The sequence below is a fragment of the Pelophylax lessonae genome (assembly GCF_965119305.1).
Source record: "Pelophylax lessonae genome assembly, chromosome: 10".
NCBI lineage: Eukaryota > Metazoa > Chordata > Amphibia > Anura > Ranidae > Pelophylax > Pelophylax lessonae.
This window is the reverse complement of record NC_138777.1, coordinates 145,574,756-145,863,113: the sequence shown is the minus strand read 5'-3', so window position 1 is coordinate 145,863,113 and position 288,358 is coordinate 145,574,756. Positions and strand designations below refer to the sequence as shown.

Below are 288,358 nucleotides of genomic sequence, written 5' to 3'. Positions count from 1 at the left end.
CACTACACTGCCTTTTTTGGGGTGAATGGGTAGGGGTACAATGTACCACATACCCATTCACATAGGGGGGGCCTCGGGATTGGGGGGGCCCCCTTGTTACAGGGAGCATCTAGATTCCAATAAGTCCCCTGCTCACAGACCGCCACAACCACCGCCCAGGGTTGTCGGGAAGAGGCCCTTGTCCCCATCACACAAGAGCCTCCCGCCCCAAAGCACCCACCTCCCCATGTTGAGGGCGTGTGACCTGGTATGGTCCAGGAGGGGGTGGAGCCACTCACTCGTCCCCCCCCTCTTTCCTGACCTGCCGGGCTGCATGCTCAGATAGAGGTCTGGTATGGATTCTGGAAGGGACCCCACACTGTTTTTTTTCCATTTTGGAGTGGAGTTCCCCCTCAAGATCCTCAGAGCGCAAGTTGCACCAAAAGTCGGATCATCATGATCTGATTTGGATGTGACTTCTATTCAAATCAATGGGCTTAAAGCCGGCTCATAGGCAACCATTGATTTTGAATAGAGGAGGAAAAACCCTTCTAAAAGCCAACGAGGCTAAACGTGCATTAACGCCAATGGAGAAAGCTACTAAAAGCACGTTTTTACAGCTGCTTTTTCCTGGCATTGGTAGTGGCTCTGCTGCTTATTTTTTCTAACATTCTGTTTGCATGAGGTCTTAGGGGATGCTTTTATAAAGCTTCAATCACAAGTTGAAGATCTGGATAACAGAAATAGAAGAAACAACTTAAGGTTAAAAGGAATCCCTGAAACCTTTACAGATCTAATTCCTACGGCTAATCGCCTTTTCAAATCTCTGTTACCAGAACAAGAAGAACCAGCATTTATTTGTGATCGCATTCACTGAGCCCTTAGACCGAAGCCACCCCCAGATAAAACACCAAGAGATATTATTCTCTGCATGAAAGACTTTCTTATTAACTACTTGCTGACCAGCCACCGCATTTATATAGTGGTAGGTCGGCAGGTTACCGCAAATCGCTGTACCTGTACAGCAGTCCGGAGGAGCGACCTTGGGGGGGCACTCGCCCACTCGCCAGCGGAGAAGCCGATCCACAGAGCCGGCGGCTAGGCACCCGCGATCGCTCTTGATTTCACAAGCCCAACCCCCCCCCACAGTTAGAAAACACCCCCTAGGTTCACACTTGCCCCTGGGTTAACCCCTTTCCTGCCAGTGTAATTAGTACAGTAACAGTGCATATTTTTAGCACTGATTACTGTAGTAATGTCACTTGGCCCCCAAAAGTGTCAAAAATGTCAGTTAGGGGTCCAATCTGTCCACCACAATGTCGAAATCCCGCTAAAGATCGCTGATCACCACCATCACTATTATAAAAAAAATAAAATAAATAAAAATGACATAAATCTTTCCCCTAGTGTGTAGACGCAATAACCTTTGCGCAAACCAAAACATTTTTTTTTTTTCAGACTTATCGCTCTTTTTTTGTTTAAAGCACAAAAAATAAAAATCGCACAGGTGATCAAATACCACCAAAAAGAAAGCTCTATTTGTGGGAAAAAATGACAAAATTTTTATTTGGGTACAGTGTCACACGACCACGCAATTTTCCGTTAAAATAACTCAGTGCCGAATCGCAAAAAATGGCCTGGTAATTAAAGGGGAAAATCTTCCGGTCCAGAAGTGGTTAAGGAAGAAATACAAAGAACAGTCAGAAATACCCCAAATATTGTACTTGATGGTCATAAGCTGCAGATTTACCCTAACCTTTATATCTCACGCCACATTGGATAGAAGATGTGACAGGAAAGAAATCACATCTGTACTTCATCTGTGCTCATCTCAGATATCGTGGGGTTTTCCCTTCAAACTCTTCATCCCACATGGTTCAAAATATAATGCCACCAACATACTTGAAGAGCAAGAAATTTTGATTAAACTTTGTCTCTTGGACCCAGAAACTATTCCCCGTCCCCCTTCTACCCCTCAACTATCTCTGCTATGGCAAACACCAGCTTCTAGAAGAGGACGTTGCAGAGTATGCAATGATGTTGGATGACTTTTTCTCTCCATCTAATCAACCTGAAAGTTTTCTCTTTAATAGTCCAAGATACTCAGATATGGTACTACATATTAATCAAGCATACAGTGCTTTTCTCAATTGGATTCAGGTCTGGACTTTGACTTGGCCATTCTAACACCTAGATATGTTTATTTGTGAACCATTCCATTGTAGATTTTGCTTTATGTTTTGGATCATTGTCTTGTTGGAAGACAAATCTCCGTCCCAGTCTCAGGTTTTTTGCAGACTCCATCAGGTTTTCTTCCAGAATGGTCCTGTATTTGGCTCCATCCATCTTCCCATCAATTTTAACCATCTTCCCTGTCCCTGCTGAAGAAAAGCAGGCCCAAACCATGATGCTGCCACCACCATATTTGACAGTGGGGATGGTGTGTTCAGGGTGATGAGCTGTGTTGCTTTTACGCCAAACATAACGTTTTGCATTGTTGCCATAAAGTTCGATTTTGGTTTCATCTGACCAGAGCACCTTCTTCCACATGTTTAGTGTATCTCCCAGGTGGCTTGTGGCAAACTTTAAACGACACTTTTTATGGATATCTTTAAGAAATGGCTTTCTTCTTGCCACTCTTCCATAAAGGCCAGATTTGTGCAGTATACGACTGATTGTTGTCCTATGGACAGAGTCTCCCACCTCAGCTGTAGATCTCTGCAGTTCATCCACAGTGATCATGGGCCTCTTGGCTGCATCTCTGATCAGTCTTCTTGTATGAGCTGAAAGTTTAGAGGGACGGCCAGGTCTTTGTAGGTTTGTAGCAGTCTGATACTCCTTCCATTTCAATATTATCGCTTGCACAGTGCTCCTTGGGACGTTTAAAGCTTGGGAAATCTTTTTGTATCCAAATCCAGCTTTAAACTTCTCCACAACAGTATCTCGGACCTGCCTGGTGTGTTCCTTGTTCTTCATGATGCTCTCTGCGCTTTAAACGGACCTCTGAGACTATCACAGTGCAGGTGCATTTATACGGAGACTTGATTACACACAGGTGGATTCTATTTATCATCATTAGTAGAGTTGAGCGGACATCTGGATGTCCGTGTTCGGCGGGTTCGGCCGAACTTGAAAAAAAAGTCCAGGTCCGTGTCCCGGACTTTTTCCGAACTTTACCCGGACACCGAACCCCATTGAAGTCAATGGGGACCCGAACTTTCAGGCACTAAAATGGCTCTAAAACACCAATGGAAGAGCTAGAGTGCTGCAAATGGCAGCAAAACGTAGTTAAGAGCATGGCAAGTGCTCTGCAAACAAATGTGGATAGGGAAATAACTTAAAACAACAACAAAAAAACAGAAAAATAAAACAATGTTCTTCATCTGTGAAGGACGAGCCCCATATGGAGTAGGAGGGAGGTTGAGGTGGTGGTGGATGTGGCTGTGTCATAGGCGTGCGCACAGGGTGTGCCGGGTGTGCCTGGGCACACCCTAATCACCTAGGGCACATTAGCATTATCGCTCTGTGAGGAGATGGGAAAGATCTCCCTCAGACCTGCTCTGCCATAAGAGAAGTGCCACACACTTCTATTTCACTTTGCCAGCAGGGAGAGTAATGTACCGGGGCCATATACATGTAGGCAAACACATGCATGTATTTAAACTTTGGGGTGCACACCCTAAAGCAATAGGCTGCGCACACCTATGGGTGGTGTAGGTGGTAGCGGCGGTGGAGGAGGACGAGGTAGCCAACACTGCTTTTTTTCAGTCATTTTAAATGAGGGTACACCCCAAAAGAGTTAGAAAGATCAAAAATAGAACAATGGCTGGGTAAGGTCGGTATCCATCTCTATTCTGCACAAGGTACGGAAAAGTCCTGTGGGATCCATGCCTGGTTCATTTTAATGAAAGTGAGCTTGTCCACATTGTCTCTGGACAGGCGGCTGCGCTTGTCTGTGATAACGCCCCCAGCCATGCTAAATACACGTTCAGATAATACACTGGCTGCAGGGCACGCCAGCACCTCCAAGGCGTAAAGGGCAAGCTCAGGCCATGTGCCCAATTTGGAGACCCAGAAGTTGAAGGGGGCCAATAATTTGAATTTACCCCAAGGGTGTAGATTGAATAGCGGAATAGAAAATATGATATCAAAAGGTGTATCTATCTCACACGTACAGACCCAGACTAGGCCCTGATTACTATTTTTTGTACCCCAAAGGCAGGATGAGGAGTAGGAGGAGTTCGGAACAGGCAGGAGGCAAACTGAAGCACCCTGCAATCCTCGGCGGTGTAAGATGAGCCCCAAAAATTGGAAAGGTGTATCTCACACGTACCGATACAGACTATGCCGCAATTGAATTATTTTTACCCCAAGGGTGTAGATTGAATAGCGGAATAGAAAATATGATATGAAAAGGTGTGTCTATCTCACACGTACAGACCCAGACTAGGCCCCGATTACTATTTTTTGTACCCCAAAGGCAGGATGAGGAGTAGGAGGAGTTCGGAACAGGCAAGAGGCAAACTGAAGCACCCTGCAATCCTCGGCGGTATAAGATGCGCCCCAAAAATTGGAAAGGTGTATCTCACACGTACCGATACAGACTATCCCGCAATTTAATTATTTTTTCCCCAAAGGATGTAGATTGAATAGCGGAATAGAAAATATGATATCAAAAGGTGTATCTATCTCACACGTACAGACCCAGACTAGGCCCCGATTACTATTTTTTGTACCCTAAAGGCAGGATGAGGAGTAGGAGGAGTTCGGAACAGGCAGGAGGCAAACTGAAGCACCCTGCAATCCTCGGCGGTATAAGATGCGCCCCAAAAATTGGAAAGGTGTATCTCACACGTACCGATACAGACTATGCCGCAATTTAATTCTTTTTACCCCAAGGGTGTAGATTGAATAGCGGAATAGAAAATATGATATCAAAAGGTGTATCTATCTCACACGTACAGACCCAGACTAGGACCCGATTACTATTTTTTGTACCCTAAAGGCAGGATGAGGAGTAGGAGGAGTTCGGAACAGGCAGGAGGCAAACTGAAGCACCCTGCAATTCTTGGCGGTATAAGATGCGCCCCAAAAATTGGAAAGGTGTATCTCACACGTACCGATACAGACTATCCCGCAATTTAATTCTTTTTACCCCAAGGGTGTAGATTGAATAGCGGAATAGAAAATATGATATCAAAAGGTGTATCTATCTCACACGTACAGACCCAGACTAGGCCCCGATTACTATTTTTTGTACCCTAAAGGCAGGATGAGGAGTAGGAGGAGTTCGGAACAGGCAGGAGGCAAACTGAAGCACCCTGCAATCCTCGGCGGTATAAGATGCGCCCCAAAAATTGGAAAGGTGTATCTCACACGTACCGATACAGACTATGCCGCAATTTAATTCTTTTTACCCCAAGGGTGTAGATTGAATAGCGGAATAGAAAATATGATATCAAAAGGTGTATCTATCTCACAAGTACAGACCCAGACTAGGCCCTGATTACTATTTTTTGTACCCTAAAGGCAGGATGAGGAGTAGGAGGAGTTCGGAACAGGCAGGAGGCAAACTGAAGCACCCTGCAATCCTCGGCGGTATAAGATGTGCCCCAAAAATTGGAAAGGTGTATCTCACACGTACCGATACAGACTATCCCGCAATTTAATTATTTTTTCCCGAAAGGATGTAGATTGAATAGCGGAATAGAAAATATGATATCAAAAGGTGTATCTATCTCACACGTACAGACCCAGACTAGGCCCCGATTACTATTTTTTGTACCCTAAAGGCAGGATGAGGAGTAGGAGGAGTTCGGAACAGGCAGGAGGCAAACTGAAGCACCCTGCAATCCTCGGCGGTATAAGATGCGCCCCAAAAATTGGAAAGGTGTATCTCACACGTACCGATACAGACTATGCCGCAATTTAATTCTTTTTACCCCAAGGGTGTAGATTGAATAGCGGAATAGAAAATATGATATCAAAAGGTGTATCTATCTCACACGTACAGACCCAGACTAGGACCCGATTACTATTTTTTGTACCCTAAAGGCAGGATGAGGAGTAGGAGGAGTTCGGAACAGGCAGGAGGCAAACTGAAGCACCCTGCAATTCTTGGCGGTATAAGATGCGCCCCAAAAATTGGAAAGGTGTATCTCACACGTACCGATACAGACTATCCCGCAATTTAATTCTTTTTACCCCAAGGGTGTAGATTGAATAGCGGAATAGAAAATATGATATCAAAAGGTGTATCTATCTCACACGTACAGACCCAGACTAGGCCCCGATTACTATTTTTTGTACCCTAAAGGCAGGATGAGGAGTAGGAGGAGTTCGGAACAGGCAGGAGGCAAACTGAAGCACCCTGCAATCCTCGGCGGTATAAGATGCGCCCCAAAAATTGGAAAGGTGTATCTCACACGTACCGATACAGACTATGCCGCAATTTAATTCTTTTTACCCCAAGGGTGTAGATTGAATAGCGGAATAGAAAATATGATATCAAAAGGTGTATCTATCTCACAAGTACAGACCCAGACTAGGCCCCGATTACTATTTTTTGTACCCTAAAGGCAGGATGAGGAGTAGGAGGAGTTCGGAACAGGCAGGAGGCAAACTGAAGCACCCTGCAATCCTCAGCGGTATAAGATGCGCCCCAAAAATTGGAAAGGTGTATCTCACACGTACCGATACAGACTATGCCGCAATTTAATTCTTTTTACCCCAAGGGTGTAGATTGAATAGCGGAATAGAAAATATGATATCAAAAGGTGTATCTATCTCACAAGTACAGACCCAGACTAGGCCCTGATTACTATTTTTTGTACCCTAAAGGCAGGATGAGGAGTAGGAGGAGTTCGGAACAGGCAGGAGGCAAACTGAAGCACCCTGCAATCCTCGGCGGTATAAGATGTGCCCCAAAAATTGGAAAGGTGTATCTCACACGTACCGATACAGACTATCCCGCAATTTAATTCTTTTTACCCCAAGAGTGTAGATTGAATAGCGGAATAGAAAATATGATATCAAAAGGTGTATCTATCTCACACGTACAGACCCAGACTAGGACCCGATTACTATTTTTTGTACCCTAAAGGCAGGATGAGGAGTAGGAGGAGTTTGGAACAGGCAGGAGGCAAACTGAAGCACCCTGCAATTCTCGGCGGTATAAGATGAGCCCCAAAAATTGGAAAGGTGTATCTCACACGTACCGATACAGACTATCCCGCAATTTAATTATTTTTACCACAAGGGTGTAGATTGAATAGCGGAATAGAAAATATGAAATCAAAAGGTTTATCTGTCTCACACGTACAGACCCAGACTAGGCCCTGATTACTATTTTTTGTACCCTAAAGGCAGGATGAGGAGTAGGAGGAGTTCGGAACAGGCAGGAGGCAAACTGAAGCACCCTGCAATCCTCGGCGGTATAAGATGCGCCCCAAAAATTGGAAAGGTGTATCTCACACGTACCGATACAGACTATCCCGCAATTTCATTCTTTTTACCCCAAGGGTGTAGATTGAATAGCGAAATAGAAAATATGATATAAAATTGGTGATTTTTCAATAGCACATGTGAACCCAGCAGTGTCTTATGTCAGTCAGCTCTGCTGCAGGCTATGAAGGGAAAAAAAAACAAAATTCCCCTTTAAGTATTGTAATTTTTAAATAGCTTAGTACAGACTATGCCACAATTTAATTTTTTTTAACCCAAAAGGGTGTATATTGAATAGTGGAATAGAAAAAAGTGTATAAAATTGAAAATCACTAGCACATGTGAACACAGCAGTGTCTTATGTCAGTCAGCTCTGCTGCAGGCTATGAAGGGAAAAAAAAGAAAATTCCCCTTTAAGTTTGTAATTTTTAAATAGATTAGTACAGACTATGCCTCAATTTAATTTTTTAACCCAAAAGGGTGTATATTGAATAGTGGAATAGAAAAAAGTGTATAAAATTTAAAATCACTCAATAATAGCACATGTGAACACAGCAGTGTCTTATCACAGTCAGCACTGAAGCAAAAAACGCTGCACACAACTGACTGATAAAAATAGATTTTTTTCTCCCTCCTCCTCCTCAGCGGGCTTAACTGAGGGCAAAAAGATTGTGTTCACTGCACCACCCCCCACACAGCAAAATCGATGTAGAACACTGACCCTACCTATTCTCCAGCCTCGCCCTAATATTCTCGATAAGATCGTTCACTGGCACTGCACAACCCCCCACACAGCAAAATCGATGTAGAACACTGACCCTGCCTATTCTCCAGCCTCGCCCTAAAATGCTCTAATAACTCGTCCTGCCTGCAGTTCTCCGACCTGTCCCTGCATTCTTTTCGGACACAATACAGTTTTTCACTGTCTGTCCCTAATCAGCAGCCAGCACGTATGATGTGTGCTCTCTCCCTAATTCTACAGCAGAATGACGCAGCGCGCTGGGTCTCGAACTTATAAAGACATGGTCACATGCTTCAGATGGCCAATCACAGCTACTAATACATTAGTAGGCATGGCTGGGATGGCTTAAGGCACACCAGTTAAACGCTTGTTGATTGGCTGTTGAAAGCCCGCCATTAAAAGCGCGCCATTACATACAAACCCGGAAATAAAATGACCGAACACGGATTTTAAACCCGAATATACAGTAAGGTTTTCGGGTCCGTGTTCGGGTAACAAAAATCCAATTATTCGGTACGAACACGAATAATACAGTCCGTGTTCGCTCAACACTAATCATTAGTCATTTAGGTCAACATTGGATCATTCAGAGATCCTCACTGAATTTCTAGAGAGAGTTTGCTGCACTGAAAGTAAAGGGGCTGAATAATTTTGCACACCCAATTTTTCAGTTTTTTATTTGTTAACAAAGTTTGAAATATCCAATAAATTTTGTTCCACTTCATGATTGTGTCCCACTTGTTGTTGATTCTTCACAAAAAATTACAGTTTTATATCTTTATGTTTGAAGCCTGAAATGTGGCAAAAGGTCGCAAAGTTCAAGGGGGCCGAATACTTTCGCAAGGCACTGTATATATTGTGGCGGTTTAACCTTAAGCTGTGTAAGGGCGGTGAGAATGTGGAACTCTCTTCCACAATTAGTGGTAGCTGCGGGGAGTATGGCTACTTTTAAAAGACTCTTGGATGTGCATCTCACAGATCACAACATTCAGGGTTATGGGAAGTGATCACTTCTCTGACACACACACACACACACCCACCTGCACAGGTTGAACTGGATGGACTGTTGTCTTTATTCAGCCTCAACTACTATGTAATAGTAATAGTTAAGGTTAAAAAAATGTGTTGTACAACAGAGACATCGTGTGTCAATTTTTGGTATTACATCCCCTTAGAATTGCTTGGAAATAACTTTTCTCCATATTGCTATGTAAGATATCGATCAAAAATATTCTCTCAAAAGAAATGAAATTTATTACCAAGCAGAGATCAATAAGCAAGATCCCTTATCTCATTCCAAACTGTGGACATACCCCTTCGTGCTTCAATAACATGTCAGTACAACTTAATACCTTCTGTGCTAGTGCATAGCTTCCCCACTCAGCTCACTTGACGCCTGCTCTAATGGATAGACCACCAGTTTTTGTTCTCTTACTGTGGTTTTTGCACCATACATGTGTTGATCTACATCCAGTGAACTGTTCCAGAGACATGTTTATCTCCCTAGAGTTGTTTTAGCATCAGATACCTACAGGTATACTGATCCAGACACTGTTTTGAAATGTTTTTATGTTGTATGCTACATGTTTCTCATATCTTGTTTTTGTTTTTCTGACATTGATACATCCTTAATTTTCAATCTAAATATATGCAAATTCCAAATTTGAGCCTCATACTATATCATATTTTCCCTCGATAGTAAATTATATCTATATGAATGAAAATCAGATGTATATCTCACAACATTCAGGGTTTTAACTTGTCATACCTGTTAATACCTGTTTAACTTGTTACATAGTTATATAGTTACATAGTTAGTGAGGTTAAAAAAAAATCCGTCCATCCAGTTCAACCTATGATGTGTGTTTGTTTGCTGTTAACCGTACATTGTATACCCCTGTATGTTGTGGTCTTTAAGGTGCCCATCTAATAGTTTTTTGAAACTATCGATGCTCCCTGATGATACGACTGCTTGTGGAAGTGAATTCCACATCCTTACTGCTCTTACAGTGAAGAACCCCCTACGTATTTTAAGGTTAAACCGCGTTTCCTCTAGTTTTAGTGAGTGGCTACGTGTCTTATTGTATTCCCTTTCTCTGAATAGTTTGTTCCTTATGCTAGGGTCGCCAGTACAGTATTTGTACATTGATATCATATTCCCCCTCAATCGTCTCTTCTCCAGAGAGAATAAGTTCAGTGCTTGTAGTCTTTCCTCATAGCTAATGTCCTCCATTCCCCTAATTATTTTTGTTGCCTTTCTCTGGACTTTCTCCAGTTCCAGCCCATCCTTCCTGAGGTCCGGTGCCCGGAACTAGACAGCATACTCCAGATGTGGCCGGACCAGAGTCTTGTAGAGAGGGAGAATAATCTCTTCATTTCTGGAGTTAATCTCCTTTTTTATGTATCCCAGTATTCTGTTGGCTTTGCTTGCAGCGGCTTGGCATTGCATGCCACTGCCAAGCCTGTTGTCTACCAGTACCCCCAGGTCCTTTTCCATCCTAGACTCACCCAGAGATTCCCCCCTAGTGAGTAGCTTGCTTTCTGGCACCCAAGTGCATTACTTTACATTTTTCAACATTAAACCTCATCTGCCATGTAGTTGCCCACCCTATTATTTTGTTCAGGTCCGCTTGTAAGGTTTCCACATCCTGCATAGAAGATATTGGCATGCTTAGTTTAGTATCATCCGCAAATACTGAGATTGTACTAGATATCCCCTCCTCTAGATCATTTATGAATAAATTAAACAGGATTGGCCCCAGGACAGAACCCTGGGGGACCCCACTTTTCACACCCGCCCAATCCGAGTACTCCCCATTAATCAACACCCTATGGACTCTCCCCTGGAGCCAGTTCTCTATCCAGGTACCCCCTTTGGTCCATATCTACCTTCCTTAGTTTGAACAGTAAGCGTTTGTGGGGAACGGTGTCAAAGGCCTTTGCAAAGTCCAGATACACCACATCCACAGGCTTACCTTTATCTAGGTGGCAACTCACTTCATCATAGAAGGTTAATAAATTGGTTTGACAAGAACGATTTTTCATGAATCCATGCTGATTTCTACTAATAATACCGTTTTCATTACTAAAGTCTTGTATGTGGTCCCTTAATATCCCCTCCAAAATCTTGCAGACTACTGATGTTAGGTTGACCGACCTATAGTTACCCAGGATATATCTCAGCCCATTTTTAAATATTGGTACCACGTTGGCTTTTTTCCAATCAGCTGGCACCATACCCATCTGTAAACTATTCTTAAAGATCAAGAATAATGGTCTGGCAATCACCTGGCTGAGCTCTTTAAGAACCCTCGGATGCAAGCCATCCGGTCCCGGTAATTTATTTATGTATTATTTAGTTTGGCCTTACAAGCTGGGTTAGTGTAGCCCCCCAATTCTTTTGTGAAGACTGAAGAGAAGAAATGATTTAACACTTCCGCCTTTTCTCTGTCCTCTGTGGCCATATTTCCTTTGTCATCTTTTATGGGGCCAATGTGTTCTGGCCTCGCTTTCTTACTGTTTATATACTTAAAGAATTTCTTGGGGTTCTTTTTACTCTCTTCGGCTATATGTCTCTCGTGTTCTATTTTAGCCGCCTTGATTTCGTCTTTACATTTTTTATTACACTCTTTGTAATGCTTGAATGCTACCAATGACCCCTCAGTCTTGTATTTTTTGAAGGCCTTTTCTTTAGCATTAATATGCATTTTTATGTTGGAGTTTAGCCACCCAGGGTTTAGTTTTGTTATTTTAAATTTATTTCCCTTTGGAATGCACTGGCCAATCCCTTTGTTTAGTATGCTCTTGAAGCACTCCCATTTTTCCTCCATGCTCTTTGTTCCCAGGGTTCTATCCCATTTGATATTTTCTAGCAGCGAGCGCAAATTTGGGAAATTTTGAAATTTAGTGTTCTTATATTACCCTTATGTTTCTTATTACTATGATTAATACTGAAACTAATTGACCTATGGTCACTGTTTCCTAAGTTGCCCTGTATTTCTATATCTGTGAGCAGGTCTGTATTGTTGGTAATAAGTAGGTCAAGCACCGCATTGTTTCTTGTTGGTGCATTTACCATCTGACCCATGTAGAGCCTTGGCTGAATGCGCGGTTCCTTCTGCCCAATCTATATCTGGATAATTAAAGTCCCCCATTATAATGACATTTCCCATCCTTGCTGCCAATCCTATCTGTAAAGGGAGGTCCGCTTCCCCCTCCTCCCTCTGGTTGGGGGGCCTATAGCATACGCCCAATATTACCTTCCCCACAGTGCCTTCCCTTTGAAGTTCTACCCATAGGGATTCTGCCTCATCCATAGCTCCATTATTAATATCATCCCTCATATTTACCTGTACACTGTTCTTAATATACAGACATACCTCTCCCCCTTTTTTACCTTCTCTATCTCTGCGATAAAGGGAGTACCCCTGAATGGTCACCATCCAGTCATGATAGCTGTCAAACCAAGTCTCTGTTATCCCCACAAAATCAAAGTCCTCCTCAAACATCAGTAGCTCCAGCTCTCCCCTCTTGTTGGCCAGGCTTCTGGCGTTGGTATATAAACCTCTTAATTTTGACCGGTTGCATATATCCTCGTTTGATGTTGTTTGTAGGCTGCTCTTGAGATTTTTCCCCATACCCACCCTGGGTTTAGGAGCTCTGAACACCCTACCGCTAATGTCCCCATTTGTGCCCTCTGAATCTTGCTTTCCACTGGCTAATTCTACATCTGTACCCTCTGTCCCATCACCTAGTTTAAAAGCCCCTCTATCTTCATGGCCATCTTCTCACCCAGTACGGCTGCACCCTCCCCATTTAGGTGCAATCCGTCCCTACCAAAGAGCCGGTGGCCGACTTAGAAGTCGGCCCAGTTCTCCAGGAACCCAAAACCCTCCTTACTACACCAGCTCCTCAGCCACTTGTTAACTTCCCTAATCTCCCGCTGCCTCTCTGGTGTGGCTCGAGGTACAGGTAATATTTCTGAAAATACTACCTTGGAGTTCCTACTCCTCAAGTTAGCTCTTAAGTCCCTGAAATCGTTTAGGACTCTCCATCTTCCTCTGCCTATGTCATTGGTACCCACGTGTACCATGACAGCTGGGTCTTCCTCAGCCCCACCCAGTAATCTGTCCACCCGATCTGCGATTGTTAACTTTTAATTTTTGACTTTTCATACCCAGATTGGTATTCTACCACAGAAAGGAATTTGAAAATGTCCTCATACCTCTTCTCCATACCTATAAACATAGAACACCATTCACAGCTAAGATATTACAATCCCTTAAGAATTTTAAAGACTTAGCATTTAGTAATCATGTGTCATGTGAGATCCCAGCAAGCACGGTGTCTTACTGAATGCAGCTACATAGCAGCATTCAGTAACAGCAAATAAATGGTTACACAGGCTTCTACACAGCTCTGTACAGCCACTTTTTAGCTGTTACTGTATGCTGCTATGTAGCTGCATTTAGTAAGACCCAGAACTAACTGACAGAGACAAGTTAAAATGTAAAAAAAAAAAATGTGCTTTTACATTTATCTATTAAAAAAAAAAAAATGTATGGTTATTATCTGCAGCTTAGCTGCAGTTATTATTTTCACCTTAAGGGGTTCCTTTTTTGTTTAACCTCCTCAATGTACGCAAATCTTTAAGGGTCTTGGTGACAAAAGGCAACTATTGCATGCCACCTACTTAACCTGGTGAACACTATTAGCTTTATGCATAAAAATAAAAATGATTAATGGGTGTTCTTCAGCACTACTGTGACCCTGTAAACCGTCCAGCCCACCTAACACTCTAGGTTCAGACATTGTATGTACACTTTCAAGAATTACACTGACACCATACAAATGAGTTTTGACTTTTACTCAGTGAATAAGCAAGTGAAATTATGTCAGTCCGCTGAATCCCTGCTTAAACCGTCAGGGTTCAACCAGACTGACACAGAAAACAACAGAAAACAGGAAGTTATAATATCAGGAAACAGTATTGAAACAACGTTCTATCTTCTAGATAGCTACTTCCTAGAAGAATGCAGAAATATCAGATTAATGGAAAACTGTAAGCTTAAAAAAGAACTCTAGGCTAATTTATGCTATCAGTATACTACTCAGCAGTACGGTATCTCACAAAAGTGAGTACACCCCCTCACATTTTTGTAAATATTTTATTATATTTTTTCATGTGACAAAACTGAAGAAATTACACTTTGCTACAATGTAAAGTAGTGAGTGTACAGCTTGTATAAAAGTGTAAATGTGATGTCCCCTCAAAAAAACTCAACACACAGCCATTATTGTCTAAACCGCTGGCAACAAAATTGAGTACACCCCTAAGTGAAAATGTCCAAATTGGGCTCAATTAGCCATTTTCCCTCCCTGGTGTCATGTGACTCATTAGTGTTACAAGGTCCCAGGTGTGAATGGGGAGCAGGTGTGCTAAATATGGTGTTCTCGCTCTCACTATCTCATACTGGTCACTGAATTTCAACATGGCAACTCATGGCAAAGAACTCTGAGGATCTGGAAAAAAAAATTGTTGCTCTACATAAGAAAACTGCCAAGACTCTGAAACTGAGCTGCAGCACAGTGGCCAAGACCATACAGTGGTTTAGCAGGACAGGTTCCACTCAGAACAAGCCTCGCCATGGTCGACCAAAGAGGTTGAGTACACGTGCTCAGCATCATATCCGGAGGTTGTCTTTGGGAAATAGACGTATGAGTGCTGCCAGCATTGTTGCAGAGGTTGAAAGGGTGGGGGGGTCAGCCTGTCAGTACTCAGACCATGCGCCGCACACTGCATCAAATTGGTCTGCATGGCTGTCATCGCAGAAGGAAGCCTCTTCTAAAGATGATGCACAAGAAAGCCTGTAAACAGTTTGCAGAAGACAAGCAGACTAAGGACATGGATTACTGGAACTATGTCCTGTGTTCTGATGAAACCAAGATAAACTTATTTGGTTCAGATGGTATCAAGAGTGTGTGGCAGCAACCAGGTGAGGAGTACAAAGACAAGTGTGTCTTGCCTACAGTCAAGCATGGTAGTGGGAGTGTCCTGGTCTAGGGCTGCATGAGCGCTGCCGGCACTGTAGAGCTACAGTTGATTGAGGGAACCATGGATGCCAACATGTACTGTGCCATACTGAAGCAGCACATGATCCTCTCCCTTTGGAGACTGGGCCACATGGCAGTATTCTAACACGATAACAACCCCAAACACCTCCAAGGTGACCACTGCCTTGCTAAAGAAGCTTGGGGTAAAGGTGTTGGACTGGCCAAGCATATCTCCAGACCTAAACCCTATTGAGCATCTGTGGGGCATCCTCAAACGGAAGGTGGAGGAGCGTAAGGTCTCTAACATCCACCAGCTCCGGGTTGTCGTCATGGAGGAGTGGAAGAGGACTCCAGTGGCAACCTATGAAGTTCTGGTAAACTCCATGCCCCAGAGGGTTAAGGCAGTGCTGGAAAATCATAATGGCCACACTAAATATTGACACTTTAGGCCCAATTTGGACATTTTCACTTAGGGGTGTACTCACTTTTGTTGCTAGCGGTTTAGACAATAATGGCTGTGTGTTGAGTTATTTTGAGGGGACAGCAAATGTTTTACAAGCTGTAAACTCATTACTTTACATTGTAGCAAAGCATAATTTCTTCAGTGTTGTCACATAAGATATATAAGATATAATAAAATATTTACAAAAATGGGAGGGATGTACTCACTTTTGTGAGATACTGTATAACCATAAACTAGAACGTGTCCCCTTTGAGAACTATGTGTATCAATGTCCCTTCTTTAGCAAGGCTTTGCTATGTTATTCACCGGCAGTTGGAGCTCTTAAACAGTTTCCACTGTGGTTTAGTATAGTAAAGAGAATAAGAGGTTAAATTGTAATCCTAAGAGAATTGATGTTTGTTGTAGTGTCTGCAGTCAGTGTAAAGATGAGATGTTATACTTGCGTCTGAACCAGGCAAAGACATCCTATCTCACTCTGAGATGTTCGTCCGTTAGTGCTCTGCGGATAGGCAATGCGATCTCCCACGCGCCAGCGTCTGGGAAGAGGCTGCGCTCTGCCCCCACAGGATGTCCGACCGATCTCCACTCTGTCTCCTTCAGCCACACTGTGAAAGCATCCACAGTACAGCGATCAGCATCCGCATCGCTGAGGCTGAGGCCCTGTGCACTAGGCCGCAACTGCTGTCACTCACACACTCAGCATGCTGATGTACACTCAATGGGTCCCGAGCAAGAGAGTTTTCAGGCTGTAGAGCAGATAGTTTTAGATCTTCACCTTTGATGCTCCGCTCCCCCTTCAGCCTTCTGGGAAGATAGTTTCTTCGGTTATCCAAACAATGATTAACTCTCTGCCAGAAACGATATCTCCCACAATCCCAATCTTCCCCTTCCTGCCAGAGGACGATTCCATTGAATTTAGCATTAAAGGGGCACAGGAACAGTTCAAATAACAATGATAAATCCGTGTATTTTTAACAGTATTCTGATCCCAGCTACATCCCCCCACTTGAAAGTCTTTGGTCCCCAAAGATGGAGGAATTTTCATTCAGGCAAACTTTTTTTTTTTTACACAAGCCAGAAAAGGAAATCAAAACAATGACTTCACTAACCAGAACCTACAGTAGCTAATAACTGGCTAATAGAAGCGTTTTTAGATAATAGATTATACAAGGGTGTCAGAAAAAGTTGAATCTTTCTCACAACAGTCCAATAGAAAATGAATGGCCCACCTAGTAGTGTCAGATGGTGGAACAGGGTCATCTTCTACCAAAGGCTCAGTAAAAAAGGCTAGTGCTTGGCTGGAACGTTGAGTAGTTGCAATGAGTTCATCCGAGCTCTCCCCAAGGGTATTATACAGTATGTGAATCTCTTAGGTGGATGAATCTCCCTCCAATGTCTGGAACACACATTCTCTGCAGACCCAGATTCATGTCCATGGCTCAAAAGACTACACCCAGGTTGTGGTTCTTCCAAACTATTGGGTATAACTTCACTTTTGTTTAACAGTGGTGAAACTAAACTTTCTTCAACACTGGTCGGTTTAAATTTACTCAGTGGTGGTAGAGCTGAATTCTCTTCAGTACTGAATGGTTCAGAGTTAACCAATGGTGGTAGAATTGGAGTCTTCTCAACACTTGGTGATTCAAAGTGTTCAGTGGGTTCTGACTTAATCCCTACAATTCTTCTTTCAGGAGATGATGTAAGTCTCCTCACTTCCTCCAACTGGCACTCCTCTCTCACAGATGAGGACGGCATCTGAATATCCTCCACTGCTCTTATATGCACAACACAAACAGCTATATAAGCGTGTTTCTCAACGCCAATACGAATTGGGTAATAAACCGGGTAGGCAATTAGCCAATTCCCTTAGAAAACAGAAATCTGCTTCTTTTCCCTAAAATTAAGAGAGCCAATGATACACTGGCACATGATTCCACTTCTATAGCCTCTGTGTTCCAGTCCTTTTACCAAACCCTATATAACATTCCTAAAACCATTACTGATCAGGACCACCGTTGCTCCTTGATCGTGGAATATTTGGCCCAGGCTTATCTCCCCCCACTCTCCAGCGTGGCCACTTCTTCTTTAGACCAAGATATCACTGTTTTAGAACTTAAAAATGCATTGTCTTCCATGCCTACGGGCGAGGCCCCCAGCCCTGATGGGTTCTCTGTCTTTTATTATAAAACATATGTTGACACTCTGGCCTCGTACGTCAATCTTCTCCCTGATGGGGGCATCCTTCGCCCAGAGACGTTGCATGCTCATGTTACCGTACTTCCCAAGGAGGGCAAAGTTCCAGTCTCTGTAGCAGTTACTGTAAGGATCCCGAGTTTGGGTGCACCCTAGGTTTGTCCTGTGGATGAATCTTCAGCTAGCCGGACAATCAATGAAAACCATACACAATAGCTTGGTTCTAATGACTGCATTTATTTTCAAACATCGTCAAGAATATATAGCCTTAAACCACAAAATTATCTTATACCTCCCAGGACCTCCCACAAAAATTACCCAATCAATTAACGTGTTTTCTTAATCTACCCGGTTACATAAAAAGTCAAATATAGTTCAAAGATCATAAAAAAAATAACATATTATTGTGTCATCAGTTCATACCACCTGTTACCACAATAAAATTCCCCGTTCCTACTTTCAGTACTGTCTGAACATTTTACGGTTACGTAACTTCAGCAAAAACCATCTCAGCTTTTGCAAAACCATCTCTCATACTTAATAATATGTTTAGTAAATTCCTATTCACTGTGTCAATTATTAATTATTGCTAAGAAACTTATTCAAGCTATATTAATGTAAATATATGTTATGCATTATAGCCGATGCTGATATATTGGCAATGTTCTATCAATATATGTATAAAACATCTCTTATAGCTTGCATGTCTTTAACTTGCAGAACATCCTGTCTCTGATTCTAATCTCTAACCGCAGACTAGATATCCGGCGTAAAAAGTGCAAGTGTGATTTATAATCTGAAACACTAAGCAAAGATACATCCAAGAGATATAAAGGGATACTCTAACCTTCTAATATATACTGTGATGACTTATGCTAAGCTGAACACTACAAAATGGCATTTCAAGATACACCTTTTCCTCACAATCCCCTCTTTTCCCAATGCCTGGAATCAAATGGATTCCAGGCATTGGGAAGATTATGCAGTTCTCCCTGAAGTCTCTCTCTAGTTGGTGGCCATTAATAATGTCATAATAATCTGGTACTTGAACATCCTTAGTCTGTTTGGTGAAGTTGTGAAAATATATGCAACATATCTGTTTGTTTTGTGTTTGATCACACAGACCTGTTACTGCCATCATTAGTCTTTCCTGTCGCTGTCTAATTACCTCCTGCTCCATCCTAATTTTCCTCATTTCTTCATTGATTAATCCTATATCCTTTGTTGTTGTGTTGATTAATTTTTCCATAATATCGGCAAATGCATCAAGCTTAATAAGTGCCAGTGCTGTACCCCCTGGTAGGATGCTCATGTAGAATTTCTCCCATGAACTAGTCAGTGCCCTCTTATATCGTCCCTGATCGTGAAATGTGAGTACCCCTGAGGCTGGCACCATACTCACACGTCTTCCTGACTCAGTACTCATGTAAGGGAACAATCTAACTATGGTGCACCACCCGGCTGATTCTTCTCCCTTGGGAAAAGGGATAGTGGTGTGACACCATAGCCCGCAGCAAACTACCCAGCCCTCTGGTAACATTGGGGCAGATATCATCTCCTGAGTAGTCAGATCTGTTCGCATTCCAATTAGACATAACCACTCAGCGATATGTATTAATTTGACCTTATTGTCAAGTACCAATGTTTCATTCACCAAATTTAACCATTTATATACCTCTGACTTGTTATAGGTTGGTTTTGATCTAGGGCATGAAGAGATATTGTACATTGACAAGTTTCTCATTTTTGTATTCATGTCAACAGTGCTATCAGTGTTTAAGCCTGTAATGTCTCTTAAGTTAAATGTTTTGTATTTCTCTATGTCTAGAAGTGTAAAATTGACATCTGTGTCATAACAAAATTCTTCATTGGCATAAATGTTTGTTTCATTATTCAGTGGGTGCCCATTCAGAAAACAAAATTTTGGCGGTTGTGTGTATCCCTGTATTAAAAATGGCCTATTGTCTGGTCTTGCCTGTCCAGTGAACACATATGTCTCATTCATTAACTGTGTTATAGATAATGGTTTTGCTATCATTGGGAATATATTTTCTCCTGAATGCATATGAGAACAAACCCAACAATCTCCCTTTCCCTGTGATTGTTGTATACCATATTCATGCATCAGCAGAAAATGATGGGGAATTCTATTCATATCTTGGAAACCTTGAGGATGTACATTCCCTAGAATTGATGGTAAGGGATCTATGTACTTCTGTATTGCTAAATTCAAATGTCTTGCTACTTGTTCTGTCTCCCTAAAGTTTGGTTTGGGTAGAATATCTTTCTTATTAGACTGAGGAATTAATTGTTTAAGTTCCTGTATTTTCCTTCTGGTAGCTGTATCAGTTGGGTTGGGTGTCAGACACACGGAGATATTCTGGGGCAAGGCCCTAATGATCAATGATATGGCTGCTATTTTACATGGCCCTCCTAGTTTCTGCTCTTTCCATCCTATGACCTTATTCATCATTGTCTTTTTCAACCTATTTCCAGCTCTTGTACAGCAAGCAACCTTTGCATTTCCAAAATTGGGTCTTTCAAAAATAGAAGTGGACCTCTTATGTCTACTAGCGCGTGGGAGGTTGCGTGTTGCGTTAGTCAGTGTGCTTTCGGGACTACACAAAGTATTACAACACCTATTATAACAAATATAATAACAATGATAATTCCTAGCCACACTAGGGTTTGTTTTCAACTATTAGACCATCCAAAATACTGATCCCAAGGGTTGTCAATGCCAGAATTCTTCTTTAGTTCCACAGAATGGCCAGAGTGACCTTCCCTTTGGGGCCAGTATTATCAGGAATGTAAGTACAGCATCTATCTACTTTATCAATATATACACAGGTACCACCTTTTCCTGCGTGGGTCATATCCAGAGCCATTCTGTTCTGGAATGTCATCTGGGAAGTGGCTTCTAGTTGTTCTGCTATGCTCTTTAGGGAATTCTTTATATAGTTAACAAATCTCTGCTGATTATAATAGATACAATTTATCCAATCTACATTTTTATTTATGGTGACAAGGGGAGAGATAAAGGACTCATAACTGGCTTTAACCTGATCTCTTTCCTTGAACTCATTAGGGACCTCTCTTGGAACCCCGATGGCATCTATATATATATATATATATATATATATATGGGTCAAAACTTCCTACGGGAGCCTCTCTCTTTTGTTTCCCTGTAATTACAGTGTTCCCTTTAAGTAGATTTGCACTCCCAATCGTCTCCCGTGTTCCAACCCACTGATCCCCAATAGTCACAATTGTCTCCTCAATCAATATTTGTCCGTGACACATATAAATACAGTTCCTGGGCCTAATCTCCTATCATAAGGCAATATAAAAGTAGCTACTTGTGTGTTAGGGAAATTCTACTAAAATTGTGTCCTTGTGCCATTTGTGTGTGTGATGGCTATCTGGGAGGGTGTACTATGGGACAGGGCTCTTTTATTCCTTTTCTGAGGTGTCTCTGATACTATGTCTGGGCTGGTGGCATTAGGGGTCCCACAAATTCCTCCAAGGGGCCCCAGATCTGCTAGTTGATATATACAGTTAGTTATGATCCAGGTTGGGATGAACACTGAAAATACTTGTGTCCCCCAACAAAATCCACAGCTTGCCAAAGCTCTTTGTTATGAGTACAGTCATTTTGCAACTTTTCAGAGACTATAACACCTGCTTCACTCACTCTTCGAGGATTTCAACACCTGTTTCACCTCCTTTATCTGTGTCTTGCTTCCACCTTGACCTTTTACTCGATTGGCATGGATCCGGGCTTGTTGGTTTTCCACAAGGACAGCGATTCTGGTCACTGCGACTACCTTTGTCTTTTGGTTCAAAAACGAAATCCAGCCTTGGTCCTGTGATGTGGCGGCAGCTTGATCACTACTTCATCTCTCTCCTTCAAGGGATGGCAGGGAATCTGTGAAGAAAAAGAGAAAGGTGCGAGCAACCTTTTCGTTCCACTTGATTCAAAGTTTCAATTACCTTTTTTTTATTTTCTCTACTTCTCTTTACTTGTCCTATTCATCTTTTCCACTATACCTGAACTCTGTGGATGACAATCTATTTTCAGGATTTCAACTAGTTCCTGGTATCCTCTTTGATATGAAAGCTGGCCCATTAGTAGAACTAATTCAAAGCAGGCATCCTCATCCAGGAATAATCTCCCGATTGAGAATGTGTGCCACTGTGTGGGCATCTCCCTTTTGTGGTCCTAAAAGCTTCTACTCATCTGCTGAACATGTCCACTATTAACTCTTGTTTCTACCCTGTGTTGGGCTTATGTGTGAAAACATTTTGTAGATGTTCATGTTTGGCCTTATGTGTTTGGTTGTATTGTTCCTAATACAGTTGATGCACCTGGAAAAATATGCTTTCACTAATTTAGGCCTGTAAATGCAGAAAAAAAAACTTCAGTAATACTTCATATGTTCTTTCCCACCCCCTACTCCTATTCCACGATACTAGGCAATAGACAGTGGGGCGGCGCTAGCTGTGGGGATCCTGTTGTGGTGAAACACACCCTTTAATACCAGTAGCCCATCGAAAACTGGGGCCTACCTAGGGCAAATGATGTAGCCATCCCTATTACCATCTCACAAGATGCTATATGCTATGTTCTGAGTCACTTCAGGCATGCCTTTAGACCTGGACTGCAACCATCTTTGGACAAAAACTTTAGGGCAAATTCCACCCCCATACTCCTGGGCAAGTACACCTGTCATGGTCTTACAATTGTCCCTTGCATAAACACAAAACATTTTTCCATGATTTGGGAGGCCCAGTGCAGGCGCTATAACTACAGCATTTTTCAGATACATAAACACATTCAACATTTCTTGTGACATTTCTGGACCTGTGTCTCAAAATGTTATTATAGATAGGAGCAGTCCGGATCCATAACAATCAATGATCCTGTGGGCGGGCAAGACCCACTGTGGGCTGGCAAGACCCACTAGAGCTTTAGCTCTTATGTGACTGACTCTACTATCACCCTCTGTGAGAACAAAACCAAGGTAAACAACACTCTCCTGACACCACTGTCATAATTCCTGTGACACTTTGTGTCCACATACATGTACATTTCTTCAATAAGCTCACTCGCTCTGACTGGCCTCCACAGAGTGACTACATATGTCATATACATATTGTAGCGGGACTGACCCATGAGCAGGTGCCCATCCCCTCTTGCATGGTCTGGGGAACTTATAGAGCGGACAAGCGAACTGCTCTACACCAGGTCAGTTACCTGGACTGAAAAACAAGAAACAAAGATGGCTGTGTCTCCTCGTCCAATAGGACGCTAAAAAAAAACGTTTCTTAAACCAATCACTGTAAAGTGGGTAGCATCAGATGGTATGGCTGTCAGTAGAGATGGCACATCAGATACCACTTGCATGCTATGATCAGATAAAGAACTAAAAAACTTTTTGGCTTAGTGCCAATTTTCCCAAAACGTATTTATTTATTTATTTTTATTTTTTGCTTCGTGCCATTCTAACAAAAATCTGGCCAGAGGTTCCCCTCTTTCAATAGAGGATACCCATAAAATATAATTTAAAAACTATAATCAGATAAAAAGTTAATATGATTTGAAACTTTTGGCTTTGTGCCAACAGGGTCCAATGGTCACACTAATTGCGGTAACTCTTTCTGTCCAAAAATAAATTCCATAACTATAAACCGGAATAAAGATATGACATTTGAACTCTTCCTTGGCAAGTAGCCAATTTTCAAAATTTTGCAGGAAGGCTCCCCTTCACATAGGGGATCATTTGCAGAAATGTAATTTTTCATTATCTCTAATTCTATAAAAAATAACTTCAAAATATCCTGCCGACAACGGCAATTTATGTTTTGCCTAATAAAATAGTGTTTTTATTCACTATTATTACTGTTCACAGAGGTTGCTATGCTATATACACAATGTATAAATTGCAAAACTCCAAAAAACTTCTATAAAAATAATTGTATATGTGTGGGAATGCTGAGACCGTTCATTTGCAGAAGTGACCCCCTCCCTAGGAATGTGTCAACTTCAAGGTCAACATTGCAGCTTCAAACAATTATGTATGTCCAGTTTGGAAAATGAATATTCAGAACAACAAAAAAAAAACAGGGGCGTAGTGTTATCTTGTGAGGTAATACTATTTTAAATGTACCTTCGGCCAAGAATCTATCTAATGTATACCTAACATGGAATCAATCCTACATCCAGGGGACTTATGGCCCATATCCCTGGATCCCGATGTCACTGTAAATACACTCACTGTTGTGATGTTGTTGTAAGGCTGTTGTGAGGTTGTTCAATTGTGGGGGGACCTAGTTTGAATATTTTCTACTTTGCCTCTGAATTCCCCTTTCTTCTGCTTCTTTGATAACACCCTTGAAAATGCGCGCTGACAGGCTGTTTTCCTTTCAGCAGACCAAAAACAGCCAGCTGCATTTTTTCCTATTATGGCTTTTTGAAAACCATCCATGTCTTTATCAGCCCAGTATGAAACCTTAGCATGTACTGGGACTTTAAAATTACTGATAAATGTCTGAATCATGAGGCTGTGCCACTCCTGGGTGACACTTAAACCGGCCTCATAAGTCCATACATTTCTAAACCTTGTCCAAAACTCCAGGACAGTTTCACTTGACTTCTACTTACAAGCAATTGCTGTGGGTAATGAGGACCTACTCTTAAAAGCCATAGTTAACTATTTATTATTCCTTTAATGCCTTTCCCCATTTCTTACAACATTGCATCACATACATTTCATCCCAGGCACCCGGGGGAGATAATTATATTTTGGGTGAAGCCCCACCATTTTTTAACCTCCGCCCAGTCCCCTTCATTGCGAGGACCTATAGCGCTGAGCCGCGTAATTTCCAATTGCGGACCGTGCTCATATATGTTCGCCCAAAATGGATCAGTAACTGTTATCCCACAGGTGCCTGATACAAAGAGTAACGGTGTGGGTCTGGTCTCCGGCTCACCATCCGGATCCTTTCCCAAATCGTTACCCATAACTTTTTAAATTAAATATAAAACAAGCTCTATATATTCTTTCAAACAATAGCACAATGCGGATTATAAATAGCAGCAGTTGTATAATTAGCGTTATGTTAGTGATAAGCTTGAGCAAGCACAATAAATACTTAATACATAAATACTTTAAAATACCCTTACAATACGTTTAGAATTTCTTTAACAATGTGGGCACCACAATCTATGAGTTTGATAAGAAGTATTCACAAATACCACTATTTGTACCTTTCAACGAATACAAACCAAATGTGACTGTACAGTTATGTTTCACAATTGATTCAATCCACAGACAATCCAAGTAAGTTAAAAACAAACATATACTTTTCGATATATTAGTTTCACTTACTGTGCGTATATTCCTTTTTCCTTTATATATATCTTATTTCACCTTTATATATATATCTTATTTCACCTTTATATATAACTTTTTTCCTTGTACTTCCTGTACTTCCTTGTACTTTATATAAATTCCTTGAGTGATCCTTAAACTCAATAAGTCCTACCAACACCAAACTAGACTAGCTCTTCATTTGGAAAATATCCTGCCAACGCTCAAAGGAGACTAATTCTCCATTTGAAAATTCCTGCCAACGCTCAAAGGAGACTAATTCTCCGTTTGAAAATTCCTACCAACGTATGACGCGTGTTACTATAAGACACCGTCCCCTGCCAGCCACGCTGCGTGTTGTCCAGGAGTACGCCCCTCCTGGAAACCTGCAGAACACAGTGTACTAATCTGTGCCTGTCACAGCCATGCAAAAACTAAACTAGCTTGCCAACACTAACCTACCAATAACCTGCCAACACTAATAATAGTACCGGGTTCTACTGTATCCAGGAAAGTAACATCTCAACCAGCATAAAAAAATGGAAGAAATATCACTTACCCGAATAGTCAGCACCCCACTTCTACTGGTACCATTCTGTAAGGATCCCGAGTTTGGGTGCACCCTAGGTTTGTCCTGTGGATGAATCTTCAGCTAGCCGGACAATCAATGAAAACCATACACAATAGCTTGGTTCTAATGACTGCATTTATTTTCAAACATCGTCAAGAATATATAGCCTTAAACCACAAAATTATCTTATACCTCCCAGGACCTCCCACAAAAATTACCCAATCAATTAACGTGTTTTCTTAATCTACCCGGTTACATAAAAAGTCAAATATAGTTCAAAGATCATAAAAAAAATAACATATTATTGTGTCATCAGTTTATACCACCTGTTACCACAATAAAATTCCCCGTTCCTACTTTCAGTACTGTCTGAACATTTTACGGTTACGTAACTTCAGCAAAAACCATCTCAGCTTTTGCAAAACCATCTCTCATACTTAATAATATGTTTAGTAAATTCCTATTCACTGTGTCAATTATTAATTATTGCTAAGAAACTTATTCAAGCTATATTAATGTAAATATATGTTATGCATTATAGCCGATGCTGATATATTGGCAATGTTCTATCAATATATGTATAAAACATCTCTTATAGCTTGCATGTCTTTAACTTGCAGAACATCCTGTCTCTGATTCTAATCTCTAACCGCAGACTAGATATCCGGCGTAAAAAGTGCAAGTGTGATTTATAATCTGAAACACTAAGCAAAGATACATCCAAGAGATATAAAGGGATACTCTAACCTTCTAATATATACTGTGATGACTTATGCTAAGCTGAACACTACAAAATGGCATTTCAAGATACACCTTTTCCTCACAGTTACCACCCCATCTCCCTCTTAAATATAGACGTAAAGGTCTATGCTAAAGCACTTGTGGCTAGACTGCTCCCATTTTTATCAGATCTTATTGACAAAACCCAAACGGGCTTTGTTTCTGGCCGAGAGGCCAGATATAATGTCTCCCGTACGCTTTCTCTGCTGTCCCATTTTGGAGGGACCTCCCAGCCCACCCTACTGCTTTCCACAGATGCCGAGAAGGCGTTTGATAGGGTGGACTGGGAGTTTCTTATGTCCACTCTCCAGGCTATGGGCGTGGGTCCCAGACTCCTTCAGATGATAGGGGCCCTTTACCGTTTCCCCACTGCACAGATTCGTGTGAATTGTATCCTTAGTTCCCCCTTTACGTTATTTAATGGCACACGACAGGGATGCCCTCTGTCTCCCATTCTTTTCGTTGTTTCTTTAGAACCCTTCCTGGCTCATATTCGAGCGAATCCCTCTGCTCATGGTATTATTATAGGACCTTCTGAACATAAATATGCGGTGTATGCCGATGATAACTTATTTTATGTTCAGCAGACCCTTATCTCTCTCCCCAATCTCCTATCAGAACTCCATAGATATGGCGCCCTTTCTAATTTTAAGATAAATTTATCCAAATCAGAGATTTTGAACGTTTCTGTTCCCCATTCTGTGGTTGACAGACTCCGACCATCTTTTCCATTTGCGTGACAATCTTGCTCCCTTAAATATTTAGGCTTCCACCTTACTGCAAACATCTGTGATACCTCGGTGGCAAATTACGTTCCTCTCCTTAATGAAGTTAGGGCCGACCTGAGTAAGTGGAATCATTTGGCGACCTCTTGGACTGGGAGAGTGAACGTGGTCAAGATGAACGTGCTACCCAGGGTGCTCTATTTGTTTCAAATGTTACCTTTTAATGTTCCAAAAAATTTAGTGAAATTGCTATCCTCCCTAGTGATGTCTTATATCTGGTGCCGATCAGCCCCCCGAATAGCTGGAAATATTTTGATGCGTGCCAAGCTGCACGGGGGACTGGCGGTGCCAGATTTTGAGAAATATCTACAAGCATCTATTATGACCCGGGTTTTGGACTGGAAACATAACCTGGGTACTAAGTTGTGGGTGCAGTTAGAATGTGATCTTGCTGAGACTTCTTTGTATCGTCAACTTTGGATTCCTCCTAAGTGTAGAACTTACGCATCTGGAACGTCTCCCTTATCCACCTCTGTTTTCCATACCTGGGACACATGGCATAAACCTTTCAAGCTACACTACAATTCACCCTTGATGCCTCTCCTAGGCCATAATTATTTCATCCCGGGTCTGCATGATCTTTCTTTTCAACATTGGCTGCCGTATTCTATAAATACTTTGCTACACCATGTCTCCTCCTCTCAGGGAATACTCAATGTATCCACCTTTCCTCGTTACTCTGCATTGTCTTTTCGAGACCTTTGGCAATATAACCAAATGAGGCAGGTCGTCAAAAGCCTTCCACAACCTCTACGTACGCTGAGCTCACTAAACCCAGTAGAAAAACTCCTGGTATCTGATCGTCCTCAAAAAGGTGCTTTGTCCCAAATGTATAAAGCGCTCATTGCCATGGAGCCTATCCAACAGTTGCCCTCTTTGCAACGCTGGGAAACTGACTTGCAACTGCCACTAACGGATTCCGTGACTAATTCTATACTTACCCTTTGCCACTCTACTGCAATCTCTGCTAAAACAGCGGAGATGAACTACAAACTTCTTATGAGATGGCATTTTTCACCAGTGAGATTGCATCGAATGTTTCCTTCCTCTTCCCCTCTGTGTTGGAGGGGTTGTGGACAAACTGCCACCCATGCTCATATATGGTGGTCGTGTCCGATCATATGTACTTATTGGTCCTCGGTGCTATCACTCATAGAAACTATCCAGGGTTCCCCTGTTGCTGCTGACCCGTGGTCTGTTCTATTTTATGGTATGACGGTTCCACCCCATAGGTATAGAAGGTCAATTACACCTCACCTCCTCAATGTGGCTAAGGCTCTCATTCCTTTATATTGGAAGAATCCAGTGGCTCCACCTATAGCTCTTTGGCTGTGTTCTGTTGACCATACGTATCGCCTGGAGGACATGACCTACGATTTCAGGGGTCATGCCCCTCAGGCTCATAAGATTTGGGCATGCTGGCTTGCATTCACCCAATCTAAGAAATACGCTGAGCTTTTAAACGAGTAGTCATGATCTGTGATATTTTGTTATGTTGCAATTTTTTGGTTACACCATGAGTCTCCCTCCTTTTCTTCTCCTTCCCTCCTTTCTTTCTTCAACCTCTTCCTTTTTTTTTGTCTGTCTTGTTTGTGGTCATGGGCTCTCTGCCCTTGGGTTTTTTAATACCTCCTGTCAGCTGTGTTGCCTGATAGGCGAACCATCTGATACATGGAACCTGGTTTATGCTGCCGCAGAGATTCAAGATCATGTAAGGGTTATTTGTCTGATATGGGCAATATATGAATGTTCGTCAGTGGACGATGGAATTTTCATGGTCCGTATATAATGGTTTTACTGGTTTAGTTTAAATGTTTCTTATCTGGATGCTACTCTTGGTAGTTTACTGTGTATCTGATTTGTTTAAATTTATTTTTAAAAAAATAATTAATTTTTCAATATGTAGGTTCCTATTGTTATTACTTATATTTTTGAAGACCTCTCCCCTTTAATGCCAAGTCTTTAAAGACTTTACCACCGCCCACAGTAATATCACTGCGGCAGAGTGGCTCGTTATCGTCTGACGACGTAGTACTATGTCGTCAGACACTCCCCCTTCTGGGCGGCGCTTGCGCGCCGCCGGAGGCTCGCTCCCGCTGTTTTCAGTCACAGCGGGAGTCGGGCCAGGGGAGGAGCAGCGGCGATCGCCGCCGCTCTTCCCCCGATCGTCGGGGATCTAGTGTGGAGATCCGCCCGCCTGTGTAAACACAAGCGGGCGGATCTCCATAGTGACAGGGAGTGACAGATCGGACTGTTCAGCATAGCTGGACATCCAATCTGTCCATGACTCACTCAGTCCCCTCCCCCCCCCCACACGTCAGTAAGCACCAGGCATACATTAACCCCTCCCTCTCCAATAAAATTAACCCCTTCCCTGCCAGTGTCATTTTTACAGTAACAGTGCATATATATAGCACTGATTACTGCAGTAATGTCACTGGTACCCCCAAAAGTGTCAAAAATGTCAGTCAAGGGTCCGATCTGTCCGCCGCAATGTCGCAGTCCCGCAAAAAAAATCGCAGATCGACGCCATTACGCGTTAAAAAAAAAAAACACCAAAAATGACAGAAATCTTTCCCTTTGTTAGTAAACGCAATAACTTTTGCGCAAACCAATCAAAATACGCTTATTGTGATTTTTTTTACCAAACATAGGTAGCAGAAAACAAATTGGCCAAAAATTTTAAAAAAAATTGGTTTTTACATTTTTTTGGGGGGGAATTTCATATAAAAAAATGTTAAAAATATTGTTATTTTTTCAAAATAAACGCTCTTTTTTTGTTTATAGCGCAAAAAGTAAAAATCGCACAGGTGATCAAATACCACCAAAAGAAAGCTCTGTTTGTGGGAAAAAAAGGACGTAAATTTTGTTTGGGTACGGCGTCGCACGACCGCGCAATTGTCAGTTAAAGTCGCACAGAGCCGAATCGCAAAAAGTGGCCTGGACAGAAGACAGCAAAATCCTCCGGTGGTAAAGTGGTTAATGGACCAGTCTTGCCCTCAGGACAAATCTGATACACTGGTAATTCAAGTAGCCTTTTGCAAATGATGTAAGGTTGAGAGTGTCACCGGTCAGCCAACTTATGTTTTCCTGGCACTCTCAAATTCCATAGCAACACTCGACCTCCAGGCTGCAGGTTCTAAACTCTCATCTTAAGATCAAAATTATTCTTGTTACGTTGCTCCCTTGTGGCAGATGCTTCCAAAGCGTTCTCATATGCTAACTTCAAGTTCTTCCTTAGTCTTTCCACAGCCACAATAGGAAGCCTGAGAAGTATGATCTGGAGATGTCCTAAAGGCCAAGTCCACAGGAAATAAAGCCTCTCTCCCAATCAGTCGATATGGGGAATATCCAGTAGAGTCATTCACAGTACTATTGTAGGCATGGACTACGACTGCAATGCGATCACCCCAATGTTGTTTCTTTTCCAGAGGTAAAGTCCCCAACATGTTCAATAGAGTACGATTTAATCATTCTGGCTGTGGATCTCCCTGAGGATGATATGGAGTAATTCTGGATTTCTGTATACTCATCAATTTACAAAGTCGTCGAATTAACTTGCTCTCAAAGTCCCGGCCTTGATCCGAATGGATACGCTGAGGTAAGCCGTAGGGAATGAAAAACGTCTCCACCAGAGTCTTGGCAACTGTACTAGCTTGCTGATCTCAGGTCGGGAAAGCTTGAGCTTATCTAGTAAAATGGTCTGTCACAACCAGAACATTGCTACGCCCACCCAGATCAGGTTTAAGACACAGGAAATCAATGTATACTAACTCCATTGGTCCTTGACTTCTTAAACGACCCATTGGGGCAGCTCTGCTAGGCAGCGTTTTTCTCTGAATACATCGGATGCATGAATGGTAATAGCTTTTCATTTCCGTTCTCATGAAAGGCCAGTAAAATCGATTCCTGACCAATTTAAAGGTTCTATCTGGCACTAGATGTTCATGATCATCGTGGAGGGCTGTCAATACAGTTACTCTATGCTTTTCTGGTAAAAAATAACTGTTGAACTCCTTCATGCTTTTCAATGGGACACATCCGACACACAATTCCATCCTCCAACTTCAAACGGTCCGAATCCTTGTGGACCACCTTGGCACCTCCAACCGGACTGTTCAACAATATTTTGGAGTCTCCTGCAACCAATGCCTTCTTGACCAAGGCATATAGAGGGTCTTCCCGCTGGTCCCTCCTCACATCTTCTTTTGTCAGATGGGGAAGTTCCTGACTCCGTACTTGAGTCAAATCACTGTAGTAGTGTGGCACCCTAGCCGGAGTGACCCCCACAGCTTCAGCTCCCGTGGCTTCCCTATGACGGTACTCCACTCCCTGGCACACTGCTTGAACCCCCATAGGAGTTAAATGTATCCACTCTCTGGTACCCCCTTCAGGAACATAAGGTCTTCTGGATAAAGCATCTGCATCCAAATTTCCTTTTCCTGGCCGGTACTTCAGACTAAATTGAAACTCAGACAGGAAGGCCAACCACTGATGTCCAGTAGCATCCAACTTAGCAGTGGACAACAGATATGTCAAGGGGTTATTATCCGTCTTCACCACAAAGGAAGCTCCGTATAGGTAATCTCACAGCTTATAGACTACTGCCCAATTAGGGACCAGGAACTCCAGTTTATGTATTGGATAATTCTCAGAAGGTGTAACACTACAGCTCACATAAGCGACAGGACAAAGCTTCCCAGCAATTTCCTGATATAACACACCACCAAGACCATCCTGACTAACATCTACATGCAATTCATATGGCTTAGAAGGGTCAGCATAGGCCAGAACTGGTGCTTGTGTGAGACTTCCTTTCAAATGTTTAAAAGCTTGTTCACACTTCGAGGTCCACTGATCTTGAATAGGTTCACGCTGTCTTCTGGGCCCCATGGAACTTTGCTCCTTTAGACTTGACTTGACCTCCTTTTGTAGCAATTTATTCAAGGGTTTTGCTATCTGTGAAAAGTTCTTCACAAACCTACGATAATAAGAACAGAACCCAAGAAAGGAACGCAACTCAGGCACTGTCCTGGGTCTAGGCCAAGTATTGACAGCCTCCAACTTCTGAGGATCAGTGGTCACTCTGTCTGCTGAGACCACATGCCCCAAGTAGGTGACTGACGTCTGATAGAACTGGCACTTCTCCAAAGACAACTTTAATTCTTCTACATGCGGCCTCTGAAAAACTTTCTCAAGTCGGGCTTCACGTTCCTCCAGCGTCTTGCCGAACACGATGATATCATCCAGATACATAAGGACCTCAATCAAGTTCATATCACCCACTGTATTCTCAATCAACCTCTGGAAAGTGGCCGGAGCACCAACAGCCCCTGGGGCATACGATCAAATTCGAGGAATCCCAACGTGCTGATAAAAGCTGTCTTCTCTCGATCATCTGGATGCATGGGTATTTGATAATACTCGACCTTCGAATCCCAGCACACTGAACCACTTGGCTCCAGAAAGGCCTTACTACACATCTTCAATCCGAGGAGTTGTATACTGGTCAGGAATAGAGATGGCCTTGCGGTTCGCGGCAAATTTTGCTTGTTCGCTACCCGCCAAATTTTCGGACACATGGCGTCGTTCGCGGCAGCAATATTTGTTTACATTGGGGAGAACTTTGACCCGTGACACAGCCGTCAGGTGGAACGGGACAGCCAATTGAAACATTCCAGCACATGGACAGTCCCCCCACCCTATAAATAGACCCGATCTGGCGGCCATTTCACATTCCGCTTTCTGCCAGTGTAGGGAGAGGTCTGCTGTGCTCAGTAGGGAGTTTGCGAGACACATATAGTGCTGTGAAGATCCACAAAAGTCCTTTTCAGGGCTGGTATTTCGGTATAGGCCTTCTACAGTCTCTTTTGAGGTTAGGGACAGGTATCCAGTGGTTGCTTTAGGGGCAGTTAGAGATCGGCTGCAGTCACAAATCGCTCTGTCAATGTCCACAAAAGTCCTTTCCAGGGCTGGTACTTCGGTATAGGTCTAGTATCTTTTGAGCTTAGGGAGAGGTATCCTGTGGTTGCTGTAGGGGCAGTTAGAGATCGGCTGCAGTCACACAAAAATCGCTTTGTCAATGTCCACCAAAGTCATTTAAAATACTCCAATGTCGTTTTAGGGTCTATTACAGTCTCTTTACTATAGGGGCAGGTATCCTGTGGTTGCTGTAGGGGCAGTTAGAGATCGGCTGCAGTCACACAGAAATCGCTTTGTCAATGTCCACAAAAGTCATTTAAAATGCTCCAATGTCGTTTTAGGGTCTATTACAGTCTCTTTACTATAGGGGCAGGTATCCTGTGGTTGCTGTAGGGGCAGTTAGAGATTGGCTGCAGTCACACAGAAATCACTTTGTCAATGTCCACAAAAGTCATTTAAAGTGCTCCAATGTCGTTTTAGGGTCTATTACAGTCTCTTTACTATAGGGGCAGGTATCCTGTGGTTGCTCTAGGGGCAGTTAGAAATTGGCTGCAGTCACACAGAAATCGCTTTGTCAATGTCCACAAAAGTCATTTAAAATGCTCAAATGTCGTTTTAGGGTCTATTACAGTCTCTTTACTATAGGGGCAGGTATCCTGTGGTTGCTGTAGGGGCAGTTAGAGATCGGCTGCAGTCACACAGAAATCGCTTTGTCAATGTCCACAAAAGTCATTTAAAGTGCTCCAATGTCGTTTTAGGGTCTATTACAGTCTCTTTACTATAGGGGCAGGTATCCTGTGGTTGCTGTAGGGGCAGTTAGAGATTGGCTGCAGTCACACAGAAATTGCTCTGTTAATGTCCACAAAAGTCATGTAAAGGGCTGTACATTTTTTGGTATTGCTGTGCAGTGCACTAAAAAGGGGGCGGGGGGTGGTGGAGGGGGGTAATCCACAGTATAATATACTTTGGAGAAAGCATATTATAGTGGATTAGTACTATTATTGTGCACTGTGCAGCATTGTGACAGGTGTGGTGGTGAGACTGAGCGTTTCTGCAGCAACACTACACACAGTGACAAAAGCAATTATAATGTATTATAACTGGTGTGATAGACCAATTGCCCCCCCCCCCCCAATGCCACATATTGAAGTGGGGTGTTATCTGAGTAAACTTTTTCAAGTTTATTTGTGTCATGCAACAATATTGCTTATTTTGCTGAGTGAAGTCTGGTACACACAGCGCCTAACTCACTGGCCAATTTTTCGAACTGGTGTGCTACACCAATGCTCCCCCCCCCCCCCCCAATGCCACATATTAAAGTGGGGTGTTATTTAACAGTATACATTTCTAAGAGTGTATTTTAGTCCTGCAAAAATTTGGCCTCTCACACAGTGACAACAGTTACTGGCCAATTAGTTGTAGAACTGGTGTAATAAACCTGTGCCCCCCCCCCCCCCATGCCACATATTGAAGTGGGGTGTTATTTAACAGTATACTTTTCTAGGATTGTATTTTAGTCCTGCAAACATTTGGCCTCTTTTGCTGTGTTAACTCTGCTACACACAGTGACAACAGTTACTGGCCAATTATTTGTAGAAATGGCGGACTGACGGACCGGTAGATAGGGAGGAGAGGCAGGCAGAACTTGCTTTGCAGAAGAGGTAGAAAGCAGACTGCAAATGTATCAGGAGCGAGCCATCAACCATGTACAGTCACATCTGGCACTCCCAGGAAGCCGACACATGGCTCCGCAGTGTGGGCTTTTATTAATGTGTCCGTTGCTGACACCAGTGTTGCCATCTGCAGCCTTTGCAGTCAACGCATAAGTCGCGGTAAGCCCAACACTCACCTAGGGACAACCACTTTAAGAAGGCACCTGAAATCCCATCACCAAGCCCAGTGGGAGCAAAACTGTCAGAACCCACAAAGCCACACTCCATGCTCTCACCGTCCAGCCTCTTCTCCTTCTCCTCCCCCTTCTCCTTCTCCTGTCTCCTTACAGTTGTCCAAAACTCCACCTTCCATGATGCCGTCGTCACGTTTTTCTGGAAAAAGGCAGGCTTCTGTGGCTCAAATGTTGGAGCGTAAAAAAAGGTGTCCGACAGGTTTCCGACCACATGGGGTTAATGGCCGATGTGGATGCTCTGAGGAGTAATGAACCCCTGGACTACTGGGTGGGCAGACTTGACCTCTGGCCAGAGCTTGAACAATTTGCAATGGAACTGTTGGCTTGCCCCCGTCCAGTGTCCTGTCCGAAAGGACGTTCAGCGCAGCAGGGGGTATCGTGACCGATAAGCGCACTCGCCTAGCTCATGACAGTGTAGACTAGTACTACCTCACATTTCTAAAAATGAATGAGGCATGGATCTCAGAGGAATTCAACACATGTGACCAGTAGACCAGGTTTCATCGAAATTCCTCATGCCAGGCCACAAATATCCGAAAGACCGCCATCCACCCACAAAAATTCCTGGTCCTTGGCTTCGCTAAATACAGCGGCATAAAAGGCATTTCATGTCCATTGAATGGCTAATTTTTGCAGCCTATACAGGCCGACACTTACTGTTCCGTGTACTGTGAACACCTACTGTACCTCTAACCATCATATACTACGTTCTTTACTGTCAGTTCAACCCATGTGAGCTCATGTTTGCGGCCTAAACAGCCCGCCATCAACTTGTGTATACTGTGAACGCCTACTGTACCTCTAGCCATCATATACTAAAATCTTTGCTGTCAGTTCAACCCCTGTGAGCTCATTTTTGCGGCCTATAGAGGCCGCCACCTACTGGTGTATACTTTGAACGCCTACTGTTCCTCTAGCAATCATATACTACGTTCTTTGCTGTCAGTTCAACCCATGTGAGCTCATGTTTGCAGCCTAAACAGCCCGCCACCAACTTGTGTATACTGCGAATGCCTACTGTACCTCAAGCAATCATATACTACGTTCTTTGCTGTCAGTTCAACCCATGTGAGCTCATGTTTGCAGCCTAAACAGCCCGCCACCAACTTGAGTATACTGTGAACGCCTACTGTACCTATAGCAATCATATACTACGTTCTTTGCTGTCAGTTCAACCCATGTGAGCTCATTTTTGCAGCCTAAACAGCCCGCCACCAACTTGTGTATACTGTGAATGCCTACTGTACCTCTAACAATCATATACTACGTTCTTTGCTGTCAGTTCAACCCATGTGAGCTCATTTTTGCAGCCTATAGAGGCCGCCACCTACTTGTGTATACTGTAAACGCCTACTGTACTTCTAGCAATCATATAGTGTACTACGTTCTTTGCTCTCAGTTCAACCCATGGGAGATCATGTTTGCGGCCTAAACAGCCCGCCACCAACTTGTGTATACTTTGAACGCCTACTGTTCCTCTAGCAATCATATACTACGTTCTTTGCTGTCAGTTCAACCCATGTGAGCTCATGTTTGCGGCCTAAACAGCCCGCCACCAACTTGTGTATACTGTGAACGCCTACTGTACCTCTAGCAATCATATACTACGTTCTTTGCTGTCAATTCAACCCATGTGAGCTCATTTTTGCGGCCTAAACAGCCCGCCACCATCTTGTGTATACTGTGAACGCCTACTGTACCTCTAGCAATCATATACTACGTTCTTTGCTGTTAGTTCTCTATGTCCCGCGTGCTTGCCGCTACCTTGGAGGAATAAAGGTCACGGAAAAAATCACACAGAACCCTTCCAATGTCAGCTTTGGTATGCCACTGGCGCCCCCGAGAGTCAGTTAGCGTTGGGATAAAAGTAGTAGGCTGTTGAGCTCGCACTAGGGTAGCCAACAAATGGCCCGTTGTTTCACTTTCCTCAAAGTACCTCTGCTGCAAGAAGAATCGCTTGTTTTCAGCACGTTGCATGGACACCGTACCCGAGAGGGCCTGGGCAGCCAGCCACGCACCCCACGTACTCTCTGATGGGTCAGCAACATATGCAGCTTCAGATCTCGCCGCCTCAGCGAGGAGAGCATCCTCCCAAGCCTTAGTTCTCGTCTTTACCCCATTGACAATCTCAATAAAGTGCCCTCTCATGAACGCCTTGGCGGCATCCCACACAACCCCAATAGCGGCAGAATTTTGGTTATCTCTAAAAAAGGCTAGTAGTAGGGTCAGAATAGGATCAGGGCTAGGAAAGAGCGTCAGCCAAAATGCATTTAATTTCCACAAAGGCCTACCCCGTCTAACAGGGAGGGCCAGTCGGACCCAGAGCGGAGAATGGTCGGAGACCAACCACGGCTTGTAGCCCGCCGAGGACACCAAAGGCAAAAGACGACTGTTTCCCAGGCCCATGTCAATCCGGGACAGGCCAGCGTGAGCGGCCGTGAAGCAGGAGAACCGCCTCACCCCCGGATTGGCCATCCGCCAAACGTCCTTCAGACCGAGCTCCCCCACCAGACGGGCGAAAGGTGTAGGGCCCCCGACAGGCGGTGGAGCAACAGAATGCGGAGCAAATCTATCTAAAGCAGTATCCATAACTGTATTAAAGTCTCCCAAAATGAGGGAGGGCACATCCGGAAACTTAACCACCTGGTCCAGCACTAATCTAAATCCCCCGACTGAGTAGGGGGGCGGGACATAGACCGCAGCCAATACAAAGGTCAGACCCACCACCCGACACAGCATAACAATATATCGTCCTTCCGGGTCTATTACAGAATGTGAACATGAGAATTGCACACCCTCCGGATCAGAACACAGACTCCCCTAGAGTAATTAGAGTAAACCGAATGATATTGATGGCTAAACATACCAGGAGCCAAATTGTATCTGTCGGCAGGGGCCACATGGGTCTCCTGCAGACACACAATATCAGCCTGTAATCTCTTAATGTTCCGAAGAACTGCAGTGCGTTTGGTGGGATTATTCAGACCCCTAACATTCTATGATAGAACACAAATCGTATCAGCCATTGGAAAAAGAAGTGCATATTCTCAAAACAAGCATAACAACCAGGGATCCACACCACAGCGGGTGTTGCAGAAAGATAGCAGGTTGTTCACTCAGCAGCCTGGGTTCGGATAGGGCCCAGCTGGGCAGCACAGTCCCTGTACGGACACAGAGGGAAAGAGTACACAGCAGCCAGAGCGTTGACATGATGAAGGACAAACGGCTGGTAGTTGCAGGGTAGACGAACAGTTCTCTGGAAAAGTGAAAGGTAGTGAAGAGACATCCCAGGACAAAGACTTGGGGAGCATAAATGGAAAGTTCGGGGAGCGGGGAGTAGTAAAGGTGAGAGTCACAGAAGTCCGTCCAACTTGGACCAAACGGGGGAAACCAGAGAGGGATCACAGTTGGTATTGTAATCTCCTCATGAACCATGAGCAGGTCCGAGCACAAAGCAGTGGTCATGGCGGGGCAGCATCCGCCTTTGCAGGGGTACAAGGGAACCACCCAGCGTCAACAACAGTAGCCCCCCTTGACATCAGTAGGGAGGGGAGTAACTTGCATTGTGGAGGAGGGAAGACCAGTCTTCACGGGGCCCCAGGCCTGGGAGAAGGGGCGCCTCTCAGCGCCCTGCCATTTGCATCCAGCCACTGAGCCGCCCCCACGGGCTTATCAAAGAATAGCACCTCATCTCTCGCGACAATCCTGAGCTTCGAGGGGTACAACAAGGCATACTGAATGTTAAGATCCCTGAGTCTCCTCTTGACATCGCCAAGTTTTGCTCTTTGTTTTTGCACCTCCGTGGAGTAGTCTGGAAACAGAGAGATTTTAGCGTTGTCCAAGACCAGTTTCCCCTGCATGCCCCTGGCTCTAGACAGAATGGTATCTCTATCCTTGTAGTGGAGAAGCTTGAAAATGAAGGTGCGGGGAGGGGCACCAGGAGGGAGAGGCCTCATAGGTACTCTGTGTGCCCGTTCTACAGAGAACATGGGGGTAAAAGCGTCCTGGCCAAAGGTGGAAATGAGCCATTGTTCAATAAAGGCAACCCGGGTTTTTGCCCTCAGTGCGTTCAGGGATCCCAATGGCTCTGATATTACTCTTTCTCATCCTGTTCTCCAGGTCATCCAATCTAGCAGCTTGCTGGGCAGAGAGAGATGCAGTGTGTCTAACCTCCCTCTGCAAGGGTGTCATCTCATCCTCTAGGCCTTCCACAGCAGCAGTCCTTTCCCTCAGCTTCTGCATATCTTGTCTTACAAAGGATATTTCAGCCTTGACACCCTTCAACTCTGCAGTAAGGGCTGTGATAGAAAAATTGCAGGAGTTTACAGCTGCCATCACATCCCGCAGCGTGGGCTCAGGGTCCGGAGCAGGGGAGGATTGTAGCCTGGCCTGGTCTGAGCCTGAGGGATCCCAGTCCTGGAGTTGCCCAGATATGTCCCCCAGGGGGACCTTATCGTCTGCATCCGTGGGGGAGCCCGGCGATGAGCTCGGAGCGGGCCCAGCGGAGGAGGGACGATCCCGTGAGGCTGGTTTAGTGAAAAGCCTCTGTGCAGCCTCGAGGTATGTGTCCTTATTGGAGACTCGTGGCGTGGAGGCGCCATCTTTGGCCTGACCGGCCGCAGCCGCCTTACCCTCCTTCTGCTTCTTCTGCATGGCCGTGAAGATCGGAGCGACTCACCGGAGCAATGCGGAGGATCAGGGACATCACCGGCACCGGGCAAGGTAAGTAGTTAGGAGCTGAGGGTTCGTTACCGGATAAAATAGCAGGATACTCGGCGGAGCTATTTGTCCCCACGTCTGCTCACATCAGCGGTTCAGCCAGGCTCCCTTTGCTGTCAGTTCAACCCATGTGAGCTCATGTTTGCGGCCTAAACAGCCCGCCACCAACTTGTGTATACTGTGAACGCCTACTGTACCTCTAGCAATCATATACTACGTTCTTTGCTGTCAGTTCAACCCATGTGAGCTCATTTTTGGCGGCCTAAACAGCCCGCCACCAACTTTTGTATACTGTGAACGCCTACTGTACCTCTAGCAATCATATACTACGTTCTTTGCTGTCAGTTCAACCCATGTGAGCTAATTTTTGCGGCCTATAAAGGCCGCAACCTACTTGTGTATACTGTGAACGCCTACTGTACTTCTAGCAATCATATACTACGTTCTGTGCTGTCAGTTCAACCCATGTGAGCTCATGTTTGCGGCCTAAACAGCCCGCCACCAACTTGTGTATACTGTGAACGGCTACTGTACCTCTAGCAATCATATACTACGTTCTTTGCTGTCAGTTCAACCCATGTGAGCTCATTTTTGGTGGCCTAAACAGCCCGCCACCAACTTTTGTATACTGTGAACGCCTACTGTACCTCTAGCCATCATATACTACGTTCTTTGCTGTCAGTTCAACCCATGTGAGCTCATTTTTGTGGCCTATAGAGGCCGCCACCTACTTGTGTATACTGTGAACGCCTACTGTACCTCTAGCCATCATATACTACGTTCTTTGCTGTCAGTTCATCCCATGTGAGCTAATTTTTGGAGCCTATCTGAGTATACTTTTACAAGTGTATTTGTGTCCTGCAACAATATTGCCTCTTTTGCTGAGTGAAGTCTGATACACACAGTGCCAAACTCAGTGCCCAATTTTTTGAACAACTGGTGTGATAAACCAGTGGTCTCCCAATACCACATATTAAAGTGGGGTGTTATCTGAGTATACTTTCATAAGTGTATTTGTGTCCTGCAACAATATTGCCTCTTTTGCTGAGTGAAGTCTGATACACACAGTGCCAAACTCACTGGCCAATTTTTTGAACAACTGGTGTGATAAACCAGTGGCCCCCCAATACCACATATTGATGTGGGGTGTAATCTGAGTATACTTTCATAAGTGTATTTGTGTCCTGCAACAATATTGCCTCTTCTGCTGAGTTAAGTCTGGTACACACAGTGCCAAACTCACTGGCCAATTTTTTGAACAACTGGTGTGATAAACAAGTGGCCCCCCAATACCACCTATTGAAGTGGGGTGTTATCTGAGTATACTTTCATAAGTGTATTTGTGTCCTGCAACAATATTGCCTCTTCTGCTGAGTGACGTCTGGTACACACAGTGCCAAACTCACTGGCCAATTTTTTGAACAACTGGTGTGATAAACCAGTGGCCCCCCCAATACCAAATATTGACATGGGGTGTAATCTGAGTATACTTTCATAAGTGTATTTGTGTCCTGCAACAATATTGCCTCCTCTGCTGAGTTAAGTCTGGTACACACAGTGCCAAACTCACTGGCCAATTTTTTGAACAACTGGTGTGATAAACCAGTGGCACCCCAATACCACATATTGAAGTGAGGTGTTATCTGAGTATACTTTTACAAGTGTATTTGTGTCCTGCAACAATATTGCCTCTTTTGCTGTGTTAACTCTGATACAAACAGTGCCAAACTCACTGGCCAATTTTTCGAACAACTGGTGTGAAAGACCAGTGGCACCCCAATAGCACATATTGAAGCGGGGTGTTATTTAACAGTATACTTTTCTAAGATTGTATTTTAGTCCTGCAAAAATTTGGCCTCTTTGCTGTGTTAACTGTGCTACACACATTGACAACAGATACTGGCCAATTATTTGTAGAACTGGTGTGATAAACCTGTGGACCCCCAATACCACAGGTTGAAGCGGGGTGTTATCTACACAGACACATGGTCTAGCAAACATGGGCAGGGAAGGTATATCACTTTTACTGCCCACTGGGTGAACCTTCTGATGGCCGTTAAGCATGCAACCCGTGGCACCCGTGTAGATTTAGTTTTACCGCCACGGATTGCAAGCAGGCCTGCCTCTTCTTCTCCTCCTCCTCCATCCTCCCTCTCCTCCTCGGTTGACTCCTCCTCTTCCGCTGCTACCGTCTCTTCTCCTGCGCCGCCCAAGATCCCCAGAACCTATTCCACATGCCAGGTGAGACGTTGCCATGCTGTGCTGTGTCTGTTGTTCCTGGAAGCCAAGAGCCACACTGGTCCTGCACTCCTTTCAGCTTTGCGTTCACAGGCAGATCAGTGGCTGACACCGCTGAATTTGTCAGTTGGTAAAGTGGTGTACGACAACGGTGCCAATCTGCTGAGCGCGCTGAAACAGGGCCAAATAACACACTTGCCATGCATGGCACACGTCCTTAACTTGGTCGTGCAGCGATTCGTTGCCAAATACCCTGGAGTCCAGGACGTCTTGCGGCAGGCCAGGAAAATCTCGGGCCATTTCCGAAGATCTTACACAGCCATGGCTCGCCTTGCTGAGATTCAGCGGCGACACAACCTGCCCCTCAGGCGGCTTATTTGTGACTGCCCCGACACAATGGAACTCAACGTTACATATGCTCGATAGGCTGCTCCAGCAGAAACGTGCAGTTAATGACTACCTGTTTGAACTCGGCGGCAGGACAGGTTCTGGGGAGCTTGGGTTTTTTCACCTCGCCAGTGGCTGCTCATGCGGGACGCATGCAGACTTCTGCGGCCATTCGATGAGATCACCAAACTGGTCAGTCACGGTCAGGGCGCCATAAGTGACATCATACCTTACGCCTTCTTTTTGGAGCTTGCATTGTGTCGTGTCATTGATCAAGCCGTCGAGGAGCAGGAGCAGGAAGATCAGGAAGTCGCAATGTTGAATTAATTCCCAGGGGGTGCTACTCCATCTGAGACAAATCAACAGCAGGAGTCTGAAGAGGAGTCAGAGGAGGAGGATGGTGCTGGGGGGGATGAGGAGGAGCAAGATGAGCATGCTTTAAACCTTTCTGGGATCCCTGGTGTTATCCGTGGATGGGGGAGGAGAACGAGGACGACATTATCCTGGATGATGAGCTGGAAGCAGGCCACTATGCCGCTTCCAGTTTAGTTAGAATGGGGGCCTACATGCTGCAGTGTTTTAAGGGGGACCACCGTATAAAACGCATAAAGGCCAAGGACAATGTACTGGGTGGCAACGTACTTAGACCCCCGGTACAAACACAAAATGGCGGAAATGTTACCACAATCACAGAGGGCGGTCAGAATGCAGCACTTCCAGGCCTTGCTGCTGGAAATGCTGCATTCTGCTTTTCCGTGCACTGGCAGAGGAATTTCCAGTCACAGAGAGACAGTTGCGGGTAGCAATCCAACAGCGCCTGCAAGAAGAGGGCAGTTAGAAGATGTCTTGGTCACTTCAGATATGAGATCCTTCTTTCAGCCGAACCATCGACAGCTGTACTCCCGATCCAGCACGAGGGAACGCCTAGACCGACAGGTGTCCGACTACATCGGGTTAACGGCCGATGTGGATGCTCTGAGGAGTGATGAACCCCTGGACTACTGGGTGGGCAGGCTTGACCTCTGGCCAGAGCTTGCACAATTTGCTCATGACAGTGTAGACTACCTCATATTTATAAAAATGAATGAGGCATGGATCTCTGAGGAATTCAACACATGTGACCAGTAGACCAGGTTTCATCGAAATTCCTCCACCCACAACAATTCCTGGTCCTTGGCTTCGCTACATACAGCGGCATAAAAGGCATTTCATATACATTGAATGACAAATTTTTGGGGCCTTTCAGGGTCGACAATTATTTTTTCTGTGAATGCTTCAGTTTGCCTCCTGTTCTGAACTCCTCCTACTCCTCTTCCTCATCCTCATCCTGCCTTTAGGGTACAAAAAATTGTAATCGGGCCTAGTCTGGGTTTGTACGTGTGAGATACACCTTTTTATATCATATTTTCTATTCCGCTATTCAATATACACCCTTTTGGAGTGAAAAATATAAAATGACGGCATAGTCTGTATCGGTACGTGTGAGATACACCTTTTAAATTAGTTTGGCGCATCTCCTTCCACCGCCGAGGATTGCAGGGTGCTTCAGTCTGCCTCCTGTTCTGAACTCCTCCTACTCCTCTTCCTCATCCTCATCCTGTCTTTAGGGTACAAAAAATTGTAATCGGGGCCTAGTCTGTGTTTGTACGTGTGAGATACACCGTTTTGTAAAAATGTTTCTATTCTGCTATTCAATATTTATTCAACCTCACCTACTATGTAACTATGTAACTATGTAATTGTTTTTAAAGGAGCAGTGATTTGCTGATTTTAATGAGGTTTAAAGTAAAACTATAAAAATGGAAAATGTCTTCAAATATCGTGCCTGGGGGGTCCCCTTAATGTGCCTGTAAAGTAGCGCATCTGTACGATGTATGTAGCCTACGGCTGCAATACAAACTTTTCTAAAGGAAAAAATGTCATATACAAATATACATGCAAATTTCAAATGGCATGTACATAAAGGTGCAGAAAATGTGGGCCTTTGTTGTTGGTGGTGCCTGAACACCCTTACCCCTCGCAGTTACTCTTGCTGGGCGCAGGAACGGGCCCTGCTGCTAAAAATTGCATACAAATTTTGAAATCGCATGTACTTGTCATACAGTTGCAGAAAAATTGGGCCTTGTTGTTGGTGGTGACTGAACACCGCAACCCCTAGCAGTTACTCTTGCTGGGCGCAGGAACGTGCCCTGCTGTTAAAAATTCCATACAAATTTGAAATCGCATGTACTTGTCATACAGGTGCAGAAAAATTTGGCCTTGGGTGTTGGTGGTGCCTGAACACTGCAACCCCTCTCAGTTACTTGCGGGCGCAGGAATGGGCCCTGCTGGTAAAATTTCCATACCAATTTGAAATTGGCAAAGATCAAGTGTTGTATGTGTTCTTATCAGTGATCTAGTGGGGGCGCTGTGCTGTCATCTGACCTGGCCAAGGTTGGGTGTCGGCTATGCAAACCTGCTGGAGTGAAGGGGACCTGGAAGGTTAGTATTGGCAGGAACTGAAACTGACATTGGGCCTTTGGTGTTGGTGGTGCCTGAACACCGTAACCCCTCACAGTTACTCTTGCTGGGTACAGGAACGGGACCTGCTGGTAAGAATTCCATACATATTTGAAATCGCATGTACTTGTCATACAGGTGCCAAAAATTGGGCCTTTAGTGTTGGTGGTGCCTGAACACCATAACCCCTCACAGTTACTCTTGCTGGGCGCATGGCAGAGGGACAGGACCTGCTTTTTAAAACTACATACGAAATTTAAATTGTATGCACCTGTCATACAAGTGCAGAAAATTAGGCCTTGGGGGTTGGTGGTGACCTAAACCAAAAACATTGTTGGAAGGTAGCAGAATCAAGGTTGAAGAAAAGGATAGGCAGCATATGCAGTCTTCAAGGGATTGCAGACCCCTAGCAAATTCAATCAGTTACATCAGCATCAGGGGCTTGATAGCTGCTGTTGATCCAGGACTGATTGATTTTGATAAAAGTCAGCTGGTCAACAGAGTCTGGACAGACGCACTCTTTTGTCCATCACAAAACCTCCAGCAGTACTGGCCAGTGGTCCATCCTCAAGACCCAGTAACCCAGTGGATGCTCACTTGGAAATGTCTCCAAGTCTGCTCTTGCCCCTAGATAATCATGCACCATATGATGGAGATGCTGCCGATGGTTGCTTAAACCTAACAGCCTGGGTGCTGCTAAAGAACTGTTTAAAGGCATTGGTCAGCCGGCCGCCTTCTCCACCGCTCCTCCTTTGGCTGAACGATGCCTCGGAAACACGTCCAGAGAATGTTAACCTCTCAGTGTCTGGAAAGAATATACACAAATTTTTTCCATGGCGTCCTCGAGATGTTTCATTCTCTGTTCCATCTGTGAAGGCAGGATGAGCTCTGCAACTTTACCCTTGTAACGTGGATCAAGAAGGGTTGCCAACCAGTAATCATCCCTCTCCTTCATAGCACGAATCCTCGGGTCCTTTCGCAGGCTTTGCAGAATCAGGGAGTCCATGCAACATAAGTTTGAGGAGGCATGAGCTTCTGAGCCCTCTGGGTCACTAAGGATAACATTGTCAGAAGCAACCTCTTCCCAACCACGTACAACTCCTGGGGTTTCTGGGGAAAGAAAACCATCCCTTGAACACTGCTGTATGCTGTCCTCTACATCCATGCTGCCACAATCCTCCTCCTTTTCTTCCTCCTGTGTGTTTTGTGTCCCTGCAGGCATGATATCTGCATAAAGGTGGCCTATTGAGGAAAGGAAGTCCTCCTCTTCCTTCCATGGTTCTGCCTCAAGTGCCCTGTCCATGATTCCACGAAGCGTGTGCTCTAGCAGGTAGACTAGAGGGATAGTGTCACTGATGCATGCATCATCCCGGCTCACCATCCTTGTGGCCTCCTCAAATGGTGACAGGATGGTGCAGGCATCCTTTATCAAAAGCCACTAGCGTGGCGAAAAAAAGCCAAGCTCCCCTGACCCTGTCCTTGTGCCATACTCACACAGGTACTGATTGATGGCTCTCTGCTGCGTGTGCAGCCGCTGCAGCATTGCCAATGTTGATTTCCACCTGGTGGGCATGTCACAAATGAGACGATTGGTGGGCAGGTTGAATTCCCACTGAATGCCCGATAAGAAAGCACTGGCATTGTATGTACACCGGAAATGGCCACAGACTTTTCTGGCCTGCCTCAGGAGATCTTGGAAGCCTGGGTATCTGGTCAAGAAACGCTGCACCACCAGATTCAGAACATGTGCCAAACATGTAACATGTGTCAAGTGTCCCTGTTGGAGGGCGGAGAGAAGGTTGGTGCCATTGTCGCATACAACTATTCCTGACTCAAGCTGTCATGGTGTCAACCATCTCTGAGCCTGCCCCTGCAGAGCTGACAGAATCTCCGCCCCGGTGTGACTACTATCCCCTAGACAGACCAACTGAAGCACGGACTGGCATCTTTTAGCCTGACTGTTTGCGTAGCCCCTTGAATGCTTAGGTAGCACTGCTGCTTCAGAGGACAATTGAGCAGAAGAGGACATGGAGGAAGAAGAAGAGGAGAAAGAGGTGGTGGAGTAGCCAGATGTGGCAGAACCAGCACCAGCTTTTTGGAGGCGTGGTGGCAAAACAAGCTGCAACACTGAACCTGTCCTGCATCCTTCCCAGCTGCCAGCAGAGTTACCCAGTGCGCTGTGAAGGAATTGTAACATCCCTGTCCATGCCTCTCTCTCCAACGAGACCAAAACACTACTTTGCACATGACGGTGGAGAGCCGGAATGGCCTTACGTGAAAAGAAATGTATTTTTGGTACCTGCCACTGTGGTACAGCCCATTTCACAAATTCAGGAAAGGGAGCAGAGTCTACCAGATGATAACTGCATAGCTAAGAAGGATTTTATGAAATTTTTGAGATTATGATAGTAATAAGGAAGTTTAATTTGTCGCTGACTTACAGAGGTATGTAGGTCCTCAGGCTTGTAGGGAAGGAATCCCTTCTGGTATCCTAAAAATGTTGAATGAAATAAGTGTTCAGAATTTTGAAAACATTTCAAGGATTTGTGAATTCTTTAATGAGTCATTGTGTGAAGGAAGATAGGCTGTGTCACTTACAAATTTTGTAAGTACCTACATACCTCTGTAAGTCAGCGACAAATTAAACTTCCTTATTACTATCATAATCTCAAAAATTTCATAAAATCCTTCTTACATCACAGAGACAGCGATTCCTCCTAAATCCTGTGTGAGCTATTTTGGGAGAACAGATTCAAAGGTCCGGGATTTGACGTAAATGTCACAAGTATGTGTATATTCTACCTTTCCATTCCACAATGGAAGTATTTATATATTACGTATGCAATTTGACATTTACCCACTATATATCTTTCAGATATGGTGGCCCACTCTTTTCCTTGATAAAGGCAACGTATCATAAAATGCCGAAACGCGTTGGAAATCTCAGATATACTCTCTCTCAACACGTTCCAGAGTCTCTTATATGAGCCAGAACAGACAGAGATCTATATCCGTGTCACCATTCACACTGTCACCTTTCTACCTTATTCCACTGTACACATGGGTCTATAACCCATTGGCACTCAATTTTATTCCATGTATTCATGAATTCTTGTTTTCTGTTTTTGAATAAACTGTGATATTTTACTTATTATGTTATATATTTTTATCTGACTGAGCCCATAAAGTCCCACCCCTTTGGCTTGAGGCACCAAACACCGTTTTAGATTATACTCCGGGATGTTGGCTACACCTACTATATAGGGCAACTAGGGATCAACACAAAATTTACATGTTTCACCATATAGCCATCATTTATCTTACACAAAAGTAACACATATAACCAACTTATACAACTTGTATAACATTAAGTAAATACATACAAATACGATTAATTATGACTGGGATTACACTAATCCTAACTAACATTATTTAAACTAATGTATGTATATTCCATGACATACTATCCTTATATGTCATCTTCCAACTAGCTACATACTCCAGAATTATCTGACATTTTACTACCTCAGCTCAGATGAAGAATCTCATTGTTAATCACTGGATCAAGGTCATTCACACATATTAATACTATGATTAATCATAAAATCAAATATATTTTGCAAGCTTGCTGTGAATATAATATAATTCCAATAAGTGCCGAATTTGGAATAAATATCTAACATTCAGTAAATGTCAGAGTTTTACAATGCCTCATGGGACATATAGTTCCGCAACAGCTGGAGGGCCATAAGTTTTAACATCCCTGCCTTAGACCATTCTGAGTATGAAATCATTAACCACTACTCTCTGAATTCAGTCTTTTAGCCAGTTTACAAACTGAAATTTCCAGGCCTGTAGACTTTGCCTTCATATATATGCAAATTGGATGCGGGTTTTCTCCCGTAGTATATTTTAAATATATACTATGTCTACCGCCACTCCTTTGTCCAAGGTTTTGCTCACCTCCTCAAAAAAAGAAATCAAATTTGTTTGACAACTTCTGTCTTTTATGAATCCATGCTTTCTGTCACTTAAAATATTTTTTTCTAGCAAGAACTCATCTACCGTATGTATCATCTACCGTATGTATCTTCCGGGATCTTCCCAATACGTTATTTGGTAAAGACTTTGATCCCTTTTGAAATATAGGCATCACTCCAGTGTTACGATGCCAGTCATTAAAGTGTTACTAAACCCAGGTCCCTGCATTCACTATATCTGGTCTCCTTCAGTACATACCGAACATAAAAATGCAATAATTCTAGTAAACATACACTGCTAAATACCTTTTCTCATCAGCAGTATATAGCAGTCTTGTGATATCTATCAGTGTCTAGGTAAAGCTTTTTTTCATTCTACTCTGACTGTCCTATGAGGCTGCAGGATCCCTGAGCCTCTGATTGGACAGTGATGATTGGGCTAATCACATGCACCCTCCCAAGAAAAAAAAAACTCTCTGGCAATACACACCAAACTGAGCATGTGCAGAGTGACACCAAAGGCTCTGTCTTATTAGGAGATGGATTGGGGACAGTGGAAGAAGGGGAAGATCAGAGAAGACAGAATCAAGATCAAACAGCCTTTTTACACAATGTGGATGATTAACCCCTTAAGTTCCACAGTGAGTGTAACAAGCATGCTTTCTTGCATATAGAGACTTATTTTACTGTTGTGGGTTTAGAAACACTTTAAAGAGTCCCTAAAAATTAGAAACAATTGCTTTGAAATGACAGAGCTCAATTCTATTAGGATCCGTGGGTGTATGCCATCTGGTCCCGGTGCTTTATTCACCTTTATTTTTAAATTTGTATGAATTTTTAGTGGTTCATTTGGGGCTGTGTCAATACCATCCCCATTATGCTCATTTGTATAAACAGAGCTGAAGAAGGTATTTCATAAATTCATCTTCTCCTTGTCCCTAGTCATTCACTCCAGATTATTTTGTAAAGGGCCTAAATGCTCAGACCGGACCTTTTTACTATTAATATATTTGAAGTATTTTTTTGGGTTTGTTCTATTTTCTTTTGCAATCTGTGGTCCTTTATTTCCTTTTTACATATTCTGTTGTATTGTTTGTAACATTTAAAAGATGATAATGTTCCTTCATTTTTTTATATTTTTAAAAAGCACTTTTTCCTATTATTTATAGCTTTTCTAACTTTGGATGTGAGCCCCATAGGTTTTATTTTTAGCCTTTTAACTTGTTGCCCATGGGAATATACTTACCGTACATACTCAAGTATAAGCCGACCCAAATATAAACCGAGGCACCTAATTTTACCACAAAAAAGTGGGAAAACATATTGACTCGAGTATAAGCCTAGGGTGGGAAATGCAGCAGCTACTGGACCCAACTGGACAACCACGAGACACAAAAAAGGGGCTGCGGGCATGATGCAGGGGCTGTGAGCATGGTGAAGGAGATGCAGGGCTGTGGGCATGGTACAGGAGATGGTACAGGCATCGTACAGGAGATGGCACAGGCATGGCACAGGAGATGGTACGGGCTCTGCACAGGTGATGGTACGGGCATGGCACAGGTCATGGTACAGGCATGGCACAGGTGATGGTACAGGCATGGCACAGGTGATGGTACAGGAGATGGTACAGGCATGGCACAGGAGATGGTACAGGCATGGCACAGGTGATGGTACAGGAGATGGTACACAGGCATGGCACAGGTGATGGTACACAGGCATGGCACAGATTGTACAAGAGATGGTACACAGGCATGGCACAGGTGATGGTACACAGGCATGGCACAGATTGTACACGAGATGCAGTGCTGCAGGCATGGTACAGGAGAATGTCCTGTACCATGCCCGCAGCACTGCATGAGGAAATGCAGGGGGTGCAGAGGTCTCACTTACCTGTCGGTGAGGTGCCTTATATTTAAAAATGGTGCTGCCTCCCGGGAATAGCCGAACGTGTATGGGCTTTCCCGAGCATCGGCGGCGCATGCGCGGTGACATGTTGGCACCTGGCGGCGCCATTTTTAAAAGGTAAGTCAGACAGTGACTCGAGTATAAGCCAAGGGAGGCTTTTTCAGCATAAAAAAACATACTGAAAAAGTCGGCTTATAGTCAAGTATATACAATACCAATGAGTTACATAGTAGGCAAGGTTAAATAAAGACAATAGTCCATCCAGCACAACCTGTGTAGGTTTATGTATGTCAGTGTCGATAATCATTTCCCATATCCCTGTATGTTGTGTTCTTTAACCACTTACCCACTGAGCACTTATACCCCCTTCCTAACCAGACCAATTTTCAGCTTTCAATGCTCTCACATTTTGATTGACAATTACTCAGTCATGCAACACTGTACCCATATAAAGTTTTTGTCCTTTTTGTCCAAATAGAGCTTTATTTTGGTGGTATTTAATCATCAATGGATTTTTTATTTTTTTATTTTTTGCGCTATAAATGAAAAAAGACCAAACATTTTTGTTTCAGTTTTAAAATTTAGTAATTTTTCTTCATAAATTTTGTCCAAAAGTTATACTGCTACATATCTTTTCTAAAAATAACCAAAATACCGGTAAGTATATGTTATTTGGTCTTTGTGAAGGTTATAGAGTCTACAAGCTGTGGTGCCAATCATTGAAAATTGATCACACCTGATGTACTGCCAGCCTATCTCATTTCTTGAGACACTAACAATGACCCCTTTTTTGGAAAATAGACATTGCAATGTATTTAGTAAGAGGCATGGTGAGTTTTTTGAAGTTGTAATTTTTTTCCCACAATTCTTTGAAAAATGAAGATTTTTTAATTTATTTTTCTTTCACAAAATTTTTATATTGCCAGGTTATTTCTCAGACACTGTATAGGCATACTTGCAACTACACCACAAAATACATTCTGCTACATCTCTTGAGTATGGTGATACCCCATGTGTTAGACTTTTACACAGCCTGGCCACATACAGAGGCCCTCCCAGGCGTTCTAGGAGCATAAATTACACATATAATTTCTTAACAACCTATCATACTTTTGAAGGCCCTGGAGCACCAGGACAATAAAAACACCCACAAAATGATCCAATTTTGGAATGAAAACACCCCAACACATAATCTAGGAGGCATAATGAGTCTTTTGAACGTCAAGTTTTTGAAAAATATGGAAAGAAAATAAAAAACGCATTTTTTTTTTTACACAAAGTTGTCAATTTATAAGATATTAATAACACATAGCATGTACATAGCAAAAATGACACACCAAAATACATTCTGCTACTCCTCTTGAGTATGACAATACCACGTGTGAGACTTTTACACAGCCTAGGCACGTACAGAGGACCAATATTCAGGGAAAACTGTTAGGTGCTCTAGGGACATGACTACCCATTACACTTTTGTGAGGAACTGTAGAGCATTGATAAGCACTGATGTGGCACAGATGAGGCACTGATGTAGCACGGGTGAGGCACTGATGTGGCACGGGTGAGCACTGATGTGGCAATAATGAGCACAGATAGGCATGATTGAGGCATGGATGGGCATGATTGAGGCATAGATTAGGAACGGATGGGCATGACTGAGGCACGGATGAGGCACAGATTGGCGTGATTGAGGCACAGATGGATGAGGCCTCATCAGTGCCGTTTTATCAGTGCCCATCAGTGCAACATTTTATAACAAACTATGAAAAACTTTTTTTTTCAAAATTTTCTTTGTGTAGCAAAAAGTAAAAACCCGGTGGTGATTAAATACCACCAAATAAAGCTCTATTTGTGTGAAAATAAATAACAAATTCATTTTTTAAAAGTGTTAAGTGTTTAAAATATGTTATTTTTAAACAAAAAAAAACTATATTTTAATATCACTTTAAATGAAATCATGTTCTGTTCACTGCTACTCAGATGTTCTTATAAACATTAGTAATAAGCTCTGCATGGTTTGAGATTACCAGATCCAGCAGAGCATAATTTCTATTGGAACATCTATGAAGTGCACCATAAAATTGTCTTGTAATAGGTTTATACGTTTATGCCCTTTGTTGTTCCTGCAGCGCCATTACTCAATCAGTCAATATCAGGGTAGTTTAAATCCCCCATTATTATCACCATCCCAGCCCTTGCAGCCTTTTCCATCTGTGGAAGGAACTATGTCTTCACCTCCTCATTAACACTATGTGGCTTTTAAAAAACTCCAGTGATTAACTTTGAACTACGCATATCTATATGCAGTTTCATCCATAATGCCTGAGCCTCATCACACTCTCCATTAACTAGGTCCTCTTTCACACTCGCTTTGAAGTCACTTCTCAGACACCACCACCCAAGGGCGTTGCTAGGTGGGAAAAAGACCAGGGGCTTCAGCCGAAGGTAAATTTGATAACCCCTCCCACATTTTAAAGGAAGTCCTGCCCAATCTCCTCCCACATTTAAAAGTACTGCCCAAGCTCCACCCAATGCTCCCCTCAGTCAAGGGTCAGTCAAGGGGTGGTATGGAGAGGAGAGGGTCAGACATGGAGAGGAGAGGGTCAGACATGGAGAGGAGAAGAGAGGAGAGAAGAAGAGAGGAGAGAAGAGAGGGTCAGACATGGAGAGGAGAGAAGAAGAGAGGAGAGAAGAGAGGGTCAGACATGGAGAGGAGAGGAGAAGAGAGAAGAGAAGAGAGGGTCAGACATGGAGAGGAGAAGAGAGGAGAGGGTCAGACATGGAGAGGAGAGGGTCAGACATGGAGAGGAGAAGAGAAGAGAAGAGAAGAGAAGAGAAGAGAAGAGAAGAGAAGAGAAGAGAAGAGAAGAGAAGAGAGGAGATTAGAGGGTCAGACATGGAGAGGAGAGGGTCAGACATGGAGAGGAAAAGAGAAGAGGAGAGAAGAGAAGAGAGGAGAGGGTCAGACATGGAGAGGAGAAGAGAAGAGAAGAGAAGAGAAGAGAAGAGAAGAGAAGAGAAGAGAAGAGAAGAGAAGAGAAGAGAAGAGAAGAGAAGAGAAGAGAAGAGAAGAGAAGAGAAGAGAAGAGAAGAGAGGAGAGGGTCAGACATGGAGAGGAGAGGGGAAGAGAGGAGAAGGTCAGACATGGAGAGGAGAAGAGAAGAGAAGAGAGGAGAGGAGAGGAGAGGGGAGGAGAGGGTCAGACATGGAGAGGAGAGGGTCAGACATGGAGAGGAGAGGAGAGGGTCAGACATGGAGAGGAGAAGAGAAGAGAAGAGAGGAGAGGAGAGGGTCAGACATGGAGAGGAGAGGGGAGGAGAGGGTCAGACATGGAGAGGAGAGGGTCAGACATGGAGAGGAGAGGGTCAGACATGGAGAGGAGAGGGTCAGACATAGAGAGGAGAGGGTCAGACATGGAGAGGAGAGGGTCAGACATAGAGAGGAGAGGGTCAGACATGGAGAGGAGAGGGTCAGACATAGAGAGGAGAGGGTCAGACATGGAGAGGAGAGGAGAGGGTCAGACATGGAGAGGAGAGGAGGAGAGGGTCAGACATGGAGAGGAGAGGAGGAGGGGGTCAGACATGGAAAGGAGAGGAGGAGAGGGTCAGACATGGAGAGGAGAAGGTCAGACATGGAGAGAAGAGGGTCAGACATGGAGAGGAGAGGGTCAGACATGGAGAGGAGAGGAGATGGTCACACATGGAGAGGGTCAGGCATGGAGAGGAGAGGGTAAGACATGGAGAGTAGAGGATCAGTCATGGAGAGGAGAGGGTCAGTCATGGAGAGGAGAGGGTCAGACATGTAGAGGAGAGGGTCAGACTGGAGAGGAGAGGGTCAGACATGGAGAGGAGAGGAGAGGGTCAGTCATGGAGAGGAGAGGGTCAGACATGGAGAGGATAGGGTCAGACATGGAGAGGATAGGGTCAGACAGAGGAGAGGAGCAACGGGTATTTTTAAGAGACACTTCCAAAGTGACACTGGGCAAAGGTAGGCATGTGGACCAACAATATTAGGCAGTAAACCGTGCCATGCAGAAGACAACACAGAGTAAGGCTGGCCATACATTTTACAATTTTCTGTACAATTTTCTTCAACTATGTAGTACAAATGCCTGCCTAATTGGAGACAATTGAAAGTGTTGTTTAGTTTTGACCTCAAATTATATGGTTTTTGGTAAATCTAACAAAAAATTGTACAAGAAAATTGAACATATATGGCCAGTCTAAGTCATTATTTATCTCTGGCTTGGATTGCTTGACTTGAGTGTGGTTTTGGTTACTTCTTCCAGTTTTGTTTAAGGTTTTCAATCTTTTTTTTTTTTTTTATCCATTGAAGAATATAAAGGACTACTATCTCGAGCACTTGCATATACAGACTTCACACAGACATTGAAAGTCTAGAAGAATATAAATGACGCCTTAATGTTATTATAAGGCCGACTGTAACATGTAAGTATAAAAACAGAAAAGAGAGGCCTGTGCACTGCCAGAAGGTATTTGTAGTCAAGTAGAAGATAGGGTACAGACAGGAGATGGAAAATAAATATATATAAAGTATAAGAGGAAACAGCAGCCAATTCTGTATTTTCACAGAAATACCAAAGGATCAAAGTTATAAAAGAATGAATCGGCGCTATTATTAGCAAACTGCAGGATAAATATAAATCTGACAAATAAATATCTATATAAATAAAAGGTAGAAGGTGCAAATGGCAGAAGATCAAAGTTAAATAGCACACAATGGTGAATAAAAAAGTGACAGTGCATCAAAGTGCCACCCACTTAAATAAATAAATATATCCAAATATCCATGAGGTAAAAAAGTGAATCAAAGTGCCATAGACTGAGTATATCCAAAATAACCGTGGGATAATTAATAATAAAATATACACATAGAAACATGTAAGTAACATTAATCCTGAAGAAGTAGCTCCTGAAATGGGTGACTGTCTCATCAAAAGAGAGGTTGAGGAGATTTTACAGAGGTACACTTTGGCAATATTAAGTGTGGAATTTCAGCCAAACGTTTTCTTTTAATTTTAGGTTTGTATTGCTGTATGTGTTTTGGTTGGAACTTGGCAGGACTTTCTTTAATGGCTGGTATGTCACTGGGACAGGAAGATGGGAGAAATCTCTGCAAAGGGCGCACAGGGAGCAAAGAAAGCTTGCCAAAGTTTCTATGCTTCTTTACTTAGTAAGTAGAAAAAACCCGTTGTTACTAGTAGTAGTACTAAACAGCTCATAGAACAGAAGCTTTTGCCTGCCCGCCCTGCCGCCTACCTACCTGGTCCTGGTGAGCACATGTCCTCTCTGACTGGAAACGGCGCCAGTGCCTGTAGAAGAGGGAGGTGGCCGGTGGGTGGAGTCAGAGTTCTTGGCGCAGAGGCAGAATTCTCGGGGCCGCCGCACGCTCTGCTGCTGCTGTCACCTGACGCTGCTGACGTCACGTGACATCACTAGACGCTAAGCAGCAGGCCGACTAGCAACCAGTGTGCCCGCGACTCGGCGGCTTGCAGGCAAGGAAGGAAGAACTGAACGAGTACAACCAGTCAGCCAGCCAGGTGAGGGGGTGGAGGAGGAGGCTCGGGGCTAATAGTTTTTTAACATGAAGAGGAGACCTGGGGCTTTTCAAAGGGACACTCGGGGCTATAGACCCTGTCAGCCCCCCCCTGCCGACGCCACTGCCACCACCTTTTCTTTTCACTCTGTCTCTCCGAAAGAGAGCATAGCCAGAATTATTAATAGCCCAGTCATGTAAAGAATGAAGCCAAGATTCAGCAATACCAATTAAATCATATTTTGTTTCATGCACCAATGTTTCCAACTCTCCTATTTTGCTTGGCAGACTTCTGGCATTGGTGAACAAACACTTTAATGAATTATCACATTTTGCTCTTGCGTTTTGCTTTTGCATATATTTTTTAGTAGTACAAATAGTACTATAATTTAAAATGAGTGATCCTGCGAGAGTGAAGAATTGGACTATGCTGCTTGCACTATTCACTCCCCTTTTTGGTAAGTGTAAATGAAATATTTTAAAATAAATAAGTGCTGTGCAAATAAAATAGTGACAAGTCAAAAAAGTGAAAAAAGTAGATTGTGTGTTTATATATATATATATATATATATATATATATATATATATATATATATCCGTGTTTTTTCTTTAATGGCTGGTATGTCACTGGGACAGGAAGATGGGAGAAATCTCTGCAAAGGGCGCACAGGGAGCAAAGAAAGCTTGCCAAAGTTTCTATGCTTCTTTACTTAGTAAGTAGAAAAAACCCGTTGTTACTAGTAGTAGTACTAAACAGCTCATAGAACAGAAGCTTTTGCCTGCCCGCCCTGCCGCCTACCTACCTGGTCCTGGTGAGCACATGTCCTCTCTGACTGGAAACGGCGCCAGTGCCTGTAGAAGAGGGAGGTGGCCGGTGGGTGGAGTCAGAGTTCTTGGCGCAGAGGCAGAATTCTCGGGGCCGCCGCACGCTCTGCTGCTGCTGTCACCTGACGCTGCTGACATCACGTGACATCACTAGACGCTAAGCAGCAGGCCGACTAGCAACCAGTGTGCCCGCGACTCGGCGGCTTGCAGGCAAGGAAGGAAGAACTGAACGAGTACAACCAGTCAGCCAGCCAGGTGAGGGGGTGGAGGAGGAGGCTCGGGGCTAATAGTTTTTTAACATGAAGAGGAGACCTGGGGCTTTTCAAAGGGACACTCGGGGCTATAGACCCTGTCAGCCCCCCCCTGCCGACGCCACTGCCACCACCTTTTCTTTTCACTCTGTCTCTCCGAAAGAGAGCATAGCCAGAATTATTAATAGCCCAGTCATGTAAAGAATGAAGCCAAGATTCAGCAATACCAATTAAATCATATTTTGTTTCATGCACCAATGTTTCCAACTCTCCTATTTTGCTTGGCAGACTTCTGGCATTGGTGAACAAACACTTTAATGAATTATCACATTTTGCTCTTGCGTTTTGCTTTTGCATATATTTTTTAGTAGTACAAATAGTACTATAATTTAAAATGAGTGATCCTGCGAGAGTGAAGAATTGGACTATGCTGCTTGCACTATTCACTCCCCTTTTTGGTAAGTGTAAATGAAATATTTTAAAATAAATAAGTGCTGTGCAAATAAAATAGTGACAAGTCAAAAAAGTGAAAAAAGTAGATTGTGTGTTTATATATATATATATATATATATATATATATATATATATATATATATATATATATATATATATCCGTGTTTTATATATATATATATATATATATATATAATGTTTATGTAAAAACTCTTTAAAAATTACATATAAAAACTCCTTTAATAAAGACATATAAACAAATTATTATTGAAGTAAATATATATCATCCGTGAAAAAATATTTACCGTAATTAAATGAATACAGAGTGGTATTATATTTATATGTGATCCATGAATCAAAATAGGAAAACAGTCCCAATCACCAGTGCACATAAAATTGATAAATAATTAACAATCAATGAACTGTAGTTATTAAAACGGTTTGTCGGACGTATCACCTCCACTCTCGTGACCCCCCGCAAGGTGGGTTCTCACCTCATGGAGTGTGACCTCGCAATTAAGCTTGGTCAGAGACAGAAAAAAGTATCCCAGCAGGGAATGGGTGGATGATCTCCTCCAATGTTCTGGCTCCCAGTCTGATTTATTGAGCTCAACAGCTCTCATGCATAGGGAAAAAACATAGACCCATAGTGCAAACAACATTTGTAAAAGCATACGTTTATTAAAAAGTATATAGAACACTCACATGTGCGAGGTGCTGAAGTGCACCAGACTATCCAGGCGGGATATACAAATAGCGGGTACACTGACAGAGAAGCTCAATAAGATGCCCACTGTTATGCTTGTAGATATTAGCTTTCCTCTCACTACTGAAAGATCTGTTCACTGACAGGGGCAAAGTCTATGTCAGTGAACAGATCGTTCAGTAGCAATAGGAACGCTAAGATCTACAAGCATAACAATTTTTTGCGTAGCACTTATTTATTTTAAAATAGTACTATAATTTCCAATAGTTGTTTGTAACATGGGAACCCTCTTGTCACCTGCCATATTCCACCCCCCCATTAATGTCTGACCCCTAAATTACCTGTCTTCTCAATTGAATTCTAGTTCACCCTCCCCCTTCAATCCTAGTTTAAATACTCCTCCAGCCTTCCCATAAAACTCTCTCCCAGCACAGCAGACCCCCTTCCATTTAGGGGCAACTTCAGCATATAGGTTTTACCCCAATAAAAAAAAACAATCCAGTGCTCTAGAAACCCAAATCCTTCCTTCTCACACCAGGTATTTAGCCACGTATTCAGTTCTCTAATCTCCCCCTGTCTTTCCTGTGTTGCGCATGGCACAGGCAATATTTAATATCTTAAGGAACCTCCACCTTTCATGTATTCTGTCATTGGTTCCAACATGGACCAAGACAGCTGTCGTACCCAGCCCCTACCAGTAATTTATCAACCTGGTCCACCACATGCTGAACCCTAGCACCAGAGAGATAGCAAACCATTTGGTTGAGGCAATCCTGGCGACAAATTGTTCTATTCATCTTTCTGATTATAGATTCCCTTATTATCACCAACTGTCTCGGCCACTATCCTTTACCACCACTACTAGATGGACTGTGGTTGTTTTGGACTACACCTCCCAATGTTATCAGCGCTCTGCATAGGAGTGTATGGGCCTGTTTGGCTTTGACTGTCCCCCTGCTGACCAAAGAAAAATAATCCAGTGTCTCAGTATAGGGAGAAAAAATAAAGACAATGCCTCTTTCTACATTATGTTGTAGTCTAGACATAGTTATATAAGAATTGGTAAGCTACAATACAATAAATGTTTGCTTTTGGGTTTAATACCACTTTAATATAGACTGTGTCATTCCCTAGCAAATGCCAACTACATTTCCCCACCAGTTTTTGCATGATTGTGATAGTACTGTATGAGAATTCAAAAAATAATACATCTGTGAAATATTTTTTGTATAGAACATTTTATTGGTATTTTTCTGACAATAAGATTAATATTTTCAGCAGAATAGATTTGTAAATTTTAAAATTCTGTTCAGAAAGACTTAAAGTACTGTTATGTTTATGAAATTGTAAGGAGTTTTCTAACAACTGGGGGCCAATTTAATGTGATAGTGCAAAGAGCAATGACTCGCAACTACTAAAAAAACAAAAAAAACAAATAACTTTCATCAATTCAGACATATCAGAACAATGAAAGAACTGCCACCTTAATTTGAGTGCAAATAAGTCATAATGGGGTAGGAAATTTGTACATATTTTGTTAAACAGCATTGTAAATAGTGGCTTCATATAATATTAAAATATCATGATTTTGCAGCAGATATTTGTTTACCTGACCTGCAACTTACTTGTTACTTATTGCTGGAGATGTATAGAACTGTTCGCCGGCGAACAGTTCCCGGCGAACTTCGCATGTTCGCGTTCGCCGCTACGGGCGAACATATGCGATGTTCGGTCCGCCCCCCATAATACATCATTGAGGCAAACTTTGACCCTGAACCTCACAGTCAGCAGACACATTTCCAGCCAATCAGCATACCTCCCTCCCACACCCTCCCACCTCCTATAAATAAGCAAGGGCAGCATCCATCTTAGATCATTCTGAAGCAGTGTGTGTAGTGAGAGTAGGGAGAGAGCTGCTGCTGCTGCTGCTGCTGCTGCTGCTGTTAAGCTAGGGACAGTTAGTCAGTGTTCCTGGTCTTGCAGTGTTCTTGGTCCACTACTGCTGTAAGGACAGCACCCCAAAAAGCCCTTCTAAGGGCTGGTATTTGTGTAATTTTTTTTTTATATATATATATATATATATATATATATATATATATATATATATATATCTAGTGTCCCCAAAAGCCCTTTCAAGGGCTGGTAATTGAGGTTTTTTTTTTTATTTATATATATACATATATATATATTTAGCGTCCCCAAAAGCCCTTTTAAGGGCTGGTAAGGTAATAGAGTTTTTTCTATATATATATATATATATATATATATATATATATTGTACACTGTGATTGCAGTTGCCTGCCCGCTGTGTGTGAGAGGCCACAGACCTACCACAGACTGTACTGTGTGCACACCACACTCATTTCGGGTGGCACAGGCACAGAACCTTGCATTTTAAAAAATATTTTTTTTTTTTCCCTCTGTCATAATTGCAGTGAGTGCTGTGTCAGGTCCACAGAGTGCACTGTACCCACTGCAGTGCACTGCCCACCACTGATATATATACGGTGGCACAGCATCTTGTTGCAATAAATTGAAAAAAAACAATATTTTTTATTATTGCAGTTGCCTGGGCTGCCAGTGACTGTCAGGTCCACAGAGTGTACTGTGCCCACTGCAGTGCCACTGTGTGCCCACCCACCACTGATATATAAGGTGGCACAGCAGCTTGCAAAGTAAAAAAAAATATATATATTTTTTAAATTGCAGTTGCCTGGGTGCCAGTGACTGCTGTCAGGTCCACAGAGAGTGTACTGTGCCACTGCCCACCCACCACTGATATATAAGGTGGCACAGCAGCTTGCACTCATAGTACAACAGTAACAACACATTAAAAAAAATGACAGGCAGAGGCAGGCCACCCCGCAAGGGCCGTCGTGGTCGTGGTGCTGTGATTTCCTTAGGCCCTAGAATAATGCCCAGTGTTCAGAGGCCACCACAGACCCTGAACTCAAAAAATTCTGAGGCCATAGTTGACTGGCTTACACAGGACACCCAATCGTCTACAGCTTCCGCTCGGAACCTTAATGTACCATCCTCCTCCAGCTCAGCTTCGGGCACCTCTCAATTTACCACTCGCCAGCCCGCCGGCACCACCACCAACACTAGCACCACAGCCGCTTCACTTGATCCATCAGAGGAGTTATTTTCACATCAGTTGGAAGAAATAAGTGATGCGCAACTATTAGTGCCAGAGGATGTAGATAACGGGGATATGTCTCAGTCAGGCAGCATTATACACATGGACGTACATTGTGATGATGATGATGATGATGATGTTGTACCTGCTGCTGCTGCCTTTGCTGAGTTGTCAAGTGAAGCGGCTGATGATGACGATGTGTCTGTGGATGTCACCTGGGTGCCTGCTCGAAGAGCAGAAGAAGAGGGGGAAAGTTCAGATGGGGAGACAGAGAGGAGGAGGAGACGAGTTGGAAGCAGGGGGAGGAGGTCATCGCAAGGAGCTAGTGGCGCAGTCAGACAGCATGTAGATTCGGCACCCGGGGTCAGCCAGACAGCACGCCAATCAACGCAAGCTGTTGCCACCACCAGAATGCCGTCCTTGCAAAGCTCAGCAGTGTGGCATTTTTTTTGTGTGTCTGCCTCTGATATCAGCGATGCCATTTGTAACCTGTGCCAAAAGAAACTGAGTCATGGGAAGTCCAACACCCACCTAGGTACAACTGCTTTGCGAAGGCACATGATCTCACATCACAAACGCCTATGGGATCAACACATGAGTAAAAGCAGCACACAAACTGAAAGCCACCATCCTCCTCCTGGTCCAGCATCTTCAGCCACGTCAACCACTGCTGTCCTCCATGCCCCCTATCAACAACCCTCCCCTCCGCCTCTCACCTTCAGCAGTTCCTGCTCGTCACCTGCCCACAGTCAGGTGTCTGTCAAGGAAATGTTTGAGCGTAAGAAGCCAATCTCACAGAGTCACCCCCTTGCCCGGCGTCTGACAGCTGGCTTGTCGGAACTCTAAGCCCGCCAGCTTTTACCATACAAGCTGGTGGAGTCTGAGGCCTTCAAAAAATTTGTCGCTATTGGGACACCGCAGTGGAAGGTACCCGGCCGAAATTATTTTTCACAAAAGGCAATCCCCAACCTGTACTCTATTGTGGAAAAGGAAATCATGTCCCGTCTGGCACACAGTGTTGGGGCAAGGGTCCATCTGACCACTGATAGCTGGTCTGCAAAGCACGGTCAGGGCAGGTATATAACTTACACTGCGCATTGGGTAAACCTGCTGGCGGCTGCCAAGCATGGAATGCGTGGCTCTGCTGTAGAGGAGTTGGTGACACCGCCACGACTTGCAGGCAGGCCTGCTGCCACCTCCTCTACTCCTCCTACTCCATCCTCTTTGCTAACCTCCTCGGCTGAGTCCTCTTCTGCTGTTGCGTCTTGCTCCACACCAACTGCACCCCCCCAGCTCCCCAGGGGCTATTCCACATGCCGGATACGACAGTGTCACGCTGTCTTGGGGTTGACTTGCCTGAAAGCAGAGAGTCACACCGGACCAGCACTACTGTCCGCCCTGAACGCACAGGTGGATCAGTGGCTGACCCCGCACCAACTGGAGATCGGAAAAGTGGTGTGTGACAACGGCAGCAATTTGTTGGCGGCATTGAATTTGGGCAAGTTGACACATGTGCCGTGCATGGCACATGTGTTGAATCTGATTGTGCAACGTTTTGTGCAGAAGTACCCAGGCTTACAGGACGTCCTCAAGCAGGCCAGGAAGGTGTGTGGCCATTTCAGGCGTTCCTACACGGCCATGGCGCACTTTGCAGATATTCAGTGGCGAAACAACATGCCAGTGAGGCGCTTGATTTGCGACAGCCCGACACGTTAGAATTCAACACTGCTAATGTTCGACCGCCTGCTCCAACAAGAAAAAGCGGTCAACGAGTATTTGTATGACCGGGGTGCTAGGACAGCCTCTGCGGAGCTGGGTATTTTTTTGCCACGTTACTGGACGCTCATGCGCAATGCCTGTAGGCTCATGCGTCCTTTTGAGGAGGTGACAAACCTAGTGAGTCGCACCGAAGGCACCATCAGCGACATCATCCCATATGTTTTTTTCCTGGAGCGTGCCCTGCGAAGAGTGCTGGATCAGGCCGTAGATGAGCGTGAAGAGGAAGAGGAAGAGTTGTGGTCACCATCACCACCACCAGAAACAGCCTTACCATCGATTGCTGGACCTGCGGCAACACTGGAAGAGGAGTGTGAGGAAGAGGAGTCAGAGGAGGAATGTGGCTTTGAGGAGGAGGAACACCAACCACAGCAGGCATCCCAGGGTGCTCGTTGTCACCTATCTGGTACCCGTGGTGTTGTACGTGGCTGGGGGGAAGAACACACCTTCAATGACATCAGTGAGGACGAGGAATTGGACATGAGTAGCTCGGCATCCAACCTTGTGCAAATGGGGTCTTTCATGCTGTCATGCCTGTTGAGGGACCCTCGTATAAAAAGGCTGAAGGAGAACGACCTGTACTGGGTGGCCACGCTACTAGACCCCCGGTATAAGCAGAAAGTCTGTGATATGTTACCCAATTACCGGCAGTCGCAAAGGATGCAGCAGCTACAAAATAAGTTAAAAAGTATGCTTTACACAGCATATAAGGGTGATGTCACAGCACAACGGGAATCCAACAGGGGAAGAGGTGAAAGTAATCCTCCTCCTACCACCACAACCACGCCGGCAAGGACAGGACGCTTTACAGACGTCTTGTTGATGGAGGACATGCGGAGCTTTTTTAGTCCTATGCATCGCCACAGCCCTTCGGGGTCCACCCTCAGAGAACGACTCGACCGACAGGTAGCAGACTACCTTGCCTTAACTGCAGATATCGACACTCTGAGGAGCGATGAACCCCTTGACTACTGGGTGTGCAGGCTTGACCTGTGGCCTGAGCTATCCCAATTTGCCATTGAACTTCTGGCCTGCCCCGCTTCAAGTGTGCTGTCAGAAAGGACCTTCAGCGCAGCAGGAGGTATTGTCACTGAGAAGAGAAGTCGCCTAGGTCAAAAAAGTCTTGATTACCTCACGTTTATTAAGATGAATGAGGCATGGATCCCTAAGGGACTAACAGTGGGGGATGCATTTGACTAAAAAAGGCCTGGTGATGACTGAGATGCCTTGGCCTAAAAATGGTCCACACGCTGCTGTATATAATCATTCTCTGCATGCCGGATGACTTACGTGACGTCTCCGCCACCAACTACGGTTCAAGCCACAATTTTTTAGTGCACTTTCTGCCTTAAAAATCTAAATTTTTCAGGCCGCTGCTACAGCAGCGGCTGCAACAATACCTGCTTTTTCATGCATGTGTACATGCCTAATTTTTCTGGCCTCTGGTGCTACACTGTGGCTGCAAAAAAACAAAAAAAAAGGCACATACATGTGTCAATTCCCCTTCGTGATCGTTACCTTGTCGTGGTGAAGGGGCTTGCGTATCACAATGAAGCGATCACCTCTAGGATTGTGTTGGCACACCCCAGATGATAAGGTCGTTGCTTCATTGTGTACAGACCAAAAGCGATCCGCAGGATAATTTTTCATAGAAAAAACATTCATTTTCTTTCATTCTTTCTGCGGAGCTGGGTATTTTTTGGCCGCGTTACTGAATGCTCATGAACAATGGCTGTAGGCTCATGCGTCCTTTTGCGGAGGTGACAACCCTGGTGGTCAGTCGAACCCAAGGCAACATCATCGACCTCATCCCATATGCGTTTTTTCTGGAGCGTGCCCTGCGAAGAGTACTGGATCAGGCTGTAGATGAGCATGAAGAGGAAGAGTTGTGGTCCCCATCACCACCAGAAGCAGCCTTGTCGTTGTCAATTGCTGGACCTGTGGCAACGCAGAGAGAGGAGTCTGAAGAAGAGAAGTCAGAGGAGGATGTTGGCTTTGAGGAGGTGGAATACCAGCCACAGCAGGCGTCCCAGGGGGCTTGTTGTCACCTTTCGGGGACCCTTGGTGTTGTACGTGGCTGGGTGGAGGAAAAGACCTTCAATGATGTCAGTGAGGACAAGGAATGGGACATGGCTAGCTTGGTATCCAACCTTGTGCAAATGGGGAGTTTGCGGTTGTGCAAATGGACTGACTGACTGTTAAAAGGGGAGTTTGGTCTGTCACTGTGAAGCGGGCGACGGGCGTAACCCTTACACTACTTGACCAATAAAACATCATACCTGATCGTATTCACACACTGGATGTTTTAGTGCTGGTTTACACTGCCGCTACCACTAAAGTAGCGTCGCTTCCAGTGCGACTTTGGCGCGACTTAGCGCGACTTTGGCGCGACCTCATCGCGAGGCGACTTTTTATTTGGCCAATCACAATATCATGTTTTGTGACCGTCACCTAATTTCCTTTTCCTGTTTTTTGTTTTACATATTTCCCCATGTGTGCAGTGTTGTCTGTGTCATAGCTCAACTGATAGGCATGTTTGCCTTGGCATATCATATTTCAGCTTGCCAGAAAGAAAAAAAGACAGCTGGAAAGACACTGCATTCGTTTTCTACTAAAAATTATAAGAAAAATGCTGTTTTTTTGGGGTTCTGGACATACTACAGAGCTGAAACTTGACAGGTACACTTTTTAGACCCCCCCAGACATTGAATACAAAAAATGACATGCCTGCCTAAAAAAATGCCCGCTAAATGCCTGCAAGAAAAAAAGCCAGCCGCAGAGAAGCCATATTCCTGAAAATATAAGAAAAATGCTGTTTTTTAGGGGTTCTGGACATGCTACAGAGCTGAAACTTGACAGGTACACTTTTTAGACCCCCCAGACACTAAATACAAAAAATGACATGCCTGCCTAAAAAAATGCCCGCTAAATGCCTGCAAGAGTAAAAGCCAGCCGCAGAGAAGCCGTATTCCTGAAAATATAAGAAAAATGCTGTTTTTTAGGGGTTCTGGACATGCTACAGAGCTGAAACTTGACAGGTACACTTTTTAGACCCCCCAGACACTAAATACAAAAAATGACATGCCTGCCTAAAAAAATGCCCGCTAAATGCCTGCAAGAGAAAAAGCCAGCCGCAGAGAAGCCGTATTCCTGAAAATATAAGAAAAATGCTGTTTTTTAGGGGTTCTGGACATGCTACAGAGCTGAAACTTGACAGGTACACTTTTTAGACCCCCCAGACACTAAATACAAAAAATGACATGCCTGCCTAAAAAAATGCCCGCTAAATGCCTGCAAGAGCAAAAGCCAGCCGCAGAGAAGCCGTATTCCTGAAAATATAAGAAAAATGCTGTTTTTTAGGGGTTCTGGACATGCTACAGAGCTGAAACTTGACAGGTACACTTTTTAGACCCCCCAGACACTAAATACAAAAAATGACATGCCTGCCTAAAAAAATGCCCGCTAAATGCCTGCAAGAGAAAAAGCCAGCCGCAGAGAAGCCGTATTCCTGAAAATATAAGAAAAATGCTGTTTTTTAGGGGTTCTGGACATGCTACAGAGCTGAAACTTGACAGGTACACTTTTTAGACCCCCCCAGACACTGAATACAAAAAATGACATGCCTGCCTAAAAAAATGCCCGCTAAATGCCTGCAAGAAAAAAAGCCAGCCGCAGAGAAGCCATATTCCTGAAAATATAAGAAAAATGCTGTTTTTTAGGGGTTCTGGACATGCTACAGAGCTGAAACTTGACAGGTACACTTTTTAGACCCCCCCGGCACTAAATACAAAAAATGACATGCCTGCCTAAAAAAATGCCCGCTAAATGCCTGCAAGAGAAAAAGCCAGCCGCAGAGAAGCCGTATTCCTGAAAATATAAGAAAAATGCTGTTTTTTAGGGGTTCTGGACATGCTACAGAGCTGAAACTTGACAGGTACACTTTTTAGACCCCCCAGACACGGAATACAAAAAATGACATGCCTGCCTAAAAAAATGCCCGCTAAATGCCTGCAAGAAAAAAAGCCAGCCGCAGAGAAGCCATATTCCTGAAAATATAAGAAAAATGCTGTTTTTTAGGGGTTCTGGACATGCTACAGAGCTGAAACTTGACAGGTACACTTTTTAGACCCCCCAGACACTAAATACAAAAAATGACATGCCTGCCTAAAAACATGCCCGCTAAATGCCTGCAAGAGCAAAAGCCAGCCGCAGAGAAGCCGTATTCCTGAAAATATAAGAAAAATGCTGTTTTTTAGGGGTTCTGGACATGCTACAGAGCTGAAACTTGACAGGTACACTTTTTAGACCCCCCAGACACTGAATACAAAAAATGACATGCCTGCCTAAAAAAATGCCCGCTAAATGCCTGCAAGAAAAAAAGCCAGCCGCAGAGAAGCCATATTCCTGAAAATATAAGAAAAATGCTGTTTTTTAGGGGTTCTGGACATGCTACAGAGCTGAAACTTGACAGGTACACTTTTTAGACCCCCCAGACACTAAATACAAAAAATGACATGCCTGCCTAAAAAAATGCCCGCTAAATGCCTGCAACAGAAAAAGCCAGCGGCAGAGAAGCCGTATTCCTGAAAATATAAGAAAAATGCTGTTTTTTAGGGGTTCCGGACATGCTACAGAGCTGAAACTTGACAGGTACACTTTTTAGACCCCCCAGACACTAAATACAAAAAATGACATGCCTGCCTAAAAAAATGCCCGCTAAATGCCTGCAAGAAAAAAAGCCAGCTGCAGAGAAGCCATATTCCTGAAAATATAAGAAAAATGCTGTTTTTTAGGGGTTCTGGACATGCTACAGAGCTGAAACTTGACAGGTACACTTTTTAGACCCTCCAGACACTAAATACAAAAAATGACATGCCTGCCTAAAAAAATGCCCGCTAAATGCCTGCAAGAGAAAAAGCCAGCCGCAGAGAAGCCGTATTCCTGAAAATATAAGAAAAATGCTGTTTTTTAGGGGTTCTGGACATGCTACAGAGCTGAAACTTGACAGGTACACTTTTTAGACCCCCCAGATGCTAAATCCAAAGAAATTTTTTATTTTTATTTTTTTTTAATTTTTCCAATAATTGGCTCTCTATCAAAAAATTATAATTTTTAAGAACTTTTTTTTGCGTGATCCCTCTCCGGCATGCCACAGTCCAGGTGTTAGTCCCCTTGAAACAACTTTTCCATCACTATTGTGGCCAGAAAGAGTCCCTGTGTGTTTTAAAATTCGCCTGCCTATTGAAGTCTATGGCGGTTCGCCCGGTTCGCCGGTTCGCGAACATTTGCCGATGTTCGCGTTCGCCGTTCGCGAACGGCGAATTTTAGGTTCGCGACATCACTATTGTACAATGCAATACAGCCTGATTAGCTTACAGTGCGTGACCTCCCACTCCTTGTCTAATCTCTGCTGTGCTGGAGGTTGTAGGAAAGATCTCAGCCTGTGGTTCAGACATATTATAAAATACATTTAGAGCGAAACTGTAGGACAAGCAACTATCGTCTAAATATAAAAAGTGTATTATTACTTTAATTTTGAAATAAATAACTTGCTGTCTGAGTGTCCTAGGATTTGCACAAGCATCACAGATAATATCTGTCAAATTTGTTATAAGTGTGAAAAAGTCATTGGGTATTTCCTATGATCATCAGCTCCATCTAGTGGCCTTAAAGAGAAGCTTCAGTCTCCTATAAATAAATTAAAAGTCAACAGCTATAAATACTGTAGCTGCTGACTTTTAATAAAATAACACTCACCTGTTCAGGGATCCAGTGCTGTCCCTACCTGAGCAGTTCTTCAAAGGGCTTTGGGTCCAGGTGCCACCATCCTAACTAAAGGAAACCGGCTGTGGAACCTTGCTATTTCACACTAGGCTTTCTGCTGCGCAGTGCTTTGTAATGGTCTTGCAGTCTTCTGGGACCTGTGATACGCGCCCCCCCCCCCCCCTCCAAAAAAAAAAAAACGAAGTCCCATATGTAAAGTGAGGGGGGGGGGGTTTGGCAAACAAGCAGGACTTCCCCCCTTTTGAGTGAAGTTACATAATTAGTCAGGTTGAGAAAAGACACAAGTCCATCTAGTTCATCCAATAAAAGGGAAAAAAAAAACAGCAAAGCATGATGCAATATACTCCAGCAGAGGAAAAAATTCTTTCCTGATCCCCCGAGAGGCAAAAAATGCTGTTTTTTAGGGGTTCTGGACATGCTACAGAGCTGAAACTTGACAGGTACACTTTTTAGACCCCCCAGACACTAAATACAAAAAATGACATGCCTGCCTAAAAAAATGCCCGCTAAATGCCTGCAAGAGCAAAAGCCAGCCGCAGAGAAGCCGTATTCCTGAAAATATAAGAAAAATGCTGTTTTTTAGGGGTTCTGGACATGCTACAGAGCTGAAACTTGACAGGTACACTTTTTAGACCCCCCAGACACTGAATACAAAAAATGACATGCCTGCCTAAAAAAATGCCCGCTAAATGCCTGCAAGAAAAAAAGCCAGCCGCAGAGAAGCCATATTCCTGAAAATATAAGAAAAATGCTGTTTTTTAGGGGTTCTGGACATGCTACAGAGCTGAAACTTGACAGGTACACTTTTTAGACCCCCCAGACACTAAATACAAAAAATGACATGCCTGCCTAAAAAAATGCCCGCTAAATGCCTGCAACAGAAAAAGCCAGCCGCAGAGAAGCCGTATTCCTGAAAATATAAGAAAAATGCTGTTTTTTAGGGGTTCTGGACATGCTACAGAGCTGAAACTTGACAGGTACACTTTTTAGACCCCCCAGACACTAAATACAAAAAATGACATGCCTGCCTAAAAAAATGCCCGCTAAATGCCTGCAAGAAAAAAAGCCAGCTGCAGAGAAGCCATATTCCTGAAAATATAAGAAAAATGCTGTTTTTTAGGGGTTCTGGACATGCTACAGAGCTGAAACTTGACAGGTACACTTTTTAGACCCTCCAGACACTAAATACAAAAAATGACATGCCTGCCTAAAAAAATGCCCGCTAAATGCCTGCAAGAGAAAAAGCCAGCCGCAGAGAAGCCGTATTCCTGAAAATATAAGAAAAATGCTGTTTTTTAGGGGTTCTGGACATGCTACAGAGCTGAAACTTGACAGGTACACTTTTTAGACCCCCCAGATGCTAAATCCAAAGAAATTTTTTATTTTTATTTTTTTTTAATTTTTCCAATAATTGGCTCTCTATCAAAAAATTATAATTTTTAAGAACTTTTTTTTGCGTGATCCCTCTCCGGCATGCCACAGTCCAGGTGTTAGTCCCCTTGAAACAACTTTTCCATCACTATTGTGGCCAGAAAGAGTCCCTGTGTGTTTTAAAATTCGCCTGCCTATTGAAGTCTATGGCGGTTCGCCCGGTTCGCCGGTTCGCGAACATTTGCCGATGTTCGCGTTCGCCGTTCGCGAACGGCGAATTTTAGGTTCGCGACATCACTACTTATTGCTACTATGTTTGCTGAATCAAGGCCAATGACTATCACATGTACCTTTTAAAATAGAACTTTGCCCAATAAATAAAACTTTATGAACAAGTAGGATTATCTAATGCAGAAAAAACATCCTATGTCTGTTCTCCATTAAAGTTTTATTTTCTGTTTGTTCGCAATGTACACTGAACTGTGCACATGCATTGGAGTGATGTCATCCTGACCAACCAATCAGAATGGATGAAGATCAGAATCTGTAAGAAGACCAGCCAAAGATGTCGATGGCGGTGGAGGGTGTGCATCAACACCACATCGCTAGAGTGGAGCTGAATATGGTTCCACTTAAAGCTTTATGGGTCAATATATTTTTTTTTGTTTTTTAACGGACACTGGTTGGTCAATGCAAACGTTTATTTACTTTGTTCAGATGCAAAAAGGGTGAATTTAAAACTGAACTCCAGGCAAACCGCTAATTATAAAGATGAATATAAGAGCTGGATTACATGCAAAAGGATTTTGTATTTCTTTGCATCCAATCTGATATGTACACAGGTCTTCCACACATCACAGCCCTGTCGTATGGTGGAAAAGATCAACTTTTTCTCTGGTAAAAGTGTTAAAGTGTAGGTATAGCAAAATATTTTGTCAACTTTGGATAGATTAGAAGATAAAACACCTGTCTTTTTTGGGGGGTTTTGTCTGTGTCTGTTTTAAGTATCTGTCCAATTGAGTACACAAAGTAGGAGGTGAGAGGAGATATCTTAATTATGAGAGAACAAGTGTCACCATTGGAAGATTTATCTACTCTTTACAGGGAAAAAAATATCCCCCACTTCCAGTTCTTGTGACAATGGTCACCAGTGGGAACACTGACAGCAATCAAAACCTGATACATTACCACATTACCTGATGCACTTCAGGTAGCACTTGCATATCTTGACTTTTCCCCAGGATGTGACTGGACTCAGAAAAAAGAACAAACAGACTAATATGTTCTCTCCTTCCATCAGCATGCTCCCTTGTAGCACATGAGCACTGCAGCACAGCTGATTGGCTCTTTGTGCTGCTTCTCCAACTACCAGTTTGAGCTCTGTTGTATGAAATGCCAAGTTAAATTCAGATTCCGACACTTCTTGCATTTAAATTAAATACTTTAATGGTGAAATAATGTATACAGAGCTGTATTGATTTGTGTGTTTTATATCTGTTTGCAGTTCAGCTTTAAGGATATACAGTATCTCACAAAAGTGAGTACACCCCTCACATTTTTGTAAATATTTTATTATATCTTTTCATGTGCCAGCACTTAAGACATTACACTTTGCTACAATGTAAAGTAGTGAGTGTACAGCTTGTATAACAGTGAAAATTTGCGGTCCCCTCAAAATAACAACACACAGCTATTAATGTCCAAACCGCTGGCAACAAAAGTGAGTACACCCCTATGTGAAAATGTCCAAATTGGGCCCATCCCCCCCCCCCCCCCCGGTGTCATGTGACTTGTTAGTGTCAGTCACATGGTCTCAGCTGTGAATGGGAAGTAGGTGTGTAAAATTTGGTGTTATCGCTCTCACTCTCTCATACTGGTCACTGGAAGTTCAACATGGCACCTCATGGCAAAGAACTCTCTGAGGATCTGAACAAAAGAAATATCGATCTACATAAAGATGGCCTAGGCTGTAAGAAGATTGGCAAGACCCTGAAAATTTGCTGCAGCACAGTGGCCAAGATCATACAGTGGTTTAATCAGAACAGGCCTCTCCATGGTCGACCAAAGAAGTTAAGTGCACATGCTCAGTGTCATATCCAGAGGTTGTCTTTGGGAAATAGACATATGAGTGCTGCCAGCATTGCTGCAGAGATTGAAGGGGTGGTGGGTCAGTGCTCAGACCATATGCCACACACGGAATCAAATTGGTCTGCATGGCTGTCATCCCAGAAGGAAGCCTCTTCTAAAGATGATGCACAAGAAAGCCTGCAAACAGTTTGCTGAAGACAAGCAGACTAAGGATATGGATTACTGGAACCATGTCCCGTGGTCTGATGAGACCAAGTTAAACTTATTTGGTTCATATGGTGTCAAGTGTGTGTGGTAGCAACCAGATGAGGAGTACAAATACAAGTGTGTCTTGCCTACAGTCAAGCATGATGATGAGAGTGTCATTGTCTGCGACTGCATGAGTGCTGGGGAGGTACAGTTTATTGAGGGAACCATGAATGTCAACACGTACTGTGGAATACTGAAGCAGAGCATGATCCCCTCCCTTTGGAGACTGGGCCGCAGGGCAGTATTACAACATAACAACCTCAAACACACATTCAAGACGACCACTGCCTTGCTAAAGAAGCTTAGGGTAAAGGTGATGGACTGGCCAAGCATGTCTCCAGACCTAAACCCTATTGAGCATCTGTGGGGCGTCCTCAAATGGAAAGTGGAGGAGCGCAAGGTCTCTAACATCAACCAGCTCTGTGATGTTGTCATGTAGGAGTGGAAGAGGACTCCAGTGTCAACCTGTGAAGCTCTGGTGAACTCCATGCCCAAGAGGGTTAAGGCGTTGCTGGAAAATAGTGGTAGCTACACAAAATATTGACACTTTGGGCCCAATTTGGACATTTTAACTTAAGGGTGCACTCACTTTTGTTGCCAGCGGTTTAGACATTAATGGCTGCCTGTTGAGTTGTGTAGAGGGGACAGCAAATTTACACTGTTATACAAGCTGTACACTCACTATTTTACATTGTAGCAAAGTGTCATTTCTTCAGTGTTGTCACATGAAAAGATATAATAAAATATTTACAAAAATGTGAGGGGTGTACTTACTTTTGTGAGATACTGTATATTTCTTAAGATCCAAATGCCATTTTCAAATATGCCCTTTGCACAGTGTGAAAAAAGAACATACTGCATGCCTTTGGATTAAGAGCTGGTTCACACTACTCCGACTTAGGACACGACTTGTGTGCCCTCAAGTCGCCCCAAGTCTCTTGTCATCACAAATTCAATGTAAATGAATGAGAGCCGTCTTAATATGCACTACTGAAGTCGCTCCGACTTTAGAAAAGGTTCCTGTACTACTTCAAGGCGACCTCTATCAGACTTGTGCACATAGAGTTCAATGGGAGTTGCCTCTAAGTCGGATCCTTATCTTATTTCAAGCGACTTGTTATCAGACTTTCCAGGAAGAAGAAAAAGATTAGCCAGGCATTCCCCACAGAAAAAGTCGCCTATCATTTAAGTCTCTTCAAAGTAGTGCACAAGTCTCTTCCAAGTCTCTTACAAGTCGCTTAAAAGTCTCTAAACAAGTCTCTTCAAAGTCACGCTAAAAAGTCGCTCCTTCATGGGGCGACTTTCTGGTCGCGGTAGTGTGAACCGGCTCTTATTGTGAGATTCTGTCTAGTTATTTTTAAATAATTTAGGAACAGATGCAACAGAACAAGACAATCCATATAACCATTAAATATTCACATTTATTATCCTTTCACCTTCACAGGACTGCATTTCATAGTGGGCCTGAGACATCTGGGCTTACATTTTTTTTGTTGTTGTGCTGAAAAAAATTAACCGTTTTTGAACCAATGCATTTTGGTTTACCCAAGATTCAAAAAACATCACCTTTCAAATTCCCACTCTTTTTACCACTTTCAATGACCTATGGACGCATGACTGGATTTGCACTTTAAAAATTCATTTCTGCTATGTGCATGGAAAGCTAAACTAAGGCTATGTAAATACAATGCAATAATTAATCATTAAAATGTATATATACACTTTGGCATTCATACAATGAAACATAGATGTATCCAAATGATTGTGGGACACAAAATGTATTTGGGCTTCATTCCCACATTTCACCTTCACTTTATATATTTTAATACAGTTCAGTACAGCAGCAATTCAAGTCTCAGAAAAGAACATTTGATAAGGCACTTAACAATTACAATGACTGACATCTGATACCCAATAGGTGTTCCTTCTTTATGACATGCAAGACATCATCATTACATAACAAGAGTCAGGCAATACAAGGTATATGTTAAAACATTATTGTCAGTATTCATTTAAAATTGGTAACATAGGTACAGATTATGTAGACAAATAATCAAATTAAATAAAATATGTATTTGATTAATCCCATAAGAGACATTATTCACTGCCATTCGATTAACTCTAGCATATTTGTCCAACAAAGTGTACATATACATTTTATTTGCCACTTTGATACATTGTCTGAAGGTCATCATTGCCTTTGGGTAAAAGTCTGAGGTAAAGGGGAGGGGTGCAGCTTGGGAATAGTTATGGTAAGCAGGGGAAGGCGATTTTCTTTACAGATCACTCTCTCCATAGAGAGCACTAGAGAAGGACATATAATCCAGAGCTCCTGTAACAGCCTCTGAACCTATGTATTTTGTCATACGGCTGATGCAGTATTCAGCTTGTTCTGGAGGCAGTTCTCTGCGCAGCTCTTCAATGGTGATGTAGCTCTGCAATGCAAAGACATGGTCAGAAATGCAGTTCGTTCTTTTCAATACATACACATTTTGAAAGATTAGTTTGGCATTAATGGGAAAGTAATTTTTGATTTGATTTTTACATTTTTTTTTTAAATCAACTTTTATTTATTCATTTTATATTTTAACTCTACAAAGTAAAAATAAAATGCTCAGGTCCTCATCACAGCTTTTACCCATCTTCCTCCAAACCCACGAAACAGAAACTATAGTTTAAAATTAAGTTTTTTTGGGCATTTTTTGGGCGTCTTTGGAGGCAGGCATAACATCTGTACTTCTGTGTAGGGGTATATATACACGCACACATGTATGTATATATACACATACACATATATAGGTGTGAAAGTAGCAGAAACCTATGCTTGCGCTAATGAAATAATTAACACCCATATCGCTTCTCTGCTATAACACTTATATATGTGTATGTGTATAAATACATACATAAGTGTGTGTGTATATATATATACCCCTATACAGAAATTTAGATGTTATGCCTGCCTCCATAGACCCCCAAAAATATGCCCAAAAAAAACGCCTGCAACAACACACCTGGGCGTTTTTTTTTTTTCGGCGCAGGCGTTTTTTTGGGCATTTTTTGGGCGTCTTTGGAGGCAGGCAAATCATCTGAAATTCTGTCTAGGGGTATATATACACACACACACACACTTATATGTATTTATACACATACACACATATAGGTGTTATAGGAGCGGAGACATATGCCTGTTAATTATTTCATTAGCGCAAGCATAGGTTTCTGCTACTTTCACACCTATATATGTGTATGTGTATATATACATACATGTGTGTGTGTATATATACCCCTACACAGAAGTACAGATGTTATGCCTGCCTCCAAAGACGCAAAAAAATGGCCAAAAAAACGCCAGCTACAAAAACGCCCAGGTGTGTTTTTGCAGCAGGCGTTTTTTTTGGGCATTTTTTAGGGGGTCTTTGGAGGCAGGCAAAACATCAGAAATTCTGTATAGGGGTATATATACACACACACTTATATGTATTTATACACATACACACATATAGGTGTTATAGCAGAGAAGCCATATGGGTGTTAATTATTTCATTAGCGCAAGCATAGGTTTCTGCTATTTTCACACCTATATATGTGTATGTGTATATATACATACATGTGTGCGTGTATATATACCCCTACACAGAAGATCTGATGTCATGCCTGACTCCAAACATGTCCTCAAAAAAGCCCAATAAAATGCCTGCAACAAAAAGCCGGGTGTAAAAGTAGAGAAACTACTAACCTGTTCTGTATTAATTCTAATACAAACAAACTTTTTTTTTCTGGTTCTGGACATGCTAGAGAGCTGAAACTTCACAGGTACACTTTTTAATCCCCCCAGACACTAAATCCAAAGAAATCTCATTTTTTTTCAATAATTTTTTCAATAATTTGCTCTCTATAAAAAATGACAATTTTTAAGAACTTTTTTTGTGTGTGATTAATAGTCCCTGGGGCATGACCCAGAACCCTAGGCACTTTTTAGGGCCATTTATTGGGTTTTAGGGCTTCAAAATGGTGTTTTCTGATTACCGAAGTTCGGGTCCGATTGATTTCAATGGGGTTCTGAAATCCGGGCTGAACTTTTGGGAAGTTCGGGTGTTCTGGTTGAACCGAACTTTTGAAAAGTTCAATCATCCCTAAAGGTCATTGGCCTAGAGACATTAACCTCAATCCTGGGAACACTTGGTACAGTTATCCTGGCAACAGGCACTGTAAAAGTGCATAATTCATCATGTCTGTTAAATGCTGAGTGCCCACACCAGCATTCATTTGGCAGAATATCATCTATTTGGGGCTTTATTACATCTTTTGCTTGTAAATTATTCCAATTCCTTATTCTAGGGGACAATTGTCAATGTTCTAGTGACTCAGACCTTGTTTCTTGATTAAACCCTCAGTAATGATTAAAAAGTCTTTATGGAAGTCCAAGAACACACCTAATTGTATTACAATGTCCCACCCAACATCCTACATGTAAATGATGCATCCACTCAAAATTCAGGTCCCTGACACTTTATCTGGAGCACAAACACTTGCTTGTAAAGCAAAAAGGGCTCACTGTTCTCCACTACACTACACTCCACTACTCATATCATGTGCAAATTCCAGATTGCACACTTCTCAGCATTAACACCCAAAACACAGAGTAGGTCTTGCACCCCAAAGCCCCTTGCACTAATCTCTATTCAAAACTAGCCTGCTAGAAATATAGATCTGTAAAGGAGATGTTACCTTTTTGCAGTATAATACTTGACTATTTAACCAACCCTTACAAGCCATAAACATGTATGTGAAGAATTTTTTACTGACCTTGTCTGAAGCCAAAATCTTAAATGAAGCCATGACTTGCTCAGCAGTGTCAGTTTCTGCTGTCTCACGAGTCATGAAGTCAATGAAGGCCTGGAAGGTTACAACTCCTGTGTTGTTAGGATCCACCAGAGTCATGATGCGGGCAAACTCAACTTCACCCTACAAAGTGGTAAAAAGGTTGACATGAGCTATGCAGTATGTATTAAAAAAACAAAAGTAAAAACAGCATAAAAAAAAAATCGTAACCCATCACTGCTGTAGTCAAAATCACCAAAGTGAGAGTCTTGTCTTAGAGGGTACCGCTTAGGGGCAGCATCAAACAAATTTCTTACCCTGTCTAATGGTGATTTAGCTACCACATGCTATTACAGCAAATTGGGGGGAAAACAATAATTATCTGCACAACTGCAGTGTTACATAGTTACATAGTTAGTCAGGTCGAAAAAAGACACAAGTCCATCTGGCTTAACCAATAACAAAAAAAAAAACAGTAAAGAAAACCCAACCATACAATCCCATATATACAATCCTTTACCCGCAGTTAATCCAGAGTAAGGCGAAAAAAACCCCAGCAAAGCATGATCCAATTTGCTACAGCAGGGGGAAAAATTCCTTAAAATTCCCTGGATTAACTTTACCTATAAATATTAGTGCCCATTTATATTATGTGCACCCAAGAAACATTCCAGGCCTTTTTTAAAGCAATCTAGTGAGCTAGCCAGAACCACCTCTGGAGGGAGTCTATTCCACATTTTCACAGCTCTTACGGAGAAGAAACCTTTCCATATTTGGAGATGAAATCTGTTTTCCTCTAGACATAAAGAGTGCCCCCCTGTCCTCTGTGTTGACCTTAAAGTTAATAACTCAACACCAAGTTCACTATATGGACCCCTTATGTATTTATACATGTTGATCATATCCTCCCTTAATCTCCTCTTCCCAAGAGAGAATAAATTCAGTTCCTCTCATCTTTTCTCATAGCTGAGTTCCTCCATGCCTCTTATCAGTTTGGTTGCCCTTCTTTGCACTTTCTCCAATTCCCTGACTATCCTTTTTCAGAACTGGTGCCCAAAACTGAAATGCATATTCCAGATGAGGTCTTATTAATGATTTGTACAGGGACAAAATGATATCTCTCTCTCTGGAGTCTGTGCCTCTGTTAATATTAGAAAGCACTTTGCTTGCTTTGGAAACCGCAGCTTGGCATCGCATGCTATTATTAAGCTTAGGATCTACCAGAACAACCAGATCCTTCTCCTCTATGGATTCCCCCAGTTCTACTCCCCCTAGGATGTATGATGCATGCATATTCTTAGCCCCCAAGTGCATAACTTTACATTTATCAATTTTAAACCTCGTTTGCCACATAGTTGCCCAATGAAACAGTGCATTGAGGTCAGCTTGTAAGTTGGAGACATTCTGTAAGGAAGTTATTCCACTGCAAAGCTTGGTGTCACCTGCAAAGACTGAAATAGTACTTTTAATCCCAGACCCTATCTCATTTATAAAGATATTAAAAAGTAAGGGTCTCAACACTGAACCTTGGGGTACACCACTGATAACCTTAGACCATTCAGAGTAAGAATCATTACCACTACTCTCTAAATTCTATCTTTTAGCCAGTTTTCTATCCATTTACAAATTGATCTTTCCAAGCCTGTAGATTTTACCTTACACATTAGCCATGTGTGGGGAACTGTGTCAAACGCTTTTACAAAATCCAAGTGTACTACATCAACAGCCACCCCTCTGTCCAAGGTTTTACTTACCACCTCATAAAAAGAAATCAGGTTTGTTTGACAAGTTCTGTCTTTCATAGTTACATAGTTACATAGAGTTACATAGTTTGTGAGGTTGAAAAAAGACATCAGTCCATCCAGTTCAACCTATGATGTGCTTGTGTTTGCTGTTAACCGTACATTGTAATCCCCTGTATGTTGTGGTCTTTAAGGTGCCCATCTAATAGTTTTTTGAAACTATCGATGCTCCCTGCTGATACGACTGCTTGTGGAAGAGAATTCCACATCCTTACTGCTCTGACAGTGAAGAACCCCCTACGTACTTTAAGGTTAAACCGTTTTTCCTCTAGTTTTAGTGAGTTGCCACGTGTCTTATTGTATTCCCTTTCTCTGAAATGTTTGTTCCTTATGCTAGGGTCGCCAGTACAGTATTTGTACATTGATATCATATCCCCCCTCAATCGTCTCTTCTCCAGAGAGAATAAGTTCAGTGCTTGTAGTCTTTCCTCATAGCCGATGTTCTCCATTCCCCTAATTATTTTTGTTGCCCTTCTCTGGACTCTCTCCAGTTCCAGCACATCCTTCCTGAGGACCGGTGCCCAGAACTGGACAGCATACTCCAGATGTGGCCGGACCAGAGTCTCGTAGAGTGGGAGAATAATCTCTTTATTTCTAGAGTGAATCCCCTTTTTTATACATGCTAGTATTCTGTTGGCTTTGCTTGCAGTGGCTTGGCATTGCATGCCACTGCCAAGCCTGTTGTCTACCAGTACCCCCAGGTCCTTTTCCATCCTAGACTCACCTAGCGGTTTCCTCCCCAGTGAGTAGCTTGCTTTCATGTTTCTGACGCCCAAGTGCATTACTTTACATTTTTCAACATTAAACCTCATCTGCCATGTAGTTGCCCACCCCATTATTATGTTCAGATCCGCTTGTAAGGTTTCCACATCCTGCATAGAAGATATTGGCATGCTTAGTTTAGTATCATCCGCAAATACTGAGACTGTACTCGATATCCCCTCCTCTAGATCATTTATGAATAAATTAAACATGATTGGCCCCAGGACAGAACCTTGGGGGACCCCACTTTCCACACCCACCCAATCCGAGTACTCCCAATTAATCACCACCCTCTGGACTCTTCCCTGGAGCCAGTTCTCTATCCAGGTACTCACCCCCTATGGTCCATACCTGCCTTCCTTAGTTTGTACAGTAAGCGATTGTGGGGAACGGTGTCAAAGGCCTTTGCAAAGTCCAGATACACCACATCCACAGGCTTTCCTTTATCTAGGTGGCAGCTCACTTCATCGTAGAAGGTTAGTAGATTGGTTTGGCAAGAACGATTTTTCATGAATCCATGCTGATTACTACTAAAAATACCATTTTCATTACTTAAGTCTTGTTTGTGGTCCCTTAACATCCCCTCCAAAATCTTGCAGACTACTGATGTTAGGCTAACCGGCCTATAGTTACCCGGGATATATCTTGGCCCTTTTTTAAATATTGGTACCAGGTTGGCTTTTTTCCAATCATCTGCCACCATACCTGTCAGTAGACTATCCTTAAAGATCAAGAATAATGAACCCTCGGGTGCAAGAACCCTTAAAGAACCCTCGGGTGCAAGCCATCCGGTCCCGGTGATTTATTTATGTTAAGTTTCTCTAGTTTAATTCTAAGTCTATCTTCTGTTAGCCATGGTGGTACTTCCTGAGGTGTATTTTTTAGTTTAGCATTACAAGCTGAGTTAGTGTAGCCCCCCGATTCTTTTGTGAAGACTGAAGAGAAGAAATTATTTAACACTTCCGCCTTTTCTCTGTCCTCTGTGGCCATATTTCCTTTGTCATCTTTTATGGGGCCAATGTGTTCTGGCCTCGCTTTCTTACTGTTTATATACTTAAATCATTTCTTGGGGTTCTTTTTACTCTCTTCCACTATAAGTCTCTCGTGTTCTATTTTAGCCGCCTTGATTTCCTCTTTACATTTCTTATTACACTCTTTGTAATGCTTGAATGCTGCCAATGACCCCTCAGTCTTGTATTTTTTGAAGGCCTTTCCTTTAGTTTTAATATGCATTTTTATGGTGGAGTTTAGCCACCCAGGGTTCAGCTTTGCTCTTTTAAATTTATTTCCCTTTGGAATGCACTGGCTAATTCCTTTGTTTAGTATGCTCTTGAAGCACTCCCATTTATCCTCCGTGTTCTTTGTTCCCAGGGTTCTATCCCATTTGATATTTTCTAGCAGAGAGTGCAGTTTTGGGAAATTGGCTCTTTTGAAATTCAGTGTCTTTATATTACCCTTGTGTTTCCTATTACTATGATTAATACTGAAACTAATTGACCTATGGTCACTGTTTCCTAAGTTTCCCCGTATCTCTATATCCGTGAGCAGGTCTGTATTGTTGGTAATCAGTAGGTCAAGTACTGCATTGTTTCTTGTCAGTGAGTTCACCATCTGACTCATGAAATTGTCCTGCAAAACATTTAGGAACTACCGAGCCTTGGCTGAATGCGCGGTTCCTTCTGCCCAGTCTATATCTGGATAATTAAAGTCCCCCATTATAATGACTTTTCCCATCCTTGCTTAGTAATGATATTATTAATATCATCCCTCATATTTACCTGTACACTGTTCTTAATATACAGCCATACCCCTCCCCCTTTTTTACCTTCTCTATCCCTGCGATAAAGGGAATACCCCTGAATGGTCGCCATCCAATCATGAGAGCTGTCAAACCAAGTCTCTCTTATCCCCACAAAATCTAAGTCTTCCTCAAACATCAGCAGCTCCAGCTCTCCCATCTTGTTGGCCAGGCTTCTGGCATTGGTATACAAACCTCGTAATTCTGACAGGTTGCATATATCCTCGTTTGATGTTGTTTTTAGGCTGCTCTTGTGATTTTTCCCCATACCCACCTTGGGTTTAGGAGCTCTGAACACCCTACCGCTAATGTCCCCATTTGTGCCCTCTGAATCTTGCTCTCCGCTGGCTAATTCTACATCTGTACCCTCCCCCCCATCACCTAGTTTAAAAGCCCCTCTAACTTTATGGCCATCCTCTCACCCAGTACGGCTGCACCCTCCCCATTTACGTGCAATCCGTCCCTACCATGAATTCATGCTGTCTGTTGCTTAAAATATTTTTTTTCCAGCGAGAACTCATCTGTGTGGTCTTTTATTAAACTCTCCAGTATCTTCCTGACTATAAAAGTTAAACTAACAGGTCTATAGTTACTTGGTAACAGATGTAGTCACTAGAAACTAGGGCTTAGATCCAGGTAATTCCAGAAATACAATGTCACATTACATTTCATATCTGTTTCATTAGTAAAAATATATATTTTGCAAAACAATGACGAGAACAAGCTTTAGATCCACTACATTCTAAGTTGCAGCATGCCCTAACTCCAACAGCCATACCCAAAAGTGTGAAAGAGTCTTACCAGATCATAACCCATAGAAATTAGGCAAGCACGGAAGTCATCAGGATCCATCATGCCATTCCTCTTCTGCAATCAAGTGAAAAATAACAATGTTACCAACAATGACCAAGATAAAATAAGAAGCATTTTGATCAAGATGTGTGCATTGATAATGACAATTTCTGTGTAATTCGCTTTTCTGGGATCTCCAGGTAACATCTAAATTGTTCACACAGATTTTGCTTACTCTGTCAAAGTGGTTGAATGATGCACGGAACTCATTCATCTGTTCTTGGCTAATGCCTTTAGCATCACGGGTCAGGATCTGGTTCTCAACTTCATTGATGGTCCTAGCAACTGTAGTGAGGAGTTGCTCCCATCCGACACGGATGTGCTTTAAGAAAGGTAAAAAGTAGAGAGTTAGATTAAAGTGGTTGTAAACCTCAAATGTGTCATTTCTCCAATACATGTACCATTTTATAGTTTGTTCTGTAAAAATCCGAAGTGCTGTATTTTACCTTTGTACTTTCATCTCTAAGCCCGTCACAGCTCTCTGAAAATCTCCAGGCCATGGGCATGTCTATGAACTGGAACTTGGGAGGCAGAGTCATGACATCACTGGCCCCACATACCCGCTGTACACTTACACACTAGCGCCAGATTAGCAATGCGCACGGTGCTGGGCTTTTGGAGGCACGTCACTCCCTGCTGGAAGATGGGGTGTACAGCTGGGAGGAGGAGATTTCCAGAGAGCTGTGATAGGCTTGGAGATGAAAGTACAGAGGTAATAATATAGCTGTTTGGATTTTTACTGAACAAACTATAAAATGGTGCATGTATTTGGGAACTGATGCTTATGAGTTTAACAAGCACTTAAAACGAAACGCTTTTACACAGTTGGGGCAGCAGGAGACCAACACCCATCACTCATGCTTATGCATGAGTCTCCTCTGCATGTCAGTCAGTCAATGTAGAGGAGGCGTGGCAACACATATTTTAAGCATGTGTCAGATTTTTTTCCAGTAGCAAGGCAGGGAGGATTACAAATGACAGGCTGCTCCGATCCCTTCCAAAATATGCACAAATGAGTTGTGCTGCTTTGCTGGTTTAGCTAAAATGTTAAGTTTCGTTTATGTGATCTGGGCTTACAACCACTTTAAGCTCACATTATAATGATGTGGTTGACCACAAACTAATGCCAAAAAGTTTATGTAATAAAATGGTACACAAAACCATTATTGCAAAAAAAAAAACTTTAGCAGTAACAGTAAATGGAAACAGGGCATGTGATAGTAATATCTCCAGAAATTTGGCAGACTACTATGGTGGTGAAATGTACTAGAAAAGGAATTTATGAGAATCTAGACCAGCCTTTCTCAACCATTTTACTTTTGGGGGCCTCTTAAAAAAAATGTCAGGTCTTGGGATCTTAAATATTTTCTTGATCTACAGCTCCCAGGACTTTAGCGTGATCAGGGAGTAGGAGATATAATAATAAATGCATAAATACATTTACACTAACACAAAAAGTGCATTGGTGCTCAGAGGAAACGCTATCGGTGCATCTTTTCTACTTTTAACAACAATGTCATTGAATCCTAGTTGAGAGACAATGTTCTCAAGAAACATAGCTTTGAAGTTCTCCTTTCCTATTTTCATCCCGTCAGATTTTAACCTCCACGGTTTTACATATACACTTTTATACACTTCTACCTCTACACCCTAACTCTTCCTTCTTTCCTCTCTAAATAATTGTATGCTCCCAAATCCTCTATTCTTTCTATCACCCCAAAATACTTTACTCTTTTTATTTTTCTGCTCCTTTAACCCCCCATCACTGCAAGCCCTGCTGTATTGAATGCCTTAGATCAGGCATGTCCAACCTGCGGCCCGAGGGCCGCATGAGGGCCAGAACCACAGGCAATGCAGCCCACTGCCCCCTGACAATTTATTTATTTTTGCTGGGGAGGAAGAAGATGAGTCAGGGGAACGGCCACGGCGACTTCCAACTAACTAGGCAGAGGCTGCCTCGGAAAGGAGGGGGGGTGCCACTGGTTTACAAACAAAGCGGGGATCTCCTGCTTACCCGTCGGCCTCGGTCATACCATGCCCGGCCTCCTGGACTGGCTCCTACGATAGACAGCACATTGGTGACGTCTATTATAGGAGCCGGTCAAGGAGGCAGGATTGATCCTGGCTCTGTGGAATCCAGCGGCTCTGTGTAATCCAGTGGCTCTCCTTTCTCTTCATTGCAGACTGCATTGGATGGGCACTCACTGGTGAGGCTGCATTGGATGGGCATGCACTGGTGAGGCTACATTGGATGGGCACTGATCAGGCTGCATTGGATGGGCATGCACTGGTGAGGCTGCATTGGATGGGCACTGATCAGGCTGCATTGGATGGGCATGCACTTGTGAGGCTGCATTGGATGGGCACTGATCAGGCTGCATTGGGTGGGCACACACTGGTGAAGCTGCATTGGATGGGCATGCACTAGTGAGACTTCATTGGATAGACACGCACTGGTGAGGCTGCATTGGATGGGCACTGGTGAGGCTGCATTGGATGGGGATGCACTGGTGAAGCTGCTTTGGATGGGCACGCACTAGGCTGCAAGTGCCGTGCGATCTCCTAGCTGCCGTGGGAGACTTAGGATGTCTGCAGTCAGTGACAGAGCCGCTGCTTCCTATATGAAATGCACTCCGCCTGTGACAGGAGGCAGCGGCTCTGCTCTCTACTGCAGCCACTGCTTCCTCCAGCAGTACCGGCATGACCAGCATTACCCGCCAGCATTACCCACCAGCATTACCCACCAGCATTACCCACCAGCAGTAACTGCCAGCAGTAACCGCACCAGCAGTCTGCAAAATAAGTAGCAAGGTATGTGCATTAGCGTGTGTAAATTGTTGCAATATGTTTTTTAATAACTAGTTGTGTTTTGTCATAATATGTCGTCCTTGTATGTATGTATGAGTAAGGACATGCCATTTTCTGGCTGCCTAAGTCATATGTGCTAGGGGTGCAACTAGCCCCCAGCACATAACTGTAAATATCCCAGCTTGTGCAGTGTTTCTGACTCCTACCACCATCACCACTTCAAATCACTGAAGTGGTCATGGTGGTTAGATTTTTCCTTTAATATCTCTCAGAAGAAGTAATCCTCTGTATACTGATTCCAGTATTCGTGATACGGCGCAGGAAGGGCACGGCTGCGTTTTATTACTTATATACCGTAACTATAGTATATATTTTATATGCGGCCCGAGAAAATTTCTCTACACTCAATGTGGCCCAGAAAAGCCAAAAGGTTGGACACCCATGCCTTAGATTGTGCCCAGAACAGGGGCAAACTACTGTCAGTAATATTCCTCTTCCCCAATCCTGCTCTTTCTCCTCTCATTGCTGTTTTATCTCTCTTTCTTACTGTGCTGACAACTTGACAACTTGACATTTCTCCCATCTGTAGGACAAATTTCTGTAAGGAAACCTTCTCCCCTGTTCTGCTCCCTCATTGCTCACTGCCCCCCCCCCAATTGTTTACATTACAAGGGTTCTACATGGGACGAACACCTGTCAACACAGTTTAAAAAACACACAGCTTACTCCGCTTTCTCATCCTTCCTTTCCATTCCTAAAATTGGCTCCCTCTAGCCTAGAACTCTAGTGTTGTGTGGAAACCATGGTTGAGAAACCCTGGTCTAGGCAGTATGATAGGTCCTGAATACACAAACTCCATCCAAAACTTTTTTTGTCTTGGAGAAAGTAAAGAAAGAGGTTGTCCCTTACTTCCATGCTGTAATTTGTGTGTTTGTTGTCAAAGATAAGAGACTCTTGGATGAGTTGATGATCTCCCTCCAATTTATCAATGTTAGACTTATAGTTGATGATATTCTGCTCATATTGCTTGAGATGATTCATCTGGTCTTCCAAGGAACTGCTAATGTCTATAGATATACGACCAATCTCCTAAACAGGGATGAAAATAAAATGCCCATAAATATTTTTCCTATAAGTTAAAAGATAATTATTTAACAATGATAGCAAAATTAACATATAATTTGAGTTTTTTATTTATCTAAAATGACTGGTTTAAAACTTACTTATCTGAAGGATAACACCTTTTTAACTTACCTCCATCTTGGTCTGGATCCAGGGTCCAATAACATTAGCTTGTGCTGCAAATTGGCGACGCAAACGTTCATTAGCTTGTTGACGGGCAAGCTCCTCCTGCAGAGTTTGGTCTCTGTGGGGAACCAGTTGTTTTGCCTGTTGAAATCAAATGAGAAATACTGAGTGGCAAAATCTTCCATTACGAATGAAGTCAGTTCTTAAAGTGGATTACCTAATAAATAAAAGTGTAGTGCAATCTATCATCAAATGCATACAACATAAAGTGCAATAGTGCAAAATAGTAAATAGTGAAGAAGCCCAATCACAGGGAGTAACGCAGATAGGGAGGAGCCAAGCCTATGAAGTCATGCTGTGCTCTCACCCGGGAGTTGAGTCTGTGTTCGACTAGAGGAATAGAACGCTCTGGTATTATCTGCTTTTAGTAAGTGGTTATCTTTGTATGCGGGAATAAAAGCTTTTTAGCGAGAGTACACTATGTTTGCGCCTTTTGTATCTTCCATAAAACCTGCTGGTGAATTGTAAGCTGTGCTGGGGGAGCTGGAGGATATAGCCATCTGGAGTGCAGACAGGAGGACGGGCTACTCGAACCTAAAGCACAATTTATCACATGTGTTTTTACTTTTTATTTAAGGTGAGCAGGTTATTCACCTGGTGGAGGATGAGCACCATTGTGTGAATTGAATTTTAAGACACTCAAGTGTTTCCTTCTATTTCATCTTTATTGTTCAGGAAGACTGGACCTTGCAGATTGTGCTATATTGGACCATTTTTCACTTTGAATGAACTATGGGATATATTCATATTACACTGCACTATATTTCACTGTTGCACTTTATGTTGTATGCATGAATCATTGTAAAGTGTTATACTGTAGGTAACAACTTGTTACATACGCCTAATAATTTTATGTTAGCTTGATAGCGCTGATTATCATTTATTATTTAGTTCTTTAAGTGCAACTTCACCCCGAAAGAGAAGTGGCACTTTTTCTAATTCCCCCCCGCCCATTTTCTTTGCAGGGAATGGGTACCTTTTTTACTGGCAGGTAACTGCTCCTATTTCCCCTGGGTTTACCCCCACTCGCAGCCGGCCATGACACATCATAGGTCCTAGGAGGCTGCAGGTACTTTCACAAAGGGCAGTACGACTCACACATGCACAGTCGCAAATCAGCTGTGAAGCTGCAGGGAGTCACAGTCAGATTCCCACATCCAAGATAGCAGTGCTGGGGACCCAGAACCGGCAAAGGTGAAGACAACACTGGATCCCTGGACAGGTGGGTGTCCCTTTATAAAAGTCAGCAACTACAGTATTTATAGCTGTTGACTGATGTTTTTGTTAACTTACCGAATATCCTCTTTAAAGAGCAATTTTAGGCAAAAAGTGAGACCTGTAAGCTCCAGTTATCCAGCAAGCATAAAAAATAGGTTTCACTCAAAAAGTCCACATATTGTCTTTAACTAGTATTTGGTGTAGCCTGCCTGAATGCAGAGAAGGCCATATAGGGTCACTGGAAGTGTACATTCTGAATAACTTTTTTTTATCTCTGCGGTCTGTATCACAAATCTCAAAAATCTAAGGAAAGCATTATTCTGTCTGGTGGGTTTAAGGAACTTATTAGTAGAAAGAATTTCTATATTAGGCCTTCAATTTTTGACAAACAGCAAGAGGCCCACATTTGGTGAAACTGAGTACAGTTCTGCTGTACCACCATAAGTGGTCCTTATATCACACGATCTCTGATGTGGATTGATGTACTACAGCAATGCCTGGACAAATAAAATTTTAGGTGTGTTTGAACTTTTTCAGTCAATAGGTTATGTTATGTGAATGGGTACATCTAACAAATGTTTCAATTACATAGCTTTATATGATGTTTCTAGTACTTTTAACGCCTGTTCTGATATATACAGATTGTTAGAGTTTAGCTTCTACTATTTAGCCCAAGCTAATAGATGTCCTTCTTGCTATAATACGATCTTTAATTTTATGCAATGTTATGCTAAACAATAGAACTACGATTTTAATATTTACTTACTGTCTCCCACTTATTGGCAATATCGAGGTGGGTAAGGTTGGTGTATGGGTTAATTCCAGAAAGTTTAATTCCATAGGTCTGGGCAATTTTCTGAATCTCAGCCTGGATGCCCAAAATTGACATTTTCTCTTTGTCAGCTTCTGGAAGTGTGGCCTTGAACTGTTCATGTGCTGTGATCAGGCTCTGTGATAAAAATACAGATATTAGTGTTACATTTAAATACAACTTTCTGAAATAATGCATTAGAAACAGATTTTGTATACAATTTCTAGTGATCTTCCCATTAAGGAGTTTGTTCACAACAAAAAATACTAGAAACATTTTAGTCTATTGTGGTTGCTTTATAGGGGTAAACTTATGAGATCTAAACTTACTTTATTCACTAGAATTACATTATAGATGACTATCCCTTTTTTAACTATGCCCATTAGTTTTGTAGAGTCTCTCTAAAATATTATCACTGCATAGTTTCACTATATTTAAATAATAATATTTAAAATATGCATTAAGGAATGATGTGAACTATTAGGAGAATAATTTTTTTGATGATATTTCCAAAATTCTACCATGCACAAATTACTACATACATGTCTGTATAAAAACTGCTTTAGAGCTGTTATTTGCAATTATGTGATGTCTTTCCAACCAGAGTTCAAAGGAAATCCCTGCTCTGGAAGACTAAAGTCCATCCTGTTTTTGAACAATTAATTTTACTCTTTCATAGTTTTTTTTTTTCCAGATAGGTAATGACTGATGGCATGAAGTCCATTGCAATATTCACTGTATTTGTATACATTTAGGTGCGATTTTTACCTGGATCTCTTCAATGCTGTGCACAATAAACATGTCCTGCAGATCCTCTATTGCTCCATCCATCCAGTTATTGAATGGAGCAGCTCTTTTAGCAAACTCCAAGTAGAGCTGGTCAATAGTTTCAAGGAGCTTCTCAACACGCTATAAAATACCAAACACATACTAATTTATTACTTTTTCCAGACTTTGTATCTGCATAAGCAAACATAATAATCTCAACATATTTTGTAACTATGGATAAATGTAATTTTTTTTTTTTTACCTCAAGAGCATCTCTTCTTTTCTGTGTGAGAGTGCCTAGAGTGTCCCACTGGTCACAGATTGCCTGACAGCGGCTATTAACAGTGGCGGCATCATGGTAATCAAGTTCACTGTAGAAAAAAAAATTAAATTTTAATGAGTGACTAGGCAAAAGTACAAATGACATATATTTTGTCAACAGAGTAAACGGCAATTTTTCGGCGCCCTGTCTGTAACATACTTTTATTTATTATGTTGATGTAAGCAATAGATCCTGTTTATTTCATACATCCTTTAACAGGGTGACGCTTTTAATTCTGCAGTGCAATCAGCAGCATTATAGACAGGTCACTTTTAATAGACATGTCGTTTTTGGGTGGACTTTAAATAGGCAATAAAGTAAAGTCAAACTGCAGCTAACCTGTTTAAAATACTTAAAGCAGGTTTTATCTACAGTTACACTGAGTGAAGGGGATGGTAATATTGATAAACTTAAGGAAAATAACATATGGTCCTGATATACTGGGGTTAATTGGGTTTATTTACTAAATGAAAATAAAGTGTTCACCTTGCAATGTAAGTTACACTACCTTGTCGGGGAAGTTGTAATGTGTAAAGTAATGAATAAGTGATGCTTGGTAGACACCATCATTCAGTCATTTGCAAGCAAAAATTCAGGTTTTTTTTTTCAACTTTCCTTACATGTGACTAGGTATTCTGTGCAAAGTGCAATTTTACTAGATTCACTAAGTTTTGGGAAAACTAGTTCAGTTGAACCAATAAAAAAAAAGAAAACTAATAGAAAACCTCCATAAACACAAAGCTGCACTATAGTGTCAAAAAGTATTGGCATACCTGCCTTTACATGCACATGAACTTTAAAGGCATCCCAGTCTTAGTCCGTCAAGTTCCTCCACCCTAAACTCGCTATTCCATGTCTTTATGGACCTTGTTTTGTGCACTGGTCCAAATCATTTGGTGGAGGGGGGATTATAGTGTGGGGTTGTTTTTCAGTGGTTGGGCTTGGCTCCTTAGTTCCAGTGAAGGGAACTCTTAAGGTGTCAGCATACCAAGACATTTTGGACAATTTCATGCTCCCAACTTTGTGGGAACAGTTTTGGGATGGCCCCTTCCTGTTCAAACATGACTGCGCACCAGTGCACAAAGCAAGGTCCATGAAGACATAGATGAGTGAGTTTGGGGTGGAGGAACATGACTGGCCTGCACAGAGTCCTGACCTCAACTCAAGAGAATACCTTTGGGATAAATTAGAGCGGAGACTGTGAGCCTTCTTGTCCAACATCAGTGCCTGACCTCACAAATGTGCTTCTGGAAAAATGGTCAAACATTCCCAAAGACACACTACTAAACCTTGTGGGCAGCCTTCCCAGAAGAGTTGTTATAGCTGCAAAGGGTGGGCCAACTCAATATTGAACCCTAAGGACTAAGACTGGGATGCCATTAAAAATCATGTGCATATAAAGGCATGTGTCCCAATAATTTTGAGAATATAGTTTACATCCACAGTTGCTCCAGAGGAAGGCAAAAAAAAACACGCAGGATCCAGTTTGTTCCGGTGGCAGAAAAATAATTCCTTCCTGATCCCCAAGGAGGCAATTGGATATTCCCTGGATACACTTCAGTTGTATTTTGTAACTTTAAGAATGCATTAAGCTCTTTTTTTAAATAGTCTACTGAACTGCCTTAGTTATTGAAGGTGTATATTTCATATTTTCACAGCTCTTACTGTGAAGTAGCCTTTGTGTATGTGGAAGTTAAATCTCTTTTCCTCCAGGCAGTGTCCCCCTTGTCCTCTGTAATGACCTGAAAGTGAATAACTGGACACCAAGTTCACTATATAGACCACATATGTATTTTTACATGGTGATCATATCCCTCCTAATCTTTCCTCATAGCTGAGCTCCTCCATGTCTTTTATCATTTTGGTTGTCCTTCTCTACACTCTCTCCAGTTCTCTGATATCCTTTTTGTAAAAAGTCAAAACTGAACTGCATATTCCAGATGAGGTCTTATTAATAATTTGTGCAGGGACAAAATATGTCTCTCTCTTTCTCTTTCAATCTCTTTGGAGTTTATACCTCTTATAATACGAAATAGGAAAGTATTTTGCTAGCTTTAGAAACTGCAGCTTGGCATTGCATGCTATTATTAAGTCTATGATCTACTAGAACATCAAGATCCTTCTCAACCATTGACTCCCCCAGTTGATCTCCTCCTAGAATTTATGATACATGCATGTTTTTAGCCCACAGGTGCACGGACTTACATTTATCAACACTGAACCTCATTTGCCATATAGTTGCCCAAATAAATAGTTCATTAAGTTTAGCTTGTAAGTTGGACATCCTGTAAAGATGCATAATACACTCACTTCAGTTCCTGGGCAATAGCAGCGATCTGCTCTACACGGTCCTGGTGGGCAGCAAGGTCACTCTCAAATGCTTCGTGTTTGCGTACCAAGGCACGGATCTCCATTAGAGAAGCTGATTCATAATCTCTCTGGGACAGCAGTTCCTCCTTTCCTGTATTGTGCACAAAGCACAGAGATTAGTAAACATCTTCAAAATGCACCCCTTTCTTTTTTTTTTCAAAATAATTTTATTGAATATAAATGTTAAGTATAAAGCATTTTCATGCATAACAATCAGAATTTTTCCAACGTTTTCATAGAAAATGGTATGAAAATGTACATATAAGTGTGGTCATCTTGAGCTCTCCTGGTGCTAACAATTTTTTTTAACTGGTACAAAATAGGTCAAAGCAGTTTTGATCGTACATTAGGTGTATCCATACGGTGTTAACCAGTAGTGAACTTTTAATAACAAAAACAATAAGGAGTCTTTTTGTCTGAGATTAAGGGAATTCGTGAGAATGATTTCCTCTGATTGGGGATAATTAAAATTGGTATGGTAGCTGTAATGAATGATAGAGTGGAGTCGTATTCCAGTTGCTCTAATATGAGCATCTGTCTGACGATAACCACTGATAAGATGAAGAAATATTATGTGAAATAAGATGGTGTAGGTGGAAGCTGTGGTGGAGGAGGACGAGGTAGCCAACACTGGTTTTTGTTTTAAATTTTATTTTTTTAAATTAGGGTACACCCCAAAAGAGCGAGAAAGATTAAAAAATACAACAATAGCTGGGTAAGGCCGGTATACATGTCTATTCTGCACAAGGTACTGACAAGTCCTGTGGGATCCATACCTGGTTCATTTTAATGAACGTGAGCTTGTCCACATTGGCTCTGGACAGGCGGCTGCGCTTGTCTGTGATAACACCCCCTGCCGTGCTAAATACACGTTCAGATAATACACTGGCTGCAGGGCAGGCCAGCACCTCCAAGGCATAAAGGGCAAACTCAGGCCATGTGCCCAATTTGGAGACCCAGAAGTTGAAGGGGGCAGACCCGTTATTCAGTACGTGTAGGCACGTGCACACATACTGCTCCACCATGTTGGTGAAATGCTGCCTCAAGCTAAGACGTTCCATATCAGCTGGTGGTGCTGGTTGTTGTGGCTAGCTGACAAATCTTTTCCACATTTCGGCTATGCTAACCCTGCATTCTGAATTGCTGGTGGTGAACTGGCTGCGTTGGCGACCTCTTCCTCCTCCTCTGCCTTCGCCTTGTGCTTCCACTGTGCCCCCGCTGTCAGGTGGGAATGCCACCAGCAGTGCATCTACCAGCGTGCTCTTGTACTTGTGCATCTTACAATGATGCTCCAGCGAGGGAATTAAGGATGGTACGTTGTCCTTGTAACGGGGATCCAGCAGCGTGGCCACCCAGTAATCAGCACAAGTTAGAATGTGGGCAACTCGGCAGTCGTTGCGGAGACACTGCAGAATGTAATCGCTCATGTGTGCCACGTTGCCCAGAGGCAACGAAAACCTGTCCTCTGTGGGAGGTGTATTGTCTGTGTCCTCTGTATCTCCTCAGCCACGCACCAGTAATGGCCATGAGCTGGTCTGGTGCCACCCTGCTGTGAACATGGTTCCTCCTCCTCCATCTCCTCATCCTCCACCTGGTCATCCTCCAGAACTGTGCCCTTGCTCGACAATTGTGTACCTGGCGTTTGTGAGTGCAGGAACCCACCCTCGGAGCCACTTGTGAATGACTGCCCTGAAAGCCTTGGAAATGATCCCTCTTCCTCCTCCTCCTCCTCCTGTGCCACATCCTCTTCCATCATCGCCCAAAGCCTTTTTTCAAGGAGGCATAGAAGTGGGATAGTAATGCTGAGAATGGCGTCATCGGCACTGGCCATGTTGGTGGAGTACTTGAAACAGCGCAACAAGGCACACAGGTTTCGCATGGAGGCCCAGTTATTGGTGGTGAAGTGGTGCTGTTCCGCAGAGCGACTCACGTGTGCGTGCTGCAGCTGCAACTCCACCAGCATGTGCACCTCTGCCAGCATGTGCAAGGTGGAGTTCCACCATGTGGGCACGTCACATATGAGGAGGTGAGCGGGAAGGCCGAAGTTACGCTGCATCGCTGACAGGCGAGCAGCAGCAGAGTGAGAACGCCGAAAGTAAGCACAGACGGCCCGCACTTTCTGCAGCAGCTCTGACATATCGGGGTCATTTTTAAGGAACCTCTGCACCACCAAATTCAGCACATTTGCCAGGAAAGGGAAGTGCATCAAACTGGCTAGGACCAGAGCTGCTACGAGATTTTGCCCATTATCGCACACCACCAGGCCGGGCTTGAGGCTCACTGGCACCAACCACTCATCGGTCTGTTGTTCAATGGCCCTCCAAAACTCCTGCACGGTGTGGGTTTTTTTCCCCAAACAGGCAAGTTTTAAAACTGCCTGCTGTCGTTTACCCCTGACTGTGCTGAAGTTGGCGGTGAAGGTGTTACGCTGATGAGGAGGTGGTAGAGGACGAGGAAGCGAAGTAGGAGGAGTTAGCAACAGGAGGCAAACCGAAGCGCCCTGCAATCCTCGGTGGTGGAAGGATATTCGCCAAACTGCTATCCGCCTCAGGCCCAGCCGCCACTGCATTTACCCAGTGTGCTGTTAGTGAGATTTAACGTCCCTGACCGTGCTTACTGGTCCACATATCCGTAATTAGGTGGACCTTGCTACAGATGGCGTTGCGCAGTGCACACCTGATTTTGTCCCCCACTTGGTTGTGCAGGTAAGGGATGGCTCGCCTGGAAAAGTAGTGGCGGCTGGGCACGTCGTACTGTGGGACAGCCACCGCCATAAGGCTTTTAAAACTCTGCGTCTCCACCAGACGGAATGAAAGCATTTCAAAGGCCAGGAATTTTGAAATTCTTGCATTCATGGCCAGGGATTGTGGGTGGGTAGGGGGGGTACTTCCTCTTCCGCTCCAGTGTTTGGGAGATAGAGAGATGAACGCTTCCATGGGACACTGTGGAGATGGTTGGTGACCCAGATGGTGGTCTTGCTGGCAGATCCTCTGTTTTCGGGGTGGCAAGTGCCACTGTCACTACAGAGGTGGATGAAGAGGCTGAGACTGCAGCAGAAGAGGAAGCAGGACGAGCCAGAGACCTTTCTTGGTTTTTGAAGTGTCTACTCCACTGCAGCTCATGCTTTGCACTTAGATGCCTGGTCATGCAGGTTGTGCTCAGGTTGAGAGCGTTTATGCCTTGCTTCAGGCTCTGATTGCACAGCATGCAAACCACTTGTGTCTTGTCATCAGCACATCGTCTGAAGAACTGCCACGCTAGGGAACTCCTTGGAGCTGGCATTGGTGTGCTCGCTCTCTTGTTGCGTTGGGCAGTAGCAAGCGTACTGTCTATGGGACAGCGGCTCCGCTTTTGCACCCTGCTCCTTCTTCTGTGCTGGTGGCTCTGTGTGACAGCCACCTCTTCCTCCAAACTACACAGGTGACCTGCATGACGTTGATTCCATGTGGGGTCGAGGACCTCATCGTCCTCCACATCATCTTCCACCCAGTCTTCACCCCTCCTTGTCGGTCTGCACAATTCCGAAAGCCGCAGCAGTTGGCACCTGTGTTTTGTCATCATCCGAGACGTGCTGCGATGGTTCTCCCATGTACTCATCTTGAAACATAACTGGTTGGGCATCGGTGCACTCAATCTATTCCACTTCTGGGGCAGGGCTAGGTGGATGACCCTAGGAAACACTGCTAACAGAGTCATCAAAAAGCAGAAGAGACTGCTGCATGACTTGGGGCTCAGACTGCTTGGCTGATTTGCAAGGGGTTGAGGTGAAAGACTGATGGACATCGGCTGCAGGTGCCAACTCTGATCTTTCAGCAGGAGACTGGGTGGGAGACAATGTGAAGAAAATGGAGGCACTGTCAGCAACCCAAACTACTATCGCCTGTACTTGTTCTGGCCTCAACATACACTGACCAAATACCGCTGCAGGTTCTGTCACCTACTCGCACCTGAGGAAGGTGTTTCACTTGTGGGTGTAGCTGCCATAGATCAACCACGTCCTCTCCCTGCAACAGGAGCTCCCCCAGCAGCACCACGACCGGGGCCACGTTCCTTATTTGACGTTCTCCTCATATTTCTCAAATTTAGGATCTTGCCCTAAATGGGTGTTTTTTGAATAGCAGAATAGAAAAACAGTATCTAAAGGGTGTATCTCATATGTACAGATACAGACTAGGAGGCAATTTAAGATTTTTCCTCTAAATGGGTGTTTTTTAAATAGCAGAATAGAACAACAGTATGTAAAGGGTTTATCTCACAATGACAGATGCAGCAAAGGCTGCAATATTAAGTATTTTGCCCAAAAAGGGTGTTTTTTAAAAGACAGAAAATTATAGCTGTATTTGTAGCTTAAATTGCACACTGTCTAATGCGGCAGAGGCCCCAGATGGAGGGTATTGCCAAAAATGGGTGTTCTTTCAAAGCCTTAAAATTATTGAAGTATTTCAAGCTTGTTTTTATCATAGATGCAGCAAGGGCTGTAAAATTCTGTATTTTCCCCAAAAAAGGGTGTTTTTTTACTAACAGAATATGACAGCAGGGTTATCCCTTGAATTTGACACGTACACATGCAGCAAGGGCAATAAAATTGTGTATTTTAGCCCAGTGTTTTAAAAAACCCAGAAAGTTATAGCTATATTTATAGCTTAAAATGCACACTGACTAATGCGGCAGAGGCCCCAGATGGAGGGTATTGACAAAAAAAATGGGTGTTTTTTCAAAGCCTGAAAATTATTGAAGTATTTCAAGCTTGGATTTGAATGTCACAAAAGCACATATGCAGTGCTGGTGCACCGAGCTTGCATAAAATGGCCGTCGCCGCCCACCTAACTAACAGATGGATAAAAGTTATTTTTCTATGTCACTGGGCTCAGGGCAGGGTAAAAAGTTTGTGCACTGCACCCACACAACAAAATCTATGTAGATCGCTGAATTCTTCTGAGTAAAGATTCTGTCCTCCTATTCTCTCCTTCAAAGCAGCAGCCGCAGCCTTTCCCTACACTAGTTAGAGCTACGTGACTCCAGCTTATATAGAGGCTGGGTCACACGCTGCACTGGCCAATCACAGCAAAGCAATTAGTAGGCATGGCTGTGATGGCTTCTAAGGGCAGACGAGTTAAACGCTTGTTGATTGGCTGCCCTGCAGCTTTTTAAAACGCGCCATTAAATTGGCGAACACCGAACTCGAACATACAGTAAGATTTTGGGTTCGGGTTTTAATGTTTGGGTTCGCTCAACCCTAGTCGTGGTGAGAGCCATGGTGCCGTGTGTAGCGGTAGGGAAGAAAGAGAATTTTCCAGTTTGACCCAATCATTGCCTTGGCTATGTAGGGTCCAGTCTACCACTCTAGAGAGATGGCAGGCCCAGTAATATTTCTTAGGGTCCGGCAGACCAATGCCGCCCTTGAGTTTGGGCTTTGTTAGGAGATCAGCGGGTATTCTAGGACGTTTTTGGTTCCACTAGAATCTCACACACAGTTGTTTATATGCTTAAAAAAAGTTGATGGAATTTTTATGGGGATTGTTTGAAGGATGTATAGGATATGAGGGAGGATATTAATCTTTATAATATAACGCTCCTTTCTAACCAATGACGCAACAAAGCTCTTAATTCACTCCCTTGTCATCTCTCCCCTTGACTACTGCAGCTCTGTTCTCATTGGCTTACCTCTACATAGGCTATCCCCCTTCAGTCCATCATGAATGCTGCAGCCAGACTCATCCACGTTTCCACCTTACCAATCGTTCAGTGTCTGCCACTCCTCTCTGTCAATCCCTCCACTAGCTTCTGCTCACCCAACAAATTGAATTAAGAATACTAACAACTTACAAAGCCATCCACAACTTTACTCCCGGCTACATCAACTAGCCTAGTATCAAAATACCAACCTAATCGTTCTCTTCCTTCCTCTCAAAACCTCCTGCTCTCTAGCTCCCTCGTCACCTCCTCCCATGCTCGCCTCCTGGACTCTCTTTACCCCAATCTGTCTGACCATCTCCTACTCTATTAACTTTTAGACAATCCCTGAAAACCCTCTTCTTCATAGAAGCATATCCTACCCACACCTAGCCACTGTATTTTAATTTTCTCCATCAGCTTACTCCCCACAGTTATCGCCTTTTGTTTCACTTGACCCTCCCTTCTAGATCTGTAAAAAAAATACCAATAAGCGTATATTGATTGGTTTGTGCAAAGGTTATAGCATCTACAAACTCCTTATATGGAAGAAGAAGATAGCTTGGAAGGAAGATAGCGTTTGTGATTTCAGTTCAATTCACAGTGTTACAAATACACTGCATTTCTGGTAAGATAAACAGGATTTTTTTTTTGTATTTGCTGAAAATGTTCTTAGTCTGAAATAGGGAAAGCTAATTAAACCTAAGGATATCAACACTGCAATACACTACAGTATTGTTTTTGGATTTGTTTTTGGACCCTTAAAAGAATTATCTGGATTTAAAGAACGTGGCCTTTCTATGTTTTCTATTGTCCACAAAATACAGAAATTAAAAGCATGAAATTGCATGCAGGTGGGAGTCAAATATCCTTCTTTATGCCTTATTTTTGGTTGAATAATTTCCATAAACATAGTTTTGTTCTTCTGCAGGAAACTGTAAAATTTCTTCTGATGAGCAGTGAAACCTTACGATCAGTGTGATAAAGTTGAACATTGTAGTTGGATATAGCTGGCTGAAAGGTCATAAGCATGGTTTCTTGCTTCTTCAGGAAGTTGCAACGTTTTTTCTGAAGAGCAGTGAAATCTCACTATCAGTGATGTTAAAGTTGAACATTATAGTTGGATATAGCATCATTATATCAATTTGATTAAAAAGCTATTGTTAGATTAACACTCTGTTCCTACCTCTGGTCCACGACTCATGGAGAGAAGCCTTTTGCTTAAATTTCTCTGCCAGATGTTCCAGTCTTTCCAGTCTCCTTATTTCCAGTAAAAGCCACTCTTCATAACCCTTCTCCACTTGCTCTAGACCTTTCCAAGCATTGGCAATATCCTATGGCAAAAAAAATTAGTGAGAACTAAAAGTAATGGAAACAAATACATCATATTAAATAAATTTCTTGTTTTCAGAGCCAGGGTGGTCAGAGTCTATTTTTAGAACCCCAGGTAGAAATTACTCACTTTTATTTTGCTCCAGGTGCTTACTAGAAGCTTTGGAATTTGTTGGGTTTCTACATCTTATATAAAAAATAAAGTACAAAGCAAAATTTTTTATGGCATGTTATGTATCAGGATTATCCTGGAACTTAGAAGCTGCAAAGTTAGAAATGCAGCCATTAGTGTGCATTTTGGCTATGGCTACGGAAAATATTTGAGGTTAAGATTTGAGCTTCCCAGAAATGTACTGCAGGACATTTTTTGCTACCTTTTGTATACATTGTTGCATTTAAATGAGGTTTCAGTGATAAATACCTAAACATATGCTGACTTAGGTGTTCTGGTAACATAAGGGTTGATTTACTAAAAGCAAAAAGACTGCATTTTGCAAAGTGTATTTGCACTCTGCAAGTGCAGTTTCTCTAGAGCTTAGTAAATGAGGAAAAACAGTTTGCAAAGAATACCCAATCATGTGCAATGAGAATTTTATAAAAACAGCATTTTTGCTTGTACATAATTAGATGATGGAAGCCAGCATAGCTTCTGCTCATTTACTAAGCTCTGGAGCAACTGCATTTTGCAAAGTACACAGTCGATTTGCCTTTAGTAAAAACTATTGTGTGCATGTCTTTTGGTGCTCTTTGTTTGTTTTGAATGCACATTTCACATCTTAACCACTTTACGTCTGCTCACAGTAATATTACTGCGGCAGAGTGGCTCGTTATCGTCTGACGACGTAGTACTACGTCGTCAGACACTCCCCCTTCTGGGCGGCGCTTGCGCGCCGCCGGAGGCTCGCTCCCGCTGTTTTCATTCACAGCGGGAGTCGGGCCAGGGGAGGAGCAGCGGCGATCGCCGCTGCTCTTACCCGATCGTCGGGGATCGAGTCTGGAGATCCGCCCGCTGTGTGTAAACACAGCGGGCGGATCTCCATAGTGACAGGGAGTGACAGATCGGACTGTTCAGCATAGCTGGACATCCGATCTGTCCTTGTGTCACTCAGTCACCTCCCCCCCTACACGTCAGTAAGCACCAGGCATACATTAACCCCTCCCTCTCCAATAAAATTAACCCCTTCCCTGCCAGTGTCATTTTTACAGTAACAGTGCATATATATAGCACTGATTACTGTAGTAATGTCACTGGTACCCCCAAAAGTGTCAAAAATGTCAGTCAAGGGTCCGATCTGTCCGCCGCAATGTCGCAGTCCCGCAAAAAAAATCGCAGATCGCCGCCATTACGCGTTAAAAAAAAAAACACCAAAAATGACAGAAATCTTTCCCTTTGTTAGTAAACACAATAACTTTTGCGCAAACCAATCAAAATATGCTTATTGCGATTTTTTTTACCAAACATATGTAGCATAAAACAAATTGGCCAAAAATTTTTAAAAAAATTGGTTTTTACATCTTTTTTGGGGGGAATTTCATATAAAAAAATGTTAAAAATATTGTTATTTTTTCAAAATAAACGCTCTTTTTTTGTTTATAGCGCAAAAAGTAAAAATCGCACAGGTGATCAAATACCACCAAAAGAAAGCTCTGTTTGTGGGAAAAAAAGGACGTAAATTTCGTTTGGGTACGGCGTCGCACGACCGCGCAATTGTCAGTTGAAGTCGCACAGCGCCGAATCGCAAAAAGTGGCCTGGACGGAAGACAGCAAAATCCTCCGGTGGTAAAGTGGTTAACCTCCTCCCACCCGGCCAATTCATATAAACGGCTGAGTGGGAGCTTTCTCCTTCTGAGTGGATGTTTCTGAACGTCCTTCGCGTGGCCCTGTGCATTTGCAGCTGCGAGCTACGTGATCTCAGTGTGCCTGTGTCCCTAGGACACAACGCAAAGCCGTTCAGCAGGAGGGCTCTCTGATTGGCCCTCTTGATCACATGATGGCTGTGTCCAATCACAGCCGTCATGTAGAGTCAACACACCCATTGTAACAGTGATTGGCTCTGCTTCTCCTCACACAGTGAGGAGAAGGAGAGCGGATCTCTGCTGCCAGTCGGGGATCAGTGAGTATTGAGCTGTTTTACTGCTTTTTACTCACTGATCACCCAGCTAGGGGGATCCGTGAGTAAAAAGGGGTGCAGAAACAAGCATTGTTAATTATATATTCGTCTATACAGAGCAACATGGTTGGATAGCTATGGGGACACTGTCGACCACACTAGCTTTGGTACTACAAAAATTTAGCAAATGTTACATGTCAATGTATTTTGATGTGCATTTTGATGTTCTATGCACACTGCAAACTGGGACTGCAGCTCATGCATAGAACATACAGTAAGTGTATGCTTTTGAAGATCGGGAAGAAAATTGCAATCACTGGGTGCAAATGCATGAGAACCCACTATGCAGAGGTACCATACATATTCAGAGTGATTTCTGCCTGCTATTGTGCATTTCCTTTCAATACTCTAGGCCACATGTGTCAAAAACAAGGCCTGCGGGCTGAATCCAGCCCACCAGGCCATTTCATGTGGCCCCTTGCACCTCTTCTGTAGCTGTGGCACCCCATTCCTACCTTGCAGTCTGAACTGTGCTTCTCTATGTAGCCACAGAGAGGCTCCTCCCCCCCCCCCCATCACACACACCTCGTTTCCACCTTTCCTGGTCTCAGCATTTAGCAGTCTCCGGCAGCTGACTGCAGCCCTTCTCTTGTCCTCCTTCAAACCTTGCACTTTCTGCTTTCCAGCTCTGCCCCAGCTTTTTCCTGGCAGCAGCATAAGGTAAAGGGGGTGGCACTGTGGTGTAAAGGAGGGTGGACGACTCGAGATTTCTGTTGGTGGAGGAGCACTTGACATCTAATGTAAGGGGAAGTGGGGTGCTCTGGACATCCAGTCTTGCAGACACAACTGGCCCTTTGAGAGCAACCATAACGCTGATGCAGCCCGCAATAAAATTGAGTTTGACACCCCTGCTCTAAGTATTGACAAGGTAATTATAGCCCTTTCTAAAGTCTTCTCTGTAGTCTCTATGTTTAGCAGTTTCAAGGAGGAAATGATGAGTATAGCATGTAGCATTACTGCTGTTGTTAATACTTACAGACACCATCTTGCCCTCAGATGGCATGAATGCAGGGCGGTTGCTTAGTCTCAGTTTGGTTTGCAGAGTGTTGAAGTTGATCTCCAGCTGGCACTTCTCCTGAACACGGGGTGGCTTGTGTACCCTTCTGTAGTCCCTGAAGTCCTCTAGTTTTTTCTGCATGGCACTCATAGCTTTTTCAGGGGTTTTGTTTTCGAGCCAGGGAATAGTGCGGCGAATCCATTCCAGAAGCTGTGAAAATGTAAGGGCAGTTTATTCAGCACTGTATAAGCAATATACCAGTCTGCAAGAACTGCAATTTTGGCAAAATAAAGTACATATTGCACATTAATAAACTATATTTACGTGTAAATTTAATTATAAGTACATTTAAGGTATCTATCCAAGTAAATGATAGAATAGCCAATTATAGGATATATCACATTGAATTCATGCATGATTACATACTAACCTCACTGGCTAACTTCTCATATTCTTCCATCAACTTCTCATTCTCTTGGTTCACAGCAAGGACTTTGCAGATCCTATTAGCTGCAGTCTCAGCCTGTAAAAACAGTTTACATTTCAGTGGAGCTTTGCACTATGCTTCACAACCAATAGCAACAAAAAAACATGCAAATACATGGAAAAAGTGTGCTCTGACCTTTGACTCATTTACATTCATTTCCTAATATTGCCTACTTATGGTTTTTATGACTTAATGTTTGGAAACAGCAAGCAATTTTTCTGATTGTCTGACCTTCAAAATTAAATTTCATGTATTGATTTTAAGCTGCCCATCTTTTGAAAATCAGTCATTTATTGACAAGCTATGCTGCTTACCAAAACCATCCGTACACAAAAGAAAATATAATAAATACTGGTTCATGTTCCAAGATGCAGTGTATTTTGAGTTTTCAGTTGTATAAAGTAGCTTTGCCTATATATCATTTGTTCTTTAATTTTTATGTGTTGATATCTGATTGTGCACAAAGTATGCATACCTTTGTCTATAGTTGAGAAACATCAGAGAAATGTAATATACAGTTACAGTGGTTAGCACTAGTTCCCTGTAGACCACTGGTGGGTCCCTCCGGGATATTATCTTACAAAGTGTGCATGTTATCCCTATTTTTGTGTGGGTTACATTTAGTGCTCTCAAATTTACCACAGAGTGGAGTGAGGGTGTGTGCAGTACTATTATGGAAATGTAAGGTTGTATGGGGTAAAAACTGTTGTAAAGCTTTTTTTTGGCAATGGCTAATTATCCGTAATCTCATGGAGATATGTAACTAAAGGACCCTGTCCCAAGTCTTTCAAAATCTATACTCTTACAGTGAGTCACCCTGCCTTGGCATTTGCTTATTTTGTTCCTTTTAATAATCAGAAGAATGAAGATTTGTATATGTTACCTGCTCAGCACCGGCAAAGGCATGGTAGAAGCAGGACACATAGGTCATAATTGCCTTTTCATCTGGCTTGGGTGTGTTTACAATATCTGCAGAAAGGGACAATAAATTGTAATGGAAGTTCACTAATTCTTTTACTCGTTTTTTTCACGTCTCTGCTCAGTATCTGTTACACACCTTCTGCGTCCAACATCTTAGGGATATCCAGGTACTTTTCTGCTACATCAAAGGCTGTGTTGAGGTTACCAATGGGGTCATCCTGTAGATATCGGTTAAAAAAATGAATTTTAGACAGATAAATGGTGTTTAGTACAACCTATATTTACCTTACATTTTGCAGAAAAAAAAAGTTTTAAATATTTTATAGACTTTCCAGAGTTTAGTATTTAGAGCACTATAACAAAATAGTTGTAAATCTAAACCCTAACAATGAACTTTTGTTATTTGCTCCCTTTAAAGTTGATAATTTCCTGTTCTCTTTGCATGTGGCGCACTCTCTCTATATAGACTACAGAACACTCCCCCCTTTTTTTTGAAGAAGTGGTGGGGAGGGGGGCGGGTAAGGGTTGCATGAGCAAACCTTGGTCACCCATCACCCTGCTGCTAGTTCCCCAGTTTTTTAAGTCCATGGACCACTTTTAGTAGGTTCTCACCACTGCAAACAGACAGTGTGTCTCACTTTATACGTTTCATTATTACCAAGAAAAACTGTGCACTGGATAGTAGGATTATAATCCTTGCTGTGTGCCAAGCCAGCTTACTGTTGCCACCAACTGATGCTATTACAGTGCCTTGAAAAAGTATTCATACCCTTGAAATTTTCCACATTTTGTCATGTTACAACCAAAAACATAAATGTATTTTATTGGAATTTTATGTGATAGACCAGCAGAAAGTGCCACATAATTGTGAAGTGGAAGGAAAATGATAAATGGTTTTCACGTTTAATTACAAATAAAAATCTGAAAAGTGTGGCGTGCATTAATTTTCAGCCCTCCTGAGTCAATACTTTGTAGAACCACCTTTCGCTGCAATTACAGCTGCAAGTCTTTTTGGGAATGTCTCTACCAGCTTTGCACATCTACAGAGGGAAATTTGTGCCATTCTTCTTTCCAAAATAACTCAACTCTGTCAGATTGGATAGAGAGCGTCTGAACAGGAATTTTCAAGTCTTGCCACAGATTCTCAATTGGATTTAGGTCTGGACTTTGGCTGGGCCATTCTAACACATGAATATGCTTTTATCTAAACGATTCCATTGTAGCTCTAGTTGTATAATTAGGGTCATTTGTCCTGCTGGAAGGTGAACCTCCACCCCAGTCTCAAGTCTTTTGCAGACTCTAACAGGTTTTCTCCTAAGATTGCCCTGTATTTGGCTGCATTCATCTTCCCATCAACTCTGACCAGCTCCCCTGTGCCTGCTGAAGAAAAGCATTTCCACAACATGATGCTGCCCTCACTGTAGGGTGGGGTGGGGATGGTGTGTTCAGGGTGATGTGCAGTGTGCATCCTCCGCCACACATAGCGTTCTGCTTATAGGCCAAAAAGTTCAACTTTGGTCTCATCTGACCAGAGCACCTTCTTCCAAATGTTTACTGTGTGGTCGCCCCCCCCATGGCTTCTCGCAAACTGCAAGTGGGTTTACTTTTGCCTTTCTTTCAACAATGGCTTTCTTCTTGCCACTCTTCCATAAAGGTCATATTTGTGGAGTACATGACTAGTAGTTGTCCTGTGGACAGATTCTCCCACCTGAGCTGTGGATCTCTGCAGCTCCTCCATGGGCCTCTTGGCTGTTTCTCTGAATAATCCTCTCCTTGCCCGGCCTGTCAGTTTAGGTGGACGGCCATATCTTGGTAGGTTTGCAGTTGTGCCATACTCTTTCCATTTTCGGATGATGGATTAAACAGTGCTCTGTGAGATGTTCAAAGCTTGTGATATTTTTGTTATAACCTAACCCTACTTTAAACTTCTCCACATCTTTTTCCCTAAACGGTCTGGTGTGTTCCTTGGTCTTCATGATGCTGTTTGTTCACTAAGGTTCTCTAACAAACCTCTAAAGGGCTTCACAGAACAGCTGTATTTATACTGAGATTAAATTACACAGAGGTGGACTCTATTTACTAATTGGGTGACTTCTGAAGGCAATAGGTTAAACTAGATTTTAGTTAGGGGTATCAGAGTAAAAGGGGCTGAATACAAATGCACACCACAGTTTTCTGATATTTATTTGTAAAACATTTTTAAAACCATTTATCATTTTCCTTCCACTTTACAATTATGTGCCACTATGTATTGGTTTACCACATGAAATCCCAATAAAATAAAGTTACGATTTTGGTTGTAACATGACAAATTGTGGAAAATTGCTGGAGGTATGAATACTTTTTCAAGGCACTGTAGCTGGTATCTATCACTCCGCCAGCCAGGCCTGTCATTGGCTGTGGGCAGTGGACAGAACTATAATCTTCGCATTGGCAAATGCTACCAGCTACTGCCCAAGCGCATAAAATTGAAAATGAATTTCCATAGCTACAGCTTTGTACCTATAGTACCGCCACCCACCCCCCAAGAAATGTCGGATGTGGACTGATTTTTTTCTTATTCCTCTTGACAGTGTGTGTCAGAGCACAGTGCAGTGGGCCCCCCTTTTCTCAGGTAAAACAAAATAGGTATGCTCCTAAATGATGTAAGAGTCTCTGAGATAATGTCCATAAAAAACTCCAACTATGTAGGAGCAGGGGGAGATAATCCACAAAGGGCAGCTGGTCCGAGAGTAGAAGCAGGCTCTATTATGGCAAGAAAACAACAGAAGAATCTATTATTGCAAGAGGCGCTTGTCCCTTCTTCTGTTATTTCCCCCCTTTCCTCAGGGCCCGTGTGCCCCACACACGGCACACAGGGATATAAATATATACAGTATCTCAAAAAAAGTAAGTACATCCCTCACATTTTTGTAAATATTTTAATATATCTTTTCATGTGACAACACTGAAGAAATGACACTTTGCTACAATGTAAAGTAGTGAGTGTACAGCTTGTATAACAGTGTAAATGTGCTGTCACCTCAAAATAACTCAACACACAGCAATTAATGTCTAAACTGCTGGCAACAAAAGTGAGTACACCCCTAAGTGAAAATGTCCAAATTGGGCCCAAAGTGTCAATATTTGTGTGGCCACCATTATTTTCCAGCACTGCCTTAACCCTCTTGGGCATGGAGTTCACCAGAGATTCACAGGTTGCCACTGGAAGCCTCTTCCACTCCTCCATGACGACATCACAGGGCTGGTGGATGTTAGAGACCTTGCGCTCCTCCACCTTCCGTTTGAGGATGCAACTCAGATGCTCTATAGGGTTTAGGTCTGGAGACATGCTTGGCCAGTCCATTACCTTTACCCTCAGCTTTTTTAGCAAGGCAGTGGTGCTCTTGGAGGTGTGTTTGGGGTCGTTATCATGTTGGAATACTGCCCTGTGGCCCAGTCTCTGAAGGGAGGTGACCATGCTCTGCTTTAGTATGTCACAGTACATGTTGGCAATCATGGTTCCCTCAATGAACTGTATCTACCCAGTTCCGGCAGCACCCATGCAGCCCCAGACCATGACACTCCCACCACCATGCTTGACTGTAGGCAAGACACACTTGTCTTTGTACTCCTCACCTGGTTGCCACCACACACACTTGACACCATTTAATCAGACCACAGAACATAGTTCCAGTAATCCATGTCCTTAATTTGCCAGTCTTCAGCAAACTGTTTGTGGGTTTCTTGTGAATCAACTTTAGAGGGATTCCTTCTGGGACAACAGCACTGCAGACCAATTTTATGCAGTGTGTGGCGTATGGTCTAAGCACTGACAGGCTGACCCCCCACCCCTTCAACCTCTGCAGAAATGCTGGCAGCACTTCTACATCTATTTCCCAAAGGCAACCTCTTAATATGACACTGAGCACGTGCACTCAACTTCTTTGGTCGACCATTGTAAGGCCTTTTCTGAGTGGAACCTTTCTTGTTAAACCACTGTATGGTCTTGGCCACCATGCTGCAGCTCAGTTTCGGGGTCTTGGCCATCTCCTATAGCCTAGGCCATCTTCATGTATAGCAAACATTCTTTTTTTTAGATCCTCAGAGAGTTCTTTGTCATGAGGTGCCATATTGAACTTCCAGTGACCAGTATGATTAAGTGAAAGCAATAACACCAAATTTAATACACCTGTTCCCCATTTGCACCTGAGACCTTTTAACACTAACCAGTCACATTACACCAGGGAGGGAAAATGGCTAATTGGGCCCAATTTCAATTTCACTTGGGGTGTACTCACTTTTGTTCTCAGCAGTTTAGACATTAATGGCTGTATGTTGAGTTATTTTGAGGGGACAGCAAATTGACACTGTTATACAAGCTGTACACTCACTACTTTACATTATAGCAAAGCGTAATTTCTTCAGTGTTGTCACATGAAAAGATATAATAAAATATTTATAAAAGCGTGAGGGGTGTACTCACTTTTGTGAGATACTGTGTAACGATAGATGGATAGATAGATAGATAGATAGATAGATAGATAGATAGATAGATAGATAGATAGATAGATAGATAGATAGATAGATAGATAGATAGATAGATAGATAGATAGATAGATAGATAGATAGATAGATAGATAGATAGATAGATAGATAGATAGATAGATAGATAGATAGACAGATAGACAGATAGACAGATAGACAGATAGACAGATAGACAGATAGACAGATAGATAGATAGATAGATAGATAGATAGATAGATAGATAGATAGATAGATAGATAGATAGATAGATAGATAGATAGATAGATAGATAGATAGATAGATAGATAGATAGATAGATAGATAGAAATTTAATATAACATAATGTATAATATATTATTTTCTAGAAAAGAAAGCAAGCAATGGACTCCTCTATAATAATGAAGGAAGAATGGTATAAACAAATACTTAAAAGCTACGCTGACAATATAAAAGATAAGTAAGTGAAAGGTATACCTTTCTGAGCTTGGAGTAATCAATGAGGTCAGGCCTGTGTCTATGGATGAGAGCACAAAGTGCAAGGCCATCCTTCCAGCTTTACATGACAAGGGAAAAAGAAGCAAGCATTATTGGAAGAATAACTTTAAAGCAAAGCAGCATCTCTGACAGAATTATTTGCTTTTCTTTGCAAACTGTCAAAATTGTTAAAACATAAAATCCCTTAGTTTATTTTTTTGGTGAAAGGAATAATTTAACAATATTTGACCTTTGTGTCCATGCTGATGATAGTGTAGAACCATCTTACTAAGAGGCTTAGTGGGCGAGCATTTCAAACCTAAGGGGGGGGGGGGATCCTGAACTCTTTTTGGGGTGGAATGAATTGGGCGCCAGTCACTTTACAGAGTTTTACAGGGTTTTAAAGGGAATCCCATTTCCCATTAACATCTACTGTACCATGTGTACATTACCAACTTCACTGCCATCTACGTGCCTAGGTGTGAATGGGCCCTAAAGTACTTCTGTAATGTTGCAGAAAATTATATAAATTATATATTTTAAATTGCTAAGCAGCATAATCTTTTTTTTTTATTGTTTTGTGTTTTCAGGTTGCAAATAAAGAGGCTTCTGTAATTGAAGGTAAATTAATACAACTAGGAAAAAAGTCGTTTAAATTGACAAATATTTATGAACTACGAATTTTTTTTAGATTCTAGATCCGAGCATTTTTTTATGTACTTTTAGATACTGTAAAGGGAATGGGTGCTAGTTTCCTACACTGAATTGTAAAAATAGACATGGCTCTGATTGATGCCAGCAGATGCTCTCTGTAATTCTCCCTGGTAAGCAGATTCCATAAAAGCTTACTGGACAACGCTGCAGTACAAGTCACATACCTTTACGGAGTGGAATGAGAAGCCTTCTGTGATACTAAACATCAGAAACTAATAATACAATATTGTGTCAATCACTAGTGCATCCTAAAACTTATGATAATGGTTTGGGAATGTGACCATTTTTGTACTTTTGCCAGTCAGAAGTGCTGAAGCATTTAAAAAATATTTCATAATGTGCTTTTTTTTGTCCCTGATAGATTTATTTGTACAACATAACTATGACTTTGGCAGCTTATAAGTCGGCTATTATTACATGCCTGCAGCTGGGGCTGTTCTCATAACCATAAGCCTAGTTCATGTTTCATTTGAAACACATCTACCAACATTTTGGGATTCTGCATATACAGACTAGAACAAATCTATGTACAATTAAGTAAAGCTCTTGTCTATAGCAACCAATTAGGCTTGATCTGTCATATGAAATAAGGAATGTGGTTTCTATTGGCAGAAGCTCTATCCTTGATCTGTTTTCATAAGTCATCTTTATTATGTTGAGTGTCTGTCTAGATTCTTTGTAATGTGTGGTTTGTAGTACAGTATTCAGGTAGACATCTAGACTATTGGGGAAAAATAGGGTAAAATGCAACCGTGGTTGTAAAGGCTAAAGGTTTTTTTACCTTAATGCATTCTCTGCATTAAGGTACAAAACCTTTTAGATGCAGCCCTCCTTCAACCCCCCCCCCTAAAAACTTACCTGAGCCCAATCTTGATCAGCACTGTGCCCAAGAGCACTATGTGAGACCAGTGGGACCCTTTTCCCTGCTGCTTTCAATGAAAACCAGTGACGAGGGAGCAGCAGGATGGGCTGATCAGCATTGTGTGTCTATAAACACACACAGTGCAGCTCAAGATCAAGTCCATACGAGTGCCCCCTAGCAATTGGTTTGCTAGAGGGGGAACCTGGCAGAGGGGAGGAGCTAGGAGCACAGGTGGGGGACTACAGAGGAGGAGGATCGGGCCTGATATGTGCAAAACCACTTCACAGAGCAGGTAAGTATAACGTGTTTGTTATAAAAAAAATAATAATAAAGATCCTTTATAATCTCTTTAACATGTAATCTGCATACATTTTAAATTTTGGCTCCTGAAAAAAGGCTGTTTGTTTCTCACATGGTTTCCATTAACAGCTATTCTGTTCTAGTGTGGTCAGGGAACTGAGGAGTATACAGATTTTAAGAGAATATATAGTGTTTTCTTTACATATGTTCTTTCTTTGTTTAAAATGCAGAGTGCTAAAAAAAAATTAAATGTTAAAAATGTTTTTCTTTTTTTTTTTCATTTATTATATTGAAAATAATATTTTGCAGTCTTCTATCTATCCAGCAGATGGCAGTGTAGTCTTCTTTAGACATATTCAACAATTTCAGCTTTCAGCTCTGTTGAAATTGCTGATGGTTTACAGAACTCAATGTAGTGGCTTTATACTTTGCCAGGGAGCAAGCTGCTCTGCTGTGCTTTTTCTTTACCTAACTATATTGTTTCAGGAACCCTTCCCTTTGTTGTGCATTAAATGTTTGATTTGGAAACAATGTCTGTATATAGATAGGTAAAACAGATGAAAAAAAAGAGTTTAAAAGCTTCTAAATGTGTAAATTAAAATAAAATTGACCATTCTAGATATTCTTAGCATGTGAATGTGTATTCAAAGTGAGCTCAAGTTCAAAAGCTAAACAAAAAAGGTAAGTTTGGTAAATCACTCCAATGTCTGAGCAACATTTTCAAATAAAAACAAAACCTCCTGCGCTTAAGTGCTGTCTGATGGAGTAGAAAGAGGTGCACTACAAACTCAGATGTAAAGAGAGCTGTTTGGTCTTGCTGCCCCCTTCAGGATCTAGGGTATCCAGAACCACTGGTAGAAAAGACAAAAAAAGAAAAAAGAGGGGCGCATCGACCTAGTGCATTACCATAAAAACTTTTATTAAAATATTAAAAGGTGTACAATATACTCACAAGACTGGTGTGGTACAACACACATCAAGAATAGCATATACAGTCTCCAAGGTAGCCAGGTCCCAATAGTGACAAATGGGCATACAGATAGTCGCATGGGGCTGCTGTGGCTAGGCTGACGCGTTTCAGGGGCGAGCCCCCTTCCTCAGAGCCAGAAAAGATGCATCTTTTCTGGCTCTGAGGAAGGGGGCTCGCCCCTGAAACGCGTCAGCCTAGCCACAGCAGCCCCATGCGACTATCTGTATGCCCATTTGTCACTATTGGGACCTGGCTACCTTGGAGACTGTATATGCTATTCTTGATGTGTGTTGTACCACACCAGTCTTGTGAGTATATTGTACACCTTTTAATATTTTAATAAAAGTTTTTATGGTAATGCACTAGGTCGGTGCGCCCCTCTTTTTTCTTTTTTTGTCTTTTCCAACATTTTCAAATGTTTGGATTAAGCTCAAGATAGGCTCATTCCATGCAAACATTATCTCCATGTCCTAGGTGCATTATTCAAATAGGCTGCAAATTTTAAGCTAGCTTCCCATGGCTCACTAATGTAAGTCCCTTTTGTTCTCGGTATTCAGTAATGGTAGCATGTCATTTTTTTTTTTTTGTGGCAGCTAAAGTTCTAAGGCTTAATGCACATGGACACTTAGCAGCTCCTATGCACTGAGGCATTAAATCCCCAGCATTTTATGATGCACAGGAAAAGGAAGGGGGTGGGCAGGGAAACTCACGTGTTACATACAGATGATTACATACAAGTAAATGGCTTTACACAGCAGTGCTCAGGTAAAAATTGAGCATATACATGTACAGCCATACACTTGCATAGGCAGCAATACATGAGATTTAAAGCCTCAGCACATAGGAGCTGCTAAGCTAAGCGCCAATGTTCATAAGGCTTAATAATCTATCTTGTTTTCTGTGATGTCTTTGGACAACACTTTGAACAAAAAAAACAAAAAAAGTACATAAACAAATTAATCAAAAACAATAGCAGTGTTATTGAAATTTTTTTTTAACATGTTGGTAACTGTATATTTGATGGCCACAAATGCTCTAGCAAAAAAAAAACAACCTTAAATTTCAATATGAAGGACTGATGAAGGATGATGTTCCTGCAGCTCCTATTACCTGATATGGAAATTCTGCACATTAACATTTCTGTAGGGGGCAGTCTTCCTCTGACACCACAGCAGCAAACCTTCTTTGGCAGATGTCTCTGATGGGAGAATATTGTTTAAATACTAAATATTACAAAATACAGATTAATAGAATACTTCACCAATTTCATTTTGGGCAGGACATAGTGAGAAAACTTTTAACCACTTAAGCCCCGGAAGATTTTACCCCCATTCCGACCAGGGGGTTTTTGTGTTTTTTTACTGCGTGACTTTAACGGACAATTGCGCGGTCGTGCGACGCTGTACCTAAACGAATTTCACGTCCTTTTTTTCCCACAAACAGAGCTTTCTTTTGGTGGTATTTGATCACCTGTGCGATTTTTTTGATCATGCGCTATAAACAAAAAAAGAGCGTAAATTTTGCAAAAATAACAATATTTTTCACATTTTTTTTTATATGAAATTCCCAAAAAAAAAATGTAAAAATCAAAATTTTTTAACATTTTCGGCCAATTTGTTTTATGCTACATATGTTTGGTAAAAAAAAATCGCAAAAAGCGTATTTTGATTGGTTTGCGCAAAAGTTATCGTGTTTACTAACAAAGGGAAAGATTTTTGTCATTTTTGGTGTTTTTTTTAACGAGTAATGGCGGCGATCTGCGATTTTTTTTGCGGGACTGCGACATTGCGGCGGACAGATCGGACCCTTGACTGACATTTTTGACACTTTTGGGGTTACCAGCGACATTACTACAGTAATCAGTGCTAAAAATATGCACTGTTACTGTAAAAATGACACTGGCAGTGAAGGGGTTCACTGTATTGGAGAGGGAGGGGTTAAGTGTGTCCTAGGGGCGTGTTTCTAACTGTAGTGGGACAGGTCTCCTATTGTAAAAACAGAGATCAACGGTCCTACATAGTAGAACTGTCTGATCTCCATTTTTACACAGGGGAGAATGACAGGCGGCTTGTTTACATAAGCCGCCCGCCTTTCTCCCGCTCTACCGATGAACGTAGTGTGACCGGCGGACATCGGGTCCGCCGGTCACACGCGCGGACTCCTGCGTGAACGAGCCGCGGCGGGCGCGCGCCTCAGCTGGCGCGCGCTTGCCCGCTATTGGCTCACTAACCGGTCACAGGCTAGTGACGTATATATACGTCACTTTGCCTGGCCGGGGCTGACCGCCGCAGTATATCTACTTGCGGCGGTCGGCAAGCGGTTAACGTGTGTAAAGGTACGTAAGCCTAAATAGGAATGTTACTGAAAATAATGCTGTGTTAGTGTGAAACTGAGCTGGAAATATAAACTCAACTCAGTGTAGAGTTGAACAGAAATTACTGTCTATTATATGCAGTGGGGTTAATTTACTAAAACTGGAGCGTTCCAAATCGAGAGCAGCTCTGCATAGAAACCATTCAGCTTCCAGCTTTTTTGTCAAAGCTTAATTGAACAAGCTGAAATTAGAAGCTGATTGGCTACTATGCACAGCTGCACCAGATTTTGCACTCTCCAGTTTTAAGAAATCAACCCCACCATCTGTTTTTCTTGTTTATTTGTTATTCAAAGTGAGCATAGCTTCTTATATTTAATTCTCATTTTAGTAAATTAACCCAGCTTAATAGAGTCATCCCTAGAAAATAATGCTCATGGCTGCCAGATGATATTCAAGTAAAATGTCTGCCTATACTAAATTGTTTTAGTAAAAAAAATAAGACACCAGGGAACAATCTTGTGCTTCTGCTGCTTAGAAACAAACTTGGACATTCCACATATTCTCCTCCATTTAGCAGCTGACATATTGTAAAGCTAGAAAGCCTATTCCCACTGAGCTATTGTATTCTGACTGTGGGGAGCCTTCCCCACTATCAGAATACTCTGATCAACGTTGTAGGCTAGCGCTGTTCAAGTGGGGAAAATTTGTCAGGAAGGTTGTACAGAAGTTGTACAGTAGAACCTACCTGCTCATACATGGATCGAAATTTACAAACCCAGAAATAAATAAATGTAGGAGCAAGCCAGAGACTATCATGTATTGCAAGATATAGAATGCTTGCATGCATGAGGTATGCATGAGGCAGGATGATCCAAAGGGACCTTACAAATATCAGAAAGCATAATATGGTACAGCAAAGAGTGAGTGCTCTACTCCAACCCAGAGGAGCAAATCCTTATAAAGGAAATCATGGCAAAATCATTCTTATACAAAGATGTTTTCTTTATCACTTTGAAAAAAAAAACAATTTGTCCATCTTTTTTGCATAAGGTTTTATCCTTTTGGATTGGAGCTGGGCTATAAGAAAACTGTAAATTGAAAACGTGATTGTTAGACTATTGTTATTATATACAACAATTTTCTTGCCTAATAAAACAAATTAGGTTGCTACAGCAATTTAGTATGTGGATGTAATGAGACAAAATATCCACTCATGACAGGTTAGAGGAATTCACCAGAGACGCCCATGCTAAGGTGTTGTAGTATTGTAGTGATCCCTAATTTAGCATTAGAATCATACTCAATGAATGTAATAGTTTCAAATATATAAAGATAAACTTAACATATACCTTCAACAGAAATGTCTTGAATTGCAAAACGCAGAATAATTGTCCAGATCATACCCAAAGTCATCTTCAAATTTCCATCAACAATTTCTATGGGAAAATAGATAAATAACCAAATTGTTTATTAGGGATTTTAGATGCAGATTTATTTTTCATATTGTGTTACTATTTACATCAGGGACATATTTTAAGGTGAGCTGTTGAAGAAAACCAAAATGCCTGGAAAAAAAACATGGACAGCACACAGTAATTGTACAGGCTACCTAACTATAAAGTCATTCATCTGGTACAATAATCCTTCTCCATTTACAGACAGATTTTTAAATAACTAGGTCAGATTGCATAATGTTTTCCTTATAAAAACAGTAGTATACATTATGTCTACATCATATTAAAATCAATTTAATGTCATCTAGCAAGACTGTCAAAACCAAATAATAGTCCTATCTGACTGCATCTCACCCTTGTGTGACTAGCACCCCGAGGATTCTGATCCAGTCAATTGGCTTCCAAATATCCCATTTCAATAAGTAGTAGTGGAAGAAGTACACCAAAGCAATTGTATTTAAATTGAAACTACTAATGTATGAAACCCAAAGATTAGCAAATCAGATTGTTCCACTAAAAGTTTCATGATTTCATTAGAGATGTAAAACCACATACATAAATATAGCCTGTCTTTACCCATGATTTACCTCCTGAATAAAATAAAGAGACATTTATGGAAGCATTTCAATGTGCTGACCTTTTGGCTTAATCTGTTTCATGTACCAGGAGTATGCAGATAGTACACTGAGAGGTCTATTTATAAAAGATTCACTATGCCATTTGTAAATTCAAATGTTTGCTGGACATTTGTCTATCTGCATTTTACAGCATTAGGCTATCAGTTTCAAAGAGGATTCACCCTATGCGTAATATGGTCAAGTCTTGTTTGATTTTAAACGTGACAAGCAAATCGTGTTTGTCATTGCAATCTCCCTATATTAGGTTATATGCTGATGACGATGGGTGAACCTTGATTGATTTTAAATAACATGAGCAAATCTTGTTTGTATTTAGAATCTGTCTATTATGTTGTATGCTGATGGGTGAATCCGCTTTGAAAATGATAAGAAAATAGGATGTACAAGAGAGAGCAGCAGGCTGAGGATCTCATCTCTCTGACACTCTGTTCTTTCCTCTTTTAAGCAAGCACCTTACACTGTTGCACAACTGATTGGCTCCTTATGATAATTTTTCTCTCTCTCAAACTGAGATCTGCTGATAAGGACTATAGGAGGCTGATACAGGAACAAGTCAAATTCAGGTGCTTGCAATACTTGCATTAAAAAAAAAAATAATAATATTAATATAGAGATGCGTTCATTTATACCTGCCTGAAGAATTAGGACCTTCACTCACCTTTTACCGCTTGCATAATCCTAGCTCTCTCCCCTTCCTTTTTAGGGTCAGTTCACAGTTCAGGACACACAGAAAATATTTTTAAATGACAGTTTTCTATGTGTTATATTCACACTGTAATGCAGCCTGGAGCTGCGCTGTAGTGAGCTGTTATAAAATGCAGACATGTTGCAATTTATAGCAGCATACAGGACTGGATCGCATGTTACTGTACAGCATCTGTAAGTAACGCACGGTGACATCCCGGGGGGCGTACGAGAACGAGCATGCACGAATTCGCTCATTTCCGTTTAATGGCAAACTTGCGTTCGCCAATGTGCATGCACGTACGTGCTCGCGCGAACGCACGCACGCAATATCGTCACAATTTGGCACCATACGTGGCCTATATAAATGTGACTGACACACTTGTTCTTGCTGTCTTGTCTGCGACTTTACCTGTACTCCTGATCCTGAACCTGCTGTATCCTGTTGACTTCCTGATTAACCTCCCGGCTTGTCCATTACTTCGTCTGCTTGCTGCCCGCCCTGATCCTGGCTTGTTCCTGTGACCACTCTCCTGCCTTATCCTCGTCGGCTCATCTGTTTCCGGTTCTGGACTTGTTCACCTCCTAGTGGGGCGACCCTGAGGACTGCGACCTGGTGTTCAGCATGCAGCAAAATCCATCCTCACCATCAGAGGCTCTGGTGAAGACCTGCTGTCACTTAGACTCTGCAGCTCGGGCTAGCCCGTGTCTACCAGCAGTGTGATCCGTCCGTGTTCCTGTTTTACCGGATCCTGCTAGGCTACCTCTGCACGTCAGGCTCAGCCACCAGCACCATTACAGCATCACATTTTATACATATGAAATAGCTGAGTCAAAAAAAAAAAGGGAACCATATGATGCACTGAAACACACATCACACTGCGCCTACCACCAGGCTCATTGCAGCCAGAATGGACAGCTGCTGCACACTAAACCACTGCACTTTAGTAAAGGGTAACTGTTGAGGCAGTGTGAACAGGCATTTTGATCATTTTTGGGGGGGCAAGTACCTTTACCTCAACAGGTGCTTACTCACACTTCCTCATTCCTCACCTTGGAAAGGATGACCTTGCACGTGGTCACATCTTGAGGTATTACTGTAGTATTTTTATCTTACATTTACATCTACAGATCTATAGATTCAGTAATTAGCAGACGCCAACTCCCAATTTAGAAATCCATTATTCCTGCAAAGCAGGATATATAGCATGCGTATGAAGTGCACTAATATGACTGCTTCCATATACTTTACATCTTTAACTGATAGAATAGAATAAAAAGACCCCACACAAATCTCTTTCCCATGCATATGTAAAGAGTAACTTCACTTTTGTTGAGACAAAAAACATTCCCCTCTGGGTGATCTACTGAATGTACATTGTAAGGATTTTAACAAACTTTGTGACAGATTCCTACCTTTTTGTTATTCTGAAGAAATAACCATTTGTTTGTCTGTGTCCATGTGCAAAGTGCATCTAATGGGCGTAATTTTTGTAAGTATCAATTAGCTGCTGCTCTTGCGGGGTTTCTAATGTACCTTTGGATGTAATTTTCTTTGGGAATATCTCACCAAAAATAAAATTTTATTGCAGGGGATGTCCAAAATCTGACATGTATCTTAGTGCAGACGCCTGGGAAAATCACTAAGCCAATTACTCAAGCAGAAAATGGCTTGTCTGGGGGGCATTCTGTATACCATCTGTGTACAAAACGCCTCCAGGTAGCCATATTGCATTTTACAGAAAATTACAGAGCTGCATATTGAAAATGAAATTTAATTTTTATTAACATTCAATTACAAAACGACTTGTGTAGCAATTGTATATGCTATATTTTTTTTATTTGCTATTTTTTACACTTTAAACTTTAAATGAACAATACCTTCCTTTTTAAAATCTAATATTTTACCAGTCCAGGGCTACTACCTACCCTCAGCACCAATAGACACCAGTTTCACTCCTTTGCTGGCAATGAAGTCCAAAGCTTTATTGACATTTGCAATCTTGTGGAAGCGCATTTTTCCTTTGTCCGGTTTAGGCAGCCTCTCACCTGCAAGAGCAGAATTTGTACATGAAAGAAAATAGAAGTTTTCAGTGTTTTAGACATTTCCTTTCAGTGTTTTACACACTTAACACGTTGGCACTTTAATGTATGTATACCTCGATCGGACAGATATATAATATATGAATAAGAAGTGTATATATGGCATTTTCCTTCTGATACATCTGCCACTCATATCACAATGTTCACAGAGAAAGATGCTATTTATATGCTCCTTAGCCTTTTAACATACAGTATGTATCTTTGGATTACTGTACTAAAGAACCTCTACTGTGTCTGGGATTGGAAGAAAGCATCTATATTTCAGAATCCTGAAGTCCAACATGAAGAAATATTTCCCTCTGGTGGATGCAGCTGCTGTTACCCCGTAACACTTTTAGCACCAGTTTAGAACATCCAGGTTGCATGCAGTATTAAGCAAAGTGCCTATGTACCTATGTGTACCGATCATGTGTGTGTATTCACCATGGAAAAAATGAAGCTGGATAACTTCAGCATAAAAAGAGATTAACCATCTATTGACACCCTGGTAATAAATAATGCATACAAGCGCCCAGGCATTGAACCCCCTTTAGCTAGGAACTCCATCTATCCAAGCCATTATTAAAATATGTATCATGAACAAATCTTTCATAATGTAATACCCACAGCAGTACCAGCCAGCAGTGCCAGCCAGCACTACCAGCCAGAGCTAGCAGTACCCACAGCAGTACCAGCCACCAGTGTACCAGCCTGAGCCAGCAGTACCCACAGCAGTACCATCCTGAGCCAGCAGTACCAGCCAGCAGTACCCACAGCAGTACCAGCAAGCAGTACCCACAGCAGCATCATCCTACTGCTGGTGGGTCCTGCTGGCTGGTACTGCTGGCGGGTACTGCTGGTGGGTACTGGTGGTGTGTACTGCTGGCTGGTACTGCTGGCGGGTACTGCTGGCTGGTACTGTGCTGTGGATACCCACCAGCAGTACCCGCCAGCAGTACCAGCCAGCAGTACCCACCAGCAGTACCAGCCAACAGTACTCATCAGCATCTCATCAAAGAGAAGCAGTTCCAGCCATAACATTAGGGGTGAGTTAATAAAATCTTTGACCAAATATAACAGGCTCATTTTTCAGTTGATAATTTTGTACAGCCCTCGAATGATGGTTTCGGGTTTATAAATTCCCCACAAACGCTTACTGTTTAAACTAAGGAAGGTAGGTATGGACCATAAGGTGAGTACCTGGATAGAGAACTGGCTCCAGGGGAGAGTGCAAAGGGTGGTGATTAATGGGAAGTGCTCGGATTGGGCGGGTGTGGAAAGTGGGGTCCCCCAGGGTTCTGTCCTGGGGCCAATCCTGTTTAATTTATTCATAAATGATCTAGAGGAGGGGATATCTAGTACAATCTCAGTATTTGCGGATGATACTAAACTAAGCATGCCAATATCTTCTATGCAGGATGTGGGAACCTTACAAGGGACCTGAACAAAATAATGGGGTGGGCAACTACATGGCAGATGAGGTTTAATGTTGAAAAATGTAAAGTAATGCACTTGGGTGCCAGAAACCAGAAAGCAAGCTACTCACTAGGGGGGGGGACCTCTGGGTGAGTCTAGGATGGAAAAGGACCTGGGGGTGCTGGTAGACAACAGGCTTGGCAGTGGCATGCAATGTCAAGCCGCTGCAAGCAAAGCCAACAGAATACTGGGATGTATAAAAAAGGGGATTCACTCCAGAAATAAAGAGATTATTCTCCCTCTCTACAAGACTCTGGTCCGGCCACATCTGGAGTATGCTGTCCAGTTCTGGGCCCCGGTCCTCAGGAAGGATGTGCTGGAACTGGAGAGAGTCCAGAGAAGGGCAACAAAAATAATTAGGGGAATGGAGGACATCGGCTATGAGAAAAGACTACAAGCACTGAACTTATTCTCTCTGGAGAAGAGACGATTGAGGGGGGATATAATATCAATGTACAAATACTGTACTGGCGACCCTAGCATAAGGAACAAACTATTCAGAGAAAGGGAATACAATAAGACACGTGGACACTCACTAAAACTAGAGGAAAAGTGGTTTAACCTTACGTAGGGGGTTCTTCACAGTAAGAGCAGTAAGGATGTGGAATTCTCTTCCGCAAACAGTCGTATCAGCAGGGAGCATCGATAGTTTCAAAAAACTATTAGATGGGCACCTTAAAGACCACAACATACAGGTACGAACAACAATGTACGGTTAACAGCAAACACACACACACATCATAGGTTGAACTGGATGAACTGATGTCTTTTTTCAACCTCACTAACTATGTAACTATGTAAATTATATTGGGTTTATAGATTATACATATCCTAAAGGTCCTTGGCAGAAAAAAGGTTCCCCACCCCTGATGTAGATCCACATTTCTGAAGGTATCTGTGCTCATCTACCATATTTATAGTGTGTAACCTAGTTCCCATAAAGACTCTGTTCATGGCCACATTCTTAATAAAGGTTAAACAATTATACTGTATGTCAATAAATGAAACCCACTAGGTTTTGAATTGTGTCATCCTAATAGATGTGATAAATTTGATTTTAGTCTTGCCATTATTAGTTCTTTTTTTAAACCAAACTAGCCAACTAGACCTTTGACTAGCATAAGAAAGAAAAATGTCTCTGTAGTTCCCAAGCATTTGAGATCCAACCAAAATTGGAAGCATTTAGCCTGTAGCATTTCATATAGATAATAGATGTTAACACATTCTTCCTTAAGCTAGCCATAGACAGTTTACATGGCAGTAGAATGTTAGCAAACCGTGCTGAAAGATATTTCCTGCCCTTAACACATTGTACGTGCACTCTAAACCAAGAGTGGCTATTCACTGAAATATTTAAACCTGGCAATAGGACTTAAGAAAAAGTGAGCAGGAACATAATTTAGTGGTGTGGTTACCTAATAGATGACTTGACTAAAATTAGGGTTGGTACTACTTAAAAAATAATTTAATGTGAGGATGCATTCAAAAATGAGCCACCTAACAGTTTTTATTTCTCAATTAACAACCTACAAAGTACACAAACAGAGAAAAAAACGAAATCAGATCAATATTTGGTGTTTCCTCATTTACATTATCGCACTAGGGTTACACACAGTGCCGTATTTTGGCCTAGGCCAACAAGGCCCAGGCCTAGGGCGGCACTTTGCAGGGGGGGCAGCAGAATAGCCACCCTCGCCTCCATCTGAGACTCCATTAGCCACTGGTTGCTAGAGCCACCAGGCGTCTAGCAATCAGTGACATCACACCTTCTCCCACCCCCCTCCTTCTCTCTCCCACTCCTCTTCCTCCCACCCTTTCTTCCTCTCTCTCTCTCTCTCTCCCACCCCCATCTCTATCTCTCCCACCACCCCCTCTCTCCCACCACCCCCTCTCTCTCTCTCCCCCTCTCTTTCTCTCACCTCTCGCTCTCTCTCTATTCTCTCTCTCTCTATTCCCCCTCTCTCTCTCACCCTCCTCTCTCTCTCACCCTCCTCTTTCTCTCTCTCTCTCTCTCTCTCTCATCTCTCCTCTCTCTCATCCCCTCCTCTCTCTCATCCCCTCCTCTCTCTCTCTCTCATCCCCCCTCTCTCTCTCATCCCCCCTCTCTCTCTCTCCGAACACCCGCTCTCTCTATTTCTCAACACCCTCTCTCTCTCCCCCAACACCCTCTCTCTCCCCCAACGCCCTCTCTCTCTCTCTCTCTCCCATCACCCTCTCTCTCTCTCTCTCTCTCTCTCTCTCTCTCTCTCTCTCTCGCACCACCTTCTCCCTCTCTCATCCTCCCTCCCTCTCCCTCCCTTACCCACCCCCTCTCTCTCTCCCACCCCCTCTCACCCCCCCTCTCGTGAGATCTCATGGGTTCTTGCTGGGACTTGTAGTCCTTCAATTTTGGTGGGAGCCACATCTGTTAAACAGGAAGGGGTGGGGCAAATTTAATTTTAGTCTTGCCTAGGGCAGCTCAAAACCAAAATACACCACTGGTTACACATGCGACAGTGTGATGCAATGCAATTTATTCTGAATCGTACACCAATGCATCTTGTCAACGGGCATGTGTTGCATCAAATCTTGAAATAACACGCTTATATAAACTGCAGTTTGCTTCCATAATTGCTAAATTCACCTTTTTTGGGGCATAACCAGCCCATTCAAATAACGCAGGTTAGCATGCACTAAGCAAAAATGTAAAAGGACCCTTATACAGCATCACTTCCATGTACACTTGCACACAATTAACGCAGAACTTCAATTAAAAAGGGAAGTTCTACTTATTCTCTTCTTCCCCGCCTCCTCTACTACTATTGCAACTTACACTCTTCTCACCTAGGCTGTGGGACAAGCGTGAAAGCAAAGCACGTCTCATACATGCACAGTGGGGTGCAAGATGTGAAACAGCAGGAAGTCACACCCAATTTCCCACATTCCGGTGATGACAGCACTGGCCTCCTGGACTCCTGGACTGGTAAATGCCAGTTTAATAAAATTCAGCTGAATTTTAATTTAAAAAAATGACTGTACATCCGGTTTAAAGATTTTGCAGGCATAAGGTCCAGTACATAAATAACAATTACACCAAACAGGTGCTAAAGATCAACAGGACAACATATAGGTTAAAATACAATCTGTAAAACCAGTAAGCAGACATCTTACTGTTATGTCTGATTATATGTTATATATGTTTTGTTTGATTAAATGCAGTATTTACTAAGAGATGTTAAGCACAGAAATATATAGTGTTTTACTTGGCATATTAAATCATGAGTGAATAAGGTACTGTATTATTAAAAGTATAAATTAAAAATATAGAGGGACAGAGGAAGCTGTGAAGTCTGCAAGTAAGGGTCAGTTCACACCAGTCCGACATGTGCTCCAACTTCCAGACTACAAGTTGCATGACATGTCAAAATCAATGGTTCCCTATGGGAGCGGTTTTAACTGTTCCGACTTGGGTCGATCCCACTTTGAAAATGCTTCCTGCACTACTTTGGTCTGACTTGGGCACAATATCAGCTCATAGATTTGAATGGAAGTCGGGATCATCATTTTAACTGATTCAACTTGTGGCATGTGACTTGAGGGGAAACCCTACGACCATACCAGACCCTTTCGAAATGGTATGGATTTTGAGGGGAAACCCCACACCATTTGCCCCCCCCAAATCCTGCCAGGTCAGGAAAGGGGGGAGGGGACGAGAGAGCGCCCCCTCCAGGACCATACCAGGTCACATGCCCTCAACATGGAGGGGTGGGTGCTTTTGGGGCAGAGGGGGCTCTGTGCCCCTCACCCAAAAGCGCCTTGTCCCCATATTGATGAGAACAAGGGTCTCTTCCCGACAACCCTGGGCAGTGGTTGTGGGAGTCTGCAGGCAGGGGGCTTATGTGAATCTAGAAGCCCCTTTTAACAAGGGGGCCCCTAGGTCCCCGCCCCCCCCCAGATGAATGAGTATGGGTATTCCCCCTACCCATTCATCCAAAAAAAAGGTGTAGTGTTAGAAAAAACAAAGAGCCGGTTTTTGACAAGTCCTTCATTAATTGAAGAATGTCCCCCAACATAGCTCTAAGGTGTTTTCTTCCTCCAGTCTTCTTACTTGGTCTTCTCCCTCCGCGTGGTCTTCTTCATCCGGTCTTCTCCCCCGCTTTCTTCTGCCTCCAGTGAAGTCTTCACCTTTCGCAGATTTCTTGTTTTTCTTCCTTCACGCCAACCTGCTCAAAATAAAATAAAAAAAGATGACATCACCCAGAGACTCCGGTGATGTCACAAATGGCAGGGTTTCCAAGTGATGTCACTAGATGGGCATGCCGCAAGAACTGGCAGACACTGTAGCTGACATAACCGCGGAAGCCAGCATGGGAGCAGCATCATTTATTTTTATTTTGAGTGGGTTGGCTGTGGCGGTGGCGGCAGAAGAAGAAAAAGAGGAAGAAGAAATCGGCAAAGGGAGACCAGGGTCGGACTGGGGATAAAAAAAAACAGCCTTGGAAATAATTTCATACCAGCCCCATAACATTATTATACCAGCTCAACAACATAAGGTCACCTACCCCTGTATTCAGGCGATCATAGATTGATTTACATCCCCATTTATAAAAGAGATATGGAGAGCATACCGCTGGTCACTCAGATTCCCACTATACCGCCTGTGTCCCCATCCAGTAAATGATCATACCTCAAAAATGGTTGTCCCGTTATCCTTTGTCTGGACCGTAGCATAGGCACAGTGGCCCACCCCGCTTTAAATGCTCCCACAACGCCAATAGGAGCCACTGTTGGGCCCACAATGGGGCCCAGTGGTGATGCCAGACTGTCGTGTGCATGCTGCCGCAGGACAAACCCACCCCCATCCACCCATTAGGGAGGAGAGACCGGACTGACGTTGCACAGTCATCCAATCAGGGGCCACCTCCCGCAAGGGGAGAGGCAGGTGAAAAGTGCCCCAGCCTGAACAACACATCCCTGTCAACCAGACAGGTGGAGTGCAGCATGCCCACAAGACCAACATCAACATCCTCTCCATAGCTAGCAACACAAAAGCATACAACAGGTCAAATCTATAGGGCATATACATTACACCCAAATATGGACTATATAAAAAAATAGCACAAAGGTGTCTAACTTAGCACTGAGTCCCTAAAGCAAGGGAAGGCAACCTATAAAAGATGAAGATCTACTTGAACAACATTGAAGAGATCAAAGATCACTGGGGTGCAGTGCCCCCTTTTTCTACCGTCCCCTTTTTTTATGTTATTTTTTTCGAAAATAACTAGCAAACCCCTAATAAAAAATTAAAGACGGCATAAAGAAAACATTGAAAAAAACTACTAAAACTAATGTCACTGTAAAAATATAAACCTAGCCTACCTTAAAAGTTAGCTTCAATGAGAATCTCGTCATTCACTTTCATTCACATTTTTTTTTCTTGTCTGGGGAGTAATTGGTTGTCCCCACAAGTCTGATACAGGAGTCCATCATGAAGGCAGAACATGCTCTACTGCAAGCTGATTTTCTTGATTCGTTTCAGGCCTGGCTATCTGCTGTGATTTCTGGCCAGTGTAAGTAGGATGTAGGGCAGCATCCAGGACTCAGTAGTGGGTAGGGCAGTATACAGAGATCAAAAGTATGTAGGACAGTGTACATAAATCAGTAGTATGTTAGGCAGTATACTGCGGTCAGTAGTATGTAGGACAGTGTACAGAGGTCAGTAGTATGTTGGGCAGCATACAGAGATCAGTAGTATGTAGGGCAGTGTACAGACATCAGCAGTAGGTAGGACAGTGTACAGAGGTCAGTAGTATGTTGGTGTACAGAGGTCAGTAGTATGTTGAGCAGCGTACAGAGGTCAGTAGTATGTAGAGCAGTGCACAGAGGTCAGTAGTATGTAGAGCAGTGTACAGAGGTCAGTAGTAGGTAGGACAGTGTAGTGAGGTCAGTAGTAGGTAGGACAGTGTACAAAGGTCAGTAGTATGTTGGGCAGTGTACAGAGGTCAGTAGTATGTAGGGCAGTGCACAGGGGTCAGTAGTATGGTATGTAGGACAGTGTACAAAGTTCAGTAGTATGTTGAGCAGCGTACAGAGGTCAGTAGTATGTAGAGCAGTGTACAGAGGTCAGTAGTAGGTAGGACAGTGTAGTGAGGTCAGTAGTAGGTAGGACAGTGTACAAAGGTCAGTAGTATGTTGGGCAGTGTACAGAGGTCAGTAGTATGTAGGGCAGTGCACAGGGGTCAGTAGTATGGTATGTAGGACAGTGTACAAAGTTCAGTAGTATGTTGAGCAGCGTACAGAGGTCAGTAGCATATAGGGGAGTGTACAGAGGTCAGTAGTATGTTGGGCAGTATACAGAGATCAGTAGTATGTTGGACAGTGTACAGAGGTCATTAATATGTAAGGCAGTTTACAGAGGTTAATAAGCTATGTAAATACACCACGCTAATGCTAGCCAAAAATTAATAATAAGGAGTAGTAAGTAAGCAGCAACTTCAAGTGTGACAACACCCCAAAACAATATATAAGAGAAAAAGTCACGCTAAGTGATATAGGATAAATAGTCTTAAGTGAAAAGAGTCCAAATGAACATATATCAATGAAGAAAATTCGTAAATTCCAGTAGCTGAAGGGTAAAACAGGTTAAGCAAGAAAATCCACAACTGATTGCTGTTCCGCTTACCAGAAGCTGATGAGTATTGTACAAAATTGCTGATCACACTCCACCAGATGTGGTGAGGACAATGGATAATCCCAATTACAAGAACTAGTCCTGTGTGAACCGTTTGATGTGGTGTATCAATGGCATCAAAATAACTCAAATGAAGGTGTGATTATCGTGGACGGTAATTACCATGAAACGACAAAAATAAATGCCATAGCATAAAACCCCCAAAAAATCGATGAACAATAAAAATAGAGATATTGCACTCACAAAGAAAAAAAAAAAAGTGTAGCACCTTGGAAGAACAAACCGACCGGCCGGCAGCTGTAGTTCCTTTGTCCATTCAAGGCGCAACTCTTTGTTTATCCATGTGAGTGCATTTTTTTTTTTTTTTAAATAAATAGTTGTCTGGTTTTATGCTATGGCACTTCTATCTTTTATTTTATGATTGCGGTTCCATTGGTCTGTATTACATTGGCATCTTCTGTGGGATATCGTGAGGTTGCTAGGCTCCCCCCGGACTCTACAATCATCAGATTGCCTTTTTGGAACTACAGGCTTTTTCCTTACTTATATCTGGTAAGGAGTATTGATACTAGTGGTGGCTCATATTACGAGTGAGTTCCCCCTCTGTGTATCCCTCACTGGGTGGAGATTCCTTGCTGCACATTTTTCCCCTTTATGCTGGATTTTTTAAAGTGCACACTCTTTTTTTGGTAAGAGTATATACATAAGTTGTGATTAAACACAATGGTGGTTGTTCTTCCTTGGTGCTACACTTTTTTTATTTTTTATTTTTCTTTGTGAGTGCAATATCTCTCTTTTTATTGTTCATCAATTTTTTGGGGGTTTTATGCTATGGCATTTATTTTTGTAATTTCATGTTAATTACCGTCCACGATAATTACCTTCATTTGAGTTATTTTGATGCCATCGATACACCACATCAAACAGTTCACACAGGACTAGTTCTTGTTATTGGGATTATCCATTGTCCTCACCACATCTGGCGGAGTGTGATCAGCAATTTTGCACAATACTCATCAGCTTCTGGTAAGCGGAACAGCAATCAGTTGTGGATTTTCTTGCTTAACCTGTTTTACTCTTCACCTTTTGGAATTCACAAACTTTTTTCATTGATATATGTTCATTTGGACTCTTTTCACTTAATTTTACAGAGGTTAGTAATATGTAGGGCAGTGTACAGAGGTCAGTAGTATGTAGGGCAGTGCACGGGGGTCAGTAGTATGTAGGGCACCGTACAGAGGTCAGTAGTATGCAGGGCAGCGTACATGGGGTCAGTATTTTGTAGGGCAGCGTACAGGGGTCAGTAGTATGTAGGTCAGCATACAGGGTTCAGTAGTATGTAGGGCAGTGTACAGGGTTCAGTAGTAGGGATGATCGAACTTTTCAAAAGTTCGGTTCGACCAAAACACCCGAACTTCCCGAAAGTTCGGCCCGGATTTCAGAACCCCATTGAAATCAATGGGACCCGAACTTCGGTAATCAAAAAACACAATTTTGAAGCCCTAAAACCCAATAAATGTACCTAAAAAGTGCCTAGGGTTCTGGGTCATGCCCCATGGACTATTAATCACACAAAAAAAAGTTCTTAAAAATTGTCATTTTTGATAGAGAGACAATTATTGAAAACATTATTGAAAAAAAAAATGAGATTTCTTTGGATTTAGTGTCTGGTGGGTCTAAAAAGTGTACCTGTGAAGTTTCAGCTCTGTAGCATGTCCAGAACCAGAAAAAAAAGTTTTTTTGTATTAGAATTAATATAGAACAGGTTAGTAGCTTCGCTACTTTTAAACCTGGCTTTTTGTTGCAGGCGTTTTATTGGGTTTTTTTGAGGACATGTTTGGAGTCAGGCATGACATCAGAACTTCTGTGTAGGGGTATATATACACACACACACACACATGTATGTATATATACACATACACATATATAGGTGTGAATGTAGCAGAAACCTATGCTTGCGCTAATGAAATAATTAACAGGCATATGGCTTCTCTGCTATAACACCTATATATGTGTATGTGTATAAATACATATAAGTGTGTGTATATATATATATATATACCCCTATACAGAATTTCAGATGTTTTGCCTGCCTCCAAAGACCCCCAAAAAATAAATGCCCAAAAAAAACGCCTGCTGCAAAAACACGCCTGGGCGTTTTTGCAGCTGGCGTTTTTTGGGCATTTTTTGGGCGTCTTTGGAGGCAGGCATAACATCAGAACTTCTGTGTAGGGGTATATATATATACACACACACACACACACATGTATGTATATATACACATACACATATATACAGTAGGTGTGAAAGTAGCAGAAACCTATGCTTGCGCTAATGAAATAATTAACAGGCATATGGCTTCTCTTCTATAACACCTATATGTGTGTATGTGTATAAATACATATAAGTGTGTGTGTATATATACCCCTATACAGAAGTTCAGATGTTATGCCTGCCTCCAAAGACGCCCAAAAAATGCCCAAAAAAAAACGCCTGCGCCAAAAAAAAAAAAACGTGTTGTTTCAGGTGTTTTTTTGGGGCATTTTTTGGGGATCTTTGGAGGCAGGCATAACATCTGAACTTCTGTATAGGGGTATATATACATACACACTTATATGTATTTATCTTGGATCATGGAGGAGAGCCAGTGGGTATGAGTGCAGAAGAAACAGCTCAGGCATGATCCGGAGGCTTTCCCGGCCCTGCAGCCGCACGTATGCAAGGGGCGGGGGTTGCCTCTGCTGTCAGGGTGAGTGTGCGCCTGGGCGCTCTGGAGCTCCTCCCATTTGAAGAACGGGTCAATATTCAACATGGTTCAGCGGTATATGGGTAGCCGACAGCCACAGCCTTACAGCCAGAGCTCAAAGCAGCCCCAGGGCAGGAGGCCTTTTTGGAAATCTCCCGCTATCCGATTAGGCCAGTCCGGCCCTGAGGGAGACAACATCACAGGAGGGAGAAGACAGCCAGGGGAGAAGAGTGGAGGAAGAAGGCAGCGCAGAGGTAGAAGACGGGAGGAAGAAGACAGCGGGGGGGGGGGGGGGGGTAGACTGAAGGAAAAAGACAGTGGGGGGAGAGGACCAGAGGAAGAAGACAGCGCAGAGGGAGAAGACCAGAGAAAGAAGACACCTTGGAGCTATGACGAGGACATTTTTCAATTAATAAAGGACTTGTAAAACACCGACTCCTTGTTTTTTGTAACACTACACTTCTTTTTTTTGGATGAATGGGTAGGGGTAGAATGTATCTCATACTATCTCTGCCCTCTGCCCGCAGGCCCCCACAACTACCGCCCAGGTCCTTACCTGTCATGTTGCTGAAACTTGCTGTCCACTGCTGCACAGTATTTACATATGTCCAGTTACTGTTTTACTTGTTGTCATATTTTCTCCATTGATGGTGTTGCTGACATTTGTAGTCACATGCTGCACACCTTGCATCCCATATGAGTGTCTAAATATTGGAATTTAATTTATCTATGTTCTACTTGTTGCAGTTCTCTCCCAGTAAATTTATCTTCTGTATCTTTACCTTTACCTCATTTGTAATGATCTGGCAGATGTTATCAGTTCTGCCCACCCCCTGCCCATTTGTCCTGCCCCTGACTCTCATATATATACCCCTTCCCCTTGCATTACTCCATTGGTTTGGAGAAGTAGCGACTGGACTCCAAAACATGTCTCTGAGCACTCTGCTGTCACTTCCGGTTGCCTGCATTCCATGCTGGCCCTGGCAGCATGGCTCTCCTTCCTGGATAAGAGACACAGTGTTTCCCACTGCTGGTCGGCTGGAATTTCCACCTGCAGCTGTCTTTACTCCCAGGTGGCATCCCACTGGACATTATGGATTCATTGATATGCCTGTTTTTCACTTCAATCTTGTAAGTGTTGTTAACTCTTCCTTGTCATTAAAGTGTTTTATTACTGCACGTAGAAGTGCCTTCTTCTCTCTTCTCTGACATATATTATTTTTTCCAATATATAAAAAATTATTCAATGATTAGGGATCACACCAATATATAACACATAAACTGTAGGTATAATTATTTTTAGCAGGGGTTCCCTGAGACCTGAAAAAGAATTCAAGGCTTTGGGAGTTGAGAAAGGCTTTTAATTTATTATCTAGTATTGTTCTTTTGAACACAGTGTGGAAGTGTTAAAATCTTTTTACCCTCTGTATGTGTCATGGTGATCATTGTCATTGAAGCAGAAAATGTTACACAATTGCAAATACCCAAAATGTTACAGTTGTCTCCAGAATAGAGATAAAGAAGAAATGTATCATCTGCTGTGGGTAAAGTTGCCTATATTGGAATTTATCTTGCACTTTTGGAAGGGTTTTCAGGTGCTTTGTGTTGCATTTTAGGGAAAAAATAGCAAATCTCCCCAGTGGGACACAAAAACCTTAAATAGATAGGTATTTTAACCACTGCAGTACTGCACTATAGCCAAAAGACTGCTTCAGTGCAGTACTATAATTCTGGGAAGGCATCCATGGACATCCTTCCAAAACACCACCCTCTGCGTGTCACCTGCGGCGTGTATTGGGCATGCTCTGTGATCACTCTGTCCTTCGGACACAGCTGATCACTGATTGGGGTAAAGGACCAATCACAGCAACCCCTTACCATGTGATCAGCTGTGTCCATTCACAGGTGATTACATGTAACTAGACTTGCCAGTTATCGGCAGTCCTTTCCTCACACGCTGTGTCTGTCCGATAACCGGCAAGCCTATCAGCACACTGTTTATGCTGATAATTAAGGCACTGATAATCAGTGCATCTTATCAGTGCCTATCAGTGCTGCCTATCAGTGCCACCTATTAATGCCACCTCATCAGTGCCTATCAGTACACTGTGATGATAAAAATGTCATATTGGTACAGTGTTGATGACCTCACAATTGTCATTCAAAGCACTGAAAGCTGAAAATTGGCCTGGGCAGGAAGGGGGTGAAAGTGTCCAATAATGAAGTGGTTAACCATTCTCTACAATACTAAAAAAAATGTTGGGGCTTTATATATAGAATATATATATATATATATATATATATATATATATATATATATATATACACCGAGGCACTTTCCCTCTGCCAATCATCCGGACTGCTTCAAAAACCCCTGCACCCAGTGTGAAACACTCTCTAGACAGAATGAGTTGCATCCTGAGCACAATGAGCAGACCTCACTAACAGATCCTGCTCTATGGTAGGCAGAGAACAATAAAGATTTACCTGCAGCCCTTCTGGTAAGCAGACAGAGCTCAAACTATACTTTCTCACTAGCACCTACCTAGGAGGGTGCTACATATATACAGTATCTCACAAAAGTGAGTACACCCCTCATATTTTTGTAAATATTTTATTATATCTTTTCATGTGACAAAACTGAAGAAAGGCTACAATATGAAGTAGTGAGTGTACAGCTTGTATAACAGTGTAAATTTACTCTTCCCTCTCAAAATATCTCAACACACAGCCATTATTGTCTATACCGCTGGCAACAAAACTAAGCGAAAAGGTCCAAATTGGGCCCAAAGTGTCAATATTTTGTGTGGCCAGACATGCTTGGCCAGTCCATCACCTTTACCCTCAGCTTCTTTAGCAAGGCAGTGGTTGTCTTGGAGGTGTGTTTGGGGTCGTTATCATGTTGGAATAATGCCCTGCAGCCCAGTCTCCGAAGGGTGGGGATCATGCTCTCCTTCAGTATGTCCCAAAACATGTTGGCATTCATGGTTCCCTCAATGAACTGTAGCTCCCCAGTGCTGGCAGAATTCATGCAGCACCAGACCATGACATTCCCAACTCTAGTCTTGACTGTAGGCAAGACACACTTGTCTTTGTACTCCTCACCTGGTTGCAGCCACACACGCTTGACACCATCTGAACCAAATAAGTTTATTTTGGTCTCATCAGAGCACAGGACATGGTTCCAGTAATCCATGCCCTTAGTCTGTTTGTCTTTAGTAAATTGTTTGCGGGATTTCTTGTGCATCATTTTTGGAAGAGGCTTCCTCCTGGGACGACAGCCATGCAGACCAATTTGATGCAGTGTGCGGCGTATGGTCTGAGCACTGACAGGCTGACCCCCCACCCCTTCAACCTCTGCAGCAATGCTGGCAGCACTCATACGTCTATTTCTCAAAGACAACCTCTGGATATGACGCTGAGCATGTGCACCCAACTTCTTTGGTCGACCATGGCGAGGCCTGTTCTGAGTGGAACCAGTCCTGTTAAACTGCTGTATGGTCTTGGGCAAAACGCTGCAGCTCAGTCTCAGGTTCTTTGCAATCTTCCTATAGCCTCGGCAAACTTTATGTAGAGCAACAGTTCTTTTTTCAGATCCTCAGAGAATTCTTTGCCGTAAGGTGCTATGTTGAACTTCCAGTGACCAACATGAGAGAGTGAGAGCGATAGCACCAAATTTAACACAGCTTCTTCCCATTTACACCTGAGACCTTGTAACACTAATGAGTCACATGACACCGGGGAGGGAAAATGGTTAATTGGGTCCAATTTTGACATTTTCACTTAGGGGTGTACTCATTTTTGTTGCCTGCAATTTGGACATTAATGGCTGTGTGTTGAGTTATTTTGAGGGGACAACAAATTTACACCTGTACACTCACTACTTTACATTGCAGCAAAGTGGCATTTTTTTAGTGTTGTCACATGAAAAGGTATAATTAAATATTTACAAAAATACGAGGGGTGTACTCACTTTTGAGAGATTCTATATATATATATATATATATATATATATGCATATATAAATATATATATATATATATATATATATATATAAACACATTTTCCTAATCAAAATTGTTAGGGGAATTCATGGCCAAGAGCAGACAGCGGTCAACCTAAACTTACACTGAAGACTGCAGCAGTGTGATGATCATAAAATGTTGTTGCTGGTGGTAACCAGCAGCTAGACAGTCTAATACTAGCCAATAGCCATACACAGCTACATTTTGGGTTGAAAATGAGAAAAACAAACACTTTCTCCATCCATTCTAAACAACATGAAACCACAAACAACATGAATAGAGGATTCTCCACTGCCGGCTATTGCACCCAGCTCAGTGGGTTTTTATTTTTATTGTTTGTTTTCCAATACAAACATTTGGACATTCAGAATTACAGCAATAGTTGAAAAGGAGCACAATATCAGAAAATGATCTGACCCACAGCAAGTGAGGAAAGAACAAAAGTACATGTTGTTGGTAATAAAAGGAATAGAACAAAACAGAATGAAAAAGGTCCCTTTGGCTGGTTGTCCAGAATCTGAAGATAAAAACTCTCAAGGATCCAAGGGGGATAAGGGGTAGAAGACAACACAAAAGGTACCTAACGGCAGGGTAAGAGGGAAGAAAGCGAGAACTGGTACATCTTGCCTAGAATGGAATGCAGCCAAAGGTTCAGAAGGCTTGCATAAGTCCCTGAAGGAAGGAAATGTGTAAGGTAGACAAATTGTTATCTGACCTGCATGATTCTGGACCTGGTTTTGGCTATGGAGAGAGTGGAAGCCTTCCATGCTTTGTAGCAGTAAGGGCATTACCCATAAGTTTGAAATGAACCCTAAAACATCAGGCAACCTGACACAGAGGAGGACATACATTACTATGTAAGGAATCCTGTGTCCCACCAAAAGAGCAAGGGGTGAAAAGATGTGCACCCTGTATTGCTGAGCCACTGGGCATGTCCACCAAATGTAAAAAAAATGATCAACTGTCCATTACCTCAAAAGCACAGGGGAATAGCCTGCTAAAAAATGAACGATTTTGCTAAACACCAGGTACCAATGTGCCAAAATTGTGTAATTGGCTTCCACAGCCAACACGTAACCAAGCAGGATTTTATAATAGCCCGGATCTGAAACCAAAACTTCATCATCTAAGTCTGCACTTAAGTCTGTGTCCCACAGTTGAGTATATGCTGGGAGCTGAGAAACAGTGGGGGTTGGCTCAGTTGATTTTTAAATCGACTTTTGTAGAACTGGGTGGTGCTGACATTGCCGCCTATTATTTGAATTCCAGCCAATTCAGCAGGAATTGGCTGAAATTTGAGCTGTCTATGGCCCACTTTAGATGAGGTGTCAGTCAATAAGCCAGTTTATGATTAGGGCTAGGCAAAGAGTCAAATACACCCAGGCATACCTTGTACCAATAGGGTGGAAAAAGAATATTGTTGGAAAAGTAGCCAGAGGTTGTTGACAAGGGTAACTAGGACCAAAAAATAAAAGCATGAAGAAAACATGTAGTTAGGAAACACGGTAGGGGTCAGGGTAGGTGGAGTATAAGTGAGAAAGCCAGATCAGTAGCTAAGGTCATACTGAACATAGTAAAAGTGCACTGATGTGAAAATATACTCTATTCTGAGAGCAACAACTTGACCTTAAAAGGGATGCTAAACCAATAGCCATCCATTGACTTACACTGAGAGAGGAGTTTTACAGAAAATTGTAGTGGTCTTTGTTATCATTTGAGAATTTCCTCATTTCTTCCTGTCCTGACTAGAAGTAAGAGTTAAGCCCCGTACACGCGTACTGATTGTCGGCCGCAAATATTCGGCCGCCGACCGATCGGTCGATTGTAGGCTTGTTAGTATGATGCTTCCGACAGCCAACAGCGCATTTTTGGCCGAACAGAATCTGTTGTGCAGACTTTAAAATATTTGTTGGCCGTCACCAGAGCAGCCGATTGTTCGCCAGTCAGTACAGAATTCGGCCGACAATCAGCAGATTTGCAAGACTCGGCATGCTCAGAAAAGAAAAAACACACGGAAAGTTAACCATCACATGACATCACTTCTGCAGTCGGCTGTTGTTGGTCGACAAAATTTGTGTGCAGTCTTTTGCCGTTTTCAACGGACAGGACAGCCCTGGACAAAAGACGGCCGATCGTTTGGCCGATGATCAGTACGTGTGTACGGGGCTTAAATCTCCCCAAAGGGAACAGAGACTTCAATATCCTTCCCTGCTCTGTTTAAAACGTTTGGTTTTGAAAAGATGTTGTTGTCATTTGACTTTAGCGTGTCATTATGCTAATACCTTCTAATCAATTGTTTTGTCACTTTGTTACTTAGCATTTTACATAGTAGTACCTGGGTTAGTCTAGAGAAGCCATATTATATTTAAGGAAATGGTGGTTACTTTGTTTGAGTCAGAAGTTCTTACCAGAAACATATAGGTGTATGGGTTTCAGTCTGGATCCAGTACTAGGCAGCACTCTAATGTACAGCAACAACTAGGACTGCCATTACATTTGTCCCTGCTGGACCGGTAAAACTAAACAAATTATCCTGTTTATGTACTTACCGGAGATGACCTCAAGCAACAGCATCAACTTAAGGCCATTTCTGAAATCTTCCTCTATATTTTCAATTTGTGTGCCAGCTTTCCTCAGGTGAGAGTTGCACCAGGCTGTGAAGGTCTAAAAAGAAAACAAAGTAAAGGGAATAGGTATAGTTAAAATGATCTATATGGAAAGGTTTGGAAAATAATTAATCAGCCTGAATAGGCAAGATATAAAGACTTGATGCTTGCTACTGAGACTGGAATAGTGTTTTTCTTTGGTAGGAAAAAATGAATAGCAGTCAATGAAAGGCCTTTGTGGCTGAAATTTAAAGAGAAATTTTAGCTGAGTTGCTAAGCAATTGATTTTTGCATTTTTTGGAGCTGACTCTCATGTTATCCAGTGCAGCGGCCAATAGTCATGACACATAGCGTTTTCCAGCTACATAGATATGCATTGTAATCAGCTACAGCAGCAACTCTATATCCAGCAACACATTGCCAGGGTAAAAAAAATCTGAGAGATTTGTAGCTGCTACAACATTGCCATGGTGGAACTTATTTAGGCTACATTCAGACGGCTGAATAGCAAAGGATAGTTTGCTGCGTTCAGAGGCGGCTAAACTGCAAAGAAACGCCAATTGTGGACGCACACAGGCTGCGTCCAGGATTGGCTAGAGGCACCATTTGCACGTAACTGCTGAAATGAGTGGTTACATATGCTGATTCTTGCTGGCAGCCAACGCAGACTGCTGCTTTTCAGCAACCTGAATGTAGCCTTAGGAGGCTAACTTGAAAACAACTGGATAATACAAGAATTTCTAAATATATACATTTTAGGTCATTTTTTAAGTTAACAAGCTCCTACATACAGTATATTACATAGTATGGCAATCCTGCTTGTAATGTAAGAATATCAGCATACCAATATGAATACTGCCAATGCTGAACTGTTTTTTAAAGGTACAAGTTTCTCAGGATGTTTATCATGTATATTTGGCATCAAAAATACTGTACACAAGTGATTTTAATTACATATATGTATTTTGCACTGATTCTTTAAACATAAGTAATATTTCACCATACATTTTTAACCTAGAAAATTATCACACCTGATACACTAATATCTACTCACATATAATCTCAATGTACCCCCATATACTAATCCATAACCTAATCTTTAAACTTAAATTTTAACCTCAATCTAACCTCCAAACCCTAACTATTTAACCCTTTTGTAAGCCAGAATAATTAAAACTTAGATGCAGAGACCCAAATTTAGCATCAGTATGCATAAGTTAACTTGCTGTCAACACAGTTGACAAAGAGGTCCGAAAACCAGGAAGACACACATGTGCTGATTCTTAGGCTGGTCATACATTATACAATTTTCTTGTATAATCTTCTTTTAGATTTACAAAAACCATTAAATATGAGGTCCAACCCAAATACTTTCAATTTGTATGCAATTAGGCAGACCCTTGCACTACATAATTTAACCACTTGCCGACCGCCCACCAGCTTTTTACTGCTGCCGGGCGGCTCGGCTGTGTCCAGTCAGGTAGTACTAAGTGACTGGAGTGCATGTGATTTCGGTGTCGCCTGCGCGCCGAAAGAGCCATGCTCCCGCTGTGTTTAAACACAGCGGGAGGCGGGCCACGGGAGGAGAGGCGGCGATCGCCGCCTTCCTCCCACGATCGTCCGGGAAATGGAAAGAAGACCCGCCTGCTTATGTTAACAAAGCAGGCGGATCTTCTCTCAGACAGGCAGGGACAGATCAGCAGTTTCAGCTAAGCTGAGACTGCGATCTGTCTGTGCCTGTCACAGAACCCCCCCCCCCCCCACACACACACACACAGTGGGTAAGCACACATTTAACCCCTTTGATCACCCCCAGTATTAACCCCTTCCCTGCCAGTGTCATTTATACAGTAACTGATCCGATCAGCCATAGCTAAAAATATAACTAATTCCCTAAAGCCTGTTGCAATATACTGTACTGGTGGCACATTAGTTCAATAAAGTTATCGGAGAAGATCATACATAGAATGTAGGAAGGGGGCGTGTCATTTTTTTTTTTTGTGATTTGGGGAATATGATTAAAACAGAGTATTGTGGAAGATGGTAATTCATTTTAAAACCAAAAACAATATATATTTTAGGTTCTTTATCACTTGAGTTAAGCCCTGTGTTTTGCAACGGTGGAGTTTTGCTAATGTCATGTTTTTATAGTCTTGTCAAGTCTAGGGCCAGCTTGCTTCTTGCCTTAAAAATCTTTCAGTCAGATTTTCTTTTCTGAGGTGTCTGGTCAACTAGACAAATCTGTCAGCTTCCTAGAAAACTATTTATAGGGTAATGTTATCCCGGAGAGTCCCAAAGATAGGTTTATGGGATGTACACTGTACAACATCTTGGAATGAAGGAGCATGGCTATTTCATACCAAAGGAACAGGCAGGTGGGAGATCCAATTACTGTCTGCAGTGTGTTGGGCTAACATCTTCCTGAGGTTTTTATGGTAGTGATGCTCTTTTTGCATACCATACAATATGCATACCATACAATATGACACCTTTTCTTCAGTCAATAATAAATGTTTCTTGTTGCTGACAATGTATACAATTGAAGCACTTTAATTCTCCTCAATGCCCATTTGACCGTGCAATTTTAACATGAGTTGCTAGACCATTAATCAAAGATATATATTGAAGGTAGAAATAAAAAAAAAAATTGTAATACTATAATACAAAATTTACAAAGTTAAGTTTTTGCCAACTTTGCCTTTACCATACCCTTAGATTATCACCATTGTAACTGAAATGTAATTATATAGATTGGATTAACACTGTTTATCCTGGATTACCCTCTGAACTGGGTTAATGCAATGGGGACAAGGCTTTAGTCATAGCTATTTAAACAGGAACCAAACTACAGAAAATTATAATGCATTTTTAATTAAAATGCCCAAGGCACTTTGATGACCAAATCACCAAAAGTTAACTTTATTGTCTAACAATCCAGGCGATCATATTCAGGATTGTTATGTAAAACCTGTCAAGAGAGATATAACACACTATGACACATACTTGTTCCATGTCAGTGACCCACCAAGTAATAGTTGAAGAAAATTCAGCTCCTATATTTATATGTTGACAGTTTTGTTAAGGTTTCAGCAACATTATTTCTAAATTTGTTAATTGTCCACAATAATACACTTCAGAAACCTGGCCACTAAGATTATGTTTACAGTCTGTAATATCTACGCCATATAAATTATTTAATAGGATTATTAAGTTTTAATTTTATACAAAAATGAAGATTACTAATTGAAACATTAAAATCTATGTACATAAGCTGATGTAATGTAGAAAGGTAATACAGACTTTACAAATGGGGATTGCTCGGTAGAGGCAGAAAGGTGTCGGCCCAACGATCTATAACAATATCAACCAAAAACCTATTTAGATTTTATTTCAAGTTATATTACTCTTACTGTACATATCCAACTAGCATAACAATAATTACTGGTGTGTCTGGGGAGCAATGTGATTCATGGAACCCCAAAAATGCACACTGACAGTAATATTGAAACTAAATATTTCCTTATATCTGAAACACTAGGAAGATTTTCTAAATTCCTGTACTGTACATATGGCTTAAACTTGCATAAGGGCCCATTCACCCCATAGTGTGGTACACTGCAATGCATGCATTTTTTTAATGCAATGAGATACATTGTGTTAAGAGCTCATTTATTTTGAGTAGGTTGTCAATCCACCTCAGTTCACAATGTATAGTACAATCAGACAGTAACAAGTATGGTGAGCACGGTGAGTCCTCATTAGGAAGATTTCTCATCATTTTTTGCTGGGACATGAAGTGCTTTGAAACCTCTCAATTGGGGAAACAAACTGCAACTAAACTAATTTTCAGTAAATGGAAAGCTTTATTGCATTGTCAAATTATTATTACAGTCTGTATTTTCATGTCACTGTTACAACTCTATCTCCTCATTTCATTTTCTGCTGTCACAGGGACAACATGCCGGGTGAAATCTCCACAACAAGTCATTGGCGGCAAGCAAAGTAGATCTAATACCTAACTGGATGAATTTCAGTTTGCCTTAAGTGGATCCTCCTTTCCCTCTTTAAAAACTGGCAATGTGCCAATGCTATTGAAAAGTAAATAGGGAAACATATTCACTTAATGTTACATAGTTACATAGTTTGTGAGGTTGAAAAAAGACATCAGTCCATCCAGTTCAACCTATGATGTGTGTGTGTGTTTGATGTTAACCATACATTGTATACCCCTGTATGTTGTGGTCTCTAAGGTGCCCATCTAATAGTTTTTTGAAGCTATCGATGCTCCCTACTGATACGACTGCTTGTGGAAGAGAATTCCACATCCTTACTGCTCTGACAGTGAAGAACCTCTTACGCATTTTAAGGTTAAACCGTTTTTCCTCTAGTTTTAGTGAGTGGCCACGTGTCTTATTGTATTCCCTTTCTCTGAAAAGTGTGTTCCTTACCCTAGGGTCATCACCAGTACAGTATTTGTACATTGATATCATATCCCCTCTTAAGCGTCTCTTCTCCAGAGAGAATAAGTTCAATGCTTGTAGTCTTTCCTCATAGCCGATGCCCTCCATTCCCCTAATTATTTTTGTTGCCCTTCTCTGGATTCTCTCCAGCTCCAGCACATCCTTCCTGAGGACCGGTGCCCAGAACTGGACAGCATACTCCAGATGTGGCCCGACCAGAGTCTTGTAAAGTGTGAGAATAATCTCTTTATTTCTGGAGTGAATCCCCTTTTTAATACATGCCAGTATTTTGTTGGCTTTGCTTGCAGCTGCTTGGCATTGCATGCCACTGCCAAGCCTGTTGTCCACTAGGACCCCCCAGGTCCTTTTCCATCTTTGATTCACCCAGAGGTCCCCCCCCCCTAGTGAATAGCTTGCTTTCGTGTTTCTGACGCCCAAGTGCATTACTTTACATTTTTCAACATTAAATCTCAGTCAACCTCAGTCAAAGGTAAAGCCTCAGGCAACAACCCTTTTTTATATTCCCCCCACATTCCCACAGCATTTTTTCTGCCTGTGCCCTGCTCCTGTGCCACCATATTTTACCAAGACATTATTGATGTCCAGCTTTCTCATTCTTGTCCCATGTGCCAGCCTACTAAAGACCCTTTTTGATCCAGATCTTGTGCTCTGTGCTGCTGATCTCCTGCACACATTTCCTGTCTACATGCACTGACTTCAGCAGCATCTACAAATCACTGGACTAACTTCCTGATGTTGACAACAGTGAAATATGCCTGCACATTGTGTGTTGGCACAGATACATGTAGTCTCTACAAGGGGTATATGCAATGGGGTGACAACACAGGAGCACAACTGGGAAAAAAATGTAATCCTTATGACAGGATATGCAGAACAAGGACTTTTTTAACATGATCATCAGGCGTCATAATAATTAAAAGCAGCAAATTTTTAAATGTTAAAGCATTTTAAATTCTGCAGTCAGTTTAGACCTACTGACAGCTATAGTTTAAAAGAATGGATCACATTTACCAAAAAACTGCAAGTGCAGGTAAGAAGCTGTTGTAGATGAAAAAAAATTGTGCAGCTTGGATCAAAGTTGAATAATGCCCTTGTTATAGGTGTAGGCCATTTATGTACCTTCTGAAGCTCCCAGAGATAACATCATCCTATCCTGCTTTGTTGCTCAGTTGATGTTAAGGGACTCCTTGCTCTTACTGTTCACCTCCGCCATCACAGAAGCAAGCTATTTCTCTCATTTAAACTTTCTTACATGCGCTTTCTCTCTATCCTAACGCAGTAGCTCTGAGCTTGGTGTTTGCGAGCTCCCTTCTGTGATGGTATGGTTGAAAAGTAGGAGCTAGGAGTCTCTTAGCAAGTCCTACACAACAAGGCAGGATGGGATGATTCTGTCGATGGGATTTTTTCAGTCAGGCTTCAGGAGGTAGGTAAATTGCCTGCACCTATAGCAAAGGCATTATTCAGCTTTGGTGAATGTTGCAAAATTTAGTTTACTCTACAGGCGTTCTTTGCCTGCATAGATAGTTTTTTTGGTAAAAGTGAACTATGCCTTTAACCACTTCAATACCAGACACTTATACCCCATTCCTGCTAAGGGGGATTTTTTTAGATTTCAGCATTGTCGCACTTTGAATGATAATTACTCAGTCATGCCACACTGTACCCAAATTACATTTTTATTATATTTTGGGACAGATAGAGCCTTTCCTTTAGTGGTATTTAATCCCCACTGGGTTTTTTTTTTTTTTTTGCTACAAAAATGAAAAAATACTTTGTTTTGGTTTTAAAACTTTGCAAATAAATAATCTTTCTTCATAAATGTAAGCCAACTTTTAATCTGCTATATTTATTTGGTAAAAATAACCCACATTAGATTATATTATTTTGTGTGTGTGCGGAAGTTATAGAGTCTACAAGCTTTGGTACATGTATTTTACAATTGATCAATCCTGATGTACAGACAGCCTCATTTCTTTAGGCCCTAAAATGCAGAACAGTACAAATGTCCCCCAAAAGACCCCTTTTTGGAAAGTAGACACCCCAACAGATTTAGAAAGAGGCATGGTAAATTGTTTGAAGTTGTTATTTTCTCCCACAATTCTATGGAAAATAAATAATTTGGTTTTTCACAATTTTGTTTGTTTTACATACTATCACCAGAGCAGTACAGCGTCATCATATGACTGGTGTGGCGGTGATCAAGGACACAAACTGGTGACATTTAAACATTTAGGTTTTTTTTAATACATACGCAATCTGGGGAAGCGATCATAATTTTTTTTAACACTATATTTGCTTATAACAGTGACTTTCACTGTTATAAGCAATAATTTTTAAAAATAGCATCCATTCATTCAATGTGTACTATTGTCAAAGCTGTGATTAGCCACAACTATCACATGGTACAGATGCACCGTAATTAGCCCTGTCTGTACCACTTGATCTCTGTGACCAATTACAGAGGTGAATACAATAGTACACGACTGGCTTTGAATAAAAACCATACGTTGTGTTCAACTGTCATGTGATCGCTGTGATTAGTCACAGTGATCACATGCTACCGAGGCCAGTCTGGTAAAATGATTTGTCATCTGCTGTGTCCACTGGAGTGATAGGCTGTAGCGTACCCTCTAGGGCATACATGAGGTGCATGACTGGGAGCACGTCATATGATGTCCACCCAAAACCAGAATGCGACTGCTCGGCCATCATCTGTCTACTGATATTAACACATTTAAAAATACAAAGGCTTTTACAGCCTAATATGTGATTTTAAAGGAAACTTGGACATGGAGGAATCTGGAAATTGTCAGTGATGACCTCTGTTTTGCCTGATTGTCTCTGACGTTACTACTTTAGAATACTGACATGGAACAAGACGGTAAAACATGACAACCAGAATGAACTCAAAGATCCTAAATGCTTTTTTTATTCTAGGTTACACTCACAGCACTTTAGCTACCCTTCTATTTGTATTATTTCCCTTTCCTCTCATCTTCCTTCGACTCTTACTCCTCACTCTCTAAGTTTTTACTTTTTGCTTGTATCTCCCTAATGCCTTTTGTTTTTTGTATGTTGCTGCTCTCCAAATCTACCATACACTTGCTCCATCTTACCATTAGAGTTGATTGATACCCCCTGTCACCACCCGAATACCATTGGACTGGGATTTTGTTGGCTACAGTTCCAGGCCCTAGGACCTTGAGACCATTTGTAATGCACTTGTCTCTCATTTGTGACCTAGGACACAGCTGTAATATTCTCATATTATGAAGATCTAATTTCTGTTCTGGGATTGATACCACCTGTTACAATTCGACTACCATTGGATTGGAATTTTGTTGGCTATAGTTCCGGGCCTAGGATCTTGAGACCATTTGTAATGCACTTGTTTCTCATTTTGACATAGTAAACAGCTGTAATATTCTCATAGTATGAAGATCTAGCTTTTATTCTGGGATCCCTGCATATTTGTTAGGACCCTGTGCGTTTTGTCCCATTTTGCATTTTACCTAGGACAAGGTTCTGTGCCTTTCTACTGTATGATTTTTTTTTCTAAAAACTATAAAACTATAAAAATAGAGGACACAACCAAATTGAAGGAAATTTTCTTTAAAGCGACAGGAAATCCCTTGATACATAACTGTCCCTAGAACAGGTGTCCCCATTAAAAGATTTCCATTCTATTTATGTTCCACTGGTAACTGTAAAATTGGATTTCTTATAACTTTTTTGCATGTGGACACTGGTCACCAAGCAAAAAGAGAAAGAGTGGATCTCCGCAGCATCGACAAAGACATGAATATAAACTTGACAGACATTTTAACACTCAATTTTTAAAACTACAGTTTTGGCTTTAGTTACACTTTAGCTCCTTAAATTGCTTTCATCTATTGAAATACATACGATAATATATGCCTGCTATACAAACAAGAAAAACAAGATGTAGCCTCTAACCAAGCGCTGCTTATAGTGTTCAGGACATTATGTCACAATCTCTGCCAACCAAATGTGAACTGGGCAGTTAGCTTAGTAGACATTTCTAGACCAGCTGGTTTATGGGCACTTGGCAGGGGTCAAAAGTGTCTGCCAAGTGCCCATAAAATGTGGCAGTATCAATGGTGATTTAAAAAGCAGTTCCAGACAAGTGACATTAACCAATAGTGTATTGGTTAAACTAGATGGACTTGTGACTTTTTTCAGCCAGATTAACTATGTAACTATGTTAATGCTATTCAAGAAACATTGCTAAGCACCAAAGTCAGAGCATTCTCCCAGTTTGTTTATATCTGAGTTCTGTATAATCCTTTGCAGACATATTTTAGAGATGTGTTTGGGTGAGACCACTTATTTAAATCTCTATTTTACAACCTCTGGTGTATCACAAATCATCAAACTGAGAGGAGTTGATTGGTGTCCTGCAGGTATGTCCAAATGAAAAATAAAAACCCTGTGGAGGAACTTATGGTCTTGTCCTCTCTAGTTTTGTCTAGAGTATATATATTTAACTAGTCATTCCATCCAAAAGTTATGTTTGCTAAAATTACTAACCTAGGAATCCAAGTGCAAAGATATTATCACTAGAGTCCAAGAGAGAAGCCTTAGGGTCCTTTCACACGAACGATCCGATCAGATCCGCCTGTCAGTTTTTTAGGCGGATCTGATCGGATCCTCCATGCATCCCTATGGGGCAGCGGATGTCAGCGGAGACATGCGCATCCGATCCTGTCCGTGAAATCCGGACGGATTGAAACCCTATTTTCCATACGTCCAGGGGATCGGATCGGTTTGGATCGGATGAGAGTGGACAGGCGGTCCGCTCTCTTCCGATTCCCCATAGAGAGCAGCGGGGCTCTGACACCTCCCTCTCCGTACACAGTGAGGAGAGAACAGTCCGCAAAGGGGATGTGGACCGTGTCAAAGGAGCCTTAGTCTGCAAATGCAAGCTTTAGGTTCAAAACAGAATTACATCCAAAAAATTAATCAAAAAGGATAGCCCATTAAAAGATAAAATACCACGGTAAGCCGGACCTTCAGGGCGCATGGGCCGATTACATCATTGGCTACATGCACTCTGAATATTTCCTAAACTGTGAAAGTTTAGGAGATATTCACAGTACCTATGGGTAAGCCTTATTATAGGTTTACCTGTAGGTACAAGTGGTGTAACAAAGTTTACAACCACTTTAAGAGATTTCACCCACAGTACTTTTTTTTGCTGATAGATGTTCCCAACTTGTTGACCACAATCATTCAACCCAGTTCCTCTGAGCCCAGGTCTTCCTAGATCCATCCCACCCTGTGACTGGACACTGAAAGGAGAAGCGGCACAGTAAAAAGTTCAACTAGATCTCATTATTTTCTCTCTTCCTATCAGCATGCTTCTTGTCAGCACATAGACTGATTGAGTTCCTAGTTCTGCTGTACAGAGAATGGAAAAGGCTGAAACCAGGTCAAATGTGGATAATTATTTGGCCTGCATTTAAAATATATATATATTTAAAGATGTATTAATGATTACAGAGCTCCACTAATTTGTATCTTTTATATTCCCTCGTGTTCACCTCCTCTTAGTACCAAACGTACCTACCTTAACCTCTAATACATGCTAACAGTGATTATCAGCAACAAAAGTTTGATATGCCAAATCCTTACCATGTCAGCACTATATGTTTATTCCAAACAGAGTTTTTCACACATTCACACATTTTCACACTTTGAGGCTAGGTTCACATTTATGCGAATTGGATGTGGGTTTTCCCGCATCCAATTTGCATGACAGGAGACTGTGATCATTTCTCAATGAAGCCGGTTCACACATCTTTGTGGCCGCTGTGGAGTGGATTGCCCAGGGGTCCTGTAGGTCTTTGGCTCAGTTTCAAGTCCAAAATTCAGGCAAAAATTCAGGCCTGATTCGTCCCTGAAATGGAAAACAGGGATGCACTGGTTCCTGATTTGAGCTGCATTGGTATTTGGTATGGACCCAGCCTTAGTCTGCTTAGTTTAACTGGGGCAATACAGTATTTGACCAGCTAGTTCTTATTTCAAATACTGAAAAATTAGGCCTATTTTCTTTTATCCTTAAATTAGTATTTGCCATTTTTTGATTTGTTTGCATAGGTTTGAATTGACACCTCAGTTAAGGCGGTATTAAGCCTAAAAGCAAACATTTGTTATTTTGCAACTTGCCAATTCTTAGATGTGATGACCGCATTCATTAGCTTTTTTAGACTTTCTTTCCTTTATTTTCAGCTGTGATCCAGCCTGTAAGTCTGTTGTTTTTTTAACAGAACTAGCTCTCCTGCAAATGTATCAGTTGGAGTGTTCAGACAAACCATTTACCACTGACAGGGGTGCTTACAGTGATCATCTTTTATTTATTCCTGTATAACCTTTATCCCAAAAGAAAAACAAACTGTTGCTGTAATTGCTTGTGTAACTGCAGTGTGAGCTGGCTTTTGGCTTCAATTTGTTAGTGTATCCAAATCTGCTAGTAGATCTAATACTCCCCTCCTCCAAACTGACAATACTGCTGTCCAAAGGTGCCCTGTGCTCCTTCATCCAGAGTGGGGGCACTCTAATACAGGAGGTGTGTTACTGGCCAGACCACCAGGTGAAAACAGAGACCACATTTAATGATTGATAAGCTGCAATATATTACATTTTTGGTTTTGGATTCCATATCGCTTTAAGCTTTACATTGGATGCTTTCATGATGCTTCAATAACTTGACAACTAAAGTAGAAAGCTTTATTAATGGAAGCAGCATGCTAGCATGCTATTCAAGTGAATAGTAACTGTGGGCATAGGTTTTAAAATTGACCTTTTGAATTTGATTGGCCGTTCTGTGAAAAAAACAGACAGATCATATTTAGGATCTTATAAGGCCTCATGTACACTGCAGCTGCTGAACAGAAGGACATCCAGGAGCAGTTAGGTGTTTTTTTCAGCAGCCCCTGAACTCTTCTTAATGTTTTCTTATGTGTACATGTACACTCAGACCTTTATAGTAGTTTAGAGGCAGTTGAGGTTACTGCCATTTTTTTGAAAGCAGAAAAATTGCGTTCAGCACTGTAGTTTATCGGCATTTTAAACACCAAATGCTTGTAACAATTTTATGCGCGTTTGTGTTTAATAAGCATTTTTAAAGGGGCAAACATTTCTGATACTTTTTGAACATATAAAAACGTTGAAAAAAACACAAATTTCACCAGATGCTGTTGCCTGCATCAATGGATGAGTCCAGTAGCGATGAACTCTAGATCTTCGGAGCCTCAGCAATGGCAACATCAGGAGCATTTCCTCACACATGCTCATGATGGGATCCATAGTGAAGGCACAAAAAATAAGACAGCTATATACAAGCACACTGCTCTCTGCTGCTTCTCTCTCTTCTCTCACACAATGGCTAAATAATTCATAATTTACTTGTTTTTCATGCATTGTGGGCATTTGGGAGGGTCTCCTGAGGATCTCTTTAAAAGACGCTAACCTCAAATGCTCATAACTGCTGCTAAACTTGCATAGACTCAGTATGTAAAAGCTGTAAAACTGACGTTTTTCACTGACGTGTTTAGTTTCCAGCATTTAGAAGAGGTTTTCAACTGCCCCGTGTACATGAGCCCTAACAGATAAAGCCCTATGTTACTACATATATAGGCATGCTACATTTGTTGTTCTAATGGTGAAATCAGTTGGATAGAAAAAAATCTGTGCAAGGTGTCCTCAGCTAACTATCCTTTCTAAAGCCTAAAATCTATCTTTCTATCTCTTGTATTCCAACCTATATCCTAATTAAGCTGTTTAAAATATCCATATGACCTCATGCCCCTATCTTTCGCCCTTCCCTACCCCTCCTCTACAGAGGAGGAATCTGGAGCTAATTTAGACATTACCTTTAAAGGATCCACGGTCCAGAATAGCAGCTGTTACATGATGCTAAATTCCTCTGGCTACTTCCCTTACACACGCAAACCATTATAGCTCAGAACAGCGGCTTTACAAGAGTAACTCTTGGTAGGTATATCTGTATGGACACTAGATTCTCTAAAGTAATATTTAGAAATTAAACACTGACACAGCCTTTTTTTTGGTTCCCTCAAAAGTACCTTAAATACAAAACATGCATACACCTCCCTAAGCATTTACCTAATAGCATTGTTAAAATAATTGGACACCAGATATTGCCTTATGATATATGCTTTCTTAAACATTAGCTTTTTTCCTATTGCTGTTATTGTGGAACTTTGAAAATTATTGCTTGATATACGTGACAAGAAAATAATATATATTAAGGGCTAAAAATATGTATATTAAGGGCTAACTCACAAAAATCCTGACTTGTTGTCTTTTTTTTAATTATAACTTTATTTTGTAGCACAAAGCCCAATTTCCTCCAACTCACCCTCATTATCGAAATTATATATATAAACAAATGGAACCAAAGATCGCAAGTATATATGCTATGGCTAAGTATATGCTTGGTGCATTGTTCGCTGCATCCATTGTAATGAAATCAGTTATTTTGAGATGCTGGCAATCTTTGTTCATTAATGGTATAGAGTTAGAGACTTAGACCATGCTCTTCAAGACCATAATGACTTAACATATTAAGTAAGCATTAACATAGCAAAGGAGTTGTCTGTTCACATACTTTCCTATATGTAATAAAAAAAACTCAGGGCAGGCTATTGCAGTAGTCATGACCCCAGCCTGTTTAGGTCTGGCCAGGTCATTTTTTTTCCTAAAGGAAGATGATTGGGGGGGGGGGGGATGGAGCTTTATTCTATCAAATTGGATAAAATATGTTGTTGTGGCTCTAACTTTAGTCCAAGGTTTTTGCAATGACAGCACACTGCTCACTCCTACCCAGAGCCATTTCCCCAAGTTGTTTTACCCACGTCAGGGCTTAATCATGGGAATGACCCCCCCAGGTGAAACATGTGGGAGGTATGGCTTTGGGGGAGTGTAAGTGGAGTGCTGTATTTGCACAAAAACCTTGGCGGAAGTCTTTGGTGTGCAGCCCGTTATTTGGATGGTGGACTACAATGGAGCAAGAGCAGGCTGCAGGGCCTTGGCACCCAGCTGATTGCAGGGAATCAAAGAGTACACAGGCTTGCCTGTGGACAATGAAATAGGTTAAAAAATAATACAACCCCAGACAATAATTTCTGTTTGTATCCACTCAGACTGGCCTTCACATTTCATAGTTTAGGGTAGAGCTATGGGAGATTGAACATTCAGATTGTATAAAGCATGACCACCCTAAAATACATCAGTTTTAAAACCGATGTAATCTGTTTAATGGGAAAGTTAAAAAGAAAAGGTTTAAAAAATGGTTTAGCTGTAGTTAACCTCCCTGGCGGTATGATTATGTCAGGAATTACATACCAAAAGCGGTACAATTGTTTCCATGGAAATTTGGCGTTATGTATTATAGGCCTACAATTCTTAGTAATTACTGACTTAAACCTGACCAAAACAAGAGTCTAGTAGACATCCCAGATGTGATCAATTTGAAACACAAACGCGTGAATTATAATCAAATCAATAATATTATTTTATTATTTAATATATAATATATATAATAAAATTATATTATTGATTAGATTATAATTCATGCAATATATGTTATATATAGATATATGTGTGTGTGTGTATGTGTATATATATATATATATATATATATATATATATATATATATATATATATATATATATATAATATATAACGCATGAATTATAATTGAATCAATAATATAATTTTATATATATATATGTGTGTGTGTGCATATATATATAAATATATATATATATATATATACACATATATATATATATATGCATATATATATATATATATATATATATATATATATATATATATATATATATATATATATATGTATATATGCATATATATATATATATATGCATATACATATATATATATATAATATAAAATGTGTTTTGTGTAACGTTTTTTTTTTTTTTTAATTTCCCTCCCTTGTTCCGCTCCCATGCAGCATTGCTGCTGCAGGGAACGGAACTAGGAAGTGATCAGACCGACGGTGGACGGAGGAGCGGCGGGACTCTCGGCTGGCGATCTCAGCAATGAGAGATCATCGCTGGATCGCCAGGATAAGGTAAGAGAACACCGCTGCGCTCTCTGCAATCCACCCCGAGCGTGACTCGGGGTTACCGCTCCTGCAATGAAAAATCCACCCCGAGTCACGCTCGGGATTACCGCCTAGGTGGTTAAGAGAGATTAGAACCCTAGCATTTTTACTCTTGTTAGTGTGATTTCCTCGCCCTCTTCCTGCCCTCCAAGACACAACCAGAAAAAGGTGTAATCCTCTCCAGAATGAGGGAAAATCTCACTTCTGACAATTGTTCCCAAAACAGTTTTCCCCAGTGGAAGATGTTCCCTCTATTTAACCTTTTAGATTACCCCCTAAATTTTCCTTCCATTGACAATGGTCCCCAGGAATAACAAAATCAGAGACAGTTCTCCTAAAACAGAGACAGAAATTAAAATAAAAACCTGGCAGAGCTGGTAACTATTCCCTATCCTATCTAAAAGAGAAAAAAATGTTTAGGCTGCAGTAATACTTCATAATAAAACTCCAAGCCAAATGTTTTTTTTTTTTTAAGATAATGGAGAGACTAGAACATTTTATTAGCTATATATTGATGTCTATGTCTTATTGAAAAGATCGCATTAACTTTCTCATTCCAGTTTTGGTGACACAGCAGGAAGAAAGGGATTCTCCCCAGTGGGGGGGACACAAACAACTGTTTGGATTTTGTATTAACCAAAAGTTTTTGAATTAAAAAAAAAAGAATATCATAACCAATGATAAGGCTGTTACATAGTTACATAGTTAGTGAGGTTGAAAAAAGACATCAGTCCATCCAGTTCAACCTATGATGTGTGTGTGTGTGTGTTTGCTTTTAACCGTACATTGTATACCCCTGTATGTTGTGGTCTCCAAGGTGCCCATCTAATAGTTTTTTGAAACTATCAATGCTCCCAGCTGATACGACTGCTTGTGGAAGAGAATTCCACATTCTTACCGCTCTTACAGTGAAGAACCCCTTACGCATTTTAAGGTTAAACCGCCTTTCCTCTAGTTTTAGTGAATGGCCACGTGTCTGTTGTACTGTTGTATTGATTTTTTTGTCAATTTGATTGGCTTCATATCTTAAATACTAGCAGAAATAAATGTGCGATTACAAAGGATTGGACTACAATAAACTTAATCTAGCAATTTTCCTAGTACCAGCTGATACAAATAAATCTTGTGAGACGTAAACTGACCACACTAGCATTGATTGGGAGAGGGAGAGAGAGAGGGAGAGAGAGACTACTATTCTATATCCTTGTACATTGTGCTTACTATGAAACACATCTTACTGACACCACCAACTGCAACAACATTATAAGGGTCCTAATAGTAAAAAGCCCCTTAAACAATTTAGGGATGAATTGCTTCACATCCAACTTCACTGTGTGATCTTGTGTCTTTTTTAGAGACCTAAGCTTTAAATGTTTCCTCCCAATGCTAGAGTCCCAATTCAAGGATTTGTATATTGCTTCATATGCCCTCCTAAAGTAGTTGTAAAGTCAATTAATAACAGACACACTTGTCGACAGATTTACATGACTGTAGAGATATTCCTTTCTAAATTGCAGGTCACGCGATCACTTTAGCTTAATAAGCAATTCATGGACTTGCTGGTGGGCAAGCCAAGAAAGGGGGGCACGATGTCATTGCAGAAAATGACATTGCCACTGAGCTTCTGCTTTTCCATAGCAATGAAACACAGTCAGACCGGGTGTCGACATAATTTTCCCCTTTCCCCAGCCAAATGCACTGAGAAGAGGGGGGGGGGGAGCGGCTGAAAGGGGCATAATTGGGGGGGGGGGGGCAAGGCTTTCCACGGACAACGGGAGATACAGGCACGCTTGGCTCTAGAATAGTGTGCCTGTATTAACAGCGGCATGACACAAAACGTAAACTGACCACAATAGCATGGATTGACAGCCAGTCAGTTTACTCTCAGCAGGAGATGCACAGGCAGGATATCAACCAAGTATTGCACAACATAGGCAGGATTGAAAAAAGAAAAATTTAAAAAATGTATTACATTGCTTAAAAGAGGCAGTAACATTAATTTTTTTATAGGTTTACAAACACTTTAAGTGCTTTATCCCCAGGCAGAATAAGTTTAAAGTTATACTAAAGTCAATTTTTTCCCCCTAAAAATGACAAGCATGCTATACTTACCTGCTCTGTATGATGGTTTTCACAGAACAGCCGGATCCTCCTCTTCCTGGGTCCCACTCCAGTGCTCTTGGCTCCTCCCTCCTGCCGGGTGCCCCCACAGCAAGCAGCAGCATTAAATGCATAAAAGTAAAAAACCTTGAGCCTTTACAACCATGGTAATGTTTGTAGATTATCCTCAAAGTTGAGGTCCTCCAGCCCCCTGTTTAGGTCTCTTGCCCTTCTCTGAACTCTCTCTCTATTTCATGTTCATCCTTCCTGAGGACTGGTGACCAGAACCAGGACTGCATACTTAAGATGTGGCCAAACGTGGCCAAGATGATGATTTCTGCAAACTATATTTGGTGATTTAACTACTGTGCTGCTCACTGGTCTCCTTGCTTGAGGCTGTTACCTGATAATGCGCTGCCTTTACCAAAGTAGTCACAGTGTGTCTTTAATGGGAGAAGATGCAGAGAGACCAGAGTAAATACTGGGAGTAGTGTTTTACTCTCTATGTGCATTTTGTTGGGCAAGCTTTAAGAGTTCAGTTCCTCTATAAGAGCATTTGTAACATGTATTTACATGTGTTTTATATGTTCTTGTCTGAGAAAAAAAAAATGTATGCATACTGCATTATAACATACTACACATGAATTTTTTCATTGGTTTTTACATGTCCCAAAACACACACTGACACAGTAAAATTAATGCAGGCTGCATTTTATACAATACTACAGTATATACTGTATGTGCAGAAATCTGAATGGGCTATTGACTTTGACAATTGTATGTTTACTACAGATTTTCAGTGGTAATAAATGGACATAAAAGTAATGCTAGGCTTCATGTGATGTTTTCTTGCAGCTCTGTTGGCACGTCATTAAATAGGCAAAAAGTCACTCTCCCTGAGGTTGCTACTTGTGAGATTACATAGGTGCCAGATTTACAAGACATACCAGCATTAATAATTTTTTTTAGATTAGAGTGCCCATAAAGTAATCAGTATAGCAAAATTACATTATTCGAACAACACAGGGCTATTAGGTTTTTTGGAAAATACGAATTTGCTTGAAAATGCTGGTTACCTGGCTGTTTCACATAGCTGAGAGGGGGGGGGGGAGACCCAGAAGTAGAAAAATGAATTCTTACATTTCTTAAGCTTTATTTACCTGCATAAATATTTTGGATCTATGAATCAAGAGTATTAAAGCAGCCAGGCAACTATAATTGTAAGAAGGTGTTTCAGCAGTGGTAGCCCCCATATGTCTCTCATGACAGGTGTACTGAAAAGGCTATATATGGCGATCTTTCTGTTCTTCTAATTTCAGTGACGATCCAACATGTTCTAGGTTTATGAACAATCTTGTTTATCCCTTTCTGCCTGCCCTGGAGTCTCTTTAAGCAGTTACGAATGCCCAAGAGGGCAGGAAGGATTAGCGATCATGAGACCACTGTTACAGCGGTCACATGATCAGAAGCCGGTCCCGCACCAACCAATTTTTTAATCTGGACTCAGTCTTTTGTGCTGTAAGCAGGCTATGAGTACCCTCACAGCACATACAGTGCCTTGCGAAAATATTCCGTCCCCTTGAACTTTTCGACCTTTTGCCACATTTCAGGCTTCAAACATAAAGATATAAAACTGTAATTTTTTGTGAAGAATCAACAACAAGTGGGACACAATCATGAAGTGGAACAAAATTTATTGGATATTTCACACTTTTTTAACAAATAAAAAACTGAAAAATTGGGCGTGCAAAATTATTCAGCCCCCTTAAGTTAATACTTTGTAGCGCCACCTTTTGCTGCGATTACAGCTGTAAGTCGCTTGGGGTATGTCTCTATAAGTTTTGCACATTGAGAGACTGAAATTTTTGCCCATTCATCCTTGCAAAACAGTCGAGCTCAGTGAGGTTGGATGGAGAGCGTTTGTGAACAGCAGTTTTCAGTTCTTTCCACAGATTCTCGATTGGATTCAGGTCTGGACTTTGACTTGGCCATTCTAACACCTGGATATGTTTATTTGTGAACCATTCCATTGTATATTTTGCTTTATGTTTTGGATCATTGACTTGTTGGAAGACAAATCTCCATCCCAGTCTCAGGTCTTTTGCAGACTCCATCAGGTTTTCTTCCAGAATGGTCCTGTATTTGGCTCCATCCATCTTCCCATTAATTTTAACCATCTTCCCTGTCCCTGCTGAAGAAAAGCAGGCCCAAACCATGATGCTGCCACCACCATGTTTGACAGTGGGGATGGTGTGTTCAGGGTGATGAGCTGTGTTGCTTTTACGCCAAACATAATGTTTTGCATTGTTGCCAAAAAGTTCGATTTTGGTTTCATCTGACCAGAGCACCTTCTTCCACATGTTTGGTGTGTCTCCCAGGTGGCATGTGGCAAACTTTAAACAACGCTTTTTATGGATATCTTTAAGAAATGGCTTTCTTCTTGCCACTCTTCCATAAAGGCCAGATTTGTGCAGTATACGACTGATTGTTGTCCTATGGACAGAGTCTCCCACCTCAGCTGTAGATCTCTGCAGTTCATCCAGTGTGATCACGGGCCTCTTGGCTGCATCTCTGATCAGTCTTCTCCTTGTATGAGCTAAAAGTTTAGAGGGACGGCCAGGTCTTCGTAGATTTGCAGTGGTCTGATACTCCTTCCATTTCAATATTATCGCTTGCACAGTGCTTCTTGGGATGTTTAAAGCTTGGGAAATCTTTTTGTATCCAAATCCGGCTTTAAACTTCTCCACAACAGTATCTTGGACCTGCCTGGTGTGTTCCTTGTTCTTCATGATGCTCTCTGCGCTTTAAACTGACCTCTGAGACTATCACAGTGCAGGTGCATTTATACTGAGACTTGATTACACACAGGTGGATTCTATTTATCATTATTAGTCATTTAGGTCAACATTGGATCATTCATCGATCCTCACTGAACTTCTGGATAGAGTTTGCTGCACTGAAAGTAAAGGGGCTGAATAATTTTGCACGCCCAAGTTTTCAGTTTTTTATTTGTTAAAAAAGTTTGAAAGATCCAATAAATGTCGATCCACTTCATGATTGTGTCCCATTTGTTTTTTAATCTTCACAAAAAATTACAGTTTTATATCTTTATGTTTGAAGCCTGAAATGTGGCAAAAGGTCGAAAAGTTCAAGGGGGCCCGAATACTTTCGCAAGGCACTGTAACTATTGCCGCCCAGTAATGCATATGTGCAGTGTGTAATGCATATGTGCAGCTTACCCTTTTGATCCTGCACATACAGTATGTGTTCGGTGGTCATGAAGGGGTTACATAGGAACTTAACTCTAGAAACTCTGCCCAAAAAACAGGCAGGCAGAAAGCAAAGCACTAGTCGCCATTAATATTAACCCCATTATTGACTAACTATGACTTGTTCTGTACTGTGTCGCTATATGGTGGGGGCCATCTTGGTAGTCACACGGCCTGAAGAAGGAGTGCATGCTCCGCAAATGCATCGCCAATCTCCTCCTGTAATTTTCCAGAAGTGACATCACACCAGCTTCACCGTGTGTTCCACAAGATTGGGAAGCACTGGAAACCACCAGCACACCAGACCGCAGACCCAGATCCTGGCTCGGTTTACATGGACCATCGGACAGTTGCTCCCCAAGCCGCAGATGATGCAGAGGACTTGATGAGCAATGCCTTTATCGTTATGCCTTGATTTATCAATCTTGTGAGTAACATTCCATTTTACCAGGTGAGGACTATACATAAATATGTACACTTTGGACAGTATCTCTAAGCTCCTGAGGAAGCACGTGGTGCGAAACGGCCATTGAGCTGAGATACATGTCTGAGGTCCAGCCGCCATCCTATATTTATTGTGGCGGCATTCCCGGTAAGTGCATCAGCATTGTCTGTACTTGTCTGTTGCACTGTATTGGACCCTAACTTTGTCATATAAGCCTGTTTCTATTGCTGTTAGACTCATGGGAGTCTAATTTTTTATTTTTTTATTTTATTATTTGGTTTTAAAAAATACTACACTATTACATTTCCATTTTTCTCATGCTTGGTGATTCATCCTGTCTGACTAGTTTGAAAACCTTTTTTGATTAAGCCGTTCTGAATGTGTGAGAACACATAATCTCTGCCGTTGACATCATTGATTTCCAGAGAGACAGCTATGATACCATATTGTATGTTTGCTGTCCTATAATTTAGACAACATACGGTTCTGGTGAGTTTGCATTCTTTCCATTTGTGAAGGACAATCTCCTTGATGATACCCGAGTCTCACTGAGCACTGGATTACTATTTACTCTATTCTGTTTGCATTTTTCACATGGACTCTAATTTTGTTTTTCACTTGGACTTTAATATGTTCATTTGATGTATATGCACTATAGTATGATTAGAAACATTTGTTGTATCACACTTAGTGATTTTCTATATTATTAATATTATTTATAGAGCTGCAACCTTTTATTGATTTATTATTAGTGTTGGTATATTTGCACTATTTTTGCACGCTGCTGACCATATATTGTTTAGGTGTTGACTAATATATTTTTGGGTTTAACATTCCATTTTAACTTATTAAAGTTTGCTCAAAGCTGTACTTGGTAGGCGCTTGTAATTGACTCTTTTATTTTATCCCACTAAAATGTTTATCTATCCTCCACCAAGGACCTAGACCCAGTGCCCATTTTAGCGCCAATTTCTTGGTAGTGGCAGGGGTTTGTTTCCTAGTGTCAGAACCTCCAGCAAAATGTACAGTAAGCAGTAAAGTGGTGATATCAGCAAATCTCTAAATACTAGAAGTTAAAGACAGCAGTGCCCTAAATCTTAGAATGCAGATAAACAGCTATGAAGCTGTAGGTATAGGAGTGCCTAGGTAAAGTCACACACCATAAGGTGTACTGCTATTTTCCAGGAGGAACTGCAGACAAAATGTAATTTTTTTAGGGGCCGGCTTAGGCACAGTTACCATTACTTGTATCCCATACACCACTTTTTGGGGTCAGGTCCACTTTAAGTACTATTTTTTTTAATACTACACATAATGTTCTTAATAGTAACAAATATTTCACCACTACATTCACATCATTCAATTTCCTCGATAAAACTGCAGGTCCGCATTGCTAAGTACGCATTTAAGGTTTTCTTGATGCTTATGTAAAATTAGAAATGTAATTTTAGTTTTGCCCAATGTCCTGAAATACTCTATTTTGCTTTGCTGCAGCTACCTTCAGTCAAAACAAAATGAGTCAATCAGTTCTATTTCTGTAATGTGTCAGAAAAAGTAACAGTAGAAAGAGTAGTGACAAAAGCCAGCAGTCGGCGGCAGTGTTTGCCCAAACCAGCTGTTACAACGCAAATTGCAGAACTGACACTTTGATGGTAAGGAGCTAATAATAGGCCATGCCAACTGTCTCTCATCATTCAGCGTATGCCTTATCTGCTTAGTTACCTCAAAGTCTTGGGTAAAAGCTGGAAAGTAGGACATACAAGTCAGCTTCCTCTCCTAACCTCAAGCCTGGAACTCTTAGGGCTCATGCACACTGCATCTAAAAAAAACCTTAAAGAAGCTTCTCCTACAGGCTTTTGAGCTTTTTTGAGTTCTCTTTTTTTTTCTGCCTAGAAACTCCTCTTCATGTTAGCCAATGTGTCCATGCACACTGTAACTTTTTCAGGAGTTTACAGGCATATGAGCTTGAAGGCAAAAAAAAATGTTCCAAACTTGCATTTTTGAGAGGAACTTTTGAGCAGAAAAGGCACCTAAGCACCCAAAAATGAGTGAAAAAGCACAAAAAGTGAAAAAACAAGCTGAGGGAAGGGTTTGTGAAAAAAGAAGGCTTATGCATACAAAAGCTGGAAAAAGCTCAAAAATGCACAATAAAAACATGCAAAAAAGAACAATAAAAGCACAAGTTTTTTCAAGCTTTGAGGCAGAGAAATAAAAGCTCAAATGATTGTAAAAGCAGCATTTTATTTTTTTTATTTGAGCTTTAATGTGAGACCTAGGTTTTTTTTATTTAGCCCAGAGAGCTGAACAAAAAAAAAAACTGACAGATCCCCTTCTGTGCTATTGTGTTCCGACAAGGGGACTGCCCCTCTCCTGAACACACAGGTCAGCGATGCAGTTTTTCCAGCATGCTGGATGGTTTTCCAGCATGCTCATGAGACCGGCTTCTATCAAACAAGGAGCTGTGCACATGGGTCGAAAGTCCACCGGTCTCTGTCAAACCAACTGTTTTTAACCAATTTTTGCCTATGTGTACCTTGCATTAGACCCTCCTAAAGCAGTGTTTGGGACTGTAACTATCTGCAAAATAAAGCCACCAGTCACAAATAATTTACTAACTGATTACAGAATTGCAAATCTGCTTCATAGAATTGTACTATGCACTGCCTAAGTCCATTAAAATAACCTTGTCAGGAGAAAAATATATGGGCTGCCTTGTAGATCTCCTAAAATGCTGGTTGCTTGGCTTTAGGATATTTAATTCACTGATCTGGAACAAGCATGCAACAAATGAAATTAAATAAGTTAAAAAATATCATCAGTATGCTTTCTCTAGGTAAGCGAACTTTTGAAGCCAAAGCATATTCATGAATCCCAGGCAATTAGCACCTTGAGATAGAGAAGTCAACAATGGCAGCCTAAATGTATCTTTTAATAATACGTTTTCTTTAAGAGTCACGTCACACAATATTTTCTTATGCTGCCTCTCTTGTTGTTTTTCCCTTTAATTCCTTGCTTGATGAAAATGATGATACGTTCAGTAAAGTTATAAATTGCTATTACTCTCCCATCATAACACTACCATGAGGAAAAGCAATCAGCGTAAAACGTTTCTCCTGTTGTGCTTTCTGCCATTGGATTCTTCACCCTATACTTTTGTAACTCCCCCATGCTTTTCATTTCATATATAACGATATAAAGCTATTTTGAATCTATTGTAAGAAGCTTTGCCTTGCTGAGAGTTCCACATAATATACTGGAGAAAGCCCAGAGAAGGGCAACAAAAATAATTAGGGGAATGGAGGACATCAGCTATGAGGAAAGACTACAAGCACTGAACTTATTCTCTCTGGAGAAGAGATGATTGAGGGGGGATATGATATCAATGTACAAATACTGTACTGGCGACCCTAGCATATGGAAAAACCTATTCAGAGAAAGGAAATACAATAAGACACGTGGCCACTCAGTAAAACTAGAGGAAAGGCGGTTTAACCTTAAAATACGTAGGGGGTTCTTCACTGTGAGAGCAGTAAGGATGTGGAATTCTCTTCCACAAACAGTGGTATCAGCAGGGAGTATTGATAGTTTCAAAAAACTATTAGATGGACACCTTAAAGGCCACAACATACAGGGGTATACAATGTACAGTTAACAGCAAACACACACACACATCATAGGTTGAACTGGATGGACTGATGTCTTTTTTTAACCTCACTAACTATGTAACTATGTAACTATGTAACTTGCACAGTGCAGTAATATGAAATGACGCAATCCAGAGATTCTTTCACTAAGCGTGCCTAAATAGCAAACAATGAGCTCATGCTGCCAGTAAGGGTAAGCAGTAATAATACCCCTGCACTTCTATCCCTGTGCATATGTGTATTAATAGGTATACATAGCCATGCTTAGTAAAGATTTTCAGGATGTATTTTATTTATGATAATCAACAAACAATTAAAGGAATTAATTGTAGTGTAGTGCAGTAGTATGGGAGCCAAGCCTGGCATTTACAAAGGAGAGACAGCAATGGCAGCCCACACATTTTTCCCTTGACAACACTTTAACTAAAGAATATATCATTTAGAATTATTTCCTGCAAAAGACCTTTATCATTTTTATTTTCTGTTACAGCTGAACTCTGAGGATGAAAAATATTTATTCTTGCAGTGGGTCCCCCTCCCTGCTGAAAAGATTAACAGCTTGTTTTGCCTAGGGCATGATAAAGAAGGTGATTTTCCTATTCCCAGCCTCCTGACAGATGGTGCTCTCCTCCACTGTTTGGCACATCAATATTGTGGGTAGGCCCTCACTGTTCTCACATACAGTGTAGTACTTCTAGTCCTGATATGTATTGGATGACATCAAAGAGCTGCGTGCGAAGGGAAGAGGCTTCAGGGGTAGAGATGGCCTTGCGGTTCGCCCGGCGGTTGGTTCGCGGCGAATTTTGCTTGTTCGTAAATTCGCAAAAAGTCGGACTTTTGCCGATGTTTGCGAATATGTACGCGCCGCCATTTTCTTTTTCATTCAGAAGAACTTTGACCCATGACACAGCTGTCAGGTGGAACGGGACAGCCAATTGAAACATTTCAGCACATGGACATGCCCCCTACCCTATAAATAGACCTGAGCTGTCGGCCAATTCACATTCTGCTTTTTGCCAGCGTAAGGAGAGGTCTGCTGTGTTCATGAGGGAGAGATTGCCAGACACAAATAGCTCTGTGAAGATCCACAAAAGTCCTTTTCAGGGCTGATATTTCGGTATAGGTCTACTAGTATCTTCTCAGGTTAGGGAGAGTTATCCAGTCGGTGCTTTAGGGGCAGTTAGAGATCGGCTGAAGTCACACAAATCGCTCTGTTAATGTCCACAAAAGTCCTTTTCAGGGCTGGTATTTCGGTATAGGTCCAGTCTATCTTCAGTTTAGGGACAGATATCCAGTCTGTGCTTTAGGGGCAGTTAGAAATCGGCATCTGCAGTGACACAATTCGCTCTGTTAATGTCCACAAAAGTCATTTAAAGGGCTGCAATTTTTTTGGTATTGATGTGCAGTGCACTATATAGGGGGGAAGGGGGTTAATCCACGGTATAATATACTTTGTAGAAAGCATATTATAGTGGATTAGTAGTATTATTGTGCACTGTGCAGCATTGTGACAGGTGTGGTGACTGAGCATTGCTGCAGCTCTGACGGGAATAATAAAGGGACACTCTGACTGCAGTATTAAATGGGCACTCTGACCGCAATATTAAAGGGGCACGCTGACCTCAATATTAAAGGGGAACTCTGACCGCAATATTAAAGGGGCACTCTGACTGGAATAATAAAGGGGCACTCTGACCGCAATATTAAAGGGGCACTCTGACCGCAATATTAAAGGGGAACTCTGACCGCAATATTAAAGGGGCACTCTGATGGGAATAATAAAAGGGAACTCTGACCGCAATATTAAAGGGGCAATCTGACGGGAATAATAAAGGGGCACTTTGACCGCAATATTAAAGGGGCACTCTGACCGCAATATTAAAGGGGAACTCTGACCGCAATATTAAAGGGGCACTCTGACGGGAATATTAAAGGGGCACTCTGACCGCAATATTAAAGGGGCACTCTGACTGGAATAATAAAGGGGCACTCTGAGTGGGACACATAAAGGGGCACTCTAATGGGGACACACTGGATGTAAAGGGGCACTCTGATGGGGACACACTGGATGTAAAAGGGCACTCTGACAGGGCACACTGGATGTAAAGGAGCACTCTGATGGGGACATGGATGTAAAGGAGGGACTCTGACAGGGACACACTGGATGTAAAGGTGGACTCTGATGGGGACACGGATACAGGCTGAATGACGGCGGGGGACACAGGCTGCATGACAGCAGTGACATGGGCTGAATGACAGGGAAATACAGACTGGATGAGGGGGGACACAGGCTGGATGAGGGGGGACACAGGATGGATGAGGGGGGACACAGGCTGACAGTGTGTCCCTGTCAGAGTGCCTCTTTATATCCAGTGTGTCCTCGTCAGAGTGCCCCTTTATGTGGGCTAATTTTTGGGGCCTATACAGGCCAACACTTACTTCTGTATCCTGTGAATGCGTAATGTACCTCCAGCCACCAAATACTACGTTCCTAGCTGTCAGGTAAACCCATGTGAGCTAATTTTTGGGGCCTATGCTGGCCGACACTTACTTCTTTATCCTGTGAATTCCCTAATGTACCTTCAGCCACAGAATACTACGTTCTTAGCTGTCAGGTAAACGCATGTGAGCAAATTTTTGGGGCCTGGAATGGCCGACACTTACTTCTTTATCCTGTGAATGCCTAATTTTTCAGACTGGAATTGAAAATCAATGGGTCTGTAAAGGTTCCGCCAAATTGTGGAATGGATGCGGACCCATTTTACAGATGTGTGAATGGACCCTATATGTATTAGACATGTATTTACCGGCTGCTGTCGGTTCTGCCTGATTTATGAAAAAAAATACACTTTTTTGCTGTAAAAAAAAAAACAAAAATAATAATTTTTAGGGCAACTTTTCCAATTGCAATACTTCTGTTATGACATTGTCCATGTGCTGGGACTATTTGTGCACAGCTAGTAGGTGTTTTGTGGCTGCAAATATGACCTAAAGGTTTTTAAAGTTTGCCTCCCATTGAAGTCAATGGGGCCCACCGCGAACTCGCGGACTTTTGAGAAAATTTGCGGCTGACGTTTGCGAACCCCCCCGGCCGATGTTCGTCCATCACTATTCAGGGGATCAGTTGTTCAGAAGAGGAGGGACCCTTCGGGAGTGTGTAATAAATTAACTATATATATATCACCTAATACATAATTCCTTAGTTAAAAGGAGCAGGTAACCTTCGCAGTTAACTGCTCCTACTCCAAAGAGTTCAGCTTTAACCACTTCAGCTGCGGAAGGTTTTACCCTCTTAACGACCAGGCCATTTTTTGCGATTCAACACTGCGTTATTTTAACTAACAATTGTGCGGTTGTGCGACGCTGTACCAAAATACAATTGATGTCCTTTTTTTCCCCACGAAAAGAGCTTTCTTTTGATGGTATTTGATCACCTCTACGGTTTTTAGATTTTGCGCTATAAACAAAAAAGTGTGACAATTTTGAAAAAAACACAATATTTCTGCTATAAAAGATTCCCAATGTATTCTGCTACATATTTTTGGTAAAAAAAAAATCCTAAAAAGCGTATTTTGCGCAAAAGTTATAGCGTTTACAAACTACAGGATAGATTTTTGGACTTTTTATTTTTTTATTTATTTTATTAGTAATGGAGGCGATCAGCGATTTTCAGCAGGACTGTGACATTGCTGCGGACAGATCGGACCCCTACCTGATATTTCTGACACTGATTTTACAGTAAGCAGTGCTAAATAATATGCACTGTTCTGTATAAATGACACTGGCAGGGAAGGGGTTAATGCAGGGGGGGGATCAAAGGGTTAAATGTATGCCTATTTGTGCTTACTAACTGTGCGGGGGGGGGGTTCTGTGACAGGCAAAGAGAGATCGGTGTTTCAGCTTAGCCTGTGCCTGTGTAACCAAAAAGCTGCCTGCTTTGTTTACATAGGCAAGCGGCTCTTCTGTCAGTTTCTGTGAAGATTACGGGAGGCCGGCGGCGATCGTGCCTGCTCCTCCCGCGGTCTGGCTCCCGCTGTGTCTAATTATAGCGGGAGAGCAGCTCCGACACCCCTGAGACCGCGTGCACATAATCACGTAGATCCGCGTGATTATGCGCAGCCGAGCCGCCCTGCCACAGTAAATCTGCTTGGGGCGGTCAGCAAGTGGTTAAAGTGATACAATGTCTGATGATAAGATAATTGTAGATGAGAGAACTTAATATGTTTCAAAAAGCTTGAATTCTGATTTGTCTAGGTAAGCCTGTCACTGGTATCATGTTAAAACATAACTATACTACAAAAACTTCAAGTCCTACCGCTCCCACTACAAAATGTGATCAATAGGAAGCCTTGCCCAAATACTATAGCTAATACTAGCCTTGGTTTTGCTATCATCTATTTGTTCAGCTTTTACTTTATAGGCCTTAAAGGATAAGCTGTCACCTCTTGATGTCCTTCAAAGTCAAGCTTTATATTTTCTTTAATTGGTAAAATACGGTAGGAATGTGTTAAAAGCATCTGTACAATGTCAAAGATAAAGATTTATCACTTGCTTTGCATTATATTATTTATAAGCACAATGTAGTGAAATGAAAATCATCAGTTACAGCCTCAGAACTGCGCATATACATATATATAGTCTGATAACAGGCATATCAACCTCTGGATAAACCAGATCCTTCCTGGAGTACTCACAAGAACATAAAGAGCAGAATCCTCTGTACAGATACAAACATACAATTTTGACGATTTAAATCTGCATCATGCCACATATAGCTAAATGTCGGAATTAAATAATTGTATACAAAACATAATGTTTAAATAATCAGACAAAATCATATATAATGGCACATATATAAAGAATAAATATTTTTTAAACATTGTTTATTTATTATAGAGTAATGCCTGCAGCCTACCTAACTGATTTCAATAAGCAAGGCCTTGGAGGTTCTATGGATTTAAGCAAAGAAGTTCTTGGTGTGAGGCATACAGTGCCAAAAGTACATGGTGAGTCTTGACTCAAAATGTTCCTGGCCTCTTACGTATTTCTAACAGCTAATCTGACACTAACCGTTACAGCAATCCTTTCCTTTCCTAGTGTTACACAAGCCACTGCCAAATATGAATGATTCAGCCTATATATAACTCACTGGAGCATAAGCATTGAACAAAAACTGTACTGCAGTCTACCAAGACAAAGTTATTTCCCCCTTGGGTGCTAAAATCTTTCTTTCTACACTGCAAAAGGAAAGTGAATCCCACCCGTCCATTATAGCCTGCATGTCAAACACTTCTGCCCATGCCCTTACAGTCATGTGTAACTTAATTTGAAAGGAAGTAGGCATAGATCAGCATCAGAGAGGAGTGGTTAGTGAGAAAGATGCTGTATGGACTTCAGTAACAGTACTGTTTTAAAAAATGATAAAAGAAGTGTTGCGTTACATTATCATGTCCTATAACAAAATCAAATAATATCCTAAATGAGTGATGTGATGTTCAAAAATAAATAACATATACCAATTCTATCCAATATCCACTATACAGGGCCGGTGGAATGATTTTTGCCACCCTAGGCAAAATAAAAATTGCCGCCCCCTGGAAAACATATTCGTTTTCCTGGCACTGCAGGACCCTGTAGTGCCCTTCTTCCTCCCACCCCCAATCCCAATCCCAAGTTGCTGAAGGAGTTAAAACCCTTCAGTGAACTACCTTGGTGCTGGGTCAGGCTTTCCTACTCTGCTTCCTACTTCCTACTACGGCTGCCTGGATCACCTTACAGGTAGCGCCGGCCCTGCCACTATATATAAACCCTATACATAAAAAAGAAAAACAAAATAAAAAACATGCGGGGGTTCCACCACCCCTGTGATATTACAAATAATTATATAAATGTGTGACTTATTCTATTTTATATTACAATAAATCTAAAACAATATATAATTAACAAGATACAGTTGTGTCCCACTAAATATCAAACAATAATGTACTCACAAGATTAGTGCACTGAACAACAGCAGTGTACCACCTTAAACACAGGGAAGGATAGCAGCATCACCAAATCCTCGTATCCTTACAGCTCCTTCCTGGTGATGCGATGACATCACTAAGCCCGACTCTGATGTGCTTTATCACTTCCTGTGACTTCTTCCCGAGGGAAAGTTTTTTGCACTAATCTTGTGAGTACATTTTAATTAGGTAATAAAACATTTATGCTATATTAAGGAGGTAAAATACTATGTGTAGTTTCTGCTTCATTTGAGTGGAATCTATGGTGGAGAAAATACTGAGGTAATGTAAATACATTGAAACTGCAATAAGGAATTGAAGGAGAATTGAGACCAGGGAAAATCCGATTGCCTCTCGGGGGATCAGGAAGGAATTTTTTCCCCTGCTGTAGCAAATTGGATCATGCTTTGCTGGGGTTTTTGCACCTTTCTCTGGATCAACTGCGGGTATAGGATTGTGTATAAGGGATTGTATGGTTGGGTTTTCTTTACTGTTTTTTTGTTTTTTATTGGTTAAGCCAGATGGACTTGTGTCTTTTTTCAACCTGACTAACTATGTAACTGGATGTCTCCAACTTACAAGCCAACATCAATGCACTGTTTCATTGGTCAACTATGTGGCAAACAAGGTTTAATGTTGATAAAATGTAAAGTTATGCACTTGAGGGCTAAGAATATGCATGCATCATAGGGGGTGTAGAACTGGGGGAATCCATAGCGGAGAAGGATCTGGGTGTTCTGGTAGATCCTAAGCTTAATAATAGGATCCAATGCCAAGCTACAGTTTCTAAAGCAAGCAAAGTGCTTTCTTGTATTAACCTTCTTAGCGGTATTCCTGAGCGTGGCTCGGGGTTAAATTTCAGAGCAAAAAGCGGCAGCCCCGAGCCACACTTGGGGTACCACCAGAAGCATCGCTGGATCCTGTAAGCAGGGTTACTTACCTTGTCACCGGGACCCAGCGATGTGTCCCGGCGGTGTCTAGCGGCGGTTTTTCCTCCCGATCGTCTTCGTGTCCCGGCTTCCGTCTCCTGCGACGTGACGCTCGCAGGGGGGTGGAACCGGCGGCAAAATTCAAATGTAAAACACACCAAACACACTGATACAATTCAAAATAAAAAAAAAAATCACATTAGTTTGCCCCCAGTGCCCTTTCCTGCAGTTTTACTGTACTTTATATGTATATATACTTTGTATGTATATATACATACATACTGTACATACGTATATATATATATATATATATATATATATATATATATATACGTATGTGTATGTGTGTATATATATATATATATATATATATATATATATATATATACATACATACGTATATATATATATATACAGTGCTTTGCGAAAGTATTCGTCCCCTTGAACTTTTCGACCTTTTGCCACATTTCAGGCTTCAAACATAAAGATATAAAACTGTAGTTTTTTGTGAAGAATCAACAACAAGTGGGACACAATCATGAAGTGGAACGAAATTTATTGGATATTTCAAACTTTGTTAACAAATAAAAAACTGAAAAATTGGGCGTGCAAAATTATTCAGCCCCCTTAAGTTAATACTTTGTAGCGCCACCTCATGGCCAGAGGTGCGCTCCCGTCCCCGCTCGTTCCCTAACAAGTCCGTGTGTGTGACCGGCCAACCCGATGTCCGCCGGTCACTCACGATCTCCACGTGGAGAGGGAGAAAGGCAGGCGGCTAATGTAAACAAAGCCGGCTGTCATTCTTCTTGATCTAACTGCAGAGATCATACGATCCTGCTATGTAGGATCGTATGTCTCTGTGGTTACATCACTAGCTACACCCCTTTACAGTTAGAAGCACGCCCCTAGGACACACTTAACCCCTGCATCACCAATAAAGTTATTCCCTTCCCTGCCAGTGTCATTTTTACAGTAACAGTGCATATGTATAGCACTGATTACTGTAGTAATGTCACTGGTACCCCCAAAAGTGTCAAAAATGGCAGTCCAGGGTCTGATCTGTCTGCCGCAATGTCGCAGTCCCGCAAAAAAAAAAATCGCAGATCGCCGCCATTACTCAAAAAAAAAAAATGACAGAAATCTTTCCCTTAGTTAGTAAACGCAATAACTTTTGTGCAAACCAATCAAAATACGCTTATTGTGTTTTTTTTTACCAAACATATGTAGCAGAAAACAAATTGGCCAAAAATGTTAAAAAATTTTGATTTTTACATTTTTTTGGGGGGAATTTCATATAAAAAAATGTGGAAAATATTGTTATTTTTTCAAAATTGTCGCTATTTTTTTGTTTATAGCGCAAAAAGTAAAAATCGCACAGGTGCTCAAATACCACCAAAATAAAGCTCTGTTTGTGGGAAAAAAAGGACGTCAATTTCATTTGGGTACAGCGTCGCACGACTGTGCAATTGTCCGTTAAATTCACGCAGTGCCGAATCGCAAAATAGGGCCTGGTCAGGAAGGGGGTAAAATCTTCCGGGGCTTAAGTGGTTAATAAACGTACACCTAAGGTGAGAGCTGAGAGTGATCGGTGATGGTAGCACTGAAGGAAATTCACTTCTTTTACGTTTTTGTGCACATTGGGACTGTTTCATATCACAATGTATATTTCAAAGTGATTAACTCAATTTTCATAGAAGCTACATCACAGTGCTGGTGAAACCTTCTAGTTTATGTTTAGAAACATATTCTTTAACGTGTGGTGGGAAACAAATTTATGTTTTTGATTATGTATTTTGTTTTAGATTTACTATGTTACAATCTAGAATTGGAAGTCACACATTTATATAAATGTTTTTAATATCACAGGGGGGGTGAAACCCCCACATATTTTAGATTTTGATGTTTTTGGATGTATAGGTTTTATATACAGTGGATATTGGAGAATTGATTGAATTATTGTTTTTAGAACACCACATTACTCACTTAGGATAATTTTTGGTTTTGTGATAGGACATGATAATGTAGCGCAGCATTTCTTTTATAACTTTCATGACTTCATGTGGAGACACATTCTGGTGCTTTGTAGCAGCATTATATAATATAACATAATTTAAAAAAAGTTTTTGACATATTAGTCACTCAGGTTGTGTAGAGAATACACATTATTTTTAATACCACTGTTTTGTATGCTTAGGTTGCACATTTTGAAGGTTTAGTTCACCTTTGGAACATGTTACATGTTACACCTGTATTCACCCACCCCCTTCCCTGTGAGAACAGGTAGGGGCTCCTCCCCCCACCGTCACTGTCACATTCAAAATCGGTACAGCTGTGTGGGGCTCTACCCTCACAGTCGCATAATTTATTCACAAGAATTTGTGACTGAAGAAAGTACCAAAGTGGGAGATGGACTTATAGTTCTCAAAGAACTGCGAGGATGCTGAGTAGTGCCCTTATAGTCCATTGACTTTTCCTCTAGCTTTTTAACAGAAAGCCTGCACAGAGGTATGGGCAAAAAGCTGTATAATGTGTCTGCAGGAGCCTGACATTGCATCCACAATCTACTGATCGCAGGTGCAATTCTTTGCAGGCTCCTGTAGGGAAAAAATAATAAATGTACATTTTCTTCTGCAAAAATATGTGGATTTATTATTTTTTTCTGAAACAGTAAGGAGTATGTAAACCCAACAACAAAAATGAAATATGCTGAAGGTTAGAAGTTCTTAGGTGTAGTGGTTACATTAGCTTTTAGGCTTTTTTTTATTTCCCCTGGTGATGCTTACTCACTGCTCTATAATTATGGAAAAGCAGTATTTTTACTTTAAGTGCTACAGAACACCTCGCTTTCTCCTCTTCACCAAAATATAAGGAGGAGGTGTTCCATAATCTTCCATAATCTTCAAAGCTTATGGGAACAATGAAACTGATCAGAGTGCAACACGTAGTTATCAACTGACGTCTAGCAGGATCAACCATGTTTTTTTTTTTTTTATTAGACAGGTATTACATAATGCTGATCAAGATAAACCAAATAAGAGAAGTTTATTGTTAGCGTTTACATTACCTTTAAAGAGGTAGTAATACTTTATGATTAAAGTGATTTGTGATTTTTACCTACAGGTAAGCCTATAATAAGGCTTACCTGTATGTAAAATGAATATTTCCTAAATGTGCTGTAACCGAGGGCTCCGCGTGCATGCACGGGAGTGGCGTCTTTGCGGCTCCGGCCACTCACACAGCCAGGGTTCACAAACCCGGAAGGGTGACTAGGGGAAGATGGAAGCCCTGTCAGCGATGACAGCACGCTGCTGAAGGGCTTAGTTTTAAGGTATTTCATAATGTGCCAATATGCAGGAGAACATTTGTTGTTGTTTTTTTTTTTTTTTTTTTGCAGGGGCTTACTACCGCTTTAAGTGAAAGAAGGAGAGGATTTGATACAGCTGATAGCACAGATTATATGTTTACAATGTTTACAGTTTGGTTCACTGTAACCATTCCCTTACTCATAGCCTAATCTTTTACCTTGTTCCTAAAGGGATGTAAAGGCAGAAGGTTTTTTCTCATCCTAATGCATTCTATGCAATTGGATAAAAAAAAAACTTCTGTGTGCAGCAGCCCCACTCCGCCCCCCTAATACTTACCTGACCCCATCTATATCCACTGATATTGTAGGAGTTTCTCAGCTGCCCAGGACTCCCCTCCTCATTGGCTGAGACAGCAGCATGGTGCCGATAGGCTCCCACTGCTGTCACTCAAAGTCAGTCAGCAATTTAGGAGAGAGAGGGAAGTGCCGGGTCACAGCTCCATGTCTAAATGGACACCGGGAGCTGTGACTCGGCTCGGGTGCTCTCATAGCAAGCTGCTTACTGTGGGGGCACTTAACAGGAGGGAGGGGCCAGGAGCACCGAAGAGGGACCTTAGTAGAGGAGGATCTGGGCTACTCTGTGCAAAACAAACTGCACAGAGCAGGTAAGTATAACATGTATGTTATTAAAAAAAACAAGATTTTACAATTTATTTTAATACTAACCCTAACTCACAACATACTACCTAACAATACTTACATTTCTACTGGAGCATACTTTATTTACTGAAGCCTTGGTGGCAGTTACATACATTCCTGCACCAAGATCTCACAGCATTGGGAGTATGGTGCTGAAATGACTAATCTTTAGCTTTTCTGAAATAATACATGTATGCTTTTCACCAACCACCAATCGTACCCAATGATAGCAAATATTTCCACAGTTTTTTAGAAAAAAAGATCTTGTCATGTCAGGTATGTTTATACATTCACAGCAAACACATCGACATGTAGTGTAAGACCTAAAAATAATCAGGTTGACTGCTGTTAAATCCTGTATTTACATACAGGTAAATGTGTACAGGCAGAAGCTAACATCTGATATTTAGCTAATATATAGCTATTTAGCTACTTACAGTACATAGCGCTGTCACTTTACACAACACTTTACATATACTGTATATTGTACATTCATGTAGACTAATGAATACTAAGTTTAAAGCAATTTACTGAATAAGAGCCGGTTCACACTGAGGTGACACGACTTCGGGGGGCGACCTGTGAAGTCGCGTGTACCGCTGTGCACCGCGACTTTGACGCGACTTGCAGGGACTTCACATAATGGAAGTCTATTCAAGTCACTCCGAGGTCACCCCAAAGTAGTACAGGGCCATTTTTCTAAGTTGGAGCGACTTGTGTCGCTCCTATTAGAACGGGTCCTGTACTACTCAATGGACCGCTACTTGTCAGGCTGACAAGTCGCGGCAGTGTGAATGGGCTCTTACACTCCAATTAATCTACAAGCAAAAAGTTGGGGGATCAAACCCTGAACATGTATTTCTAAAGCTGGTGCAGCTATGAACCAAGCGACATGTATATTAAAAAAGAATAGCGCACACATGCAAAAGAAATGATTTGATAGTCATTTCCTATTTGATAGTCATTTCTTTTGCATGTGTGCGCTATTCTTTTTCAATATACTCTAATTAATCTCCCTGAGTGCACATGTTTATTTTTAATGGTTATAATAGGGGTCTCTTGGTTTTAAATATAGAGTTTATGATTTCAAATATTTTATCAATTATAAATTATTAATTTAAAAATGTGATGGATAGCAAGCTAAGTAGAAATATCTCTGAGATATTCAAATTTTGAATTTGATTTAGTAAAGCAGCTCTTAAAGTGTAGTCTTTACATTTAATAACACAGATATTCCTAATACTCTTTATGAAGACTGATATTGAGTATTACTAGATATGTATTTATTCGATTTTTAAACACAGCTCATACTGTATAAATACCAGAACACTGGTAGCTTGCTGACAAGAGGCATGACCTCTTTGGCGTGTTCATGCAATTTCATTGACAAATTAGCAAGATGTGTTGATGGCAAAACTGTACTGGTTAAAAATAGGAGTAGGACAGTGAGGCCACCAACCTTGCTGTGCTGGCTAGCAGAGGCGTGAGAATCACAGACTTACAAATCTTTCAGCAAGTGAGGCATTTCACATATTTTAGTACCTTTCCACCGTGGTATACCATTAATAATGAACATTTGTAATCACCTAAAATTGTAACTATGGGCAAAATAAAAAATTACATACAGTATATAGTCTTACATAGTTACATAGTTAGTGAGGTTGAAAAAAGACATCAGTCCATCCAGTTCAACCTATGATGTGTGTGTGTGTTTGCTGTTAACAGTACATTGTATACCCCTGTATGTTGTGGTCTTTAAGGTGCCCATCTAATCGTTTTTTGAAACTATCAATGCTCCCTGCTGATACGACTGCTTGTGGAAGAGAATTCCACATCCTTACTGATCTTACAGTGAAGAACCCCCTGCATATTTTAAGGTTAAACCGCCTTTCCTCTAGTTTTAGTGAGTGGCCACATGTCTTATTGTATTTCCTTTCTCTGAATAGGTTTTTCCATATGCTAGGGTTGCCAGTACAATATATGTACATTGATATCATATCCCCCCTCAATCGTCTCTTCTCCAGAGAGAATAAGTTCAGTGCTTGTAGTCTTTCCTCATAGCTGATGTCCTCCATTCCCCTAATTATTTTGTTGCCCTTCTCTGGACTCTCTCCAGTTCCAGCACATCCTTCCTGAGGACCGGTGCCCAGAACTGGACAGCATACTCCAGATGTGGCAGGACCAGAGTCTTGAAGAGTGGGAGAATAATCTCTTTATTTCTGGAGTGAATCCCCTTTTTTATACATCCCAGTATTCTGTTGGCTTTGCTTGCAGCGGCTTGGTATTGTCTGTCAGTGGCAATGCCACAACAGTTTTAATTTTTCTGACTAACCCCCTTTAACATAGTTTAATTACATGGGGATCTTGCCAGTATACCTAATATTTTTTCCACTTTATATTATAGGGTGACAACCCTGTTTTTTATACTGTAAATTTAAAAAAGCATTAGCACTCTGTGGACAGGGCAGACTTAAATAGACATGTAGTTTAAATGGACTTTGAGTAAAGGATAGACAAATTTAAGCCCAACTCCAACTAACACTTTTTAGGCAGTTTTCTTTTCTTTTAGAAAAAAAAAAAATGTAAACCATATAAATAAAAGCTGACTGTTGTAAGCACCTAAACCAGAGTCATATGGTTTTCCCCAACCCTGTAGCCCCCACGTTTGCTGGAAAGTGTGGCCTGTCATTAAATGTGGATAATAAGGAATCTACTGGCAGGATCAACAGATAAAAATAACTATAGTGGACTCGGGACAAAACAAAGTTGCTTGGTTACTGCTTTTGACAGACTGTATCATATATTTAATTTTTTATTTTACCCACTGTACCACTTTAAAGAAGGCATTCACAAAGCACTATAAAAAAGTACAACCCTTTCTATAGACAAATTTTACTTTATATGTTGCCCTTAAGCCTTCAACTACTAAACGCTAAAGTTCAGGAGTTTGATTTGCTTTTCCTGTGTGTGGTCTATGTTCCTGCTCAGCATGTCATAAATGAGTAGCTCTGAACTGTTAGAAAAAAGGTCACCTCTAATGCTGCAGTGTAATTATAAAGAGATACAGTACATGGATAATACTTCAATGGATTAAGATGATTCCAACATTTGGTGTATATTACTGTTGCAAACTATTGTAAAGAGTAGACAACGATGCATACCCTTAATCACAGAATACTTGTTGTGCCCATACTTACTGATAAGTTAATTAAAAAAAAAAAAAGACATGTCCATCGAGTTCAACCAACAAGAACAAATAAAACAATGTAGAGACTAAGGGGTTGATTTCCTAAAGGCAAAAAAAGCTGTTCGTTTTGCAAGGGAATTTTCCCTAGTTTAGTGAGCATGGTGAAAATTCACTTTGAAAAGATTACCCAACAATATGCAAGTAAAAAAAAAACTGTAACTTTGTTACCACAAGATAGTCACCAGAGCTTAACCTCATTCACTGAAGTGAAAATTCTCTTGCAAATTGAACACCCTTTTTGTCATTAGAAAATCAACCCCTAAGACTTTATTCTTCCTGATTTTTGTAATCCAGACGAGACCTATTTAATTGAACTAACACAAACAGAATAGAACCTCAACACAGAATAACATGCACAGATGAAGCAATCATTTTTTAGTATTACTGTGGCACATTCCTATAGAATGAGTATGCATACATACTGTATGTACCAGCTTCAGCCTTATCTCAAGTGAACAGTAGAATTTGGCTGGGAAAATTCAAGCAATTGAATCTTAACTCTAAAATGTAATCCATCATAAATCACAGCGTTAAACAGTGCAAATATTCTGTAAAATTGAATGACAAATGTGAAAAGTGAAACTTCAAAAAAAAAATGGCTACTAAGCAAGTGCTAATTGAAAGCAATTAGCACTTGCTTAATAACTATTTGTATTGAAGTTTCACTTTTCACATTTGTCATTTATTTTTATAGTATATTTGTACTGTTTTGCGCTGTGATTTATGATGGATTAATATTTATTTTTTGAACAGCAGCAATTGTGGTATGGTTTTAGAGTTTTCTTTATCCTAGCGTGGGTTTATTGGTTTAGTTAACTCTAAAATAGTTGACTTTGGTTGTTTCATTATTTTAAACATACTAAACTACTTAAAGCTCATTTTTGATAGATTGCTATAGAAATCATGGCTGTAATACTCTTAGCTCTTTTGGGCTGATTATTAAAAACTGGGAAAAAAAGCTTGTCCACAGCAACCAATCAATTTCAATCATTACTGTTGTAGTGCAGATCCAAAAAGACTAAGGTTTGTTATTGATCCCTAAACACAAATGATGTGTATCCTCTATTTCTCATGAATAAACTCCTTTGTCATCCCATCAGATGATGTAAAACATAATAATAATGTGCAAACTGCAATACACCATAAAAATCAATTACATTTTAATTAATTTGATTTGGTTACATTAGAGATTAAAGGTTAAGGGCTCATACACATGCCAAGCTCTTATGGCTCACTAGAGCTTTGAAGTGCTCCACACTAAACTGAATGCAGGCTGCAGTAACAGCACATATGTAACCTTGGTATGTGTGCCAATTACACATCAGAAATTCTAATTGGCTGCTGTGGGATCATACTCTTTAGCATTTCTGATTGTCTAGCCTGTTGTCTGGGCTCTGCCATGATTATTTTTAAAAGGCCAGTCCATTTGATATTAAAATTTCAGTTACAGGTCAAACCTATTGGGTAAGTCGTTTTCTTTGGTTCTTCCCACTACTATTGTTGTATTCTATAAACTATAATATATATATATATATATATATATATATATATATATATATATATATATATATATATAATCCAACAAGGAGAGTTGGACCCTTTTGATAAAAGCTATGGCAGGTTTGCAGAGCCAGGAACTCAAGAGCAGATGTCTCACCACCACAGTCCCTAAAGACATAGGGGACCATTTAAGCACCCACCAGTTAAAGTGTATAAATACCTCAAACATTTTCAGGTTTAGATAGAGTAGAGAACGGTTAAAACCCCTGTCCAGTTATTTTTGTTGTCTAAGTCACAATGGGGAAATGTTTGTTTACTTCCCTTCATGAAGGCAGAACAGGAAGTAAAAGGAAATCTTAATAAAGTGAAGGGAATTTCCCTCCTAGGCATGTGTCCCTGGTGCAAGTGACAGCACACATTTTTTCCTCTACAGTAAACCCCCCTCTATCGCGGGGGTTACGTTCTGGACCCACCCGCGAAAAGTGAAAATCCGCAAAATAGAAAAACCCTATTAAAATACACTGTAGGCATGTTTTTTTAACTGTCACTGTACTTTTAAAAGCATTTTAAGGTCTTTAAACACACTTTTAAAAAAATAGAAACTCATTTAAACACATAAAAGATACTGAGAGACAGAGCAAGAGCTATGGAAAACACAAAAATATTAAATTTTCAATGATTTAGTTAGTAAAATAACATTACAGAAAAAACGCAATATACCGGGACCGCAAAAACTGAACCGCGATGGAGCGGGGGTTTACTGTATTCCTGTTCCAAGGAGAACTGTACAATTTTGGTTATGCCATCATTTTCTATTTTAGTGAACAGGACAAACAGAATAAAATAAACACCCCAACAGGGTCACAGACACCAATAAAATAAAAAAACTTTACAGAGGTTACAACCCTTCCACATTTTAACCAAAAGAAAAAGTTTTCGCAATACAAACAAATTTTTATTTTTAATGAACTGACTATTCATGTTCAGAACGTAAAGATGTTATATACTATATAGAAATGATATATGTTTGGCCGCTTTTGTTCAAAAATACTTTCTTTAAACAATTTTATATCCAATGAACCTTTAGTGTACACACTGTAACCTATAAGGGTTATAAGGCCTGCTACCAATAGTTAAACACAGTTGGGGATTTAAAGCGTACTATGAATAAGGACCAATAATTGTGAAACAACAGCATACACATCTTATGGTGCAAATGCTGTTCTTTCTTTTATTTCAGTATTCCAGAATGATAATACTCTAACACAATAACATTATCAAAATGTGTTTCTGATCACATAGGTGAAGCCAAATGTTTTACATGGACTTATCAGTTAAAAAAATATAAACAAATAAATGATTACATTTTGGAGTTTCAGGAGTGCAGAATGCAAAATAGATTTCCACTTTCTTCTTCCCTTTTAAGAATTGGAGGCTCTTCTACTTCAAATTGTTGACATGTCCCAATAACTATAGTTAGATTGGCAGCATTACAATTGAAGGTAAAGCTAACCACTTCTTATGAAGTTCATAATATTAATAAACTGCTCAAAAAAGGAACAGTTTGAAAACACATCAGATCTCAATGGGGAAAAATATCATGCTGGATATCTATACTGATATCGACTGGGTAATGTGTTAGAAATGAAAGAATGCCACTTCGTTTGTGATGTGCATCCTAATAAGACGACGAATGGTGTCCTGGGGTATTTCCTTCTAGATCTGGACCAGGGCATCATCGGATGGACTGAAACATAATGCCTCAGAGGTGTTCTATTGGATTTAGATCAGGCGAGTGTCGAGGCCATTTAATAGTATCAATTCCTTCATCCTCCTGGAACTGGCTACATACCGTTGCCACATGAGGCCGGGCATTGTCATGCACCAGAAGTAACCCAGGACCCACTGCACCAGCAAAGGGTCTGACAATCTGACAATAGGTCCAGGGATTTTATCCCGATACCCAATGTCAGTCAGGGTGCCATTGTCTAGCCTGTAGAGGTCTGTGCATTCCTCCATGGATATGCCTCCCCAGACCATCACTGACCCACCACCAAACCAGTCATGCTGAACAATGTTACAGACAGTATACCATTCTCTGTGGCTTCTCCAGGCCCTTTATTGTCTGTCACATGTGCTCAGGGTGAACCTGCTCTCATCTGTAAAAAGCACAGGGTACAAGTGGCGGACCTTCCAATACTGGTGTACAATGGCAAATGCCAATCAAGCTCCATGGTGCCAGGCAGTGAGCACAAGGATGTCGGGCCCTCAGGCCACCCTTGATGAAGTCTGTTTCTGATTGTTTGGTGTGAGACATTCACACCAGTGTCATGGCTGTTACAGGAGGAGTTGAACTGCCTGTGCAACCTCTATAGGGTCCAGGTATCACTTCATGCTACCAGTAGTGACACTGACCCTAGCAAAATACAAAACTAGTAAAAAACAGTCAGAAAGATGAATAAGAAAATGAAACGTCATTGGCCTCCACCTGTAAAACAATTCCTGTTTTGGAGGTTGTCTCATTTTTGCCCATCTGGTGCACTTGGTATTAATTTCATTAACACCAAAGCAGCTAAAACTGATTAACAACCCCCCCCCCCCCTGCTTCTTAACTGACCAGATCAATATCCCAGGAGTTTAATTGAATTGATACTATACTCGGATTAAAAAGTGTTCCTTTAATTGTTTTGAGCAGTGTATATTGTTGGCTGTCACCTCTGTGTATACATCAATATGTATGCCAGCTAGGAGCATTTTGCAGAATTCAGAAAATAGACTAATGCCTATTATACAAAAATTAACACCATATTTTTCGGACTTATAATGCGGGGCATCTAATGTATGGCTGTGTTTTCCCCTTTTCATCCCAGTGACCTTGAACTGATTTATGTGGTACACGGCGCTCAAAAATCTGTCAAAATATTTTAGCACGGCCTTGGTAAGCTACGAAGCTGCACTGCTTGGATTGAGCATTACAGCCATCGTAGTCAGGAGGTGTGTGCATTCATTCATTCATTTTCTATACCCGCTGCCCCAAAAATGGCTCCTGTTAAGAGACATGCTTACGAAGCGGATTTCAAACTCAACGCTATCAGTCACGCAGTACAACATGGAAATAGAGCAGCTGCGAGAGAATTCAATATTAATGAATCAATGGTACGGAAGTGGAGGAAACAAGAAGACGCCCTGCGCCAGGTAAAGAAGACCAAACTGAGTTTCCGAAGATGGCCACAGTTGGAGGACAAAATTGAACAGTGGGTTATTGAACAGAGAACTGCAGGTAGAAGCATCTCTACTGTCTCTATTCAGCTCAAAGCAACAGCGATAGCACGCGACATGGAGATCAACGACTTTCGAGGAGGTCCCTCTTGGTGCTTCCGTTTTATGAAAAGGCGTAATCTCTCCATCCGCACAACTAATATCTCGCAGCAACTGCCAAAGGATTACGAAGAAAAGTTGGCCATTTTCCGCACCTACTGCAAGGACAAGATCAATGAAAAGAAGATCAGGCCAGAACACATCACCAACATGGACAAGGTCCCCCTCACCTTTGATATCCCCGTAAACCGCACTTTAGAGAAAACAGGGACCAGTACGGTATCTATACGCACTACAGTAAATTAGAAGTCATCCTTCACTGTAGTTCTCAGCTGCCAGGCTAATGGCCAGAAACTACCACCCATGGTAATTTTCAAGAGGAAGACTTTGCCAAAAGAAAAGTTTCCGGTTGGCTTCATCATCAAGGCTAACCCGTAGGGCTGGATGGAGGAGGAGACGATGAGTGAGTGGCTGAGAGAGGTTTACGTCAAGAGACCGGATGGCTTTTTCCACAAATCTCCTTCCCTATTGATCGGTGACTCCATGCGCACCCATCTGAACGATACTGTCAAAACCCAAGTGAAGAAAACTAATTCGGTGCTTGCCATCATTCCGGGTGGATTAACCAAAGAACTGCAGCCACTAGATATTGGTGTCAACAGGTTGTTTAAAGTTAAATTGCGAGCTGCGTGGGAGCATTGGATGACAGAAGGTGAACACACATTCACCAAGAGAGGGAGGCAACGCCGAACGAGTTACGCCACTATCTGCCAGTGGTTCGTACAATTTAACGGACAATTGCGCGGTTGTGAAACGCTGTACCCAAATTAAATTGACGTCATTTTTTTCTTTTGGTGGTATTTGATCACCTGTGAAATTTTTATTTTTTGCGCTATAAACAAAAAAAGACAATTCAAAAAACAAAGCAAAAAAAGCCCGATCGACAATTTTGAAAAAATAACAATATTTTTTAACATTTTTATATGAAATTCTCAAAAAAAATGTAAAAATCTAAATTTTTTTAACATTTTAGGTCAATTTGTGTTCTGCTACATATTTTTGGTAAAAAGAAATCACAATAAGTGTATTTTGATTGGTTTGCACAAAAGTTATTGCCTTTACTAACCACGGGAAAGATTTATGTCATTTTTATTGTTTTTGTTTTAACTAGTAATGGCGGCGATCTGCGATTTCTTTTGCGGGACTGCGACATTGCGATAGACAGATTGGACCCCTGACTGACATTTTTTACACTTTTGGGGGTACCAGTGACATTACTACAGTAATCAGTGCTATAAATATGCACTGTTACTGTAAAAATGACACTGGCAGGGAAGGGGTTAAATTTACTGGTGATCAAGGGGCTAAGTGTGTCCCTAGGGGCGTGATTCTAACTGTCAAGAGGCGTGGCTAGTGAAGTAACCACAGAGACATGTGATCCTATATAGCAGGATCTCATAGCCTCCGTGCTTACTTCAGGGAGAATGTCAGACGGCTGTGTTTACATCAGCCGTCTGTCTCTCCCTCTGCTGCGGGAGATCACGAGTAGCCGGCGGCCATTGGAGCTGCCGGTCACACACGCTTGCTCCCCAGGGAACGAGCGGGAGCGCTACTGGCGGCGCTCGCCCCCTACAGTCTCGTGGGCAAGCGACGTAGGTCTGAAAGCGGCAGAGTGCCACAGTAAATGTACGGTGGGTGGGGCGGAAGTGGTTAATCATGTTGAAAATATTGTATCTGTACAAGCCCATGTGAAAGGGTCCTTACATATTCCTTAAGGCTACAGGAGCTGAGGCACACAGTAGCTGTGGGGCAATGACCAGGTGTGTGGGCTTGGGGGCTAAAAATATGCATGCTTCATACATACTAGAGGGAGTACAATTGGGGGAATCAATGGTGGAGAAGGATCTGGTTGTTCTGGTAGATCATAAGTCTAATAATGGCATTCAATGCCAGGCAGTGGTTTTCAAAGCGAGCAAAATCCTTTCTTGCATAAGAGAGGTATAGACTCCAGAGAGAGCGATATCATTTTGCCCCTGTACAAATAGCAAGACCGCATCTGGAATATGCAGTTCAGTTAAGGGGGTACCATTTCACAAAATGGATAATGGGGAACTGGAGAAAGTGCGGAGAAGGACAACCAAACTGATAAGAGAGATGGAAGAACTCAGCTATGTGGAAAGATTAGAGGAACTGGAGATATTCTCTCTTGAGAAGAGGAGATTAAGGGAGCATATGATCAACATGTATAAATACATAAGTGTTCCATATAGTGAACTTGGTGTTGAATTAGTCACTTTAGACTCATCACAGAGGACAAGGGGGCACTATTTATGTCTGGAGGAAGTATATTTAATCTCCAAATATGGAAAAACTTCGTCACAGTAAGAGCTGTGAAAATGAGGACTAGACTCCCTCTAGAGCTGGTTCTGGCCAGCTCAGTAGATTACTTTAAAAAAAAAAGGCTTGGATTCTTTCCAAATGTACATGTACTTATATTTATAGGTAAAGTTGAGCCAGGGAATATCTGATTGCCTCTAGGGGGATCAGGAAGGAATATTTTCCCCTGCTGGAGCAAATTTGATCATGCTTTGCTGTTTTTCTTTTTTTTTTTTTTTTGTCTTCTTCTGGATCAACTGTGGATATAGGATTATGTATATAAGATTGTACATTTTTTATTTTTTTCCTTTTATTGGTGTAACTAAATAGACCTGTGCCTTTTTACAACCAGTCTAACTATGTAACTATATGTAACTAGCTGTAGCCACTGGAGTCAATTCAAGCATCTGAGAAGCTGAGATTGGCATTTTCTAATGCCCTAATCAAGCATCATCCAGGTAAGCTCCCTTCAATTATGGAGGTCTGAACATTAGCCATGAAGGTGTGTGTGTGTGTGGGGGGGGGGGGGGTGTCCTTGCAGTAAAGAACTCTCCCCTGGCACAACTTGTGACTCCACTGGAGAAATATAATTGGTTGACATCATACTTGCCTTCCAGGGGTGGAGTCACCATTGGCAACTGCTACCCCTTGTTAGTTATCTAGACAGACCAGTAAATACTCTGCACTTTTAATCACCTCAAAAATTAAATGATGGACCCTGAGTATATTTTAATGTTGATTCCCCAGCAGAGGGATGCCTGCTCTCCTTCCTAGATTGTGATCTTAGTTCCAAGTTTAAGAACACCAGGTGCCAACTCAAAATCCTATTGTTCATCTCTTGTAGTATTTTTAGACTAATGTAAAACAGTATATCTAGGATTTTGCCATGATCATACAATGTGCATCCAGAATTATGTCCTAAAGCAAACCTTCCAATGTATATTGTACGTGATTGAACACCATACAATGGTTTAACCAAGATCCAGGACATACTGGATCACTTTCTGAAAATGGTGCATTCTGTACCTCTGAAGTGTTTTCCTTCTGCGTTGGCACTGGCAAAAAAAACTCTAAGCAGATGACTGACTTCTCAGCCTCTCTTGCTGCATCATCTTAAACACAGGATGCATCTAACATTCCATTTCGGTGCCGATATTTTCCCTCCCCAGACTTGCTGACACAAATAAAACTCCAGACTTGAGTTGTTGAACAGATATGTAGTGAAAAAGCCAACCACAAATTGTTTTTCTGTAGGCAACAGGCCTTTGAACACGGCGAAAAACTGGGCAAACTCCTGGCCTACTTGACACACTTAGATGCTAGACCCCCGGTAGTCATCACGCTTCACCAGATTACGTTGGGGGTGACCCCACGGATCCAGCAGCTATTGCCGAGGAATTTGCTTTTCTTTAGGGAAGTTTATACATCTAAGGTACATTTCCCCCCACAGGACTTATCACAGCTACTGGACTCTGTCGCTTTTCCCACATTAACCTGCGAGCAGGTGGCTATGCTGGAGGCTCCTATATGCCTTGATGATGTCGCTCTTGCAATCTCCCAATTCGCTACGGCTAAGGCACCAGGCTCTGATAGGCTGCCCGTAGAATTCTTTTTCCAGTTCTCTGATACCCTAGCACCCAGACTGTTGCCGGTATACAACGCTATGTTTGAGGTGGGTGCTTTACCAGACTCCATGAGTGAGGCCCTGATAGTGTTAATACCCAAACCGGGTAACGATCCCCACTATCCTAAATCTTACAGGCCCATATCACTGCTCCAAAGTGACATCAAGATACTAGCCAAAATCCTAGCTTTGAGGTTCAATAAGGTGATTCTGTCCATCATACATCCAGATAAAACCGGCTTTATGCCTACTAAAAACACCGCATTTAACACGAGACGCTTATTTATGAACATCCAGGTTTCCCATGATCGTTTAGGTTCTAGGGTGATTGTAACATTCCATTTCTGTGTCAGTTAAGGGATGTAATATGTTATTTCTCTTTAGCCTACCACCCTCAGTTCATTAGAAAGGTATGGCGATAGAACAGATAAACCGGAAAAGGGAACAGTTTCCAGGAGTCTTAGTTCCCTGAGCAGAATTCACCATCAGAGCTTAAATAATTGTTTAGGATTTATTAGCTTCAATTTAAATATTAGCATACCCTGTTGTTAGTACAATGGGGTCAATTTACGGAATGCAAATAGGCTGTTCCCTTTGCAAAGGAATTTTCCTGTAGTTTTGTGAATAAGGTGAAGCTCTGCTATCTTCCATCATCTAGTCATGTGCAATAAAAATACTGTTTTTTTTAATGACAGAGAGGAAATTGCCCTTACAAAGTGAACAGCCTATTTGCCTTAAAGTGACTGTAAAGTTTTTTGTTTTTTTTTAAACTCCCTGGCGGGATTCCTGAATGTGGCTCGGGGTAATATACAGTGCCAAAAGCGATAACCCCGAGCCACACTCAGGATTACCCCAAAATCTCACTTACCGTCCGCTACAATCCCCCGCCATCCTCCCCTGCCGTCCTCCAGCCATCCTCCTGCTGTCCTCGCTGTGTGATCCAGCCGATGCTGTCACCTGTCTTCCGGTTCCCTTCCATGCGAGCGCCGCGATGCAGGGGGGTGGAACCGGTGGGAGATTAAAAAAAAAAAAAAAACAACAAATGACATGATATAGTATAATCTGTTAGGATTACAACTTTGTATCAAGCCATTTCACCACAGCTTTTCACCTAGTGGCTTTTCCAGTGCCCTGCCTGTACTTTTGCGGTTCTTTGTGCCTGGAAAATTGAGAACGTCCATGGCATCCAAAAAGTGTTCTTTTAGCTCAAAAGTGCTTTTAGACTAACTGGAAAACAGCAACAATGAATCAGAATAATTTGAAGAACTGAGCGATTGTGATTCGTGGGAAAATTCAAGCTCAGACTGAGCTCAGGGATGCGAGAACTTGGTGCTCTATTGACTGCGGTAAGGATCAGGCAGCGCCCGCAAGATTCCCATTTACTAGAGCACCTGCTATGAAAGTTGGCGTTGACCATGACAACCCTTTGACAAACCTACAATTATTTCTGACCGATGAGGTTAATGAAAAAATAGTTACCGAGACAAACCAGTACAAAGAGCAACAATTGGCTATGCATCAGAAGTTTTCCAGGTGCAGAAAGTGGGAGCCAGTAACCAAAGATGACATTTGGAAATTTCTGGGCTTAATAATTCTTCAGGGAGTGGTGGGGAAACCCCTGCAGAAGTGGTATTGGACAACCAATACATTACTTGCCACTCCATTCTTTGGCACAATCATTTCAGAGTACAGATTCTCCCCCATAATGAAATATCTCCACTTCGAAAACAATGAAGAACTTGATGGAACTACTCATCCTGCACCAAAACTAAAGAAAATTTGGGAAGTATGTCAAATGATTCTACAGAATTTCCAATGGAGCTACAGTCAGGTCCATAAATATTGGGACATTGACACAATTCTAATCTTTTTGGCTCTATACACCACCACAATGGATTTGAAATGAAACAAACAAGATGTACTTTAACTGCAGACTTTCAGCTTTAATTTGAGGGTATTTACATCCAAATCAGGTGAAAGGTGTAGGAATTACAACAGTTTGTATATGTGCCTCCCACTTTTTAAGGGACCTAAAGTAATGGGACAGACTAACAATCATAAATTAAACTCACTTTTTTAATACTTGGGTGCAAATCCTTTGTAGTCAATTACAGCCTGAAGTCTGAAATGCATAGACATCACTAGACGCTGGGTTTTATCCCTGGTGATGCTCTGCCAGGCCTCTACTGCAACTGTCTTCAGTTCCTGCTTGTTTTCGGGGCATTTTCCCTTCAGTTTTGTCTTCAGCAAGTGAAATGCATGCTCAATCGGATTCAGGTCAGGTGATTGACTTGGCCATTGCATAACATTCCACTTCTTTCCCTTAAAAAACTCTTTGGTTGCTTTCGCAGTATGCTTCAGGTCATTGTCCATCTGCACTGTGAAGCGCCGTCCAATGAGTTCTGAAGCATTTGACTGAATATGAGCAGATAATATTGCCCGAAACACTTCAGAATTCATCCTGCTGCTTTTGTAAGCAGTCACATCATCAATCAATACAAGAGAACCAGTTCCATTGGCAGCCATACATGCCCACGTCATGACACTACCACCACCATGCTTCACTGATGAGGTGGTATGCTTTGGATCATGAGCAGTTCCTTTCCTTCTCCATACTCTTCTCTTCCCATCACTCTGGTACAAGTTGATCTTGGTCTCATCTGTCCATAAGATGTTGTTCCAGAACTGTGAAGGCTTTTTTAGATGTTGTTTGGCAAACTCTAATCTGGCCTTCCTGTTTTTGAGGCTCACCAATGGTTTACATCTTGTGGTGAACCCTCTGTATTCACTCTGGTGAAGTCTTCTCTTGATTGTTGACTTTGACACACATACACCTATCTCCTGGAGAGTGTTCTTGATCTGGTTAACTGTTGTGAAGGGTGTTTTCTTCACCAGGATAAGAATTCTTCGGTCATCCACCACAATTGTTTTCCGTGGTCTTTCTGGTCTTTTGGTGTTGCTGAGCTCACCGGTGCGTTCTTTCTTTTTAAGGATGTTCCAAACAGTTGATTTGGCCATGCCTAATGTTTTTGCTATCTCTCTGATGGGTTTGTTTTGTTTTTTCAGCCTAATGATGGCTTGCTTCACTGATAGTGACAGCTGTTTGGATCTCATATTGAGAGTTGACATCAACAGATTCCAAATACAAATAGCACTCTTGAAATAAACTCTGGACCTTTTATCTGCTCCTTGTAAATGGGATAATGAGGGAATAACACACACCTGTCCATGGAACAGCTGAGCAGCCAATCGTCCTATTACTTTTGGTCCCTTAAAAAGGGGAAGGCACATATACAAACTGTTGTAATTCCTACACCGTTCACCTGATTTGAATGTCAACACCCTCAAATTAAAGCTGAAAGTCTGCAGTTAAAGCATGTCTTGTTTGTTTTATTTTAAATCCATTGTGGTGGTGTATAGAGCCAAAAAGATTAGAATTGTGTCAATGTCCCAATATTTATGGACCTGACTGTATGTGCCAGAAAGAGACATCAGCATAGATGAAAGTCTAATGGGCTAATAGTGTAATGGGTGCAATACATTGCATCAAAGAGGACACGATTTGGCGACATCTTCTGTTCTTTCACTAATTGAGCCATTACTAAATCAGGGCTATTGTGTAACAACTGACAACTTTTATACATCTCCTGAACTTTATGAGGTTCTACTACAAAACAAAACAATTGCCTATGGAACCATAAGGGCTAACCGGCACGTCTTGCCGCCATGTTTGGCAAAAAGAAGCTCAAGACAGGAGAAATGGTTGCCTGGCAGAAAGGAAAAATGATGGCACTGCGATGGTGGAACAAGAAAGATTGTGTGCCTAATGAGTACAGTGCATAATACCTCCACTGCTATGGTACGCATGAAAGGTGGGAAAGAAGTCATGAAGCCACAAGTAGTGATAGACTACAACACCACCATGGGAGGTGTCCACAGAGCGGACCAAGCAATGACATTCTACCCAGCAATGAGGAAACAGCAAAAGAAGTACTATAAGAAGATCTTCAGACATCTTCTTGAGCAATGCTTGTGGAATTCCTACATTCTGCTCAAAAGAGTGACAAGCCTGTGATTCATTCGGACTTCATTTGGAACGTATCTTTCTTAATCCCCAACAGGGCCGCCATCAGGGGGGTACAGCCCATACAGATGTATGGCGCCTGAGCGTCCTGAGGGGGCCTAGTCCCTCAGGATACCCAGGCTCCAAGTTGACACCTCCCCTTTTTTCCTTTCCTCCCCTACACTGGCAACTAGTCTCGACTCTCGCTGGTGCCACCCGCTGCACTGGCTCCTGACTCCCAGCCTCCCACTGGCCGTCGCTGTCAAAATTATTGGTTGCTATTACTGCCTGCCATCCCAGCAGTCAATCATATTCATTCACAGGTCCGGGCAGAGGAGGAGGTTGTAACTTGGTGGTCAGGCCTGGGGGGCCCAGGCCTAAAGCTGTGTAAGGGGCCCCACAATTTCTGATGGCTGCCCTGATCACCAAACACCATCAATGGCTGGGAATAGATCTGGATGTTGTGCTGTTGGCGTTGTCAATCCGGAAAGGCTGACTGGTCGTCACTTCATAGACTACATCCCACCAACTGAGAAAACGTCAGCACCTACAAGGATGTGCGTGGTTTGTTGCTCGAAGAGAGAGGACAAATAAGAAAGGAAACCAGATTCTATTGTCCCGATTGTGACATCGGACTTTGTGCAGTCCCATGTTTCAAAATCTTTCATACCCGTGATGTTTACTAAATCATTATTACAGTGACTAGTAATATCGTATCCCTTGTTTTTACACATTTCAGTGTTTTTGGTCTGATTAAATTATTGAATAAAATGTATTATTATTATATAATTTATGATTTTGTGTTTCAAACTTTATCATACCCGAGATGTCTACTAGACTCTTGTTTGGATAGATTTAAGTGAATTATTTCTAAGAATTGCAGGCCTAAAATATAAAACAACAGATTTCTATGTAAAACAATGTACCACTTTTAGATCAAAAATTCTTACATTATCAGACCGCCAGGGAGCTTAAATAACAAACATGTTATACTTATCTGCTCTGTGCAGTTGATTTAGCACCAAGCAGCACAGATCCTCCTCTTCTTGGTCCCTCTTTGCTGCTCCAAGCCCTTCCCTCCTGTCGAGTGCCCCCGCCTCCCGACTTTGATTGACAGCCACAGGACCCAATGGTGCCGCAGCTGTGTCTCAGCAAATCAGGAGGGAGAGTCCTGGACAGCCGAGGGACTTGTGGACATTGCTGGACAGAGAAGGGGCTCAGGTAAGTTGTAGGGGGTGCTGAGGAGGCTGCTGCACACAGAAGGCTTTTTATCCTAATGCATAGAATGCATTAAGATTTAAAAAAAAAAAAAAAAAAAAAACCTTTTGCCTTTACAACTCCTTTAAAGTGGCATTAATTCCAAAAACAAAAATGTATTATTTTTCAGCTTACCAATTTATAGATGTGGTGACTGCATTAGTTTTCTTTTTTAAGGTATGTTTTACTTTATTTTCACCAACTGGCAGGTGACCCTGCCAGTCAGTCTGTTATTTTTCATCTACCTTAAACAAACAAAGCTACCCAGCAAAAGTGGTAGAGGGTTGAGACAAATTAATAACAGACAGGAGTGTTTTCAATGGCTAGCTCTTATTCATTTATGTAAAACCTTTTTCTCATAGGGAGAAAAAAGCGGTTTTTGTATTCATCATGTACACTAGCCTATGCTGGCAGCTCCTAAACTTGAGTTTAGGCGCTTTTGGCATTTCTTTGCCAAAGCTCCTAAACTCAACTCCATAAAAGCCTATGTGTCAATGTACACATAGGCTTTTGGCAGAGAGCAGGAGCTGCAGCGTTTAGGTCAGCTTCCTACCTCCCTCTCCTGAACCTGGAAAAATTGCGTTCAGGATAAGAATGTTTTGATCTCTGGCTGCCGGAAAACGCAAAACACAGCAAAACCGCAGCAAAATCACTGAAAATTTGCAGTGTGTTTTTGCTCTGGTTTTGCCTAGGTATGCGTTTTCCCGCAGCCGCGGTAAATGTAGGCTAGTGTACATGAAGCATCAAAAGTGTTAGCTAGAGTTTGGCTTTATTTGTAAAGTAAAATCTATTTACATCTGGTAGTGCATCTAACACTGTCCTTTCCCTAGAATAATAATGCTGCTATCCAAAGTAGTTTCTGTTGCTTCTCCATCTAGAGTGGAGGCATCTTTAGGCTCCATGCACACTATAAGTTAAAAAAATGGCAGAAAAATGCAGGATGAAAAACACTCATTATAGCATTTGTTTTAACAGCTTTAGCAGCATATTAGCAGCAGTTAGCAGCAGTTAAGAGTGTTCAGCGTTTTTTTTCTGCCGGCAAATTGCTACCAAAAACGCGGGGAAAAATTTTTTTTTTTTGCTTCTAGTAGCTGAAGCTTCAAAAGCACTTCTAAACTAAAAAAGTGTGCATGGACACTTAGCAGTTTACTATTTACTAAAGGCAAAAAAACTGTGCTCTTTGCAAAGTGCAGTTGCACTCTGTAAATGCATTTGCTCCAGAGCTTAGTAAATGAGGTAAAGCTTCACTTTGCAAAAACTGCATTTCTCTTTCGTTCACTGACGGACACAGCTCCATATCTTCTTAGACCCTTGGGCTTATGCCGCTCTCTCTTCAGGAGTAGGAGTAGGACTATGCGGAAACAATTTTGGCTACGCCCCCTTAGGCAGTTCCAAGGGGTATACCATCACTTCCTGCTATAGGACTTCAGTTTTTTCTGCCTAGTCAGGAGTAAGGAACTGGCTATCTGCTGGGATCTGCGGTTCTGGCATTTTTTTCCTTTTTAAATGGAATTTTTTCTTTTTCTTTGTTATTTTCAGTTCCTGTGTGAACTACAATCAAGGCTGTTCATGTGTGAACTACAATCAACAGCTGGACTGGGTGATGCACTGGATATCATAGATCCTTACGGACTTCCTAGTCTGGCCTGCGAGTGCGACCCAAATATTAGCTTCGCGCTAGGTTGGCTACGACGTTGCATAGCCCTGGTCATGACAACGGTCACGACCAGAGTTGCAGCGTGCCTCTGGCCACAGCACCCCCATTCCAAGATGGCTCAGTGGACTGCCAGGAGTGGTACCCACTTGATTCCAGGTGTTGTGTAGTGTCCCCTCTCTTTTTTTTGAGAAATGCTGGGGTGGACGTGGGCCCTTCCTGGGGATGGGGTTTCCCATGTAGTCTATGCAGCCACCATTTTCTTGAAGTCTACTGCAGTGACATGCAGCGGGGGCCTCTAGTGGCGTCTAGTGACAGTGTCAGCGCTTCCTCTTCTGTGATCACAGGGTGGCAGGCAGTTTGGTGCTTTGGATAAAGCTCTGGGTGCATGGTGGTGAGTCCCTATGGGTTTACAGTCCTTTCTCTGCTATAGACAGCACCACGGGTGCACTGATCCTTTTGGTTCCTTAGCAGTAGTGCTGTGCAGGAGGGTTTTTCTTACAAAAAAAATAAACTTTTTTCTTTTGTGCACAGTGCGGCTCCGATTTACCCATGGAGCCCCTGGGACATGTATCACCACCTGACCCACTCTCTGAAGCTGCGGGACCCTCTGGGTCTCAGTCTGCCCTGGCGGCCATGAAGGCGGCCCTCCAGTCACTTGTGTCAAAGGTTGATATGGCCCTGCAAAGGCGGCCTAGCAAGAAGCACCCCCACCTTCACCTGTATCAGAAGATACAGGCCTCCTCAGAGTCTGAGGTGGATTTGGCCGCTCTGGACGCGAGTCAACCCACCGGGTCTGGGTCCACGCACCCTGAGTGCTCTAACAGTGAGGATGAATCCTCTTCCACTGCAGCCGCGAATGAAAAGGTGCTGGTGGAGGCATTGATTGTGACAGTGCAGGAAACTTCAAAGTTGGAGGACTCAGCTGATGCAGAGTCGGCGACGCCAGTGCAGTTTGGCACCCGCAGATCCTCCAAGGTGATTAAGGTTTCCTGCCTATTTTGATAAGATTGTTGCTAGTCAATGGGGATCCCTGAAACGCATGGTTGGAATTCCTAAGCATTTCGCTAGGAGATATTTCTTTGAGATATCCCTTTGTCTGCTGGTGGACTCTCAGGTTTCCAGGTTAATTAAGGTTACATTTTTACCAGTGGAGAATCCTCCATCCTTTAAGGATCCTGTGGACAAGAGAGCTGATGCTCTGGTTCGAAACCTTTTCACAGTGGCGGGTTAAATTTTGAGGCCATTGTTTGCTATCACCTTGGTATCCCAGACCCTAATGGAATGGGCAAAAATTTTACGCCAGGATCTGAAAGGGGATCAACATCCTCCTGAGCTGGCAGATCAGTTGATTCAGGTTGATGCGGCCCCTTTGGTACGCAGAGTATCTGTGGCGGAGGTGATTCTTCGCCGCATGATTTGGTTGAAGCACTGGTTGGCCGACTAGGCTTCTAAAAAGATGCTGACTAATCTACCTTTTGTAGATGAATGTTTGTTCGGTGCCTCTATAGAGAAGATCATTAAGGTAGGTAAGAGTACTTTTACTTCTGCAGGTTGCTAGGAAACTTTTCATAAACGTGGTCCTTTTTTTTGGCTCACAAGCGGCTCTTTCGTCCGACTGGATCGCAGGAAAAGGGGTTCCAGATCCACCCGTACTTTCGTGGGAAGCTCCAAGAGACCCTGGAATGGTAAGTCAAAAGTGGGCCCTGTTGGTTCCCGCTGACAAGCCTTCCTCAGCCTGAAGGGTCGCCCCCACACACATCTGGGGTGGGGGGATGTCTTTGTTTCTATCTGGACCCGTGGACCCTGCTCATTCAGGACAAATGGGTCCACGAGTTGATTCCATTCGGTTACAAGATCGAGTTTCGGTCCTTGCCTCTGGGAATTTGCATGGTAGTGGTATCCTTTCATCAAGGGGCTCTTTTGGTCTCTATCGATATCAAGGATGCTTATCTTCATATTCCAATATATATCGGGCACCAGCATTTTCTTCGCTTTGCTGTCGGCGAGGAGCACTATCAATTTATGGCGTTACCCTTTGGTCTCGCTTCATCTCCTTGGGTGTTCACAAAAGTGTTGGCCCCGGTGTTGGCCTTGCTCTGACAGAAGGGGATCACGGTACTAGGCTATCTAGACAATCTGCTTCTGCGTGTAGTGTCTTTATCGTCTCTAGAAGTCGATGTGGACATTACTGTGAGAACTTTACAAGAGTTTGGATGGACACTGAATTTTCAGAAATCGGTTCTGACTCCGTCCACTAAACTGGACTACTGGGGTCTGACGCTGGATTCAGCCTCAGGTGTTTCTTCCACAGACTAAACTACTGAAGTTGCAGGATGCGATTTGGCTCCTGTTGTCCAACCGTCGATGGAAGTGCTGGGTCTGATGGTCTCCACTTTCGAGGCAGTTCTGTTTGCTCAGTTCCATTCCAGACCTCTGCAAAGAGTGATTTTTACCAAATGGAACAATGATCCCCAGTCGCTAGGCCTTCTGATCAAGTTGAGCCGGAGTACGAGAGGGTCTCTAAAATTTTGGCTCCACTCTCCGGCACTTCGCCTGGGGAAGTCCTTTCTTCCCCTGTATTGAACAGTGATTTCCACGGATGCCAGTCTGTCCTGGTGGGGAGTTGGCTGCATTGTCCTGTTGGTCGTCTTACCTGGAGGTTCACAGGGAGGAAGTGGTGTTACGGCCCTGTCAGGCGTTCCTTCCTAAGGTTGTCTCTGGGTTTCATTTGAATGAAGATATTGTGTTGCCATCTTTATGTCCTAAGCTGAAACACCCTAAAGAAATTGCTCTACACTCCCTGGATGTAATTCAAGCAATTAGGGTGTACTTGGCAGCGACTGAGTCGATTCGGAATTCCGATTCTTTGTTTGTTCTTATGGATGGACTTCGTAAGGGAAAGGCCGCATCTGCTGCGACTATTTCCAGATGGATCAGGCAGACAGTGGTTCAGGTCTATTCCATTAAGGGTCAGGTTCCTCTTTTCCCTGTCAAGGCGCATTCTAAGAGGGTGCTTAGTGCCTCCTGGGCCTTCCGTCATTGGGTGTAAGTGGTTCAGGTGTCCAAGGCGGCTACGTGGTCGTCTGACACACATTCACAACGTTTTATAGGGTGGATGTACTTGCATCTTTGGATGCCGCGTCAGCCGCAAAGTTTTTCAGGCTGCAGTTGAAGAGGCTCCTGTCTCTTGAGAGTGTCTTTTTTTCTGGTGGTGAGCTCCAGTTGTTCCTGGTTGAGCTCCTGTTTTATCTCTTTGGCTATGTTTAGCCCTTGTTGGGAATTATATGTATTGCTGTGTTTTTCCCACCCCTCATTTTGACACTGATTTGGGACGTCCCAAGGCTCTAAGAAGATATGGAGCTGTGTCCATCAGTAAACGAAAGAGAAAACTGGATTTTTGTCTTACCGTAAAATCCTTTTCTCTGAGGTTCACTGACGGAGACAGCACCCACCCCTCTGTTGGGTTAAGTTATGTATTCTTCTGACACTTGATACAAACTGAAGTCCTATAGCAGGAAGTGATGGTATACCTCCCAGGACTGCCTCAGGGGCGTAGCCAAATCGTTTCTGCCTAGTCCTACTCCTGAAGCGAGAGCAGCAAAAGCCCAAGGGTCTAAGAAGATATGGAGCTGCCTCCGTCAGTAAACCTCAGAGAAAAGGATTTTACAGTGAAACAAAAATCCAGTTTTTTGCTTGCACGTGATTGGATGTTAGAAGTCAGCAGAGCTTCTGCTCATTTATTAAGCTCTAGAGCAACTGCATTCGCACTACCTGCGGTTGCAAAGGTCGTAGTTTATTCGCCTTTAGTAAATCAACCCCATAGACTAACACTATTTGCCTCTAGAAGCTGCAAAAAAAAAAAGTGTCCTAAAGCAGCTGCTAGGAGCGTTTCTTTAAGTTAGGGTGCATGGACCATAAGACAGGAAGTGTGTTACTGGTCAGATCACCCGATAGGGAGAAGGGGGGTTTAAGTTAATTTTATTGGTTTAACTGGATGGACTTTTTTTTTTCAAACCAAACTATGTAACCCCAATGTCTCTGAGGGCAAAGTTATATATTTGGTGGACTGGGAAAGCTACAAGCCAGAAAACATGACTGAGTTTCAGGAAGAGATCTATGTCCAACAGTTAGATAAAATTCCTCAACCAATACTTTACTAACAAGTTGGGGGGCAACTTCATGAGGAAGACCATAAAGATAGAGTTCTGTTAAGCAGCAATCACCCATCTGTATCTTTTTTATCCTGCTGCCAAGTTTGCTTGTCATATCTGATACTCCTGGGGGTGCCATAGTTTCCCTGGCCCCTACATTGCTAAATTGTGTGACATAGCAACTGGAGTGAAGAACCACAGCAAGTGGGAGGATTTCTGGTATTCAACACCCCTAGAAGCGTCAAGTTCCAGCAGTGCCCGAAAAGACGCTGGAAAGGTAAGTATTCATCCTCTTCTTTTGCAGGCTACTGTAGATTCATTTTGTGCAGCTAGCATCAGTGTCACTTTAAGTAAAATTTTTGTTTATCCACTGTTTACCATTTTAATTTATATATGAAAGATTCATTATTTTTTTCGTGCACATATATACAGTGCGGGAATCCTTGTGAATCCACTGTGGGTTCCCGCATCCCTTTCAACTCGCAGGCAGTTCACACTGCCATATGTGAATTGCTGGGGATGTCAATACGAAGTTAACGACGCCCCCAGATCAGTTTGCATATCGCAGTGTGAACTGTCAGTTCGGACATGAATCGGATCGCATAGGTGTGAGTACCCAATGTGATCCGATTCTGGTGCAGACCCAAAAATGTGTCCTGTGCGAGTTGTGTCCGAATGTGATGCAAATTCAATCCTACAATCTGTATGGCTGAATTTGCATCGCACAACCATCGCATGTGATTTGCAGAGCAGTGCGTTTCTAATCACATGTGATTTCTGTCATCGCACATATGTGAACCGGGACTTACACCAATAGCATTTCTAAAAGGCTAAAAACATAGTGTCTCAAAGCACTTAAGGATGGTACATAAACAGGACCTTAGCCAGATGGCTTTCTGGGGCCTAGAAAAAGTAAGCAGACATTGGAGAGGAGGGAATTAGTATTAGTATAATATTTTGTATATACAACATTTCGTAGTAGAAGGATCCAATGGTGGGGTTACCTATAGTAAAGGGTGATCTAGATTTTTTTTTTTATTTATTATTTAATATTTTTATGCTTCATTTAGAAGCTATGCGAGTTATATATGGGGCTATACGCTATTATTTAACCACTACATGGGGCTAGTACACAAAATATATCTACACAGCATGTGATAGAGGCAGCTCCATGTGTAAAGATAGCTTACATATTGATGCAAACACTGCATTTTTCATGTTAGCAGTAAGGTTATCAGCTTGTAGGATAATAGATATAGGTATATGATCTGTGAGGCTCAAGGTATCATGGCAATGGCCGTTTGGCAGTTACCGTGGGAACTGGGCTGCATAAAAACAGGAAGCGTGATGCAGTCCACTAGCCTGAACCTTGGGTGCTATGCGTGAGGTGGGCGGTGACATAATCACGCTTGGACTAGGTGGAGCTGTGTATGCAGAGAATTGTATTGTAAAATTTTTTTACTACTAAAATGTAAGTGGATTTTTATATGGAAATAAATACTTTTTATTAGCGATTTACACTATGGTTCTTTCCTCTTGCCTTCTATTGACACCACACTGAGAGCTGCTGAGAGCCACAGATTTGGAATGTACAGCCAGTGGGAGCAGTGCCACTTTGACTCTGGAAAGTACATCTAGACCTCCCTTAACCACTTTAAGACTGGAAGGATTGGCCCCCTTAATGACCAGGCCATATTTTGCAATTTATCACTGCGTAACTTTAATGGACAATTGCACCGTCGTGCACCTAAATAAAATTGATGTCCTTTTTTTCCCACAAATAGAGCTTTCTTTTGGTGGCATTTGATCACCTGTGCAATTTTTATTTTTTGCGCTATAAACAAAAAAGAGTGACAATTTTGAAAAAAAAAAATAAATAAAATATTTTTCACATTCTGCTATATAACATTCCCAAAAAAAATGTAAAAATCAAAACATTATAGGCCAATTTATTTTCTGCTACATATTTTTGGTAAAAAAAAAATCGCAATAAGCGTATTTTGATTGGTTTGCTCAAAAGTTATTGCGTCTACTAACTATAGGAAAGATTTATGTTATTTTTATTGTTTTTTTTTTTTTTTTTTTTTACTAGTAATGGTGGCGATCTGCGATTTTGCGGCGGACAGATCGGACCCCTGAAATTTTTGACACTTGGGGGTACCAGTGACATTACTACAGTAATCAGTGCTAAAAATATGCACTAATGTAATAATGCCATTGGCAGGGAAGGGGTTAACCCTGTGGGTGATCAAGGGGTTAAATGTGAGCCTAGGGGAGTGATTCTAACTGTGAGGGGGGGGCGTGGCTTCTGAAATCACCATAGAGACATGTGATCCTATATAGAAGGATCACATGATCTCTATGATCATTCCAGGGAGAAGAACGGTCCGCTATGTTTATTATTGGAGTTATTGGAACTGCAACCTTTTTTTCACTGACATCATTTATTGATGGACTGTATATATATTTAAAAGAAAAGATGGACTCATGTTAATTTATTATATATAGATGATTTTTACACTTTTTTGGGACTATATTTCTAAAAAGCTGCTCACTGTTTCAAAATCATGCTGCTCCACATTGATCCTTAAGGGAGGGCTTCCTGAGCTTATTTAAAAAGAAAACATGCAGAATAAACAGGCAATAGAATATGTTAAATGAATATGCTCCATCTATTAAAGCCAGACAACTATATCTACCTGGCACGTATTTGGGATACAAAGTCATCAGTGTCATGATTACATCTGTGAAACGTTTCAACGCCTCAGCTATGTGACCTTTCGCACCCCTTCTAATGGATCCTAACAGGACAGAATGACAAGCTATATAGCACACGCTTGTGTCAATTAAAGGATTTATTCTATATGGCAATAACTAAGGCTAATGAGAGATGTGTTAGTAGTCAACTCCTAACAATAGACCAAATAATAGTAATATACTGATTAAAGCTCATAAGTTCTGCTTTGTACATGAAGTCAGTAGTGTTGAGTGGAGCAATTTTCATTGTTTTAGTGATTCTCTCTGATGCAGTTTCTAGACTGTAAAATTAAAGTTTAACTATAGTTTTAGGTAGAGTGGAGAGGGGTGAGAACACCTGTCAGTTTTAATTGCTGTCTGTGCCCCCGTTAGGGAGATTCACGCTGTCTATTTGTCCTGTTTACCATTATCATTGAAAGTGAAAGTAAAAGAAAATCACACATTTTGGGTTGTCCCCAGAAAAGTAATAGAGGGGAAATCTTCCAATGGGGACCCTAGTTCTTGTGACCTGGGGCTCCCCAAGAGACTCCCTTAATTTTGCAAGGATTTCCTCTCACTTCCTTTATGGGACAGGAAGTGAAGGTAAATTTCCCTAATGGGACAAAGATGAAAAAAAGAAACCATGCAAGTGTCATAACCCTCCCTTACTTTATCCAAAATGAAAAAAAAAGGGTTTGCCTATAGTTCTACTTTAGGAGCTATTTCACTTGTGCCTCGTACACACGTACCGATTGTTGGCCGTGAATTTTCGGCCACCGCCCGATCGGCCGATTATTGGCTTGTTTGTATGATGATTCCGACAACTGACTGTGACTTTTCGGCCGAACAAAATCTGGTGTGCATGCTATAAAATTTTTGTTGGCCGTCAGCAGAACGGCCGATTGTTCCTCAGTACAGATTTCGGCCGACAAAAATCAGTTGAGCAAGACTGGGCATGCTCAGAGAAGAAAAAACACACACAAAGTAGACCAGAACATGACATCACTTCTGCAGTTGGTTGTTGTTGGCCGACAAAATTCGTGTGCAGTCTAGAGCACATTTCAACCAACACAACAACACTGGACAAAAGACGGCCGATCGGTCGGCCAACAATCGGTGCGTGTGTATGGGGCTTTAGTTATCCCTCTTCACCATTTGGAACTCAGATACAAATGAATAGTTTTAAAGATCCTGATTGTTTTTTTCCAGTGGGTGATTTAGCATACTATCCATGCATATCTTTATACATGTTTGCTTTGAGGCTCAACCTGTTAAATTTACACAAACACTTACAGTAGTACAATAAGAAACAATATCATGGTTTGGGTTTATGTGCTGGAAATTTCTGTCACCTGCATAAATTAAAGTAGATCACCTTGTAAAACAACCCATTCAGTTTAAAATAGAAATGCAAAACATTTGTGTATAATTTATATATATATATATATATATATATATATATATATATATATATATATATATAAATGAACACACTGGGATGGATGTGCTTGCATGTCTAGTGTGGTCTGTTTGAAATAGGAAAGCATGGGGATTTGCAGGATCACCAGGTATTTTACACCACGAAAAAAATACAAAGGGATACTTTTTAACACAACAGCACATGGTACAACATTAAAAAGTGAAAACCCAGTGCTTTCCACAACTAATTCTATGCAGGTTTACCTGTTCTTGCTCTATCCAGGTTTTTTCCATTTATATATAAAAAAGGACATCTATGAAAAAATACATATCAAAGTAGATTTATAAAGTGCCACATATAACATTTGTGCCAACAACATTCCTACTGTGCCCTCACTTACCAACTCTCAGTGAGAATGACGCCTGTTAAGAGAATCCCAGCAGAGATATCTGAGGATTCTCCAAAATATTGCACTTTATTGGCACAAGAAAACTGATGCACAGACTGCACTTTAAAGGACTTATTGTTGGCACAAATGTTATATGTGACACTTATAACCCGCAGGGAAACTGCATTAGTATGAACCTAGCAGCAGTGAATACTGAACATTTCTAAAGGCGAATGTGTTATAATTGTTATGATGAGGTAAAGTCCTTAAAAGACATTTAAAGACAGTTCTCCTTTTAAAAAAGTGCCTACACAAGTAAGGGGCACCTGTATATAAAAACAAACTGTGCAGCATTGATCAAAGTGGAATAAAGCCCTTGCTATAGGTGTAGGCCTTTTAATTACCTCCTGAAGCCTGACTGAAAAACTCCCAGAGATCGCATCATCCCATCCTGCCTTGTTAATAGTATTTTGCTAAGAGACTCCTAGCTCTTACTGTTCAACCCTATCCTCACAGGAGCAACCTCTCAAATGCTGAACTCAGACCTACTGAGTCAGGGGAGTGAAAGAACCTGTTTGAATCAGAGAAATAGCTTGTGTTTTACCTGCCAAAAGATATGTAATTCTGTTTAGTGAATCCTTACCCCTACATACCGACAGTATGCAAATATGCGGCCTCTTCATGAATGTGCCTTGGCACCGAGCAGCTGCATACTTGCGTACCACACTGCAAACACAACTGTGCCGAGAGTGTGCACAATGCGCTCTCCCAGCACAGTTATCGGCAGCTAACAGAAAGCTGCTTGCGATCAGGAGCTTTCCAATCATGTGACCGCCATGACAGCCAATCACGGTGATCACATGATCATAGACCCTGCCTGCCTTCCGGCATCTGAAACCTGATAAAGGGAGGTGCTGGCGCAAAGGAGTTCAAATTTACACATTCCTGACTCACCTTAGAGTATATATTTATATATATATATATATATATATATATACAGTATCTCACAAAAGTGAGTATACCCCTCACATTTTTGTAAATATTTTATTTTTATCTTTTTATGTGACAACACTGAAGAAATGACACTTTGCTACAATGTAAAGTAGTGAGTGTATACCTTGTATACTAGTGTAAATTTGCTGTCCCCTCAAAATAACTTAACACACAGCCCTTAATTTCTAAACCGCTGGCAACAAAAGTGAGTTAACTCCTAAGTGACAATGTCCAAATTGGGCCCAATTAGCCATTTTCCCTCTCCGGTGTCATGTGACTCCTGGGGAGCAGGTGTGTTAAATTTGGTGTTATCACTCTCACTCTCTCATACTGATCACTGGAAGTTCAACATGTCACCTCATGGCATGGCAAAGAACTCTCTGAGGATCTTAAAAAAAAGAATTGTTGCTCTACATAAAGATGGCCTAGGCTTCAAGAAGAATGCCAAGACTCTGAAACTGAGCTGCAGCATGGTGGCCAAGACCATACAGCAGTTTAACAGGACAGGTTCCACTCAGAACAGGCCTCACCATGGTGGACCAAAGAAGTTGAGTGCACGTGCTCAGCCTCATATCCAGAGGTTGTCTTTGGAAATAGACGTATGAGTGCTACCAGAATAGCTGCAGAGGTTGAAGGGGTGGAGGGTCAGCCTGTCGGTCGTCAGACTATACGCTGAACACTGCATTAAATTGGTCTGCATGGCTGTCGTCCCAGAAGGAAGCCTCTTCTAGTACAGTGGTGGGAGTGTCATGGTCTGGGGCTGCATGAGTGCTGCCAGCACTGGGGAGCTAACATTCATTGAGGGAACCATGAATGCCAATACGTACTGTGACATACTGAAGTAGAGCATGATTTCCCCTATTTGGCAACTGGGCCCAGGGCAGGATTTCAACATGATAATGACCCCAAACACACCTCCAAGACAACCACTGCTTTGCTAAAGAAGCTGAGGGTAAAGGTGATGGACTGGGCAAGCATGTCTCCAGACCTAAACCCTAATGAGCATCTGTGGGGCATCCTCAAACGGAAGGTGGAGGAGCGCAAGGTCTCTATCATCCACCAGCTTCGATTGTTTTGTTTTGTTTGCAAGAATTTTATTTTTATGTTCCCTTAGTTTAGTGAGTAAAGCGAAGCTCTGCTGATTTCCTTAAATTAGTTATGTGCAAGCAAAAATGCTGTTTTTTATTTTCCTTGCATGTGATTGCATTTTTTTCTTGCATCTTTTGCAAAGTGTACAGCCTTTTTCCTTTTGGCAATTTACTCCAAAGAGTGGAACAAAAAAAATGAATGGATCCAAACACTTTACTAGAATCCTGTAAGTTCCAATTTATAGGAAAATGCAAATTACATAAAAAGCAAGATGAAAGTAAGATATTATTATTCCTACTGATTTTCATAACTTATACAAGATCATTTACATTTAGCATTTACCAGAGCATTACTGCCGGTTCACACTACCGCGACTTGTCAGGCGACTTGGTCGCCTGACAAGTCGTGCTCCATTCTGTGCTATGGGAACCGTTCTAATAGGAGCGACTCAAGTCGCTCCGACTTAGAAAAAGGTTCCTGCACTACTTTTGACTGAAGTCGGAGCGACTTGCATTGACTTCCATTATGTGAAGTCCGTGCAAGTCGCGCCGAAGTCGCAGTGCACGGCGACTTCACTAGTTGCCCCCGAAGTCGTGTCGCCATAGTGTGAACCGACTCTTAGTCAGGTATATGTGTTGGTTTGACTCTAGCCAAAATGTTTTGTTTTGGACCAGGCAGGGAAAGGTTAGAGCCTGTGTGAGGTCTTTTTATAATCATGTATGTCCCTGTTTGGGAGATTTACCCTCATTATCTGTCAGGACAGGAAGAGATGGTAAATCTCTCTAATAGGGAGACATTTAGGATCATATTATTAAAATGGTGAATGTGACTTTCACCAGACATTCACTGGTGTTAAGTCAATCACTGTAAATTAAAACACATGCATCAGGAAGATTCATCTGGAGCAAATGTTTGGTGGATGTCAGATTCACTGCTTTTTTAAATATGCCCAAAGAATCTAAAGCCAAAATCTGTTTTTTAGAATAGAGTAGGAATAGGTTAGAAACTCTGTTAAGTTTTATTGCTGCCTGTGTCCTGCTGGCAAGTTTCAACACTCTACAGTAACAATTGTCTCTAGAACTAAACTGGTGGCAAAATCCAAGGTTGTTACCAGTCAGCAGAACAGTAGTAAAGGGGACGTCTTCCCATGGGGAAACTTCATGTGGTGACAACTGTCTAAGAGAAGATTTCCTTCACTTTAGAGAGATTATTTTCTCACTTACCGTTTGTGTTTACAGGTAAGGAAATTAAGGGAAATTTCCCAAATGGGATGCAGACAGCAACAAAACCTGACATGTGTTTTAACCTGTGACTATACTATACACAACTACAAAAAACAGGATTTTTGATTTACCATAAAATCTTTTTCTTGGAGTTCATTAAAGGATACAGGGCAGAAGTTGAAGAAAAGGTAGAGTAGCGCAAACTTTACTGGCACATAGCATCAAATGACCCATGAATATAAAATCAATCATTTATTAAAGTACTCATATTTAAAATATGTTTTCTGTTTCAAAAACACAATCACATCAGAAATACAATTTTTTACAATGTGAACACAAGACTGTGTCTATACATATATACAGCTCTGTGCAAATGGGTGCCAACTACCACTTAAGTAATGCAGATAGAATGAGGACATAGATTGAGGACATAACTTCCCTTGATGTATTTTTCCGACCAACGTCAGTAATATAACAAGAGGGTAGGTTCAGAAGTTGAGAATTCTGGTGGTAGGGCGCTTCCACTGCTGCACGTCTGTTTAATCGCTCAGGTTCGACATGTTTTGCGCTTTTGCGCTTCCTCAGGGGCCTGCCGATAAGCGCTGTAGACAATAACATACAGTGAGTAGACCAAACATAAAGTCAATTTTTAATAACCTCGCATCAAAGAAATATGGAGAGCCAGAATTCTCAACTTCTGAACCTACCCTTTTGTTATATTACTGAGGTTGGTCGGAAAAAATACATCAAGGGAAGTTATGTCCTCAATCTATCTGCATTACTTAAGTGGTAGTTGGCACCCATTTGCACAGAGCTGTATATATGTATAGACACAATCTTGTGTTCACATTGTAAAAATTGTATTTCTGATGTGATTGTGTTTTTGAAACAGAAAACATATTTTAAATATGAGTACTTTAATAAATGATTGATTTTATATCCATGGGTCATTTGATGCTATGTGCCAGTAAAGTCCACGCTACTCTACCTTTTCTTCAATAAATATATAAGAACGTGGCACTGTAAATTATATATGTCCATGGTAACTGCCCCAGTGGGACATTGAATTTCTCTATCGGTGTCAGAAGTTGTTCTGAGACAACTTGGGCATACTGCTGCCTACAGGTGAATTGGCTGTTAGTCAGCCAGGTATAACCCCTTCCACTCTCTTCATGCTACAGTTTTGTGCAAAAGCAGTGGTAGGTGTATTCATAGGACAAAGGGCGGGACCTGTGTCCCTAATGAAGAAAAGGATTTTACAGAAGGTCAAAACATCTGTTTTCTTTATCATTCATTAAGGGTCAGAAGAAATTCTGAGATGACTAAGACATCCGAAAGAAGTCCAAAAGAGGGTTGGGCAACACAGCAAAAGAAACTCTAAGAGGCCCATAAAAAAAGGGTAAACTGGGGGCTAGTTGCAGATCAAGAAGCCAAATGAAGGACCCTACATCCAAAACTAGTATCAGATGGTTACAACCTTATAAATCTGGGGAAGAGAGGCCTGATGATAAAAAACCCATCAGGCACTTACCAACCTAGTGGAGTATACCTTGCAACAAAATAGTGAAACCTTGTCTTTAAGCCTATAGGCTTGAATGGTGAGCTGCCTCAGCCATCTAGAAATGGTAGAACGAGAGGCAGTCTGTTAGTTACTGGGGCCCTTAGGAATGATGATGTTTGAGTCATTCAGCTTGAAGAAAATGTGGCTGAGAGACAGACTCAATTAGCTTGTATCACAACCAAACAATGGAAGGAAAACTCCTTAGGATTAACTGGAGCAGGATGAAGAGATTGAAGTTCAATGCTTTGGTTAAGATTAAAGGAGGAAGGGCATACTTGTCTCTGGATAGGTTGGCTAAATTTGACCCCTCCTGAGACCCCACTTGTCCCCGTTGCCGTCTCGCGGTTGGCACATTCACTCACTTGTTGTGGCAGTGCCCCTGTGTCCACGGGTTCTGGGAACAAGTGGTGAAGTTTCTCCATGACCAGATGGGTGCCCCTGTGACGCTGGACCATAAGACTTGCCTGTTGGGTATATTTCCTGATGGGGACATGGACAAACACACAACTAAATTTCTGCATGAGACATTGTTTAGCGCTCGCAAATTGCTCGCTCGAATGTGGATCCACGCCGCCCCCCCCCCCACGTTAGCCTTATGGATTACGGAGGTCAATAGCTCTCTCTTACAAGAAGATCATTTATCTGCACCGGGGATGCCCGACTTGGTATCACAAGATTTGGGATAGGTGGCTTCAGACCGACTCCACCTGTGATTCCTCTCCGCCCCCTTCATGAGCTGTTGTACTTTTTTTATTTTTTGGGTCCACTGGAAGTCTGTCCCATAGATGTAATATTTCCCCTGCCTCAGCACGGCTGGGGTCTTTCCCACTCCTTCTGTTTTGGTTTTTTCACATGTGCACTCCACACCCGGCCTACGGATGCACTGTCTGCGTATATTAATTTCCATTGTGTGCTCCACTCATGTTGAACCTTGTGTTTTGTTATGTAGCACTTTTTGCGTTTATTGTGAATATGCAACTGTATGTTCTTTTTGCACCTTGCCTTGTTGTTCCCATACTTTTCTTTTGTTGTGTGCATACCTCAATAAACGTTTGTTTTTTTAAAAAAAAGATTAAAGGAGGAAACCACCATAGAAAGAAATACCGCCACATGCCTCAGAACAACTTTATCTTCATGTAAAACAAAAAATGGTTCTCTACAATAGGCTTAAGCTGACCATACATGTTCAATTATCTTTTACAATTTTCCTATAGATTTACCTTAAACTATGTAGTACAAGGGCCTGTCTAATTTGTTACAACTGAAAGTTGTTTAGTTTTGACCTTATTTATATGTTTTTTTGGTAAATCCAAAGGACAATTGTACAAGATCATTGAACATGGATGGCCAGCCTTAGAAACTCACCTAGCAGGGGTTATGGAATAAAAAAGGCAACCTGTTGGGTAAGTGTTAACATAGGAATATTTCTAATAGGCTCAAATGTTTTTGAAGTGCTGATAGAGCCAGGGTAAGATTCCACAGGGTACAGGTGAAACTTTATGAGCAATACCTTATCAAAGGCTGCCTCAAAAAGTCCACCATTAAGCCCAGAACTCTCATGATGTTTCTTGGGCTGCAGAGTTTAAAACTGAGAAAGAGAGTCATGAGCTTCTAATGCAGAAGAAAAACCTTGAGCGGTATCTAGAAAGAGTCCTAGATACTCTAAGCTCTGAGTTGGTTCCAGCACTGATTTTTGAAGAGTAAGGATCCAACCAATTTTTCTTAGTCTTTTGAATAGTCCTTTGGACATTGAGTGACAGGGTTTTAGCTGACTGTTCTCTCAACAGGAGGTTGTCCAGATATGCAATGACAGGAATGCCCTATGAGCGCAGCAGAGCAAGCACAGGGGCTAGGACCATAGTAAAAATTCAAGATGCAGTGGACAGACCAAAGGAAAGGGTAAGAAACCGGTAGCGTTGTGTGTCCACAGTCATGACAAAAATTGATGAACTAGAAAGATGGGGACATGCATGTAGGCATCCTTGACAACCACAGAAGCCAGAAATGGATTGAAGAAAGCAATAACTAGCCTTATAGAGTCTATGCAGAATCTATGGACTTGTATCAAGACATTAAGTGCCTTCAGAACCAAAATGGGGAATATACCCTCTTTGACTATGAACAGGTTGGCATAGAGACCTTAAAACCTTTCATTTTCTAGAAAAATGTCAATGACTCCTTGACAGAACAGTTGTGCCAGAGCAGCATGGAGGTCTGTTAGTCTGTGCAGAGAGATTGGCAAGTCAAACAATATGAAGTGTGGCAGGGATTGAAATTCTATCTTGTAGCTCCTAGACTCCACCTCCCTCACCCATGCATTGTGGATGCTTAGGTTTTTAGGTGGCTGCAAAGGCTAATAGACATTCCTCCACTTTTAGACTTGGGGGCATCCCATATTGTGAGAAGGATTTGTTTAGAATTTTGGAAGGCTTCGGAGTCTAAGGTTTGTGATACATATGTAAGGACAGAAGACTCAATCTGGATATGAGACATAAAATATCCATCAACAGAATAGTGTATGGCAACAGCCATTAGTTCTAATTGTTTTAAAACTGAAGGATCAGTTAGGATCGATCCAGGAAAATTAGTGATATCCTTGGGTTATACCCCCAGGTTCTGGCAAATGGACCTGAAAGCAAAGGCAGATAGCAGGGCCTGTTGATAAAAACAAGGACTTGGAAAGGTTTTTCAGGCTCTTGTTCACAGGGTCCTCATACACTGGGATGTTCACAATGGTCAGTGTTTTATTTAGCATAATGGTGCATGTCCGACAGATGCAACACATAATAGCCCAGTGAGCATGTGCTTGATACCTGTGAGTCAGAGCAGGCAGAATGATTGCAACATAGGCCCTAAGTGGTGCACTGAAAATATCCACTGCTCATGTACCAGACAACCACAAATTAGAACAGGCTGGGCATGGGCAACACCTTGAAAGCTATGCAATAAACCTAACAGAGGGCAAGGTGACACATTTAAGAGTAACAGCCATGTTTCCACAGTCCATCTTAACTATTTTGATAAGTGTTACAGCACTAACAAGCCACAATAACTTACTGCAGGCAGGGCCAGATTAACGTAGGGGCTATTGGAGCTGCAGCTCCAGGCCCCTACCTTTATATAGGCCCCGGGTTGGCCATATTCACTGTTACCGCTCTTCTGTCACTTGTAAACACAGAAGTCTGGCTTCTATGCTCGCATCCCCAGGCAGCTCCCTCAGAACCTCCCCACACAGCACAAAGGCCGGACAAGGAGGGACAGTTGCCGATGCATGGATGTGTTTATGGGCTTTAGAGACAGCATCCCATGTTGAATTAGGCATGCATGGCTGCACCCTTCCTCCTCTGGGTGCATGCCAAGGCACGGCCCTTAAGGCCCTTCAAAATCCTCAGCACCAAGCCCATGATGCTCTTAATCCGGCCCTGACTGCAGGTACTAGAGAAAGCCAATACAGGACCCAGGGAAACATGTTACATTCCAGAAGTATTCGAGCCTTAGGGACATGATAACACTAGCAGGTATACCACAGCCCTGGATGTGTAAAGCACCCTGTGGTTAACTTACACTACTACAGGAAGACCCTCAGTCTTCATCATGGTGGGGTTTAGGTATGGGCTCAAAGACAGCACCAAGGATTGGATGAATTGAAGAAAACCTATCTTGATAACAAAGAAGAAATCTTGAATAACATGTTTTTTTTTCCCTGAGGAGAAAATACATCCATTCTTCTAGGACACTAGGGAGAAACTGAAGAATAATGGGAGTGGGAGGGGTTATACCTGGCTGAATAACAGTTTTTTTTAAATGTATTCATTTCTACTGTAGACAGCAGTATAACTGGTTGCCTCAGAATTCCTTCTAGGCCTGTGTCCCCTAATGAACAATAAAGAAAAGGTTTTTGATTTTTGATATACTTTAAAGCAGATCTTTACTATCTCTGAGCACCACAAACTGAAAATGCAATTTACTTCATTTTTATTATTCAAACAACCCCCCCCCCCCCCGACCCCCTTCCATCAATGTCTCAATACTTTATTTTTCTAAGAAATCTCTTTGAAAAACACTCCTCCAGCATTTCTGTCCGTGACCACCTTGAGTAAGGGCAAATGATTCATGTAGTATTTACTTCCTGCCCTTAGCTCAAGTATGCATATAGGACAGTGTGCTTATCTGAGAAACCCACTCCTCCTCTCCTCTCCTCCCCTCCTGAAGACTCCTGGGATGTATGATATAATTTGCCTAGATAGGAAAGCAGGAAGTAAATAAAATAAAAAAAGTGTAAAACAAATAAATATGATATACTTTCCTATATATTTACTAATGCTAGTAGCATGAGGATTAAAAACAACCAATGTTGAATGGAAGAGTGAAGATTAACTTTAAGGATCTATTGACACAAATGCTGGTGTCATGACATGCTCGCGATTTTGCATGTTGCATTAAGAGCAGCTCATTCTAAAGTGCAGATTAGCAAGGTTTCGGTTTGTTGGGGTGCCATTAATAGTTATCAGCACTACTGCGTTCCTGCAAAAAAGGATGCATATTTTTTTTGCATAGCAGGAGTGCACATCATTTTTCACATCTTCCAGCAACCCACAAATGTGAACCTAGCCTAAGTTGATGTGACATTTTTGACACCCAAGTAAAATGGGTGGAGATTGACTGGATATGGAAGTGCTTAGGATAGGACATTTGTCATAGGTGTTCAGGAGAATGTTTAGGTGGAGTTTCACCTTCTAAACAGAGCTACTCTTCTCTCAGTAAATTACCAGTTGAAAGTAATAGCAAGCGCCTCCAGCTCTGTGCACATGTCATTAGTTCATCTTCTAGAGCACCCGGGAGCCTCACATCTTGGAAAGTCTCTAATGCAAATGCAGACCTCAGCCAGGAAGTCACTACTTTCCTATACACTCTTCTGCTTCCAGCTTCCAAACTAAAAAAAGAAAACCCCAGGTTTCACAAGGGACTGTAAATGATAACTATAGATATATGCAGTGTGCTGGAGCAGCCTACTATTGCATTGCACAAACAATATAGTGAGATTTAAATCAGTACAGATATACTTCAAACAACTCATATAATTATACACAGAGCATAATACAACTATTTACTGCAAATCAACCGTGCTATCATTTTTGCAGGATATTTATAGACAGTTTTAGATAGCAGCATAAATCTATGTTATATATATCTATCTAACACAATCTATGGATAATCAGATAGCCAAAACATACAAAACACAATAGGCAAGTCCACCCAAAACTGATATTTCAGTTTTTGTAGATGCAGAACAATTATACCAATTAACAATTTATGTCTCCTATGGGCTCTGGTGGCAAGATGTCCTACTTGGGTTCTATTTACTTCATCTTAAGAAAAATTCAACAGCAGGAATGAAAATATCTGAAGTGAAAAGGAAAAACCCAAATGCTAAAAAATCTAAATGGAACGGAACAGAACTAGGAACTATGGTGGAAAGGGCTCACCGCCGATTCCCTAAAGCAGAATAGTCGTTGCAGGGTTGGCACATTTACACTGATATCTAGCATTTCTGAGACTGACATATCAAAACATTTTACCGATTATAGTGAAATTGATTGATATATATATATATTTATTTATGTATTTTTTTCAGGGGGGGGGGATAGGAGGGTGGAGTACCTGCATATTTTTATTTTGAACAATTTTCATGTTGTTTGTGTATCACATAACAAGCATTCTTGTTGCATTCAACACAATATAATATTATAATATTTCAAAAAAATAAAAAAGAAGTAGGTATGCAAACCTACAAAGACAAGTGCAGAAATCTCTGCAGGAGTCTCTGAGTGATAAACAAATCCTTTAAATAAATTAATGAAAATGAATCTGCAGTAATTTAAAATATCACTTTTAGTTAGATTGATACAATACATGTATCTGACTATTTTCTACAAAAATTAACATTCTATTAACATACTGAAAATCTTAAACCTTTGACATTTTTTAAAATTAGGATTCTATGTAGAAGTAATCATTAGCAAACTTTAGAGTACAGCTAACTGTATCTATCTATGTGAAGCTTTTGCAGGAAATGAATGTAAATGTAATTGTTTTAGCTATAATAAAAAAAAAAAAATCAATCATTAGGCACATATTTAATAAATAGTTCTTCTAAGTAATGTCAGTACGGAACTTTTTTTTTTACAGAACATAGCACATGTGATATCTACTATAGGCTACAGTCTTACTTTAACGTGTCCTTAAGTATGAGACAAAAGGTCACCTTCCAATGTGTGTAAGTTAAATGCAACTTATTTGATTAGACAGCTACATGGAATAAAACACTAAAGAGTCTTTATCCTTTGAATAAAACCCACTTTAGTGCATGGCTACTTTACTTCTCACTGACATCAACCATGGCAGGACTAGTCAAATGCATTGAATTGAACAATAGGTAATTTGCCCTATAAACCCAGAATGTTTATAAGATGTTCAAAAGTTCTTATAATCCTCAAGTACAATCGTATTACTGACTTCATTTTATTTTTTTTTTAATTGAACAGGCCAGTGAAAAATTGGAAGACAATCCCAAATATTTATGACACATGAAGATAAAGTGTCCTGATTGATGTCACTAGATATTTGATAACGATCCTTGCCTCTATATCTGTATGTTGAAGTCATAACCCAACCATAAAGTCTCTGCTATGCCACCTGATCACCCTTCTCATACATTTCACATCGTGATGACACCCTCTGCTGAAAATGTCTCCAGCCTATAAGGCATTATCCCTCCCAGAGTTATTACAAGAGACCAGCTGCTCAGTAAGCCACAGATGCAGAGCTCCCTTATCCTACCCTTCTGTCCCCTCCCTTGTAAGGATCACCTTGCAGCTCTCCAACTAACAAATGGGCTGGGCTGATACTGAAAAACAATCTATCACTCTTGCTGAGCCCACTCCTTCCAAAAAAAGCATCAGTGGAACATCCTGAGCTAGGCTAAGGATAGGGGGAGAGCTGCAATGTGTGAGGTGGGGGGGGGGGATGTGTTGCAGGCACCTGTTCAGCCTCCAGCTGATACAACTGTTGAACAGACAGAACAGTCAGTCTGAAATATTCTTTACTGCTATGTTAGAATATAAAAGCTTTTGTTCCTGTTTGCACTCCTAATTCAATTCTTACAATGGACTTTTTTGCTTAGAAATGCTCAGTTGTGGCTCGAGCAGCCAAAGTGATTTTTTGGATATTCAACTTATATAATATATATTTTAAAACAGATTTATAGACTGATAGGACATCTTGTTTTACCTTTCTCTGCTGTTTTTCCCATGCAGGGTCTAAGAGTAGGTCCCTATCCCAGTCGTCTTCCTGTGCCATGTAAATTTCTTCATTGTACGAGTTGGTATACTGCAGATGCGGGTCAATGGCAGTCATCTTTGCTTTCTCCCTTTAGCTTGGCTCACTTCTATGTTACTCTGCAAGTTTTCTGGGTTTGCTCGTAATGGCTCCTGCAGCCCCTGTCCAGCAGGTAATAGCTTCCTTAACCTTAATTGCAGTGGTATGAAGTTGGGAGATCTAGCCAGGAATCCCCTCTTCAAGCTTTTTGCTTCCTCCTTCCAGCCTGCTGTCCCTGGTCAAAAATGATACACGTGACCTAGTCTCCATAAGTACCATCAGCTGGGCACCATGTGGTCAGTTAACCACCCATAAATGGTGAGTGGGTGGTCTAACCAAACTCCTCCTAGCCAGACTGCCCTATGAGTTCAGACTTCATAAGAGTTTGAACAAAAGTCTTTTTATAGCCTTAAAACTTTTATGTACCCTCTCACATTTGTAATCCTAATTTTTGAAAGTCTGTGTAACCTAGTTCACTTCACAGCTGCAAGATCTTATGATCTTTCATAGCTACTGTACTGTATGTAACATCCACCATGATATCACACATACAGAAATAGATTCCTCTCCCCTGTCCTCCCTACCCATGGCATACACTTAAACTGCAAGCACTTTCAGTGTCCAAGAATAGTCTAGCAGTAAAACAAATACACCCTCTAAATAGCACGTATCTGACTTTGATAATACATTGGGAAGATTTGTTGCTTTTTAAATTGTTTAAATGGTCAGTGTAATTGTAGTTTTTGAATAATATTGTAAATACTTTAAGAAATCAACACATTTAAAATAAAATCACAAACAGGTCCAAAATAGAACATTTAAACAACAAAATATGGATAGTATTTGGGCAAGCACACTCTTTGTCACAATACAAAATTAAAAATGCATTAGTAGGGAATAGTATAGTACGGTACTTAACACTAAGAGAAAAAGTTTGCAGTTCATCTAGGGAGTCCCAAATTCCCCATCCTGCTTATTTGCAAATACAGTTTGAAAAATATTTTAAGGTGTATCTGAAGCCAAAACCAGGTTAGATTTTTATTTCTGTATATGTCCCTGCTAGAGGAATGCACTCTGCATCAGTCTGTCTTGATGACCATTGTCACCCGGAGGTGATTAGAAATCTTTGCAATTAAACTCTAGTTCCAGTTCTCATTCTATCATTTCCTATTATCTCCAAGGCAAAGAATTTTTCCAAACAAGATAGACATCAGCGTTTAATTTTCCTGCTCCAGTAGTGGCAGTATCAAAAAATATAACCATTCCCTTATTTTGCTTTATCCAAAATTAACATGCAAAATGTTTGGCTATAGGTACACTTTAAAACACTGAAAAATAAATTATTACCACTCTTCTGACTGGAGTACAACCTTGAAAACCAAGTGAAAAGGCTACCAAAGCATGAAAAAATTATTTAGGAAAAATAATATTATTCATCTAAAATAAAGAGGGAATGACACTGTTTCTCTCTGACAATTTTTTTTTTAATCTACTCTTCTATCACCAAAGCTAGGGGAACATAGGTGCATCCTCTCCTGACATTGATAATTTTTACAAGACCTAGAGTGCTGTTTTAAGAATATTATGATCATCCCTCAACAGTTTCTTTAGTTTTCCTGTCCTGGAGCCTTTTTTTACCATCCTGGTTCATACTGTCCTGGCCATACTACCCCAAGGTCTGAAGAGAGATCTTTTAGCTTTTAGGTGTATTCTCTCCAGGTTATTTTATATGGTTGAAAGAGAAGATTAACATCCCACAATTTGCTACAAAAGCAGAACTCTGGTATTCTTTTAAAATTTCAAATAAATATATATATATCTATATATATATATATAGATATATATATATACACACAATATATAGAAAAAATTATCCCCCTGGATGAGAAGATCTGGCTCGCTACAGCTATGCCACTACTTTTGAACCCTAGGTCTCCACTCCTCTAATTCATCCCAAAGGTGTTCTATCAGGTTGAAGTCAAAACTCTGTGAAGGCCAGTCAAGTTCCTCCACCCTTAACTCGCTCATTCATGCCTTTATGGTCCTTGCTTCGTGCACTTGTGCGCACTCATGTTGGAACAGGAAGAGGCCACCCCCAAACTGTTTCTTTCGTTTTCCTGTCCTGGAGTCCATTTTAACATCCTGGTTTATACTGTCCGGGCCTCTTCCTGTTCCAACATGACTGTGCACAAGTGCACAAAGCAAGGTCCATAAAGACATGAATGAGCGAGTTTGGGGTGGAGGAACTTGACTGGCCTGCATAGAGTCCTGACCTTAACCCAAAAGAACACCTTTGGGATGAATTAGAGCAGAGACAGCGATCCAGGCCTTCTCTTCCAACATCAGTGCCTGACCTCACAAATGAGTTTCTGGAAGAATGGTCAAATAATCCCATAGCCACACTCCTAATCCTTGTGGACAGCCTTCCCAGAAGAGATACATAGTTACATAGTAGTTGAGGTTGAATAAAGACAATAGTCCATCCAGTTCAACCTGTGTAGGTGTGTGTGGCCGTAATCATACCCCTGAATGTTCTGATCATTAAGATGTATGTCCAAGAGTCTTTTGAAAGCAACCATACTTCCTGCAGAAACCCCCTCTTGCGGTAGAGAATTCCAAAATCCTGTAGCCCTAACAGTAAAGAATCCCCTGCATTGCCTGAGGTTAAAATGCTTCTCCTCTAACAGCATTGTATGCCCTCGAGTCCTCATGCAGACCTTTCAACTGAATAGCTTTTTTTCTATGCTGAGATCACCATTGAGGTATTTATAAATTGCTATTATGTCCCCTCTCAGGCGTCTCTTCTCCAGGGAGAATAAATCAAGCGATTGCAGATGCTCTTCATAATTAAGGTCCTCCAATCCTCTAATTAGTTTAGTTGCCCTTCTCTGGACTCTCTCCAGCTCCAACACATCCCTCCTGAGGACTGGCGACCAGAACTGGACAGAATACTCCAGATCCGGTCGGACCAGAGTTTTATAAAGTGGTAGGATTATAGTTTTATCTCTGGAATACATCCCTTTCTTTATGCATGCTAATATTCTGCTGGCTTTGGCAGCTGCCACTTGACATTGCATGTTATTGCATAGTCTATCCTCCACCAAGACTCCCAGATCTTTTTCCATTTTTGAATCCCCCAAAGGTTCCCCCTAAATTGTATTGTGTTTTTATGTTTTTAGTCCCCAAGTGCAAAACCTTACACTTCTCCACATTAAGGCTCCATGTACACGGGACGTTAGAAAAATCTGTGACACGAGGGGGCGGGGCCTCCCGATGACGTCATTGGGGCCACGCCCCTAATGGCTATATAATAAGCTGCAGAGACCGGAGACCGGCATAATCACTGGAGACGTCGTCGGAGGAGGACCGGAGGAAGAAGAGCCGACAGCCGACAGCAAAAGAGCAGAAGACCGGAGAGGAGAAGAAAAGAAGAGAGGACAGCAGAAGAGGGGACAGCAAAAGAGCAGAAGACCCCGTAGAGAAGAACACAAGAAGGGCGGACAGCAGAAGACCCCGGAGAGGAGAAGACCCCGAAGAGCCGGATGAAGATTTTTAATAAACTTTCCAAAACGTCTCCTGTCGTTATTTCCATACACTGCCTTTTATGTGGTGAATGAGTAGGGGTACAGTGTACCCCATACCCATTCACATAGGGAGGGGGTTTGGGATCTGGGGGGCCCCCTTGTTAAAGGGGGCTTACAGATTCCGATGAGCCCCCTGCCCGCAGACCCCCACAACCACCGGCCAGGGTTGTGGGGATGAGGCCCTTGTCCTCATCAACATGGGGGCAAGGTGCTTTGAGGTGGGGGGTGCAGAGCTCCCCCTGCCCCAAAGCACCAACACCCCCCCATGTTGAGGGCATGTGGCCTGGTGTGGTCCAGGGGGGGTGGGGCTGCTCGCTCGTCCCCTCCCCTTTCCTGGCCTGGCGGGCGCAATGCTCGGATAAGGGTCTGGTATGGATTTTGGGGGGGACCCCATGCCGTTTTTTCGGCGTGGGGCTACCCTCAAATTCCATACCGGACCCGAAGGGCCTGGTTTGGAACTTGGGGGGGACCCCCACGCAGTTTTTTTTCCCATTTTTGGCATGGAGTTCCCCCTCAAGATTCTCACAGTGCAGGTCGCGCCGCAAGTCGGATCCGACTTGCGGTGCGACTTCCATTCAAATCAATAGGCTCCCATAGGGAACCATTGATTTTGAATGGAAGAAAAAAAACGTCAAACGTGGCTGAACGTAGGTTCATCACGTTCAGTCACGTTTAGTCACTTTCGGCCGCGTTTCTGCATTTGAAACGCTGGGAAACACACGTTCGAACGCAAATAATTGCATTCTAAAAAAAGTCCCTGAACGCAACTGCCTGCAAATGATTGTAAACGACCATGTGTACATGGACAGATAAGATAACATGGAGCTGCGTTCAGGGGCTTCTGAAAAAAACGCCAAACTGCTCCTAAACGGCCATTTCCAGCGTCCCGTGTACATGGACCCTTAACCTCATTTGCCATGTCGTTGCCCACTCTGTTATTTTGTCCAGGTCATTCTGTAGGATATCTGCTTCATGCCGTGCAGTTATTGCCCTGCCCAATTTTGTGTCATCTGCAAAAACTGATATAGAACTACTGATCCCGTCCTCAATGCTGTTTATGAATAAATTGAACAGGGTTGGTCCCAGGACTAAGTCTTGGGGGAACCCACTTACCACCTCAGACCAGTCTGAGTGTGCGCTATTTATTGCCAGTCTTTGGACACGCCCTTTTAGCCAGGTCCGTATCCAAGAGCAAACTTTGCAGTAAATAAATTAAGCGCTTGTGGGGAACTGTATCAAACGCCTTAGCGAAATCCAGGTACACCACATCCACTGGTCTCCCCCTATCTAGCTCACAGCTCACCTCCTCGTAGAATGTTAAGAGATTGGTTTGACAAGAACGCCCATTTGTAAACCCATGCTGATTACTGCTGATGATGTTGTTGTCTTTAGCAAACTCTACGATATAGTCCCTTATCATCCCCTCCAGAAGTTTACATACTATCGATGTCAGACTGACAGGCCTATAATTTCCCGGGACATGCCTCTGCCCTTTGAAGCTGTTATAGCTGCAAAGGGTTGGCCAACTCAAATTTGAACCCTACGGACTAAGGTTGGTCATACATTCTACAATTTTCTTGTACAACTTTCCTTTAGATTTGCCAAAACCATATAATATGAGGTCAAACCTAAACACTTTCAATTTGTATGCAATCAGGCAGGCCCTTGCACTACATAGTCAAAGGTAAATCTAAAATTGAAAAAAAAATTGAATAAAAAAATTGTATGGTGTATGGCCAGCTCAAGACTGGGGTGTCAATGAAGCACATGTTCATGTAAGGGCAGGTGTCCAAATACTTTTAACAATATAGTACATATCTCACAAAAGTGAGTACACCCCTCAGGGGGCTGATGATGTCAAGTGTGACAAAACATGTTGGGAGGAGCTTAACCACATGATGCTGTTATGCTGCTGGAGGTCGGCCATGTTTTTGGATGAGAAACAGACACACGTTGTTTTTACTACATGCTTTTTATCTTTGGATATAATGTGAGTACCCTGTGTGCAGAGTTTTATCATATGTATAATAAAGCCTTCATAAGGATGTCTGCGCAATGATATTCTCATTTCACTTTTATCACGAGGAACTACTTTATATGTTGGGTCCATTCCCCTGGACGTACACCTCTGTATGATATATTTATGCCACCTGGCTGGATTCGTCTGTTGGTCTGTGACAGAAGTCCGCTTCATTTTGATTGAGCCTGATTGAATGCTGTCTCCTTTAGTCCATCTGGTAAGAGGCTGCATGTTTATACCTTCCTGGTGGTGGCTATACCGACAGCACGTTTCTGATTTATCTTCACTGGGGGATCGTTTTTAGAACTTTGTATCTCCTCTGAGCGCGGCTAACCTATTTTGAATTTATGGCTGTGTGTTGATTTATTTTGAGGGGACAGCAAATTTGCACTGTTATGCAAGCTGTACACTCACTACTTTACATTGTAGCAAAGTTTCATTTCTTCAGTGTTGTCATATGAAAAGATAGAATAAAATATTTACAAAAAGGTGATGGGTGTACTCACTTCTGTGAGATACTGTGTATATATTAGAGATTGACTGATTATCGGCAAAGCCGATATATCGAGGGCTGATATGGACTTCCCCCGATATATTGGAATCTGCTTTTTTTTTTACAGATATTACAGATATTTTTGTGACGTCATCGCAAATGTTGCGCCACTGGACAGCTCTTAGGTCGGCACCCTCTGCCTCCTACAGTGTCTTACCCGCCGCTGCCACACTGGAGTCTGCATGGTCGGTCAGGAGAGTCGAGACAAGAACAATTCTGCTACATATAGCGAGTGCAGTGCCAGTGACCAACAGTCTGACACATGTTCTGTATTCTATCTGTTCTGTGATAAATTATAACAGTGACCAAAACACTCTGACACATGTTCTGTATATCTCTGTCTGTTCTGTTCTGTAACACAGCCGCCGCGGCCACCCACCCACCCACAGCTGCCCGGTGCCAGCCAGCAACCCAGTCCCAACAGCCAGCCACAGGCCCGGCCTGAGTCCTCTTCCTGAGTCCTGAGTGTACCAGCTCTCCAGCCACAGGCCCTGGACCTGTATGTGCCAGGCCAGCAACCACACAGGGTGCCAGCCAGACAGCCACCACAGGGTGCCAGCCACCCACCACACGGTGCCAGCCAGCCACTCACAACACGGGTGCCTGCTAGCCAGACAGCCACCCACAACAGGGTGCCAGCCACCACAGGGTGCCAGCCAACCACCCACCCACCCACCACACAGTGCCAGCCACCCACTACACAGTGCCAGCCAGCCACCCACCACACAGTGCCTGCCAGCCAGACAGCCACCCACAACAGGGTGCCAGCCACCACAGGGTGCCAGGCAGCCAGCCAGCCACCACAGGGTGCCAGCCAGCCATTTTTTGTAAATCTAAATTAGTGTCTGACTCTGATTGACTCTTTATTTTTTCAATGGAGATGGATGGAGATAGAAAAATAAAAAGTGTGGTCTGAGAGTATTTCTCTTCTCCAGCGCCTGGAAAATCAGTAGCAGTGTGCAACACATGCAAAAACAATGTGAGCATGGGATCAATAACTGCAAAGACCAAAAATATGTCAAATCTTTGGGCTCATCTAAGAGTTCATCACCTTGAATTGTATTATGCAGGACAGAAAAAACAAAATGAATCACAAGGTGAATCATCCCTATCCCAGGCAGCAATAACAGATATGTTTCAGAAAAAAACAGGTGGCAAAAATCTGATGGAAGATCACAACTGCTGGACAGAGTAATCACTGAGATGATCGTCACTGATAACCAGCCATTTACAATAGTGTCCGACTCTGGATTTAAGCGGTTTATGTCCATAATTGAGCCAAGATACACACTGAAGACTGACATGTTTTATCGAACTGAAATGCTTCAAAAGATTCACCAAAAGGTAATTGACAAAGTTAAGACTATGCAGCAACCAGAGAATGCTGGCAACTCACTCTCATTCACGACGGACTGCTGGTCAGGACAAACAGAATCACTAATGAGTCTTACAAAGTTTCTAGGCATGCTAGAAGAATGGGGAATCAGCAAAGACCGAGTGATGCTTGTGCTGCGAGACAGTGGAGCGAACATGGTTAAAGGTATGAAACTTGCTGAAGTGTCAGACCTCAGTTGCATGGCACACACCCTCCAACTGGTGGTAAATGATGGTCTGTCACACCAGAAAGCTTTGCTGGACATTATTACTAGTGATGGATGAACATCGGCCGGGGGGGGTCCTCGAATGTCAGCCGCAAATTTATTTATTTTTTCCTAAATCAGCCAGAAGTGACAGCAGCCGGTAAATACATGTCAAATACATATAGGGTCCATTCACACATCTGTAAAATGGGTCCGCATCCATTCCGCAATTTGGCAGAACCTTTACAGACCCATTGATTTTCATTTCCAGTCTGAAAAATTAGGCATTCACAGGATAAAGAAGTAAGTGTCGGCCATTTCAGGCCCCAAAAATTAGCCCAAAAGTGTTTACCTGACAGCTAAAAACATTGTATTATGTGACTGAAGGTACATTAGGCATTCACAGGATACAGAAGTAAGTGTCGGCCAGTATAGGCCCCAAAAATTAGCCCACATGGGTTTACCTGACAGCTAAGAACGTAGTATTTGGTGGCTGGAGGGAGTTACATTAGGCATTCACAGGATACAGAAGTAAGTGTCGGCCAGTATAGGCCCCGAAAATTAGCCCACATGGGTTTACCTGACAGCTAAGAACGTAGTATTTGGTGGCTGGAGGTACATTGGGCATTCACAGGATACAGAAGTAAGTGTCAGCCAGTATAGGCCCCAAAAATTAGCCCACATGGGTTTACCTGACAGCAAAGAGAGTTGTATTCTGTGGCTGGAGGTACATTAGGCATTCACAGAAAAAATAATTGTCGGCCCTGAAAGGCCCCAAAAATTTGCCATTCAATGGACATGAAATGCCTTTTATGTCGCTGTATTTAGCGAAGACAAGGACCAGGAATTGTTGTGGGTGAATGGCGGTCTGGCAGATATTTGTGGCCTGGCATTAGGAATTTCACTGAAACATGGTCTACTGGTCACATGTGTTGAATTCCTCAGAAATCCATGTATCATTCATTTTTATAAATGTGAGGTAGTCTACACTGTCATGAGCTAGGCGAGTGCACTTATCGGTCACGATCCTCCCTGCTGCGCTGAACGTCCTTTTGGATAGGACACTGGACGGGGGGCAAGCCAACATTTCCATTGCAAATTGTGCAAGCTCTGGCCAGAGGTCAAGCCTGCCCACCCAGTATTCCAGGGGTTCATCACTCCTCAGAGCGCCCACATCAGCCATTAACCCGATGTAGTCGGAAATCTGGCGGTCTAGGCATTCCCTGATGCTGGATCCGGAGTGCAGCTGTTGATGGTTCGGCTGAAAGAATGATCTCATATCTGAAGTGAATAAGACATCTTCAAACCGCCCTCTTCTTGCAGGCGCTGTTGGATTGCTACCCGCAACTGTCTCTCTGTGACTGGAAATTCCTCCGCCAGCGCACGCAAAAGCAGAATGCAGCATTTCCTGCAGCAAGGCCTGGAAGTGCTGCATTCTGACCGCCCTCTGTGATTGTGGTAACATTTCCACCATTTTTTGTTTGTATCGGGGGTTTAAGTACGTTGCCACCCAGTACTGGTCCTTGGCCTTTATGCTTTTTATACGGGGGTCCCCCTTAAAACACTGGAGCATGAAGGCCCCCATTCGCACTAAACTGGAAGCAGTGTAGTGGCCTGCTTCCAGCTCATCATCCAGGATAATGTCGTCCTCGTTCTCCTCCCCCCATCCACGGATAACACCAGGGATCCCAGAAAGGTTTAAAGCATGCTCTTCTTGCTCCTCCACCCCCCCCCCCCGGCACCATCCTCCTCTGACTCCTCTTCAGACTGATGCTGTTGACTTGTCTCAGATGGAGTAGCATCCACTGGGAATTCATCCAACATTGCGACTTCCTCAACTTCCTGCTCCTGCTCCTCGACGGCTTGATCAATGACACGACGCAATGCACGCTCCAGAAAGAAGGCGTAAGGTACGATGTCACTGATGGCGCCCTGGCCGTGACTGACCAGTTTGGTGATCTCATCGAATGGCCGCAGAAGTCTGCATGCTTCGTGCACGAGCAGCCACTGGCGAGGTGAAATAATCCCAAGCTCCCCAGAACCTGTCCTGCCGCAGAGTTCGTACAGGTAGTCGTTAACTGCACGTTTCTGCTGGAGCAGCCTATCAAGCATATGCAACGTTGAGTTCCATCGCGTCAGGCAGTCACAAATAAGACGCCTGACGGGCAGGTTGTGTCGCCGCTGAATGTCAGCAAGGCGAGCCATGGCTGTGTAAGATGTTCTGAAATGGCCCGAGATTTTCCTGGCCTGCCGCAAGATGTCCTGGACCCCAGGGTATTTGGCAACGAATTGCTGCACGACCAAGTTCAGGATGTGTGCCATGCATGGCACGTGTGTTATTTTGCCCTGTTTCAGCGCACCGAGGAGGAGAGGGAGGATGGAGGAGGAGGAGAAGAAGAGGCAGGCCTACATGCAATCCGTGGCGGTACAACCAAATCTACACGGGTGCCACGGGTTACATGCTTGACAGCCGTCAGAAGGTTCACCCAGTGGGCAGTAAAAGTGATATACAGTGGGTACGGAAAGTATTCAGACCCCCTTAAATTTTTCACTCTTTGTTATATTGCAGCCATTTGCTAAAATCATTTAAGTTCATTCTTCTTCCTCATGAATGTACACATAGCACCCCATACTGACAGAAAAACACAGAATTGTTGACATTGTTGCAGATTTATTAAAAAAGAAAAACTGAAATATCACATGGTCCTAAGTATTCAGACCCTTTGCTGTGACACTCCTATATTTAACTCAGGTGCTTTCCATTTCTTCTGATCATCCTTGAGATGGTTCTAAAGCTTCATTTGAGTCCAGCTGTGTTTGATTATACTGATTGGACTTGATTAGGAAAGCCACACACCTGTCTATATAAGACCTTCCAGATCACAATGCACGTCAGAGCAAATGAGAATCATGAGGTCAAAGGAACTGCCTGAAGCGCTCAGAGACAGAATTGTGGCAAGGCACAGATCTGGCCAAGGTTACAAAAAGATTTCTGCTGCACTTAAGGTTCCTAAGAGCACAGTGGCCTCCATAATCCTCAAATGGAAGATGTTTGGGATGACCAGAACCCTTCCTAGAGCTGGCCGTCCAGCCAAACTGAGCTATCGGGGGAGAAGAGCCTTGGTGAGAGAGGTAAAGAAGAACCCAAAGATCACTGTGGCTGAGCTCCAGAGATGCAGTCAGGAGATGGGAGAAAGTTGTAGAAAGTCAACCATCACTGCAGCCCTCCACCAGTCGGGGCTTTATGGCAGAGTGGCCCGACGGAAGCCTCTCCTCAGTGTAAGACACATGAAAGCCCGCATGGAGTTTGCTAAAAAACACCTGAAGGACTCCAAGATGGTGAGAAATAAGATTCTCTGGTCTGATGAGACCAAAATAGAACTTTTTGGCCTTAATTCTAAGAGGTATGTGTGGAGAAAACCAGGCACTGCTCATCACCTGTCCAATACAGTCCCAACAGTGAAGCATGGTGGTGGCAGCATCATGCTGTGGGGGTGTTTTTCAGCTGCAGGGACAGGACGACTGGTTGCAATCGAGGGAAAGATGAATGCGGCCAAGTACAGTGATATCCTGGACAAAAACCTTCTCCAGAGTGCTCTGGACCTCAGACTGGGCCGAAGGTTTACCTTCCAACAAGACAATGACCCTAAGCACACAGCTAAAATAACGAAGGAGTGGCTTCACAACAACTCCGTGACTGTTCTTGAATGGCCCAGCCAGAGCCCTGACTTAAACCCAATTGAGCATCTCTGGAGAGACCTAAAAATGGCTGTCCACCAACGTTTACCATCCAACCTGACAGAACTGGAGAGGATCTGCAAGGAGGAATGGCAGAGGATCCCCAAATCCAGGTGTGAAAGACTTGTTGCATCTTTCCCAAAAAGACTCCTGGCTGTATTAGATCAAAAGGGGGCTTCTACTAAATACTGAGCAAAGGGTCTGAATACTTAGGACCATGTGATATTTCAGTTTTTCTTTTTTAATAAATCTGCAACAATGTCAACAATTCTGTGTTTTTCTGTCAGTATGGGGTGCTATGTGTACATTCATGAGGAAGAAGAATGAACTTAAATGATTTTAGCAAATGGCTGCAATATAACAAAGAGTGAAAAATTTAAGGGGGTCTGAATACTTTCCGTACCCACTGTATCTTCCCTGCCTGTGTTTGCTAGACCATGTGTCTGTGGTCAGAGATATATTCACTTGCCGCTGAACATGGCCATACAGCTCTGGAATGCCCTTCTGCGAGAAATATTTCCTGCCTGGGACCTTCCATTGTGGTGTTCCAATGGCCACAAATTTAGGAAAGGTCTCCGAGTCCACCAGTTGATATGGCTGTAGTTGGCGGGCTATCAGTTCCAACAAGCCAGCAGTCAAACCTTGGGCAAGAGGGTTATCCGGCGTCATCATTTTTTACCGCTCCAACATTTGGGCCACAGAAGCCTACCTTTTTCCAGAACAACGTGACGACGGCATCATGGAAGGTGGAGTGGAGGACAATTGGGAGGAGAGAGGAGAAGGAGAAGAGGCTGGACAGTGAGAGCCTGGATTGTGGCTTTGTGGGTTCTGACGGTGTTGCTCCCACTGGGCTTAGTGACGGAAGTTCAGGTGCCTTCCTAAGGCGGTCGCCCCTAGGTGAGTGTTGGGCTTACCGTGACTTATGTGTTGACTGCAAAGGCTGCAGATGGCAACACTGTTGTCAGCAACGGAAACATTAAAAAAGCATACACTGCGGAGCCATGTGCCGGTGTCCTGGGAGCGCCAGATGTGACTGTACATGGTTGATGGCTCGCTCCTGATACATTTGCAGTCTGGTTTGTACCTCTTGTGCAAAGCAAGTTCCGCCTGCTTCTCCTCCATATCTGCTGTTCCGTCTCTCCCTCTGAACTCCCCTCCTCTTCCTCTCTTGTGGCCACCCACATGACGTCCATAGACACGTCATCATCCACGTCACCTTCCCCACCACTAACATTCGAGATCTCGGAGTAGGCAGCAACAGCGGGGACCAACCTCCTTGGGCTGATCTGGGTACTGTCGTCAGACTGATGAGTGGCGGCTGTTGCTACCTCCTCTTCCTAATCCAATGCCAACAATGGCTGCGCATCGCAAATGTCTTGTGATGGAACGGAAAATAATTCCAGTGACTCAAGCGGAGGTATGTGGTGGTGGTGTCTTTGGGGGTGCACACAGCAGAGAGTGAAGAGGGTGCAGATAGAGAGGATGAGGAGGGTGCAGAAGAGGAAGGCTGAGTGAGCCACTCAACCAAGTCTGGTGCGTCCTTTGACGTAATCGAACGCACCTTCTGAAACTTCACACTTTGGCTCCGGCCTACTGCTCCTGCCCTACCCCTACCACCCCTGCGTAAGTGTCTGCCTCTTCCTCTGCCTGTCATGTTTTTAAATTCCCCTTTGACAAATGTCTCTAGAGAATCGCAGTATATCTGGAAAAAGGTATATAACACCCCGCTTCAATCTGTGGTATTGGGGGGCCACAGGTTTATCACACCAGTTCTACAAATAATTGGCCAGTAACTGTTGTCACTGTGTGTAGCACAGTTAACACAGAAAAAGAGGCCACATTTTTGCAGGACTAAAATACAATCTTAGAAAAGTATACTGTTAAATAACACCCCATTTCAATATGAAGTATTGGGGTGCCACTGGTTTATCACACCAGTTCTACAAATAATTGGCCAGTAACTGTTGTAACTGTGTGTAGCACAGTCAACACAGCAAAAGAGGCCAAATTTTTGCAGGACTAAAATACAATCTTAGAAAAGTATACTGTCATATAACACCCCACTTCAATATGTGGTATTGGGGGGCCACTGGTCTATCACATCAGTTTAAAAAAAATGGCCAGTGAGTTTGGCACTGTGTGTATCAGACTTAACGCAGCAAAAGAGGCAATATTGTTGCAGGACACAAATACACTTATGAAAGTATACTCAGATAACACCCCACTTCAATATGTGGTATTGGGGGGCCACTGGTTTATCACACCAGTTGTTCAAAAAATTGGCCAGTGAGTTTGGCACTGTGTGTATCAGACTTAACGCAGCAAAAGAGGCAATATTGTTGCAGGACACAAATACACTTATGAAAGTATGCTCAGATAACACCCCGATTCAATATGTGGTATTGGGGGGCCACAGGTTTATTACACCAGTTGTTCAAAAAATTGGCCAGTGAGTTTGGCACTGTGTGTATCAGACTTAACGCAGCAAAAGAGGCAATATTGTTGCAGGACACAAATACACTTATGAAAGTATGCTCAGATAACACCCCGATTCAATATGTGGTATTGGGGGGCCACAGGTTTATTACACCAGTTCTACAAATAATTGGCCAGTAACTGTTGTCACTGTGTGTAGCACAGTTAACACAGAAAAAGAGGCCACATTTTTGCAGGACTAAAATACACTCTTAGAAAAGTATACTGTTAAATAACACCCCACTTCAATATGTGGTATTGGGGGGCCACTCGTCTATCACACCAGTTTTTCAAAAAATTGGCCAGTGAGTTTGGCACTGTGTGTAGCAGAGTTAACACAGAAAAAGAGGCAATATTGTTGCAGGACACAAATACACTTGTAAAAGTATATTCAGATAACACCCTACTTCAATATGTGGTATTGGGGGCCACAGGTCTATCACACCAGTTATAATACATTAAAAGTGCTTTTGTCACTGTTTGTAGTATTGCTGCAACGCTCAGTCACCACACCTGTCACAATGCTGCACAGTGCACAATACAAATCCACTATAATATGCTTTCTATATTACAAAGTATATTATACCGTGGATTACACCCCTATATAGTGCACTGCACACCTATACCAAATAAATTGCAGCCCTTTAAATGACTTTTGTGGACATTAACAGACGATTTGTGTCACTGCTGATCTGTCCCTAGAGCACACTGGATACCTGTCCCTAAACTGAACAGAAACTGCACACCAATACCAAATAAATTGCAGCCCTTTAAATGACTTTTGTGGACATTATCAGAGCGATTTGTGTCACTGCTGATCTGTCCCTAGAGCACACTGGATACCTGTCCCTAAACTGAACAGAAGCTGCACACCTATACCAAATAAATTGCAGCCCATTAAATGACTTTTGTGGACATTAACAGAGAGATTAGTGTCACTGCCGATCTCTATCTGTCCCTGGAGCACAGGCTGAATACCTGTCCCTAAACTGAACAGAAACTGTACACCTATACAAAATAAATTGCAGCCCTTTAAATGACTTTTGTGGACATTAACAGAGCGATTTGTGTCACTGCCAATCTCTATCTGTCCCTGGAGCACAGACTGGATGCCTGTCCCTAAACTGAACTGAAAGAGACTGAAAGAGACCTACACCGAAATACCAGCCCTGAAAAGGACTTTTGTAGATCATAACAGAGCTATTTGTGTCTGGCAATCTCTCCCTGATGAACACAGCAGACCTTTCCCTACTCTGACAAAAAGCAAAATGTGAAATGGCCGCCTGCTCTGGTCTATTTATAAGGTAGGGGGCATGTCCATGTGCTGAAATGTTTCAATTGGCTGTCCCGTTCCACCTAAAGGCTGTGTCATGGGTCAAAGTTCTCCCCAATGTAAACTAATATGGCCGCCGCGAACAACACCATGTGTTCGCAAAATTGGCGGGTAGCGAACAAGCAAAATTCACCACGAACTGACCGCCGGGCGAACCGCAAGGCCATCCCAAATTATTACCATGCTGAAGAAGTGCGCAGGCCATTTCCACCATTCTGTTCTTGCCAAGCAGCGACTGGGGTGCATTCAGGAAGACCTTGGCCTACCCAAAAACAACCTGATACAGGCTGTTCCAACACGATGGAACTCAACGCTACACATGTTACAGAGGATGTTGGAGCAGAAGCGAGCTCTCACTATACAGTGTCTTGCAAAAGTATTCGGCCCCCTTGAACTTTGCGACCTTTTGCCACATTTCAGGCTTTAAACATAAAGATATAAAACTGTAATTTTTTGTGAAGAATCAGCAACAAGTGGGACACAATCACGAAGTGGAACAAAATGTATTGGATATTTCAAACTTTGTTAACAAATAAAAAACTGAAAAATTGGGCGTGCAAAATTATTCAGCCCCTTTACTGTTGTTGACCTAAATGACTAATGATGATAAATAGAATCCACCTGTGTGTAATCAAGTCTCCGTATAAATGCACCTGCACTGTGATAGTCTCAGAGGTCCGTTTAAAGCACAGAGAGCATCATGAAGAACAAGGAACACACCAGGCAGGTCCGAGATACTGATGTGGAGAAGTTTAAAGATTTCCCAAGCTTTAAACAAGTCAAAGTCCAGACCTGAATCCAATCGAGAATCTGTGCAAAGAACTGAAAACTGCTGTTCACAAACGCTCTCCATCCAAGCTCTCTGAGCTCGAGCTGTTTTGCAAGGAGGAATGGGAAAAAATTTCAGTCTCTCGATGTGCAAAACTGATAGAGACATACCCCAAGCGACTTACAGCTGTAATCGCAGCAAAAGGTGGCGCTACAAAGTATTAACTTAAGGGGGCCGAATAATTTTGCACGCCCAATTTTTAAGTTTTTTATTTGTTAAAAAAGTTTGAAATATCCAATAAATTTTGTTCCACTTCATGATTGTGTCCCACTTGTTGTTGATTCTTCACAAAAAATTACAGTTTTATATCTTTATGTTTGAAGCCTGAAATGTGGCAAAAGGTTGCAAAGTTCAAGGGGGCGGAATACTTTCACAAGGCACTGTATATTCTGGTGAATATGGACTTGGAGGACATTCTTGCCCTACTGCAGATCAGTGGGACATAGTAGGCAACATTATAGAGACACTCGTACCCATTGAGGAAGTGACACTGGAGGTGAGTCATTACGACTCATCTGTTTCCTCTGTGATCCCATGTGTGAGAGTCCTGAAGATGCTTCTTCAACAGAATGAAGGACCTAACACACATGGCATTAAAGCATGTAGGCAGGCCATGAGGGACAGCCTCGCCAAAAGGTTTGAGAAACATGAGGAGAATAAAACTGTTGTGCTTGCATTTTTGGATCTTCAAAACAAGAACCATCCTTTCTCCTCTGATGATGTATTGGCCAAGGCAAAGCAATGGCTGACTGAAGATATTCAACAGAAGGTGCAGGAGGTTCCTCCTGACGAATAGAAAAGTCAAGGACAAGAAGAGAAGGATTCTGATGTGGAAGAGCAGGATGCAGGAGAAAAATGTCCCAAAAGACAACGGACAGAAGAGAAGATTCATCATGGTCAAATAGATGCAATGTTCAGCGTTTTATTGGGGCCTCATGCAGAGGATTCATCAGAATCGACAATAATGAGCCTGGATGATGAACTTCATCTCTATTTGAAGGGACCAGTAGCTGACAGAAGAAGTGATCCTCTTCAGTGGGGGAAAGAAAATGAGGCATGCTACAAAAGACTTGCTTCTCATGCTAGAAGATACATTTCTGCTCCTCCTTCCTCAGTACCAACTACCAAGTGAGCGTGTTTTTAGTGAAGTGACAGCAATTTATGAAAAGAAAAGAAGCCGTTTAACTGGTGAACATGCTGAAATGTTATGCTTTCTGCACTACAATATTGTTCTACTTAACTGGGAGTATTGATTTGAAAGTGTACTAGCTAGTCTATAGTAGTGTCTGTCCACCAGTCCACTGAGTCTGTCCAATCCACTGTCTAGCTTGTGTCTATCTATTTTTTTATAACAGTTTTGCACTGATTGCGCTGCAGTCAGTGCAAAAGTGATAGACGAAAAAAATAGACATAGACAGTGGATTGGAGTCAGTGCCAGTGGACTATTGCTGCAGTTGAATGACACTCACTGCTGCAATAATTTTAAACATGTGTAACTGTTGCCTTCTTGCCTTGCTTTTCTTCTAGCAGTATTGCACTGACAGCAGTCGTTGCAGTGCGTGCCATACTGCAGTGCAGAACAGATAGTCCTCCACTGACTCCAGTCCAATCCACTATGACATGTGTAGCTGTTGCCTAGTTGTCTTGCTTTTCTTCTAGCAGCATTGCACTGACTGCAAAAGTTGTAGTGAGTGCCAAACTGCAGTGCAGATAGTCCTCCACTGACTCAGAGTCCAGTCCAATCCACTGGGACATGGGTAGCTGCAGTAGTGAATTAAAATTTTTATATTGCAGTGTGTGAGATTGAGTCCACTACTGAAGCACGTTATTATACATTAATGAACAAAGATGATGTGAAATGCTAATGTCCAACTCCTTGCAATTGAAGTTTTCCTATCTGTTTTTATGCAGTTAAGGTGTGAAGAACAAGCACTTAATGTTAAAAATGTTAATAAATAAACATTAACATGTTTGTTAAGAGATTTCTGTCGTATTTTGTGTTTTTTTGGGTAATTTTTACATGTGTGAAAATATCGGCCAATACCGATATGCGATCGGCGAAATATCGGTATCGGCAACGAAAAAACTATATTGGTCGATCACTAGTATATGTATACAGTATATATATATATATATTCATCCAGGGTTACATAGTTACATAGTTTGTGAGGTTGAAAAAAGACATCAGTCCATCCAGTTCAACCTATGATGAGTGTGTGTGTTTGCTGTTAACCGTACATTGAATACCCCTGTATGTTGTGGTCTTTACGGTGCCCTTCTAATAGTTTTTTAAACTATCGATGCTCCCTGCTGATACGACTGCTTGTGGAAGAGAATTCCACATCCTTACTGCTCTGACAGTGAAGAACCCCATATGTATTTTAAGGTTAAACCCTTTTTCCTTTAGTTTTAGTGAGTGGCCACGTGTCTTATTGTATTCCCTTTCTCTAAAAAGTTTGTTCCTTATGCTAGGGTCGCCAGTACAGTATTTGTACATTGATATCATATCCTCCCTCAATCGTCTCTTCTCCAGGGAGAATAACTTCAAATGCTTGCAGTCTTACCTCATAGCAGATGCCCTCCATTTCCCTAATTATTTTTGTTGCCCTTCTCTGGACTCTCTCCAGTTCCAGCACATCCTTCCTGAGGACCGGTGCCCAGAACTGGACAGCATACTCCAGATGTGGTGGCCAGACCAGAGTCTTGTAGAGTGGGAGAATAATCTCTTTATTTCTGGAGTGAATCCCCTTTTTTATACATGCCAGTATTCTGTTGGCTTTGCTTGCAGCAGCTTGGCATTGCATGCCACTGCCAAGCCTGTTGTCCACCAGTACCCCCAGGTCCTCTTACATCTTAGATTCACCCAGAGGTTTCCCCCCTAGTGAGTAGCTTGCTTTCGTGTTTCTGACGCCCAAGTGCATTACTTTACATTTTTCAACATTAAACCTCATCTGCCATGTAGTTGCCCACCCCATTATTTTGTTCAGGTCCGCTTGTAAGGTTTCCACATCACATTTTGGCATGCTTAGTTTAGTATCATCCGCAAATACTGAGATTGTACTAGATATCCCCTCCTCTAGATCATTTATGAATAAATTAAACAGGATTGGTCCCAGGACAGAACCCTTGGGGACCCCACTTTCCACACCCGCCCAATCCGAGTACTCCCCATTTATCACCACCCTCTGGACTCTCCCCTGGAGCCAGTTCTCTATCCATGTACTCACCCTATGGTCCATACCTACATTCCTTAGTTTGTACAGTAAGCGCTTGTGGGGAACAGTGTCAAAGGCCTTTGCAAAGTCCAGATACACCACATCCACAGGCTTACCTTTATCTAGGTGGCAGTTCACTTCATCATAGAAGGTTTATAGATTGGTTTGGCAAGAACGATTTTTCATGAATCCATGCTGATTACTACTAATAATACTGTTTTCATAACTAAAGTCTTGTATGTGGTCCCTTAACATCCCCTCCAAAATCTTGCAGACTACTGATGTTAGGCTGACCGGCCTATAGTTACCTGGATATATCTTGGCCCCTTTTTAAATATTGGTACCACGTTGTCTTTTTTCTAATCAGCTGGCATCATATTCATCTGTAGACTATCCTTAAAGATCAAGAATAATGGTCTGGCAATCACCTGGCTGAGCTCTTTAAGAACCCGCGGGTGCAAGTCATCCGGTCCGGTGATTTATTTATGTTAAGTTTCTCTAGTTTAGTTCTAAGTCTATCTCCTGGTAGCCATGGCGGTACTTCCTGAGGTGTATTATTTAGTTTAGCATTACAAGCTGGTTTAGTGTAGCCCCCTGATTCATTTGTGAAGACTGAAGAGAAGAAATTATTTAGCACTTTCGCCTTTTCTCTGTCATCTGTGGCCAAATTTCCTTCGTCGTCTTTTATGGGGCCAATGTGTTCTGGCCTCGCTTTCTTACTAAATAATAAATCGTGATAATCAGCGCAAACCATAAAAAACTGTATAATTATATACACAAGGCTGCAAACAATCAGTGCTAAGCAAAAAACACCAGTGATAAATCTGTAATAAATATTGCTGCGCCAAGTGAGAAAAAATAATAAATATGCTTAAATAACTTATAATCAGAAAGCAACTCAATGCTTATAAAAATCAAATAACAGTGATAATCAGTGAAAATAGCAGCCCAATAGTGAAAATTAAATGTGAACAATAAATCCAATAAAGCAATCTTCATCTGTGATTTAAATAAAGTGCTGCATGCTTCACTCCAGTGCTCCCAGTGGCTAGTGCAAGATAAGCAGCTCAACTTAGGATTAGACTCATGAGAGTCATACACGCTTTGGGATGTATACAGATGGATGTATAAGGATAACAGCCTGGTCTCCCTTCTTCCACTACTTCCAGCTACCGCACCAGGTGGGCCAAGAACCCGGTGTGAAAAAAAGAAGAAAGGATCTAATGCTCTCTGTTTGCAAAACCTTTATTCCTCTTACTGAACGAAAATCCACTTACATTCAAAAGCACTTCAGCAGTAGAGATGTACCGAACTGTTCGCCGGCGGACAGTTCCCGGCAAACATCGCTTGTTCATGTCCGCCGCTGCCTATAATTCATCATTGAGGCAAACTTTGACCCTGAACCTCACAGTCAGCACACACATTCCAGCCAATCAGCATACCTCCCTCCCACACCCTCCCACCTCCTATAAAAAAGCAAGGGCAGCATCCATCTTAGATCATTCTGAAGCAGGGGGTTAGTGAGAGCAGGGAGAGTGCTGCTGCTGTTAATAGCTAGGGACAGTTGTTAGTCAGTGTTCCCGGTCTTGTTAGTCAGTGTTCTTGGTCCACTCCTGCTGTAAGGACAGCATCCTGACAGCACCCCAAAAAGCCCTTCTTAGGGCTGGTATTTGAGTAATTTTTTATATATATATATATATATATATATATATATATATATTGTCCCCAAAAAGCCCTTTTTAGGGCTGGTATTTGAGTAATTTTTATATATATATATATATATATACAGTGGGTACGGAAAGTATTCAGACCCCCTTAAATTTTTCACTCTTTGTTATATTGCAGCCATTTGCTAAAATCATTTAAGTTCATTCTTCTTCCTCATGAATGTACACATAGCACCCCATACTGACAGAAAAACACAGAATTGTTGACATTGTTGCAGATTTATTAAAAAAGAAAAACTGAAATATCACATGGTCCTAAGTATTCAGACCCTTTGCTCAGTATTTAGTAGAAGCCCCCTTTTGATCTAATACAGCCAGGAGTCTTTTTGGGAAAGATGCAACAAGTCTTTCACACCTGGATTTGGGGATCCTCTGCCATTCCTCCTTGCAGATCCTCTCCAGTTCTGTCAGGTTGGATGGTAAACGTTGGTGGACAGCCATTTTTAGGTCTCTCCAGAGATGCTCAATTGGGTTTAAGTCAGGGCTCTGGCTGGGCCATTCAAGAACAGTCACGGAGTTGTTGTGAAGCCACTCCTTCGTTATTTTAGCTGTGTGCTTAGGGTCATTGTCTTGTTGGAAGGTAAACCTTCGGCCCAGTCTGAGGTCCAGAGCACTCTGGAGAAGGTTTTTGTCCAGGATATCACTGTACTTGGCCGCATTCATCTTTCCCTCGATTGCAACCAGTCGTCCTGTCCCTGCAGCTGAAAAACACCCCCACAGCATGATGCTGCCACCACCATGCTTCACTGTTGGGACTGTATTGGACAGGTGATGAGCAGTGCCTGGTTTTCTCCACACATACCTCTTAGAATTAAGGCCAAAAAGTTCTATTTTGGTCTCATCAGACCAGAGAATCTTATTTCTCACCATCTTGGAGTCCTTCAGGTGTTTTTTAGCAAACTCCATGCGGGCTTTCATGTGTCTTACACTGAGGAGAGGCTTCCGTCGGGCCACTCTGCCATAAAGCCCCGACTGGTGGAGGGCTGCAGTGATGGTTGACTTTCTACAACTTTCTCCCATCTCCTGACTGCATCTCTGGAGCTCAGCCACAGTGATCTTTGGGTTCTTCTTTACCTCTCTCACCAAGGCTCTTCTCCCCCGATAGCTCAGTTTGGCTGGACGGCCAGCTCTAGGAAGGGTTCTGGTCATCCCAAACATCTTCCATTTGAGGATTATGGAGGCCACTGTGCTCTTAGGAACCTTAAGTGCAGCAGAAATCTTTTTGTAACCTTGGCCAGATCTGTGCCTTGCCACAATTCTGTCTCTGAGCGCTTCAGGCAGTTCCTTTGACCTCATGATTCTCATTTGCTCTGACGTGCATTGTGATCTGGAAGGTCTTATATAGACAGGTGTGTGGCTTTCCTAATCAAGTCCAATCAGTATAATCAAACACAGCTGGACTCAAATGAAGCTTTAGAACCATCTCAAGGATGATCAGAAGAAATGGAAAGCACCTGAGTTAAATATAGGAGTGTCACAGCAAAGGGTCTGAATACTTAGGACCATGTGATATTTCAGTTTTTCTTTTTTAATAAATCTGCAACAATGTCAACAATTCTGTGTTTTTCTGTCAGTATGGGGTGCTATGTGTACATTCATGAGGAAGAAGAATGAACTTAAATGATTTTAGCAAATGGCTGCAATATAACAAAGAGTGAAAAATTTAAGGGGGTCTGAATACTTTCCGTACCCACTGTATATATATATATACATATATATCTATTGTGCAGTTGCCTGCCCGCACCACAGACTGTACTGTGTGCACACCACACTCATTTCAGGTGGCACAGGCACAGTACCTTGCAGTTTTAAAATTTTTTTTTTTTCCTCTGTCATAATTGCAGTAAGTGTCAGGTCCACAGAGTGTACTGTGCCCACTGCAGTGCCCACCACTGATATATATACGGTGGCACAGCAGCTTGTTGCAAATTGAAAAAAAATATATTTTTTATAATTGCAGTTGCCTGGGCTGCCAGTGACTGTCAGGTCCACAGAGTGTACTGTGCCCACTGCAGTGCCACTGCCCACCACTAATATATACGGTGGCACAGCGGCTTGCAAATTAAAAATATATATTTTTTTTATGATTGCAGTTGCCTGGGCTGCCAGTGACTGTCAGGTCCACAGAGTGTACTGTGCCCACTGCAGTGCCACTGCCCACCACTAATATATACGGTGGCATAGCAGCTTGCAAATTAAAAATATATATACAGTAAACCCCCCTCCATTGCGGGGGTTACGTTCCGGACCCAGCTGCGAAAAGTGAAATTACGCGAAATAGAAAAACCCTATTAAAATGCATTGTAGGCATGATTTTTTTACTGTCACTGTACGTGTAAAAGCATTTTAAGGTCTTTAAACACACTTTTAAAACAATAGAAACTCATTTAAACACATAAAAGATACTGAGAGACATAGCAAGAGCTATGAAAAACACAAAAATATTTCATTTTTAATGATTTATATAGTAAAATAACATTACAAAAAAAAAACGCGAATTACCGGGACCGCAAAAACTGAACCGCGATGGAGCGGGGGATTACTGTGTTTTTTTATAATTGCAGTTGCCTGGGTTGCCAGTGACCATCAGGTCCACAGAGTGTACTGTGCCCACTGCAGTGCCACTGCCCACCCCTGATATATACGGTGGCACAGAAGCTTGCAAATTAAAAATATGTATATTTTTTTATAATTGCAGTTGCCTGGGCTGCCAGTGACTGTCAGGTCCACAGAGTGTACTGTGCCCACTGCAGTGCCACTGCCCACCACTGATATATACGGTGGCACAGCAGCTTGCAAATTAAAAATATATGTATTTTTTTATAATTGCAGTTGCCTGGGCTGCCAGTGACTGTCAGGTCCACATAGTGTACTGTGCCCACTGCAGTGCCACTGCCCACCACTGATATATACGGTGGCACAGCGGCTTGCAAATTAAAAATATATATATTTTTTTTATAATTGCAGTTGCCTGGGCTGCCAGTGACTGTCAGGTCCACAGAGTGTACTGTGCCCACTGCAGTGCCACTGCCCACCACTGATATATACGGTGGCACAGCAGCTTGCAAATTAAAAATATATATATATATATTTTTATAATTGCAGTTGCCTGGGCTGCCAGTGACTGTCAGGTCCACAGAGTGTACTGTACCCACTGCCCAACACTCCTATAGGGTGGCACAGCACCTTGCACTCATAGTACCACAAATCTTAAAAAAAAAATGACAGGCAGAGGCAGGCCACCCCACAAGGGCCATCGTGGTCATGGTGCTGTGATTTCCTTTGGCCCTAGAAAAATGCCCAGTGTTCAGAAGCCACAGACCCTGAATTAAAAAAATTCTGAGGACATAGTTGACTGGCTTACACAGGACAACCAATCGTCTACAGCTTCCGCTCGGAACCTTAATGCACCATCCTCCTCCAGCTCAGCTTCGGGCACTTCTCAATTTACCACTCGCCCGCCCGCCGGCACCACCACCAACACTAGCTCCACAGCCGCTTCACTTGATCTGTCAGAGGAGTTATTTACACATCAGTTGGAAGAAATAAGTGATTCACAACCATTAGTGCCAGAGGATGTAGATAACGGGGATATGTCTCAGTCAGGCAGCATTATACACATGGACGTACATTGTGATGATGATGATGATGTTGTACCTGCTGCTGCTGCTGCCTTTGCTGAGTTGTCAAGTGAAGCGGCTGATGATGACGATGTGTCCGTGGATGTCACCTGGGTGCCTGCTCGAAGAGCAGAAGAAGAGGGGGGAAGGTTCAGATGGGGAGACAGAGAGGAGGAGGAGACGAGTTGGAAGTAGGGGGAGGTCATCGCAAGGAGCTAGTGTCACAGTCAGACAGCATGTAGATTCGGCAGCCGGGGTCAGCCAGATAGCACGCCAATCAACGCAAGCTGTTGCCACCACCAGAATGCCGTCATTGCAAAGCTCAGCAGTGTGGCATTTTTTTTGTGTGTCTGCCTCTAATATCAGCGATGCCATTTGTAACCTGTGCCAAAAGAAACTGAGTTGTGGGAAGTCCAACACCCACCTAGGTACAACTGCTTTGCGAAGGCACATGATCTCACATCACAAACGCCTATGGGATCAACACATGAGTAAAAGCAGCACACAAACTCAAAGCCACCATCCTCCTCCTGGTCTAGCATCTTCAGCCACGTCAACCACTGCTGTCCTCCTTGCCCCCTATCAACAACCCGCCCCTCCGCCTCTCACCTTCAGCAGTTCCTGCTCATCTGCCCACAGTCAGGTGTCTGTCAAGGAAATGTTTGAGCGTAAGAAGCCAATCTCACAGAGTCACCCCCTTGCCCGGCGTCTGACAGCTGGCTTGTAGGAACTCTTAGCCCGCCAGCTTTTACCATACAAGCTGGTGGAGTCTGAGGCCTTCAAAAAATTTGTCGCTATTGGGACACCGCAGTGGAAGGTACCTGGCCGAAATTATTTTTCACAAAAGGCAATCCCCAACCTGTACTCTATTGTGGAAAAGGAAGTCATGTCATGTCTGGCACACAGTGTTGGGGCAAGGGTCCATCTGACCACTGATAGCTGGTCTGCAAAGCACGGTCAGGGCAGGTATATCACTTACACTGCGCATTGGGTAAACCTGCTGGCGGCTGCCAAGCATGGAATGCGTGGCTCTGCTGCAGAGGAGTTGGTGACACCGCCACGACTTGCAGGCAGGCCTGCTGCCACCTCCTCTACTCCTCCTACTCCATCCTCTTTGCTAACCTCCTCGGCTGAGTCCTCTTCTGCTGTTGCGTCTTGCTCCACACCAACTGCACCCCCCCCCCCCCCAGCTCCCCAGGGGCTATTCCACATGCCGGATACGACAGTGTCACGCTGTCTTGGGGTTGACCTGCCTGAAAGCAGAGAGTCACACCGGACCAGCACTACTGTCCGCCCTGAACGCACAGGTGGATCAGTGGCTGACCCCGCACCAACTGGAGATCGGCAAAGTGGTGTGTGACAACGGAAGCAATTTGTTGGCGGCATTGAATTTGGGCAAGTTGACACATGTGCCGTGCATGACACATGTGTTGAATCTGATTGTACAACGCTTTGTGCAGAAGTACCCAGGCTTACAGGACGTCCTCAAGCAGGCCAGGAAGGTGTGTGGCCATTTCAGGCGTTCCTACACGGCCATGGCGCACTTTTCAGATATTCAGCGGCGAAACAACATGCCAGTGAGGCGCTTGATTTGCGACAGCCCGACACGTTGGAATTCAACACTGCTAATGTTCGACCGCCTGCTCCAACAAGAAAAAGCGGTCAACGAGTATTTGTATGACCGGGGTGCTAGGACAGCCTCTGCGGAGCTGGGTATTTTTTTGCCACGTTACTGGACGCTCATGCGCAATGCCTGTAGGCTCATGCGTCCTTTTGAGGAGGTGACAAACCTAGTCAGTCGCACCGAAGGCACCATCAGCGACATCATCCCATATGTTTTCTTCCTGGAGCGTGCCCTGCGAAGAGTGCTGGATCAGGCCGTAGATGAGCGTGAAGAGGAAGAGTTGTGGTCACCATCACCACCAGAAACAGCCTTACCATCGCTTGCTGGACCTGCGGCAACACTGGAAGAGGAGTCTGAGGAAGAGGAGTCAGAGGAGGAATGTGGCTTTGAGGAGGAGGAACACCAACCACAGCAGGCATCCCAGGGTGCTCGTTGTCACCTATCTGGTACCCGTGGTGTTGTACGAGGCTGGGGGGAAGAACACACCTTCAATGACATCAGTGAGGACGAGGAATTGGACATGAGTAGCTCGGCATCCAACCTTGTGCAAATGGGGTCTTTCATGCTGTCATGCCTGTTGAGGGACCCTGAAGGAGAATGACCTGTACTGGGTGGCCACGCTACTAGACCCCCGGTATGAGCAGAAAGTGTCTGATATGTTACCGAATTACCGGCAGTCGCAAAGGATGCAGCAGCTACAAAATAAGTTGAAAAGTATGCTTTACACAGCGTATAAGGGTGATGTCACAGCACAACGGGAATCCAACAGGGGAAGAGGTGAAAATAATCCTCCTCCTACCACAACCACGCCGGCAAGGACAGGACGCTTTACAGACGTCTTGTTGATGGAGGACATTTTTTAGTCCTACGCATCGCCACAGCCCTTCGGGGTCCACCCTCAGAGAACGACTCGACCGACAGGTAGCAGACTACCTTGCCTTAACTGCAGATATCGACACTCTGAGGAGTGATGAACCCCTTGACTACTGGGTGTGCAGGCTTGACCTGTGGCCTGAGCTATCCCAATTTGCCATTGAACTTCTGGCCTGCCCCGCTTCAAGTGTCCTGTCAGAAAGGACCTTCAGCGCAGCAGGAGGTATTGTCACTGAGAAGAGAAGTCGCCTAGGTCAAAAAAGTCTAGATTACCTCACCTTTATTAAGATGAATGAGGCATGGATCCTGAAGGGACTGACAGTGGGGGATGCATTTGACTAAAAAAAGGCCTGATGAGATGCCTTGGGCTAAAAATGGTCCACACTCTGCTGTATTTAATCTCTGCATGCCGGATGACTTAGGTGACGTCTCCGCCACCAACTACGGTTCAAGCCGCAATGTTTTAGTGCACTTTCTGCCTTGAAAACCTCAATTTTTCCGGCCGCTGCTACAGCAGCGGCTGCAACAATACCTGCTTTTTCATGCATGTGTACATGCCTAATTTTTCTGGCCTCTGGTGCTACACTGTGGCTGCAAAAAAACAAAAAAAAGGCACATACATGTGTCAATTCCCCTTCGTGATCGTTACCTTGTTGTGGTGAAGAGGCTTGCGTATCACAACAGACCAAAAGCGATCTGCGGGATAATTTTTCATAGAAAAAACATTAATTTTTTTAATTTAAAAAAAGAGGACAGCCTCTGCGGAGCTGGGTATTTTTTGGCCGCGTTACTGAATGCTCATGCACAATGGCTGTAGGCTCATGCGTCCTTTTGCGGAAGTGACAAACCTGGTCAGTCAAACCCAAGGCAACATCATAGACCTCATCCCATATGCATTTTTTCTGGAGCGTACCCTGCGAAGAGTATTGGATCAGGCCGTAGATGAGCATTAAGAGGAAGAGTTGTGGTCCCCATCACCACCAGAAGCAGCCTGTCGTTGTCGATTGCTGGACCTGTGGCAACGCAGAGAGAGGAGTCTGAAGAAGAGAAGTCAGAGGAGGAAGGTGGCTTTGAGGAGGTGGAAGACCAACCACAGCAGGCGTCCCAGGGGGCTTGTTGTCACCTTTCGGGGACCCTTGGTGTTGTACGTGGCTGGGTGGAGGAAGAGACCTTCAATGATGTCAGTGAGGACAAGGAACGGGACATGGCTAGCTTGGTATCCAACCTTGTGCAAATGGGGAGTTTGCGGTTGTGCAAATGGACGGACTGACTGTTAAACGGGGAGTTTGGTCTGTCAGAGTTTGGTCTGTCACTGTGAAGCGGGCGTAACCCTTACACTACTTGATCGATACAACATCATACCTGATCGTATTCACACACTGGATGTTTTAAAGCACGTTATTCCAAACAATTTAGGAATGTTAGGTGATTTATGCCCTTTATGGATTAAAGACTCTGCGTCAACTACGTAATTTTCCATGGGAGTTTTGCCATGGATCCCCCTCCGGCATGCCATACTCCAGGTGTTAGTCCCCTTGAAACAACTTTTCCATCACTATTGTGGCCAGAAAGAGTCCCTATTGAACTCTATGGCGGTTCGCCCGGTTCGCCGGTTCGCGAACGGCAAATTTTAGGTTCGCGACATCACTAGTTATCAAATGTTCTAAGTATAGTTTGAACCAAAAACATTTTGCACCACAGGATATTATATTTCAATAGTATATACTTAAGCCCCGTACACACGTACCGATGGTCGGCATACAAATGTTCCTCTTTTCTCCCCGGGATGTCGGTGTCTGCTGAAAAGTGCAAAGACAGCACAAGGACAGCACAAGAATTTTGTCTGCCGACTGCAGAAGTGATGTCATGTAATGGTTAACTTTCCCTGTGTTTTCTATTTTCTGAGCATGCCCAGTCTTGCAAATCTGCGGTCTGTCGGCCGAATTGTGTACTGACAGGCGAACAATCGTCCGTTCTGGTGTCGGCATACAAATATTTTCATGTTTGCAAGAAAGACTTTTGTCCGCGGATTGTGCGCAGACATCTGTCGGAGGCACCATACTAACACGCGTACAATCGGCAGATCCTTCGTCCACCGACGTTTGTATGCCGACGATCGGTACGTGTGTATGGGCCTTTACTGTAGCTAAGTTGGGACCGGTTTTGGTGTATGCTATGAATGCCACAAATATTACCCTTTAAAGTGCTGAGTGCTTGGATTTCTCCATTCGTGTTCTATGTGCTATTATAGATTTATTTATTTTGCCGTGATGATAATCAATGGTATGATATAATATAAAAGATATAAATATGAAATATATAAAATATAAATGGTGAGTGCGAACGTGACACGTGAAAATTAACTTATTTGGAATGTGATCCTATGATAAAGGATATACATGGTGAAATGTATAAATATAAAAGGTGTATATATAAAAATATATATAAAAATATATATATATAAATTAGTGAATGTGATCCTACAATTGGATAGTGAATGTAAGTGTGGCATTATAAAACTTTTATTTGTTCCATTTGTATGTATGTTATTAAATATAATAACATACATTATATGAAAATATATAAATTAGTGAATGTGATCCTACAATTGGATAGTGAATATGAGTGTGGCAATATAAAACTTTTATTTGTTCCATTAGTATGTATGTTATTAGATCATCGTGAGATGCATCCGTTTCACATTTAATTAAAAACACCCTAATAAATAATGTACCTTAAAAATTAGAAATAAAACAGTTGAGGTCCAGGTCTATGTTCATACCCCCGGGCTGCAGTGTTCCTAACTCATAGATCCAATATGTTTCGTTTTTGGATACTGCTATCCTTTACCTCGCTCTGAAGCCCGCTGGTGGAACGCACACCGAGACCACACTTCCGATATACACGGTAAAATCCAGCCGCGAGGCTGGTAAAACACCAGAGAAAGGGCAGGAGCATTTTTTACCTGATTGCAAAGACTGTTTTTGTTTTATATTTCATTTTGCTCATGATTTGAAGTGGAGTTTTTACACTAAAGTGCATGTCCATTCCGGAATGTTTTTATGGAACTTGCAGTGGTTTTATAAATTTTTATGTGTGTGGATAAAATAAAGGAGTTTTTTAACACGAGGAGAAGTCCTTTGCTTTTATATTCCCACACTTTGAGCCACCAGGCATCCGTGGAAGAGGAGTCTCGTGTTCGCCAGCACCCAGGAATATAGCCTTATCCAGAGGATCCTAGGAACCTGGAGGCATAAAGACCAAGCTGTTTTTGATTCCTTGTTGGCGTATGCCACTAGGAATCCACTACATCTGGTAAGTGGGTCTTCTTACCATTCGAGCACCCGTGGTGACCGGCGAAGGGACACAACACAGCTATTGCAACATAGAGACTTTTCCTGCACCATTGCACTTTTTCCTCCTTTAGATGGTTTAATGAACGTTCAATTTATTAGAAGTTTTTACATCGTTTTATACCACTATTGACATTGTTTAACAATCTTGGCACTTTGATGTTTTTAAGTATTGTGCACTAATACTATTGAATAGCCGGTTTTTATGCACATTTAACATTCTTTGAATATATATGCTTTTTGGGGGTTTAGCGCAGTTACTTTATTTATTCATTTGTAATAACGGTTCACAGTTATTTAACGTGCAGCTTACCGTCAACAACTAACACACCAGTGGCGCGTAGTGATTTTCCATAACTGTTACTAAGGACATTTGCATATTTATATCTGAGCACCAAAAGTCACTGTTTTATTCTGAATTTCTTAATCTATTATTGCTTGTGATTTATTTATATATTAATTTTATTCCAACACTGATGCACTTTATACTCACTGAAAACTGATGATTTATAGGATTTTTACTATTTGTTTTAATTTATATATTCAATCACAGTTTATTTGATACCAGTATATTTATTAATTAACACAGCAAGCGCTGTATTTGGTCCTCTAGACCAATCACTTATAACTACCTCATAATTTTTTACAGCAGCTGCTACCTCACTTATTTATTTGTTTATTTATTTAATTATAACCATTTAAATAGATTGCACATTATACTAAATTCACCCTTTCCCAATGGCGCATGGAAATATACTAAGCATATTTTTCTACATCAATAGCATGCAATGTCAAGCGGCAGCTGCCAAAGCTGGCAGAATATTAGCATGCATAAAGAAAGGGATGTATTCTGGTCCGACCACATCTGGAGTATTCTGTCCAGTTCTGGTCGCCAGTCCTCAGGAGGGATGTGTTGGAGCTGGAGAGAGTCCAGAGAAGGGCAACTAAACTAATTAGGGGATTGGAGGACCTTAATTATGAAGAGCGTCTGCAATCGCTTGATTTATTCTCCCTGGAGAAGAGACGCCTGAGAGGGGACATGATAGCAATTTATAAATATCTCAATGGTGATCTCAGCATAGAAAAAAAGCTATTCAGTCGAAGGGATTGCATGAGGACTCGAGGGCATACAATGGAGAAGCGTTTTAACCTCAGGCAACTTGGGGGTTTTTTTACTGTTAGGGCTACAAGATTGTGGAATTCTCTACCACAAGAGGTGGTTTCTGCGGGAAGTATGGTGGCTTTCAAAAGACTCTTAGACGTACATCTCAAGGAGAAGAACATTCAGGGGTGTGAGAGATAATTACGGCCACACACACCTACACAGGTTGAACTGGATGGACTATTGTCTTTATTCAACCTCACCTATTATGTAACTAATAAGAACAGAGGCTGGGATGAGATCTGCAAACGTTTTTATGCAGACTGGGATGGCTTCACACCTCAAGTTTGCAAAGATAAACATAAGTATATATGTTATATGGTACCTGTGTATATTCATCCCAGACCACAAATGTAAAATGTAAATTCATCCCACTGACCACCAATATAAGGGGCATTCTTCTCACAGACCAGCAAAGTAATGTTATCAATGCTAATGCACTATTGAACAATAGAACTATAGCATATTTATTTAAACAAAGTACAGATAATAAACCATGCAGCATTGACCACAAAATAGATGTTTTATCCTCTTTATTGAATGGCATCAAGCTGCCATGACACCTGACCAGCAGGACTCATAAAGAAGTCTCTAAAATGTTAGCCCCTCTGTAGTTGTCCCTGCTGTTGGTCCCCTTTGCGCCTCCCATATCACCGATCAAAGAGTCTTCGAATAGGTATCCATCTCTAACCAGAACAAAATTGTGGAGTGCACAGGTAGCTTTGACGGCAATTATGGCGTTATCTATGTTTAGAGTAATTGGGGTGTGAAGAAATCGCCACTTATTTGCCAGAATTCCAAAACTACACTCCACAACTCGGCACGCTCTTGTGGCCGGTAATTAAAAACTTGCTTTTCCAAAGACAGTGACTGATGTGCATACGGGCGGAGCAGGTATTCAGAAAGTGCAAAAGCCTCATCCCCAACAAAAATAAATGGGAGACTGGGTTGAGATGTTTCAGGGAGTGGTCATTAATTTGGAAGGTCCAGGCTTTTCTCGCAAAGAATTTTCCCAAAACTGGAGTGAGAAAAAATGCTGGAGTCGGAACTGCTCTCATACAAACAAATATCGATGTAGGTGAAGGAGTTTGCACTGCCAGCAAAACAAAGGAAAAATACTGTATTTATCGGCGTATAACATGCACCGGCGTATAACACGCACCTAAATTTTAGGAGAGAAATTTCAGGAAAAAAGATGAAATTTAAAATAAACAGCTTTGAACTCAGAACATTTTTTTTTTAAATAAAATGCAGTCTCACCAGTGCCCACGAATGCTGCCTCCTCATCAGCGCAGTGCCTACGAATGCAGCCTCCTCAATAGCGCAGTACCCACAAATGCAGCCTTGCCAGCGCAGTGTCCATCATTGCAGCCTCGCCAGGGCAGTGTCCATCATTGCAGCCTCGCCAGCGCAGTGTCCATCATTGCAGCCTCGCCAGCGCAGTGTCCATCATTGCAGCCTCGCCAGCGCACTGCCCATACTTGCAGCCTCACCAGCGCAGTGCCCATAGTTGCAGCCTCACCAGCACAATGCCCATAGTTGCAGCCTCGCCAGCGCAGTGCCCGAAATTGCATCTTCGCCAGCGCAGTGCCCGTAATTGCTGCCTCGCCAGCGCCATTGACACTATGTGAATGACTTTTTTAAAAGTCCAGGAAGCAGCACCGAGAGGTAGAAGGGGGTGGGCGGGGCCGAGGAGAAGGAAGGACGCACGCGCGGTCATCGGAAGTCCCGGTGCCTATGATAGACGTTGGCATAGGAGGCGGGACTTCCAATGACAGCGCGTCCTTCCTTCTCCTCTGCCCTGCCCGCCCCCTTCTACCTCTCGGCGCTGCTTCCAGGACTTTTTTTTTTTCCATATCGGCGTATAACACGCACTGCTACTTTTTCCTCCATTTTAAGGAGGAAAAAGGGCGTGTTATACGCAGATAAATACGGTATTTTTATAGTTAAAATATTTGGTCCCGCTACCAACTGGTCTCACAATCCTGATGTGCTTGCCATCTATGGCACCTACACAGTTAGGGAAGTTGCAGCACTCCCAAAAACAGCTCAGCTATAGAGATCCACTCCTCTTTTGTTGGTTTTCTCATCACCACATCTCTTAGGACCTCCCAGATGGCAATACAGGAGTCGCACACAATTGTGATCACAGTGGATTTTCCCAATTTAAATTCATAATGCAAGCTGGCAAATAATTTTCCAGTTGCTAGGTACCTGAAAAAAAAATAGAAAATTAATTAGTCATGTTTTTTTCCCTTACAGAATTACTCATATGTACAAGGTGGCATAGCCCTAAGGACACCTTGCAAAGACACCACAGACTTGAAGGTAAAGCAAGAAGCGGATCTGGTGTCCCCCCCAAAGCGCACCTATGCCTTCGCTAGATACCTCGCCTTTATGAAACCTGTTCTAGAATTGAGGAAGTAAGTTATCCTAAAATTCTCTCACTCCCTCTTTCACTCTCTCACCCCTCCTTTCCCCTCCCTCTTTTTACCCCCACCCCTCACCTTCACTTCTCCCCCTATCATCTACATTGTATTTTGAGCTGATAATGAACAGTTACATGTTTTTAATTGCAGCACAGAAGCAAGTTGGGAGGAGGAGGAGGAGCATGCTGCTCCTGTTAATGAAGAAGAAGGAATTTCATTTGCATGCACAAATGTAGAGAATGTATCAATAGATGCACAGGGCTTGGATGAGTCCTTATCTGCACAGGAACCAGAGTATGAGGAAACTGACATTTCCACACCTTCCAGCAGAAGACAAAGGCAAAGATCTACTTTCTGAAGGAAGCGAAGAAGCAGGGCAATTGAACAAGTGGAAGACCCAGATCATACAAAAAAGCTACTCCACATTGTGTCAGGCATCAGTCAACAAATTGATGCTCAGCATTGCCCTCATACATTATTAGCCCAAAGTTTGGTGCTTCTTCTTAAAGAGGTCATGCCAGACCGCTACTTTGTAATGAGAATCGCGGTGCAACAGTGTATACACTCCTTCACTGCCATGCCATGTTTCGCAAAAGAGAATCCTTGGACCCCAATTTTTAGACCCGTTCATTCAGCCCCAAGTATTGCACCAAACCCTTATCCCTCTAGTTTTGAGGAACACTCTAGCATTTACAGTATGAGACCCCCAGATCCATAATCCCATATCCTGTTCCTTCCCCAATTCCCTCAGTAATTTCTCCCCCAACTAGAACACCGGATATTAGGCCTTCTACTTCTTCCTATTTTCCCCCCTGCAGCAAACCACCACAGCTCTACAACCAGTTGGTTACCTACGACTCAACTACCATCCATGCCAAACCAATATCCACCTGCACTAAGACCTTTGCAACAGCCCAACAAAAATAATTCCAAGTCACTATCCATACCAACATGAATCACTCGCAGTTGCCTCCACCCTATCCACAATATAGGCCCCCAAGTGGACCATTGGATACAAAGACATCCCCGCTTGTGCCATTGAGGCAATATCCCTCAACACAAGATAAAACCATGGAGCTTACACCACCAAGCTCTGCAACAGCTACAGCACTACACTATGATTTCACAAACCCTGAGGAACAGAGTTCGCCAACTTTTTGGACTCTCTAGATAGATGACCTGCTAATGGCACTGCCACTGTCAAGTTGAACTCCATGTTGAACTCCATGTTGGATTTTTTTGGCTATGTTAATTTTTTTTTTTTATAAAAAAAGGTACATTATGTTTTTTCCCACATGAACTCGGTATTTTGAGGTACAGCAAGGGAAAGAGAGAGGGAAAGAAGAATTAGGGGAAATGGAGGATGAGCATGTGAGGGAGGGAGGAAGCGAGAGAGAGAGAGGGAGGAAGCGAGAGAAAGAGGGAGAGAGAGAGGAAGAGAGAGGGGGGAAGGAGAGAGAAAGGGGGGGGGAGAGAGAGAGAGGGGGGAAGAGAGAGAGGGGGGAGGAGAGAGGGGGAAGGAGAGGGGGGGAGGAGAGAGGGGGAAGGAGAGAGAGGGGGAGGGAGAGGGAGAGGGAGAGAAAGAGAGAGAGAGAGAGATAGAAAGCAAAGGAGAAGGAGAGAAAGTGTCTCCTTATTAAACATTGTTCTTGTTATAACATTGTTCTTGTTATAATTTTTGAAAAGTACATGCAGATTACAGGTTATTTCCAGCAACATAAAAAATATATGTAGCACCCTCTTAGGTAGGTAGGTGCCCTCCTAGGTAGGTAGGTGCTAGGTAAACGCATTGAATGCTCCTTCTGCTTATCAGGGGAGCCTGATCTGTTAGGTTGCCTGTTACATGTCTCCAGGTGTGATTCACTGGGTTTGAGGGAGTGTCCCCACTGCATCCAATGAGGGAGCTTGTTGAACAGTGGAAGAAACCCAGCCAGTGACACATCAGGTTTTATGGCAGTCCCAGTGGGAGGGCACCACCGCAGTGCATCCTGGGATTGACCATAAGTACTGAGGGGCCATGTGACAGGGTGTCTTTGGCGGGAAGCAGAGTCCCAGGTGGAGGCTGACGGCTGTCTCCTCTCCTGCTGTGTGTTAGGGATGATTGAACGGTTCGGGTTGACCATCGGTTCGACCCGAACATTGACTGTTCAAAATTCGGCCGAATTCCAAACTTTTCAAACTTTACCAAAAGTTCGGAGTTCGGCAACCAGAACCAACCAAAATGCAATGGGACAGAAAATGGGCTTTAAAAGCCCGTGATTGGACCAGAAACCTTAGTAAAAGCCAATTGAGGGGGCAGGAGGATGCTAGGAATGTGATTGGAGTGACTAGGGGGTCCAGATGCCAATCAGTAGCAAATACGCCCCCCAGTATATAACATAGCCCCGCCAAATCTCTAGCACTGTAATACAGGGGCTGTGGAAGAGAGTGGAAGCAGTTCTGTTACTCCTGCTGCAAAAGTGTCATTTAGCAATTATTAGTGTGAGGAAAGGGATATCTAGTGTAGTTAGGGTACTATTTTCCACTATAGTTAGATTCAATAATCTAGTTTCTGTAGGGAAAGTGTTAGGTGTCAGGGTGACCGTAGTGTAGTGTAGGGTGAACTGACTCTGACTGCTATGTCAGGGTGACCAAACTCTTCTATGTCAGGGTGACCGCCATAGAAAAAAGATCGTTTGTCTTAGAATTGCAATAGAGCAGGCATAGGGCTCCGCTCCTGTCACACCTGGCCGTTTTTGTTGCAGGCGTTTATTGGGCTTTTTTGTGGAAGTCTTTGGAGGCAGGCATGACATCTGAACTTCTAAGTAGGGGTATATATACACACACACATATATGTATATATACACATACAAACATATAGGTGTGAAAGTAGCGGAACCCTATGCCTGCGCTAATGAAATTATTTGCAGGCATGTGGCTCCGCTCCTATCACACCTATATGTGTGTATGTGTATATATACATATATGTGTGTGTGTATATATACCCCTATACAGAAGTTCAGACGTTATGCCTGCTTCCAAAGACGCCCAAAAAAACGCCTGCAACAACACACCTGGGCGTTTTTTGTTGCAGGCGTTTTTTTTGGGCATTTTTTAATAATTGGCTCTCTATCAAAAACGACAATTTTTAAGAACTTTTTTTTGTGTGATTAATAGTCCCTGGGGCATGACTCAGAACCCTAGGCAGTTTTTAGGGACATTTATTGGGTTTTAGGGCTTCAAAATTGTGTTTTTTGATTACCAAAGTTCGGGTCCCATTGATTTCAATGGGGTTCTGGAATCCGGACCCGAACTTTCGGGAAGTTCGGGTGTTCTGGTCGAACCAAACTTTTCAAAAGTTCGATCATCCCTACTGTGTGTGAGGAAGGTGGTATTAGGTGGACGGCCTAGTGAACCAGGTGTGGAGCTGAGCTGCAGAAGATCCAGTGGAGCTGACAGTGGAGCTGCTGGCAGATTCTCTAGGGAAAAACAGTGTCGGTGAGTACCAGGAGATTTGCCAAAGGGTCTGCCAAAGGAAGGGGGATCACTTCAGTGAAGTCAGGGGATCAAGGAGCTAGCTCACACAGAGAGTGTTACAGTAAAGGGGGTGCCGTGTAGAGAACCCCGAAGAATAGGGACAAAGGGGGTGCCAGGAAGGGCCCTGAAGAGTGTTCTACAGTAATGTACAGCTTATATAATACAGTTCATTAATGTCTTCTTCACTGCAAGTGACAAGGTGAAGCAGCGGCCTTGCCGCACTAAGCTATTTTTAGTCGTCCCAGCAAATTGTGCATAGTTTATTCAAGTTGGAGTATCCCACTCATTCCCTTCTCCTATCCAAGTTCTCAATAAAACCACAGAAACCAAAACTCCTACACTGTTTCCTGACTGAGCCAAAGCACTTTGAGAATGCTAAACTGTCATGTTGTTACTAAGGGTAACCCAGGGGAATCCGTAACCAGCAGCTCCCAAGGGAGTAGTGCTACATATATAATAAAAACTTATTTTGAAGTCAACTTTGGACTGATGTCTGTCTGCATTCGCTGTATTGCTTACTATGGTGCAAAATATGACATTTCACAAAGTATATCAATGAAACTTGCCATGATGTAACAAGCAATCTTTCAGCTGGCTTAACACTGTTCCGGGAAGGTGGTGTTCTGACGCTCCAAACGGGTAAAGAGTAGTCCCAGTAATTTGTCAAAACTAAGAAATAAAAAACACAACACAAACGTAAGTGGCAAACAAAAGGGGGAGGACTTTTAAGGAATGAGTAATGAAAGGTAAGATAGCGCAAGAGGGGGAGAGATATAGGAGAAAAGAGAGAGGGAAAGAGAGAGATATAGAGGGAAGGAGCATGAGAAAGAGAGGAAAGAGGAGAAGGAAGAGGGGTACAGATAGGGAGAATGACGAGGAGAAAGAGAGACTCCCTCCCACATACTAACCTATTAACTGATAAGCGGGAATAGTTGAAGAACTTCTCTTCATGTTGACGGAGATCATTATAGAGGATACTGAACTGACCGCTCTCTTCCCTATTTGAAATTATTGGATGGACCCAGTATCTTTGGCTTCTCATCAGCCTCCTCCTCCTCCTGGCTTTGTCCTTCTCGAACAGGACTGCAGCAGTAGCAGTAGCAACTGCTGCCATGACAAAGGGCATATGAAACATCCTGCAAAAAAAACACCACGCCACACAACACAAACCACACTCCACACCAACAGTACTCTACTCACAAAAACCAGGAAAGTGCACAGGAAGTTTACACCCATTTTTTTCATTGCCTTTTGATTGGCCTGAGCAGAAATTGCATCTGAGCTTAATTTAAATGGTCAATGCAGTCAATTCGCATTACAACCGTGCTAGTAATATTGAAAAACGCAATGCAAATTCGCACTGAAAATTCGCATTGCAACCACACCCGTTCGCATCGCACAAGTGTGAACCGAGACAAAATCATTTTTTCCCCTCCTTTTCTGACACTTTTTAACCACTTACCGCAAGGGAGTGATATGTTTAGTGCTTCAACAAATAAATGTCCAAACAAAGAAATGTGACATAAATCACTGTAAACATAAAGTCCAAATGGTGAGCCCAAATAAAATTTAACAGTCAAATGACAGCTGGGTTATCCACTATATCTGAAAGATTCCTGCAATGGTGAAGATAGAGTGTCAGAACACTCACCAGACTATAGCCAAGAAACGTCAGTGAAAACAAAAGGCGATACACCCCAAGCGTTGTCAGATGCTCCTTCACCTTCAAAGTGATCTCCCTCCACCAATCTATGCACTCACCAGAAGATGAAATAAGATGAGCCTTGTACTGCTGCCAAGCGGTACGGTGGGGCTGTAGTTCCCTGTGTTGGTTCTGTGGTCACTTCCCATGCGATATGCACTGTGTAAAGAAGCTCACCAACAGGAGTCAAAGTATTGCTCATATAGTGTAGTATTTATTAGATAAAAATGAAGGTAAATGTACCCACAGATAAAAATGGCCATAAAAATTTAGAAAAAACTCTGCTCCTACCACGAGGACGCGGCGGCAATGACATCAGCGTGTAGACCTCTCCCAATGCGTATTGTGGTTAAACATGTTATCAAGGACTCCAAAGTAAAGCGCTCACTAATGTTTGAATACCTGAAACAACACAATCCACATATTATCCTCCTCCAGGAGACCCATCTCCAGGGGTCCAGAGTCATGGCACTTAAACGTGCCCGTATTGTTTATGCGCTTCACTCCACCTATTCCGCCACCAGGTAAATGTGTAATGTGGAGATCATTATAGAGGATACTGAACTGACCGCTCTCTTCCCTATTTGAAATTATTGGATGGACCCAGTATCTTTGGTTTCTCATCAGCCTCCTCCTCCTCCTGGCTTTGTCCTTCTCAAACAGGACTGCAGCAGTAGCAGTAGCAACTGCTGCCATGACAAAGGGCATATGAAACATCCTGCGAAAAAACCACCACGCCACACAACACAAACCACACTCCACACCAACAGTACTCTCCTCACAAAAACCAGGAAAGTGCACAGGAAGTTTACACCCATTTTTTTCATTGCCTTTTGATTGGCCTGAGCAGAAATCGCATCTGAGCTTAATTTAAATGGTCAATGCAGTCAATTCACATTACAACCGTGCTAGTAATATTGAAAAACGCAATGCAAATTCGCACTGAAAATTCGCATTGCAACCACATCCGTTCGCATCGCACAAGTGTGAACCGAGACAAAATCATTTTTTCCCCTCCTTTTCTGACACTTTTTAACCACTTACCGCAAAGTGACATATGGGTACGTCGGCAGATTTTGCGGTGTTATACCGGGGTGATGCCTCTAGCTAGAGGCATCACCCCGGTACCGTTGTTTAGAGCCGGCTGTCGGCTTTCCAGCGGTAACGACCGATGCGGCTTGGAAACAGCTCGATTGTTACCCCCGCTGACTTCCGCGGCTTTGCCCGGGTCTCCCGTCCCACCGGGAGACCCGAGCACCCAGCCGACACGTCCGCCGGCTGTATGGAGTCCCGATCGAAGCCGGATGCGGCTTCGATCGGGTCTCCAATGACGTAACCCAGAGGCAGCGTCCATGACGTCACGTCCGGGTTACTCTGCTGCTAAAGGCGGCAGATTAAAAAAAACAGTGTATTCAAAAATGCCGTTTTCGGCGTTTTGAATACATGGAAGTGTAGTGTAGGGTCTAGGGTCTTTCAGACCCTCGATCCCTCCATAAAGACTACCTGTCACTGCATATTGCTGTCACAAGGGATGTTTACATTGCTGAGGTGAGGAGGACGCGCGAGGTGAGAGCTCCGCCGACCCCGGACTCTATCTGCAGCAATCCTCCAGCAGGGCGCTTTCTACGGGCCTTTCTTCACCCCATTGGGTTCCATCTGACCCCCAGCAACATTTTGAGACCAAGATTTGCGAGTTTGGGGACATTCTGAAATCGCGGCCTAGTGCCTGACTTGAAGCCGCGGACTTTCCTGCCGCATAGCGCGATCGCGTGCTCGGGACCAGAGTCTGGTGCTGCGGCCCACAGGTGGTGCTGAGCTGCGGACTTGAGCAGCGCGGGAGCAGAGGCTGACAAGGCGCGGGAGCAGAGGCGGACAAGGAGGACGTGTGTGTGACTGAAGGAGCGAGCGAGTGAGTGAGTGTGTGTGTGAACACCCCCCCCCCTAACGAGAGCGGCGGCGAGCGGTGCGAGAACCCCCCCCCCCAGAGGAAAGAGCGTGGTGTGCGGGCAGCGAGCGGTGTGGTAACCCCCCCCCCCCCTGCAAGGGCGAGCGGGCGGCAGACAGACAGACAGAGAGAGGGCAGGGGGCAGAGGAGACGCACAATACCTGACCTGACCATTGGCAGGGAGAGGAGCTGAGGGGAGACTGATAGGCAAGTGACAGAGGAGGGAGGCAGGAGCCTAAGCAAGTGTCAGGCTTAAAGGGACACACACAAGACTGGTGACTGAGGTTGAACACAGAGGCTCTGAGAATACCTGGTGAGTATCTTTGCGACTGGGGGGTATCCTTGCTACTGCTGAGTGTCCGTGCGACTGGTAAGTGTCCGTGCGACTGGTGAGTGTCCTTGCGACTGGTGAGTATCCTTGCGACTGGTGAGTGTCCTTGCGACTGGTGAGTGTCCTTGCGACTGGTGAGCATCTTGCGACTGGTGAGTGTCCTTGCGACTGGTGAGTGTCCTTGTGACTGGTGAGCATCTTGCGACTGGGAGTGTCCTTGCGACTGGTGAGTGTCCTTGCGACTGGTGAGTATCCTTGCGACTGGTGAGTGTCCTTGCGACTGGTGAGTATTCTTGCGACTGGTGAGTGTCCTTGCGACTGGTGAGTGTCCTTGCAACACTCCCTGACCTGACCTGACCATTGGCAGGGAGAGGAGCTGAGGGGAGACTGATAGGCAAGTGACAGAGGAGGGAGGCAGGAGCCTAAGCAAGTGTCAGGCTTAAAGGGACACACACAAGACTGGTGACTGAGGTTGAACACAGAGGCTCTGAGAATACCTGGTGAGTATCTTTGCGACTGGGGAGTATCCTTGCGACTGGTGAGTGTCCGTGCGACTGGTGAGTGTCCGTGCGACTGGTGAGTGTCCTTGCGACTGGTGAGTATCCTTGCGACTGGTGAGTGTCCTTGCGACTGGTGAGTGTCCTTGCGACTGGTGAGCATCTTGCGACTGGTGATTGTCCTTGCGACTGGTGAGTGTCCTTGCGACTGGTGAGTGTCCTTGCGACTGGTGAGCATCTTGCGACTGGGAGTGTCCTTGCGACTGGTGAGTGTCCTTGCGACTGGTGAGTATCCTTGCGACTGGTGAGTGTCCTTGCGACTGGTGAGTATTCTTGCGACTGGTGAGTGTCCTTGCGACTGGTGAGTGTCCTTGCAACTGGTGAGCATCTTGCGACTGGTGAGTATCCTTGCGACTGGTGAGTGTCCTTGCGACTGGTAAGTGTCCGTGCGACTGGTGAGTGTCCGTGCGACTGGTGAGTGTCCGTGGGACTGGTGAGTGTCCTTGCGACTGTGAGTGTGGTGCGACTGACTGGGCTGTGCAACTGAGTGTTGGGCAACTGAGAGTGTTGTGCGACTGACCGGCTTTGCGATTGTGAGTGTGGTGCAACTAAATCGGGCTGTGAGACTGTGAGTGTGTGCGACAGGAGTGTTGTGCGACTGACCGGGTGGTGCGACTGGGAGTGTCGTGAGACTGACCGGGCTGTGAGATTGTGAGTGTTGTGCAGCTGAGTGTCAAGTGAGTGAAGCGGAGTACCAGAGGGTGAGAAGGTAGAGATAGGAAGCTAGGAAATAGCCACATAGGATAGACTTAAATCGCTGAATCCCCATTAGATTAGATTAGTAGGTACAATGCCCGGCGGGTGTGGAGATGCGACTCGGTGTACATCTTGTAATATGTATGCGTTCCTCAGACATGTGATCGAGGGCGAATACAAATGCGCAAAATGTAAGCACGTTGCTTCCCTGGAAGCTCAGGTCCTGAATCTAGGGAAGCAGCTGGCAACACTGAGACGAATGTCCATACCGGAGGAGAGCCAGGATTGTACCAGTCAGGTGCAGGCAGGGGTCTGCACAGAGGTGGGCAGAGTATCGGAGGTGCAGGCATCAGAGCAGAGTAGAGGGGTAACAGTTAGGAGGGGTAGAAGGGGACAAGGCAAGGTGGCTGATCCTGGGCTGGAGCACCCCAATAGATACGCCCCGTTGTGTGATGTTGGGGAAACCAGTCAGGGACCAGCATTGCTGGAGCAGAGGGGCGCCCCTAGCTGCCAGGGGAGGAACTCCTCCAGTGAGGCTGGGAGAAAGGGAAAGGAAAGACAGGTGCTGGTGGTAGGGGACTCAATTATTAGAAGGACAGACAGTGTAATCTGTGACAAAGACCGTGTGCGCCGAACAGTCTGTTGTTTGCCGGGCGCTCGGGTTCGGCACATTGCGGATCGGATGGACAGATTATTGGGTGGGGCTGGGGAAGACCCAGCTGTCATGGTACACGTGGGTACCAATGACATAGGCAGAGGAAGACGGAGAGTCCTAAACGATTTCAGGGACTTAGGCGCTAAGTTGAGGACTAGGACCTCCAAGGTAGTATTTTCCGAAATACTACCTGTACCTCGAGCCACACCAGAGAGGCAGCGGGAGATTAGGGAAGTTAACGAGTGGCTGAGGAGCTGGTGTAATAAGGAGGGTTTCGGGTTCCTGGAGAACTGGGCCGACTTCTCAGTCGGTCACCGGCTCTTTGGTAGGGACGGATTGCACCTAAATGGGGTGGGTGCAGCCGTACTGGGTGCAAGGATGGCCAAAAAGTTAGAGGGGCTTTTAAACTAGGGAATGGGGGGGAGGGTACAGATGTAGAATTAGCCAGTGGAAAGCAAGTTTCAGAGGGCAGAAATGGGGGCATTAGCGGTAGGGTGTTCGGAGCTCCTAAACCCAGGGTGGGTATGGGGAAAAATCAAGAGAGCAGCCTAAAAACATCAAATGAGGATAAATGTAACCGATCAAAATTAAGAGGTTTGTATACCAATGCCAGAAGCCTGGCCAACAAGATGGGAGAGCTGGAGCTGCTGATGTTTGAGGAGGACTTAGATTTTGTGGGGATAACTGAGACTTGGTTTGACAGCTCTCATGACTGGATGGCGACCATTCAGGGGTATTCCCTTTATCGCAGAGATAGAGAGGGTAAAAAGGGGGAGGGGTATGTCTGTATATTAAGAACAGTATACAGGTAAATATGAGGGATGATATTAATAATGGAGCTATGGATGAGGCAGAATCCCTATGGGTAGAGCTTCAAAGGGAAGGCACGGCGGGGAAGGTAATATTGGGCGTATGCTATAGGCCCCCCAACCAGAGGGAGGAGGGTGAGGCGGACCTCCTTTTACAGATAGGATTGGCAGCAAGGATGGGCAACGTCATTATAATGGGGGACTTTAATTATCCAGATATAGACTGGGCAGAAGGAACCGCGCACTCAGCCAAGGCTAGGCAGTTCCTAAATGTTTTGCAGGACAATTTCATGGGTCAGATGGTGAATGCACCGACAAGAAACAATGCGGTACTTGACCTACTGATTACCAACGATACAGACCTGATCACGGATATAGAAATACGGGACAACTTAGGAAACAGTGACCATAGGTCAATAAGTTTCAGTATTAATTACAGTAATAGGAAGCTGAGGGGTAATATAAGGACCCTGAATTTCAAAAGAGCCAATTTCCCTAAACTGCGCTTGCTGCTAGAAAATATCAATTGCGATAGAACCCTGGGAACAAAGAACACGGAGGAAAAATGGGAGTGCTTCAAGAGCATACTAAACAGGGGGATTGGCCAGTGCATTCCAAAGGGAAATAAATTTAAAAGAGCAAAACTAAACCCTGGGTGGCTAAACTCCAACATAAAAATGTATATTAGAGCTAAAGACAAGGCCTTCAAAAAATACAAGACTGAGGGGTCATTGGCAGCATTTAAGCATTACAAAGAGTGTAATAAGAAATGTAAAGATGAAATCAGGGCGGCTAAAACAGAACACGAGAGACATATAGCGGAGGAGAGTAAAAAGAACCCCAAGAAGTTCTTTAAGTATATAAACAGTAAGAAAGCGAGGCCAGAACACATTGGCCCCATAAAAGATGATAAAGGAAATATGGCCACTGAGGACAGAGAAAAGGCGGAAGTGTTAAATCATTTCTGCTCTTCAGTCTTCACAAAAGAATCGGGGGGCTACACGAACCCAGCTTGTAAGGCCGAACTAAATAATACACCTCAGGAAGTGCCGCCATGGTTAACAGAAGATAGACTTAGAGCTAAACTAAAGAAACTTAACATAAATAAATCCCCGGGACCGGATGGCTTGCACCCGAGGGTTCTTAATGAGCTCAGCCAGGTGATTGCCAGACCATTATTCTTGATCTTTAAGGATAGTTTACAGACGGGTATGGTGCCAGCTGATTGGAAAAAAGCCAACGTGGTACCAATATTTAAGAAGGGGCCGAGATATATCCCGGGTAACTATAGGGCGGTCAGCCTAACATCTGTAGTCTGCAAAATTTTGGAGGGGATGTTAAGGGACCACATACAAGACTTTAGTAATGAAAACGGTATTATAAGTAGTTATCAGCATGGATTCATGAAAAATCGTTCGTGCCAAACCAATCTATTAACCTTCTACGATGAAGTGAGCTGCCACCTAGATAAAGGTAAGCCTGTGGATGTGGTGTATCTGGACTTTGCAAAGGCCTTTGACACCGTTCCCCACAAATGATTACTGTACAAACTAAGGAAGGTAGGTATGGATCAGAAGGTGAGTACCTGGATAGAGAACTGGCTCCAGGGGAGAGTACAGAGGGTGGTGATTAATGGGGAGTAATCGGATTGGGCGGGTGTGGAAAGTGGGGTCCCCCAGGGTTCTGTCCTGGGACCAATCCTGTTTAATTTGTTCATAAATGATCTAGAGGAGGGGATATCGAGTACAATCTCAGTATTTGCAGATGATACTAAACTAGGCATTTCAATATCTTTTATGCAGGATGTGGAAACCTTGCAAGCAGGCCTGAACAAAATAACGGGGTGGGCAACTACATGGCAGATGAGGTTTAATGTTGATAAATGTAAAGTAATGCACTTGGGGGCCAGAAACCAGAAAGCAAGCTACTCACTAGGGGGGGAACCTCTGGGTGAGTCTAGGATGGAAAAGGACTTAGGGGTACTGGTAGACAACAAGCTTGGCAGTGGCATGCAATGCCAAGCCGCTGCAAGCAAAGCCAACAGAATACTGGGATGTATAAAAAAGGGGATTCACTCCAGAAATAAAGAGATTATTCTCCCACTCTACAAGACTCTGGCCTGGCCACATCTGGAGTATGCTGTCCAGTTCTGGGCACCGGTCCTCAGGAAGGATGTGCTGGAACTGGAGAAAGTCCAGAGAAGGGCAACAAAAATAATTAGGGGAATGGAGGACATCAGCTATGAGGAAAGACTACAAGCACTGAACCTTTTCTCTCTGGAGAAAAGACGATTGAGGGGGGATATGATATCAATGTACAAATACTGTACTGGTGACCCGAGCATAAGGAACAAACTATTCAGAGAAAGGAGATACAATAAGACACGTGGCCACTCACTAAAACTAGAGGAAAGGCGGTTTAACCTTAAAGTGCGTAAGGGGTTCTTCCCTGTAAGAACTGTAAGGATGTGGAATTCTCTTCCACAAGCAGTCGTATCAGCAGGGAGCATTGATAGTTTCAAAAAACTATTCGATGGACACCTTAAAGACCACAACATACAGGGGTATACAATGTACGGTTAAAAGCAAACAAACACACGCATCATGGGTTGAACTGGATGGACTGATGTCTTTTTTCAACCTCACTAACTATGTAACTATGTAACTTGTGACAGCAATAAAAGTGATCAGATTTTTTTTTTTTAAATAAAAAGTGTCAGAAATAGGCCTGGGGCTTAAGTGGTTAAACAGCACACTTTTGTTTTCTTAAGGGTAGTGGTTAACCACTTTCCGACCGCCGCCCAACTATATACGGCGGCGGTCAGCCCCTCCCAGGCAAAGTGACGTACCGGTACGCCACTAGCCTGGGAGCGAATAGGGGGCAAGCGCGCGCCGCCGGAGGCGCACTCCTGCTCGTACCTGAAGAAGCCGGCACGTGTGACCGGCGGACCCGATGTCCGCCGGTCACTCGCGATTGTCGGGTGGAGAGGGAGAAAGGCAGGCGGCTAAAGTAAACAAAGCCGCCTGTCATTCTTCCCTGTGTAGGACCGTTGATCAAAGCTGTTACACACACAGTGTAATGTTCTGGTACCTTTGGGTACCCTAATTACTCTTTCCTAAGTGTATGCGCCCCACCATTCTCTTTTGGTAAGGTGCGCATACACCTTTAAGACTGATGCTGTCATCACTGAGCGCCGGACTGGATGGCTATTTAGATCGCCGGCTCTCACTCACATGTGTTCGTTCAAACTGCTTTGTGCCTTGATGCTAACCTGTCTTGAAGCTCTCATGCTTGCAAGCATACCTCGCTGTCGGAACCACGCTGCGCTGATCCCTGTATCCCGCTACCGGATCATCCGCTCTTGCCGAACCTCTCCTCTGCTACATTGCTATTAGTGATAAGTACCCCACAGGGGAAACCTCTATAACCTTTATACTAAAGCTTACACTATCTAGCTCTGCATACTAAGGACTATTACTACATCTGCATTATCTAAGATTGCTAGCTCTTGAGCCTACTACCACCTGTTCTTGCACTGGGTTGATCTCTCTTGTATGTCCACCTGCTACTCTGTCATCTACTACCATACATGATTGCTAAACCTATCTGCATCCCATCTGCTACTATCTTACTTTCAAGAACATTTCCTTTCAAGTGTCTGTCATCTACCATCTCTACCCAACCTGTCTCTTCAGCCTATCATCACTGTGTTACTATATACATAAGTCACTCTAGGAAACATCTTATTGAGTGTGTGTATTTACTTGCTGAATTGAGATCATCCACACATGATGAGTCATTGAGAGTTGGGAATGGTGTCTCAGCGTTTCTCTACATGACTACTGAAGTGGAATATTTCTGCAGCTGAAAATCCACATCATACGTAAAACGCAGGAGCGTTACAGATTGAACAAACCACAAATGGATTCAGCAGAAATAACCACTCAGATGACACAATTAAAACAGCAAGTAACTGCGTTAATACACGCACTTGCTGAATTAAAAGAAGACAATCAGGCTCTGTCGCAGCAGGTTATTAGACTGACACAACTTACCACTGCTCAGTCCCCTGAACCCAAAATAAATCCTCCTTTGGTATTTACAGGCGATCGCAAAAAATTTCGCGAATTTAAAAACGCATGTGAGTTACTTTTCTTGCTAAAACCCCGTACCTACCTTACTGATCACATTAAGGTTTGTACTATTATTTCTTACCTAACAGGCGATCCTCGGGCCTGGGCAGACTCTCTTTTTGAGAAAAGCGATCTGCTTCTCAACTCCTATGCCTTGTTCCTAGCAGAACTCACTAGCCTATATGATGATCCCAATAGGCAGAGTACTGCCGATCTTCAATTAAGATCCTTGAAACAAGGTGGGAGACCTGTAGAAGACTTTGTCGCAGAATTCAAGAGATGGACCCTTGATTCAGAATGGAATGATGCATCTCTGAAAACCCAATTTAGGCTTGGCCTATCAGAGGCCGTTAAAGACGAGCTCGCCCGAGCGGATCTGCCAAAAACCCTGGATGCATTGATACAACTCAGTATCACCATAGATAGAAGACTACGAGAAAGAAAGGCTGAGAAAATGGGAATGCCATTATCCAGTTCTTCTCGGATTTCGGCCGTTGACCCTGTTCCTATGGAGGTAGGAACCATACGCCCACCTCTATCAATTATGGAAAGAGCCAGAAGACGATCTGGTAATCTCTGCTTGTACTGTGCATCCCCGGATCACAAGATAAACGTCTGTCCCCTAGTCTACAAAAAGAAGGGTGAGTGTTCACATGTCCTCCTAGGGGGATTGACAACTTCAATCACTAACCCTTATCTTTCTGTTTGCTTAACATTACAGTGGGACCAGAACAGGATTACTACTAAGGCCATGATTGACACAGGATCTTGTGGAAATTATATTGACATACGTTTTGCTGCTTTAAATAAAGTTCCTATTATTTCTAAACTTAAACCTGTCTCAGTGAGTCTTATTAGCGGTGTTCCTTTATCCTCTGGTCCGATCACTGATCAGACACAGGCACTTCTAGTCACTACTAACGGGTCTCATATGGAGACCACTACCTTCGATCTAATACCTTCACCCCACTTTCCCATTGTTTTGGGACTTCCCTGGTTGCACACACATCAACCAACCATAGATTGGAAGGAACGGACCCTGACCTTCCTCTCTTGCTATTGCGAGGGTACGTGTAACCTCCCGTCTTTCGGGAAGATCCTGTCTGTGGTGACAGATGAGATTGCACCACTATGTTATCAGGATCTCTCTGAGGTTTTTCTTGAGAAAAATGCTCAAGCACTACCTCCCCATCGAGACTATGATTGTAGCATTGATCTACTCCCAAATAGCAAATTGCCATTCGGTCATGTTTATCCTCTTTCACAGGATGAACTTTCCCATCTCAAAGACTATTTGGATGAGAATTTGGAAAAAGGTTTTATTAGACCTTCCACTTCTTCCACAGCAGCAGGACTCTTTTTTGTCCGCAATAAGGACTCAAGTCTCAGGCCTATCATCGACTATAGGCAATTGAATGCTATTACAATAAAAGATCGCTATCCTCTACCGCTTATCCCTGAGCTCATTGAGCAGGTGCGTGGAGCTACCTATTTTTCAAAATTGGACCTGAAAGGAGCATACAATCTCATTCGAATCCGTGATGGACACGAGTGGAAGACTGCATTCAGAACCAGATACGGATTGTTTGAATATCTTGTAATGCCATTCGGGCTATGCAACGCCCCTGCAGTTTTTCAACGATTTATAAACGATATTTTCAGAGACTTACTAGATGTCTGTGTTGTGGTATATCTGGACGATATACTTATATATTCACGATCCCTGTCTGAACACATAGGACATGTAAGACTAGTATTATCGAGATTGCTTGCACACAACCTTTATGTGAAACTGAAAAAATGCTTGTTTCATAAGGAAGAGGTACTGTTTCTAGGCTACATCATATCCAAAACAGGAATCGAGATGGACATGAGTAAGATATTCTGCATTCAGGATTGGCCTACACCAACCACACGCAAGGCGCTACAGCGATTCCTTGGATTTTCGAATTTCTACAGGAAGTTCATTAGAAACTTCTCTGCCATTGTGAGACCCCTCACACAGCTCACTAGCATTAAAAAAACATTCAAATGGTCAGATGAAGCAAATAAAGCTTTTCACCTGTTAAAGACAAGGTTTACTTCTGCTCCCATACTACGCCATCCAGACCCATCCCTCCAATACATTCTGGAAGTAGATGCGTCAAACATGGCAGTAGGAGCAATACTCTCCCAACGACCAACTCACACTTCACCACTTCATCCAGTCGCCTTTTTTTCTAAATCCCTAAGCAGTCCAGAGATAAATTACCCCGTGGGTGAAAAGGAACTACTTGCTATAAAATTGGCTCTGGAGAATTGGCGACATCTACTCGAAGGCACCCAATTACCAATACTTATATACACGGACCATAAAAATCTCCAATATCTTCAGACTAACAAAACTCTCTCGCACCGACAGGTACGATGGTCACTATTCTTTCTAAGGTTTAACTTCCTAGTGACCTACACACCTGCAGATAAGAACAAAAAGGCGGATGCACTATCACGACTAACTGAAGAAAACTACTTTATAAAATAAGGTCTGCAGGTATCGACAGCAGAGTTTGCTCTTGGATACGGAATTGGCTTAAAGGGCGTGTCCAAAGGGTGGTAATAAACAGCGCATACTCAGACTGGTCTGAGGTTGTAAGCGGGGTGCCCCAGGGCTCAGTCCTGGGACCAACCTTGTTCAATTTATTCATAAACAGCATTGAGGACGGGATCAGTAGTGCGTTATCAGTTTTTGCAGATGACACAAAATTGGCCAGGGCAATAACTGCACAGCATGAAGCAGATATCCTACAGAATGACCTGGACAAAATTACAGAGTGGGCAACGACATGGCAAATGAGGTTTAACGTGGAGAAGTGTAAGGTTTTGCACTTGGGGACTAAAAACATAAAAACACAATACACGTTAGGAGGGGAACCCTTGGGGGAATCAAAAATGGAGAAGGATCTGGGAGTCTTGGTTGATGATAGATTAGGCAACAGCATGCAATGTCAAGCGGCAGCTGCCAAAGCCAGCAGAATATTAGCATGCATAAAGAAAGGGATGTATTCCAGAGATAAGACTATAATCCTTCCACTTTATAAAACTCTGGTCCGACCGCATCTGGAGTATTCTGTCCAGTTCTGGTCGCCAGTCCTCAGGAGGGATGTGTTGGAGCTGGAGAGAGTCCAGAGAAGGGCAACTAAACTAATTAGGGGATTGGAGGACCTTGACTATGAAGAGCGTCTACAATCGCTCGATTTATTCTCCCTGGAGAAGAGACGTCTGAGGGGGGACATGATAGCAATTTATAAATATCTTAATGGGGATCCCAGCTTAGAAAAAAAGCTGTTCATTCGAAGGGATTGCATGAGGACTCGAGGGCATACAATGCGATTAGAGGAGAAGCGTTTTAACCACAGGCAACGTGGGGGGTTCTTTACTGTTAGGGCTACAAGATTGTGGAATTCTCTACCACAAGAGGTGGTTTCTGCGGGTAGTATGGTGGCTTTCAAAAGACTCTTAGACTTACATCTCAAGGATCAGAACATTCAGGGGTATGTGAGATGAGTACAGCCACACACACCTACACAGGTTGAACTGGATGGACTATTGTCTTTATTCAACCTCACCTACTATGTAACTATGTAACTATGTAACTATGAAATCCCTTCCTTTCCTATAATACCCCACAAACGCATTATTGGAGTTGTCCGTTCCTTGAAGGAAGAGGTTTTGCATGGTATAAGTTTGGATTCACCCCCACCACAACTAAATACTGATGCAGAAGGCTTCCTCTACTACAACGACAAACTTTACATACCACCTACCATACGCACCAAGATCTTGGAATTATCGCATGATGTGCCTATGGCAGGACATATGGGTATGACAAAGACTCTTAATCTGTTTACCAGGCAATTCTGGTGGCCTGACATGAAAACATCTATACAAAAATTTGTCTCTTCATGCAATGTCTGTGCCAGGTCCAAAATTGACACTACGAGACCATCCGGTCTACTATGCAGTCTACCAATACCCCAAACTCCATGGGAAGTTGTGTCCTTGGACTTTATAGTGGAATAGTGGAATTACCTCCTTCCAAAGGATTTAATACCATCTTAGTGTCAGTGGACCATCTGACAAAAATGGCACATTTCATTGCTATTCGCAGACTACCTTCGTCCAAACAAACGGCAGAACTCCTGATGAAACATGTCTTTAAGTTACATGGTATCCCAAAAACTCTTCTGTCTGACCGTGGATCACAATTTATTTCCAAGTTCTGGCAAGAACTATGTCACATACTACGGATCGAGCGGAAGCTCACTTCTCCTTACCATCCGCAGACCAACGGACAGACTGAAAGAGTCAACCAATGCATCGAGCAATATTTACGTTGTTACACTTTTTACCAACAGGATGATTGGGTGGATCTTCTCCCTCTGGCAGAATTTGCCTACAACAACGCAACCCACAGTACGACCAAGCAGAGTCCGTTCTACTTGAACTATGGGTTTCATCCCTCTATTCTTCCACCACGCATCCTTCCTTCAAATAACCCAGTAGCTTCAGACTATCTTACCCAAATAAAGGACTCTCTGGGTTTGCTTAATACTACCATTGCACATGCTCATAGTCAACAAAAGAAGTACTATGATCTTTGCAGAAGACCTTCTCCTCAGTACGCTATCGGGGACCTCGTTTGGCTCTCAACAAAAAATTTAAGACTGAAAATCCCTAGCAAAAAGCTTGGATCTCTGTTCTTGGGACCTTTCCCAATCAAGAAACTTATTGGAAAAGCTGCAGTACAGCTTACATTGCCAATAGACCTCAAAATACATCCCATTTTCCATGTGTCGCTACTGAAGCCCCATGTTCCTGACCAAGGAATAAGGCCTACTATCCCACCTCCTCCTCCTGTACAAGTTGAAGGTGGAGAAGAATATGAGATAAAAGAGATTCTGGATTCTCGTATCCACAGAGGAAGACTTCAGTACTTGGTTCGATGGAAGAACTATGGGCCCCAAGACGACACCTGGCTAAACTCCTCTGACATACATGCCTCTAGATTTATCCGCAATTTTCATGCGAAGTACCCGGACAAACCAGCTCCAGAGGCCTTCAGGAGCCGGCCTTAAGGGGGGTACTGTAATGTTCTGGTACCTTTGGGTACCCTAATTACTCTTTCATAAGTGTATGCGCCCCACCATTCTCTTTTGGTAAGGTGCGCATGCACCTTTAAGACTGATGCTGTCATCACTGAGCGCCGGACTGGATGGCTATTTAGATCGCCGGCTCTCACTCACATGTGTTCATTCAAACTGCTTTGTGCCTTGATGCTAACCTGTCTTGAAGCTCTCATGCTTGCAAGCATATCTCGCTGTCGGAACCACGCTGTGCTGATCCCTGTATCCCGCTACCGGATCATCCGCTCTTGCCGAACCTCTCCTCTGCTACATTGCTATTAGTGATAAGTACCCCACAGCGGAAACCTCTATAACCTTTATACTAAAGCTTACACTATCTAGCTCTGCATACTAAGGACTATTACTACATCTGCATTATCTAAGATTGCTAGCTCTTGAGCCTACTACCACCTGTTCTTGCACTGGGTTGATCTCTCTTGTATGTCCACCTGCTACTCTGTCATCTACTACCATACATGATTGCTAAACCTATCTGCATCCCATCTGCTACTATCTTACTTTCAAGAACATTTCCTTTCAAGTGTCTGTCATCTACCATCTCTACCCAACCTGTCTCTTCAGCCTATCATCACTGTGTTACTATATACATAAGTCACTCTAGGAAACATCTTATTGAGTGTGTGTATTTACTTGCTGAATTGAGATCATCCACACATGATGAGTCATTGAGAGTTGGGAATGGTGTCTCAGCGTTTCTCTACATGACTACTGAAGTGGAATATTTCTGCAGCTGAAAATCCACATCATACGTAAAACGCAGGAGCGTTACACACAGCCACATCCAATCACAGTAAGAAACACGCCCCTAGGGACACACTTAACCCCTCCCTCTCCAATAAAGTTAACCCCTTCCCACCCAGTGTCATTTTTACAATAACAGTGCATATGTATAGCACTGATTACTGTAGTAATGTCACTGGTAACCCCAAAAGTGTCAAAAATGTCAGTCAAGGGTCCGATCTGTCCGCCGCAATGTCGCAGTCCCGCAAAAAAATCGCAGATTGCCGCCATTAAAAAAAAAAAAAAAAAAACATTAAAAAAAAAACAATATAAATGACAAAAATCTTTCCCTTAGTTAGTAAACGCAATAACTTTTGTGCAAACCAATCAAAATACGCTTTTTGTGATTTTTTTTACCAAACATATGTAGCAGAAAACAAATTGGCCTAAAATGTTAAAAAATTTTGATTTTTACATTTTTGGGGGGGGGGGGGGTTTCATATAAAAAAAATGTGAAAAATATTGTTATTTTTGCAAAATTGTCGCTCTTCTTTTGTTTATAGCGCATGATCAAAAAATCGCACAGGTGATCAAATACCACCAAAAGAAAGCTCTGTTTGTGTGAAAAAAAGGACGTCAATTTCATTTGGGTACAGCGTCGCACAACCGCGCAATTGTCCGTTAAAGTCACGCAGTGCCGAATCGCAAAATTGGCCCTGGTCAGGAAGGGGGTAAAATCTTCCGGGGCTTAAGTGGTTAATTGTTCACAGGTGTATATAAGTTTCTACACAGCTCACATTTGAGCTGGCTCACTTCTGATGTTGGCTCACACTTGAAATTCGTGAACAAAAGTGGAATTTTGAACCTGGAGAGGTAATAACCAGCAGTTGTGCTTCTGACTGTTTGAGGACTGTTTTTGGTTGCAAGTGTTGTTTTTTTCCCTTTTTTGACAAGTTTGCTATAAGTTTTAAAAACCCTTTTTTTCTCTCTTTTCCCCTTTTTCTGACACTTTTTAACCCCTTCCCTACCTGCGAATAGGAAAATGACTCCGGCAGGAATAAACCGTTGCGATCAGGGATGAGCCGTGTTGCTTGGACACAGACCATCCCCGATCAGGGTAAAGAGCCAAAGAAAATGGCTCTTAAACACGTTGTGGGCTGTGTCCAATCACAGCCGGTCACATACGAGGTCTTTTTTAGGTCATTGTAAATTCCAAACAAAAGTGAGCACTAAATAAAATAGTGAATATTGCAGCTGGCAAAAAAAAAGGTGAATATACAATCTTCAGAAAACAATACAAAATAAAATATCTGCAGTCCTAGGGAGTGATATGTTTAGTGCTTCAACAAATAAATGTCCAAACAAAGAAATGTGACATAAATCACTGTAAACATAAAGTCCAAATGGTGAGCCCAAATAAAAATTAACAGTCAAATGACAGCTGGGTTATCCACTATATCTGAAAGATTCCTGCAATGGTGAACATAGAGTGTCAGAACACTCACCAGACTATAGCCAAGAAACGTCAGTGAAAACAAAAGGCGATACACCCCAAGCGTTGTCAGATGCTCCTTCACCTTCAAAGTGATCTCCCTCCACCAATCTATGCACTCACCAGAAGATGAAATAAGATGAGCCTTGTACTGCTGCCAAGCGGTACGGTGGGGCTGTAGTTCCCTGTGTTGGTTCTGTGGTCACTTCCCATGCGATATGCACTGTGTAAAGAAGCTCACCAACAGGAGTCAAAGTATTGCTCATATAGTGTAGTATTTATTAGATAAAAATGAAGGTAAATGTACCCATAGATAAAAATGGCCATAAAAATTTAGAAAAAACGCTGCTCCTACCACGAGGACGCGGCGGCAATGACATCAGCGTGTAGACCTCTCCCAATGCGTATTGTGGTTAAACATGTTATCAAGGACTCCAAAGTAAAGCGCTCACTAATGTTTGAATACCTGAAACAACACAATCCACATATTATCCTCCTCCAGGAGACCCATCTCCAGGGGTCCAGAGTCATGGCACTTAAACGTGCCCGTATTGTTTATGCGCTTCACTCCACCTATTCCGCCACCAGGTAAATGTGTATCAGTGTAAAAGCCACAAAATTACCATCAAAAGGATATCAGTGTGTCAAAGGAGGACCATATCTCCACAGTAAACGTCTAAAATAGTCACATACTATATTAACCAGTTCCGGACCAGCCACCAAATATATACTGCAGCAGGGTGGCCCAGCTGCGCAAAATCACGTACCTGTACGTGATGCGTGCCCCTAAGTAGGGGGCGCGTGGGAACGCCATCCCCATGGCGATCTGATTCTGTTCAGAACCGATCAGTCATCAGGTCCAAGCCAATGATTTATGGTCTGGACCTGGTGATCAGTTCTGACTAAAGGCAGAACCTCCTGTGCCTGTGTAATGTAAACACAACCACTGGAAATGATGAAATCTCCTCTCCTGGAGCCCTTTCGGTTCCAGCATGAGAGGAGAGAGCATCTACCGTGAGTACACAAGCACTACACTGACACCAGTACACAAAGGCATATTTTTTACCCCCTAATCTCCCCCAGTTTACCCTTTCACTCCCTGTCACAGTGTCACTATATACAGTATACAGATAGTTTACTGATCACTGTAATAGTGTCCTTGGTGATGCCAGTTAGCGCCAGCCGAAGTTAGTGGTAGTTATCGTCAGTCCCAAATAAGTTTAGGGTACCCACCATATATTCCCTAATAAAGGTGATCTCTGCTAGCACTAGCAGTTAATTTTTTTGTAGCGTTCAAACAGTCCTCGACAACCAAGTGCTTTTTTACCTGTTAGTCATACTAGGTACCTGTAAATTTAGTCGCCAAAATGTCAAATGAAAGGTACACTAGTGAAGAAGCCTACAGGATACTGAGCATGACAGATGAGAGTGGTGGGGAAGCCTCACTGCCAGAATCAGGCTCTGTATATGAACCTGTAGAGAGCAGCGGCACCCTGACAGATAGCTCTGACGACGAAGTAGAGGTCCCTGCTAAGGTCAGGCTTCCCTGACCCTGTTCTTCTGTTGCTGAGGTGCAACAACCGCATGAATCTCATATTCCGCAGATTGTCGGTACTAGTGCCGCTCAACCTACTGGTGAACTGGCGAGCACCAGCAGCCTAGTAGTGATGTCGCGAACCTAAAATTCGCCGTTCGCGAACGGCGAACGCGAACATCGGCAAATGTTCGCGAACCGGGCGAACCGCCATAGACTTCAATAGGCAGGCGAATTTTAAAACACACAGGGACTCTTTCTGGCCACAATAGTGATGGAAAAGTTGTTTCAAGGGGACTAACACCTGGACTGTGGCATGCCGGAGAGGGATCACGCAAAAAAAAGTTCTTAAAAATTATAATTTTTTTGATAATTATTGGAAAAATTAAAAAAAAATAAAAATAAAAAATTTCTTTGGATTTAGCATCTGGGGGGTCTAAAAAGTGTACCTGTCAAGTTTCAGCTCTGTAGCATGTCCAGAACCCCTAAAAAACAGCATTTTCCTTATATTTTCAGGAATACGGCTTCTCTGCGGCTGGCTTTTTCTCTTGCAGGCATTTAGCGGGCATTTTTTTAGGCAGGCATGTCATTTTTTGTATTTAGTGTCTGAGGGGTCTAAAAAGTGTACCTGTCAAGTTTCAGCTCTGTAGCATGTCCAGAACCCCTAAAAAACAGCATTTTTCTTATATTTTCAGGAATACGGCTTCTCTGCGGCTGGCTTTTTCTCTTGCAGGCATTTAGCGGGCATTTTTTTAGGCAGGCATGTCATTTTTTGTATTTAGTGTCTGGGGGGTCTAAAAAGTGTACCTGTCAAGTTTCAGCTCTGTAGCATGTCCAGAACCCCTAAAAAACAGCATTTTTCTTATATTTTCAGGAATACGGCTTCTCTGCGGCTTGCTTTTTCTCTTGCAGGCATTTAGCGGGCATTTTTTTAGGCAGGCATGTCATTTTTTGTATTTAGTGTCTGGGGGGTCTAAAAAGTGTACCTGTCAAGTTTCAGCTCTGTAGCATGTCCAGAACCCCTAAAAAACAGCATTTTTCTTATATTTTCAGGAATACGGCTTCTCTGCGGCTGGCTTTTTCTCTTGCAGGCATATATATCAGTGGTGGGTGGGCAGTGGTACAGTACACTCTCTGTGGACCTGACAGCAGTCACTGGCACCCAGGCAACTGCAATTTAAAAAATATATATATATTTTTTTACTTTGCAAGCTGCTGTGCCACCTTATATATCAGTGGTGGGTGGGCAGTGGCACAGTACACTCTCTGTGGACCTGACAGCAGTCACTGGCACCCAGGCAACTGCAATTTAAAAAAATATATATTTTTTTTTACTTTGCAAGCTGCTGTGCCACCTTATATATCAGTGGTGGGTGGGCAGTGGCACAGTACACTCTCTGTGGACCTGACAGCAGTCACTGGCACCCAGGCAACTGCAATTTAAAAAAATATATATATTTTTTTACTTTGCAAGCTGCTGTGCCACCTTATATATCAGTGGTGGGTGGGCAGTGGCACAGTACACTCTCTGTGGACCTGACAGCAGTCACTGGCACCCAGGCAACTGCAATTTAAAAAAAATATATATTTTTTTTTACTTTGCAAGCTGCTGTGCCACCTTATATATCAGTGGTGGGTGGGCACACAGTGGCACTGCAGTGGGCACAGTACACTCTGTGGACCTGACAGTCACTGGCAGCCCAGGCAACTGCAATAATAAAAAATATTTTTTTTTTTCAATTTATTGCAACAAGATGCTGTGCCACCGTATATATATCAGTGGTGGGCAGTGCACTGCAGTGGGTACAGTGCACTCTGTGGACCTGACACAGCACTCACTGCAATTATGACAGAGGAAGAAAAAAAAATTTTTTAAAATGCCAGGTACTGTGCCTGTGCCACCCGAAATGAGTGTGGTGTGCACACAGTACAGTCTGTGGTAGGTCTGTGGCCTCTCACACACAGCGGGCAGGCAACTGCAGTGTACAATAGATATATATATATATATATATATATATATATATATAGGAAAAACTCTATTACCAGTTACCAGCCCTTAAAAGGGCTTTTGGGGACGCTAAATATATATATATGTATATATATAAATAAAAAAAAAAACCTCAATTACCAGCCCTTAAAAGGGCTTTTGGGGACACTAGATAGATAGATATATATATATATATATATATAAGAAGAAACAACTCAATTACCAGCCCTTAAAAGGGCTTTTGGGGACGCTAGATATATATATATATATATATATATATATATATATATATATATATAAAAAAATTACACAAATACCAGCCCTTAGAAGGGCTTTTTGGGGTGCTGTCCTTACAGCAGTAGTGGACCAAGAACACTGCAAGACCAGGAACACTGACTAACTGTCCCTAGCTTAACAGCAGCAGCAGCAGCAGCAGCAGCAGCAGCAGCAGCTCTCTCCCTACTCTCACTACACACACTGCTTCAGAATGATCTAAGATGGATGCTGCCCTTGCTTATTTATAGGAGGTGGGAGGGTGTGGGAGGGAGGTATGCTGATTGGCTGGAAATGTGTCTGCTGACTGTGAGGTTCAGGGTCAACGTTTGCCTCAATGATGTATTATGGGGGGCGGACCGAACATCGCATATGTTCGCCCGCAGCGGCGAACGCGAACATGCAAAGTTCGCCGGGAACTGTTCGCCGGCGAACAGTTCTATACATCTCTACAGCCTAGTACACCCTGGTCATAGACAAACAGCACTATAGTCTCACTTGGTGACGTGGCGAGTCCCAAAAGTGCAGTTCAAACTGGAGCTGTGGCTAGCACAAGTAGTGGCCCAAAGCTACCAGGAATTCGAACACAGGCCAATAGAGCCCTTAGTGCCCTTCCTGATGCGCTTGCTAATCCTGATTGGCAGCCCACAGACTCTGTAGCGCCCGTACTTCTCCATTCACTGGCCAACCCAGAATTCAGGTGGAAAAAGCCAGTTTTACACCCCTTGATTTTTTTTAGCTGTTTTTCACTGAAGATCATTACAGATCTATTGTGGACCAAAGCAATTTATATGCTAATCAATTTATTACTGCAAACCCAAATTTGACCCTTGCCAAACAATTTGGCTGGAAACCTAAAATGGTTCCCGAATTTAAGACCTTTATAGGCCTATCCCTCATCATGGGCATTACTAAAAAGAGTGATCTGCGGTCATATTGGTCCATTGACCAAATTCATCATATGCCCGTGTTCTCGGCTGCCATGGCCAGGTCTAGATACGAGCAAATATTGCGGTTCATGCACTTCAACGACAATGTCGACACTCTGTCGTCCTCGGGGTGACCATGAATATGACCAGCTCCGCAAAATTCACTTCAACCAAAAATTTGCAGCCTTGTTTATCCCCCAACAAGATGTATGTGTTGATGAGAGCCTGATTATGTTTTCCGGCCGCCTTGCTTTCAAACAGTTTCTCCCCAGCAAGCGTGCCAGATATGGGGTCAAGGTGTATAAGCTCTATGACAGGGCAACAGGCTATACATGTAGTTTCCTGGTTTACAAGGTAAAAGATAGCAGAGTGGAGCCCCCCAACTTGCACCCGAGGGTTCATAAAGAGCTCAGCCAGGTGATTGCCAGACCATTATTCTTGATCTTTAAGGATAGTTTACAGACGGGTATGGTGCCAGCTGATTGGAAAAAAGCCAACGTGGTACCAATATTTAAAAAAGGGCCGAGATATATCCCGAGTAACTATAGGCCGGTCAGCCTACCATCAGTAGTCTGCAAGATTTTGGAGGGGATGCTAAGGGACCACATACAAGACTTTAGTAATGAAAATGGTATTATTAGTAGTAATCAGCATGGATTCATGGATTGCCAAATCAATCTATTAACCTTCTATGATGTAGTGAGCTGCCACCTAGATAAAGGAAAGCCTGTGGATGTAGTGTATCTGGACTTTGCAAAGGCCTTTGACACCGTTCCCCACAAACGCTTACTGTTCAAACTAAGGAAGGTAGGTATGGACCATAAGGTGAGTACCTGGATAGAGAACTGGCTCCAGGGGAGAGTGCAAAGGGTGGTGATTAATGGGGAGTACTCGGATTGGGCGGGTGGGGAAAGTGGGGTCCCCCAAGGTTCTGTCCTGGGGCAAATCTTGTTTAATATATTCATAAATGTTCTAGAGGAGGGGATATCCAGTACAATCTCAGTATTTGCGGATGATACTAAACTAAGCATGTAAAGTAATGCTATTGAGGTAAATATAATAAAAAGAAACAACTGCGCTAATCCTAACAAATAGTATGTAAGCAGCAACTTCAAGTGTGACTAACACCCCAAAGATCAAATAATATTAAAAAGTCGCGCTAGAGATGATCAGACAATGTTCAAATTGTATCAGATTAAGTGTCCATAGAGTCCATAGAACCAGATATTAACAGGTGGCTTGCGGAGTATCCAAATGAATGGGAGGCTTACCAGAAACCGAAAAATACGTGCCAAATGGAAACACAGATCCTGACGCTTTCAAAAGGACACTCCAAGATGATCTCGTGGTCCAGGACAATCCCCCTCAATGGTGTGTATATGTGGGATAAAAATGAAAACGCCATAGCGTAAAACCAAAAAAACAGTAGTGGGGTAGTAGAAGGTGATAATAAATAGCACTATCTCAAGATATGAGTCACCACAGTGCCAAAAAATTATAAATATAAAATTGAGTGAAAGAATAAAACCTCCACCAACAAATCTAGCAGGTACTCCTTACCAGAAGTGAAGATTGAAAAGCATATATAAGTTATAATATAGGTGAATATAGGTGTTATAATATAGGTGAATCCCTCCACCGACAGGACTGCAGCCTGGGAAATTAGACGACGTTTGTCTAGGAGAGCAGAAGCCACAAGGGTCCTCCATCCCAGTACTTGATACCTTCTGCCCATCACCTAATAACATCCGGTAAGGTTGTTTAGGACATATGGTGTTGCAGTTAGAGCACGTTTGGGATTCTCTTACTTCTTATGGGCACTTTGGATTTAATTATCTGGTAAGCTGCAGTCCTGTCGGTGGAGGGATTCACCTATACTATAACTTATATATGCTTTTCAATCTTCACTCCTGGTAAGGAGTACCTGCTAGATTTGTTGGTGGAGGTTTTATTCTTTTGCTCAATTTTATATTTATAATTGTTTTGGCACTGTGGTGACTCATATCTTGAGATAGTGCTATTTATTATCACCTTCTACTACCCCACTACTTTTTTTTGGTTTTACGCTATGGCGTTTTCATTTTTATCCCACATATAAACACCATTGAGGGGGATTGTTCTGGACCATGAGATCATCTTGGAGTGTCCTTTTGAAAGCGTCAGGATCTGTGTTTCCATTTGGCATGTATTTTTCGGTTTCTGGTAAGCCTCCCATTCATTTGGATACTCCGCAAGTCACCTGTTAATATCTGGTTCTATGGACTCTATGGACCTTTAATCTGATACAATTTGAACATTGTCTGATCATCTCTAGCGCGACTTTTTAATATTATTTAATGCTATTGAGGTGCCAGAAACCAGAAAGCAAGCTACTTACTAGGGGGGAAACCTCTGGGTGAGTTTAGGATGGAAAAGGACCTGGGGGTACTGGTAGACAACAGGCTTGGCAGTGGCATGCAATGCCAAATCGCTGCAAGCAAAGCCAACAGAATACTGGGATGTATAAAAAAAGGATTCACTCCAGAAATAAAGAGATTATTCTCCCACTCTACAAGACTCTGGTCCGGCCCCATCTGGAGTATGTAGTCCAGTTCTGGTCACCGGTCCTCAGGAAGGATGTGCTGGAACTGGAGAGAGTCCAGAGAAGGGCAACAAAAATAATTAGGGGAATGGAGGACATTAGCTATAAAGGAAAGACTACTGGCACTGAACTTATTCTCTCTGGAGAAGAGACAATTGAGGGGGGATATGATATCAATGTACAAATACTGTAATGGCGACCCTAGCATAAGGAGCAAACTATTCAGAGAAAGGAAATACAATAAGACATGTGGCCACTCACTAAAACTAGATGAAAGGCGGTTTAACCTTAAAATACGTAAGGGGTTCTTCACTGTAAGAGCAGTAAGGATGTGGAATTCTCTTCCGCAAACAGTCATATCTGCAGGGAGCATTGATAGTTTCAAAAAACGATTAGATGGGCACCTTAAAGACCACAACATACAGGAGTATACAATGTATGGTTAAGAACAAACACACGCACACATCATAGGTTGAACTGGATGGACTGATGCCTTTTTTCAACCTCACAAACTATGTAACTATGTAACTATGTAACTGCCCAGAGCATTGGTAAGATTGTTTGTGACTTGGTGTCACCCTTATTCGGAAGGGGGAACTATTTATACGTGGACAGCTTCTATTCAAGCGTGCCACTTTTTAAACACCTCTTTCATTTAGGAATTGGCACATGGGGCACCGAGCGATCTAATTGCCAGGGCTTCCCCAATGGCTTGTAAATGCCCCACTTAGTCAGGGGGACAGAGCCTGCTTGAGGTGCAATGAATTGTTTGCAATGAGTTGGAAGGACAAACAGAACGTTTTTGTTCTGTCCTCCATTCACGCAGATATGGCAGTCCAAATTACAACGGTGACTGGTCTTGATGAGAAGCCCCTCTGTGTCCACGACTACAACCGTTAAATTTGGAGGGGTAGACTTCAATGACCAGATGATGGGGCTGTACTAAATTGCCCATAAGGCCAGATGCTGGTATAAAAAAGTGTCTGTATACTTATTACAAATACACCATACATTTGCCACGACTAAAATAACCAACCTGATCAAGAAAAGTGCATGTTTTTACTGGGGGATTAATAACATTATGTGCTAACTTAGTATGTAATGTATGCGGTTTAGTGTATATGAATTTTGGTTTGGCAGGTAGAATTGTTTTCAAAACTTCATCTTTCAATAAAAGGGCCAATGTTTTTTCAAATTTCTCTTGAATTGTTTATACTGCCGTGTGAAGCCTGTCATAAATGCTATCACATAGTCATTATTAGTAGCCTTTTTGTTGTTGAACAAACTCTCTCTGTCAGCATTTAATACCATCTATTTGGTGTTTAATAGGTCTCTGGCCCTGTAACCCTTTTCTTTGAATCTCTCTATAAGCAATTCCTCCTGACTCTCAGCATCTGACTCTTGGGGATAAACCTCAACCACCTAGTGGAATGTAACCATTCCTATCTACCTCCTGGTGCGGGTAGATAATCTGCCATTATTTTTATAGATCGCAAGGTCCAGGAAATTTATTGACTCAGACCCACATGTCTCTGAGAAAAAGATCCCATATCGGTTTTCATCAATATACCTCAAAAATCTCATTAAGGAGTTCTGGGATCCTCTCCAAACAATGAAGATATCATCAATATATATTCTGTATATCATGAGTTAAGGAAAGATGTTACAAAAAATAATCTCATTTTCCCATTTGTTCATAAACATATTGGCTACAGAGGGAGCATATTTAGCTCCCATAGCCACTCCCCTTTTCTGTTTATAATATTTTTCCTCATGCCAAAAATGTTATGACTCATTGCTAAGTCCAATGCTTGAAGAATAAATTATTTTTGTTTGGTTTTAAACTCAGTGGTATCCAGGGCCCATTTAACTGCCTCCAATGCATGATGTTGTTGTATATTGGTTAATATATGAGTGTTAACATCTATACTAACTAGAATTTCGTTTTCATTAACCTCTATTCCCTTTAAAAGCTCCAGAATATGTTTTCTATTCCTGAGGTAGGCCTGTCTCTGCTGCGCCAAGGGTTGCAAAAAACAATCTAGGTATTCTCCCAATCTGGAGAACAGGGAGTTAACCCCACTGACTATAGGTCTCCCAGGGGGTTTAGTTCTATTTTTATGTAACTTGGGCAACTGATAAATTACTGGCACTCTCGGTGCATCTGGCAACAAATATCTGGCTACACTCTTGTTTAATATTTCTTCTTTACCTGCCCATTTTAATAATCTGGTGAGTTTGGCCTTGTACTTATTAGTTGGATTTCCTTTCAGTTCCTCTTAAGTCTCTAGATCCCCCACCAATCTATTAAGTTCTTCCAGATAATCACTTTTGTTTAAAATTACAAGTCCCCCCCCCCCCTGTCAGCTAATCTAATAACTATATCCTTTCTTTTCTCTAATTGTGAGTCCCCTCTCTATAACTTTTTTCTTTGTTGTTAGATATACTTTCATACCCTCAATATCATGCTCCACTAAAGTTTTAAAAACATCCACAAATTGATTATTGGCTGGTTTGGGATTAAAAATAAAATTGTTTCTCAATTGGGTGTGTAGATATTTAACTGGTTCGTGATTTCTTTTGGGCAAATTATTCTGGGTTAAAATTCTTATCCGGGGCAAATTTTAAACCTAATTTGAGAACCCTATATTCATCTTCAGTAAATGTGACATCACCTAAATTGAAAATTCCTTCCATTAAGTTTCTCGTTTTCTTTTTCCCCTGCCCTCCTCTACAGCCTCTTGTCCTTCTCTTCCTTATTCTCTGTATGATTGGGGTGGTGCCATGGGATACCATGGTCTCCACTCCTCCCTCCCGTCTGGATGATTGTAATTTCTTCCCCGCCCTCTGAAGTTGGGTCCTCCCCTTCCCCTCCAAGGGGGTCTGCCATAACCTCTCCTCTGAAAATCCCCCTCCTGTAATTAATGGATGCTGCGTAATTTCTGTGTCCATGTCTAAAACCTTGATTATTATATTGTCGTGGGGCTCCACCATGATAAACTGTAGAATCATACTCTCTGGAGTTAGGGGATTGACCATATTGTACATGGGGGGGTTATTAAATATTAAATTACACTTTATTATTTTTGTAATCATTTGAATCTCTTAATTTTTTTAATTTTTTTCTTTTGTGTTTCTTTATCCACTTTATCTACAAAATCTTATCCTTAAACTCTGTAGTTTCCTCTAAATGTACAAACTTGGCCTAAATTGCATTAATATCAGCTTCCAATAATTTTATTTTTTTCTCTTTTCTGGATATAAGTAATTCTAACAATCTTTTTTTTCAGTAAGATTAAAGAATGTAAACCATTTCTCTTCCAATCCTTTATCTATAAGGCCATCATTGGGGGTAACATCCCATCTCAACCTCCTGGGGGTCATACCATCTTTCACATATTTACCTAGAGAGAAGATGTTCCACCAGGTTCAAATTTGTTTGTCTAAAGCCCTGTACACACGTACCGATCGTCGGCCAAACAATCGGCCGTCTTTTGTCCAGGGCTGTCCTGTCCGCTGAAAAGTGCAAAAGACTGCACACGAATTTTGTCGGCCAACAACAGCCGACTGCAGAAGTGATGTCATGTGATGGTTAACTTTCCGTGTCTTTTTTCTTCTCTGAGCATGCCCAGTCTTGCAAATCTGCTGATTGTCGGCCGAAATCTGTACTGACTGACGCACAATCGGCCGTTCTGTTGTCAGTCTACAAAAATTTGAATGCCTGCACGACAGATTCTGTTCGGCCGAAAATGCGCTGTCGGCTGTCGGAAGAATCATACTAACAAGCCTACAATCGGCCGATCGGTCGGCGGCCGAATATTTGCGGCCGACAAACGGTACGTGTGTACGGGGCTTAAAGCATTCTTAAGTTGTTTGAAATCCTGATTTAAATTGGGCCCTCCATTAGTTTGTGAAAAAAATTAATCAGCATTAGGAGTTCTATTATCCACTTCTGGACCGGGAGATGTTCCCCCTTAATGACCAGGCCATATTTTGCGATTGGGCACTGCGTTACTTTAACGGACAATTGCGCAGTCGTGCAATGCTGTACCCAAATAAAATTGATGTCCTTTTTTCCCACAAATAGAACTTTCTTTTGTTGGTATTTGATCACCTGTGCGATTTTAAATTTTTGCGCTATAAACAAAAAAAAGTGACAATTTAAAAAAAAAACAATATTTTTCACATTCTACTATATAACATTCCCCAAAAAAAAATTTAAAAATCAACATTTTTTAACATTTTAGGCCAATTTGTGTTCTGCTACATATTTTTTGGTAAAAAAAATTGCAATAAGCGTAGCGTGGTTTGGGCAAAAGTTATTGTGTCTATTAAATACGGGAAGGATTTATGTCATTTTTATTGTTTTTTTTTTTTTGCAGGACTATGACATTGCAGCAGACAGATCGGACCCCTAACTGACATTTTTGACACTTTTGCGGGTACCAGTGACATTACTACAGTAATCAGTGCTAAAAAATGCACTGTTACTGTAATAATGCCATTGGCAGAGAAGGGGTTAACCCTGTGGGTGATCAAGGGGTTAAATGTGAGCCTAGAGGAGTGATTTTAACTGTGAGGGGGGGGGGGTTCTGAAATCACCATAGAGACATGTGATCCTATATAGAAGGATCACATGGGCTCTATGATCATTCCAGGGAGAAGAACGGTCAGCTGTGTCTTCTCTCTCAGCGGAGAGTGATTGCGAATGTCAGACGGCAATTGGAGCCGCCTGACCCGTGCATCGGCTTCCTCGCTGCCCAGTGGGGGCAGGAGCTCGCCCCCTAGCTTCCCGCGCGTGACCAACGAAGGTCTACGTCGATTTGCACAGGAAGGCCACCCTGCTGCAGTTAAAAGGTCGGGAAGCGGTTATGGACAAACGTGAAGACTTCTATAGCTGCTGGGTACAATTTCAAAGAAACAAGTGATCACGTTATTAATAAAACCCACGCTGTGGAGACTATTAGTAAAAAATATTAAAAAAATGCAGCTGCTGTCCACGAAGTAAAAACTCAGAAATATATACTAACAATAAAACAGCGCTTCCACCCAGTGCTGTATCTTGGCCTAGGCAAAAAAGGCCCAGGCCTAGGGCGGCACTTTGCAGGGGGGGCAGAAAAAAGTTGCACCCTGCACGGAAAAAAACAGCCTCTTCCTGGCACGAAAAGGGTCCCCACCGGCTTGCGCTACACTTTTTGTAAAATGCCAGTCTTATGTGGTGAATTGGAGCAGAGGGCAGGGTCCAGGAGGCAAATCAGTCTGGTACCCCCATAAAGCAGTCACACTGCTACCTACCAGTATGATAATACCGGCCGGTCAGGACATTTGGACAGACCGCAGGCCGCCGACCACACTTGGCCACAACTGGCCCGACGGCCGCCAATGCTAAGAAGTGTGGTACTACAGCCAAATGCTCCGCCTACTCTCCTCTGCCCCCAGCCACTGATGGGCACTCATATGCTGCACTGATGGGCACTAATATGCTGCTCTGATGGTCACTGATGAGGCGGCAATGGTGGGTACTGATAAACTGCACTGATGGGCACTAATGAGGCTGCACTGATAAGGCAGCACTGATATGCTGCACTGATGGGCACTGATGAGGCTGCACTGATGGGCACTGATGAGGCTGAACTTATGGGAACTGATGAGGCTGCACTGATAGACTGTGGTTGTGGTCTGTGGTTTACAGATGACAGGCTGGGTCATAAACAGGAAAGGGTGTGGCCTTTACAGGAAGGAGTGGGTCATAGTTAAATAAGGGGTTGCACAAATTTAGTCAGGCCTAGGGCAGCACAAAACCTAAATACGCCACTGCTTCCACCTATAACAATAATAAATCGTATAATAAAGTGTTCATGTGCAAAAATTGTGTAACCACAATAAAGTGCTAGAGTAGTATCATATATAAGTGCTTCCACCTATAACAATAATAAATAGTATAATAAAGTGTTCATGTGCAAAAATTGTGTAACCACAATAAAGTGCTAGAGTAGTATCATATAAGTGCAATGGTGATCTAAATAATCCACAAAATATACATAAAGTGCAATAGTGCTCCAAAAATGTCCATAAAGTGTACAAAGGTGCTTGAAGGTGAAGAGAGTCCTGGAGTGCTTCAGCCCATTGTTTATGTTGTTGACATGCTCCCTTAACCTTACTCTCAATTGTCTCGCGATCCACCCCTCTTATTGGAGCCCACAAGGACAAGAGAGCAGGTAAGTAACATATGTGGAGCCACAGGAAAATAACTTTTTGATAGAATAGGATTCTCCCTGAGAATGAGATCTAAAATCAGTGGTTTTCCTTTTTCTATGTTTAGAAATTTTACAAACCATTCATTTGCCACGACTAAAATAACCAATCTGATCAAGAAAAGTGCATGTTTTTACTGGGGGATTAATAACATTATGTGCTAACTTAGTACGTAATGTATGCGGTTTAGTGTATATGAATTTCGGTTTGGCGGGTAGAATTGGGTCTGATAGGTGGGGGTAACGCGTTCACATATTTACGGTCGTATTGAACCCTTGACGTCACTTCCTGCCCTCCGTGGAACGCACGCTGGACGGCGTTCCCAGAAATCGTACTTCCTTCTTTCTACAAGCTGTTTTTCTACAAAATGTAATATATTAGGTGCACATTAAATATGTTTTTATGGACTTCACTATGTCAGCTATTTATTTTGCTTGAGCCCTAAAGACCCACTTAAGGTGCCACCAGGTGTTAGAGTGACAAGATCCTACAGGTGGAACAAGGACTCATCTTTCCATGCTTAAGTTTTTTTGACCCCCAGACTGATAAGCTGAGGGTCTATTGTTTCTGGTGAGTGGGGATACAGGAGGGGAGCGTTACATCCCGCACCACCTGATTGGGCTGAAGCATTTCAGCACTTTCTTCACCTTCAAGCACCTTCCTTTGTACACTTTATGGACATTTTTGGAGCACTATTGCACTTATATATCATACTACTCTAGCACTTTATTGTGGTTACACAATTTTTGCACATTAACATTTTATTATACTATTTATTATTGTTATAGTTGGAAGCGCTGTTTTATTGTTAGTACACAATAGGATCTATTGTATCTATTGATATTCCCGAATAGGAATATTTTTAATCTGTTTCAATTTGTTTCAATGTAAAAGATTTTAAACTTTTTTGGATATAATAAAAATATGTATTTTACACAATTTTGATTATCCTTCTCTTGCGGCCTGTAAATTCCAATTTTTTCTTTCTTTTTTTCTGAGTCCATAGACACTGAAAATTATACAATTTTTTCATTGTCGGAATCTATGCACATTTATGGATACACATATAATCATATAGCGCCTTACTTTTATTATTTTTTATTCTACTGTTTTACTGTACTGTTACTGTGTTTTATTGTTAGCCATTGTTTGCTTTGCAGGTACGCCATTCAGCTGCAGCACTGATTTCCTTATTTTGATAGCAACAGCGTTTGCTCTCACAATACGTAAAATCAGCGACTCCAGTGTTGTGCCTGCAGTGATTCGACTCTCATCTCACCATTTTCACCTATCTCATTCATATAGCAGCAGAGTTTCAGGACCAATATTTCCTTAAATCTCTTGTAATAACTGGTAGTATATCCATCCGGGCCAGGGCTTTTTCCATTTGGGGTGTTTATTAAGGCTTCCCTTACTTCTTTCTGAGAAATTGGTGCCTCTAGAGCTAGTAATTTTTCTATTTTTATCTCAGGAAGTTTTGGGGTCTGTATATATTCTAGTTACATAGTTACATAGTTGTTGAGGTTGAATAAAGACAATAGTCCATCCAGTTCAACCTGTGTAGGTGTGTGTGGCCGTAATCATCTCTCATACCCCTGAATGTTCTTCTCCTTGAGATGTACGTCCAAGAGTCTTTTGAAAGTAGCCATACTTCCCGCAGAAACCACCTCTTGTGGTAGCGAATTCCACAATCGTGTAGCCCTAACAGTAAAGAACCCCCTGTGTTGCCTGAGGTTAAAACGCTTCTCCTCTAATCACATTGTATGTCCTCGAGTTCTCATGCAATCCTTTTGACTGAATAGCTTTTTTTCTATGCTGAGATCACCATTGAGATATTTATAAATTGCTATCATGTCCCCTCTCAGGCGTCTCTTCTCCAGGGAGAATAAATCAAGCGATTGCAGACGCTCTTCATAATTAAGGTCCTCCAATCCCCTAATTAGTTTAGTTGCCCTTCTCTGGACTCTCTCCAGCTCCAACACATCCCTCCTGAGGACTGGCGACCAGAACTGGACAGAATACTCCAGATGCGGTTGGACCAGAGTTTTATAAAGTGGTAGGATTATAGTTTTATCTCTGAAATACATCCCCTTCTTTATGCATGCCAATATTCTGCCTGCTTTGGCAGCTGCCGCTTGACATTGCATGCTATTGCCTAGTCTATCCTCTACTAAGACTCCCAGATCCTTCTCCATTTTTGATTGCCCCAAAGGTTCCCCCCCCTAAAGTGTATTGTGCTTTTATGTTTTTAGTCCTCTAAGTGCAAAACCTTACACTTCTCCACATTAAACCTCATTTGTCATGTCGTTGCCCACTCTGTTATTTTGTTCAGGTCATTCTGTAGGATATCTGCTTTATGCTGTGCAGTTATTGCCCTGCCCAATTTTGTGTCATCTGCAAAAACTGATATAGGACTACTGATCCCGTCCTCAATGCTGTTTATGAAGAAATTGAACAAGGATGGTCCCAGGACTGAGCCTTGGGGGACCCCACTTACCACCCCAGACCAGTCTGAGTATGTGCTATTTATTACCACCCTTTGGACTTACCTTTTTAGCCAGTTCCGTATAGAAGAGCAAACCTTTGCGGTCAATGTCTGCAGATCTTATTTTATAAATTAAGCGCTTGTGGGGAACTGTATCAAACGCCTTAGTGAAATCCAGGTACACCACATCCACTGGTCTCCCCCTATCTAGCTCACAGCTCACCTCCTCGTAGAATGTTAAGAGATTGGTTTGACAAGAACGCCCATTTGTAAACCCGTCCTGATTACTGCTGATGATGTTGTTGTCTTTAGCAAACTCTACAATATAGTCCCTTATCATCCCCTCCAGAAGTTTACCTACTATCGATGTCAGACTGACAGGCCTATAATTTCCCGGGACATGCCTCTGTCCTTTTTTGAATATCTGTATCATGTTAGCTTTCCTCCAATCCCCTGGTACATTTCCTGTCATAATACTGTCAGCAAAGATCAGTAACAGTGGTCTAGATATAACCTTACTAAGTTCTTTGAGTACTCTCGGATGTACGCCATCCGGGCCTGGTGATTTATTTGTGTTAATTTTATCCAGCCTTTTCCTGATTTCATCCTCTGTTAGCCACAGCGGCAAGTCCTGTGTATTACTACTAACCATACAGTCATGGTCAGTGTACCCCTCCTTTTCCTGTGTAAAGACTGAGCATTAAGCACGGTTGCTTTTTCAGTGTCCTCTGTAACCATCCTCCCATCATCGTTAATTATGTGTGCAATATGCTCTGCCCTAGTTTTTTTGCTGTTGATATATTTAAAGAATTTTTTTGGGTTCGTTTTACTATCCTCCACTATTTGTCTCTCAAAGTTGATTTTAGCCATTTTGATTTCGTATTTACTTTTCTTCCTTGCCTCCTTGTATTGCTCGAAAGCCGATACTGTTCCTTCTGATTTATATTTCTTGAAGGCCATTTTTTTACCCCTAATAAGTTTTTTTTTTTTAACTCTTTTTATTACATTTTTTACAACCATCAAATCATACAAAGAAAAAAAAAGAAAATCACAATCACAATATCAAAGTCCATATTCTACAATAGAAAATAAAAGAAGGAAAAGAAAGAAGGAAGAAGGAAAAAAAAAAAAAGGGAAAGAAACATATAGAGTATAAGTATAATTTCTCAACATCCTAGCATAGGCTGGTCCATTTAAATAGAAGATATACATATTAGTAGGGAAATTACTGTCAAAAAAAACATTCTCGTTTATATCTTGGAGTATTATCTCATCCCCCCTATATATATAAATATAGGACCTAGTTATAAACAAAAGATAAAAAATGATATGCAAGCAATGATCAATCCTGCAAGGCATCTAATTTTTAATTTACCCAGGGTTTGTGCTACTTCTGCCTTTAAGTACCACTCCGTATATCTAAAGGGCTTCATAAAATATTGAATATCCTCGTCTGTAAGTTCCAGAGTTGTATAAAGTACTCGAAACCCATACTTGAGTAAAAGTACAAGTGCTCGATCAAAAAGTGACTTGAGTAGAAGTGGAAGTGCTCGATCAAAAAAGTGACTTTAGTAGAAGTAGAAGTACTAAAGTATTCAACATTTTTTGTACTTAAGTCGTTTTTTTTTTAAATTTTGCTACTCAAGTACTGAAAGTAAAAGTACCAGTAGTTTTGAAGAAAAAAAAATGCTACTCAAGTACTGAAAGTAAAAGTACAAGTACTGCGTTATGTAGTTATTAAAGAAAGAAGTCAAAAGTTTCAACATCATATTGTTTTTTATTATTTCAAATGCAGCTTTTATTTATACATACAGTAGCATTTATTTTCGTATGCGCTGATAATACACATGTTTTGAGCTTCATGAAACCTGCCATCTATTGTTCTGGCAATGGTAATTTTTATAGTTGTAACGAGTAACTATGCAGCACAAAAAAAAATATTGGAGTAGAAATATTGAAATCATTGAAAAAATGTAGTGAAGTAAAAGTGGAAGTAGGAGAAAAAAGTTCTACTCTAGGAAAGTACAGATACTGCCTTTCGGTACTTAAGAACAGTAGTGAAGTAGTTCTACTTAGTTACTATACATCTCTGGTAAGTTCCTGCTCTATAAAGAATTTCCATTTGTCAAAAAACCCTTTTATAGGGGTAAAGTGTTGTAGAACTGTATCCATGCGTTCCTTATACATTAGCGACCTAAGTTCCGTTTTTAGGGCGATTAATGTAGGAGGGTTAGGTTCGATCCATGATTTTAAAATGGTCCTTTTGGCCGCCAAAAAACATAGATGTGACCACAAAGGAACAGTAGCCAATGGACTCGCATGTACAGAAATATTCGACTGATTGATTCCAAATAGCATAAGATGCGGAGACTTCCATAATCGAGTGGTCATCACTTTATTAGCATAATGGACCACCTTGTCCCAAAATGGAATCACTCTGGGGCAGGATCAAAATCTATGGGCCAATGTAGGCCCTCTTGACATACAAAGAGGACATACGGCTCTAGTTTTGTTGTCCCTAATAAAAATGGCTGGGATATAGGCTTTATGTATAAATTTAAATTGAGTTTCACTCCATATCTCATTCACAGTAAGCGTCCTAATATGCCTGTAGCCCTGAAGAATATGGTGTGAGAGTTCTGGTCCAGGGAAGTCCGTATGCCATTTTTCAAAAAATCTGTCTGCAGAAAGGGGGAACAGCTCATCCTGTAAGGTTCTAAATATCATTGATATTGAATAAGACCGTTGCTGCATTAAGGTGTCCATTACTGTATGTTGAAAACCCTCCAATAAACTTGATGAACATGAAGAGATATATGAGATTGCTTGATAATAGGCCAAAAAATGTGATTTAGGAAGTTCATATTCTGCAGCTAAGGCCAAAAAAGATTTAGGTTTAAGTCTAGTGGTCCCGTCTTCTGTTTGAATTAAAGAATACGCTTTCACCAAGCCTTTAGATTTCCAATATTCAAAGGTTGGTTGGTCCCTTGCCTGAGGAAACATTGGATTCCCCATCAACGGAAGATGTTTTGAGATACCGAGTGGTAAATGTAATTTCTTGCGAATTTCTCTCCAAGCTATAAAGGTGTCTCTTATCAGAGCATGTTGTTGTATACTTTTTGGTAATGATGAAAATTTACTGTGTAAGATACCCGCCAAACTCAGGGGGTAAGCTATTTGTTCCAGCAGGGCGTTATTAGTATAACGATTCCCTTCCATGAGCCAGTCCAACCCATATCTCATCAAACATGCAAGGTTGTATAATCTAACGTCTGGAAGACCAGCTACCCCTATGTTCTTCGGGAGATGCAACTTAGCTAGCGAAATTCGCGAGCGTTTTCCCTGCCAAATAAATTTTGAAAATGCCCTATTCAAGAGTTGAACATCTTTATGCTTCAATAGGAGCGGTATGGTTTGTAGCTGGTACAGTAGGCATGGGAAACTGATCATTTTAATTAAGTGGCATCTCCCGAAGAATGACAGGGGTAAATTCTGCCACATATGCAATTCTTTCCTAATCTTTTCAAACAATGGAGTAAAGTTTAGCGTATACAAAGAAGACAGGTCCTTACTAATTTTAATTCCTAGATATGTGATGTATGACTGTACTAAAGGAAAAGGGCAAGATGCATCCCATTGAAGTGTAGTAGGTGGAGTGAGCGGAAGAACCTCGCTCTTGTCATAATTTACTTTAAAGCCTGTCAGTTTTCCAAAATCATTTAAGATATGTTGTATGGTTTTTAAATCGGCCCGAGGATTAGACGTAAAAAGCAACATGTCGTCTGCAAATAATGCCGAACGTATTTCTTCGTTCCCTATTTGAATACCTTGCATAGGAGCCTGTTCCAGAAAAAATTTGGATAGGGGCTCCAAGGCAAGGTTGAAAAGGATCGGTGAAAGCGGGCATCCCTGCCTCGTACCCTTATATAAGGGTATTGAGGCAGACATTCCCGCCGAGGATACGATTTTAGTTGTTGGTCTAGCGTACATTGCCTGAAAAAAACGTAAGGTCTGTCCCGTAAAGCCCAATTTCTCCAAACTCAGAAACAGCCACTCCAGATTGATGTTATCAAAGGCTTTTTCTGCATCAAGAGAGACGATAGCTATAGATTTCGACGGATTTGCCCTTGCATATTCCAAGGCCGCTATGACGTTTCGGATATTTAAAGTGGCTGATCGACCTTTGACAAAACCCGATTGTGTCTCATGTATGAGAGATGGTAAGATCGCGGCTAATCTAGTGCCTATCAACTTAGCCAATATCTTTGCATCAATGTTCAATGTGAGGGCCGTTGTACTGCCGATCGTTTCAGTAGCCACCGTCTGATCCGTATGTGCTGGGGAGGCGGGAGGCGGAGTTCTGATCCGTTGCCTTAGATTTAAAAATGGCGCCACCCGGCGCCACACGTCATTGAGTATACGCCGCCGCTCGGGAAAGCTCGGATACGTTTGGGTATTCCCGGAAATTACCGAGCAGCGGCGCATACGCAATGACGTGTGGCGCCGGGTGGCGCCATTTTTAAATCTAAGGCAACAGATCCGAACTC

General features: G+C 42.4%; 2 protein-coding genes and 1 long non-coding RNA gene across 3 annotated transcripts; all 3 read right to left on the bottom strand.

Moving 5' to 3' along the window:
- Nucleotides 1-18,723: 18,723 nt before the first annotated feature.
- LOC309565533 (uncharacterized protein) lies at nt 18,724-19,629 on the bottom strand (the record flags this gene model as incomplete). Its single annotated transcript, XM_082270492.1, has 1 exon — nt 18,724-19,629. One exon carries the CDS (start codon nt 19,627-19,629, stop codon nt 18,724-18,726), a length of 906 nt encoding a protein of 301 aa, XP_082126618.1.
- Nucleotides 19,630-59,949: 40,320 nt separating this feature from the next.
- On the bottom strand, nt 59,950-71,393 carry LOC309565572. The gene is made up of 2 exons (XR_014225819.1): nt 71,094-71,393; nt 59,950-60,354 (listed from the first exon to the last, which is right to left on the bottom strand). It is a non-coding gene; the product is annotated as an uncharacterized lncRNA (long non-coding RNA).
- A 3,659-nt stretch (nt 71,394-75,052) lies between these two features.
- Nucleotides 75,053-212,168, bottom strand: ACTN3 (actinin alpha 3). The gene is made up of 21 exons (XM_082270221.1): nt 211,827-212,168; nt 136,823-136,937; nt 119,204-119,323; nt 115,848-115,934; nt 113,295-113,382; nt 109,339-109,417; nt 104,495-104,576; nt 104,321-104,406; nt 103,381-103,473; nt 102,930-103,160; nt 99,637-99,784; nt 92,718-92,868; nt 90,348-90,456; nt 90,086-90,226; nt 89,273-89,455; nt 87,235-87,369; nt 86,890-87,069; nt 83,348-83,494; nt 83,122-83,187; nt 77,944-78,102; nt 75,053-75,572 (listed from the first exon to the last, which is right to left on the bottom strand). Exons 1-21 carry the CDS (start codon nt 211,950-211,952, stop codon nt 75,414-75,416), a joined length of 2,685 nt encoding a protein of 894 aa, XP_082126347.1. The 5' UTR covers nt 211,953-212,168; the 3' UTR covers nt 75,053-75,413.
- Nucleotides 212,169-288,358: the final 76,190 nt, after the last annotated feature.

Bases quoted from the DNA above. Each gene is read 5' to 3' on its own strand.
- ACTN3 (XM_082270221.1), bottom strand. From the start codon at position 211,952: ATGACTGCCATTGACCCGCATCTGCAGTATACCAACTCGTACAATGAA. The intron at 136,938-211,826 runs GTAAAACAAGAT...TTTTCTTTTTAG, and splicing joins GGGAAAAACAGCAGAGAAAG to ACCTTCACAGCCTGGTGCAA. The intron at 109,418-113,294 runs GTAATAGGAGCT...TGTCATGTAAAG, and splicing joins GTGCAGAATTTCCATATCAG to CTGGAAGGATGGCCTTGCAC.